Source organism: Anthonomus grandis, chromosome 1 (genome assembly GCF_022605725.1).
Source record: "Anthonomus grandis grandis chromosome 1, icAntGran1.3, whole genome shotgun sequence".
NCBI classification, from domain to species: domain Eukaryota; kingdom Metazoa; phylum Arthropoda; class Insecta; order Coleoptera; family Curculionidae; genus Anthonomus; species Anthonomus grandis.
The window spans coordinates 1,826,730-2,033,364 of NC_065546.1; the positions used below are offsets into that span (position 1 = coordinate 1,826,730).

At 33.0% G+C, this 206,635-nt stretch overlaps 5 protein-coding genes and 1 long non-coding RNA gene across 10 annotated transcripts; 2 read left to right on the top strand and 4 right to left on the bottom strand.

Annotated features, from left to right (window-relative positions):
- The first annotated feature begins 550 nt into the window (after positions 1 to 550).
- LOC126744031 (beta-glucuronidase-like) lies at positions 551 to 42,265 on the top strand. Of its 2 annotated transcripts, none has more exons than XM_050451348.1 (12): positions 551 to 672; positions 13,873 to 14,133; positions 14,297 to 14,482; positions 14,540 to 14,706; positions 14,846 to 14,982; positions 31,132 to 31,322; positions 31,384 to 31,703; positions 31,997 to 32,167; positions 32,221 to 32,305; positions 32,367 to 32,543; positions 41,712 to 41,850; positions 41,924 to 42,265. In XM_050451348.1, exons 2-12 carry the CDS (start codon positions 13,888 to 13,890, stop codon positions 42,106 to 42,108), a joined length of 2,004 nt encoding a protein of 667 aa, XP_050307305.1. In that variant the 5' UTR covers positions 551 to 672; positions 13,873 to 13,887; the 3' UTR covers positions 42,109 to 42,265. The 2 variants fall into 2 exon arrangements, with proteins under 2 accessions (XP_050307305.1, XP_050307310.1); XM_050451353.1 differs by having other exon boundaries at positions 552 to 672; positions 32,024 to 32,167.
- LOC126744189 (uncharacterized) lies at positions 15,662 to 17,042 on the bottom strand. Its single transcript, XM_050451550.1, has 2 exons — positions 16,927 to 17,042; positions 15,662 to 16,867 (listed from the first exon to the last, which is right to left on the bottom strand). The coding sequence occupies exons 1-2, from the start codon at positions 17,011 to 17,013 to the stop codon at positions 15,788 to 15,790; spliced, it is 1,167 nt and encodes a 388-aa protein (XP_050307507.1). The 5' UTR covers positions 17,014 to 17,042; the 3' UTR covers positions 15,662 to 15,787.
- Positions 42,266 to 42,268: 3 nt separating the features above from the next.
- Positions 42,269 to 58,226, bottom strand: LOC126744272 (zinc finger HIT domain-containing protein 3). Its single transcript, XM_050451649.1, has 3 exons — positions 58,023 to 58,226; positions 57,802 to 57,941; positions 42,269 to 42,675 (listed from the first exon to the last, which is right to left on the bottom strand). The coding sequence occupies exons 1-3, from the start codon at positions 58,094 to 58,096 to the stop codon at positions 42,497 to 42,499; spliced, it is 393 nt and encodes a 130-aa protein (XP_050307606.1). The 5' UTR covers positions 58,097 to 58,226; the 3' UTR covers positions 42,269 to 42,496.
- Positions 58,227 to 63,819: 5,593 nt separating this feature from the next.
- LOC126744285 (uncharacterized) lies at positions 63,820 to 65,018 on the bottom strand. The gene is made up of 2 exons (XR_007663100.1): positions 64,727 to 65,018; positions 63,820 to 64,148 (listed from the first exon to the last, which is right to left on the bottom strand). It is a non-coding gene; the product is annotated as an uncharacterized LOC126744285 (long non-coding RNA).
- Positions 64,203 to 190,295, top strand: LOC126743982 (prominin-like protein). Of its 4 annotated transcripts, none has more exons than XM_050451291.1 (17): positions 64,203 to 64,362; positions 87,162 to 87,558; positions 94,366 to 94,572; positions 105,819 to 106,080; positions 113,345 to 113,532; positions 119,506 to 119,670; positions 119,753 to 119,868; positions 121,383 to 121,548; positions 122,100 to 122,379; positions 128,304 to 128,721; positions 139,477 to 139,674; positions 147,072 to 147,206; positions 152,879 to 153,037; positions 161,417 to 161,535; positions 161,780 to 161,833; positions 166,300 to 166,431; positions 166,572 to 166,723. In XM_050451291.1, exons 2-17 carry the CDS (start codon positions 87,456 to 87,458, stop codon positions 166,633 to 166,635), a joined length of 2,766 nt encoding a protein of 921 aa, XP_050307248.1. In that variant the 5' UTR covers positions 64,203 to 64,362; positions 87,162 to 87,455; the 3' UTR covers positions 166,636 to 166,723. The 4 variants fall into 4 exon arrangements, with proteins under 4 accessions (XP_050307248.1, XP_050307255.1, XP_050307263.1 ...); XM_050451298.1 differs by lacking the exons at positions 161,780 to 161,833; positions 166,572 to 166,723 and adding exons at positions 180,365 to 180,463; positions 181,289 to 190,295 and having other exon boundaries at positions 64,205 to 64,362; XM_050451282.1 differs by lacking the exons at positions 64,203 to 64,362; positions 166,572 to 166,723 and adding exons at positions 180,365 to 180,463; positions 181,289 to 190,295 and having other exon boundaries at positions 87,367 to 87,558.
- LOC126744161 (uncharacterized) lies at positions 90,904 to 100,166 on the bottom strand. The gene is made up of 3 exons (XM_050451522.1): positions 100,049 to 100,166; positions 92,728 to 93,728; positions 90,904 to 92,396 (listed from the first exon to the last, which is right to left on the bottom strand). The coding sequence occupies exons 2-3, from the start codon at positions 92,815 to 92,817 to the stop codon at positions 91,176 to 91,178; spliced, it is 1,311 nt and encodes a 436-aa protein (XP_050307479.1). The 5' UTR covers positions 92,818 to 93,728; positions 100,049 to 100,166; the 3' UTR covers positions 90,904 to 91,175.
- Positions 190,296 to 206,635: the final 16,340 nt, after the last annotated feature.

Genomic DNA, 206,635 nt, shown 5'->3' on the forward strand with positions numbered 1-206,635 from the left:
CTATGATGTATCACACGATGGGGGTTCCCATTTGACATATTAAAGTGAGGTTAGCTGAAGGTGAGGAGGTGATTGACAGAACTTCAGTAAATGCATAATTAAACGTCCCCCTGTATATCTAATTTGACGTGTTTTTTTTTTTTTTTTAAGAAAGTATTTAAGTTTGGATAGTTTTGAAATGAAAGCACTGTATATCACCCAATATATAAATAATTTAAGATGTTTGTTTTATAAATATTACACATTGTATGGAAAATTTTACTCAGTGCTGTTTTCGAAAAAAGAATGTTTATAAAACATTACACTGAGTATTTATTATCTTTTTAAAGTTTTTCTGATAAAATATCTCATTTAATAAATACAATAATGTTTATTTATTAAAACATAAATAATACATATTCGACTCGAGAAATAGGATAATAAACACCAAATTATAGCAGAGTTTTGATATACGAAACAAATTGGAGCAACATTTGAATATCAAACAAAAATTATCTGACATGAACTCAATTTTATTGTAATATGTTGAATAATGTAATTTCTTTTCAATTTAATTTAAACAGAATGTCGAATAGCGTTTAATAGGCTAAATAGACGGTGCATGTCGTTGTAATTAAGTTAAAATTCTACAGTGTATACATACGTACAGTGCCCCATCATTAAAATAAAAAGGTAATATTCATTTATTTTTTAAATTATATTAATTTGATTTATATGGGCTTGCATTAGATTTTTAAAATGTTTTTTGGCAATTAAATTTTTAAATTAACTATAATAAAATATAAATGAATATATATATACTTACGAAAAATTGCTTCTCATCTCATTATTCCACAGAAAAGAGTAATCAAAATTTTATACCATGTAAAGCGTATACAGCACCTACAATCAGAAGTTTTTGGTACACATATAGGGTGGTATGGTCGATACTTATTTAATTATTTATATAATTTTAATACATTCAAAGAATACATTCAAATATGTGTTACACCCCACTATAATGTAGGTATCGATACTACTATTAGGTGAAAGCAATTTTTAAGACGATACAACGCTTTTACGATTCCAAAATGAAAAAATCTTTGAAATCCCTGCAGCCGTCCACATCATAAATTAAACCTGATTAAATATCAATTTAAAAAAACACAATTCAAAGATATTCTTATTTTATTAAACATTCCTGTATAGTATCCTTAGAAAACATAATGTTTTGTTTTAAATGCATCACTTGTAATTCATCTTAATTGCGAAAATTAGAGCGGAATTTGTGCCACGCAAATGAGGAAGTGGGTCATTTTCATTCGCGAACGAGTCTTTGGCTTTTCCGCTTTTAACCGCATTACTGAAAAAACTCAAGAATAATCTTGGCGTGGACGGATTAAATTAAAAAGAACTTGTTTAAACTGAATAAGTAATAAATCTGTGCATGACTGGAAAATAAATAATTTAAAAGGTGTATACGTGAGGTTTTTCAGATTTCAGGATCAATTGTTGTAAAAAATATTAATTATTGGGATTAATAGTTGTAGAAATTTATTGGCGGTTTAGTATTTTAATGTGGTCCTCCTCAGGACACTAAATGTTTTTTTGCAAGTGTTTTCGTAGTTTTAGGACCGGTTGGTCATTCTATGAATTGTACGGAACAAATTTTATTTATCTTTCTTTTTTTCAAAAAATGTCTTGTAGGGCTCTGTATGGTTGACAACATTTTGACTTTTAACGTACTTTTGTTATGAATCTTTAACGTCTAATTTTTAAATAAACAGAATTTATATTGCATTTGTATTATTCAAAATGTTTTCTTCGCCATTTTATAAACTTTTTCATTTTGGGTCATGTTAACTTCACAATGCAGCGAGTTTGCCCTGAAATATAAGAATGCATTCCAAAGGTTAATAAAATAATAAAACACAATGAATAGTATTTTTCTGTGATTACTTGATTAAAAATTAAATCTTTCAACCGTATTTCAAAATTTGGAAAAAAAAAATTCTTATGAGTGTAAAACAAAAAGTTTCTCCATTTGGACCCTGGACTCTCTTCAAAGCGAATAAATCTTTCGCCTTTTACTAAAGATTTGTTTGTCTTAAAAAGTAAAAAAGTTATTTAACGTGGTCAACCTCAATGGGCTAAATATATTTTTTTCATAATATTTTTTATAGTTTTAAAATAATTATTTATATAAGATATCTGCTCAAGGACAAAATGCTCATATCTCTGCAACCAAGAGAGATAGAGACTTGAAAATTGAACCATAGATTCTTCTCATAAAATCATTAGACACCTATTTCAGAATTTTTCCAGAAAATGATTTGAAAATAAATAAATTTTCCTTGAAAATTGAGCATTTTTTTTTCTGAAGAATTCGGTATTTTAAGGACAAAATGCTCATATCTATGCAACCAAGAGAGATAGAGACTTGAAAATTGAATCATAGATTCTTCTCATAAAATAATTGCATACCTATTTCAGTATTAAGATATTTTATATATTTATTAAAAAAAAATATAGAAAAAAAAAGAAAAATTATTACTAACAAAGTTATTTATAGACTAGATAAATTAAACAAATATTACTTTTTATAAAAGTTTAATACTGTGATTAGTATGGCTTTGCATTAAAATAAATTTCAAAAATTTAGTAAATAAAGCACAAATTAAATAAATATTATTAAATTCCTGTTAATAATAAAGAAATAAAAAATATTTCAATTTATGAATAATCAAAATATTAAACTACTTTTCTTTTAAATCCTTAGTATTTAAGGTAAACTAACTTTGAACCTGTTAAAAGCAGTACTATCTAACGCGAAACAAAGAACGGCAATATGAGCCTTTACAAAATAAGACGGGAAGTCAGTTAACATAAATTTCTGGTTAGGTAATGACGTTAAAAGGTCGTGGGTGATGTGTATAGTAAACGCTAGTAAATAATTTGTGTTTCTGCAATTTATAATATTTTTCCAATAATTTATATAGGGCTAAATATGTATAATTAAAAATGTATTTGTAAATGACTTAAAATCAACTAAACACGTAAGTAACTAAAATTATTTATAATTGTTATCAATGGCACATCTACTAGTATGAATCTCGTCGAAAATTTGTAAGAGTAATTTAATACCTACTATCCCACTTTAAAAACCCAAATAATTTACATAATTAGGTATGTATTTATGTGTTAAGTAATAAACATATATACAAGGTGCCTGAAATTATTTTTAAAAAAGTCATATGTCTAACACATACAGTGCTTTCATTTATAATTGCACCACTCTTAATAACTTCTTTAAAAAAATCACGTCAATTTCGATATACAAGGGGGCGTTTAATTTTATATTTGACAAAGCTATGTCAATCATATCCTCACCTTCATCCATCCTTACACATTTGAATCCTATAAAAGCAAAATCCTACTTTTAAAAAATTTTGGGAAATGAGAAAAAACGAAAGGGGGAAGTTAAAAGCTCAATATCTTTTTAAGTTTCTTTATATACATAGAGCAAGTCATCAAGCATCTAATTTTGAACAATTCAACCTGGAAAAACATCTTAGTGTAAAGTTATTTGAAATTTATTTTTTTTTTGTCGGGTTTTGAAACTAACAAACCCATTTGTCGGATCTTGAAACTGACCATAGTGGATTCTGTCGTATTTTGTAAAAAAAAAAAATTGTTTTTGAAATACGTATTTTATTACGGAGAAATTTAACAAACATAGATACTTATACCGACATTATTTAAAAAATAGTTTAAGCTAACAAATCAATTAAATAAGGCATGTTTTCACACAAATTCTCTTCATTTTCTGGAATTTCTATGTTCTCCAGATTTTCCAATTCATTCAGTTCTTTCCATTTATCTCCATAATGTTTGGTGAGGAGTGTTTGGACATCCTTTAGCTTTTTAGGACTTGGCTGTATACCCTTTTGAACTAATACTGGTTTTATGTCGGTTGGTGGCTTGTCCTTTTTTAAGACTGATTTGAAAACACCCAGATCTGATTTATAAGACTGCTCTCCTCGAATCGTAACCTGTCCAGAACTAGTACGATTCAATATGTACCTCTTGCATGCATTAAATGAGAAGTGCCATTGTCCAGTAGGTTTTACTGTTTCCTTACAAGCTTTCTTCCAATTGTGCACTTCTAAGTCAGATCCAAATCGATAAACTTTACCGTGATCAGCAAAAATATTTAGGTACTGTTCTACGGAGACTAAGACTTCTTCTTTTTTTATATTTTTTTCAATTCGAGCGAACACACGATCTGCAGGGAGAAAAGAATGCCCAACAACTGGTTGACAATAATTTCTAATTTTGAGACTGACTGAGGAGCCTTCTGACTAAGCCACATGGTACACATTGTAATTAAAGTAGAGTTTTTATTCTGACCTGCACATCCGTCAGCAACAAGTCTTACTTTACTTTTATTCCTTAGGTGTAGTTGACAAAGTTTGTAAAATACAGCACTTGCTATTTCATTTGATCCCTTATGGTATTCGTCTTCAGTCCAAGCATAAATTGATACATTATTTTTAGTGAGGGGTGAGTGTGAACTGCCAGTAACAATGGTAAAATTGTAAATATAAAGCTGGCGGCTATTTTAATTGTAATGTTATAAATTCAGGGCTCTCTGACCATAAGGCTATTGCATGTGATTTTTGCATAGGTCACAAGTGTCAAATGAGGGGAAAGAGAAGGGGCAGAATTCATAGCAAAAAAAACTATAGTAGCTTCTTGCAACTGGGTAGATCAGAGGATTGGCAGCGCGTTTTGTCTACTGCAAGCCCTTTAGAGTCGTTTCACGTAATTATTTGTGAAAATTTTAATAAATGTTTTCCGATAAAAACCTTAAAAACGAAAACAAAAAAAAATTGGATTACCAAGGGTCTTAAGGTGTCTGCTAGAAAGATCTTAGATCGCTGCACTATATTCGGAAATTTTATGTAAATAGCATTGCTAACAATTGAAGACATGAGTTGATAAAGGTGCTATGTCCACTTTTTCAGATATTGAGTAATTGAAGGAAACGCGTTTTCACTTATATATTTTTTTTAATAAATTTTATAAAAATTACCAATATCTTATTAGATTAGAATCGTTTTGTACTTTTTTATATAATATTTTTTGTTTTTCTAGAATTTATATTTTTTTAGTAATTTTAATTTTAATGGACATAGCACCTTAATCAACCAACATTTTATGCAGATGTTGGTATAAACTTGAGTGGAGAAAGGTGTTATGTCACCTATGTTGTATTTAAATTTTTAAAAAATAATAAAAAAAACTATATAATAATCTGGAAATTAAATTTTATTTGCAGATTAACAAAAGCAAAGTAAGATACATTAAAAATTTATAAACAAAGACACAGAAACATTTAAATTTAACATGAATTACGTTTTTTCTTAGGGTTTTTCAAACATTCTTCTAAAACAATATCATAATACCATTTATACTCTTCTGGAATAAACTTAAGTTGATCTTGTAGATTTGAAATTTTTTCAGAAGTCAAACCACCGCATTTAGGTAACTTTTGTAAAACAACTTGATTACTTTGTACTATCAGTTCTCTTTTTTTTTGTAAGTCAACTTCCATAAATGGGGTAAACGGATCTAAACTAGTTTTGTAAAAGTATTTTCCAAAACAACTTACTCTTAGCCACTTCACTTTATCTCGAAAATTTATTTTTTGGTCAAGACTATTAGTGAGTCTTTTGTTTAAATGAAGTTTTGCAGGTAGAGTTTCAAAGCAATAAAAAAAATGTTCCATGTTAAGGCATACACTTTGTTTGGTACTCGCAGATACGTCAAGGTAACTGTGACCAACTTCGGGAAATTTATGGTCAATGATCTTAAATATTTTATTTAATATTAGGTATTGAAAAAGGCTAATAATGGAGAACTTTTTGTTTTGTCCCCCACATTGATCTGACCAAATTATTAAATGATCAATTTGGGGATTTTCTTGTTTAAGAAGCAGACAAAATCGTAGCAAACAACTTGCTATTTCATTACTTCCCCTATTGGCAATATCCTCAGTCCATGTAAAAAAATAGGACTTATGACCAGAACTGGTTAAACAGTGGACTCCAAAGTTGTATAGCCACATTTGTCTTAAATAAAAAGATTTTGACGTTGATAGCTTTGGCAAAGGCATCGTTTGTTGAAGATCCATTGTTATGTAACATTTTTCTTTGGACATTTTTACTGCTTCGCGGTCAACTTTCTGCTGCGCAAAAGCAAGTTGAAAATTATTCGAGTGCTCTAAAGAGTTCTCTCCAGCATCGCATAAACTGCAAGTATCACTTTTTGGTACACCAAAAGATAAGTTAAACCTTGTTTCAAATATATGTCTGTAAAAAGAGGCCTTTACGAAATATTTAGTTTCGAGCTTTTTTGTTTGATAATCCTCTATATACAGTTGATGAAGTCGGTTAATATTTAGTAAAGGGGAAAGGTATTTTTTATGTGGGTTTTTAGTCCTAGAATAATGTGATTCTTCTGAAGAAAACTGCTTGATATGATTTTCAATGCAGTTTATTACTTCATCGGATATTTTTTTTGGATTTTTGTGATGCCCTTGCTTATGTGGTGAGGGCATTACCTGGCCAGATTTTAAGTCATTTTGAGCTTTAAAGACTTTTTTTCGTCCAATTCGGTATAAAGAGCAGAAAGCATCTTTACACACTAGTGTATTTTCTTTATCACACGTAATAAAATATTTAAAGCTGTAAGCTTTCGTTTTTATATTTTTACGAGGGCGGTGACGATTAACTTCCTGCATCTTAATACTTTTAAAAATTAAAATATTTTTGGAATTTGTATCTAGCTTATAAAATTTTCTTAGAATTTCTTCTCTGCTTGCAATACTAAATTTCTCAGTACAGTTTATTCTACATTTTTCTTTACACAGAAAATCTCTTTTAATTGTTTTTGCTTCCATCACTTTACCAGTCTTTTGAGAAATATATTCTTTACCTTGTTGTCTTAATTTTGCCGCTTTATTTCGTTTGCAATTATCAGGTTTCCGGACTCTTTTTTTAGTTATTTTTAAAACTGGTTTAACAATTTCTCTTTTACTTATTCCATCGGCAGTAACATGGAATTGCTGGTTATGGTCTTCTATACGTATTTCCCGAGGTATTTCCTCCTGCACTTCGTCAATGACGTCAATCCTATCCGGGGTTTCCCTGCTGCTTGTCGGAAACTTAAAAATATCTAGTTATTTATTAAATTTATACTTATTTCTAATTTCTATTTTTATTTCTTAATCTTAACATTTTTTAGCTTTACCTTTTTAATTTTTTGGTTATCCGGAAACATTTTACGTTTGACTCTATCAACATCCGGATATTTGTTTATGAGACTCGTCGAATAAGAAATATTTGAGTTATCAGAATCCTCTTCTGAATCTTCTTCACTGGAAGGGGAATATTCGCTGCCTGATATAACACTTTCATCAGTACAATTATCCATATAGTCTAAAAATTTAATTTATGTACATGGGTAGGTACATATGTATGTAATAATAACTCAAGTAATGTATATTATATATGTATTTTTTTAAATAAAAAAATTGAATCGCATCGAGGGGGTAAATTGTTATTAAAAAGAGATCATTAATTCATAAAGGTAGTAAAAAATGTTTGCCTGCTTTAGAGTTAACCTTCTTTTGAAGCCCACTAGTGCTTGGCTGCTCCAAAATCACCGCATTGGTATTGATCTCTAAGGAAGTACAAAATACAGTTTCTATCTACAAAAAAATTCTCTATTCGGACTTACCTTTATTTACAACACATATTTTCTTGTTTTTTACTAATTCTAACATTCTTTTACTTCTCGACCCCATATTGAACGATGTGATAAATAACAAACATAACCTTAAAATGTCACATGGCACCTATCATGTAAATAAAACTTTCCCACTATCTAGTGGATAAAGGTGCTATGTCCTTAAATATGGACATAGCACCTTTATCTAATTAAAAAGGGTACTTAGTCATAGGACATAGTACCTTTATCAATTAAAATAATCCTTATTGTTAACAATTTAAGAATCTTGAGTTATTCAGGGGTTGTATTACGACTTTAGGTAACCAAATATACAAATAAGTCATTTTTTGAAAAAAATGGACATAGCACCTTTATCAACTCATGTCTTCAATTAAGACTGCAAAGCAAAAATACTTTAAAAGTCGCTTAGGTAATTCAAATAATGTTCAGGGGGAGGCTTGGAAGATAGTAAATGAACTAACAGGTAAACGGGGCATTATTGTAAAGGTAAATATTGAACCTGATAGGCTGAATAACTTCTACTGTACCATTGTAGATTGAGAAGGGAGTCGTTTCGGCTGATCCGCCGCTCAGCACTGCTACCTGTTAGATATTTTGTGCATAACTACTTGTCTTAGTTTGTCTCAAAAAGTCTTAGACTTCTGCCGTACAAAGCTATATTTTTGAGAGGTAGTTGTCCCACTTCTTGAGGTGTTGGTTGTACCCCTTTCAGGTACTTGAGCCTCTTGCAGAGTTGGGTCGGGCATTCACAGAGCAGGTGTTCTGCTGTTTCTGTGGCATTGCTGCAGAATCTACATTGGTCGTCCTCTGTTATACCTATTGCCTTTAGGTGATATTTCACTGGGCAATGACCGGTTAGGAGTCCGACTGCTGTTCTGATGTCTGATCTGTTCATGTCTAGGAGCTGTTCAGCTCTTTTTCTAGAAGTGGTTATAAACTTTTTTGCCTGTCTTAGTCCTGGTGCTCTTCTCCAGTGCGACAGCAATTGTTCTTTTTCCCACCTGTTTAGGTCTTCGGTGATGTGGGTCTTCATTAAACCACAGTATGGCTCTGGACCATAGTATGGTGTTTGAGCCCCTTTTTTTGCAAGGCGATCGGCTTCTTCGTTCCCCTCTATACCCCGGTGGCCAGGTAGCCACATTAGTGTTACTTGATTCTTTGTTGTAAGGCGCTTTAGGGTTTGTTTGCACTCCCAGACTAGCTTTGAATCACATTTAAAAGCTTTCAGGGCCTTTAGAGCAGCTTGGCTGTCTGATAGTATAAATATGTGTTTTCTTTGGAGGCCTTGGTTGATGCACTCTTCTGCACATATGTCTATGGCAAGCACTTCAGCTTGAAAGATGTTAGGGTATTTGCCCAGTGACTTTGAGATCTTAATGTTAGGGCCTGTCACGCCCAGTCCTGCTCCTTCTGTTAGTTTGGAACCGTCTGTGTACCATAGCGATGCATTGTAGGCTTTTGGTACTTCTTCTTTCTCCCATGATTGGCGATCATCTATGATCACTTCGAATGGAATTTCTAGATCCAGCATGGCCGTTTTGTGGTCAAGTGGTTTGCTGGCATTTTCCAGTTTAATTTCTTCGAGGATGCGCAGGTGACCACTTAAATCCCCAGGCTTGAATTTGCCGGTTTGGAAAAGCCTGTGAGCACTGTTAATTGCCTCTTTTTTCACGCTTATGTGAAGTGGAGGCATGTTTAGCAGTGTCTCTAAGGCTGTGGTAGGACAAGTAGACATTGCCCCGGTTATTCCTAGACATATCAGCCTTTGGACTTTGTTTAATTTGGTCTGTGCGGTTGTTTGTTTGGTCTTCGGCCACCATACCAGCGAAGCGTATGTGATGATGGGCTTAATGACTGTTTGGTAGATCCAGCATACCATTTTCGGTTTTAGCCCCCAGGTCTTGCCAACGAGTTTGCGGCATGTCCAGATTGCCACTATGGCTTTGGAAATGGTCTTGTCTAGATGATTGTTCCAAGTTAGTTTGTGGTCCAAGGTAACCCCCAGGTATTTCATCTTGTTAGAAAATGTTAGCTGAGTTCCGTTTAATATAGGTGCTCTGAGTTCTAGCTTCCTTCTTCTGGTAAACGGCACTAAAATTGTTTTTCTAGGATTTAAAAATAATTCTTCAGTTTCGCCCCAGTTTTGTATAGTATTTAGGGCACTTTGCATTCGATTTGATATTACGCCCTCGTGCTTGCCCCTAACTATTACTACCAGGTCATCTGCGTAGCCTAGAACTGTGAATCCGGATCTACTTAATATGTTAAGAATTCTACTGTACCATAGTACCACTGGGTATAGGGCTGGACCAGATTCTTTCTTCTTTTTGCCAACTGATCTAGTTGAGCTTAAGTCTACTTTAAAGGAGATAAAGAAGAAAAATACGTCTGGCTATGATGAACTTAATGTACAGTTATTTTTCAATTTACCTGATTTGGCACTGGAGGTACTTGTATCTGCAATTAATCATTCTTTCAATAATGACCAATTTCCCAATTGTCTTAAAGTAGTCAGAATCATGCCTTTGTTTAAGGGAGGAGCTTCAGAATCACCCTCCTTACAGACCAATAGCATTGCTTTCCACCCCCTCAAAAATCATCGAGAAATTGGTTAAAAAGCGACTTATGTCATATTTAGCTGAAAAGCAAATTATAAGATCGGAGCAATTTGGGTTTCAAAATGTCAAGGGAACATCAGATGCAGCCTTTTCATTCTTTGAGTCCTTATTTTTGAGCTTAAGCAGTGGTGATATTGCTGCAGCAGTGTTTTGTGAGTTGACCAAAGCTTTTGACTATGTTAGTCACGAAATACTGAAAACATCTTGTCGGACTTGCATTGTCTTATTTACACTTAATAACGGTTGGAGATACTTACCAACCGAAACGTCGTGTTACATTAAATAAATAAGACAATGCAAGTCCGACAAGATGTTTTCACTGTACCATTGTCTACCACCTTCAAAAACTCACGAAATACTGCTGTGGAAGCTTGAGCGGTATGGATTCAGAGGACTGGTTCTTCTGTGGTTTGGATCATATTTGCATACTAGAATGCAGAGTGTCTCTGTGGATGGTGCCCTTTCAAGGGAGCAGCTTGTGACTCATCGTGTTCCTCAGGGTTCAGTTCTCGGGCCACTTCTATTCCTCATTTATATTAATGGCATGGCCAATCTTAGGATCTGAGGTAAATTCATTCAGTTTGCGGATGATTCAATAATTGTATGGCATGACACGAGTGCGATGAATCTAAATACCACAGTTAACAGAGATAATGTTGAGCATATATTGATTGATTGATTAATTGATAATATACTGATTGGTCAGGAATCTTTTGTAGGACCTGACTCTTCTGGCAATCAAATGATATTGTAATTAGTTCAGGTTTTTCTTCTTTTAAATGGTCAAAGAAAGCCTTGGCGCGTAATTTATGTACATGTCTTTCCGTCATTAGTTTATTTTTTTTATTTTCGTCTTCATCCTATCTTCGTCTCATTTTTTATTTTTTCTGTTAATTGGAGACACACGGAACACACACATCAGTGCGGGGTGAACCAAAGCTAATGTTCTAATTGGTATAAATATCATTGCAAAATAACTTTTTTTTAACAAGAGGGTTGGTATTTCATTCATTTTTTGACAGTATAGTTTCCACATCTTTGAAATACTAAGTGTTGAGGGTAAATATTTGCGGATAGTTCTATTTCGGCAATAATGAGACTCGATTACCTTAAAACTTTCAATGAATTTCATTACTGACTCTTTTTTCGCACTATATTTTCCAGAAATTCTGTCGCCACCCCTTGTTTCAGACGCCATTTTCCCAGATTCTTTAAACCTCTTTAAAACCCCATTAATCCGATCTTTACCAACTGCCAAAATTTTAGTAGATGCATTTCTGCAAACTGGAACCAGTTATAGGAAGTATTGGCCTTGGGAATATTATAAACAACTGAAAACTTCTTTTAGACGCGCCCTTTTCATTTTGGGTCCTTTTGCGTTTAATATCTCTAATCAGGCAGTGCTTTGAAATTAGGTTGTCTTGCTCAATTTTAGTTTTGTGAGGATAAAAAGTTTTATGAAAATTTGAAACATCGTACATTGAAAATGAACTGAAACGATACGATTTTGGATACTCCGGCAAACTTATATTCTTGTATCTAGAATATTGAATATTATGCAAAACACTGTCAATAAGTTTTAAAAAAAAAACTTACCTCTCATTTTGCTCTCGTTTTCTTTTCCAACTTTCTGGTTTAGCCACTCTTTTCCTTGCTAAGAGAGGCGTCGTAGGTCTTATTGACTCTGTCAATTCCATTTCATAGAGCTTTAGGCACTTAAAACTTATTATTTAATAAAAAAATTGGCAATAATTAAATAAAAGTACAAAATACTACTGTTCGGGTCCGCGAACAACGTTATACTAACAAACATCGTAAAAAATTCGCGCGTAAAATTATTATTGTTATGTGGACGCCGGGAGCGCCGTGATTGGTCTAAATGGATTTATTGGTTTTTGTTACGACGCGTTGGATTTCACATTAGGATTTGGCGGATTTTGAAACTATAGCCAATATTCTACTTTAAATTTCAACGTATTTTGACGGTTTTTGATACCACAAACCTATTTAAATCTGCAGATTTTTATTATGTAAACAGTTCAAAACAATAACCTCGTTTTTGACCAAAAGTGGATTTGTCGGGTTTTGCTTCTATAGGATTCATTTATGTGAGCAGCATTAAAATGTATATTTAACAGTGCCAAAAATTGAATCGGTTAACGCACCAGCGAATAGTGACCAAAAATGTCTTAGAATAATGGATATAATGGATATTTCAAGTGGCTACCCTAAGTGTGATACATCATTTTTAAGGACATACTTCTTAAAAATCCTGACAAAATGTCCATAATCCATTGTCCACATCCAATTTCAATTTTTACGAATAAGCCTTGTTATAGGCTGAGTAAGTTTCGCGAAATCTTTGCAAAAGTTACGAAAATAACCAGCTAAACCAAGATATTGCCTAATTCGCTTAACTGTTTTAGGAGCTTCCATTCTTTCCTATGAGTTGAAATCTAACAGTTGAAGCTAACAGTTGAAATCTATATACTTTGGTTGAACGGTCCGGAGCCTGGTGATTCCGTGGCCAGACAGCCTAAAGTATACCAGGACGGCTCGCATATATTTTGTTTGTTTTTTTTTAGTACCTTGTTGTGGATTCTTGAACGTTCCCCAATTTTAGCGCCGTTCGAATTCATTTTAAATAGACTATACCTACATGTGAAATTCTTTTTATATAATGCAATTGTTCTCCCTCAGGTAGAAAATTATGTTAAATGTGTATTTGTTTGAAGCTAAAAAAAAAAACACCTAAATACATATGCAATAAATTAAGAATATTTAGAGATGTACATAATAATGTGTGCGTGTATGGCCTGCAAAAGTCCAAAATGCGATTGAGGGAATATGTTCTGGCTAAATTTTAACGTTTTGTGTAATTTTATTTATAAGATTTTATTCTTTTTAGTTATAAATAAGTTATAAGTTTATTTAATGTATACATTTGTGACCCTTTGATTTTAGATTGTCGTAATTACTATTCGTGAGATATAGAGTTATTCTTGCTTAATAAAATTTATAATTTAGACATTAACTACTTGTCTCCTTTTCTCTAATTGTATCATTTATGTATATATAAAGATTAATTTTATTATTATTATTTAACTGTATCTTAAAAAGTGGTAAATTTACGTTTTAAAAAATACTACTACATAACCAATATACATATATGTTCAAATTAATTTTTTAATATCAATTTAATAAATAACTACGGATTAAAAATGTTTTTCTACACATTTTGTACACATTAATACCGCATTTTTTCAATATTGTTTTAATAACAGTTAAACAATTATTCAATTTACTGCCATCAAATAGTGTAATTTTTTACTTTTTACCGGTAATATTCATTCCGTTTCTTATCAGTAAAAAAAATACTAAAAAACTCGTTATATAACTGAAGGCTAAAAGTTCGATCGTTTCATTTACCGTTCCCATTGTTACAAATTAATTTTTTCAGCTCATTTTTCTTACGATGATTTTTGGTTTCACCATCCAATTCAATATTCCTCATGTGATACTCCTCACATATTTCATATTTACCCAAATCCAATCGAGAGCAGAAATACATAAGGGCGGCATACTTTACCCCAGAGAATCTGAAACCAGACAAGTTTTATCATTGGATGGAATATGGAATTTTGCGGCAGCCGATTCCGATTCCACGAGAAGTTCCTTCAATGGCTTGGAACAGCATTGGTATAAAAGAGATCTTAAAGATGTGAGTATAGAGATAAGAACTAAATAAAAAACATTTAGGGATTTATAGGACTTTTAATACCATCTTAATGCAAAACACATCACGTTCATAAGACACAAAGAATTACCTGTATTTAATAATGTTCATACTGCAAATTAAAATCTTTTCTTTTATTTGGCCTTAGATCCCGGATGTGAAAGTTATAAAAATGCCTGTACCATCAAGTTACAACGACATCACCACCGATTGGAGATTAAGAGATCATGTTGGACTAGTGTGGTATGACAGGACCTTCTTTGTGCCGAAATTTTGGTCTGAAATTGGAAGGGTTTGGTTAAGGTTTGAAGCTGTTAATTATGCTGCACAAGTGGTAAGATAAAAAGAATAAAATAGACGCTTAAATGCGATCTAAAGCCGGTTACTTTAGTGGATAAATGGACAACAAGCTGTAAGTCACGAAATCGGCCATCTGCCATTCTTAACAGAAATTACGGCTTATTTAAAATATGGGAAGGAAAATCGTATTACGGTATCTGTGGACAATACTTTACTGCATGATACTATTCCACAAGGAAGAATTTTAGAATTAAGCAGGTGAGATAAGGGTACTAAGAAATCTGAAACATCCTCATTACTCCCTTAAAACCACAATTTCCATTATAATTTCATGTCAATGTCCCTACTATTATATTTTATTTTATTAAATTATAATTTGCATCATTTTCCTTTTTAGTGGCCGACGAGATCAAACATACACGTTTGATTTCTTTAACTATGCCGGTATTCACCGTCCAGTTAAACTCTATACAACTCCAAAGACTTATATTGATGATATTACTGTAATAACTTTAGAAGCAACTCACCAAAAAGGTAATTAGGAAACTGCATGCAATTAAGTTGATATTCGGAAATTTGCACTTTGAACTCTTAAATTAAATTCCAAAACCATGGCTTTGTCATCCTCATATATCTGCTATTGATTCTGGATTTTCATCATTAGCCTGACACAAACTAGTTGCACAGATCATTAAGAAGCTATACTACCAAAGTTCTACTAGTATATGGTTGGTTGTTGTATATGTTGTTTTCTCTGACTAATATTAATACGTATTGTCATTTTCGTGGAATATTTATTTATTGGTCGTTTCAAGAGTTTCCTGTCTGCGATTTTACTTGACTATGCTTACAGAAGCTGTTATCTGTTAATTTAAGGATAACCAGGAGCTTATTTAGTATTCTGTTAAGGTAATCCTATGAAGGTGCGTAAGATAGTATTTTCTAAATTGATTTTTGCTATAAGCACAGATTTAACTAGCTACGCTCCAGATAAACACTCGCATAGGCAGAAACGTCACCCGAAATGTCGCCCGACTTTTCAAGCCGGTTGACCAGTGTTGCCAGGTGAAATAAAATGAAATCATGAAAAATGTAACCAAAAATCATGAGTTTTGGAAAAAAAATCATGAGATGGCGTTTTAAGCCTTATTTAAAAAAAAAAAACATACATTATTTTTATTAAAATATTTTTTTGATGAAATAAAGATACAAGTACCAAAATATCTACTTTTTTATTAACAAATTTAAATAAAAACATAAAATTATATGTTAAAGTAAACAAACGTACATAATCTTAAAGTAAATAACTGAAAAACAAAAATCCGAAATATCCGTTATTTTATTCTGACTCATCGGAATCATAAATTTGTTTATTTAATTTTTTAAGCAAATCTTTTCCTATTGGAAAATTTGAACAAATACGGTTTTCTCTGCCCACTAAACTTTTGGTGTGCAGTATAGCAGCTATCATAGGAGTTTTCAACCGATTTCTCTGTTTTGTTTTGTTTAAATTTATCTGACTAAACACCCTCTCTACGTTAGCACTGGAATGCGGCAAAGTTAATAAATTAAACACAAAATTACTTAAATTGGGAAACCGGGATTCTGTATTTTCCACACATTTAATCTTAGCAATTTTACCCCAAAAATCGCAAATACCTTTCCAGGTAAAATTAATTTCATAATTTCTAAGTAACAACCATTCATTGTCAATAACTTGCATATCAGCAGGAATTAAATTTTGAAACAACATAGAAACATTACTTATAGACCTGATTTTTCTTGATTTAACTACCTCAGGATCTAGAAATTCTAATTTCTGAAACACAGAGTTTTTAAGTGGAAATCTTGACAATATTTGCTCCACACTCTCAATATAAAAGTCTAGACATCTTAATTTTACCATGTCGAGTCGGTTTTTCTCCAGATCGGCAGAGTTTATGTGGGCAGAAAAGTACATGTCATTTAAATTTAAAAAAAGTCTAGGGTCTTTAAAATCTATATTTTCAATGTTGGCATTTAGATATTCGTCCTTAATATAATAATCTAAAATTGTTTTAACTGTTCTAGCAACCTCTTTATAAATAACGTGAATTTTGGGCGATTCGCTTTGCATTAATTTGTTTAAGCTATTAAAAATAGGTAGTACATGCGATAAAAATGATAAGTATAATTTATTTTCGGGCGTGTTTAGTTTTTCTAAAATAATATTTGCTTGACTGATTTTAAGAGACGCCTGATCTACGAAATACAACCTCAAAGCTTCATATTGATTAAGAAGCCTTTTAACCACGCATTCCAGAGATAACCAACGTGTCTGGTTAGGATGTAAAATCTTCGATATTGAGACATTTGCAAATTCCTGGAATTCCTTATATTCTTCCACTCTCTTCGGACTATTTGAAAAATAGTTATATACCTGTAAAAAATTATATTTTTTAATTAAGTATACATTTATTTTATTAGCGTATAGCTTACTTCTCTCGCAAATTGTTCCACTTCCTCAGGCAACTTGTGGCATGCATATGATGCACACAAATGAAAGCTATGGCATATGCATTTCATTATGAATATACCTGGAATATTTTCTCGCAATCGACTGACAACAGAATTATTAACGCCAACCATGTTGCTCGCTCTATCTGAAGCAAAGCCAATAAAGTTTGACTTATATGGAACACCATTTTCGGTAAGGAAGTTGATTAAAATTTCATAAAGTGCAGCCCCTGTGGTCTCTACTACTGGGATTAACGCCAAAAAGTTGTCTTCAATATCAAAATTAATGCACATTCTTACAACTAAACATAAATGTTTGGTGCACGAGTTATCAGTAGACTCATCTATGATAATGCTAAATTTATTATCCCTCATTAGGCCAAGTAGCCAAGATTCTTGAGACAAGCCTGTAACTTTTTGTAAAACTCTTGACATCTTTGTTCGTTTACATTTCATTTGTTTGACAATATCTGAATCAGTGCCTACAGCATTGAGATAATCGATGAAATGCTCCATCAAATTCATAGGGAGATTATGTTCGGCTAGAAACCCCGCAGTTCTTATAATTCCTTCTTTCGCTTTTTCTTCAATGCTTATTTTTTTAGAACTTTCTGCAAACATTTGACTTATTTTTACTTGACTTTGCTTGCCCATTGATGCTCTCTGCAAAGCTTTAACATGCTTTTCAGTCTCAGAATGTTTTACTAGTTGGGTTTTCCCTGCAGATACCTTAACATCACATTTACGGTAATCGCACCTTAAATTTAAAAAAAAAAAACGTTTACCTCCATTAAAATAAAAGTTTTGTTCGCCTTAAATTATATATATCCGCATTAAAGCAAATTTTAATTAGTTACGATTCAGTAACTCATATTATCATTTAATTCTCGATTTAACATTATTATAAGTGAATTTAGATTTTGTACTCAATAAATCCAAATTGCACTTATTTTTACAGAAAGTACCTTAACTTAAAATATCATAAATACCTACCAGGCAAAGCCTGTCCCCTTTCTGCTGTTCTCGATCCATTGCAAACCCGGTATATTTTTCCATTCCTTTTTAAAATTTTGCTTATAAACCTTTCTTTTCTTGCTAGGTCCTGGAAGAGATATACTCTTGGATGTACTACTACTAGAACTACTAGAATCACTGTCACTCATATTTTTTAATTATTTTCAACTCACAAATAATGCTTTACAATACCAAATACACGAGCAAATGCATAAAACTTCGTGAAAAATATAGCCCGTAGAAATATCCGAGAATCTCGGGGAATCCCCATACTCGTCAGTATTTCCCGTTTATATAGGGCTGTGCGGATATTATTTAAGGCTTTATGATATTTTTATGTGTACATTTAGTTGTAGTTTTAGGTTATTTTTATTTTATTTTTATTTTTACGACTAATATTCTGAGTTACGATTTTAAATCTTTGTTTTTTTTTTTAAATCATGAGATTTTTAGACAAAATCATGATATCATGAGATGTAAGTCAAAATCATGAGATCTCATGATAAATCATGAGACCTGGCAACACTGCGGTTGACCAACAGCACGTTTTGTTGCGCTCTGTTGCCAAACGTAATAAGACCCGGGCGCCCATACCGATCACCTCGGGCGACCATAAATTTATTACGGCGTACGGCGGTAGGGGTTTTAAGGATTTAAGGAGGTTGCGGTGAGCCTCTTGTATCACAGATTTAATTTTAATCATTAATTTAATTTAATTTAATCATTATTGATTAATTTAATCCAGTAATACTTCATTTAAATTGATTTTGACCATTATTTTGTAAATTGCAGTGTTACTTTTTCTTTTGTGGCTTTACTTACGGGTATAGATGAAAATATTGAATTTTTTTTAAAACAAAAATGTGCTGTTATGACCCAAAACGAAAAAAAATGCCTAGTGGCATTTGATGAAATGAGTTTGAAGGAAAACTTAGAGTTTAACAAAAAGTTAGATTTTATAGAGGGTTTTGAGGATTTAGGTCCCTTAGATTTGGTTAGGATCAAATAGCGATGAGTGTTATGAGCACAAAATATTTTCACTCTCACTCGTTCACACCAACCTTTACAAGTTTTGTAAGTGGTATCGCAAAAGATCTGTAAAACCTAAACAAAAAATTAAAAACTTGAAACATAAATGAAACAATAAACAAAATTTTGATTTTTAAACTACAAATCAATAATATTATACATATATTAATGAAACTTAAAAAAAATCTTTTATATAATACCCTAATTTAATCAAACCATATCAATCATAACTCAATAAAAATAGTCCAATAACTCAATAATAAGTCATTTAAAAAAATTAAAAAAATCCAGACGGTTCTGATGATAATCGAAAAAAAAACGAAATTTTGAAAGATTTAAGTATGTATATTAAATTTTTTTCTAAACTTATTTTTGCTCCGATTTTATAATAATTCACACTTTTGCATTGCCACTTTTTCCGTGTTACATGGTGGTATTTTTAGATTTTCAATATGACTTTGGTCGACCATCATTAACTTTGTTTTTTCTTATGCACGCTATTTTGGATTTTTGCGTTTTTAAAAAGTACTTTTTAATACATTTTCATTGATGTATCGTACCTGCATATCAGACTGATGACACCAAGTACCCAAATCGCATATTCAATAATATGTAAGTGTAATACATTTATAAAATGGTAATAAAAAGTAGGTATGTACTTTTTAAAAATTCAAAAATCCAATATGGCGTCCCTACGAAAAAACAAAGTTGATGATGGTCAGCAAAAGACGAAACGTCATATTGAAAATCTAAAAGTACCACCATGTAGCACGGAAAAAGGGGCAATGCAAAACTGTAAATTATTTTAAAATCGAATAAAAATAGGCTCAGAAAAAAGTAAAATAGATTTTTCAAAGATTCGGTTTTTTTCGATTATCCTCACAATCGTTCGAATTTTTAAAAAATTTTAAATGGCATATTATTGAGCTAAAAATTGCCCAACTTTTTCCCCGATTTTGTCTCTCTCTCTGTCTCTTTTTCCCTCCGTTTAGAAAGTTCTCCGTTGGTGAATGGTGAGCAATGTCCAATGCGAGTGCATGTCTAATGCCCTACACTCAATTTACTTTCTAACGTATCAAAAATGTAATGCAAAATTTGTCTATAGTAAAAATCATATAACTTTTGATGTACGTTATCAATAACACCGTGCACATTTTAATGGTATTTTCTGGTAACAGTGTTATTTCGTACAACAAAAGTATTATTGTTTCCTATACAGCGTGTCTCACGACAACGTTAACAGCGTAGAACTTGGACATTTTTGAAGAAAAAAAACCCAAAATGCGGTTTTTATGGGAGACAATGCTATTTCTAAAAATGTATTCAAAACTACCCCTGCGTATTTCACCCCCGAGAAACTACCCCTATTTTTTATTTTAAATGGCACCCTCAATTTTTTTTAAATATTTTGACAGCATTTTTCTTTCGAGTACAATGAAAAAAAAAATCATTAAAAAAATGAAGGAAAAAGCACATTTTCATTATATTTTTGAATTAAATTTTTATTTATTTGGGCACTTATTTGATAATAATAAAAAAAAACTTATTTAAAAAAAAATTGTCAAAAAATTTTAAAATTGGACAAAAATTTTAAAGAAAATCTTGAACAAAAAGTCTTTTGTTTCTCATGCAATTGGTTTTTTGTTACGCTTTTCGAATTCTCCGAGCTAAAATACATCGATTAGCTATTTTGATTTTTTTGAGAAATACCTACTGAGGGCAAATAATACCATTTTTCCTCTTCGTTGGAAGATCTTGTATAATGATAATAGTAGTTGTCAAATTAAATTTTATTATAGCTATATATTTGTGTTGGAACAGTTTTAGAAGAATTTTCAATTTTATAATATTATTGACCACAAATTTATTATTTAGGATTAGGTATGTACATATACGATATTCTAAAAAATTTTACTTATTTTATAATAGGTGTACGTAGCCATCAATTATTATAATGTAACTGCTTGCAAAAATATAATTATATAAGCTTTAAGTTACATTTTGGTACGGTGTTTAAATTTGTATTTTAACAATGAAATTAAGATAACAAATAACATAAAAAATAACCATTATCCCTTAGTTTCAGCCACTGCCATCCTCTCCTGAATATAAAAATTTGCTACATAAGGTAAAAACTTAAAAATACCATTGACTTGTTTTGCCGTTTTTTAAAATAGCGAATACTTTTTGAAATAAAAACTAATTACGAAAATTAAATAATTGAGGCCTTTATTTTAAAAACAACATAAGTGCAAAATTTTCGAAAACGCGATTATGGCCTCATCATATAAAAGACACTGAACTCTATCACCCCAAATATTCATTCCTCCTAAAAACATTACTGTTATATGTGTCCCAATATTTAGTACTAAAATAACCCGAGAGCATTTTTTTCGTTTTCTACAAAAACAACATTTTGGATTTTATTTTAAGTATATAGTTTAAAGATTATCTTACCTCAGTCTAATAATTTATTTTATTAACTATTAAAAAAAAAAGTACTACTATCTATATAGGTATATAATGTATCAATCTATACATCTTATCAACCTATAGATTAAAAACAAAAACGAACAATTTTTTTTTTATTTTCGAATTTATCGTTTAAAAATCTTTAATTAATATACCATAAAACTTACATTATTATAGTTTAAATATTTCGGATATATCCTTTATTGTTTACATAAAAAAAACTTTTATGATTTATAATCTTTTTATTAATTATACAGTAAAGAAGCAAAAAAATAAAAGAACAGCTTTTTCGCTCGTTTTTATACTTTTCATTTAATTTTTTTCATATTTGTTGCAAAATATAAAACTATCGAATAAAAAAATCGCAAAAAAAAATTTCAAGTAAAACAAACCTCTTTAAAAATTCGTCAGTTATTATTGTCACAGTACCACAGATTTAAAATGTAAAATCTGTGACAGTACCTACTTAGTCAATAAAATTAACCCCGTCGCGTCGGCGTCGCATCGAGGAAAAAAAAGTGCGTCAGTGGCCGACGAAAGCGATGCTACGATGCGATGATTGAAGCGAAGACCCGGAAGCATACCTACCTACAAAAATTAAAATTTGCAACGCAGAGCCACAATCGGAGCGAAATATCCGTTTTCGGCTGAATCGCGAGCAAGCGGCTGCTTTCTCAGTGGGGACAAATGAAGTACATTGGAATGGTTATCTGGAGCGTAGCTAGTTAAATCTGTGCTATAAGTAACGTAATACCCAAGAAAATAAGTAACTCATTATGAATTCGTCACAAGAATACAGATTTTTTTCAACTCACTCTTATGGTCTCTTACAGTCTTAACTCTTCATAGTCTCTCTATACATCGTTCTTACCCTTTACAATTTCTTTTATATAGTACTTAAGACGTCATAGAAGTTACCACCAGAATCAGAAACGAAAATAAAATTTTTACAGTCGCCCAGATAAGTTCTGCACGCAATCTATTTTTTTGCATATTTAAGGATTAAATCTGATTTTAAACATCTAAAATAAATTTAAGAGAAAAACTATAATTACATATAGACAAAAAGGGTATAGATTTGATTTTTTTTGGCATAAAAGATAAATGTTTGTAAAATAATAAATAACTTTAAAAAAAACACAGTAATTGTTAAAAATTTTGTTACACCTTTAAAATTGGTATAATAATATATATAATATGTATAATAATATATATAATATGTATAATATTATATGAAGGGTATAGGCAAAGAAGGTGCTATGTTAATTTTTACAGAAAATGAGTTCTTGGTCCCATCTGTTAGCCAGAGGTATAAACTATCTAAAATATCAATTACGGCTAAAAGGGTGTTTGGTCAGGAATATCAGCCTATCTAAAATTCTCTAGTCAGGCTAAAAAGGTGCTGTGTCATATTTCGCATATCGACTAACGCATAAACTGCAATAAAAACGAGAGAGTTATTTTGTAGACGAACGTGTTTTCTTCAGTGCCAAATCATTCTTAATTAAAAAGCAAGTGTAATGGAGGCAAGTGAGAGTGAAAATAAAGATCAAGAACTGATAGCAAAAAAAGGAAGGAATACGGAAAAGTGACTGACGTGAATAAGTTAATAAACTTGAGAAGCCATACTATAACTGAAGACTGGAAGTGTAAAAGAATCAAGTGTTTTGAAAGTGTACCAGAAGATTCTCGAAAAAAAAATTATTCAGAACTTCAACCTACTTAACTTAGTTGACGAGCAGAATATATATTTGTGTGGTCTCATCACGGCGCTCCCGATTAAACAACGAAAAAATAAGAGCAAGATGCTTTCCTTCACGATGCTTTTTTTCGTTACCCAATTTATAAGAGTTGTGAATAATACGAATCGGCAAGTTCAAAATATCGAAATATGTGAAAAGGCATTCATGTCTATGTATGGAATAGGTCGAGGCAAGTTAGCATTGCTACAGAAATCACCGAAATTAACAGGAGATGCACCAAAAGATCAGAGAGGTAAGCACAACAATCGACCACACAAGCTTTCTGTTGAAACTCGAAGTAAGATAAAACAGATACCTCGGTTCGTTTAAGGGTCGTAAAAGTCATTATAACTTACATGATTCGACCAAACTATATCTACCAGAAGAACTAAATATCAACAAAATGTTTAAGATGTTGTGCGAAAAGTTTCCAAATGAACATGTGTCATATGAAACTTATAGAACCATTTTTTCAACTGAGTTCAACATTTCGTTTGGATATCTAACCAAACTAAAAAGTCTAGAAGCTGCAAAATTAAACTTATCGCAGACGGAAAATCTTCCTCACCATAAAATAGAGAGACATATAAACATGTTAAGCAAACAGAATAGGCTACACAAAAAGAAAGCCGAAGAATTTTATAAAAGGAAGAGAGACTCAAGGAAACGAAGCCAAAAATTGGCTTTATGCAGTATGCATTGATTTTGCAAAAAACCTTTCAGTTCCGAATATAAGTACGAGTGACGTATACTACAAAAGACAGTTGTCTACGTATGCATTCAATATCGATGTTCTATCTACCTCACAAAGCATCTTTTACATATATCTGGAAACTGTGGGAAAAAAAGGCTGTGATGATGTCTGTTCTTTACTAAATCATTTTCTATATAATCAAGACCTTAGCACCGAAGTTCGTCACTTTTTATTTTTTTTCACTTTTTCACTCAAATTTTCTGCGATTCCTGTGGAGGGCAGAACAAAAATTATACCATGTTTCGTTTCCTGCATTATGTAGTACATGTAGAAAAAAGACTCGATCTTACTAAGGTAACCTTTCCAATTAGAGGTCATCCGTATAATCATGGAGTGCGATAAGGACTTTGGTCTAATTAGCGAAAAAAACACGAATCGAACTTCGGCAGAACAATGGCAGGAAGTATTCAGGTTGGCAAGAAATAGACCTTCTCCTTTTCAAGTGGAAAACGTTATCCAAACGTACTTCAGAAGCTGGACAGATTTCTTTAAGAAACGTAGAGACGTAATAGTATAGACGAACGTGTCCGTTTCCTTCCAGGCCTATTAGGGAAATGAAGATGAAATGGAAGAATCTCCAAGAGCTAAAGAAGTTTTGTGGTTCAGCTGCCCAGGACTACTATGATGATCTACCCTACTTATAGAGCTGAAGATCTTTTTTAGTGATTTTGATACTGACAATTTATTTATATTTCTAGAACAAATCACCTATCTAAGAAAGTTTACCATATTGCTTTCGTTGTGGAAAATATGTAATATGTACTTTTGTTTTTAGTTCTTAAAAATATTGTTTAGAATAGGCACAAATTGTCTAACATAACACCTTTTTTCTCTGGCAATTTTGCAGATTCTGTAAAAAACCTACCCTTATGTTTTTTGTGTTTCTGTGATTTATACTTGAGTGTTTAGACGGTTATACTCAAATACACCACAAAATAATTTTTCACATTTTATTATCCAATAATAAACGAACACGAGAGAGAGTCTAAACCCTAAAAACCGTTTTTCTCAAAACTAATTTATTTGACATAGCACCTTCTTTGCTTGTACCCTTCATATATAAATAAAAGATAATAAAATACTTGTGTCTCTGAGATATATCATGTATGTTATTATCTTTTATTTATATACAAATTTTAAAGGTGTAACAAAATTATTAACAATTACTGTGATTTTTTAAAATTATTTATTATTTTACCATTTATCATTTATCTTTTAGGCCAAAAAAATCAAATATATACCCTTTTTGTCTATATGTGATTATAGTTTATCTCTTAACTTTATTTTAGATGTTTAAAATCAGATTTAATCCTTAAATATGCAAAAAAATAGATTGCATGCAGAACTTATCTGGGCGACTGTAAAAATTTGATTTTGGTTGGTGATTCTGTTGCTAACTTCCATGACCTCTGATTCCGTTGCTTTCCTTCTTCACAACCTCTGAATAATTAAGTTAACCGCGCCATCTAATATATTCTCTATGAACCTTTTGCTTTCCTCTTGCTTTTATCAAAAAAATGTAGTAACACACCATCAGGTACCATGGTACATTTAGAACTTCTCCCATAGATGTCACCTACGTTTCAGTTTAGAATATATATTTTTTAGCATACATACTGTTCGGTGCTTGTCAACCACAGAATGTGAACAAATAAAATAAAAAAATAAAAAAACAATAATAATAAATAGAGGGTTTTTTTGATATGGAATCAAACCCTGGAATGTATATCTAATATCAATTTTAAACCTGTGTAAGTGTACCTTACATTAATTTTTTGAAGTTTTTTTCTGTGTCTGTTTGTCTTTTGTTCGGAACTATTTCCTTTTAGTACCCCCTGATGATGGGCACCACTGTGTCCGAAACATGTATGGAATTTTAAATAGCAACATTTTTAATAAATAAGTGTTGAGAGATTGCAGGATTTTCATTTTACCTTAATACAGATTTTACTTAATGCATGATCCTTATAGCTTTGCAGTTATGTCACATATATTTATAATTTTATATCTGATATTGTTTTATATCTTATATTTATATATTTATAATTTTTACGGTCTGCAGTAAATATGAATCTATCAATTTTTATAAATCCTTTAGCCTACATTTTTTATATTTAAGGCTATCTAAACTACTTTTAGAACACCACATAATACTCCTGGTCCTATTAAACTGCATCCTAAGCTTTCTCGGGATAATTTATCTGCTCCCTTACTTTGTTAGAATATTGATTCTACCTTATATATCAGACCAATTTGGCTCTAATTGAAAAACTATATGTTTCCAGGCGGCATATATTGACCTTCTTATCTTCCTCTATATTCCAATTTCATCATTTCCTTATATTTTGCCCCACTCCTATAGGTTGACTGCCGATCATATTTTTGGGGTACTCTCGGATGCCGTAATGTTTTATTTCTTTTTTGGTATTTAAATATACCATAAATCATGTAAATAATAGTATTATTGTCTTATTGTAACTTTCTTTCTGTCTTAAATTTAGAGAAAAAAAATAAACTCGGATCGGAGTGGTCGGCGTCAAACATCAATTTTGTCTCAGGATTAAAGAAGATTTAGAAAAAGAAGACTTAGCAATAATACGAATAAAACACACCCTAATAATCTGAAAACACGTTTATTTTTGCTTTAGGAACACGAAAAAACATAAAATAAACATAGAAAAACTTTATATCATGGAAAAAACGGAAGTTATACAAAAAAAACATATATATAAATTATTATTATAAATAATCATAATAAAACAAAAAAAATACTAGAAACAAGATTTTGGATATACAAAAAAAAAACGTGTTTGATTTGCGACCTAAAAAATTGAAAAAACATAAACAAATTTGCTCAAGAGAGAAATATATATACATATTACAAACATCAGACTAAGAAAACTAACTTTTCTTATGATAGTCTTCAAAGCACTTTACACAAAAAAACGGGTGTTCCAGGCAGGTTCCCTGCTTTTGGTTTCAGTACGCCCTTTCTTTACTTCATTGGTCGGTTTTTTCAATTTTTGAAAGGCAATGTATTTGGTTCAATTTCTGTTTTTAGGAGGATCGACGAGTTCATCCTCAATTGGGGCTAACAGATCTCTTCTTACCTCCAGTCGAAAGTCAAAAAAACGGAGACCACGACTTTCTGTGTAGATCGTCCGCATTTATCAGACTCATTTGTAGAACATGAGTGAAAAGTTTTTTATACCACCTTATGGTCTTTCTGTTGCAAGGATAATATGACGACAACATTTGATCCTGGCGATCAATTCCTGACATATATTTGTTGTAGTTTAGAATGGCCTTAGGCTTTACAGTTTCTTTTCCCCTTTTATTTTTAAAAATTCCAGTTTTTTTTGCAAATTCTGTGCTTGTCATTCCATTTTCCAATGTGAATTTCATTGGAAAGCCTGGATTCATTTTCTCCTCGGTTTAATTTCGCCTCCATGACTTCTTTTGGGTTGTGTTTACGATCAGATCTTAGAGTGCCAATGCAATAGGTTTCATTTTCTAGCAGTTCTGTAGCTATGTTAACGCTATTGTAAAAGTTATCGAAGCATATCGCGTGTCCCTGACCTAACTTTTCTTCAAGTAAGTGCAAAACTACTTTCGTTGTATGTCCAGTCGAGGTTTTAGCGAAATGTTAGCACCAATCCATCGGGTTCCGTGAGCATATAGGGGAAAGGCGGGCAAAACGGGGTGCCGTGATTATTTTTAGTACATCCAGCTCCATCTATCCGAAAGATCGTACAGCTTAGTTTAAGACCATGCCCGATCGATGGCAAAAAGCGCTGTCACTTCAGAAGCTGCGTGAATATCGGTCAGTCTAGCGGTGTTTGTTTTAGAGGTGCAGGTATATTTTCGTTAATAATTTAATAAAAGGTAAGTGAACCATAATTGTAATTTATATTTAATTGTTATTCTTTATGGAAAAGTATCCACATTTAGGCATATTTCTATGTAAAAATGTTTAGTAATTTTTTAATCGAACAGGGAAAAAAATATACCTAACCTCAAAATGTGCATTTGGGCAAAACGGGGTAGGGCAAAATGGGGTACTTCCCTATTTTACCCGCCCAATATAAAACAATCATAATAATTATTATTTTCAGATGGTGTTTAAGTACAACCGCCATTCTGACCGACACGAATGATCCACGGACAGTATGCAGAATGCTGTAATAGCAGTATTAAATGGCAAAATGGGGTACTACAGAGCATCTACCAGTTTTAATGTGCCTCAACTACATTAGAGCGCCACGTAAAAAAAAAACTGGGGAAAATCCCGGGTATGTTGTTACTAAGTCTTTGGGACGATTTAAGGCAATATTCACTCCTGAACAGGAACAAGACTTTGCAAATTGTTTAATGCACATGGAAAAAAGATTGTTTGGATTAACGATGACTGAATGCAGGCGTTTAGCATTTCAATTAGCTGAGCTCAATGAACTTAATCATCCGTTTAATAAAGAACTTGCCATGGCTGAGAAGGAACTTTCAATCAGAACACCAGCAGCAACATCTGGAGCTCGAGCAATGCGGTTTAATAAAGTGGCTGTAGGTAATTTTTTTAACTTACTTATCGAAACTGTAGATAAATATCAACTGACAGCCGATAAATCTATAATGTGGACGAAACCGGAGTGTCAGTTAATCCAAAGAGAATGTCTAAAATTATTGCCACTAAAGGGAAAAGACAAGTCTTGACGTCAGAGGAGAGGGGTGAGACCGTCACTATTAAAATATGCTTTTCGACTTCAGGAGCATACATGCCATTTTTATATTTGGTAGAAAAAAAATGCAACAAGCTTTCATGGATGAAATTGTTCCTGGCGGTTGGGTAGAACTAAATGATAGTGGGTGGATGGATAAAAATTTATTCTTTATTTGGTTCAAAAAATTTGTTGAATTTGCCACGCCCTCAAAAGACCAACCAATTCTGCTTCTTTTGGATGGACACTGACCCCACACAAAAAACCTGGAAGTTATTAATTATGCCAGGGAACAGGGAGTTATTTTGGATCTTCTACCCTTCCCATTGCACCCATCCCCTAGATGTAGCTTTAATGAAACCAATACGCTGAAGAAGTACGCAAATGGCTTAGAGCTAATCCTGGTCGTGTAGTTACCTTACAACAAATAACTAAATTATTTTGTGTAGCTTACCTCAGAGCAGCTACACCGCTTACTGCCATGAATGGATTTTTAAAAACTGGAGTTTGGCCAGTTAATAAGGATGTTTTCACTGATGCAGACTTTCTACCTTCCGAAACAACAAATATTGAACAAAATGAAAACTTACCACCTAAAAACAATAACAGTGAAACTATGAATGAAACACAACTATCGGAAATTAATTTAGTGAAAGAAAAAACTCCAGAACCAATTGATATTTCCAAACCAGGTACATCAAAAGATTCAAAGGTAAGCTTTAAGACTGTTAGTCCTGAGGGTATAATTCCAATTCCTAAAATAAAACAAACAGAGAAAAGAGTTTCTCGTAAAAGAGGAAAGACTACTATTTTATCGTCTTCGCCTTACAAAAACGAGCTAGAGGAGGCTGAGCAAAAAAAGAATAAAAATTCTAAAGGGAAAATTCTTGTGAAGAAAAACCTTGCACCATCACCAAAAAAGAAAAGAATTACTAAAGCCTCCACTATTCTGAAAAATAATGACTCAAGTGACAGTGAAGTTAGTGATGCGGAGTGCCTCTACTGTGGAGATTTTTACTCTTCGTCAACGGAAGGATGGATAGCATGCTCAATGTGTCACCACTGGGCCCATAACTCGCAGGATTTGAAGACGAAGATGACGAAGCCGTTTCAGTTTGTGAGTTATGCAAGTAAGGTCCAATCCCATTTTGCCCAAAACAGGGCAATTAGCATTGTTTTGCTAAAATTACTATAACAAAAAACTTGTATATTTTTTATTTTATTTTAAACTCTTATAACTAAGGCATGATATGTAGAAATTATTTTTTTTAAATTAAAGTTTCTGTGTCAATTAATACTAAAGTTATCTTTATTTGGAGACAAACTACCCCATTTTGCCCGCCTTTCCCCTAAAGCTTTATTCCGTACTTGTGGCGTTTATTTTGAATATACTGCTTGAACTGTAAACGCCCCCGCCACAGCATCATAGATTCGTCTAACGACAATTCTTTTCCCGGGTAATAGATGCTGTTCATCTTCTCATTGAAAAAATCGACCGCAGATCTTATTTTACCTAAACTATCGTTATCCCTAGTTTTGGCAGATGTAAAATGTAGACACCTCAAAATTAGAAGAAATCTATTTCTTGACATGTATTTTTGAAAAATAGGTATATTAAATAGAAGATCCATTTTCCAGTAATCATTTACTCGTGTTAGTTGAATTGTTCCGGTATGAAAGAGGAGACCTATAAAAATTTTTAATTCTGGAACAGCCAGATGTCACACTTCCAATTGGTGATACGAGACTTTGAAGATATGTCATAGTCATTTGTCTGGTCGGCAATTTGGGACAAAAATGTGTCGTCAATTATTAGGTTGAAAAAATCTATAGGTCTGCCTCTGTCTGAAACCGCCACTAAAAGCTCTTTTTTGTAAACTGCCGTAATGTACCTGTTTTTGTCCACTGGAAATCCACTTGCGCATCTGTCGAAGCTGGATTAATATTTACAGGTGACTGCGGAGGATTTCCTAACCACTGTTGATTATCCTGTGGGTCCGAATCACTTTCTGCCTCTGAATCATCATCACTGTCTTCGAAAAACTGTAGTAGTTGTTCATCTGTAAGTGGTTTCCAACTATCCACAGGTCATTCACCTTACCAACTATAACACGTGCTTAACAAATGTTTTTAGAATGACGCCGGACAGAAAACAACCCTCTCTCACCAACGCCGACTGAATACTAATAACTAATCCATACAAATCATGCATACCCAACACTCTTAGTTGGCAGTCAACCTGTTAAGATAGAGAACCATAATTCCAGATTAAAGTTATTGGTGCATTACTCTTTATTTTTACATTAGTTCTTTCTATTCAACAGAAATAGTCTGTAATACCCTCTTTCTATGAAGTGACTTTATATGCTAAAGAAAAAACCCTTGATTGGTTTTAATAATGCGCGTTTCGTTCAATTTACGAGTATCACCCGATCAACGTGACAATTCTTATTGCTTCCAGCAAAGTTAAAATACATAATCGAATCACAAGGAGGGCAAAACTTAAGATGTAAAGTTGATTTGGTTGACAAGTCGAAAACAGTCGTAGCACAAAATGAAGGGCAATGTTTAGGAGTACTGAATATTAAAGAACCTAAGCTTTGGTGGCCGTATTTGATGCATCCAGAACCAGGTTATTTGTATTCGTTAGAGGTAATTTAGTTTAAAAAATTTGGAATATTACTTTTCACCGGGATTTTCCATATATATTTAGGTAGAACTAATAGATGAAAACAGCGACATAATAGACAAATATGTCCAACCAGTGGGCCTTCGGGTTCTCACCTGGACAAACACCAGTTTCTTTATAAACCAAAGGCCGTTATACTTGTACGGATTCGGAAAGCACGAAGATTCTGACATCAGGGGGAAGGGTTTGGACCTTCCCTTGGTCATACGAGACTACAACTTGATCCAGTGGATCGGGGCAAATGCTTATAGAACATCCCACTATCCTTATGCAGAAGAAATCATGGATTTAGCTGATGAGTTGGGAATTATGGTAATAGATGAATGTCCTTCTGTAAATACAGAGTAAGTTATAACAATAATAATCAAATTTAAAGCTTTGAAGCGTATAAGATTTTTAGTTATTGGCAATCCTAATTGGAATATATAACTTCCCTAAATATTCCTGGAATGATCACAGACATTCAGTAAAACGTATAGAAAATTTTACCTGAATATTCAATGAAAGTTTTATATGCACGTGCATGGTATACAGTAGATCCAAAATAGAAGATGCATGTCTTACTCAGAAAATGTTAAAACGGCTAATAATTTGGACACACTGTATATTAAAACATCAACTTAGTTTCCTTTTCTAGGTCCGATACAGAAGTCTTTCTTTTTAGAATATTTTCCTCGACCCTCCTCTCCAAGCACAAAATATCTCTGACGGAACTGATAAAAAGAGATAAAAACAGACCGAGTGTCATCATGTGGTCCGCCGCAAATGAACCCAGGACTATGCAAACGGCTGCAGAAAACTACTTTAGGTAAATATCATCCTAGAAAACTACTTTGAGTACCTAAAAATTAATAAATTTAGAGAAGTGATCGCGCATATAAAACTACTGGATAACACCCGACCAACTACCATAGTAGAAGCAGGTGATTTAACCAAAATTAAATCTGTAAGTGGCTCGACGTTGAGACTTTTTAATCATTTTTTAAGGAACAATAGTTGATTTTTAGTCAGAATACGTGGATATAATTAATTTTAATCGTTATAACGGTTGGTATACTAATGCAGGAAATTTGGACGTGGTACCATCCACGGTAATTGCGGAAGCGACTGCATGGCATAAGCAGTTTAACAAACCGGTAATTCTTCAGGAATATGGCGGTGATACTTTTGAGGGATTACATTCGGTAAGGTTAATTTTATTTGTTAAATAACATTGTCAATTATAATGGGTAGTACCAGAAAAATATGTTTTCTACCATTGAGAATTTATTTTTTTTTAATAAAATGTACAAAATAGATTATTACATAATAGATAGCAACCTAATGAGTTGATACAATGTAAATAAATATATATATGTATATCTAAAGACTGAGTTGACACCATTACAGCCATAGTCTGCTCAGGCTATTCTTAAAAACCGACAGTGAACTACTACATAAATCAATGTTATGAGCGTTTAAGAAACTCAGAGATCTATCGATAGGAGAATGACGGCCATAGTCAGTTCTGTGCATAGGAACATGATAAAGGTCAAAATTGCGTAGAGTTATATTTGGAACATTGAGACCCACTTTAGAAAGAAGGTGAGGAGCATTAATCATGCCATTAACCAGTTTAAAGAAAAAACAAAGATCAGCGTTCACACGTCTTTTTTGCCAATGTGTCCAGGTTAAGTCTTACTCTCATGTCCTCACGATGGTACTCGTCAAAGCTAATGCCCATTCAAATGCAGCACACCGTAAACATCCATCTTCCACTCTCTCAATCATATCTATAGAATTCTGATATAGAGGAGACCACACTACTGAAGAGAATTCAAGATTAGATCTAACCAGTGAGACATAAAGGACTCTATAGTCCTGCAGAGAGCGATGTGATGAACAAATCTGAGATGCTCATCGAACCACACGCCCAAATCCTTGACTACATTCACATACTGTAAAGACTTACCAAGGATACTATATGTAGAATTGAATCTCTTCGAACCTCCATGAAATGATATGTAGCAACACTTGGAAATATTGAGCCTCAATCCGTTCATCACTGACCACTCACACAAAGCATCAGGGTCTTCCTGAAGTTTGACTATATCATTCACCTACTTAATCTGCATTTAGAGCTTCAGGTCATCAGCAAACATACTTACAAAACTATGACTGATCACATTAACAATATCATTCACAAATAGATTGAAGAGCAGAGAGGCACAGTGAGATCCCTGAGGAACCCCTGACTAGTAGTTGCAGAAGTACAGCCATTCACCTTCACACTCTGAGTTCTTCCTATCAGAAAACTCTTTAGCCATTTTAAGAGGGAGTCATGAAAACCAGCACTTTACAACTTGGCCAGCAAGAGACCAAAGTTCACCCTGTCGAAGGCCTTGGAGAAGTCGGTATAGTACGCATCAGTCTAAACCCCCCTCTCCAAAGCCCCCAACAGATCACACTCGTATTGAACCAAACTGCTGGTTGTGGATTTCCCAGAAGAGAATCCTGACTGTTTTTCACTAATGCATTGCCATGTTAGCTGACCGCAAACCAAACTATCAAACAATTTGGTCAATGAGTTTTGAATACATACTCCACGATAATTGGCAATATCCCCCCTATTGCCAGCCTTAAATATCGGCATGATGAAACTGTGCTTCCAAGCTTCTGGGAAGGTAGAGTCCTGTAAAGACATATTAAGGTCATCTGGAGAGGCCTACTAATTGTATAAATACAGTTCTTACACATCTCGTGAGAGTTATTACCTGGCCCACAGATAAACTTGTTAGGTAATTTCTGGATCTTAGAAAATACCTCCGAGAGAGTGAAGCGTCCAACAATAATATTCTGGAAGCCAAATTCAAGAAAATCAGGAATGGGATAAGTAGAGTTGTCGTAAACTGTAGCAAAAAACTTTGCAAACAAATCAGTAATTGCTTCCCTAGACTCTTGCCATTTCCTGGCCCAAAAACATCGAATTTAGAAATGCATTGCTCTTTCTTTTGTCATTGACAAACCTGTAAAAGTAACGACTATCATCCACCACTGACCTCTCCACTTTACCAATATATTCACTAAAGCACCTATCGTGTTCTACTTTACATCGAGATCTAAGACGTATATTTCCTGTGTGCACCCTTCTTTTTACAAATTAAGTCTTTAAGTAAAGGACTAAACCATTTAGGAAAAGATGAAGATCTTAGTCTCTTTTTAGAAACATACAAATCAAGGTAATCCTGTAAAATATTATTTAACTTACCCGCAGCACCATCAACATTAAACCCATCAAAATTCATACTCTAATCAATAGCCCCCAAATGAAAGTTAATAGCCCCAAATTCGGCATTCCGAAAATCGAAATAAAATTCAGCAATCATTAGTGAAGATCAGTCAGTTTGAATCTTAATATGATAAGAAACGTGGTGCAAACTATTACTAAAAATGCAGTCAACAGCAGCTGAAATATTAACATTATGCAAACCAGAAAATACTAAATCTAAAAATGTGTTTCTGTTATTTGGTTCGTTATTGCATTGAAACATAATATGATAAGAAAACATTTCAGCTAATACTCGGGCTGGATAGTGTTCATTGATTGCAAGCTACACAAACCCCATCAACATCATTTGACCAAACCGCCCCAGGGTAGGTTGTGATCACCGAACACCAGTACCGATTATTGTTGGTAGCTTTCACAGATTTCATGAACTGACATCCCATGTAACTCGTACTTATCGCGTGTAGCATTTGGTGGAATATACACTCCACCAAAAACAAATGACTTCTTGCAAATATTTACTTCTACATATACTTGCTCCACTGAGATGTAAGGAGTAGCAATTTTTCTAGAACTAAAGTTATTACTAACTGCTATAAGCACCCCACCACCACTAAACTTTGCAGTGCAGTAGATGGTATACCCAGGCACAAGGATTTCACTGTTAGAGATATCCTCATTCAACCAAGTCTCAACTAGGATTATGACAGAATAGTCAGACAGCTGCACTCCGTGATGAAATTGTTCAATTTTGGTGCGCATACCACCAACATTTTGGCAGTAGAGGCTTAATCGTTTTTTGAGTTGGTATCACCATCACATTTTTCAACGGTACGATCCGGGCACTCCTCTAATGTACTTGATTCCCAGATTTTGTTCTCCATTATGAAGGCGATTCAAAAGAGTAAGCGTTAGTTCCTTAAACTGCTTTCTCTGGAGAAAAGTCTGATCAGGACCTAATTTAACACCAGTGTCACTATACACTCTGCTCCTCAAAATCTTCCATGCCACCTGTTCATTAGCAAGAACAGCCTTGATAGGTCTCGCTCCTGTACTCCTCTTCCCAACACGAAAAACTTTACTAATTTGATCCTCTGGTGTGTCCTACACCACGTTCTGAAGCAAGCTTCTAACTTTGTTCGTATCAAACGCCACTCTCTCTCTAGCATCCCCAGATGTCGACTCAGTCACATTGTACAGCATGATGTTCTTAGATCGCCTCTTTCGCTCTTCAAATTCCTCAAAAAAATCGCCACCTGTATCGTGAGTGCTCTGTTTTCACCTTCACTCTGACAATTAGATCTAGAAAAGGCTACTTGAAGGTCACTTACCGCCTGTTTCTAGGTAGATACTTCCTGTTCCAGACTTTCAATACGCTCTGATTTTTCTTTAGTCAGGTTGCGTATTTCCTCATGCAATTCAGTTCTCTGATCAAGCATAATATTACATCTTTGGTGTTCACATTCTGTTTGTTCAGAAGAGATGACATCTGGTTTTAACTCTATCAAAGGGAGAGGTCAGGGAACCGCCGACCGGGGCTTTGAGGGAATTGCTATTGTTGCGTCTTGTCCCATTGGTGACAGTCATGTTGCCGCTGTTTGAATTAGATCTCAATGGTTTAGTAGAAACCTTGGGTTTAACACCCTGCGAGCCACTTGTACTAGGTCCGCAAGCACCCATGGAAACTCTCCTGACTACAGTTCTGGCACATACTTTACATTCCCAATCGTGTGCACCCGTTTTGTTCGAATGTCGAAAATATCAAAATATTTATTTTATGTTTACTTAAAAGACGCAATGAAGGTTGGTACAAAGATGTAGTTGTTTCTAAGCCTGGTAATGTGGAAAAAAGAGAATAAACGGGCTCACACAATACAAAACTACTTACTAGAATTTCACGAGATGATCAAATGATCTATGTAGAGCTTTATGCAATAGGCATTGGTAGAATAATCTGAAAGTTTAAATTAAAAACAGGTACTAAGCAGTTTAGTATAGTGTTTATTGATAATTTAGTAATTATGATGAAGATGGTTTTATTATTTGAAAATGACTTCTTGTCCCCCAACTATTTTTTGGAATTAAATAGAGATAAATAGAGAGAAATCCACTTTTGAAAACCTGCCTCTAAAACCTCCGCCGCCAACCCGTTGAGGTACGTGGTGACTGCATTCTGGACCTCTTCGTCCGTAGCGAAGCGTTGTCCACCCAGGTGTTGCTTCAATTTCGGGAACAAGTGGAAATCGCTCGGTGCAAGATCAGGGCTATAGGCAGCTTGCTCCACGATTTCCCAGCCAAATTGTTCGATTAAGGCTTTGGTGTTGCGAGAGACGTGTGGGCGCGCATTGTCGTGATGGAGCTTAACGCGCTTCGTGAGTCTTCCTCTCCGGCGATTTTGGATGGTTCTTCTGAGTTTCTTTAGTGTCTTGCAGTATTTTTCCGAATTTATGGTGGTCCCAGTAGGCATGAAATAGGTATGAATGAAAAGGCACGAGAAGGACGCCTTTACGGTCCCAAAAAACCGTAGCCATCACTTTTCCTGCGGAGAGCGTCTGCTTGAATTTCTTCGGTCTAGGCGAATCGGAATGGCGCCATTGTTTGGACTGTTGTTTGGTTTCCGGCATGACGTAATGGCACCACGTTTCATCTCCCGTTACAATAGAGTTCAAAAATTCTTCGGTATTCTCGGCACATTGCTGAAGAAACTCCCGAGCACACTTGACGCGGTTCTCTTTGTGGGTTTCTGAGAGCATATGCGGTACCCGCCGCGCACACACCTTGCGATAACCGAGTTTTTCAGTCAAAATGTTGTCGATTGTTTTCTCTGAAACCTCAGGCACTTTTTCAGCCAATTCCCGAAGCGTTTCTCGCCGATCCTCCTGGAGAAGACGCTCGATTTTTGCCACGACGTCGTCGGACACCGATGGCCTTCCACTTCTTGGCTCGTCTTGAATATCTGTTCGTCCTCCGGAAAACTCCCTGCACCATTTACGGACGTGTTGCACACTGATGCAAGCTTCCCCATAAATTTCTGTTAACTGCCGATGAATTTCAACAGGCGGTAACTTCTTGGCGTTGAGAAAACGGATCACTGCCCGGATCTCGCACCTGGATTTTTTGATTCCCGATTCCGTTCTTTGACGATTCGCGAGTGCTTGTCGTGTCGGCTTGTTGACTTGTTCACGTGTATAGTTAGCGTGAGATGCCAAGATGTCGTACTCATCGGTTCTTTGCTGTTATTTAAAATGTTATTTTATTTAACTGTGGGTTCTAAAAATGTTTGTTTTGTTTGCTTTTATTTTTTATACGAACGTTTTGCTTTTATTAAATAGGTATATTTAGTTGTTTTACGTTTTATTACTCAATTTTTTGAAATCTCTAATAAATTTTTAAATAAGAATAAATGAAAAAAGTTAATTATAAGTTTTACTTAGGTAGATATATTAAACAAATATCCATAAACAAATGTCTATATTATAAAATATACATTTTATACATTGAGTTTATTATATTGACAAACACCAAGATATTATAAACCTATAATAGCTTTGTGTTTGTATTCAAAAACAAAAGCTGATGTGCTTTAGAGTTTCCTAAACGGTTTCGCCTGTCAGTAAGTATTTGCCCAGCTTTTGAAAATAAATGCTCACAAGGAACAGAGGTCGCAACAACACAGCATTTTTCCCTTACCAATAATGCTAAGTTTGGGTAAACAAATCTGTTCTCGAGCCACCAAGTCAAAGGGTCCATTTTTCTTTCAAGGGGTTCATCTTCCATATATCTCTGGACTTCAATAATGGATCTGGCTGTTGAGGATTTTATTTGAGTGGGTTTGTTTGAGCTTAATTTGTCAACGGAGGCCCATATTGAGAGTTTCTGTTTTTTCTCGACATTAAAAGGTTCGGCAATTTTTGACTCATTTTGTTGACTTCCCGTTTCGTCAGTACTGGCATCTTTTTTTAATTTTTTCTGCTGCTCCAAATCTTTTCTATAAATAATGTCTGCTAATGCAGAAATTACTTCCTTTTGAGCTTTTTTTCCCGCATCTTCGCTCATAAAAAACAGGGTTTTAAAACGTGGATCCAAAAAAGTACACATGGCTAATGTATTGCTATATTCCACATTTCCAAGGCGTTCCGTAAGTTCTTTTTCGAGTTTCTTTGCCACAACTTTTGCATTCACAGCAAAGTCTGAAGACTCTAAAATCTGTTTGCAGACACCCAACAGCCCATTAGTAACAACAATTACTAATGAGGCAGTCATGTACTGTTGACCGCTAACGACCTTTGTTGCCTCTTCAAAAGGTTCCAGCACTTTTTGCAGATCCCGAAGTATTTGCCACTCTTCCAAACTAATGGGTGGCAATGTGACGTCCAAGAGAGCTACCGTACTCCGTACTGCTTCCTCCAGTTCGGTAAATCTTTGCAACATGTAGAATGTGGAGTTCCACCTTGTCGCCACATCTTGAATGAGTTTGAGAGGATTCTTGACTCCACTGTTCTGCTGAGTTTTTATCAGTTTAAATGTTGCCTTGGGGCTTCTTTTAAAATGACCAACAACAGTTTTAACTTTATCTAAAAGTTCTCTATTTAAGTCTAGATTTAGGGCACTTTGAACTATTAAATTAAGTGTGTGAGCAAAACACCCAAAATGCTTCCACCCAAGTTCTTTAGCTATTGCTGACTTGATATTTGATGCATTATCTGACACAGCGAGCATAATTTTTTTTTCAAGTCCCCATTCTTCTGCTACAGATTTCAAGTCAGCAGCAAGATTTATGCTAGTATGAGCCTTATCAAAGAAAGCACATTTTAATAGGGCTGACCGAAACCTAAATTCTTCATCTATAAAATGTATTGTAATTCCGACAAAACTATCATTTGTCTTGGAGGTCCAGGCATCAGTTGTTAGGGAAACTGATGAAACTTTCGAAATAATTTCTTTAACACGCAAGACGCACTCCTCATACAAACTAGGTATGTAACTCCTCGAAATTGTTTGGCGAGATGGAAGTTCATAATTAGGATTTAGTGCTTTGACGAATTCCCTGAATCCCAAATCATCGACAATTCTAAACGGCTGGTAGTCCCAATAAAAGAGTTTAAGTAGCTGGGCATCAATTTTTTTTTTACAGCTTACTGTCACTTTTTTTGGTAAATACGATGACAAGGTGGTTTGACGTGGTTTTGGGTGAATGGTGCCACTAGCAGGAACCAGGAACAGAGCTAATTGAACTAGTACCAGGACTGGAGCTCTCAGTAGGCAAAGGCGCTTGTTCCTGTGGTTTTTCTATCTGAAATTAAAAAATATACCTTAAAAATAACGCAAATATAATTTATTTATTTATTTTGTATCTCAAAGTCTTAAACAATCATTGGGCTAAAAAAACAAAATTAAATAGCAATATTATTCGCGATTCGCATTTCGCAAGCCTATATGAACTAGGCTTAATCCTCCTTATTCGCGTCTAAACTGTGAAACGTCATCTGACAAAGAAAAATTGAAGAAAGGATTGGCCTATTGCCTATTGGCCATGGTACATTTTGGCGGTAAACGCATCATCTAAAACTTATACATGACTTTTTTTACCAAATAGCAGAGGTGGCGCTAGGATATAGCGATATAATAAACTTAGGACTGTGATTACTCTACCACATAATATGTATGTATTATGTATAAATTAAAATATAAAATAAATTTATAACCAAGAATATGTACTTACCTCAGAATTCCCTATCGTAATGCCATTTCTAGTTGTTTGTGTTTGCCCTACTGACAATTGCACCGTAGGATGTTTTTTAGAAATATGTCTTTTTAAATTCGAAACAGAGGATTTAAAAGAAATATCACTCTTGCAAATGTCACATTTTGCGATTTGATTAGTCTTATCTACGATTGTAAAAAAACTCCATACAGGGCTGCTTTTTCTACTCATTTTGAATTAGACAAAAATGTTGATTGCAACACAGCACAACGCGAAAACAATTAAAACCACAAAACAAAAAAAACAGTAAATACTAAATAAAACAAGGGAGGCTACTAAGAATATACTGACAACAGGTTCTAACTTATCAGAACTGATCTGTCAATGTCAAAATCAAAACAATAATAAAAAATAAAATCCAAGAAAATAAAAACATTAATATTGTAAGCGATACCCAGATGACGGCGTATCAAACTATTATCAAACTTTTTTCGGTAGTTTATAGTTTTTTTTAAGGCTTAAATGGAAAAACCATGTGTAACCATGTAAACATGCATTTTCTTGTATAACGGTGAATTTCGTATTTTTGAAAAAAATTAAAATACTTAAAAATAAGAAATTTTTTTCATAAAATTTTTTCTTTTGAATAAAGTATTTATTATTATACTATTATGAAACTTTTAACATAACGCATAAATAACATTTAAATACATACAATACAAAAAAAATTTATTAAGTGACCTTAACAAACATACAAAAATTGAGTAAGTTTAACTTTAACTTTATATAAAAGTATAAAACGCCATATAATCGATGTCTTACCATAGATCCATACAATTAAATCAAAAGAACAGATGAACAGGTGAACAGGTTTATAGAACATGTTCTCTGAAAAGAACGGAACAGTTTGAACCTGTTCACGATTTTTACCTGTTCTTTAACATCCCTAGTCGTAGCGACTTCCCCGGCCGCTAGGAATGAACAGGGGGAACAGACGCACACGGCGGTGTTGCCGGATTTCGCCTAGCAACACGCGCGGCGGAGCTACAGCGTTGGGAACCTTACTTTTTACTTGCCCCTCGTATTTCATTTTATTCGATAAATAATAAGAAATTTTAAAATATTATTTTTTTTCATTTGAGATAGATAATGCGATCAAATTTTATTGTGGATAGTTTACAATAATTTTTTGTCTTACAATCCTGTTAGCACCAATATAGATTTAACGCAAATGTAGAGAAAACAATGAAAATGACAAGAAAATAGACCTACAGAAAAATCCCCTGTCCAGTAACAGTTTTCACTCAAATTATTATAAATTGATTTCTTGTACGGTAACTTTGCTTAGATTTAAGCAAACATGATATTTGTATTATATTTCAGCTGCCAGAATTCATTTGGTCAGAAGAATACCAAGTCAACCTTATGTCAAAGCACTTTGAAGCTTTTGATGAACTTAGAACTACCGGTTTCTTTATAGGTGAATTCTTATGGAACTTTGCTGATTTTAAAACAGATCAAGGTAGTGTATAACAATATTATCATTAAAAACAGAAAAATCCGCATACAAAGCAATGAAAATATCTTTTTTGTAGGTTACACTCGAGTTGGCGGTAATAAAAAAGGTATTTTTACTAGAAGTCGTCAGCCTAAAGCTAGCGCTTATCACCTACGCAAACGTTACTGGAATTTAGCGAAGGAATTTTACAATGTTTCCCTGCCAAGTGATCTCAACTCGTATGTTATTAGGCATAAAACGGGTTTTCGTGAAGAATTATAGTATTTATTAGAAAACAACAAGACTGGATTATGTCAAAGTGAAAACTTAATTTAATGTAGTGCAACCCATAAGAATTTATGTATTTAAAGCGTAAACTGTTATATAAAGGATACACGAAAGAATTGTTTTGAAAGTTATTAAATTTATTTAAAAAATACTATAAGTAAAATGTTTTTATTTAATAAAAAGTATGTACCTAGAATACATACAAAATATTGTGGTAATAAAAAATTCTCTTCTATAACATGCTTAATATGATCAAGTTATGCACAACCAGCTCAGTATATTGCAGCATAAATATTTGTCAAAAAATGATTTGAAACAAAAACGGTTTTAGGAAGTTCAATCATTTTATAGTAGAAAAAGAGTCAATTAAATTAATTAGCCCTTATGTGTTGTCTTGTTCTGGTTCGACCGCTTTAATGCAAGCATCTGCAAACTCGACAAAGATTGGCTCCAACATGGCTTTTTGGACTATTTGCTCTGCATTTTCCGCTTTATCAATTGTGACCAATAGATCTCTGAGGTGGGGATTTGTTAGTAGTTGCTTCACTTCATCACTATTTTCTGAAAAAAGTATATATGTCAACAATTATGTCAATAATGATGACTACAACTTCATAAATGCATTCTAGCCCGGGAGCTAGTGACAGATTTTTTTGACCAATTTCAACCCTGACCAAACTTTGTGCAGTACTAAATTTCGTTGTGCTTTAAGGCAAAATGACCATCAGCTAGCGCACCAGCAGTGGGTGGGCCAATGGGAGGGCCGAAAACACGTAAAAAAAATTTCAACTTTCAGTCATTTCAACCCTGCCGAAATTTTTGTAGATGGTAGTTTATATAATTATTTAAATAAAAAAAATCGTCAGCCGGCTGTATGTTGGTGGAAAGCCCGTCAGCTGACCATGAAAACATGTAAAAATTTTTTTTAATTTCAGTCATTTCAACCCTGCTGAAATTTATAGAGATGATAGTTTATATAATTATTTAAATAAAAAAAATCGTCAGCCGATTGTATGTCGGTGGAAAAGGCGTCAGCTAGCGCTGTGAAAGGTGTAGCGCGTAAATCACATATACCACCCACCCGCGTTGTTAAGTGTATCAGCTGACGGGCTTTCCACCGACATGCAGCCGGCTGACGATTTTTTTTATTTAAATAATTACATAAACTACCATCTATAAAAATTTCAGCAGGGTTAAAATGACTTACATTATTATTATAATATTATTTGACGTGAATTTTACATGATACGTACAAACCTGTTAGTGATACATATATTTCATGCATTGTAGCAGATATTTCTCATTATAAATTGTTATAAATTTTAATTAATTGAATTTTTGTTATGAAATTAATGAAATTTATATATAATTTACAGTTTAAAAAAAAAAAATTATTAAAAAATACATTTTGTAGTGAAAAAGGCAAGTTTTTGTCAAAATAAAGGCTATTCACTGTTCATCATCAATTTCATCTTCACTGTGACTGGTACAACTATCGTTATCAGACTCACTATCAGAGCTTGCCTGTGATATTAGGTCATCATCATCACTAATGTTATCTATAAAAAAAAATAATATGTAAGCATTTACGCACCGTATCAAACGAAATATAATAAAAGTATAGAGTAAATTAAAAAATTTTCACCTTCTTCAGGCTGCATAGTGATGTCATCGACAGAAACTGGTAACTGTCTTCCAGTAAACCAGATGTACCTAAAAGTATCATTGACTTGTGTCCATCCATATTCCGATGGATCATTTCCATTGGGCACTTTTAGGTGTGCATGTGCCCATGTTTCGGATATGTAACATGCTCTTGAAAATTGATTGACTAATTCAGCTTGGCACGGCGTTAGACTTGACCCATCAATATTTGTTTTCGGCAACTCAAAGACGTCATTTCTACCAATTTTGTAATTTTTTTGAAAAGTTGCTTCTCTTGCCTGGTTAACTTTTTGTAATTTTTTAAATCCGTACACAGCACAGATATACTCTTCAATCACTTTAAAAGGTTCACTCTTCTCATGCGATGGCATCGACATTTGTGTGAATGCTTCAATGAAGCGAGAACTTTCTCTCATTATTGCCAGCGGTCGCTTTTTTCCTTTGCGGAAAAATGATGGACTGAAGTCGCATCCGGTGAAAGCATGGAAGGCAGGCAGCGCTTCGCTCACATCTTTTCCAAGAGTGTCGAATAATTTCGTAACGTCAATAAAGCGATGGTGATTGCCGGTACCAACTTCCATATGAATGTGATGGTTGTAACGTATTTGAGACATATTACCGAGCATGATGATTAACACATCTGTATCAGAGCAACGAATTGTGATATTCGCATCGAACTTCAACTGCGAAACGTGAAAAATCATTTTGGTGTCCGCCTCCTCATGCGCGGGGCACGTCAATGACGGCTCCAACGTTTTGACAATTTTTCCATCGTTCACTTAATATTTATAACATGATTCACAGTTGATATAAATCTCTTTATTATTCATATAAGGTGCCATGTGATTTTCAGCCCAGTGTTGAATGAAGAAATTGACGATTGCTTCTTTGAAATTCGGATTTTTCAACTCCGTAGCCAAATCTTTCGTTCGCAACTGATCGGGACCATCAATCCGATAATCAGATATTTCCATACCCCTCATTTTACTTATCTTTTATGGACGGGAAAATGTATCTGTCGAATGTGACTATAATAACTTTTGCTGGAGTTGCACAAATCCACTGCAGAAGTTGTAGAGAAATGTTTCCAAAAGTATTAGGTACTTCTTTCATCAAGTGAAGAATGAAAGATCCATCGTAGATAATCACATCTGTGTTTGTAGGTGCTTGTGATTGAACTTCTTTCTCCAACAATTTCATCAGAGCCGATTTTTCAGTCTTGCAAATAGAACCATCAAGATGGCACATTGACAAAGGTACTGGCGTTAATGGGTACGCAAGAACCTTTGCAATATCAACTTCTTTATAAAAACTAAACTATAAAAACTTCTTTATAAAAACTTTATAAAAATAATTATATAAACTATCATCTCTATAAATTTCAGCAGGGTTGAAATGACTGAAATTAAAAAAATTTTTTACATGTTTTCATGGTCAGCTGACGGGCTTTCCACCAACATACAGCCGGCTGACGATTTTATTATTTAAATAATTATATAAACTACCATCTACAAAAATTTCGGCAGGGTTGAAATGACTGAAAGTTGAAATTTTTTTTACGTGTTTTCGGCCCTCCCATTGGTCCACCCACCGCTAGTGGACCAGCTGACGGTCATTTTGCTTTAGAGGACAACTAAATCTAACACTCCACAAAGTTTGGCTAGGGTTGCGATGGTTGACAAAAATCTGTCACTGGCTCCCGGGCTATTCTTATCACACCATGGGGTAGTCATTTCGTCGTCAATATTACGAAGTGGCGTTACTCGAAAAAACGCGAAATTGAGTTAAGCCCGTTTTTACATACCACATTACATGGCGCACAATATCACGAAGTGGCGTAACTCGATCCTTTCTACGTTCTGACTTACAGCATATTAACTGACAGGCGTATCTTGATTTATTATAAGGTACAACTTTACAAACAGACTTAACTTAAGTTACGCCTCTTTGTAAAATTTAGAATTCTCCATGTTACTGGTCATTCTAAAGCGTATCTCAGTTAAGCCACTTTGTGAAATTGATTAAATGTCGGTGTCGACTTACACTATTCGGCTTATCTCAGAATTTTCTTGTCAATACTTGTATAGTTTTGTTTTCCTAGGAGTGATCGAAATTTGGAATGGAATTTGGCATCCCAACGTGAATTTATTGAAGTTCTGGAAACGGCTACCAAAACTACCAAGAAAGAGCAGTCTCGAAGACAAAAAAAGTCACAAATATTTTTTGACATTGAATCACAAAAAATACTTGGTGTGTAAAACATTCTTTTTGCATACGTTGGGGATATCCGAAAAAACAATGAGAACTTCGCTGACAAAGGTAACTTCAGGTGGGGTACCAGAAGGGGAAAGAAGAGGTGGTAGACACGTAGTCGGGGTAATTGAACGTGATAATATCCTTCTAACTACAATTTTAAATCACATACAAAGATTTCTCAAGGTAGAAGCTCACTATGTTCGTGCTAGTTCTAGCAGGGAATATCTCCACCCCGAATTAACGGTATCAAAGATGTACAATATGCTTCTTGAAGAATTAGGTCCAAATAAAGAAAAGCCTTCAATTGATTTGTATCGTAAAGTGTTTAGATCTTTAAATTTGTCTTTCCACCGGCCAAAAAAGGACCAGTGCTCGTTATGTTTATCCTACAGAAAAGGAGATCCAGCTTTAAAAGAGAAGATAATGGATAAGTTCAATAGACATGTTGCAGAAAAGACTAAAGTAAGGGAACTTAAAAAGATCATTAAAGAGAAGGTTTTAGCTGGAGATAGCACTATTGGATGTGCAAGCTTTGATCTTCAGCAGGTAATTTACTTAAAAGAAAATGCTCTATTTTATAAACGACGTTTAGCAAACTATAACTTTACTTTTTACGATATCGCTTCAAAGGAATGTCATTGTTTCATTTGGAGTGAGCTAAGTAGCCAAAGAGGTGCGTCGGAAATCAGTTCATGTGTATATAATGCTCTACAAAAATACGACTCTAAAAAAACTATTAAGTCAGTAGCCTTGTTTTCAGATGGATGCAGCGGGCAAAATAAAAATTCTGTTGTTGCTGCAATGCTTTTGTATGCAGTTGCTAACTTTTCGAACATAGAAGAAGTTTCATTACGTTTCTTTGAATCATTTCATGGGCAGAATGAAGGAGATTCTGCCCATAACGCAATATCAGCTGCCATCTTGCGCGCAGGTGATCTTTTCATCCCGCCACAATTATATCCCGTCATCCATTTAGCACGCCATAAACACCCTTACATGGTGCATCCTCTTCAATATGACTTTTCAAATTTTAAAAAGTTGTCTCAAGAATTGAGAATCTTGTCTGTTAAAACTTCTGAAACAGGAGACTTAATCAAATGGCATGATATTATGGAAATTAAAGTAACTTTCAATATTCAATATTCAACTTCAATATAAAATATTACAATTCTAAGAATATAAAGCATCTAGATACCAGAGTATCTGTATGTGCTATGGTAGAAACAATTTAAAAATTCTAATATATCAATGTTGTTACCCTTAGCAGACTAGCCGTTATATAAATTAGTTCACAATATTTGACATTTTAAATAAGTTTACCCAAAACTACATAACAAAAATCAAAAACCAGACAATAAAAATGAGAAAAGAGAAAAAAAAAAAAAAAAAGATTCATATACTATATACACATATACATTTTACCTACAAAGGTATTATGTAGTATTTTACAGAATTATCTAGTCTTTGGTACCCAAAACCTATAATATTTGAAGCAAAATAAATAATTGAATAAATGTCCATACTGAGATTTTTTTCTTTTTCCCTTATGTATTTATGTTGTGATTGCTATCGAGTAAGAAAATAAAAAGTTTGGTGAAAAGCAGAATATTGATACAAGCACATATGTTCAATCAACAAAATTTTCTTTTGTTTCCTAATATATAACTTAGGGCATGCTCATTAAACTTTTTGAAGTATTTCTGTTGTTTGACATTTTCTGGGAGGTTATAAAATTTTGGAGCTAAAAATACTGCCGAATGTTGACCAAAATCTCGAATCATATAAGGCAGTACAATTTGCTGGTGTTTATTAGCTCGGGTTTGGTGTCTATGGTTTATTATACTTTGTTTACCATAGAATTTATGAACATAAGAGCAACAGGTTGTTATAAAAAGAGTTTTTAAATTTTGTATTTCAGAATTATATAATTGCTTTGTTGAAAATAACCTAGGTCTCTTTAACATTATCTTTACTATTGAGTTTTGTATTGTTTTAAGATTTTTTAGACTGTTTTCATATGCCCCACCCCAAATCAATATCCCATACCTTAATAGGGGTTCCACGAGAGCTTTATAGATCAACACAATGAGTTTTCTGCACAAAATTTCTTTTAATAAATAAAATTTATGTAAGAGTGCCTTTATCTTTTTTGTTAAATAATCAATGTGTATATCCCACTTTAGATGTTTGTCTATATGGACTCCCAAATATTTTATAGAGTTTATCTATGCAATGAGCTTGGAAACGACAATTCGATTATTTTTTAGCAAAAAAGAGCAGGCTCCAACTTAAATTTAGCAATTTATTTCAGTTCTCTAGCATTTATAGTTACTTCACAATTAATTTTCAAAGTTCGAATAAATACGCCATGTTTAATTTTTTCCTTGTACCAGCGCGGCCGGGATGATACGTCACAGGCGCCCAAGTGGATGCAACGACCGACGCTAGCATGTCGACCGCGCACGCTTATTTGTCAAAATAACGCCTGGGTACTGGCTGTGGCTGGCTCACGATACAGCAAAACACGGTATGTCAGCGCGCACACATAACGCATTTCCCGGTTGGTGTGACGTCACGTGTGTAACATCCCATACCACTAGACGCGGGATAGAAACGGATAAAATTTATTCATTTGCTGAATTAATAGTTTAAGGGGGACAACATTTTATTTAGTATTATTTGTTTTATTTTATAGAATATACAGGAAAAGTTTAATAACTGTAAAATACAACAAAAATGTTATAATTATTAATAAAATGTATTACGTATTTAGAGGATTATGGAGTTGGGTTGACTTGAAATTCGTAGGACAGTGTAAAGAATCGAAAAAATCTATTCGAGATTTATTAGTGGAACAAATTAAAAAACACTTTTTGTTAATAAAATGTATGAATAAATAAACCTATGAGTAATTAAATTAAAGAATAAATAAAACACAACTTGAAGTAGTTAATACATGTTTTTTAATTTTTTCTTTATTTTAATATGTATACACTTTAATTATTATGACTAATAATTTTCAAATAAAACATAAATACATTTTGAGTAGGTACATTTTGTTTAAAAATAAAAACTGCTTTTATTGAAAACATGATAAAAGTAATATAAGGACAAATTTATATATTTTTTTTCCATAATTAAGTATTATTTTTTCTTAACATTAGTAAACTTTGACATTTTGCGTTCTAATCGTTTTTTAATGTTTAAAAAACTAATTTTACGATTCAAATCTCGTAATCTGATATATGTACGAGTTCTAGATAAACACAAAAGAACTTCATATGGGATTTCAGTTGTAAGTTTGGCCATTGTTTGATTTGCCAACTTTTTAAATAAATATTTTTCGCTCAGCAATGATTCTCCATGCACGTTTTGGAATTCAACCTCTAAAATCCTAGTAGCATTTAATAACTCCTCATTTGGATATAAAAGGTTTCCTCTGGAAATAATTGTAAGCCAATTCTGTGACAATTGTAATTTTTTTTGTTTCATCACCTAGGTTAAATTTATCCTTGAATCTGTAGGCCACATATCCTGCTATGTACTTTAAGGCATCCTCGTTAATTCTATCTTTTAACTCGAAAGTTTTCAGAATTTCGTTACTTTCAGCGTTACCTTCTGCCTCAGAAATATGTATTTCTGTGTATGCCGGCTCAGAAACGTCGTAACTTTCTAACAATACCTCTTCCGGGACAAGAGATTTGTCGGTATCGATATTTGGATTTTTTGTCAGGCTAAAAAGAACTGTTTGCGTTAAACAAACTTCATATTTGGGGTGGGGTTCTAATGTTACTTGTAAAGTTTAAGCAAGCACGGCTCTATAGTTTCTTGAGTATTAGTATTTTCTGTGAAAATTGCAGAGGAATTTTTCCCGAGTATGTACCATCTCAGGCGATACACAAAATCTAGGGGGCTGGGATGATCATTTGACCCACCCAATCCTCTAATATATGAAAAAAAATTTTCAAGCACATCTTGGTTCAGCCTTGATGTTAAAATGTATTCAATACCAAATCTCTTTTGCACGTACTCAGATAAACCTATCATAGACCTGTTGGTTAAAATTATACCTTTCTGAAAAGGAAGCAAATATTTATGGGTGCCAATGGTCATACCCAGAACTACACTTGAGACTTGATTTAGTAAGTCTTGTTGGGCTCTCAGTTCTGTACCAAAGGCATTTTTTCCATGCACCCTGAAAATTTATTTCTTGAATTTAATAAATCGAACCAATCATTAAATAATTGACAAATATCTGCTACACTTTTCCATGATACGTTATAAGGTCGCTTTTGCATTTGAATTTGAGAATAGCTGCACCGCTGGCCTAACTTTTTGTCGCTCTGCTCCAGTAACATTTAAATGGTATTCGGTTATCTTGTGCGCAATTGTTAATTCAGATATTGAACAATCTAGAAGTGTTTGGAAACATACCTTGTCGATTTTTTCCCCGTTTACAGTAAATCCTTGGTCAAGAAGGTGATTACGAACCAGCTTAGTTAAATGAGGGACATCTGCAAACACAAAAATTTTTAAACTTTCATCTGACGGATGAATGAAATGGCAATTTTTCGTATGTCCAATATTCAGCTGCGACCATAAACCCATGTTTATAGGACCCATGTCGCTGACTATTGCCACCACAGTTAACCCCACATTATACAATTCTATAATTATACTTTTTATAATGTCAGCTGTCATTGGTTGATCAAATTGAAAAAAAATGGGCTGTTTCCAATTTTTTAATAATCCTCGTATCATTACAGTTTGGCAACTCTTATGAGGTCCAATTTTTTGTTCATATTTTTTTTCGATGTCTATTCTGTTGGACACATACACTTCATCAAAGGATAAAATACAAAGTTTATCAATGGGCTTCATATTCAATGTTATACCCTTTAACATTTTGATAACACTATGTAATATACCAGGTGTTAAATCAAAAGTGGCTGCCCAGGTTCTAAGAGTTGAGAGCCCTGGTAGAGGATAGCCATTAGCTCGTAAATATCTATAAGCTTTGGGGCTGACACTGCGTAAAGATATGGCCGATGCAATGTCCTCCGGGCTCCAATGAACAGTTTTCTTTTCAGGATGTTCCAGTTTTTTAATTTGCCCTGGAGAGAAAATTTTCATTAAAGATGTTTTCATCCACTTCCCTCTTTGACTTTTTTTTGAAGTATCTTTAAAAGCATTTTATTTTTTTGCCTTAACACTGAAACTTTTGCTGTGAGTTTCTCTATTTTGTCTAGGTGTTCTTGACATGGATTTCTAAAAATAATTAAACATAAATAATATTTCAAATTATGTAATTATTAATACTAAAAAACTTACATTTTAGGCAGAGAATCAATGTCCATATTGATGCTAGTGTCTTCATAAGATACACTGTTTGTGCTCGTCGAGGGTTTGAGCCCTGGACTAAGATTTTCTTTTAGTTGTGATGACATTGAGGACTTCGCTAATGGCAAATTTAAAGTTGGCAAAGCATCTTCTTTTAAAATCCTAGTATTCTTTGGATTATAATTCAGTAACCGCTGTTTTAAAGGCACTTCATAACAATCCTGTTTAAAATGTTCTGAACAAATGCATGCTGAAATCGAGAAGTACAAGTTATTGAGAGGTAAATTCATAAAAATAAAGGAAGGTACTTATTAATACGAGGGGGCAACCACTTAGAACAATTTTGTACACCAAATAGTAAAAACTATGCAAAAACTCATAGTCATTAAAAAAATCATCAAAATTATAGAAAATGTGTATGTACACCAAAATAGTATTAATTAGTAATAACACTGTCCCCTTGGTACCTAAAATAACATATTTTGAACACCTACCAATTTTCAGATTAATTTTGTCTCCTCGGTGACACCTAATTACCCATTGTTTAGCGAGGTCTTCTTGTTTTGGAAATCGAAAATACTTAATTTCAGTTCCTTTTGTCTTTTTTGTGTAATTTTTACACCCCAGAACCGCACAGTTCACCATATTGGAAAACGGCACACCACACACACAATGTATAATTAATATACTATAATCTCTTAAATAATAATACTCGATACTTGATTTATATAATAAAAAGTCTTCTTAAACTGCCAAACAAACTTTTAAATAAAAATTAATCACATATATGGCACACAAATAATAAATTTTCGCCTATTAGGTATTTACGTTTACGTGCTTAAAAATTCACATCATCTGTTACACAGATGACGCAATGCGCAGAACGAAAAAATGTTTACTCGAGCGGCTGACATACCGTGTTTTGGTGTATCGTGGGCTGGCTGGCTAGCGAGCGCTCTATAATACACCGTCGCGTCGCGTCGGCGTCTATGACGTAGCGCGTAATTGGAACGGAATCTCGGGAGGTATAAAAAACCCCAGACTAGCAGCCTTATAACTTTGCAAATACTTACCCTAACAACTTGAAATAAACGTTATTGTTCTTATAAACTTATGTTGTATTTATTTTTGGGAAAATATATATATATTTTTTTTAATTTTCCAAGCCCATTGGTTCATTAATATTGTTTACAATAATATTTTGAAAGTTTGGTCTATTTGAACTGTTTATGGAAAATGCTATATATTTAGATTTTTTTGGATTTAGTGACAATTTAAAGGTGTCGAAAAATTTTTTGATTAATGATAGACCTTCTTGAAACTTAACTTGCCTCTTGCCATGTGTCTCCAATAAATATAATTCCTGTATCATCTGCATAGGATATTACTTTGCCAGGAGTTTTTATATCATTCACTGCATTTATATAGACATTGAAAAGTAGGGGTCCTAGTGCAGTGCCCTGCGGTATTCCAATTTTAATAATATCAGGATCGCTAAGGTTATTTTTTATCTTGGTGTATTGCATTCTGTTTGATAGATAACTCTGTAAAAGTTGTAATATTTTGCCTCTGATACCATATTTTTCTAATGTTTGTAATAATATTTGGTGTGACACTGTATCGAATGCTTTTGTTAGGTCGGGAAACACCGCAAGGCACTTTTTATTTTTGTCCATACTTTTAGTTATATCACTAACAAGCTCATATATAGCATCTATTGTACTGACTCCTCGAGTAAAACCAAATTGATTTTTTGATAGTACATTATTTTGATCAAAATAACATAACAGTCTATCCTTAAAGCATTTTTCAAAGACTTCCCAGGTTAGAGATGACACTTATTGGTCTATAATTATCCATCAATTCCTTACTTCCGGACTTAAAAACTGGACTCACCACAGATACTTTAAAATGACTTGGCACTACACCAGTTTTAAAAATTAAGTTTATAATATGTACAAGTGGTGGTAAAATGTGCATATGGAGCAGTTTTAAGATTTTTGCAGAAATACCATCTTTACCAGGTGAGCCATTATTTTTTAAAGAATTTATATATTTAATTATCTCATTCTGAGTAACGGGTTTCAAATACATGGAATTTGGGAATGTCCTGTTTATTGTGAAGGGATGAGGGGGAGTATTAATGCTTTTTGATAGGTTTAAACCAACATTCATGAAATGCTTGTTAAAATGATTAGCGATCTCTATAGGATTTATTATTTGATCACCATTTTGCGACCTAATCACTTTTATTTCCCTTTCACCCCCATTCCCATCTTCATTTACAGCCTCATTTATAAAACTGTATATTTTTTTTATGTTATTACTATTTTCCTGAATTTTATTTTTGTAGTAATCATTTTTTGTATTTTTGATCAGATTATTCAGTTTATTTCTGTACTGTTCATATTCAAAGATTTTTTCTGGTGTAGGATTTTTCCTTAATTTTTGTTTTAATTTGTCTCTAGTTTATATTGAAGTAATTATACCTTGCGATATCCAAGGTTTAATTTTTTTAACTCTTGTGTTTAACACTCTTTCATAGTATGACTGATTTATTATTTCAGATATATTTTTTACCAAAAGATTCAAGGCTAAGTTAGGGTCGTTTTGTGTAGATATTTCATTCCAGTTTCTGTTTTTGGCCAATTCGATTAATTTTTGATAATTTATGTTTCTAATTGTTATGTCATTTATTTTAGAGTTTTCTGGTTTATTTTTATTTGAAACAATATTTATTAATATAGGCAAGTGATCTGTTATATCGTGATTTACTATATATGGATTAAATTTAAGTATATTTTGTTTAATTTTAGTTTTGAGAAAATGTTGTAAAATGTCGGAGAGAACAAAAAAAAATCTTTGGGCTGTTAGATGGTAAAAAGGAAAAGTTTAGTGAATTTACAAGTGCAAAAAATACCCAATCACTGGAAAGAGAAAACAGTAAGTAACTATATTCCTTTAGTAGTATTTTAGAACTCCAGTTTTTTAATGTTTTTTCTTTATTAGGGGTATATTCTTATCATTTTAATACGTTAGGGTGGACTTAGCATAGTTAAATACTACCTAAAGAAGGGACTTGGCATTTTTTAAGTTAAGCAATTTTATGTATTTTGTTTTCTTGAATAAAAATTGTTAGCAAATTAAAATTATAAATAGACGTATTGATAGTCATTTATACGAGTTATTGTTCCACAATTATACAATTTTTAACATATTTACAATGATTCCTTTTTGTTTTAGCATTAGAACCCCCAAATAGCCATAAACTAGGAGCTACATTTTTTTAAATCAAATAGTGAAAATCAAAAAACCTCTGGGGATCATTTTCGTTCTAATCCTGTTGAACCTTCTATGACATTGACGCCTGAAGAGCTTCCCACAATGCGTACCTGAAAAGTTGCTTTCTAAAAAAATTCAATTTTTTTTTAAATCCTCAGAAGAATCCGAGATAACTTTAAACGATGGTATTAGTTATACAAAATGGACAAATCATTTCTAAAATATCTTTAATAATTCCTTTTTGTTTTAGCTTTGGACAACCAAAATAGCCAAGATCTAGGAACTACGTTAAAATCATTCAATAATTCAACAAGTGAAAATCAATCCATCCCTGAGAATAATTTTTGTTCCAACCCCGTTCAAACTTCTATAAGATTGATGCCTGAGGAACATTTGACAACTGTTCGACAAATTTTTTGTAAATCCCCAGACATATCCGAGGAAATTTTAAATGATGAAAAGAAATAAATAATCATACTTCAAAAAATGATCCTAATGAGGTTTTGTCTACATTAGGAGAAAACTCACATATTACTGCTGACCATCTCTTCCAAGGATCTTCACGCGACATTTCCCAAAATGACCAAACCTTAATGGATTTTGACAGTGATGATGATGTAGCTGATCCCATATACGAGAGGCCAGTGAATGAAAATGATGAGTCTGAAAGTCCATCTGATTCTAGTGGGGAGGAAGCGGGCAATCGACGAAAGGGAAGAAAGAGGCGTAGTAACCCCGAGCTATGGAAGAAAAATACAAAGAAAACTGCAAAGCATGCTGGAGTTGAATATATTACATAAAGCAACAGACTTGTTAAGGCGAAGGCAATAAAACTTTGATGCAGTGATAGCTGTAAGCTGAAATGCAAGACAAAAATTTCTGAACTGAAAAAGACAGAATATCCATACCGAGTTTTGGAATTCTAAAAGGAATTTTGAAACCAGAAGACAGTTCATCGCGTCGCATGTTGAACAAGTACCAATACAAAGAGTGCAGGAAAGGACAGGACAGAGAAGCGGTCAAAGAAAGCACATGAACAAATATCATTTTGAAGTGAATGGTTCAAAAGTAGTTGTCTGCAAAACATACTTCTTAAATACTTTAAGTATCAGTCAGTCGACACCGCTGTTTCAAAAAAAAAAGAAGGCGGAATACTCACACCAGACATAAGAGGTAAGCACACCCCCGTAAACAAAATACCGGAAGGGGTGCGAAATAGTGTAAGAGATCATATCTCGAAATTTCCTGTTCATGAGTCACATTATAGTCGAGAAAAAACAACACGGAAATACTTGGGCAATCACCTAAATATATCACGAATGTATGCTCTTTACCAAGAATACTGCAAAAATCTGAAAATAGATAATATAGCAAAAGAATGGCTTTACGCCGAAATATTTAACTATGAATTTAATTATGCTTTTAAGAGTCCTGACACTGACACATGTGATATTTGCGACAGATTTAAATTACAACTGCAAGAGGCAAGTGTAGAGCAAAGGCAAATAATTCAAGCCAATTATGAAGACCATTTAAAAGATTCTGGCAGTAGATATAGCCTTAAGAAGACTGATAAAATAAGAGCTAGGGAAAATAATACTGAAAAGGTTGTGATGATCGATCTCTAAAAATGCCTTCCAACTCCGGACCTACATAACAGCCCAAGTTTTTACTCGTTAAAGTTATGGACATACATTTTAACAATTCATGACTCAACTGCTGAAAATGCATTTTGTCTAATGTGGGACGAAAATATATCCGGAAGAGGTGGCAATGAGGTTGCTTCTTATCTTACTAAATGGGCTATCGAAAATATAACTGATCAGACCCAAGAAGTCACAATATGGTCTGATAATTGCCCTAGCCAGAATCGTAACTTAATCATGGTTATGAGCTATTTTTGGATACTACATCTCAAGCCCAATATTAAAATAATTAACCACAAATATCTTGCAAGAGGTCACACCCATCTTGAAGCAGATGGAGACCATGCGTTGATTGAAAGAGAGAGGAAAAAAAATACCACAGTTTGAAATAATGACTCCCTGGGACTGCCAGCAAATGGTTCGCTTGTGTGGCTTAAAGAAAAAGTTAAATGTTGTTAACATGGAATTAGTTGATTTTAAACATTTTAAACAATTTTATGAGGGCAGGGCAGCTCCTTATGTTGCAAACAAAAAATCTGAAAATGGAATGGATTTTCTTATATCAAATTCGGTTCAATTACAGGTTCGAAGAGATAGCCCTGGTGTACAATTTTACAAAACCAATTTTGATGAAGAAAGTTTCTTGAAAGTTGATTTAAACAGAAAAACCAGACGGTTAAATACCATTGCAGATGCAGGAGGTATTTCAGCAATAAGAACTGGATCAAGCCAATATCGACCAAAAAATACACTCACCTCCAGAAACTGCTTCAATGGGTCCTACCAGATTTCACGATTTTTATAAAAATTTACAACATGGTTCGAATGAATCAGAAGATTAAATTTTTGGTTTCAGTTGTAGTACGTATGTATGCTGATTTTATGTAGTTCCTATAAAGTTGCCAAAGTAATTTTGAAACAATGTACCTCTTAAAGCTACTATTGTTCTATTAAAATAAGTGCCAATGTTCATAAATACACACCACTTTTCTATTCTTATTGTTAATACTCAGCTATTGCGAATACTCACCAAAAACTGTTTTAAGTGTGTTTTTTATTTTATTTTTAAGGTGGAAAAAAAATGTTTTGACTCTAGTGACTTATTTTTTTAGTATCAAGCTAAAAATATAAAACAACATTAATATTTTAAAATATTTCAAGTCCAGTTATAATATTTATTTATTGGACTTGGAATAAGTTAAGTCCAACAAACATTTTTTTTTTAATGCAAAATTATGCTAAGTCCATTTTTGAGAAAAATTAACTACTAATTTTCAAAAGCTTTCGGTTCTTATAAAGTACACTATTAAAGAATACTATTACACCAAATTCATAAAAATTCCCTAATAAACAAAGTAGTTATAATGTTAATACATCATTTAAAAACTTCAAATGCGCCTCCTGCAAAATTAGGTTTTTGTACTTGGCACACTGTGGCTCTGGGGTACAGATATATTAAACTAAATTTAATCTTTAACATACCAACTGGTTTACTCACTTAATAATTGCAGTCTTTCAGCGGAAACCTCTTCAGCCAACTTCTGTGACTCTTTAGACTTTTGAGGCTGTTCTATGACCTGTTCTCGATAAACTTCACAACCAGTTTCTCTGTGCTTCTTGCAACATTTAGAGGAACAACTTAAAAGTAAGTATAAGATCAACATTAAGAATAAAATGGGCCAAGAGGGTTCATTAATATTCACTACTTTTAGTACTTACTAATAAATGAAACAGGTGGGGCATTTGTAAATACCATTCACAGAGCAAATAACGCAGGCTCTTTCCATATTCATTAAAACAAGTTTTATTCAGCTTAAACTTCAATCTCCTATTAGAAGAAGCTCTTAACTGTTTGTAAAATTAAAAACACCTGATAGAAACCAACAAAACTCAACTGGGAAAAAGAGGACAATTGAGTCAAGATTGACAGTTGACGGATGGGAAATAACCTAAAAACGTCAAAGCGATCCCTGCTACCTAAGGCCCGAGATAAACATGCGATAGATAAATTAACGTTCAAGTTATCCTAAAGGGCCCCACTCACCTTGTTTTTCTCTGTCGTTTTAAACCGACGGCGAAAAACGTTGAAAGAAGGAACGTTGCCTGATGCCTGATAAGTCTACTCACAACAGTTTCAGTTTCATTTCGCGTCAGTTTATCACGATGGACCGTACATGCCTATTAGCATTGGCCGCAGTTTTGGCAGTCGAAGAAACTCGCGAAAAAAGAAAATCTCGAAGAAAATGGGCTAAAGACTGATTGCTTAAACGCAGTACGCTATCACATACACATTTATTGGAAGAGCTAAGATTGGAGCCTGGTGATTGGCACAATTACTTGAGGATGGACGAGAATACGTATGGAAAACTGTTAAGACTAGTAACACCGTTAATTGAGAGACAAAATACTCATTTACGTCAATGCATTAGTCCTCACGAACGCTTAACAGCTACTCTGCGTTTTCTGGCCACTGGCCGCAGCTATGAAGACTTAAAGTTTTCAGTTATTATTATATAAAAGTTTTATATTATTTTATATTATATTATTAAAATTTTATATTATTAAAGTTATTATCATACAAAACAAAAATTGAGGAATCTAAGAATAATATGAGCAAAATGTATAAAGTTATAAATGAGGAACTTAAGTAAAATAGGCGCTAACTTAAACTTTAGTTCCGTTAACTTTGATGATCTAGTTAATGATATAAAAATACTAATAAACTTAAAAAGTAATACTTACTGGTTTCCTTGTAATCATTAACACATATTGTATATACTTTAATGGCTACTAGTTGTGATTACTTGATATTTAGTAAGGCTGACTAAGATATTTGGTAACCTTTAATAAGCACCATATATCCTGTCTGAGATTCTGGTCGTGGTTACCTGATTATTAGTAGAGCTAACTAAGCTATCTAATAATCATTACTACCACTTCCTGCAGACCACCAGACTGGTTACCAAATCTTTAGTAGTACTAACTAGCCATATAGTAATGGTTACTGTAATTATTATAATGGTAATAATAGATTTCTAGGTATGCTGACATTGTAATCAAATTAATTTTAATAAAGTATTTAGTTGAATTGGCTTCATAATCACAGTAACTCTTAGCCATTACAATACAAACTAAAAATCTTTTCCAATTTTCAATGCCAATGATTTGATGAAGAATTCTGGTGAAGAAAATATGCAAAAAAGTTTCATTATTCAAAAAATATGACATATACCTATATTAAGTACACTTTCTTTTTGGAGATACAAGCTTTTAATTTATTTTAAATATCGACTTGTTCATAAAGCACAATAGTGGGAACAAAAGTACTAAAATACACATTTAAAATAATAACTTTTTATTTTTAATTATTCAGTAACAAATTAATTAATTGTTTTTTACTAATTAATGTATACACTGTTAAAACATGAAATAAATAATAATCCAAATATTCTTTTACATATACTTGATATGGTAAGAAAATACTAGTATATATACTATACTTATTAAGTTGGAATTCTTTAATTTCATGTATTATTTAAGAAACCCATTTAAAACAAATATAACAACAAAATGCAAATTATTACAAAATATAAAGAAGAATAAATTGTTTTTGCTGATTAGTAGTCAAATAAGTCTTATTATACCTGCTAATTGCACATAAAGCATAAAAAATGGCTAATTGATCAAACAACAACTCTCTTCCTCACTAAATTTAATTTCAAAAGAAAACAAATGCTCATGAAATCCTGAAAGAACTATATTAATACAAACAAAACATATTTCTTCCAGCTCAATAATCAAAATAAATTAAATTTCTTAAATGTGATCCCTCTCAATTCCTCAACTGCAATAATATCATTCTGGTGAAATAACTTACTTTGAATAGTTACAAGTTTAACTGATATTACTTTGCTAAACAATTTTTGCACTTATGCCATATTTCTCACAAAGTTCTGTGAAGACAAATTTTTTAAAGATGTTCATAGGGTTATTAAGTAATACTGTAACATAACCGACAGCATTTTGAATGTCTCTACGACAAGAAGAATTTTGTGCATACAACTTTGTTATGAATGAAACATTATTATTCATTAATGATAATTTAAATTCTTTTAAAAAATCAGTATGTCAATATTATGATAATTCCCAATTAGCTGATCTTTAAACCTATTTTTTTTGGTTACTTAAACTGCCCACACTTGAACTGAAATGTTGAGGTTCATGAATCTTTAAATGTTTCTTAAAACTTTTTTGGCTTGTGAAATGTCTAATGCAACTATTTTCTTTACAATATCTATATTTTTTTTTGTTTATTATAAACAATAGATAAATAGGTAAAAAGGGCACTAAGTTTTGAAAAAGATGAGCTGGAGATGAAGCAAACTGGCATTATTATTTGTTAAATTAGTCTAGAAAAAAACCTTTGCTTAATGAATCCAAAAAGTTTATTCTTCTTTTGGTTTGTACCAACCATTATAGTTGTAAGTAATATTTTATGTTTCCTATAGCACCCTTAGATGGGTTTTTCCTTTCGGATTTTAAATTGAATAGTATCTGATGAATAAAAATCCAGTTCACTTTCCGCAGGATAGTCAATATCCATAAAATTAAAAAGCTAAAATAATAACTCAACAGTCCTTAGAGCTGTATCAACTTTGTACCTAAACCACAATGTTAAAATCTTCCTTCCCTGCACCACATACATTTACTGCAAGGGGCTGTAATATTGTTCCATAGCGTTTCAGTTTTTCTTGCCTTTGTTTGATGCATTGCTCTAATTCATTGAAATTCTGAAATAATAAAACTACTAATAAAACTGCTTTAATGAAATAAATCCATGATTCGACATAAATTATTACTGTTTTTAATAAAAGGTTATACATTTAATATCTACAGGAATCAATAATTCATCAAGTATTATCTGTAAATATTTTCTCAAGCACTGATATTATAAAAAAGAGAGCCCTGACCAAGGGATTTCACTTTTAGGGATGAAGTGCATATGAACCATCCCAAAAAAAGTAAAATCTAAAATCCTACTAATTTCATTAGTCAACTTATAAGTCATTTAATTTGACCCAAAAATAAATAAGAAATATTGAAATTTTTTAATCGTTTTTTTTTCGTAATTGCATTTTAGAACATTTTTGCAAATGGCATGAATATTTCACTGAGGTAAGTAATGGTAAAGTTTAACTAACATGTGGGATTACATGATGGTAAAGAAGAAAATTTCTAAGAGTTCTGATCTAGATGACCTCCAGTGCAAACCTTTTCTCAAACTTTTCACATTTACAGTTCGAAAAAGATATGGTAACAAAGTGATTTGTTGGAGTGCTGGATCTAGAATTAATGAAGAATAATTAGCATACTTAAAGTTATAATGGAATGAAAAAATGTTAAAGTAATTTTATAAAGCTATTTTTTATGGTGTCCATAAAAAATTAATCAATCCCTTGTAATATTATGGGTTTAGTAAAAATAAAGAGAGTGGGCTTTGCCACAGATTACAGGTTTCATTGAATTACAAACTAGCAACACCTGGAATATCTCTGTTAATGTAAGTAATTAGAGCTGAAAAACTTAGGATGTTGTTTTAAAATTTACTTTAAAATTTATAAAATGAAGAAAAAGTAATATTTTATGGGAATAACATTTTTCTTTAATGAATTCCTAGTAAATAGTTAGATACCTAAATATATTATCTATCTAGGGCAGCCATACACATTTCTTTCAGTTGTGGTCATTAGAAAGCATAATTTCATAAATAACTAGGTACTATAAAAATGGTTACCTACCTCGAAAAGCTTCGAAAAAATCTTGCAGCCTCCAGGCCTTTAAATGGTTTTCAAATTTATTATCATCCATTACAAATTAAAGTATAAAATTAACATCACATTTCACAATGCACAACAATAACGACACCAGCGCATTCCTCGAGAAGAGAAATAAAAGGAAAAGAAAGAACAAAAACGCCGACACGACCACGTTTTGATCCTCTATCAATCATGGCGGACGGACAGGTGGAAGCGGAATTCTGAAATGACAATTGACAACAATGACTGCGCGGGAAATATAAAATTTGCATGATTGCATGGACTCACTATTAGGATTTAGTTACTGTTACTAGATATTTTAGTAAGTTTTACTACGTAATTTGTGCGTTATAACTAAGTTTGCATATAGAATTGCTTAACATGACTTTACTGTAACCATTACTAGGAACCTAGTTAATTTTATAAATTTACTAATAAAATTGTTGGGTTAACTTACATACCGTGTAGCGTGTAGCCAGTAATAAATAACGTTTAACTAGACCAGCTTCGTTATTGTTACACGAGAATTTGGTTAGGGCTGCGTGTAAAGTGGTTATACCAACTAGAATACCTTTAACTAAAGTTTGTAGTAAGGCCATTTTTCTCAGTGTACTAAAGGAAATGACATAATAAAAATAAAAAATAATAACAAAGAATTTTCAAATAACAAAGACATGGCAAATTTTGTAATCAGTATTTTATAAACGTAGGAGTAAATATGCAAAACCAAATAAAAAAACCAAAAAAACAATTCAAAATTAAGTATAACAGTGTATCTTCAATGTTTCTAAAACCAACTAATAGGAATGAAATAATTAAACATATTTTTTCGTTAAAAAACAATTCCGCGCCTGGGATAGATACTATTACAAGACCTAGCAAGGGCCTTTGACACTGTACCGCATGAGCTTTTGCTAGATACTTTAAGATCTTATGGTATTAGAGGTCCAGTGTCAAGGGTCTTTGAAAGTTACTTGGGGGACAGAAAACAGTATTTAAAAATAAATAATGAGATTAGTGAACCATCTTATATAAAAATTGGAATTCCACAAGGAACAGTTATTGGACCTATACTTTTTATAACTTATATTAATGCTCTTACCAATCTTAAAATTCATGATGGGTCACTGATATCATATGCAGATGACACGGTTGCGGTGTTTCACGGAATTTCTTGGGGATACACAAAAAAAACTGCAGAACTTGGTCTAGCAACAGTCAAGAACTGGCTGGATTCTTTTAAATTAAGTCTCAATAGTCAAAAAACAAACTAAATTGCATTTTCTATAACAGCTGCTAATCGCCCCAGCTTTAAACAAATCAAACTTGAATCAATTGATATCAAGGAAGTTTCATTTACTAAATATCTGGGTATCATTGTGGATAAACATTTAAAATGGGACCAACACATTCTAAAATTAACACAAAACATCCGTAAACTTATTTATCGATTTCATATTTTGAGAAATATTTTAAATGAAAAATTACTTGTTATTAATTGTTTAAAACAACTTAATGTAGTACAAAACTTTATTTTAAAAGTTATATACAAAAAACAAAAAAGATTTCCTACACAACAATTATATTCTGAAGAAATTTTTAATATACGCTCAATTTACATATTGTCAACATGCATTTATACACATAAATCAGAAATGGTAAGTAATAAATATTGTAAAATAATATAAATAATTACTTAATTTGTTAAAAAATTATTGTAATTATTAATGAATTGCTTCTAAAAGTAATAGTGTGCCAATACTTTGTCCCTCACTGTACATCCATATAGATTTTGCACATTAACTTCATTATCCAATATTCGGTTCTTGTGTTCTTGTTGCGACCGGCGGCGCTGGTTTGTTCCGTTCGTTCCTTTCTCTTCTCGTTTCTCGTTCCACTTAATCCGACTCTCGGTCTCGGTAAAATGTAAATTCTCGTTAGTTGGTGTACGAGGATTGCCCGAGCTGCGGGTTTTCTTATAGTGGGGCTCCCGTCCGTACGTCACTGCCGTTGTTCATCCGTCATCACCCTACAATGCAATGTCACCATTTGTTTTGAAAGACTGCAGTTGGTGAAAATGTTCAGCCACTCCCATACCAATGGGCCGTTTTTTCTATTAAAACATTTATAAACGATTAAACTGTCTTGGTTTTGGTTTAATCGGAGTGCATTTCTTTGTTGTGGATTGGATTAGGCGACATTTTCATTCAGGAATCTGGCTTGTGGAGCGCATATAGAGAAAGGTACAAGTGTTCAATTTTCTTTTGTTTAAGATTAGCTCTTAATCTGGATAGGTATTTGTATTTATGTTTGTTACACTTGTAATAACTGGAATAGTGTGTGGTGGTTGTACCCATTGTTAAGCCAAAGTAAAGAAACTATCTTCAATAACCTGTCAAGGTTGCAGCATTAACAATGTTTAACAAGTTTAAACAACACTAGCAGCAGGAAAAAGGGGAATTTTGTTATAGAACCTCAAAGGCAAACCCATTATTGAGTTGAGTCACAAAGACCCAAGACCAAGACAAATAATTTTTAGTTTTTTATTAAAAAAAAAGTCAAATATCACACTAAGTTCAATTATCAAAAGACATATTAGTGACTCACCATTTAAATGATGTAGCAGCAGCAGTTCTTATGCTTGTCTCCGTAAAGTAATTGTTGCAAGAATTTAAGAAAAAAAATGTATAATACATGACAGAAATTAAATTTATGTTTCATTCAAGGTATTCTTAATTATGTAAATTCACTTTTCACTTCAAATAAGCCATATTTATATAACATAAATCCTTGATTAAAATTGTGTGGTTTGAATGTCACTGTCACCACCTAACTAATTCAATAAAAATAAAATTTGAGAATTTGAACATAACAATCAATAAGCATTGGGTGTATTATATTATTATTAATTTAAATTGTTTTTTTTTGTTAACCTAGTTAGACATTGACATTCCCTTTGTATATGTATTTCTCAATTGAATAATGAATATGCTTTTACAAATTGCATTCATGCAACATTCATTCATAAATAAAAACAGTTAATTGCTATTTAAAAATTTAAATTATGAAATGTTGATGAAAAGTTAAAATCTTCAAAAAAGATCCCAACTAACATTTCACATATTTATGAAGGTTGTAAGAATATTCTTACAGCTAAAATTAAAAATCTTAACCCTGTAATATTTACTCTATAGAACATTCTTACACCTATTACAAGAAGTCTGTAAGTGCAAAAGGGGCACCAAGTTATAAAGCCTAATATACTTATAACTGCTCTTATAGATGTTCTCTAATGGTAGCATAAAATGTAACAAGACGGTTTTATAAACATTTATATTACCTTTATAAGGTTATTATTATACAGTAGTTATAAATTAGATTTTTAAGAGTTTGGAATAAAAATAGCTATAACACTATAAGCAAGGCTCAATGACAAATATAAATTTGTTTTATAGATGTTGTTGTGTGAAATTATTTTACTTTTTAAAAAATAGGAAAAATGCTAAATGCTCTTTAATGCTGCAAACATCCTAACTTATAAAATAAATCATTCTGGTAGTTTCGATGCAAGTAACAAAATTGTCTTGACTTGTTACAATGAAATGGTATAACTGAAGAAATGGATGCAGTATAATATTTTATAAGAAATAATGTATATTTACTTCTTTAGCGATAATAAGGATAGCTATATCTAGATTTTATTGCAGACCCCACATTTCTGTCAAAGTATATATGCTTTTGAACTAATTTTTTTTTACGCGCCTCAACAAATTGTTTGTTTTATGATTAGTACAGGTATGTTAAAAATAAATATTTTTTTTTTGTATTTAAAAAAAAAGGAAAAAAAATGTAATATTCTTTGTAATTATTTTATTATTTATCAAAAAATTGTTAAACTTACGCATCCTAACTTGTAAAAACCATTTTTTAATAATTTAGTTATTATATTTTCAATATGGTCGTTCTTATTCCTAGTTTTAAAATGGCTGCTTACTCTTTCGTTCATAACAGCTCTTTTAAAGCAAATTTGCTGTTTAGAAAGAAATTTTACAACAGATGAAAGCTTTTTTCTCTCCATCAGTTGCGTGACATTGGTCATTTTAGACTTAGTTGATTACTTGTTAAATGCTTTTGATAGCTTGCAATATGGCAGTGTCTTGTTCTGCGATCTGAGCAAGGCACTCGACTGTCTTCCCCATAACATATTGCTGCAAAAACTTTCTAAATATGGACTCAGTCCCAACAGTGTTAAACTTCTCGCTTCCTATCTGGCCAATAGAGATCAGATGGTAAGTGTTGGTGGGGTGTTATCAGCAAAAAGTGGGATAACCATAGGTGTTCCCCAAGGATCTGTTTTGGGGCCTATCCTCTTTTTGATCTATATAAATGACCTACCATTAACTGAACCATCATTCGATATTTTAAAAAAATTTATACATTTACACAGCAATAGTTTAGTGATGACAAGCCCTTACATGTATCCAAACCATAATGTAATTTATAACAGCAATAAGGCTCTCTATAGAATATTTCACGCAAATAATATTAATCTAAATAGAATTTTAGAGTCTAATCATGCCAGCAACTTTGGATCAGATTTGGCATCATTACTGTATACCCATATTTTAAAACATTTCAAAAGTAGCATTTCATCAAAAAATGTATCCACAATAAAACCAAGTAATCAATCTGGACTTCTAGATACTGACTGTGATAAGGATTCTTTTTTATAGATAAATACACAGAAGATGAAGCTCACTCACATTCTATAAATAACATTGAAAATAAGCATGTGAAAAGTTTCAGTAGTTTTATTTTAAATATACAGTCTCTAAGAAATAAAATGGACGAGCTTCATCTTTTACTTGATTCATGTGATTTTCCTGATATTGTATTACTAACTGAGCACTGGTTAAAGCCTAACGAATGTTTCTTAATATCTGATTATATTCCCATATCAATTTTTTGTCGGCAACACTCCATACATGGAGGAACAGCTATTTTAGTTAAACAAACAATTGAAGCTTTTTTCTGTAAAATTAATAAGTATGACAGCTTTCTGTTGGAGAAGGTTTTTGAATTCTCCCTTTGTTTTTGTAAGCGATTTAATTTATATGTTCTTTGTGTTTATAGACCACCCACAGGAGATATTGCTATGTTCCTAGACAAACTTGATTCTCTATTATCCCAATTGTCTCTACACTCCATAGTTATATTGGCTGGTGACTTTAATATTAACTTCACTGATGTAAGCTTGCCATCATATCGTACATCCCTTTTAAGTATATTGGAATCTTATGACTTGAAGATGCATGTTCTTTCACCCACACGTATAACATCCTCATCTGCAACTACTATTGATTATTTGTGTACAAATTTAAATGATGTGTCATGTAGAGTACTCTCATCTGGTATTTCTGACCATGAAGCCATTCTCGCTAGGATTCCATGCAACACTGTATTTCCTTCATCTCATTATATAGGAAGAATTTTCAGCAGAGCAAATTTTAATGCTTTTTCTTCTACTGCAGCTTTGGTTAATTGGAATGCAGTTGAAATGGCTCCTGACCCGTTTACTTTGTTATTTCATGTGCTATGTGACAAGATCAATCAGTGTTTTCCTAAAAAGAGACTTAAAATGAAAAATAGAAAACCATGGGTCACAGCAGGCCTCAGAACTTCAGCTAAAAACCTCCGTTTTTTGGCTAAGCTGTGCAAGTTTACAACTAATGCAAACATTATTCTTTATCATCAGAAATATCGTAGTCTATATAGAAAGACGATAAAAGCAGCTAAGGTTAAATATTATAGTGACCGCTTGAATATGTCCTCAAATAGGCAGAGAGAATGTTGGTCAATTATAAATGACTCCAGGTATTCTCACAAGAAAGTTTCAGAACCAGAAGTAAGACCAAATAGTTTAAATGATTATTACTGTAATATTCCTCATTTATTGCTCAAGGATGTGAATACTAATATTGATCCTTTGCATTATATTCAACAAGTGTCAGTTCAAAATTCTTTTTTCTTTTATCCTGTTAGCCTTACTGATGTTAGAGATGCAATTAAAAGCTTAAAAAACCATAAATCAGCTGGAGCTGATGGGATATCATCAAAATTACTACTCCTTTTGCCTGACTCAGCATTGAATGCCTTAGCTTCTGCCATAAACAATTCCTTTCATAATGGCATCTTTCCAGCATGTTTGAAGGAGGCAGTGGTTATCCCTCTTTATAAGGGTGGAGATGTGAGTGAGCCTTGTAATTTTCGTCCAATTTCTATATTATCTACCCTCTCCAAGATAGTTGAAAAACTTGCAAAAATCAGAATTTTATCTTTTTTGCAACATAATTGCATTTTATCTGCAAATCAGTTTGGATTTCAAACGGGAAAAGGGACTCATGACGCTGTTTTCGGCTTTTTGGAGAGTGTCTATGTGTCCTTAAATTCTGGAGAGTCCGCGGCGGCAGTGTTTTGCGATTTATCCAAGGCATTTGATCGTGTAGATCATGGAATACTGCTGTCTAAGCTCAATAATTATGGCTTTAGAGGTGTGGCATTGCAATGGCTGGAATCCTATCTGTCTAATCGTACCCAAAGAGTTACAGTATCTAGATGTTTATCCGATTCCAGATCCCTTAAAACTGGAGTACCTCAGGGTTCAGTGTTAGGACCACTATTATTTTTGCTCTATGTAAATGATTTGGGTTCATTAAAACTGCAGGGCAAAGTGGTTCAGTTTGCTGATGATACCACCATTTTATGGAATCATAGAGATTCTGATAATGTTAGAGCCCAGGTTTTTAAGGATCTTAAGATTTTATCGGAGTGGTGTGCTGCAAACAGGCTTGTATTTAATGTGGGCAAAACCTTTATTATGGGATTTAAGTGTGACGTTCAGGGCCTTATGTTTAGTGAAAACTCCCCCTTGCAAAACAAAGAAAGCTGTAAGTTCCTTGGTATTACCATTGATGGTCGCCTTCGCTTCGAAGATCATATCCTAAATCTTGCATCAAAATTATCCTCTGGATGCTTTGCAGTAAGAATGGCGGGGCATGAGCTGGGAGGGGTAGTTGCACGTTCAGTGTACTTTTCTCTTATTGAGTCCCACCTTCGTTATGGCTTGCCTTTTTGGGGTTTAAGCAACAAGGGATTATTAAACATAATTTTTGTGATTCAAAAAAAGACAGTTAGATACCTATGTTCCGCTGGGTTAAGAGATTCTTGTGAACCTCTCTTTATATCTCAAAAAATCTCTCTTTTCTCTTTTTATCTTAGAAACAGCTACTCTTATTCATAAATGTCCTAAACCTCCCTCTAACACTGGTCATATGACTCGCCAGGTTAACGATTTTCCCTTACCAATCCCTACATCCTCCCTCACCAAGAACTCACTTATATACCTCAGCAAAAAAATTTACAACCATGTTCCTCTATATATCAGACAAATTTTAGAAGTTAAGAGATTCAAAAAGGAACTAAAATCACTTTTATTATCCAGGGCATATTATAGCCTTGACGATTTTTTTAATGATACCTTTTAACCTGTGCTCTGACATCATTTTAGTGTTTTAGTTCTGTTTCCTGTTAAATAATGTAATTTACTTCTTCTAAATTCTGTTTTATTGACAGCTTTACTTATTTTTTAATGAAATTTATCAAAAAGATGCATTTTTTTCTCAATCTGTTTTGTTATGATTAATTTTGGTAATGTGTGTGAATTTTATGGTAAAGTGTTTTAGAAGTTATGTTTGTTTGAAATTTAAAGTGAATTTGGAATTTTTTAGTTTTTAGGATGCTTGTACACAAGATTTTGTTGTCTTACGTTATATAGCACATTTTCTTTCTTTCTTTCTTTCTTTCTATTTTTATTTTTTATGTTAGTGTGAGTCAGTGTGTAGTTTTTGTATTTAGATAGGTCTGATGATGCCCTAATGCGGCGAAACGCGTAACCTTTTAATAGACGCTTGAGTTATGAGACTTTGACTTTGAGTTTACTTTCTCTCCCCCTTTGGTCATATATTTAAGTCTCTTTGAGAATAATGGATGAATTTTGAATTACTTTATTAATTAAAAATTAATTACTAGAATTTTAATTTACTGGTATTTAAACCCAGTTTATTGTTGCAGAGCCAGCCAAATAAGTTAATAAGATCAGTAATTATATTAGATACCAGTTCATTGATTTTTACCAACTGTGTAAATCTTGGCAAATAAAACGATTTTATATTTTTTGACTACTTTTATCATATCATTAATACATAGTGTAAACAATAAAGGACCTAACACTGTGCCTTGCAGTACTCCAAACATAAATTCAAGAACACCAGACAGACAAATAACATATTTAACACTTTGGACTCATAAGAATATTTACATATATAAGATTTTTTTATTGTACACTGCCAAGTTGCTTTTTTTCCTTTAACTTTTTTGCCAGAAATTTTTTTTTTCTGAAAAAATTGTTGATTACTCTCAAAGTATATATTATTAGTCAGCAAATAAACGAAACTTTTAAAGAGTACATTTTTTACCTGTTACAAAATATAACACATTAAAAAATATGTAGTGGATTAAGAAAATTATATATCGAATGAAAAATTGGTGAGTCGATTCGACATCATTGCCTGAGGCATGGTGAACTCAAACAATGTCGCCTATGGTTTGCAGCTAGGCTTATTCTAGGCATTCAATTCAATTCTAAGATCAACACAACATTACAGGTTGTATTAAGAGTTTTATTAAACTAATTAATTTTTTGTTAATCTTCAATATGCCCCTTAATATGGGTATAAATGCTTAGAATTAAAAGGTTCAAAAATCCTTAGAATAAATTAAATAGAAATGTTACTATTTTTACTTTTACATGAATCATATCAGGATCTTAAAAGTAGAAATTAAAAAAAAAACTTTGATGTATCATTCTTTATATATACCCTGTATAGTGAGATGCAATGGCCTTTATACGCCTTAATATACCATTAGCATTTATAATAAAAATATAATTTGCTCTTAAAAATATAAAGTGCTCTCATTGTGTCTCTGAACTTAATCATTTTTAATTTCCTTCTATGTACATTATATAGTTGGACACATGGAGGGCAAACTTGGGTCACTCACTAATAATAATAGTATGGCGAAGCAGTAACCGCGTTCAGTCATATTTTTAATATGCGGGGTCTAGGATTTGCTACTATATAAGTTTGACCTAGAATTAAATAAATAAATGCACGCGGTAAATAGAGAAAAATGTACAAATATCGATAATATACTTTCCAATACCAACACGGTTCAGTTTGCATAAGTTATTACATTGTGTAATAGGCATAAAGGTGCAGAAATACGAATAGAAAGCATTATTCAATTCATAAAACACCGGTAGGAATTAGGTAACCTTGGTAGCCACTGGTGGTATGAGTATCAAACATTGTCAAGAAAAATTGATTGGTGCGGAAACCACCATGAATTCGCGAGATTTACCGTAAAAATTTAATCTGTACTCGTGTTTTAATGCCGTCTATTCATGTTTCAAAAGGAGCTTTTTTTTAGTTAGTTGAGAGACAGGAAATTAAAATCGTTTATTATCGTTTATACTTGCACTTATAGGGCATATCTATAAACCGGAAACTACGAGGTCTTTTTGCTTTTGAACTCATCGAAGATAACACAAGTTCATGGTTTAGATGAAGCAGAATTAGTTTTTTAATTAATTTTATATAATAGATACTTTGCGCAAAAAAATGCATTTTGTAATTTAAGGCCTAAAATTTTATACGGATTTTATGGTTGTTTGTATGAAATAAAACTTTTATTTAGAACTAAAATATTTTTTTAAAAATTATTGAAAGTGGCATTTATATCACTTTATAAAAAAAATTAAGCTTGAATTAAGATTTGAACTTGCAAAATTTAGTGTATATATAATATATAATTATTTTAAATATAATTTCTCTCTCTGGAGTAAAGGAATTTATTTATTTATTATACTCTCACAAACACATTGGAAATGTAATTACATGTTAAGAGTGCTTACTAAGCCAGTAAAGGCGAGAAAAAGAAAGACTACAACTAAAATATACTAACTAAACAAATTAACAATATAAAAAAAATATAAAAAACATACAAATACATATAGCAGGTGCTAAAACAAATATGTGTACTACCTAAAATCACAGATCTAATTTGTCCTACAGAACTATTAAAGAAATCTATATCACATTTTTGTATATATTCATTACTTTGGTACATCATTCGATTTATAGGTGAACTACTTGGAGTTAAACATTGGAAGAGCTTTTTATTTTTTATTCTTAAGTTTACTTTAGGAACCACAAAAGTTATGTTGTTAATTAAGGAACATTTCTTATACTTTAAATTGTTGACATTTAAACTTCGTCTTATACTTAATCTAACCATACTAAATTCAGCATACTTTGATAAGAAATCATATAGGGACAGGTATTGAGTTTTTAAGTATAGATGCCTTAAAAACCTCTTTTGCACTTTTTCAATCATATCAATATGCACCAATCACTGTGGTGACCAAATAACAGAGGCATATTCTAAATGGGGTCTAACCAATGTATTGTATAACATTATGATTGATTTTATTTGTTTAAAGTTTTTAGTGTTTCTAATTACAAATCCAAGAACTTTATATTATGCTTTATTGACAATAGCTTCATAGTGCTGGTTAAATTTAAAGTTTGACTGCATGTACAATGTACATACCATCACCAAGGTCCCTACATTCACTTTTCGTGTCAAAGTTAAGACATGACATTTACCAACATTTAATGACATTCTATTGACCTTAAACCACTCAGACACTGAGTCTAAATCACTCTGCAACTCATCACAATCTTTAATAGATGATATATGTTTAAATAACTTCTATGTTTAAAGTCATCTGCAAACATGACACACTCAGAACATTCTACAAAATCTGGCAAGTCATTAATAAAAATCACAAACAGTAATGGACCAAGGTTACTGCCCTGTGGCACTCCAGACACTGCCATGTACTGCACAGATAATTCTCTACCCATCTTAACCCGTTGAATTCTTTTCTTTAGATAGGAAGCTATAAATTTACATGCGGAAGGAGAAAAACCGAATTTACCCAGTTTAGTGATCAACAGACCGTGGTCGACCTTATCAAAAGCTTTTTCACAGTCCGTCATAATCACATCTAACTGCTCCTTATTGTCAATAGCCTTAGCTGTTGCCTCTTTCAGAAGGTCGAGATTGGTGACAGTCGAGACAAGAGAATTGAGAACACTAATTGGTCGATAATTGTTAACCAAACATGCATCTCCCGATTTAAATATTGGAGTTACTGTTGCATACTTCAGCATTTCAGGAAAAAATTGTTTTTAGTGGAGCATACAAAATATCAGAACATCAGAAGATAGTGATCGTTACCAGTGGCCTTTTTTGGCTTTAATTTTTTGATACTTGCTTTAATGTCGTCGTCAGATATAAAGGAAAAACTGCCGGAACATTATTCAAATTTAGGCTCCTCAGACTGCCGGAAAACTGACTCAAAATATGCAGCAAATGTGTTAGCAATGTCTGAGCACCACTAACAGAATGACCCTGAAATGAAACCTCTGTCGGAATATTAGGTTTTAAACGTTTAGATCTTATAAGGTCCCAGAAGGTATTTGGGTCAATAAAAACATTGTTTTCAACTGTCTCATGATACAATTGCATTTCTTGTGTAGTTTGATATTTGATTGTGGCCCTCAGGATTTTAAACTGCTTTTTAACCTCCAAACTAGCATCCCCTGTTTTTATTTGTCTGTGGAGTTTACTTTTTAACTTTATGTTTCTTTTTAATTCTGTAGAAAAATAAATTGGATAGCTACTACTTTTGCAAATGTCGCTCTTTACTGTTTTTTTCGGTATTGCTTGATCCAAGCATTCATATACCTTTTTGTAAAATAGATCAATACATATGTTTACATCTTTAGTTACTTCAAGATCTGACCAGTCAACATCCTTCAATAAATTATACAACTTATAGAAACCACCCCTTGAATATTCATAGATATGCTCACTGTGAGGAAGACTTATTCTCTTTTGTTGTGATATAGGCAGTCATACTAATGGAGGGATGGTATGAATCCTCCTCTAAATTTGGACTATCGCAATGTTTTAAGTCTAAAATGTTTTATTTTTGACAGTACAAGGTCTAGTTGCCTTTGCATTTTGTTATAAACAGAGTTCTTACGTTGAATAACGTGGTAAATTGAAATTACTTAAAATTATTACATCTACATTCTTATCTAAAATACACTCGAATTGATTAAAAAATTGGACATTCATATATATCTACATTTACATTAGGTGGGATATAAACAGCACATAAATAAAATAATTTCTTTTTACTTTTAATATTTACCAGTAAGCACTTGAGATTAGAGCTATTAGGAATATCCATGCTTACATTTTGCATGCTCAAATTCTTCTTTGCAACCACGAGAACTCCACCTCCTCTTCTGCCATAATTTCGGTCATTTCTGAGTACATGGTACCTGTTATTAAAGAGCTCTGTATTATGAATACCATCCGTCAGCCAGGTCTCAGTCAGGATGATCAGATCATATTCCTCTGCCAAAATACTGTTCACTAACCTTTGTTCTGAGTCCTCGAACATTCTGATAATAGACCCGCAATGAAGTTGTTATTTTCGTTGGTATTGATGTTTTATTTAACCCGGCGTCAGTGTGGTAGGGTATGACATACCCTAGTAAATTTAAATTAAGCGCGATTTTCTAGTACACTGTAGGAGCGCGCCGAGCGCCTTGGTACCTTCCAATTATACTTCAGTCATCCTGTCCCCGCGGCAAAATCAGTGCTCCTGTTGATTCTGTAGCGACCACACGTCTTCAAAGTTGTCTGGGGTATCACATACCCCACCACACAGGTAAATTAATTTTTCAATATTCTGTGAAATTGTTGGTTTTTTTTTTAGTGGTTGATATTTTAAATGTGTTTTATTGCATTTTTAGTAATGGGTGACTTTGAAAAAGAGCAAGAGCGTCTTATTAAGTTATGGCAAGAGTTAGACGAAGGAGAAGCGCCATTAGGTTCAGAAAGTGAAGGAGAAGAGGACTACGAAAGCGGAAGTTATCACTGCAGTGATAGCGAGGAAGACGCTATGATAGATGTAAATGATGGAGAGGGAGAAGAAGAATTTAACAACCTAAGCACGACTCAATCAGCACATGTGGAAGAGATCGAAGAAGAAAAAACGCAAGAAACAACGATCGAAAATGGAGGTAAGGCGAAACGAAATTTGCACTACATAGGAAAAGATGAGACAAAATGGGCTAAGGTATGCTACCCTAGAAATGTAAGCACTCGTAGTGAAAATATTATAACACATTTACCAGGTGTTAAAGCTAATGGCAAAAATGCAATAACACCTTCAGAATGCTTTGAGTTATTCATGGATAATGGTATGATTAACGATATTGTCAAGTGGACTAATAAAAAACTTGCAGAAAAGTCTAAGTTTTATAATGAAAATCATCAATACGTTGTAAAAGAGACCAGTTTGAATGAAATAAAGGCAGTAATTGGTCTTATATTTTTAGCAGGGAAATATAAATCGGAAAGATTAAATTTAGATGATCTCTTTTGTTCGGATGGTTCTGGAATAGAAAAATTTCGTAAGACCATGTCATTACAAAGATTCACTGTACTTCTTTCTTGTTTAAGATTTGATAATATTGAGAATAAAAATGAACGTAAAGCAACTGATAAATTAGCCGCTATTCGGCAGTCTTTGAGCGCTTTATACAAAACAGTCAAAACAATTACACCCCAAGCGAGTATCTAACTATAGATGAAAAGCTAGAAGCATTTAGGGGACGCTGTGCATTTCGGCAATATATGCCTAACAAGCCGGTAAGATACGGCATTAAAATTTTCGCTTTGGTTGATGCAAGAACTTACTATGTTTTGAATATGGAAGTATATGTAGGTGCGCAACCTGAAGGACCCTATACAGTTAGTAATAAACGATTTGATGTCGTAAATAGACTTGTCGCACCAATTTCAGGCTCAGGGAGAAACGTCACATTTGACAATTGGTTTACCAGCTTTGAAATATTACTGCATTTGTTAAAGGAACATAAGCTTACGGCCGTTGGTACAGTCAGAAAAAATAAAAGACAGTTGCCTCCAACTTTTCTGGTCTCTAAGGGTCGTGACATTTTTTCTAGTAAATTCGGTTTTCAAAAAGATGTTACGCTCACGTCCTACATACTAAACAAACAAAAAATTGTTTTAGTTATGTCCACTTTACATCACACTCCCGATATTGATGCGTCAACCGCAGAAAAGAAAAAGCCTGAAATTATAACTTTTTATAATTTTAGCAAGTGTGGGGTGGATGTAGTAGATGAACTCTCTGCGTCCTATGATGTATCCCGTAATAGTAGGCGTTGGTCACTCACTATATTTTATGCTCTATTGAATTTCACGGGAATTAACTCTTTAGTCATATATAGAGCTAATACTCAAAATGAAATAAAAAGGAGAATATTTTTGAAAAACCTAGCCTATCAGCTCATTGCTGATTATACTGAAACGCGCTCCCAAAATCCAAGGTTACCAAGGGAACTGCAAGGTAAGATGTTCAAAAGGCAACACGAACAACAGGCATTAGATCCACCATGAAAACGCCAGAGATTTGCAAGAAGATGCACGATTTGTACACGAACTAATGATCGTAAATCTTTCTTTACTTGTGTAAAATGCTCAAATTTTGTTTGCGTTCAGCATTCTTTTACTATATGTGAGAACTGTGAAAATTGTATTTCTGAGTAACATGTTATTTTCTGTTTCATTCTGTACTTATATTTAAGGTTAAATTAATACTGTTTACTCCTAGAAACTATTATTTTGTTGAATATCTTGATTTAGAAAAAATACACTTTGTTTTTGACAATAGGTTCAATTTTTCGTAATAATTTTTTTTTATTGTTGTTACTTTTATTTTACTACTTATTCTTTATCTGATATGATGTATTAATATATTCCATCCAAAAAATCTACCTAAAACAACTAAATATTTTTAATTTTAAATTAATTTATTTGGGGAAGGATAATATTTATAAGGATCTTCCTTGGTTGATCGCATCCTTCTCTTCATAAAAAACTTGGATACATAGCCCCACTCGGCCAAACCTCTCTCCTCCATGCATTCTTGAAGTCGTCTTGTTTTATTGTCACCTTCATCGATGTATAAATTTCTGGGTGTTTTGATATGTGCTCTTCACATTTGACTCCTACAAAATTTGGTACTAGAAAGGACTGCAGAATTGCATAATTTAATTTTCACGTTAGTAATGGAGTAAAAAGAAATTTGTCAATTTTCAAAAAAAAAAAGGAAAAACTTGTTACTTTTACTTAAAACTTTTTTACTTGGTTTATACAGGGCATCTTATGAATATTTGTATGAAATAAAAAATTTATTTAGAACTAAAATATTTTAAAAAATGTATTGGAAGTGGCATTTATATCACTTTATAAAAAAAATTCAGCTTGAATTAAGATTTAAACTTGCATAATTCACTGTATATATAATATATAATTATTTTAAGTATAATTTCTCTCTCTGGAGTAATGGAATTGCATAATTTAATTTTCACGTTAGTAATGAAGTACAAAGTAATTTTTCAATTTAAAAAAAAAAGGAAAAACTTGTTACTTTTACTTAAAACTTTTTTACTTGGTTCATACAGGGCATCTCATGAATCAAAATAAGAAAAATCCAATCTATCATGTCTCAGTCTGATATTTTTGTTGAATTTAAAGCAAAACGCATATTCATCATTCGACTGTTGAAGTACATCAATTTATTACCAATTAAATCTGAAGGGTTTGAATTGCGTATTAATATTTCACTTTATCTCATAACATATGCTCGTATACAGCACAGTTGGCGTGCTCTATATTTTTTAATCCGTCCAGTGCATGGCAACAAAGGCTGGTACAAAGTATGGTGTGTCATACTTTATTTTATTACTTCTTTTTTACAATTTGTCGCGTTTAATGTAATTGTTACGATGCGTTGACCTTTTAATGACCAACTACATACATTAAGTGTAATATTTCCCACAAAACTTAAAAAAAGGGTAAATTTTTAACAAACACAAATCAATCATGTTGTCAAGTCAAGATGCAGAGCTTATAGTAATGTGAACACAATGAAATACAACATTTATATATATCCCAGCAGGAAAACATGTTATCAGTCATATTATTGAAATATTTTAAGTTCCATAAGAATCAAAGGCAGTCAGTTGCTGATAACTTTTCACACATCATAATTAAATAGTATTTATATGTAATTGCTAGAAATGCACAATTGGTTAGTCAACTGAATGTTTTTATGTCCAAAATCTTCTCTTTCCTCCCCTCTAGTCATTCAAGTACAGGTTTTATGTAACCTGGTCATTATTTAGACTCCAAAAAATGTAAAATTTTTTTTAGAAATTAAGTAATTTGAAATTATAAAAAATTAACTTAATTTTGCGATCTTATGTGGCTTATGTTATTCTGGAAGTGTCTCTTATAATTTAAAAATTAACGTTTTCCCATAATTTTTAAATTATAATTTCCATTAATGATTTTAAGGGAATTTATTTGAATAATTCTACGTTATCATCATACATTCTATTTATATAGTTTTCGCAGCACAATCTGGCAAATTCTCCATAGAACTATTAAAAAAAAATCAATTCAATGTCAATATTTTTAAATCACACTTAACAAGCAGTCATTACACTAATATAGCAACCAATTTTATTTCCATTTGATAAATTTAATTGCTTAGACCTGTTATATGGCTCAGAATTTGTAGATAAAATATTAATGTGAATTATGTCAACTTGTTATTGACTGATAATAAATAGAAAAAATTTGCTGTTAAGGGTTTAAACATGAGTATTTTAGTTACTAGTCTCTGAAATTTTTGAAGCGAGTTATTATCTTTAACCCATTAGTGCATAAACTTATTAAAATTGTTATTTTTTTTTTTTTATTTATGAATGAATTAGTTAATTATTTTTCTTTATGAATTAGTTAAATGATTTAAATAAGATATAAAAAAAAATCAAAAAATTCAAATATTAGTTTTTATTAGTGTGTGTTTTAAGGTGGAGTCCCTTTTTCATGCATAAAATACATAAAATTAATATTATTTAGTTTATATGGTAATTTTCGAAACAATTTGTTGAAGTCCACAGTCACATTTTACATATATAAAGTTACTTTTCTTCTTGAATACTTGGCACCTTCGATCAGATTCATTGTACCGAATTAAATGTCCTATATTATCAAATCTAGAGGCTTTATGAACTGGAAGCGTAGTTTTTCCTCTACTTGGTTTTTTACCATAGGAAGGGCGATATACCTCCGAAATTCTAGTAAGGAGGCACAATTTGCATCATTTGGTCTTAGCTTTTTCATAAGTACCCAGCCATTTGAGATACTTGCATCTAATAAATATGATACTATTGGCCAATATCATATTCGCTGTCGCATTCTTGTCCTATACAAAGCAATCAGCCCATCTATTTTATCAACTCCTCCCATGTGTTTATTGTATCCAGCTATAATTTTTGGTTGTGGAATTTGTTTTATAGTATTAGTTTCCTTACACCATCTAGACATATGTCATTACTTTCGAAGTTGGTACCCAATGTCACAACCTTGTTGTCCATCCATTGTACAAAAGTAAAGTTATCACAAGAAACAAAACTGTGGCTTCCCCTTGGTTTTGATTTCCATGAAGTACTTTCAGGATATGGACACTTTTCCGTTCGAATCTTTCTTAGTGTTGCCGTTGCACAAATTTTATTTTCCGAGAGATGGTTCAGTAAACTCAAGCTTGTAAAATAATTATCAAAAAAAATTTATATCCCTGGTTAGAAGGCACTTCCGATTTATGTAGTAAGGACATAACCACGTCTTTTCCAAGGTCACCAAGACCTTTTCTGCATCTGATTTGCCAGTGTAAGTCTCAAAAGAAATCATGTACCCATTACTACTGCATAGAGCCCAGTTTTTGAAGCGGAACTTATCGGCTTGCCCTTGATGTACTGTTTGGCATAGTGTTTGCCATAGTAGGGCATCATGCTTTCATCAAGTGAAAGATGTTCATCCAAACCTCCGTGTTTTTTGAAATTCTCATTCAGTAGAGGGCGAATTTTGTAAATCCGGTCACTGCGATCAATATTAGCATTATCGTTGAAATGGATGTGGCGAAGTAACACTTCTATTTCACAAATATAATATACAATAATACACAAATCTATTTAGTCGCATGCTATTTTTTAAAATGTTTGGTAGGTATATCCTCTGTTGGATTCCAAAACTTCCTCTTGTTCGGATATTTTGCATAACCTGAAAGAAGCATTCCTCCAAGTAGTACATATAACTCTTCTTTTGTGAAATTTAGCTCCTTATTTTTTTGTTGGCCGTATTTATTGGTTTCCTCAACAATTTTCGATGTGGGATCTTCATCGAAAAACAGTTTTAAAGAATCTAACGGATTTTGGGCTTCTTTTGCTTCTTGAGATATGGCTCTCGTGGCACACAGTTTGTATTCATAGAAAAAATGGGGGGATCTGCGTCCCATTCGTATAGCTTTCTACGTTTAGGGGTTGAAAAATTCCCTTCACTTATAGTTGACCCAGGTTTAGAAAGCAGATCTGCTAAAGGTATTAGATCTTCTTCATCAAAATCATCTTGTTCATTAGGTGGGGCTTCATAGGTTCGACGAGATAAACCCTTAGACTTTGGAAATAGTTGGGCTAGAGGAACTAGATCTTCTTCGTCAAAATCATTTTGTTTTCTGGCTCTTACTTCACAATTCTGCTGAAGTATTCCACGGCATAAGCCATTTACATCTGCGATATCATCAGAGCTGTCGCTGTCTTCTTCTGTGTCTTCGCCTAGGTCATCAGGAATTCCAATGTAAACATCAAGATTTTGTTGAACTTCACCGTCATTTTCTTCAAATAATGTCTGCAATTCATGCAGAGATAATCTGCAAAATACGAATTACGAATTATACTGAGGATTGTCTATTTTGCATAGAGTCCCTTATAAGGGACAGAACAAATATTTATGTCTAAGAAAACAATAACACATTTTTGTTTTGCAGACAAAATTGTATGATGGTTCCAACCTCAAACACAACATATTTACTGAATTTCTTTACCCTGGTTTCAAAACCTATCGATATAAAAAATTAAATTGCGGCAGTAGTTCTTGAAATTTTAACGGTTGAAGTGACCCAAGAAAACGTGAAAGAGACGTTTATTTTTGGTTTACACAATGTGTAAATTTTTGGTTGAATTACGATATTTATCGTTGAACTCAACGATAAATATCGTATAAAATGTTCACGTCATATACCTTGAGGAATTCTCGTTTACTAGAATGAGTTTATAAACAATGGTATATTATAATACTGGCTGTCCAGAAACTCTACCGACAAATTTTACAATGTGATTCTCTTTAAAAATTGTTTATGAATGTATCATCTACACATTTCACTTTTGGATATATGGGGTGCTAAAACTTAAAAAAAAAGTTTTTTTTAAAATAACTTTACTACCAATTTAAGTTGAAGAAGTAGTCCATTTTTGCAGTGGAGTTAATAGATCAATGTTGGAGTTAATAATTATTATTATAATTAATTATTAATTATGCAGTTTTAATATTTTGTAAATCCAAGTTACAGTATTGGCCATAATAGTTGGAACTTTTAAAAATGTATTATATTTTGTGTGCCTTTTAATTAGCATTTTATTTTCTTTTATAAAGTTGTTGTACACGAAAAACTAGTGTTAATTAATTTAAATGTTAACAAAAATTCAGCACCATCAGTAGCAGTTCGGAATAAAAATTTAAAAAAAGCTGGACAAAATACTTAGAACTAAATGATTTTATTCAAAAACGACATAAAACATAACTTATTGAAATCATAATATTATAATTAATATTTGGTATGGTAACCCTTAGCATTAATTACTGCCTGCATTCTTCTGGGCATTGATTCAATCAAATTTTCAATTATTTGTCTGTCAATGTGAGTCCAGGCTTCAACAAGCTTATGAAATAGTTCATCAACATTTTTGACTGTTCCAGATGCCCGATCCAGATGTTCCCATAAATTTTCAGTCGGGTTTAAGTCTGGACTCTGGGCCGGCCACTTTAAAACTGTGATCTTTTCTTGGTCCAACCATTCGTTTACCAATTTTGACGAATGTTTTGGATCGTTATCATGCTGGAATACAAAATTTACTGGCATAGACTCAAATGTGTAAGGCTCCATTATATTTCGCAAAATATTCCCATACATCGATCCATTTTCCCCACAATTTTATGTATTGGCCCAGTACCATACCAAGAAAAGCATCCCCATACTATCACATTACCACCTCCATGTTTAACCGTAGGTCGGATAAACTTTTTCTTGAGTCTTTCACCTTTCGGTCGTCTTACATGAAGTATTCCATCACTGGAAAATAGATTGAACTTAGATTCGTCACTGAATAGCACTTTTTTCCAATCTCGTACAGTCCAGTTAAGGTGATCCATTGCAAATTGTAGGCGTAACTTGACATTTTTTTTCCGCAGCAAAGGTTTTTTAGCAGGTCTGAGCTGTTAAGTCCACCAGAACATAATGGCCTTCTTACCGTTCTTGCAGAGATATTGGAAGGCTCACCTTTATTTAATTTTTGTAAAATTTTGGAGGATGACAAAAATGGGTCATTCTGGGAAATATTTAAAATTCGCCTATCTACACGGGCAGCCGTGGCTTTAGGTCTTCCAGTGCTTTTACCTGGTACCACATTTCCAAATATACGATATTTCTTAATTATCCGTGACACGGTGTTCTTAGGAATAGGCCAAAAACCCACTTGCACACTGGTTTGTCAAAGACTGCCTGTAAAATACATCTTATTAAAAGTTCCAAGCATTTTATCCAGCACAAAAATTTAAAGTATTTCTTATTGTCTGAAACAAGATAAGGCTGAAATTCTGGTATGCTTTTTTGTTTACTTATAAATAAGTTTATTGATTGAATGTACAAAAATAAAATATAAATTTAAAACATTGGAAAAATTTTAAAATTTTAAAAGTTCCAACTTTTATGGCCAATACTGTATGTCTCTTTCTCATGTATTTTAACCTTGTCTCAGACACTAGAACTTATAACATGACTTGTCAGAGCCCCTTAATTTGTTATCCCTGATGATGGACATGTTATATGTCCGAAACATGTATAGGGTTTATAGTTTTTTAAATAAATTTAGTGGAGGATGACCGAAACATTTTTAGTTACCCATTGTTTTACTACCAATGTACATATATTTTTTTTAAATTTGCAAATGTGTTTTATGTAACAGGGGGCATTTTTTGATGTACAAAAAACTAACTTTCAGCAGTGAGGTCTATAGGGAGTTTATATTTTTTAAATCCTTGTTTAATTTTGAGCAAATTTATATTCGTGAGTTTTTTTTATTTTCGGTGCTGTTTTTATAAAGACCATTTTTGGAATGGCCAAATTGATTGAACCTTTACTCCACAATTATTTTTCTTAAATTTATTATTTTAAAATAAATTAACTTATAAATTAATTAAATTAAGTATTGTATTTAATCTAAACTCTTGTTTTTGTTTCTGTCATTTTATGTTTAGCCTACTAACAAAATTTAATGAAACTTTTAATATTAGTACGTTGCTATAACCTCTTCAGTCCACACGTCCAGCCCGCTGTACATTTTTCAAAATATATTAGAACGGGCTCACGACGACTTAACGTGATTTGGAGCCCGCCGTGCAGCGGACTGGACGTGCATATATACGCCAAAAGGTATTTGGTTAAAAATATTTGGCAACGTTGGTTTTTTTAGTTTTGTTTTGACGGAACAGGTGTTGTGTTGTAAATCATGGCGTCGTATCAGAAACTAGGTAATATTTGCATTATTTTCGATTGTTTTGATAAAATACTGATTAAAATCAAATAAATTGACTGCTATTTAGTAAATCAACAAATATACGTACAGAAAATGTAACGTCGCTCTACAGAGTGTTCGGCTTTTGATTTTGTGCAGTATTTTGGACGTCGGGACTGTATTTGGTTCAAGTTTTTACTTTTTACCCAAAAATTTTAAATTTTATTGTTGTTTTTTTTTCGTCTTTTTTTTAAGGTGGTATGCAACCACTGACGGATAAAGATCTTGAAGAGATTCTAAATGACAGTGACTTCTACTTGAGCGATGATGATGAGGAAATCACCGCCGAAAACAGTGAATCAATTGAGGCAAATAGATAATGAAGACGACGAGCCGGCGCCGGCAGATGCAGATTCGGTTTCTGATACCATTGAAGAGGAGTCTGATGACGATAATGTTCCCTTATCCAGAATAAGAGAGCAGGTTCTCCAGGAGCAAACAAAAAATAAAACCGCAGAAGTAAAATGGAAAAGAAATGTTTTTGAAAGTCGAGAAGATGTCTACCTTGATCCGGAATGGCAGTTACAAGATGATCATGAGTATTGGACACCCCTGAACTATTTTTATGAATAGTTTCTAGATTATTTTTGGGAAAATTTATCAGAACAAAGTAATATTCGTGCCATGCAAGCAAATGAAAAAAAACCACTAAAGCCAACAGCCAAAGAATATCGAATATTGACTAGAATACATATTTTAATGGGCATTTTTGGACTTCCACGGCTGCGGTTGTATTTTATGAAGGGAATTGAAATATCTTGCATTACTCAGCTACCTAGAGACCGTATTTTTAAATTAAGAAATTTTCTACATGTTGTTAACAATCTTAGTGTTTCAAATGAGGTAAAGCAGTCAAATCGGCTATGGAAAGTTCAACCTATCATCGATGCGATTCGTAAAAAGTGTATTACTTTACCAAGGAGTAAAGAATTGAGCATCGCCGATCAGATGATCCCCTTCACAGGCACTACTGCTCTCCGACAGTACGTTAAAACCAAGCCAAATCCAGTAGGACTCAAAAATTTTATTTTAGTTACACCTTCCAGACTGGTTTTAGATTTTATGATTTATCAAGGTGCAAAAACTTGGCCAGATGGTTCTCCCGATCAAAATTTGGGAATAGGTGGATCGGTTGTAAAGAAGCTTTCAGAAGATTTGTCGCCAGGGCACATAATTTATTTTGATCGTTACTTTACTTCAGTCAAGCTACTGGATCATTTACTAACAAAAGGAATTTTGGGAACAGGGACAATTATGAACAACAGAATTGTTTTGTTGAAATAAAAAATGATAAAGAGCTCCTCTCGAATGGTCGTGGTTCCTTTGATGAGTTTGTGCGAGAAGACAAAAAAATGACCATTCTGAAATGGATGGACAATAGATCAGTAACAGTGGCATTAACATCTTCAGGCTCTGCGCCAGTAACAGAAGTACGCCGATGGGACAAGAAAAATAATAAGTACCTTCTTGTTTCATGTCCAAACTCTGTCACTAGTTACAACCATTCTATGGGAGGAGTGGACATGTGTGATAGACTAATATCTTACTACCGCATTTGCATGCGAACAAAAAAATGGCCGGTAAGAGTTTTCTGGCATTTTGTGGACTTGACAATTACAAATTCGTGGGTTGAATACCGCCAAGACTGCTTCGCTCGTGGAGATAGAAAAAACTCTATCATGGATTTACTTGAATTTAAACTGTATATCGGGAAATTTCTTGCCCTTGGGGCACAAGCAAAAGGTTTTCAAGATCCAACTTCTTCATTAGATGAAGAAATAAGTCAACCTGCTAAAAAATGCAAGAAGTCGGAGATGCCACCAAGAGATGTCCTTGGGACTGAAGAGGATAATGTGCTTATTTTTTAAAATGAGCATTCCCAAAAAAATGTTTTTATTTCTTTACGCAAACAAAGTGCATGAAATTAAAAAAAAAATAAAAAAGTCTACTATCAAATATAAACAGGGTGTTTCATTAATATTCCAAAAAAAAACCAGGGGGAGTTTCCTAAAAAAAAGTGTAATGCATTCATTACGTTAAGTCTAAATATCTTGAAAACGGTGTCTATAGTAGCGACTTCGACCAAGAACCTTTTTTCCGTAAAAATAATCGATAAATCCCCTTTTTTATTTAAAAAAGTTATTTAACCATCCATAAAAAATATGACACTTTTAAAGTATAAAAAACCGTGTATGTAGCGCCCTCTACAAGTGCGAACCCTCGTAACATTAAATTTGAATTTACCATATCAAAAAAAACCCCCAGATGCCAATTTTCGTTCAAATATCTACCGAAATTATTAAGAAAAAATTAAAATAAAACTGCAGCACCATGTATCTTAGAAATAAGCATTTGCGGACATAGGTTTATAGGGACTTTTTTTAATTATTTTTAAGCAAGGAACCCCGTCCTGATTTTTTTCGCATTATTAATGAAACACCCTGTATGTGTATGAAAAGTATATCGTATACTACACAGTGGCATATTCATCAAATATTTGAGGGGTAGTGATCGAGTTTAAAAACTAGGTTACTAAATCCTGTGTCAATTTGTTTAAACGCCGAAATTTTCTTCCATTTGTGAACAGACTAGTATATGATATACGTATATTCTACAGTTTAATAAATATACCTTGACCATATACGGTTTATAAATACACGAAAATCAAATATTTACGAAAAAATCTGTTGTTGGGCATTTTCTTTGTGTTTTAATGTTTAAATTTTAGTAAACATAAGATATGTGGGTTTATCTGTCCAATTTTATCTCTCTAGTTATCGGTTTAATACAACTACCTGCTAAATGATAAAAATATGCTTAAATGCACGTCTGAAAGGTCCCTATATGGCGACAGAGCAATAATAATTTGCTGGTCACCGCACCCGTACTTCCGAGTAAATCTAGGTGACTAAGAAGTACCGTTACGTTTAAAAGATTTACTGTAAACATGAGTTAAATTTATCATATTTATATATATATTTTTTTTATTTCAGATTGATGTGCCAAACTACGTAAACGATGACTGCCATCCTGACTGAACCATCTATAGCTTAATATCAAAAACAAAGCATATTTGCAACAAAAAAAAAAATAAACACCGGTAGATAACAGTTAATAAAGGTAGTAATCTAATCTGTTAATCTCGAAGCCCAACTAGTAATAAAATGATTTAAGAGGGAGTATGACAAACGACTGGATTTCGTGTAGTACCGATTATCAAAGCTTGGAAAACACCAGTTTCACGAGTTTTTTTTAAGTAAAAACAAAACGTCGAGTCGTATCGCAAAATGAAGCACAGGGAGCGGAAGAAACGGTTCTCCGTCAATGCGATCAGCTTATTTGTCACTTGTGTGTTTCTGTTTTTGGCTGTAGAGATTTCAGATGGAAAAGGTAAGTTTTTTTCTTTAATTGAGACTATTATTAGAAATGCTGAATTATTGATCAAGTGGTTAATAGTATAAAGACATGGATATCTTGAGGATTCATGTAACAATTGTATTGATTTTAGTTTCATATTAAAGGTGACAAGTTTCTTCACTAAAAAAAACTTTTCTAGTTTTCTTGTACCAAATCTATTTAGTTACGGAATCCATTTACAAAAGTGTTACATAGCATACCCATACAAACATATATATTTAGATACAAAACTATCTATAAATCAATGAAAGGTGTAGATGAGTTAGTTAATTAAAGCCCCTATGAAATAATATTCTTTAACTGCCCCTTAAAAGATGTAATCCTAGAGTCAAAAAAGCTTATCTGTCCTCACAGACCATTAGCACTTCGAGCCATTCGTGTAATTGGCTCATTAATACCGTAATTGGTATGGTGGAATGGGACTGAAAATATTTCTGATTGTCTATTCAATCTGGAAGGCACCTTAAGTTTAAAAAGTGACAATAACTCGGGACAATCTATAGTAGTATTTAAAACCTTATGCATAAAACATAAGTCGAGTAATGTTTTTCGTGACTTCGCCACCCTTAAAAATTTATTTTGAGTTTTTTCAATCTGCTCAATGTAGCAGTTATATGACGGGGACCACATAATTGAGCCATACTCCAAGATCGTCCTAACAAAAGAGCAATAAAGTAATCTAAAAGTAAACAAAGACAAATCAATGGATAGTCTTAGTAAGCAGTCATATAACTAATCATTATTTAGTAGATATTGATAATTAATATATAGAGACAAGTTATCATTTTAAACTGACTAATCCTATTTTAATGTAATTTTTACCAAAATAAAGCATATTATAAATCAAGAAATCTTATCTGTTATCATCGAGAAATACATTATTCCATTTTGTGCTAAGATTATTCGAAATAGTATTGTATACATTTCTAGAACATGCTGTAAGATAAACTTAGATATTATAGACTCTATGGCTTCTTTTCGAGAACTTCTAGAAGAATTCCTAAATTGGGAGTTTTGTTTGTTCTTAGTGAAGTAACCAGACTTCCAGAGTGAACAGATGGATTGAATACATCTTGGAAGGGAAAGTTAATCCTGGAAAATCATCTTAAAATACACGAGTGTGACCTACTCTAAAAATATCAGGAAATTCAATCATTTTTGGTGCTACTATGCCCTTAGGGGCATAAAGAGGCATCTGTTTAATTCAGATAAATTCCTTAAAATAACCAATAGTTCAATAATTTTTTGTTATTTTCTTTCTTGCTCTAGCAAAACCTAAAAGTTTTTTTTAAGGAGAGAACCACTAATTTTTTGGGTGTTTTTTTTCAACTGCTTTTAGTTATTATAAATTAACACTTAATTTGAACAAATATTATCTAAAAAGTTATTGATAGTAATATATAAGCCATTAGTCGAGTCACTTATACGGTACGGCATTATTTGGTATGTGGGGGGGGTCTCTATAACACCACTTTAAACCAACTGAACGTCATACCGAAATATATCTTAAAAATAATTTATCTAAAGAACAAGCGTTATCCAACCCATTTATTATTTACAGCGGATGTTCTGAATGTTAGATCAATATACATATATTCTAACATCATGTTGCTATACCTATGTAAAAAAATAATAAAAACTATATTGACCATCAGCAAAATACCAGATCAAAATCTCATAAAAAATCCGAAGATTCCACAAAACCAAAAAAATGTCAATAAACGATTTTTAACATATCTTGGACCTAAAATAAACTGCTCAACAATCGAAGTGGATATTATAAAAATCTGCAAATTTAGTTTGCCAATGATTTACAATAAAACAAAATTAAATGTAATAAATAAATCTCTTATAAGTTCACTCACAATAGCCCCAAAAAAAATTAAATAAACTAAAAAATTTAAATTTTTAACACACAACAGGAAAAATTAAAATAAAATTACACCCTGTAGAGCGTGCCCCAAAGTCCTGTCATGAAAATTAATACCTCGTAGGTCCACCACTGGCTCGTCTTAGTGCTGTCACCCTGTTTGGCATAGTTCTTATTAAGTTGTTAATGTAGTGTTGAGTAATGTTTTGCCATATTTCCGGTAATTGATTGGCTAGTTGTTCTAAGGTTAGAGGTGGCTGTTCCAGCTGGTTTAATCTTCGACCCATACATGTTCAATGCAATTCATGTCGGGTGAATGTGGTGGCCAGTCCATTCTGGTAATGCCATGAAATTCAATGCGATCATTAACAATTCTCGCACGATGCGGGCGCGCATTATCATCGATTAAAACGAATTCTTCGCCTATTGCACCAAAAAATGGTACAATTATTATGTTCTCTATAATAATGCCTCTATATCGTATAGCGTTCATTGTTTTATTTCTTAACACCACTAAATCGGTGAGGCCATCGAAACATATGCCTCCCCGAACGTAAACTGAACCGCCACCAAAAAGGGTAGTGGGCGCCATCAAATTTTCATGGTATCGTTGTCCCCTTTCCCTCTACACCAAAATTCGACCATCACACATATGTAGCGGAAATCTGGACTCATTCGTAAACATACAGTTTTGAAAATTCCAATTACTGTGTTCTATTGCCCACCGATTTCTGCATGCACGATGTTCCCCCGTCAACCGTGGATGTGTGGCACGTCGTCTGGTTCTTAAATTGGACGCATGTAACCTTCTTCTAACAGTCTAATTAGAAATTACCCTCCCAGTAGAATGCCTTAAGTAGCTGTTAATTCTCTTGCAGTTACTGTTATATAGCGGTCTTGAGCATGAGTTGTAGCCAGGGTTGGGCGGCGTCGACAATGTCATGTCAACAATTCAATTGTCGACGCGTCGACTATGTCATGATGTCAACTTTATAGATGACATCATGAATGTCAACAATGTCGTCAATGTCAACAATTAGGTATCATTAAAATAAAAAAATACAAAAATGTATAATATATCATATATTATACCTATTAAAAATTAATATAAATTTAATTTAGAATTTTAGTCATCTTCCTCATCATAGTCATCATCATCAGGGTTAAGTAACTCAATATTTTGTATTGTGTTTTTAGTATTAAGGGTAAGGGTATAATAAAGATGCACTAACATTTTCGAATGGTTAAAAGATATCTCTCAATTTGAGCAGAAGATGCCGGAATTTTAAGCAAATTAAGAGCCAAGGAGCCCAAGACTGGGCACTCCATCATAGCCATTCTCCAAAATACTAACGGCTTCGTTACGTTCTTCTTGTAAAGAATTTCGAATATACCTACAAAAAAGTTTATAAGTATTTATTTTATAAAAGTTATGGATATTCATTTACCTGATCTGATATTAAAAGAATCCCATTCCTCTATTCCCTTGTTGTTGAGATGTTTAAAAAGAAAAGAATTTATTTTTCCAGTGTGAGACGAGGATAATTTTGAATTGTCATATGTTGGATGAAAAAAGTATGCTGTCAATGCATAAACGTTTATTGCCATTTCTTGTCTGCTTTTTAGTTTTTCTGCAAAAGGTTCTGGTACCTCCAATGCGAGCCAAAGATTCACAGCATCTGCCAACGAAGTATCCCCGCTCTGACAGCTATTAATAAGATTACAAATTGGATTTTGTATCAGCAAAGTCGTCCTTGAATATTAATTCAGTAACTTTCGGCTTAATTTTTTTTCTTGTAGCTGCTATAATTTTTTTCATGTAATCTAAATTTTCCAAAAAACTCTTAAACGAATTACGATATGAACACCAACGCGTCTCTACAGGAAGTTTAATTCTTCGACCTCCTTCATCTAAAATCATTTTTTCGAAGTCAGGTTGCTTGAACTCTTTAAGCACAAGAACAACATTTTCCAGCAATTTCTTGTCCAATATATCCTTTGCTAAAAGATTGCCTGTGTGACTGTTACAAGTACTGTGCCACAAACAATGTTTTAAGAGAGATCCCATTTTAACCATTGCACTAGCGTTATCAGAAACTACAGCGTACACATCAACATTATATTTTTCTTTAGCAATTTCTCTAGATTGTATAATTATCTCAGCAAGTTTCTCTGCAGTCTCTGATTCAGTCGTTAAATCCCAGGCATCAATAAAACCACTCTCTCCATCGGTCGAGTGTAACATTGTTACAACGGTCTTGGTGTTGCTAGATGAATTTTTCCAACCATTGCACAAAATGACCGAATCTGATTTAACCTCTTTGCGAGCACTATCAAGGCACTCTTTATAACATGTCTGCAATAGTGTTGTACTGAGTTTTTTACGGCCAGGTATGTGATCAACATACGCAGGACGAATTGTCCTAATGAAGTTTTTGAATAAAGGTGATTCAACTACCCTAAAGGGTAGATTACATCCAAATATAAATTTAGCCAATGCTAGATCTATTTTTTCATCTTCGTTTTCTCTTAAAACATCTATATATTTCGTTATTTTTCTTGATTGTTTGAGCTGTCTTTGTTTTCCAGATGGAGTATTAGTAGGATCTAAATTTATTGCATCGTTAACAGATAAAGTTGATGAAGATTCTATATCAGAATCAGCTAGTTTGCTTTTTTTATTAGACATTACCAGTGTCGTTAACAAATTTCTTTTTGGGGGCTTTCGAATTATCCCCAAGTCATCTTCATTTGTTTTTTTTGCAAAATTTGTATTATTTTTAGAGTTAGGGAAACTTTCTTCGGTTACATCAGGAGCCGCGACTTCTTCTGTATTATTGGTACTATGTGAATCCGTTGAACCAACTGAAACAAGCGATCCATCTTCCGACACTAAGTAAGCCTCAACTTGAATACATTGACCATTTTTTGAATGTGCGCTCTAAATAAAATAAAAAATAGTTAATTTATGTAAGTGTGCAGGAAGGAATTCTTAAATAGAATCAATTCGATATCAAAAATGCGATATTATATTATTTATGCAATATATAAAACTTTTGAATTTTGTGTGTAATTAATTTATCAAAATATATTAATATAAGAACTGTCCCATTTTAAATAAATAAAAATTCATTGGTCACTGTTCTTGATTTTAATGTTTTTGTGAATTTAATTTTGTATAATAGTCATTGTTTATTACCATAGTCATATTCTTTAAATTTTTTCCACGTAAGAATTCCACCCTGTGTATGATTATTTATTAGTAAACTTACAGTACCACTTCTTTCAGGTACAACAGGAAAATCATCATCATCTTCTAATTCTACTGTCGTTATTTCATTTTGGTTCATACCCTCAACCATATTACTACAACGACGGCGAACTTCCTTGCAAATATTTCTAAAATAATAAATAATAATATAAAAGTTCGTATTATCAAATGCTTAATCAAAAGTTGGGCATTTTGATTTACCGATTTATTAAAGTTTTTTTAAAGATTAAAATAATTAATTGGTTATAAAAATATTGGGGAAAGAATCAATTTACTATACCATTTTACAAGATGTAGAAGGAGTGGATAAAATCTATTTTTTTATGTATTTATTATTTTAATAAATATTTCTATTGTGCAATTTCTGAAAAGTTTTACAAGGAAGTAAGAGGAGGAGAGGATAAAAGAAAAAAGAAGCTATAAAATAAAAATCTTATGTAGCTTACCTCTATTATAAGATATTATGTAAAAAACCAAATTTTAAAATTTTATAGTGCACGGGAAGGATGGGAATTATAAATGTACTGTAATTACCTGTGAGCTTGTAATCTTCTAGCGCCGGTATTTTTAATAATATTATCACAGAATCTACACTTTGCTGAATATTTCCCATTTTCTTTTATCAAATCAAATTTAAGTTCTTGAAAGTTCTTGTTGCACTTTCTTCCACTCATTTTATGTCACTTAATGAAATAAATCAATTAAAATATAATTTCTCTCATCGATTTACACAGAGGAGACGGGATACAGAACCCCTTACACTTCTGAGAGGACAGGAACTAATAAAAATAAACATTAAACCTAACCTAGATCTCCATTGTCGACATTGTTGACATAGTTGACGTGTCGAGGTCGACGCCCATCATTGGTTGTAGCACGTTCTCGGCCTCCACCATGCCTGTAAGCTGTAGACCCAGTCTCTACATATCGATTCCATGCACGACTCACGACACTTTGGGACACATTTAACCGGTTAGCAACTTCTTCTTGAGTTAGGCCCTCCTGTAGACAACGTACGAACCATTATTTTTAAGAAAGTAAAGAGATTTATTGGTAACAATGAGAATAATAAAGTCTCTGCAAGCACTTTTATGTGACTAAATTGTTAGGATTTTGAAACCGAATTATTTAAAAGAGATAAGAATGTATGAAAAAAAAAAAACGACAAAAAATATTTGCTATCAACAGGATTTACTCATAGCATAAAACGCAACTTGATGAATTTAATTTTTTTAGGCAAATTTCGGTAATTTATAAAATATCCAGTTTGATTGTTGAGCAGTTTATATAACTTGTTAGTAGATATTAGAAAAATAAAAAAAAATTAAATTTGCTTGAAAAAATGTAAATCTTATATAGTCACCAACTGCACAATTTTTGAAAATCTAGTTTGAAGAAGAAAAAAATTAGAAATTTGATGTATATGTATAGAATAGGTGTAGGTTTAGTTTTAGTTCATTATGGTACAATTAGAAATTAATTAAAATTGGTATTATTTGAATACACTCTAATAAGTTATAATAGATTTATGTGTATATGTTACTATGATTGTAATGCTATTTATTGATAATAAATTTATTATTATTATTATTATTATTATTATTATTCTATTTTTTATCTTATTCTTTTGTATTTTTAGGTTCATTTACCACGAGGATCAAAAAAATCACTGAAAACCTGGACATGGCTGTTCTCGGTCTTGACATTACTGTCAACTACAGGGACTTCAATAACACTGCCCAATATTACAGCAACTCGTCGTTTAACGCCGCTGGAATGGTTGGACTCTATAACCTAACTAAGGCGTTCATTAATGTTTGCGCTCCCGAGGACATTCTTATGCCCGGTAAGTAAGAAAAAAGAAACTTTTTAATTCTCAATCAAAAAAATCAATTCCTATGTTTTTTGGCGGCATATAAAAAAAAGTGTATTTGCACAGGAGTAAACTTCTGCTTTCAGATACCTAGGAAACCCCTTATCCCCATAATGGTTAATGGTATTTATTCAATATAAGCTTTATATCAGGTTTAAAGAGTAATTCTTGTTAAAATTAAAACAGAATTCGTGTCGCAGGCAAATCACTCAGGCGCTCACCATATTACAGGAAATGACACCGTTTAATTCACGGCTAACAAAGGTCGATGTCGATATGGTAGAGTTACCAACGCACATGTTGAATTCGATGGCACTTTAAATATTTATTATTAAAATTACATTTTGGAATAAATTATTGTAAAAATACAATGAGATACCAGGTATCTGTGTGATTACGAGATTTATACTCTTATAAATATATGAAATAAAGTCGAATGTTTATTGACTGTTTCTTAGTTACAACATCAGAACCTAAAGAAGTTTATGATTTTGGATTTAAAAATCAAATAAAAAAAAAGAGCAAATAACCTTCTTCAGCAAATTTTCTCCGAACCTTCTTCAAATTTCATCATGTAAATATCTTTATATCTACCGTATATATTATACGATGTACTGAAATATTATGAGTTTAAATTGTCTGTATGCATTGCACAATTTGAACGCATATTCACATCATTAATCACTATATTGAGTTCATATACAATATCCAATGTCCGTCCAAGGGAAAAAGGCCACACAGAAGCAAAATTAAACAGCATGTTATTTTTTTAAACAAGTTTATTATTAATTATTTAATGACAATAAGTATATAATTAGGGTTACAAAATAATTATAATTATGCAAAAAAAAATAAACCAAAACAAAAACTTATGAAATAGCAAACCGAAAATAAACTAAACTAGTCCATACATACATATTGTAAGAAATAATATGTAAATATTTTGGAACACATGTACAAATTAAGATCATTGTTTATGTTTAAAATATTCTAATAAAGACGTTTGTCGATTTTTTTTGTTGAGCAAAGTATCTTGGAAATGAAAATCAAGCTTAGATAGTAAATCTAGAGCAGAAAGGTCACCCCTAGACTGCTGCTTCATATTAAAAGCCTGTTGATAGGTAGTCAATTCCTCTTCTTCCTCAACGTGTTCCTCTTCTGACTAATCGGATTATACCACTACTTCCTCTTGATTCGAAACCTCCAGAGGAAGGTCATCAATTTGCTCCAATATTAAATCATTGTCTACATTAAAAAATTCGTTGATATCATTATTGTTTATCATTCCAAAATTATCCTTGTTCCTCAACATTTGAGCTAAAAGTGACAATGGAATGTCGTCTTCATTTTCCCAGATTTCCAGGTTTTCTGCTTTATTTTCGGAACTATTAGAGTGTGTAATGCCAGACTTAATAAAGCAATTTTGAACCGTTTTCTTTGTCGCTTGGTCCCATGCAATGTTTATAAAGTAAATTGCATCTAGGACGTGTATTTTTTTGGCTAATTCTTGGGCTGATTCAGCAGTATTTATGGCTAATAAAAGTTTTTAAATAATGATTGTCCCATAAAATGTTTTAAAACTCTTAATAATGCCCTGATCTAATAGAAAGGCAGTTTGGAGGCAAAAAAATCCGGCCATTAGTTCACCGGTCATCCAAGCTTTTTTATTCCACCTATAAGTAACTGGCAATTCTTTCACATTGTCCCTCCATATTTACACAAAAAAGTATAGTCAGTCTCTCTTTTGAAAATTTACCTCCAATACATCTTTCTCGCTTCAAATGTAGAGTCCTGTTTGGCACTGCTCGGAAAAATAGCCCAGTCTCATCAGCATTATAGATATTTTTGGGAGCATAGTTCTTAATTATAGATTGTACTTTCTCCCAAAATGTCGTGACATCGGCAGAGTTCACACTTACGGGCACTTACTTCTAAAAGCAATGTTGTGCCGGGTACGAAACTTTTGCAGCCAACCTTCTGATGCACTGAAAGTTTTATACCCCAAACCATCAGCGATTTCTTTGGCTCTCGTTTTAACAATTGTACCTAAAAAGATAATAGGCACATGTAAAATATACAGTAATAATTGAAGTATGTTTCCTGATAATGGAATATTTTTGCTTCGAGCTCTAATGAACCACTCACAGCACTGTCTGTCAATATTTCTGCCCTCTTCTCTTAGGAAGCTTCTTTTTTCATTCACATTTATACTTGAGGGGAACTTACTTAATAAAACATCCTTATTTTTAATAATCAGCTGCCTGTGTTTTGCTAAGTCGCGTACGCTTAGTTAGTTTGTCTTTATTAAAAATCTCAATTACGTCAACTTTTTCTTTAAGAGTTACCACTTTACGTTTCGACGACATATCGGTTGTTACGCTAATAACGCTAGAAGATACGACAATAAGCTAAAGCCAAATGCATTAACAAAACAGTCAAAACACAAAAAGATCCCGACAAACCGGCGCCATGCGAGGAGTACCGTCGTATCGGGGAAAACCCAGGCTCTGGCGCCAATGCAACCCCCGATTGCGTGTTTAAATTTTTTCTGTGTCCGTTCAAGAGATAGTCCGGGGAATCTGTACTTTTTAACAAAAAAATTGCAACCCGCAAACGAATGACTGGATGTGGTAAAGGGGTTCATAAGAAACATAAAAAAAATAAATTCATACCTGGGGTAGTTGCGGGGTGGTTTTGCGGGGGTGAAAACTGAAAAAAAAACAGCTCGAGCATTTTTCTATTGCTATTTCCGGCGAAAGTTGACGCTCAAATAAAAAGTGCTTAATGGCAAAGTTGTAGATAATATAAAAATCTATAATTTTTGTAGAGGGCACTTTTGAACATAACCTCAAAATGTTCAAGATAAATGCAAAAATTGCGAAAATTTATTTTTTTTTCGTTTTTTATTTTTCATTTATCCAAAAATTATGCAATTTTCATAAAACTTGGTATAAATATACCCTTTAGTATCCTAAATAATCTCTGTTTTTTTCAAACTATACAATAACAATTTTTCAAGAAATTCAAGTTTTTCGAAAAAATTACTTTTTTTTTAAACGAAATTTGTCCTTTAGAGAATTGTCCTAGGAAGTTCATATGGGGCTTATTTTTTTTGTTTTTATTTCTACTTTTTAATAAAATAAAGAAAGGTTATACTTCCCATTTGAAAATAAGCCAAAAAATGCAAAAAACTGGAAAATTTTTTTTTGCAACAATGAATTTTTTATTAATTGTTAAAAATTTACTAAAAATTTTTAAAATGTCAAAAAAGTAATAACACCACTAGATTCTACGAAAAAAAAATACATAAGAAAATATATATTTCATCATGTAAAGTTCAATAGATTTTTTTATGCAGGAGACACTTCAAGCTTACCCCCCCAGTATGTATCCCGTGCCTTGACGCGTATTCTGTATATTACACTAAATCAGCCAGAGAAATCGATGTCGCTTTATAATTTTCGAAGGGTAGAATCGATTTTTCGAACTTACCAATTCCAAATCGATTTTATTCAACAAAAATTGGCTACTTTTTGATCGTAATCAGCGGTTTTTACATATTTCCATAAAAAATATTTAATAAAGTATGAAATAATTTTACAAAATTGATTAAAATTTTACAAAATTGCTGAAAATTTATTGCAGTATTTGATTTCATGAATACATTATATATTTTATTATACAAGAAAATATAATACAATATTATACAGTTTATATAATACGACGTATTGTTTTATTGATTTATTAGCCTTTTTTTTATTTACATGCTGTGAAACTTGTTCATGGTCGGACTCTCCAGTACAATCTGGTTCTTCAGCGTTTTCCGCATCTTCATAATCGCTGATATCAGAGTCTTCACATTCTTTTTCATTTTCGACGTCTAATGAGATTCTTGGAAGTTCAAACTCATTTAAAATCTCTTCCGAATCACTGCAATCTTTCTCTATTTCATCGATATTGGAGCAGTTGCCTGTATCTTGGCAATTAGTGCACAATGATGTGCACGATAGCCCATGCTTCCTACACCCACATCGATTTGTACTGCAATTACCTTTGCAGGTGCAAAAGATTTTTTTGAGTAACTCTTCGGGTATCATCGTGTCGCTTGTGTATCGAGGCATAAGAATTGTACTATTATTCACGAGTGACTCTTTCCATCCCCACATGGTTGCACTTAAGTTGTTACCAAGCCACATTTGAAGTTGATGATATACTCTGAAACAATGCTGTATAGCTGCTCCAATTGTTGGTGGTAACTTTTCTAATTTGAATGTAGATTTAGCAGTTAAGATTTCGTAACGCTGAAATCTCAAATCGTTCAAAGATGCTTTTTCTTTAGTGTAATTGTAAATATGTGCAATCATATTACAACCATTGTGAGCTATTACAGTTGGATGAGAATCAGGCTCATAAAATGGCTTTGCTAATTCAGCCAAGTTCGGAGAGTTCATGAGCGCTTCCACGGTTTTTTTTTTTGCCTTTCTCTGCGAACCCAGATGTTGAATCGCAGCCAGTAAAACAATGGATAAAAGCAATAATAGATTGGTAGTGCTGGAATTTGAAACTTTTTGATGAATAAATTGCATAATTTACTTTTCCTGCACCTACTTTCAAAAAGTAGATCGGTGCATTGTTTAAATTGAATTGATGCAATAAAACTAAAAAATCAACATATTGGCCTACAATGACGATCTGCTTGTTATATTCAGTTACTCCAGTTGCTGAATTTTTAAACATATTACTTTCAGCAATTTCAATTGAACTATTAACAATTAAGGAATCTGCATCTTCTTCAGCGACTTTAACTGAATAACCTTCAAACTTAAAAGCTTTTTCTAAGTTTTTGATCAATTCTACCTTGTTATTTTCATTTAACAAAAAAATCTCTTGCGAAAGAGTAAGTGTGTGCAGTTCAAGGTGAAATGTAGGGAAGTTCGAAAAACTTTTCCGCCTTAATCGTTCGCTTGCTTTTGTTGAACTTGCAGTCGAGTTATCAGTCTCACTTTCTGGATAACCGTCGAATATAATGCACGAATTCGTCGCATAATGATTTTGCACAAAAGATAAGTATTTTTGAATAATAATCTGTACAGTATCATTTTTTTGCCATACAACTTTTCGTAATAAAAAGCCGCCATCGATTACATGTACAACGTTTTCGGTAACCGATGTAGGTTCTGTGATGGTAAAAAGGTCAAATAGTTGCGATTTAACATTTTTCCGCATACCGTTTTCAGAAAAAAATGACAACGGATATGGCGCAAGTTCACACTTTAAGTAATTTTTCATGTCACTTTTTTTTGCTGATGTTCAAGCATATTCTTTGAAATAAAATCAAAGGATCGATTATGATGTTCTCGTTGTTTACTTTGATCGATGCCTGAACATATGTTAGTAATAAAACCCTGTTCTTTCTTGAAAATTTAACATTCTTAAAATTGTTACCTACTACGGATTCGACAGACTGCATGCCAACTTCGTACGCTCGATGGCAGTTGATCGATTCGTTACCCACAATTCCGGAAAAGATGGACATCAGGTTTTGTGTGTCTGAAAACGGATTACATTTTCTGAAAAATACCAATAACTTTTCAAGATCAGCTGCATCTCTAGTGATTCTAGACTCAGTCGCATCGACGTGCTGCTCGGATGTGCAGTAAGAGACATTGCAAAATTTCTCCATTTCGGTGCTAACTTCCACTAAACTTTGCATGGTTAACATGAATTTGGTAATGACGTTTTCAGTCATGCCACGTCCATGCGTCAGTCCACCCTGAGTTTTCATCGACCTCATTAGCACCTGCTCAATGATCATGTAAGTTCAGGATTGAAGGGTTCGAAAAATCCATTCTGCACGTCGATAATTATATAGCGACATCGACTTATATGGCTGATTTAGTGTAATATACAGAATACGCGTCGAGGCACGTGATATATACTGGGGGGTAAGCTTGAATTGTCTCCTGCATAAAACAATCTATTGAACTTTACATGATGAAATATATATTTTCTTATGTATTTTCTTTCGTAGAATCTAGTGGTGCTATTACTTATTTGACATTTTAAAAATTGTTAGTAAATTATTAACAATTATTAAAAAGTTCATTGTTGCAAAAAAAAATTTTTCAGTTTTTTGCATTTTTTGGCTTATTTTCAAATGGGAAGTATAACCTTTCTTTATTTTAATAAAAAGTAGAACTAAAAACAAAAAAAATGAGCCCCATATGAACTTCCTAGGACAATTCTCTGAAGGACAAATTTCGTTTAAAAAAAAAGTAATTTTTTTGAAAAACTTGAATTTCTTGAAAAATTGTTATTGTATAGTACTGAAAAAAATAGAGATTATTTAGGATACTAAAGGGTATATTTATACCAAGTTTTATGAAAATTGCATAATTTTTGGATAAATGAAAAATAAAAAACGAAAAAAAAAATAAATAATAAGATAATAATAAGAGTTTATTCAATATCAGTTTTGCTGCCTTAAACTCCATTTTGCAGTAATACATTTATCATGTATGAAGAATGTATACCAATAATGCATTTTAAACTTGTACTATTACTGGCAAATAAATTTATTTATTATTATTATTATTATTATTATTATTATATATACTGGGGGGTAAGCTTGAATTGTCTCCTGCATAAAACAATCTATTGAACTTTACATGATGAAATATATATTTTCTTATGTATTTTTTTTCGTAGAATCTAGTGGTGCTATTACTTATTTGACATTTTAAAAATTGTTAGTAAATTATTAACAATTATTAAAAAGTTCATTGTTGCAAAAAAAAAAAATTTCAGTCTTTTGCATTATTTGGCTTATTTTCAAATGGGAAGTATAACCTTTCTTTATTTTATTAAAAAGTAGAAATAAAAACAAAAAAAATGAGCCCCATATGAACTTCCTAGGACAATTCTCTGAAGGACAAATTTCGTTTAAAAAAAAAGTATTTTTTTTGAAAAACTTGAATTTCTTGAAAAATTGTTATTGTATAGTACTGAAAAAAATAGATATTATTTAGGATACTAAAGGGTATATTTATACCAAGTTTTATAAATATTGCATAATTTTTGGATAAATGAAAAATAAAAAACGAAAAAAAAAAAAAATTTTCGCAATTTTTGCATTTATCTTGAACATTTTGAGGTTATGTTCAAAAGTGCCCTCTACAAAAATTATAGATTTTTATATTGTCTACAACTTTGCCATTAAGCACTTTTCATTTGGGCGTCAACTTTCGCCGGAAATGGCGATAGAAAAACGCTCCAGCTGTTTTTTTCAGTTTTCACCCCCGCAAAACCACCCGGCAACTACCCCAGGTATGAATTTATTTTTTTTGTGTTTCTTATGAATCCCTTTACCATATCCAGTCATTCGTTTGCGGTTTGCAATTTTTTTTTTCATGAAATATGGTACAGATTCCCCGGACTAAGAAGGTTTAGCGGTTTTTTGGACCACTTTTAGGTGTCCGCATCCGCCCGAGAGAGTGTCCGTTAAAGCATATGGGAATTTAGTGTATTTTTAACGGGACCAAAAAAAAATTTCGGCTCAAGGGAGTTGTCCTTCATTGGAGGTGTCCGTATCGGGAGGTTTCACTGAACTACTAAATGCTAAAAAGTCGCTTCAAAATCTACTTAAAACGGACACAAATATTTTATTAATTCAGAGCAATCTTTAGGTTTTTTAATTGGGAAAAACTAGGTAGGTATGCGTCGCTAAACTGTGCCTTTGAAAATTCAGACTTATTAGGATTACCAAATATCGATTGCCTGGTATCAAATTATTTGTAAAAAAATTCACTTTTTAATAATGGTAATGAGCCACCCTGGTTCCTTTTGAAAAAAATTAGTTATAGCCGAAAATACGATTTTGCAAAAATGCTGTGAGAAACAAAAGACAGTCAATTATATTTTTCTAGGACTACTTGATGTAAAATTGACAATTTTAAACTATTCATGACACTCTAGATTGAAATATAAAAAATTAAATAATAACCACTTTCCTAAGGCACCCGGTATACATATGTCTTATACCACAACTAAGTAACCAAATATTGGTTTAAAAGATGCGTTAATAATCTATTACAAGTACCTACAATACATAAATAAACATGTGCACAATCCCGCCTTTGAACTGGAAGCTTTGTTCTCTTTAATTACATTTTTAAAAAAAGATAACAGTTTTCCAAATATATTTCATGAGTCATTCAATCACATCAGAAGTGCATCATATTTATATTTTTATTATTTCGAGATTGGTAGTTAGTTATCTGTTCTATGAAGTCTTATCTTTAATTATTTTAATAACCTTAATTCTTAAATATGTTTATATAAAGATTCTGCTGACAATGATTTAAGTGTTGCAGTATTATTAAAGATTAAACATTTTAAATTGTAAATATAATAGTTATGTTCATTGAAATATAAGCGGATTCTACGTAATATTGTTTGCTACTTATGCTGAGTGTGGCAAATTGATGTCTAGATAGTACGAGGGATGTCTTTTAAGTTTTGCATATAGAAACATAGAGGGCGTCACTAATCAAATGTCATTATTCAAACTTAACCTCAAACTTTACTTTTCTTAAATTCAAAACGTCAGTGCGATACATATAGTTTTACAGCTACAGTGAATTTTTAAAGGTAGCAAATTGCGCATACCATGGAATTAAACAGAGAATATTTTCGGGCCATCATTTTTTACAATTTTCGAAGGCAATTATCTCAACAAGAATGCTGTGCTGAGTTGATTTCTGTTTTCGGTAATGAAGCACCACATCAGTCGACAGTTTCTCGTTGGTATGCAGAATTCAAGCGTGGACGGGTTAGTCTTAGCGACGATCCAAGGTCAGGTGCACCAAAAACGGCTGTCACCCAAGAAAACATCGATGCTGTGCGTATGCTTATCACGGAAGATCGACATATCGTGAGATTGAGGCTTCATTGGCGATTTCAAAGACCTCAATTCAAAAAATTTTGCATGAAGAATTACGGGTAAGAAAATTAGTTTCCCGCTGGATACCGCATCTGTTAACTGAAGAACAGAAAGAAGCTAGGGTGATGTGGTGTCAAACAACTCTAGACCGCTTTGAGGCAGGAAACTCTAAAAATGTGTACAGCATTGTCAGTGGTGATGAATCATGGATTTACTCATATGAACCTGAAAATAAACGTCAGTCATCTGTATGGGTATTTCAAGATGAAGAAAAGCCAACAAAAGTCATTCGTTCTCGAAGTGTATCCAAAAAGATGGTTGCAACATTTGTCTCAAAAGCAGGTCATGTTGCAACAATTCCTCTGGAGAATCAACGAACTGTTACTGCCGATTGGTACATTACCATTTGTTTGCCGAAAGTCATCGCTGAGCTTCGAAAAGCGAACCCACAACGACGAATCATCCTCCACCAAGACAATGCAAGTTCGCACACAGCCCCGAGAACTATTGAATTTTTAACTTATCAAAATGTCGAATGATTGGATCATCCTCCGTACAGTCCCGACCTAAGTCCCAACGATTTCTATACTTTTCCAAAAATCAAGAATGAACTGCGTGGTCAGAGGTTTCAGACGCCAGAGGAAGCAGTTAACGCCTTTAAAAATGCAATTTTGACAGTACCCACAAACGAGTGGAATAACAGCTTTGACAATTGGTTTGAGCGCATGCAAAAGTGCATTAAATTTCGTGGAGAATACTTTGAAAAACAATAAAGTCGTTAAAAGTTATTTTTTGTTTTATTCCAGCTGCATATGCAAAACTTAAAAGACAACCCTCGTAATATTGTTTGCTACTTATGCTGAGTGTGGCAAATTGATGTCTAGATAGTAACAGATATTGAATTATGATATTTAAAAAGACTAAAAAGATTTTAATGTAATTGGAAAAATTATGTTTAGTGTAAGTAACTATACAAACTCTTTGAGAAAAACAATAATTAAAAAGTAAAATAAATAACAATTCTTGTAAGAATTAAATTTTTTAATTGTACCTCCACTTTCTAGGAGTAATTAAAAATTAAATTCCGGCCACACTGAAGTGTTTTTTTTTCATACCTTTGAGATATTTTAATTAACTTATATGTTTTAAATTTAATCATTTTCACTTTAATTCCAGATATTTGAAGCTTCTTCATCCAGTACGTCAATTTTATATGTTCCATCGGATATTTGTAGTCATATATTTAATTCTTTTATCTTCAAGATATTCAGATCAAAAGTACGAAATTTGGGTCAGAACTACAAAGTTATACAAAAAATATATTTCCTTGCCTTGGCCAATAACTCGCCCACTTGTATGTAATTTTTATTACCACGTATTATGTTCTATGCTAAAAAAGAAGCTTTCCCGCATATTTTCTTATTACCTGGCATCCTGCCAAAACAGCTGCGTTATGTCTCTGCAGCCTTGTTTACAAAAATCAGTTCAGTTGAACAAATAGGTCGTTAGTAAAATGCGAAGTGTTTGGAATATCCTTCACGTTTTAGTGGGTTATTGATTTTTATTTTATTAATAATATGTGCTCATTCCAACTTTTGAAGTAATTTTACGGGATAGGAAAGCGAATATTTAAAAAACATTTTTGTTTATTCAGTGAACAGTTATTTATTATATATTTATTGCGAAGAAACAAGACGAATATTATCTTACCCTTTTCATTTCTTATTGTCGCATGACGATCAAAAAGCTAAAAAATATTTGAGGTGAAGAAATTGACTTTCGCAATAAATTAGAAAGTGGTCAGATACATTTGGGTCTCTAATTTCTACCATTGTCCTTATTATAAAAAATCAGATCGATTATAGTAGAGCTTTTTTTGCATTGACTTGGGTTGGTTCAGTAATTAGCTGAGAAAAATTAAATTAATATGTGCAGCACTTAACAGATTGGATTGATGATTGTTTATATTCATATTAAAATCACCAAAACACAATTTATCGTTCCAGGAATAGAGATCTAATAAAATATCTTCTATCTTATATGTTAAAAGTTGCTGTGCATTACCCTGTGGGGGCCTAATAAATATTACGCACTACTAAAAACGTTTAATCAGGCAGAGAAATTTTCACCGAAATATGCTTCATAAATGTTTACATTTGTGAATATTATAACATAAAAATACAAACATACAATTTTCTAAGGTTTTTTCAAATTTTTTTTGTGACCTAATGGTGAATTCGCCACATATTAATTTAATATTTCTGTAAAAAAATTTCAGGAATTATATCTATCGACAAGAACGACATCAAGTTTAACAATCCAGAGCCAAGAGACGTGATCAGCTACTATAGTCAACTAGTAGCGTTGGTGATTCTTCTATTACTGTGTGTGGTGCTATTTCCGATATGCGGAGTCTTTTTCTGCTGTTGCCGCTGCTGCGGTAACTGTGGTGCTAGAGCTAAACCATCTGACAAGAAAAAGGACACTTGCAAAAAAGTCTTTTATGCCACTTTGTTGATCATGTGTGGAACTGGTTTACTGTAAGTATACTTAACAGTTTTTTTATGTAATAGTAAAAATATTCCATGTTTTTTATTGACTTAAAAATATAAACCTAGTTCTACGGATGCTAATTTATTTATTACTGCCAGGCATTAAACGTTATTATTTACTTTTTAGGGGGCTTGGTTATATGTTTTGATGTCATTTATTTTCCTGAAAAAAAAATTCATAAAACAAACTGAGATTTTCCTTATTTCCAATATGACTTGAAAAATTGCCTGACATCATGTTTTTTTTTCATGCAGTTAATGTCATTTTTTCATTAAGCCATATACAGGGTGTCCGTTGATCATGTTACAAACTTCTAGGGCAGATAGAAAACGTCAAAAGAAATACAAAAGTTCATATAAACGTGGGTCCGGAAAAGCTTCCTCAGGGAGCTAGAGCTCTTTGAAAATAACATTTAAAAACTAGTTTTGTTTTAATAGCTCCGGAACTACTTTAGCTACCCCAACCAATTTTGGGAGGTAAATCATGTTTTAAATAGATTAAATCTACTACTCTTAAAGTATAGTTCTTTAGAAGCAAAACTATGCAAGTTTCTAGTGAGGGTAAAGTCAATTGGATAGTTTATATTCATAACTGTAACTTGAAATAATCTAATTAAATTTGTAAGTAAAAAGCTTCTTTGTCAGGGTGTACTACAGACTACCCCACTGTAAGTGAATTAACAGAACGTTAGCTCAAATACCAAGAAGTTAAAGTTTGCATTTACTAGATTGCTCATACTTTTGATGTGCAAATTTCAGTTTAAAAGATCTACTAAGTCATACGACGTCTGCGCTAATAATATAGGGTACTCCAACCGAAAATGTTGCATTCTTATTTGTTATTGACTTTTTTGGTATATTTTCGGAAACAATGGTACCAGCAAGAACAATTAGATCACCCAGACATTACAGTTATCGTATATCATGAAAAAACTTTTTCTTTAATTTCAGGTTGTTAGGTTACTTATGTAATTCTAATAATTATTGAACAATGATTTATTTAATTCACGGAAGAAATAGCAAAGCTGTCAAAATCAAAATTGGAGCATTGCAAGATCTACTGCCTTGCTGTTTAATGCGTTACATCTAGACAAAAATATTAACCATAAGTATGTGGCTAAATGTGAAAATGTGAAGAAACTGGATCTTTGTCTAATATTCACCGTAATCGCATCGATAAAATCGACTAATTAGAGATGAAGCAAGAGAAGACCCAAAGCTCGTGGACAGATTATTTCTTCAGGATTTACATGTTCAAGAGTTCAATAAATTTTAAAAGACCCTACAATGTAAAACTTGTCTATGAGTTTCATGAAGACGATTTTGATAAAAAGTTTGCTTTGCGAAAGACATAATGAGAATGATGGTGCCGTAATTAGACATAACTGTCTTCATATATTGAAGTGACTTGAATCCACACTTACTCGCAATATCCTATATATATATAATACATCATCATACAATCAATATCTATATATATACAGTGGTGGCCAATAAAATAAGAGTGTCTGGTTTTATTTGAATATTTCTAATAATACAGGGTCTTCCGTTAATCATGTTACAAATTCTAGTGCAGATAGAAAACGTCAAAAGAAAAACAAAAGTTCATATTAACATGGGTCCGGAAAAGCTTCCTCAGGGAGCTAGAGCTCTTTGAAAATAACCTTTAAAAACTAGTTTTTTTTTAATAGCTCCGGAACTACTTTAGCTGCCCCAACCAATTTTGGGAGGTAAATTATTGTTAGTACGTTTATTCTTTTGAACCTACTAAATAAAAAAAATATTTACCAGGGGCTTCAGAATCAGGGGGTTATTTGGTAAATTTAGGCCCATTTCTTTAAGACTTTAATTTCTACCCGTTTGGGCATTAGATGATGATGTTCCTATGCTTTTTACATAAAAAAGTTACTCTTAGTAAAAGTCGGTAAATATCACCGTTTTTGTGGAAATTGACCAAAACCAAACTAAGATACAGCACCTGAATTAATTATTTTAATAATAATAATAATAATAATGCTAATTCATTGCCACTGTCAGTATTTTTTACATGATATTAATTCCCTTTTTATTACGGTTAAGTAATGGAAGATTACACTTTTGCTGAATACGCCGATATGCTTTTAATTTATGGGGAAGTTCGATGTAATGGTAGAGCTGCTTCTCGACTATATGAAGAGCGGTTTCCCGAAAGGCGAATCCCAGCTCACACACTTTTTGAAAGGGTCAATCAACGGCTCAGGGAGACTGGCTCCGTTAAAATAAAACGCCAAGATAATGGCGCGCAAAGGAACATCCGAATCCCGGATTTTGAGGAAGAAGTGCTTCAGCGATTTGAAGATAACCCATCAGTAATTACTCGAGTAGCTAATGCGATGCATGTAAATCATGTTAGGGTATGGAACGTTGTTAATGAACAGCTTCTTCGGCCCTACCACCTGCAAAAGGTGCAATCATTAGGACCCTATGATTTTATGCCCCGCGTGAATTTTTGCCAGTGGTTTCTTGACCGGTGTACAGAAGAACCTCAATTTCCAAAATATGTCCTTTTTACTGACGAGGCTTTTTTTACAAAAGAAGGCATTTTTAATTCTAAGAATAATCATGTGTGGAGTGAGGAAAACCCTTATGGTATTCATTTTAGGAGCTATCAACATAAGTTTTCGGTCAATATGTGGGCCGGCATTGTTGGAGAACGCTTAATTGGTCCAATTATGTTGCCTCCTCGTTTAACGGGAAATATTTATTTAAATTTTTTAAGAAATGTACTGCCAGAACTATTAGATGATCTGCCCCTAAATATACGACAGGCTACAACACGATGGAGCGCCAGCTCATTTTTTACTTATTGTCCGCGAGTTTATAAATGAAAATTTTGGAAGGCGCTGGATTGGCCGCGGAGGCCCTGTCACCTGGCCAGCGCGCTCACCAGATTTGACACCCTTAGATTTTTTTCTTTGGGGGCATATGAAAAGTCTCGTATATGAAACTCCAGTCGAGTCAGAAGAAGACCTGGTAGCCAGAATTTCCGCAGCTGCTGAAGTAATCCAAACCACGCCTGATATTTTTAACCACGTCAACCTTAATATGGTGTGTAGATACAATAAATGTATCGATCGTGGCGGCCGGCATTTTGAGCAATTAATATTTTAAGTTTATTTTTGTAATACCAATCTTTAATAAAATTTGTTTACGTTTCTAAAATTGTTAATTTGTTGGTTTTTTATTAGACTTAAAATCATTTACACATTTTATGCCTCAAGGTAATTAAAGTGACAGTTAATTAATTTGAGTACCAATTTAATAAAGTGGCTACCTTAACTTTTTTTAAACATTTATTTTTTATTTACGCCAGATTTTTTTTTTAATTCTTTATTAATAATTATAGGTAATTCATTTTTGTATCTCATAACTTGCTTTTCGCCAATTTCCACAAAAACGGTAATATTTACCATTTACCGACTTTTACTAAGAGCACCTTTTTTATGTAAAAAGCATAGGAACATCATAATCTAATGCCCAAACGGGCAGAAATTAAAGTCTTAAAGAAATGGGCCTAAATTTACCAAATACCCCCCTGATTCTAAAGCCCCTGATAATTTTTTTTTATTTAGTAGGTTCAAAAGAATAAACGTACTAACAATAATCTACCTCCCAAAATTGGTTGCGGTAGCTAAAGTAGTTCCGGAGCTATTAAAAAAAAACTAGTTTTTAAAGGTCATTTTCAAAGAGCTCTAGCTCCCTGAGGAAGCTTTTCCAGACCCATGTTTATATGAACTTTTGTTTTTCTTTTGACGTTTTCTCTCTGCCCTAGAAGTTTGTAACATGATCAACGGAACATCCTGTACAGTGTGGTGACTTTAACTGGAATAAATTTCGTTAAAACTAATCAAAATTTATCGCGCAAAATTCCTGAGACCCGTCGATTTTTGTGTATCGTTGTATTTTTTCACCTACAGGGGCGGTCCAAATTAACCCAAACTTTTTTTTTAAATGGAAAGCCACTTTTTTTAAACTCTCATTGAAAAGAGTCCTTTTTCCTGATTAAATTGCCCTATTTACTTTTGTGATTATCTAAAGGAGAAATAGGAAAAAAAAAATAAAAACCATTAAATTATTAAAAGTCTCGAAATATTTTGTGTTGGTAAATTTTTGGCGTCTTTGTTTATTTTATTGGTATCGAGGCATTTCCTGACATTGTTGTAGAGTCACTGTTAAAGTGAATTTCAACCAGTTGTTAAATAAGTTAACTTATATTGAAAAAATGCCTGATTTATCCGAATCCCACAAGATTGAAATCTTAATAATGATTGGTTATGGGGACAGAAGTCGTACTCAGCTAGAGGTTGTCCACTTATTCAGGCAGAAATATCCAGATTTGCTACCTATCAACCAAGGTACGGTTAGTAAAATCGAAAGCAGATTTTGAGAAGTTGGGCACGTGAGGGATGTTTCAAGACAAAGGTCTTCTAAAATCGATGAAAACACCCAATTAAATGTATTGTTAGCGATGGGAGAAAATTCGGTAACTGCAGCCAGAAGAGTAGCTCGCGAAAACTCTATTCATCATAAATCTGTGCTAAAAATTTTAAAAAGTGCAAACAAACGACCTTATAAAATGCAACCTGTTCAAGAGTTATTGGAAGACGATCCAGATCGCAGAGTTCAGTTGTGTGAATTAATGATGAACGCCATTGACGAAAATCGCATATCTTCGGAGTGGATCCTTTTTTCTAGTGAGGCTATATTCACCCTAAATGGCCATGTTAATAAGCAGAACTGTCGCTACTGGTCTGACGAGAACCCACACTGGGTGAGGGAAACTAATACACAATATCCCCAGAAAACTAATGTTTGGGCTGGCATAATTGGCAGGCAAGTTATAGGGCCCATATTCTTCAATGATACTTTAACTGGGGAAAGATATCTAGAATTTCTTGAACATGAACTAGTTCCAGCCTTACGTGCCTTATATACCAATACTACTGATTGCATGTCTTTGCAGAACGATTTGAGGTGTGTAAGTCTGTGGTGTGATGAAAACAGGTTAAATCTAAATGTGTCTAAGTGTAAGGTGGTGTCCTTTTTTAGAAGGAAAAATGTAATCGAATTCGATTACACCCTTTCCACAAAACTTACTCGATGTTCATCAATCAGTGATTTGGGTGTGGTGTTTGATAATAAGCTTACCATTGTGAACCAGATAGATAATATATCAAACAGTGCTAGTAGAGTCTTTGGATTTATTGTGCGAAACTGTCGGGGTTTCAGTAACATAGAAGCCTTAAAAAACTTATATTTTGCTCTTTTACGTTCTAAATTGGAATATGCTTCTATAGTGTGGAACCCTTACTACCAGGTTCATAAATATTCTATCGAAAAAATACAGAGAAAATTTTTAAAGTATCTTTGCTTTAAGGCTGACGGATTTTATCCTCCTCAGGGAATCTCTTACGAAACTCTCCTAACTCGCTTTTCCGTGGAACCTCTTGAAATTAGAAGAAATAGATCGTCGGTCTTGTTGGTGCATAGGATATTGTATGGGAAAGTTGATTGTCCTGAGCTACTAGAGAATCTAAATTTTTCTGTGCCGCGTCTCAACTCAAGAAACACAAACTTATTTTATTGCCCAGGGGCCAGGACAAATGTAATGTTAAGTTCACCCTTATACGTAATGTCAGACAATTCAAACAAAATAACGCCATTCTGTGATCTATTTGTTTGCTCACGTAATAATTTAATTAAAGTTTTTACAGAGTTGTTTACTACTTCTTAATGAACTTATATTCGCGACTTGGTATTCTAAAGTTTACGTATCGCATTTGTTATGGTACTCTATTTAGTATGCTTAGCTGATTTATATTTCGGGTTGAACTGATATTTTTGTTTTTTTTTCTCTTTCCTCTCTCTCTGAAATTCTTGTTTTTTTTTTCTTTTTTTCTCTTAAAATAATTTTTTAGGTACTTATAAGCTATTTAGACTTAGTTTATCTTTATATTTTGAACATTTATAGTGACATATATATAGGTATGTAATTTATATTGCCCATTAAATGGATATACTGTTGGGCTGTACTGCTTTAAATAAAAATAAAATAAATAAATAAAATATTTCCGAGTCAGTTCGATCCAGATTTGTATGATGAAAGAATCTGGATGCAACAAGATGGTGCTCTCCCACATTATGCCCGTAATGTACGCCAGTATTTAGATGACAATTTTCCAAACAGATGGATTGGTAGAAGGGGTGCAATCGAGTGGCCGGCACGTTCTCCCGATCTCACCCCACTTGATTTTTTTCTGTGGGGGCATTTGAAAAGTCAAATTTATATGAGCAAACCAGGAAACCTAGATGAACTCAAAGAACATATTAGGCAAGAAATTCGACAAATATCTCCAGAAGTGTTAGAAAATATCAGAAACTTATTTTATTATCGTCTTGGGCTTTGCCAACAAGTAAATGGTGCTCATTTTGAGCATCTTATACATTAAACGCAACTTTTAATAATTTAATGTTTTTTTTTTTGTATTTCTCCTTTAGATAATCACAAAAGTAAATAGGGCAATTTAATCAAGACAAAGGGCTCTTTTCAATGAGAGTTTAAAAAAAGTGGCTTTCCATTTGAAAAAAAAAAGTTGGGGTTAATTTGGACCCCCCTGTAGGTGAAAAAATACAAAAACTATCTTGAAATGTGAAAAAAAATAAACAAAAATCGACGGGTCTCAGGAATTTTGCGAGATAAATTTTGATTAGTTTTAACTGAATTTATTCCAAAGTCACCACACTGTATAATACCATCGTACCAATAGTGTGAGATTGTAATTTCTAAATTGATTTTTGATATAAGTGACGTAATACCCAATAAAATAGGTAACTCATTGAATACTGTTCATATTATAGAGACTTAATAGTTATAGTTAATTAATGGACGATAATTTTCTTCAAATTTTACTTATAAATATGATTGTAAAACTTTTCGTAACAAGACAACTTTACCTCTAATAAATCAGCAGGGTATACATTGAGTCGTTAAAATGTTTTTGCTGAGTATGCATAAAAATTGAAACTTCTTCAAATAGTTAGATATATATTTCATAATTATATAAAGAAACCTATTTAATTAATTAGTCAAAGAGCATTACTAAATGTATAATTTTTTTTAATGAAATGTGAGCAACTACTAACATTTATGTAGAAATACTGTAAAACATTTATAATATTAAGTTAGTAACACCTAGTTTTTTTTAAATTTTAGATTCTGTATAGTCTGTGCCTTTGGCAGCAACCAGCAAATCTACGATGGTCTCGGCGAATTTCCTTCAAGCATGCGCGTTGGCCTCAAAGATACCAACACATTTATGGACACTACCAATGCAGAAATTACCCACCTTTTACACGACAACTATCAAGATTTTTATCAAAAATTCATTCAAGTTATGGATAGTAAGTTTAATTTAATGTTAATCCTTACAGATACTTGAGTTTGGAGTTTATATTTATTTTACGCCGATAAAGTTGGGTCAAAAGGTACGGAAAATTATTTTAAAAAATATTTGAAAGGGTTAAGGAAGGGATTTAGGGAGTACACAATTGTGTGTCTAGGGAGCTAACATTAGAAAAGCACAATTGTGAAACAAAATTTATTATTTTGTATGGAATGAAATAAAACAGTTTTTATCTTTGGTTAAACGAAGAAAAACATTACATTTTAGGCAACGCATTCTGGACCGACTTTGGCACCCTTCTAACCTGCATTTAACTGGGTTCTTCATTTTTTGGCTAGTGTTCAAAACAATCAAAGCGTTTGTCTGCACAGGGCAAACTGGAAGGCATTCTTCTCTTTTTTTATTTCATTTTCTTCGACGCTAGTCTCTTCCTCTATATTTTCTTGGCATTCTGTTTTCTCCAATACACGCTTCTTAGTACCGGCAATCAGATATTCCCCAAGATTAAGTCTAAATTCCAAAAGATCCATAATATCTTTGCTTCGAAGGTTTTGACTATAACAATCCCTTCGATACTCCATCCAGCTGTTGGATGTAGGATGGCCTTAAGAGTCCATTTCCGGGTTCGAAAGAAAGATCGATAGTATTCCATCATTTGGTCGCAATCATCTACACCACCCATGTTTTCGTTGTATGATTTAACAACAGCTGGGCATGCTATGCCTGCACGTTTTTTTCTGTTTCATTCTATCTTTGCATCTCAGTTTCCGGCTGTCTTCCAAAAGCTGTGGATATCATTAAAACAGATTTAATATCTTTCCACTTTGTAATGTAAAGCTTATTATCGGTTCTAACAACTTCTTCTGACTCTCCCCTATTCATTAAACTGTCTTTTTTAAAATCAAACCCTTTCACTCTGTTGGACATCTATATTCAATCTCGTCAATTTGTTCATCAAAGCAATAGTTGAAAAGTATCTGTCAAAATACAGGTAACTATTTTGAGGTAATGTTTCTGCTAGACGCAATATTATTCAGGGTCGCAAGCCTAAATCCCTATCTTTTAGTGGGGTAGTATTGCCCTGGTAAATTTCAAAATCAGTCCGTCGGATGTCGTAAGAACGAAATTTTTCATTGGTTTTGATTTATTTTTAACAAATTGTCGAACTGGACATCTTCCCAAAAAAGGAATCATTTGTTCGTCAATAGAAAAAACTGTCTTTTCTTTTCTTTCAATGGCTATCTATTGCGAACCAAATCAATTACCGGCTGTAGTCTCCACAATCTATTCTTTTTTTGTTCCTCTTCTGATACGCTAAGATTGTCAACGACATGTAAATTTACACGTATCATGTAAAACCTTTGTCGGGCATGACCCCATCAATTAATGGGAACTTATATTTTCCATTCCAATACATACAGTATCGGACAAAATTAGAGAGACTCGACTACTTCTTTTATGTAAGATAAAAATGATTAATTTTTTTTTGTGCTGAAGGATGTTATGTTTTGAAGTAGTTTAAAAAGGCACTAAAATAAATTTAAAAAAAAAAACATTTCTCAAGATTTATTAGGAAAAATAAAAAAATGCAAAAAATTCTGTGCGACAAAATTAGAGAGACTTATCCTTAAAGTACATTTGTACCCTACACTAATCAAACTAACCTAATACTTTGTCCAGTACCCTTTATTCTGGATAACTTTTTCACATCTATTCGGCATCGATCCCATGAGATTCGAAATTACAGCCGGATCCATTGATTTCCAGGCATTCTCGATTTCTTCAAATAATTGAGCACGATTCCCGATGTTTTTAGTGCGAATCTTTTTCTCTATAATCTCCCAAAGATTTTCAATTGGGTTCAAGTCCGGCGATTGCGGTGGCTATTTTAAAACTTGAATTTTGTTAGCCAAAAACCATTCCTTCACAAGTTTGCCCGTATGTTTGGGGTCGTTATCGTGTTGGAACGTGAATCTTAGCGGCATTTCCCATTCGGCGTAAGGCAACATTACATCTTCCAGTATAGTCCGATACATAAATCTATCCATAGTGCCCTCAATTTTGTGGATAGGACCCATTCCATAACCCGAAAAACAACCCCAAACTATTAAATTGCCACCTCCGTGCTTCACAGTACCAGTAACATATTTTGGATCAAGCCTTTTGTTTGCTGGGCGATGTACGAACTGCGCTCCATCACTTCCAAAAATATTATATTTAGACTCGTCACTAAACAAAACCTTATTCTAGTCCTTAGCTGTCCAGTAACGGTGACGTGTTGCAAATAACATTCTAGCAGCTACATTTTTTTTTGATAGATGGGGTTTTTTTTGCTGGTCTCCTTCCAGGAAGCCCCGCCTCCACTAATCGCCGCTGCACAGTCCTGGATGAAACCCCAGGCGCCTCCAATTCAGCCAAAATCTGTGTTGAAGATAGACGCGGATTATTCTGACTTAGTCGTTTAATTCTCCTGTCCAGCAGTACTGAGGTTTTTCTCTTGCGGCCACCTCTTTTAAGGTTTGTCACTCTTCCACGGAGCTGATAATTTTTTATTGTTCTGGAAACCATTTGTTTACTGACGTTGAATTGCTCTTTTATTAATATTTGTAAGCGACCTGAGTTATAGGCTTCTATAATTTTTTCTTTTAGGTCTATGGAATAATGTTTACCACGAGGCATTGCTAATGATATTCTCAAACTAATAAACAGAAATTAAACTAATCGCGACTTCAGCGAAACTAAATACAAAATGAGTCTCTTTAATTTTGTCGCAGTAATTTTTTATCAATGTTAAAAACATTCTTTAAATAAATGTAAACATGAGCTACAAAAATGAATTGTTGATAATAGAATTCTTGTCAACTCCGGTATACACTGCTTAACAAATATTAATATCATTTCAAGTACAAAAAATTGGAGTTGGCAAATAGAGAAGTCTCTCTAATTTTGTCCGATACTGTATGTATCCTTGGAAGATGAATACATCTCATCAAAGCATTCATTCCGAAAAATTTCTTTATTTCTTGAGAGGTAAATTTGTTTTCTTTTGCATTTTGTTGCAAGAAATACTGGGAAGTGAAATTTGAGTGATGATGAGTTTTTACGATGGATGGAGTATAGTCCTCTTTTACAGGAACATCCTTGCTTTTAAAGTTTCCATGCTTCCACTGGAGAGTCTGGAAATGTATGATTTTGGGTAAATCATCTTCTGAATCTGAAGAGCTAACAGCTTCATTTGGTGCTACAATTGGGATCTTTTCGTGAATTTCAAACTCATCTTCTTCATCCTCGGACTCTAAATCCGACCCAACTTCGTCTAGAAGTTGGAACAATGCCTCCTCGTCATCCCTTAGATGGTCCAAATCAATTTCTTCCTGTAACACAGAATTAATTGTATCCAACTTAATTAAAACCAAACCACGTTAACTCCCGTGGCTCACAATTGTGATATGCATAACAAAACCATTCTTGGAATCAACAATTTTAAAGATATTTTCAATCTCTAAAAACAATACACTTAATTGAAGTTTATTATGCCTATTTAATATTAAGCACTTCTTTTTTCCCCAAAATTCTATAAATAAATAATAACTTACCTGCTTGAGCCATTGTTGAAAATAATCTGAAACTTTTCAGGTTATGACAAGAATGCACTCCTGGCAAAATAAACGATTTGCGCATGCACACATAAAAGGCACTATTCACAATTATGTCGCACAATTCTCTACCCAGATTAAACATTTTTTGATCCTTATAACACTAGTAAATATGGAAGTCACAATTGTGACATCGGGTAGCGTAAGGGTTAATGTATTGCATCATAAGCTTTCTTTCTATTTTAAAAGGCCTTTAAAACTTACGTACCTAAATAGTGACCTTAACCACCTATTCAATTCTAATTTTTGTGTTTTTCCCCGAAAAATCATAAATTAATCAAATAGATATCATGTACAGGGTGACCATTGGGATCTCGGAAACCATAAGAGTTACAGGGTCGGTTAAATGGAGGCAAAGTTGCGCAATTTGGAGCACAGAATAAACGATCTTACAGAAGCGAAGGCTTGCGTCGGCTCCTTTGATATCCGTGAACCAGTTTTTTATAAGCCCAACTGACAGATGCACCCGGCACAAATACACTGAGATATCTCGTAAAGTTGTAGTAAATGCATACACCGAACGAAGTGCGTTTATTTTTAAAATCATAATGGTAATATTCATATAATACGGGAGCAAACTACAAAATTTAGTTACATTTCAAATAGGATTTTTTTTGTTAAGGCTTATATTGGTCCTTGCTTTTTAGAATAATTATAATAATTATTATTTTTATAAAAACTGTTATTTGACAGTTTTGATACACGATAGAGGTGTAGGTTAGTATACTTTTAATTTGTTTTGGAATTGAATTTTTGTGTTAGTTGTTTTATGATAATGGTAAATAATATTTGCGTTTAGTAAGGCACTAACTGAGAAAAAGTCTGCTACTTGTGTGATGTTAATGTTTAAAACACAACACATTTAAGAGTAGGTATCATCGGCTTTTATATATTTATATATAAAAAGATATATGTATGTATTATTATATACATATGTAGGTACCACACATACGTCCATATTTTATAAAGGTATTATACGTGGTATAGTCGCCGTCCATTATGATAGTCTGGAACAAAATATAAGATTTTTAAGGGTTTTACTACTACTATATTATGCACTTGCATGGATAAACCAGTCCATAAAAAGACAGATGATTGAAAATTAAAGTCATTATTCTTTATCACATAAAAATACTCTATACCTAAATCAACCTTAATATTTTTATCTATGTACAATGTTATGTACCTGCACGTATGTACATATGGTTTAGGTATATACATATATGTTTATTAAATTAAATAATGTTTATTCTGTATTTATTTGCATGGCACGACAAATTAATTAGGGAATATTCTGAACTTTTCAAAGCTTTTAAACAACCATAATAATAATGAATAATACATAATAATGTAACTTTTCTATACCTACTTTCTTTTATTATTGTTATTGCTCACCTTCTAATATCCCTAGGAAACGAAAATAAACTTTTTCCAGCGACGCTTTTGGCAAAACAACCCCTATACAAACAAAAAGTTGGCATTTTAGTGTTTTTTTTTAAGTTTTTAGCACAACACAAATGAAAGAAAAAACAAAGTCACAGAGCACAGAGTTAAACTCCAAAACAAGGTAATGTGTAATACCTACTTAACAAAAATAAAATAAAAAACGGCAAATTACAAAATATCGCAAATATATACACTAACGCTCGTACTAATACACTAATTATGACCCGATACCCCACGTGGGCGACGACAGATGTACCCGTTAGAATGGGGGTAAATGGGAGGAGCCTGAACGAAAAACCAGTTCGGTAAAAAGGGCTAGCCTTCGCTTCTGTGAGATCGTTTATTCTGTGATTTGGAGCTTAATAAAATGACGTTCAAAAAATTTTAAAATTCCGGTTACTACTCCAGAGTTATCCGAAAAAAATCGAAAATTGTCAAAATCGTTTTTACCTTCTACCGACTTTATTTAAAGAGATATCGAAAAACTAAAAACAGTTTTTCATTGTCACTTTTTATGTCCAACAAACATGACGCAAAAAAAAAAATAATCCGACGTTTCGTTTTTTTTTTTCGATCATCATCAACTTTATTTTTTCTTATGGGCGCCATATTGGATTTTCTCATTTTTAAAAAGTATTTTTAATTGCCTTTAAAATGAGGTATCTCACTTGCATGCCCGATTACTCCTTCTAAGTACTTCCCATAAGAACTCCATGAGGGCAAGAGAGAAGATATATCAATGGGATTTCCAAATAAATTGATTTTATATAAACTGAAGTTATAAAATCCTTTGTATTTGATACTGTGGTTTTTTTTTAAAACAATTTAATGAAAATGTATCCTTTTCAATGAAATGTATTTGTTTTCAGACAGTTCAACAATTGCAGTAGAACAACTAATAGGATTCGCAAATGCCACAAACATATCAGAGATTCAGACATTTTCACAAAATCTTCAAAATATTAAAGTTATGCTCTTTTCTCTCAAGAATAATACAAACCAGATAAGAGTTTATGCTTCACAACTCAATGATGGTAAGTAACTATTGCGTAAGGAAAATGATTTGTCATATATAAATTCGTAGAATCTTAGGTTATGATTTATTTATTTTTTTAGCTGTTAGAAAAGTCAAGTGGGATCTGACCACTACTTTAACCCAATGCAGCTTCCGTTTTTGTGATGAATTTTCACAGGAAATTACAAAATTACAGACCAGTATAGATTTTAATAAGGTAAATATTCGTTGTTTTTTTATATTTAATCATGTTAAGTCCGTATACCCTCTAATTGTATTATTACCTTTTTTACATGCAGTACCTTGATAGATACTTTCCTAGGGTAAGTGGTGTTAGTCAAGATTCCTGTTCTAATGATGCCAAAATAATTTTCTTAATTCACTGAATATTTTTTTAATGTGTTGAATTTTGTGAGGGCTAAAAAATTTATTTCTTAAGATTTTATTTTATTATTGAAGTACAGTTTGGAATAATCACGCAAGATTTAAATAGAGTAAAAATGAATATCTCTAGTAGTCCTGAGTGATCGTGTTCTCGTAGTGAAGTGTGTAAATAAATTAGTTGATTATTTTCGGTTAAAACAATTAAAAAATTGTCTACTTCACACCTAACGAACGGGAAAAACGCCACAATATTAAGACAAAAAAACTTACTATAAGTGTAACAATAAGTAAGTATCCCAAATCCAAGAAGAAAAATTCATTGGCGTAAGACGCTATCCAAGCCAGTTATTGCGTCATTCGTTGAGAGTTGCTAGCGGTTGTAAAAGCGATGGTGCACATCTACAAGGACCTCCGTGGGAGGAAGTTCTTGTTGTAAACGGACCATGCAGCTTTAAAATCGCTCCTTTAGTCTGAAAATCTAAAGTGACAAGATGGATAAAGAGGCTACAGGAGTTTAATTTTAACAGTAAACATCGGGCAGGGAGACTCAATGGACATGGAGATGATCTATTAAAAAGAGTCTGTCCAAAGTACTGTCGTCGATAATCCTTGGTAACATGGGGATCTTCTAAGAGACCAAAAGGAAGTTCTTGATATACAGATAGTCCTAACCTGGATAATGAGATAAAGGGAAGAAGCCAACTTGGGAAGAAGTTTCCGAGTATTTTTTCAATTTCAAGACATATTGGGGACAATGCAACTCGTAATTTTGGATTTAAAATAATCGAAAATAGTGTTTGCACTTAATAAACGGGAAATACGGTATAATATCAAGACAAAAAACATTCAATAATTACATTTTTGTATTTCTTTGCATATTTGGCATTTGGAGATGCGTTTGAATTAATGTCATACATATATTTCACGGAGTGATAGTACTCATCAAAATGCCGTCATTATATCCGTGTTCAATTTCTATAATAATGTGTGACATTTTCATGAATTGGCTACAATTTTATTTTTCAAAAGTTTTCTGAAGCCATCCCTTATAAATTTTGGTCATGAAATTTAATATGTTCTTTTGTTAAGCTTTTTTGTATCTTGCACTATTCTCATATATCTTACCGTTATTGTATTTATTTTCAATTTAATAAAATAATTTAAAACCAAACAATTGATAAATAAAACAAAATCATAAAATGTGAAAATGTCCGGCGCTCTTCAACAACACACAACGCCTCATGGACTGGTGACTTACTATAGTAGTATCTATAAGTTTTACGTAAAATATTTTACCAATGGAATCATTTAAATTATTTGATTTCCTAATTAAAATTTTATTATTAGGTCCCCGACGTAACTGATACAATAAACAGTTTTGATCAACTGGATATAGAGAGCATTCAGAAGGACGTAGAAGAGGGAAAAAAAAGTTTGGATCAATTAACCGAAAGTATTAACAAATCGGTGAGTGATGGATTAGATACTGCCCGGGAAAAAATTAACGAAGCTGGTAAGTTTTTTTTGAATATTATTTTCTCTTATAATATTTAACTCGTTTAAATATTTTTGTTATTATTAGCCAAGAAATGATTTAAGGGTACCTACGGAATAACCGAGGGAATAACAATAGGTCTAAATGGTAACCTTAATTTTTTTTTATCTCAAAAATTGTCATAATGGTAAATTTTCACACGTGCTCACACTATAAAATAATAAGATGAGGAAAATAAGGAATGCAATGGAAAAAAAATTTTTTACTCAGTTATAAACTCATAAACCCTTTTGCCTTCTATGATTCGTGGACTATCGTTTAGAAATTATGCCTTCTCTCTGCAACTTGTACAAGTAAAACTAACCAAATCGAATGTTTGCCGGTCAAAATGCAGCAAAGTGATCGGTCATCCAAGATTATTCTTAACTCAAAAAATAATGTTTGAATCGTGACACTCACTGTAATTAAACTTTTTAATATAATTTCCTGAAACTATGTTATTAGATATGTGTAGTCATTAACTGAATAAGTTTATACTTATCCATAAACTAATTTATTAAATATTTTAGGAGAAACAATCGACTACAACCTTAAAACCGTCACCGACCAAATATCTGCTGTGAAAGATAGCATCAATATAAATTTCTCCCCAATAATTGACAATACGAATTATTATACCACCGAATACGGAAAGTATATTTACTATGCCGGTTTGACGGTGTGCTGCATTTTGCTGTTAGTGACCGTGTGCATCGTTTTGGGGCTGATTTGTGGCATTTGCGGCAAGAGGCCGGATGGGTACAGCGATAATTGTTGCAACAAAGGAGCTGGAAGTAGATTTTTAATATGGTAAGTAATATTGCGTTCTTTTTCATAGGTATTAATATTTTTTTGGCGACATATTTTGTTCATATCTCTGACATTTTTAATATACCTACAAATAACTTTTATTTATTTATTTATTTAATCAATACACGGGATCAATCCCATTACCGGAAAAAGGAGGCCAATCCGCCGGCCACATATAGGGTGGACCTAAATAATGCGACTTTCGTTATGTCATTTTTTAAATGGGCGCTCGGTATTCAATATCAATATATGATATGCGAATATCATATTTGCCTAAGTCTGTGTATTAGTAATTCCATTATAATAGGTATAATAATTAATAAGTTACATATAATTCTATTTAACCCGTTTTTTCCTAAGTTTAAATAAATTAAAATTACCTGTTATGCTCGAGTTGCATGAGTATGCAAAACTTTTGAAAATTGTATTTTTAGAAAAAAATCAAATTAACTAATTATATTTTTCTGTGAAAATTTGTTTTTTTGTTTCTAAATATTTTTTTAAAATTTTTTTAAATTGATGTTCCATTTTTGGAACACTGGGAACACATGGGTGCATTAAAACCAACTTTAATTTTTATGAACAAAAGTCAAGTTTAATTTAAAAAATTAATAAATAAAAAAAATTTAAAAATAAAATAATTATTAAGTGGACACATGATAATTTGATTATGGTTCCGAGCCTCTAACGGCTTTGATGTTTTAGGGCGTCCTCCAGTTGACATAGGCCTTCCATATTTTCTTAAATTTACCTGCACCACCTTTCCTCGAAACTTTAACAAATCCACTTTTTCGCGTTTGGTTGAAGTCTGTAATACTGCCAGGCGTTATGTATGCACGAGTTCAGGCAAAATGCGAAAAGGCTCCACCACCATTTTTTGGAACGAACTTCAATTCTATAGTTATGTATATTTTGATCCATTCGGTCCACTCCACCCATATATTTATTGTATTGCCCGACTACAAAAGGCTGAGGAACCAGACATTTTTTTTTCTCACTGGAAATCCACCGACTAACTTGACCAACAGGATTCACCGGATCGCAACTACTTACAATTAGAACAGGACGGTTATCATTCCATGAGGTATTTGTTATTTGAGAATTAGCGTCTGTATAATAATCAAAGCTGTCTCTTGTACCCTTTTTTTTGCATTTTATTGCTCAAAGGACAATTCTCTAATCTATTCCCGTTGATTGTACCTGTATATCCTACTCCGATCTTCTGGAGCGAATTGACTCATTTTAGGGAGGAAAATCTCTAGAAGGATCTATCGCCATAAATTTTAAATGGGATCCTCCCAATCCTAGGTCCATGAGGCGCTACATGGCTTTTGCTTGTTTACCTTGATAGGGATTAAATTGTATTAGGTACCGAGATTTTTCACACAAGGACCATATTTTATAGCCGTACCTAATAGGTTTATCTTTTATATACTGCTTCGCTCCATGCCTTCCTGGTACCATACTTTCATCAATAGACAGTTTTTCGTTAAGCAGAGCATAAGACAAAAATCGGTCATTCAACATGTTGAAAAGTGGTTGCAACTTCGCAAATTTATTGTCTTGTTCTAAATCATTATTATCAGCACAATGCGCAAATTTTTTTAACAATTCAAACCGATTTCTTTGCATTGCGTTGGCTACTAATGGATTGTATGTATCAGTATCCGCCTCCCAAAGCATACGCCATCTTGGAACTTGTAAATGCCCGGATAAATATAAAATACTAATAAAGTATTTTAGTTCTTCTGCATCAGTACTAAAATTATGACTGCCTTTTTGTCTAGCATACAAATTAAACATTTCTACTAAATAATTACATATTTCAATATCAAAAAATGATTCAAAGCACGCAACAGCATCTGGAAATATGTCGACGTTTGCGCCAGGCTCTTTCGGAGTTGCGAAGATTTCCTCAATATTTTTATCCTGATCATTATCTCCAATATGTTCTTTATTTTAGCACAAGCTTCTGACTGCATTTGACGACCACTAAGGTGATTTACATTAGCTGAAGGAACTTCATCATCATCAGAATCCTCTTCAGAATCCCTTCCATCGTTTGGAGGTGTGATAAAAATATCTGCAGCTCAAAACTGCTCATCTTCAGCTAAATCAATTAGTTCTTGGGTCGTGTAATACCTATAATAAAAATAAAAAATTATGTTCCCGCTTGTTCCCAGTGTTCCAATATAGGAACAACCTAAAATGATCAAATCATTAAGTAACTTTTAATAATATTCGTATTGGGTATATAAAATATCTTGAATTATATCACTTACAATAAATTCTTTGTAGCAGAGCAATTTAATTATCAAAACTATAAAAATTATATTTACTTTTTTAACGCCATATTGTGAACTTAAAAAAAAATCAGTAATTAGCACACTAAATGCGAAAAATTTGCAAAAACGCACATCAAACCTTTTCCTATGCTAGCCAGAACGACACTAACACGACTAGTGTTGGGTTGCTATTTAGCAGTCTGCTATTTTTTCACTGCCTTTGGTTCAGTAGCAACTGCTATCTGCTATGAGTTTAAGAATCGCTGCTATTAATTTTATTATGACAGAATTTACTCTCCATAAACTCCAAATACTACAAGAATTTGGTGACGACGACCCAGACAAAAGAATCTAGTTTTGTAAAATAATAACATATTTAGGTACGGCAGAACCTCGACTAGTACCTTTGTGATGAGTGTAACTTTTATTTAAATGCGCATGTTAATAAGCAAAACTCGTTACTGGAATGACGAGAACCCACACAGATAGATTTAGAGAAAGGCATACCCAGTATCCCCAGAAATTTAATGTCTGGTATATTGCGAGATGATATCATCGCTGAAATGCTACAGAGGTCTATGAAACCACTAATAGTCCGAAAATTAGAAAATTAGAGAGACACACGGAAAACTACCTTTAGAAGAACGTTTACTAGGTACAATTCCAACAGGATAATTCCTGTTAGGCAATGATTGGATGATCATTATGTAAACTAGTGAATTTAATAAAGAGGCCTTATTGAATAGCCACATAAATCACCGGATCTAACACCTCTTGGTTTTTTTTGTCGGGTCACCTAAAAACTGTGGTTTTTAAAACGCAACCTGAGTCACTAACGCAACTCCAGCATAGAAGAGTTCAAGAATACCGTGCTATATTCACAGAAACATTTATAAATGTACTTGAAGAATTTAAAAGTAGGCTTTATTATTGTCTTCGAAATAACGGAAATCATTTTTTATCATTTAATTAAATAATAATAAAAATTTTAAAATAGTGTTTAACAAAGAATCATTTCCTGCAATGTAGCCTTCTCTAGTATCATTGGAAGGCATTTTTCAGGAATTTTAACATAATGTATCACTCAATCCTCTTCCTATATAAGATATTAGGAACGTATCTCACTCAGTCCAAGTGGTTGCAGATAAGAATAAAATAATATGCTTGTTTTTGTTCCCCCTTCGTTCTATAGAAACTCTTTTCAGCGTTTTTTGATTAAGTTTTTCGTTCCTAGTATACGCCATTTCAAGTTTTTAAATTGTCACCCGGTATATCAAATGGAAGTGCTTCTACCATTTCCGATATGAGAAGACCCTTCGGGTTTCCTACCTACACCCCCAATTTGGGCGTTTAGGTCGCCTCCTACCGACATGGGTTTGTCAGGGGAAAAGAAATTTACCATCTGGACTCGAGTTACTTCTTTGGTAGGTCTTGAGTAAACGGAACCTAAAAGAATAGGGCTATCTGCTATGAGTTTAAGAATCGCTGCTATTAAAATAGCAACTGAATTTTTTTACGCAGGCACCTCGCCAGCTGATTGTCTGGTGTCTTGTTGGTTGCAGCGGCACAGCGGGCACTAATATTTGAGGCTATGAGTGCAATATCGGACTAACCCACAAAAATTCAAAATCGGCTTTATTGTAGAATATTATCCGTCAACTTGAAATCTATTTACTGCACAGTGGACCAAACGACCTATTCCTTTTCGTTACGAGATAGAGGCAGCACTAAGAAGTTGAGAAGGAACTTCACCAAAGGAAGGCTCAATGCGCTAGAGACACCCTAAGAAAAGACACTGAACTGCCAAAAAGTTGAAACGCAGCAGTCATATTATGTTTTGATCTAATAAAGACTTTTCCTACACCTGTACTTACCACAGGCATTTGGTTATGGACTTACTGCTTTAATATACATGAAATGGCAACCAATAATTCGTTCATGTTTGTATGGGATGAAAGTATTACTTCCAGGGAGCTGCAAGAGGTGGGATCTTGTTATATTACATAAAAAACTTTGTTACATCGAAGGGACTTATTATGTATTCTGACCAATGTGGTGGTCAGAATCGTAATATAAAAATGTCATTGATATGTAACTATATTACTGCATCTCCATTATTTATGTCATTCCTATTTACCATGCGACCAAGATTTCGGAATCTTAGAAAAAGAAAAGGAATTCCATCCACATATCTTTATACCTTAAGACTGGGATACAGTCATAAGACATGCTGAAAGTAACATAATAAACAGAAAAGGCTCAAAATCCAATGGTTAAGGTTTAGAAAAGATTTTCCCAATACTATTCAGTATAAGTACTCAAATAATGAAGAGGTTTATTTTAACACAGTAGATTTTAATAAAAGGAAATCTGTTTCCAAGGAAATTAAGGATCTGCCCCTTTTATACCCAAATAGTAATGCCATTAATGACGCTAAAAAGAAAGATCTCCTTGAGTTAATGAAATTCATCCCTCCTATATACCGAAATTTTTATAAAAATCTGAGGTCATCCGCTCAAGCAACTGGAGGTGAAGTAATTGGCCCAATTGAGGACGAAGAAACTTTACCTATTTAATAAAAAAATAAAGTTTCTATTTTTTTAATTTATTCCCGTGACAATACGAGTAATAAAGTTTTTGACGTAAAACTTATTATAGCTTAAGTTATAGTAACCCATTAAAAATCCCAATCTATTTTAAATGCAGAGTGGACTAACCCACATAGAAAAATCGAATATTAGCCATATCCAAAAATTTAAAACAAATTCCGCAAATTTAAGTAACATTCAATTAATTCGAACTACAAAAATGTCCTTTTAAAAGGGTTTTGTACACTTACATTTTCGTATTTTTTTAAGCCTGTTTTTTAGCACTTAATAATATTGGGGTTAGTCCAAGTAGTAAATTTACAGCTAGGACTAGCTGTAAATCTGTTTACCTATCGAATAAAACTCAAATAGCACCTGCCATTAAATAGCAGCTATTTTCGACTGCTATTTTTGATTCGCATTAGCAAAAGCATTTGCTATACGAAAATAGCAGGTTTGTCCCAACACTAAACACGACCGCGCGACGGAAAGATAGTTAAGAGCACGCTTCTCAGAAAAGAGAGGGGGACAACGTGGTCGTTCCGATTTTGGACATTTCCAATCTCGGAACTCTGGAAAAAAAACGGGTTATATAATATAATATAATATATTATATTTATTACTATATTTTTTATGAACATTCGTTAAATTGCTATTTAGTGAACAAAAAATATCAGAATGCGTACTTTTTCAAAATAAGAGTGCCGGCATAATAATGTATATTATGCTAGAGAAGCAACTTTCAACTACACTACTAAAGTTAATAAATTAATGTTCATCACCCAAAATGTTTATAAAAATTTAACTAACCCTTCGTGCACATTTGAAGCGACATTTTTTGAGAGTTACCAAATATTCATTCAGCGATTATAAATATTCCACATAGCGGTTATACGTAAACTTTACCAAACATCAAGAATCAATTTTAAATAACTTGGTTCAACTTTTTATGGCTTCACTTTGAATTAATGCCTTGATGAAAGTTTTTCCTATATTTACTTTTTAAATGTATTTTTTGCTATAATATTGATATTTCAATTTTATTTTTCAGCGCCGTGGGAATAATGTTTCTTTTCGGCTGTATAATATCAACAGTGACCCTAGTGACTCTCGTTACGGGAGTGATAACGGAGAAAGCAGTGTGTGTTTCTCTACGAGATCCAGATCCAGATAAATATACTGTAGTGAAACTGCTGGATGACACTATGAAAAATCAAAGCCAATTAAAAATAACTTTTAGCGGGCTCATTAACGATTGTTTCCAAAATAAGAGTGTATATAACACTTTTCAACTGAAAAATGTATTTGATCTAGCAAAGATCAAGGAAGGACTAAATATTGAGGAGCAATTGAATAAGCTGAATTTTACCGTTGAAATTCCTAAAAATTTTACGCTCGTGTCAAATGATACTTTCGATAAGTTGAGAGTGTTTAGTCCGGACATACAAGTAGACAAGTTTAGGGATGAGGTAGGTTTCTTGTCTATTTAGTTTTTATTTTTTTTATTTATGAACTTTAGTAAAAATTAATGTTAATACTTACCAATTGATTTATAAGTATATATACAGTGTGTCCCACTTAAGGGTTAGCCACCCCTCTAAAATTTTTGTTTCTTGACCAATTTTCAAAAACTTTTTTTTGTTGGATAGATGGTCAAAAATGGCACTTATGAGCCAAGTTCGACATTTAGAAAAAGCAGGTCATGGCCTACTGTATTCAAGTTTGAAGTGCAAAAAATCGAGAAGTAGTATTAGCGATATTTATTTTTGAAAAATGATAGTGGATTATTGTTCAGGACCACTTAAAACATAAGTGTACCAAATTTGGTTATGATAGTATACAGGGTGTTGAAATAAATTAGAGTCAAATTTTTAAAAGGCGCAATAACATTCTTAATCAAATACGAATATTTTTAAAATTTTTGGCTAATTGGCATGCATCTTGAGAACACAAAGGTTGGAAATATCCTTCAATAAACAACAATCCATCATATTATCATACTATTTTGGGCTCAATTTGTTTGTTTTTTTATGAGTTTATTTGTTAAATTCCAAAGATATGATTGTGTCTGGTTAAAAATTATTTTGTGGGAATTTTACCCAAGTATGCTATTAAAAAAAATGTTCCTGACAGTTTGTCAAAGTTTTCATGCATTTAGTTCATTTTGACTGCTTGTCGAACAATTATGGGTGATTATAATTTAAACGAAAGAGTTGAAGTAGTACGGCTAGTTGGCGATGGAGTTAGAACATTTCGTGAAGCTGCGGCGGAATTTGATAGGAGACATCCTGGTAAAAACATCCACCATTCAACAATAGCCAGAATAAACTACGGGTTTGATCAGTCTGGTTCAGTAGGCGGAGTACGTTCTCATTTACATCGTAATCGAGAAAATAATAATAACCAAATAATTCTTGAATACTTTAATGCTAATCCGCAATCTAGCATTAGAGTTGCTAGTGTCACCATAAATATTTCCAAAAATTGCATATGGAGGTGTTTAAAGAAAAATAACAAGAATCCTTTCAAGCCTATATTCCTTCACATTTTGGAACACGGGGATGAAGAACGCAGGATGGAATATTGTTTGTGGTTACAAGGCGAGTATTTGGCTTACCCTACATTTTAATAATAATAATAATAATAATAATAGACAGTTTATATTTCCTCATAAGATATTACATATTCTCACTCATAGATATAAATAAGTTTACAATATAAATACAAAGAAAAAAATCCATCAGTGTGTATTAATTCAGCATGTAACTGTAAAGAGGAAATAAAGGTCATGTTTCAGCTACCCTCAGATGAAGGAGCTGTTAGGACCTTGAATATTACACTTATAATTTAAAAAAAAAAGTGGCGAACCGCATTATAAACTGTACGAATAGCATGCATACCCTACATCCATAACTAACCTAAAAGAAAAGAAATCTAAATTATCCTAGCTTACTTATTATTTACTAATAGGAGGCAGAAAAGGAGGAACGAGGGGGACAGGTATATTGACTATATTTCTGTTGTATACATATAAAAATTTATATTTCCAAACGCGCAGATGTCAGTATTAACAAGAAATAACAAATTATTTCAATGCATTAAATATTATTTCGTTTAGATGAAAGAACCATTTTTATTGGTTTTTTAAAAGCCGATGTAGATTTAGAAAACTTCCGAATTTTGCATTTATTAATTTTGGACACAATTTTTTGACAAAAATTTTATACACCGATGAGGCAACATTTACTACAAACGGCATTGTGTCATCTCAAAATATTAGAATGTGGAGTAACGTAAATCCCCATTGGGTGATACAATGTAAAAGGCAGTATTCGCAGATAATTAACGTATGGTGCGGTATCTTGAACGAACGTATAATCGGGCCGTTTTTCTTTAATGAAAATCTAAATGGACTTTCTTCGATTCCTGGAAGGTGATTTTAGTGACGTAATCGATGATTTGCCGTTAGCCGAAACAAAAAAATTACACATACAATTTGACGGTGCGCCTATCCACAATGCAATGGTAGCGCGGAATTGGCTAAATCAGAATTATCCGAATCGATGGATAGGACGAAACAGTCCATTAATTCAGTGGCCAGCACGTTCCCCCGACCTTTCTCCCTTAAATTTTTTTCTTTGGGGAAGCCTTAAAAACAAAGTGTACAAATCAAGACCGCAAACTACATGATCTTTGTGAGCGCATTAGACAAGAGTGTAATGAAATAAGCAGGGTATAGTTAAGAAGGGTGATAGTAAACAACAGAAGACGCATAGAAAAATGTATAAGAATTGATGGAGGACATATTGAAGGAACTAATATTTAGTTTTGTGGCATCTTTGGCATTTTTAAATTTGATTGTTAGCAAAGATAAAATACTAGTAGTATTATCTTTGGTGTTAGGTAATTCCTTAAGGTAATTATTTTCAGTTTTTGCTGCTTAGCCTACATTACATTATTAAGTAACTAGTGAAGTGTGAATTGCAACCTAACAATGTTATAAAACTAAAAAAATTAAAAATGAAGTTGTATTATTGTGAAGCCCAAAATAGTATGATAATATGATCGATTGTTGTTTATTGAAGGATATTTCCAACCTTTGTGTTCTCAAGACGCATGTCAATTAGACAAAAATTTAAAAAATATTCGTATTTAATTAAGAATGGTATTGCGCCTTTTAAAAATTTGACTCCAATTTATTTCAACACCCTGTATACTATCATAACCAAATTTGGTACACTTATGTTTTAAGTGGTCCTGAACAATAATCCAGTACCATTTTTCAATAATAAATATCGCTAATACTACTTCTCGATTTTTCGCACTTCAAACTTGAATACAGTAGGCCATGACCTGCTTTCTCTAAATGTCGAACTTGGCTCATAAGTGCCATTTTTGACCATATATCCAACAAAAAAAGTTTTTGAAAATTGGTCAAAAAACAAAAATTTTAGAGGGGTGGCTAACCCTTAAGTGGGACACACTGTAGATAGGTTTCTTTTTAATCTTCTATTTTGCCATTAATTTGTTGTAGGGTTAAAGTAGCTTGGGACGTATTGCTATTTTATTTTTTTTAGCACAAAGCTTATTGTTTTAATTTATTAGGTAAGAAGTCAATGATACGTTAATTTCTTGCGAATGGAATAGTTGGATATGCTCTTAGATTTTACTTTGTGTTTAATGAGCATAAACGGCCTAAAAAGTTCTTAAGTGGTTATTAAAAATATTTGGGAATTACGTTCACTTTGGAAATGTGTGTAACTATACAGGGTGTTAGTTAAGGGTGTACACTATCTTTCTCTCAATTGTATCTTTCTCTCCCTTGATATCAGGAATTACGAAAAAAAGAAATTTAACCAAAATTAGTAAATTAAAATATGAGTTTGATACGTCATTAGAAATCTCAGTAAATTTTATATGAATTGGCGTAGAGCAACTTTTGTTATTTTTAATTTGTATAAAACAGTGAAAGTCAGACATCGGATTTATGTGAGGCTTTATTATCTAGTAATAATACGTATAGTAAACATAGAATTTAATTCTTTAATAAAAACCTTAAATATTTATGCGAATTATTACAAATTTGTATATGCTTTATTCTTGACAATAATAACTTCTGTCTGGACATCGAATTTTCATAGAAGGTAAAAGTTTGTAAATATAATCTTGATGTATAGAGTTCCACCGGTTTTGGGCTTCGTTATACAGTTCGGTCAAGTTTGATGGTTTTTTCTTATGAATGGCCCTGTGAATTTCATCTTACATGTTCTCTATCGGGTTAAGATCGGGACTCTGTGCTGGCCAGAGTATTACGTAAACGTTATTTTTAACACGCCAATCGATTTATTGATTTGGAGTTGTGTTTCGGGTGCTACTTGGGTGTTTACAGCAATCAGTAGGTTCAGACAATTGGGACCTAAGAGTTTATAGGTCATTTGGTTCTAAAAACATCCTTGAGAAATCTGTTGTGAATAAATTGGATAAATTGAGGTTCATCAAGTAAGTGAATGCAAACCAACTTTATTGTATTATGAAAATAAGGCTAAAATATTCTATTGATGGAGCTTCTGATAGAGCTGACAAAATAGGGGATGGTGTTTGTGTTCTGATAAGAATAGACAAACACCTTTATCCAAAAAAACCTTTGTACTTGTCGACTTTAATTACTTCCAGAACACATGGAGAACTGTGACACTGAAGAGGCAGGATAGATTTGCACAGGATTTTCTGGAAACTTATGAGGAAATAAATGCCTGAAATGGGTCAAGAATTCGCAATGATGGACCGTTATACAGACATACTGTTCATAAGTCAAAAAATTGAGCAGATGCAATTTTGAAAATTTGTACACATATTTGCTGGATAATTTGGTTGGACACCTGTTTTAGCATTTTTCTAAATTCGTACAAGATTTTGAGAAAAAAAAAATTTTTTGAAAAATTGATTTTTTTTTCTTAATATTCGACACAATAATCATAACTCAAAAAATTGAATAAATGGAATTTTGAAAATTTGTACACCTATTCTCTGGATAATTTGGTGAGACACCTGTTTCAGCGTTTTTCTAAATTCATACAAGATTTTGAGAAAAAAAATATTTTTTGAAAAATTTATTTTTTTCTCTTAATATTCGACACAATGATCATAACTCAAAAAATTGAATGGATGGAATTTTGAAAATTTTTACACATAGTCTCTGGATAATTTGGTGAGACACCTGTTTTAGCGTTTTTCCAAATTCGTACAAGATTTTGAGAAAAAAAATATTTTTTGAAAAATTGATTTTTTTCTCTTAATATTCGACACAATGATCATTACTCAAAAAATTAAATAGATAGAATTTTCAAAATTTGTACACCTATTCTCTGGATAATTTGGTGAGACACCTGTTTCAGCTTTTTTCTAAATTCGTATAAGATTTAGAGAAAAAAAATATTTTATGAAATGACCATAACTAAAGTGGTAATTAACATAAAGTGTGTTCGGCCATTACCATGCTGCAATGTCCATCTTACATCTAAAAGGTCCATTATCCTCTCTATTTTCACTAGTGGACCCATGCTAAACCCCGAAAACTCCTGCATATTTGGGGTTGAAACGTCCATTGATCGGTCGCCTCAGAAATTCCATCAGATTTTAAAAGTTTCAAAGGACTTTCATCGGAAAATATTAACTTCTCTATTTTTTCTAGATTTAAAGGGTCTTTAGCGAAATTTCTCCCATATAAACCAGCTTTTCTGAGTCTTCGTTTTATGGTACTTACAGACACAGACACTTCAGAAATTTCTTCTTTTATATAGGATTCACTTATAAAGGAGTCATTAGCGGAAATATTTTAATTTGTCTGTCAACGGCACTAGTATTTTTGCGTCTCCTACCACTCTTGGAACTGCTTCTAAGGTATTTCTTCTGTTAAAATTGCAAATGGCCCTTGATACTAATGATTTATTCAAATTTAACGGTTTTTAATCCTTGCCTAAACTTTTCTAAGATTTTTTATTTTATTTTTATAGATAAATGTATACCTCTTGACATTTTGTATCTGATATGAACTGTAACTGAACAGAAATGATCAAAATCTATATTTAAAATGGACCTCACAGCAAGAAATCTGTAAGATAAGAATGTTGTTTATAAAAAGTGTGGGTATTTATGCCAAGGAATATATTGCTGCTTTTAACTTTTACAAAATTTGATTCTTAATTTTGTCACTCTATATATGAATGATAGTCTATTATATTAGATTCTCAAAATCTTCTACCGCTATCTTCGTAAAATTGTTTATTTATATGCATATAACTCAGATCGCTTAGTAAGGCCATATGAGGCAAAAAATGCGTCTTGTCCGCACTTTTCGTTTTATTGTCTTTTTATTTACATGCACTCATTTATTAACAAAGCACCAGTATTATATATTATATTATGTATGCATGCATGCATGTATATTATATCATCTGCACAACACTGATCTGAAATATTGTTGCATTCTGTAGCAAAGCGCACGGCTTATTTTATTCATTCGGATTGTTTTGTTGCAAATCAGTAGGCACCATTAAACGAAACCCAACTGACTTATGCTTCTACTGTAATGGACTATTCGTATCTATTTTGATGAAACAATGTCTTTCCGGCAGCATGTTTACTGCCATTTTTCAAAAAAGCATGAAAATGTTAGGTTTTGTGGTAAGATTTTGCAACGATTTCTCCCCTGATGTAATAAAGTACTTAAATAAGTTTTGATGTAACAAAAAATGGAAACGATGTTTTCCGTACAAAAATATAATTTTATTAAAAAAAACAAAGTTGAAAAACAAAGCAAATGACTTAACTCTGCGGCGGTACAATCAATTCCGAAAACTATATTAAGCTTAATTTACAAATATATACCAAAACTGCTGCATATAACAATTTTAAGAGCGCGAGATAACGAGAACTGTGATCCGGCTTCGCTGATGGTCGCATGACGTAACACCTCCCTCCTGAGAAGATGGTCATGGGGTTGCTCGTGGTCTCCTTGTCAACTGAGTAGCTTCGCAGTTTCCATGTTGATGGGTGTCAATGAAAGTCAAAAAAAAGCTTTGCGTCAATGGGGCATTATTACTCAAAATAGCGAGTTGATGCTTTTATGAGCTTGATTGTATGAACTCACAATAACAAAAACTCGTTATTATTTTTTTTCTTTAAACTAAAATCAATATATTTATTATTAAAAGAAAAATATTAGTCATAATAGGGTTTAACATTATTAAAATGAAACTTATGAATTACATTATTATCAAGACAAATTTCTAATGTTTTATTGTTTTTATTAACACTAAGAAAATCTAATCCTAAAATACCATCAAAAGAAGAATTTATGTCACATATGTAGAATTTTTGAAGTTTTGAAAACATAGAAAAATGTATGCTTTGAGAAATTGTAGTGGGAAGTTCGTTTATTCCAAATATTTGGGAATTTTCAGGGGTTAGCTTATAAATTTTAAGAAAATCAAGTGGTTTTAAAATTTAAATTGCTGCGCCAGAGTCAATAAATAACTTTATATTTAAGGGTTTTACATGAATATAAAGTAGTGATTCATTATTTAATTGGAAAATTCGAGTTTTGTTATAGGGGATCTTTGTTTATCACACAACTTTCGGATAAAAAATCCCGATCGATTTCCAGTTCAATTTCGTCGTTGTGTTCAGTGTTTAAAGTTGAGTTAACAGAGATATGAGGTTTTAAATTATTATAGCACGTTTCAGCCTTATGTCCAAATTTATTACAAACTCTACATTTAGGAATTGTTAATTTTAGAGGCGTTCTTTGACCCGCTTGATATTCAGTATGAGGCCTTGTTGCTTTAAAAGTTGCATCATTTTGAACTGCGCGTTTGTTTGCTTGAAAAATTGTTGGTTTTGATAATCGATTATTAATTGCTTGAATTCGGTTTCAAAGATATTAAGGTTTGTGATAATGGATCTTTTAGACCGGTAATGCTTGTTAATAGTGCTGATTTATTATGAAAATTGGTTAAGCATTTCGTTTCAACATCATTAAGACTTATGTCATATTTTATAACCTTATGAATTCTGATTAATTGATTTTCGACTCGTTCTACGAAATTTATTGGTTGCTCATTAACATTTTGCTTAAAATGGCATAATTCAAAATTCAAGCAATGAATATCCAAAATTTCACCGTACTGCTCCAAGAGTGCAATTTTAATACTAACCCAAGAGTTAAATTCCCTTGACCCAACAAATTCTAAAGCTGGACCTTCCAAACAGCTTTTTACAAGAAAAGGAAAAATATCAATTTCATTTTGATCAAATTTTGACAAAACAAAATCAACTGAGTCAATGAAATTATGCAATTTGGAACGATTGCCGTCAAAACTATTAATTAAACGAATTGCTTTATCTGAATTTAAGGTAAAAGCAGTTTGAGAGTTTGAGGTTGATGTCTCGGTCATATTAAAAAGAAATAACAAATAAATATGCAAATAAAAAAAAATAATGAGAAAAAATTAGATAAAAATTAAACAACAGAATTAAAGGAAAATTAAAATCATACAATCAAACTCACCCTGCAATTCAGCTCTGGTGTCCTTTGAGAATAATTGCCGCCTCGCACGTCGTTTTCCTGAGGGTGGCCGTACACCTTCGGGATGCTGATACTTCTTCCAGATTTCTATGGTACACCAGCTAGGGGTGTTGTCTTCAAGAACGCTGCAAATTTCGATTAGGCTAGGGCTTCTTGTAGTGTCCCAAATTCAAGTGATCCACAGACTAAGGGTAGTTCGTAGCTTAACGTCAGCTTCAATGCACGCCAAATTCCGCAAGGCTATGGGTGCGTGTTGAAGGCGTAAAGTATCTTCAGCGCGAATGCAGAGCTAGAGTCGGTCTTTCTGTTCACATAAATTCTTCGGATTCCAGTTAATCGAATAAATTCAAAAGGGAACAGCCTTATGTTCTCCCCAGAATAATCCTACCGACTGCGCCAGTTTTGATGTAACAAAAAATGGAAACGATGTTTTCCGTACAAAAATATAATTTTATTAAAAAAAAACAAAGTTGAAAAACAAAGCAAATGACTTAACTCTGCGGCGGTACAATCAATTCTGAAAACTATATTAAGCTTAATTTACAAATATATACCAAAACTGCTGCATATAACAATTTTAAGAGCGCGAGATAACGATAACTGTGATCCGGCTTCGCTGATGGTCGCATGACGTAACAAATATGCCCTTAATCAGGTATAGAATGGAATATGCTTCTGTTATTTGTTCATTCAATTGCAATTTTCCTAAGTAAAGGGTTTTCCAATAAGGGCGGGTCGATGTTGAAATGGAATAAAACAAGCTGTATCTGAGATATTAACAAAATAATTTTTTTATTTGAAAGGCCAACTTATGCCATTATGTATGGAATATGACATCATTCAAATGTCCGCCGCGGCTTCTCACGGTGGCTTGGATTCGAGTGGTCCAATTTTCAATTACTCTGCTGCATAGATCCGGCTGAATTTGAGCGATGGCCTGGGTTATGTTGACTTTTAGGGCATCGGTGGATTGCGGCTTATTGGCATATACCTGGGACTTTAGAAAACCCCACAAGAAAAAGTCTAGCGGGGTCAAATCGCAAGACCTTGGTGGCCAATTTACGTCACCTCTCCGAGAGATAACCCTGTCCTCAAATCGTTGACGCAGAATATCCATCGTGTCGTTCGCTGTGTGGCACGTAGCGCCGTCCTGCTGGAACCACATGTCGTCTATGTCCATAATGTTCAATTCGGGCCAAAAGAAATTGGTTATCATTGATCGGTACCGCTCCCCGTTGACAGTGATGGCCTCACCGACATTGTTTTGAAAGAAGTACGGACCAATGACGCCGCCGGCCCAAAATCCGCACCAAACCGTAACTTTTTGTGGAAGCATTGCCACCTGGTGAATCTCGCATGGGTTGGTGTCATCCCATATACGGCAATTTTGTTTGTTAACGAAGCCATTCATCCAAAAATGTGCCTCGTCACTAAAGATGATTTTTCGGCCAAAATTAGGGTCAACTTCCAAACATTCTGAAGCCCAGTCAGCGAACAAACGGCGTTCTCTATGGTCATTAACTTTAAGCTCCTGGGTCATTTGGATCTTGTATGGGTGCAGGCCCAAGTCCCGACGCAAAATTCGCCAAGTTGAAGTCTGCGAAAGGCCAAGTTCTTGTGCACGGCGAGGCCTCGGGTTCTCCTGAACACTTTCACGGACAGCGGCGATGTTCTGAACTAATCTGGCGTTCCTTTGACGTATGGGAGTTGGTTGATTGTTTAGCGAACCAGTCATCTCAAATTTGGCCACCAAACGTTGAAGAGTTGACTTTGAAGGGCCACTGCGCCTACCGTATACTGGACGCAAGGCACGCAATGTTTGCACTAATGAACACTCGTTTTGATAATAAACTTTTATCATTTGGACGTGCTGCTCAATCGTGTAACTTGTCATGATGATTTGGCATCAGTAACTAAATAATAAACAACAGATTTGACACCAAACAACATGGCCGCCACAAACAGTCAACATCGGCCTTATTTGAAGCCTTATTTGAAAAACCCTTTAGTTGGTTGAGCATGTTCAGCACAAGTTTTTAAGATTTATGGCTTATGAATGTTGGTAAACCGTTTATGAACTATCGTAGGGCATATTATGCACAGGTTAAATTTATTTATTAATTTAGAGAGTCTGGAGAAAAGACGATTAGTTAGTGGTATATGTTATGTATATCTAATCATGTTCAACTATTGTCTCGAATTAATAGAGGGGTTTCTAAACAGATGTTTATATCACTCAGCTCTATTTTATAGGCATCATTATTCTACAGGTTATGAAATTCAGTCTCCCATAAATAGAAATTGTAGATTGTTAAGTATACTTAGTCAGGATTGTCACGTTTAAATTTTAACAGAACTTTTATATAAGTATTATTTCATACATGTATGTAAAGGACAAGGGAATAATAATAATAATATTTTTGAAAATTTAAATTAAAAGGTGCCGTTACGATTAAATCATTATTTAATTGATTTAATCATACATTAAGAAGATTTATTATTAGTGTAAAATATGCAAATATCCATTTTAACTGTATAAGCTCTTTTATGGACGTATCAACTCTAAATTACCTTCTTCTTAAAGTTATAGCAAATTAAACCCGATATCAATACATATTTAATTATAATTTAATTGCAGCTTGAAAACCAGACTTTCACCAACTACAATTTGGAGGCTCTAACAAACTCGCTAGAAAATATTATCAAGCAGCTACAACAAAAAAATGACCCAGGCTTATCAGATCTTATATCGGATCTTCTATTAAGTCGACTTCACTTAACCACTTACTCTAGTAAGCTAATTGTACCTATGAAGGCAGTATCACAAGATTTAATAGTAAGTATTTCTTTATTCTTTAATATGTACAGGGTGTCCCATTAAGAATGTTCCTCGGCTGTATCTCAGGCCCCAATAATCGTAGAGCGTTGAAAAAAAAAATTAGTATAAAAGTGGCCCAAGAAAAATAGCTGGAAAATATTTTGAAGTTCATTGGTCAACCGCTAGAGGGCGTTCTAGCTACTTAAAAACTTTAAAGTCTATTTTTTCCAAAAAACCTTTAATAACTTGCATCCTAAAATATTATCGAAATAATCTACAAAGTATTCCTGACAAAAATGTTTTGACAACCATTTCTGTCAAATGTCAAATAAAGTGGTGGGGAGGGTATCTATCTTAAATGAGAAAAATGGTAAGAAGTAGGCTTTGGCTGCACCGATTTTTTTAAAACAACTTTTATTTAAAAGCTCTTTTATTGCTTTATTTTTCTACCAAATTCAAATTCAAATATATTACATAAAGTTATATACAAAAGTGTTATTGTTACATAGGAAAAATAGGTACAAATAAAAATAGATAACAACCCTATTTCATGAGAGAAGAAAAATAACGTTAAATACCTATATACCTAATATAAAAATCCAAGAAGAGGAATCGGCCTAAGGCCATCTAATGACGTACCTTGTGTGCAGATTTCCTCTTCCAAAATGGCACAGATATTAAGAGGTTAAGAACGGCAACAGCCCGGCCGCTATGCAGGCGGAAAACAGGCGAGAGAACAAAAAGGTAGTAAAAATTACGACTAATATGCACTAAAATAACCCAATCACACTCAAAACAACGTTTCAAAAAATGTTTGATTTTTCAGTAAAAATTGTTTGGTTTTGGCTTTGAAAATTTTTGGATAATTATAATATTTTTTCAATTCAGCAGGCAGTGTGTTAAAAAGAACTGGTCCATAATAGGTTACAAATCTTTGGGTCACATTTCTACGTTTAAATGGAATAAACATATTTATATCTTTTGTTGCTCTTGTGAGATAGTTGATAGAATCACTATTAATTGGTGATAATGTAGTATGGACATAGTTTAAAGTGGAATGGATATAAATATTTCTGACACTTAGTAAATTTAGATTATTATATAGTTCACCAGTTGAAAATCTATATGGTTTTTTAAATATTATTTTTAGTGCAGAATTCTGAGTGATTAACAACTTCTTTATAGTATTGTTATACGAGCAACCCCATATAATAATACAGTACCTTAAATTGGATTCTATTAGTGCGTTATATAAAGTTTTTAACATTTTTACATTTAGGATTTCACGTACGTGATACAATTTATAGAAAATATTCCTAATTTTTTTATTAACGAATGCAATATGTTCCTCCCATTTAAGATACTGATCCAGTATAACCTCCAGATATTTGATTTTTTCAATTTGATACAATTATGCATCATTATGCGATAAGCAGTCATTATTATGAATAACAATCTCTGTGGGCGGTGGTTGATCTACTGACGTTGCGGAAAAACTCATATAATAGGTTTTATTAAAGTTTAAAAGACTATTGTTGAGCCACTCATACATTTTACTAAGGCCAATTTCGGCTTTTTTAAAGACTCTCTTCCAAGAATTATCAGAAAACAATAATGCAGTATCATCTGCGTACGAAATAACTTCGCAGTCGTCTAATAAGCTTCCTATACTATTAATATACACAAGGAAGAGTACTGGTCCCAGCACTGTCCCTTGTGGGACTCCGGTTTTAATGTATTTAGGAGAGCTCATTGTATTATTAATCTTAACAAATTGTTTTCGATCTGATAAAAATGAGGCCCATTTCGAATACCAATTTTTTCTAAACGGTTAAAGAGAATTTCATGTGAAACGGTATCGAAGGCTTTCGAAAGATCCATAAAAACTGCTAAACTTTTTTTTCTGTTTTGAAGATTAATGTTAATATTATTAACTAAATCAAATAGGGCTTTCTCCGTATTTTTTTTATCTCGAAAACCATATTGCTTTTGATATAAAAGATTATTCTTTTCCAGGAAATTCATTATTCTAGGCTTTAAACATTTTTCAAATATCTTAGCAAAGTTATTTATGAGAGAAATGGGTCTATAATTAGTAGTTTCATCACGATTTTCTGATTTATATATAGGAGATACCAGAGAGACTTTCCAATCAAAGGGTAAGTTAAACGTTGAAAATGACAAATTTATTAAGTAAACTAAAGGTTTTAAAATATGAACATGTATTTTTTTTATTAAATTTGTTGAAATTTTATCTTCCCCTGGTGCTGAGTTATTTTTTAATGTTTTAATGTGCATTATAAGTTCATTTGTATTAACTGGAAAAAGAAACATGGAGTTAGGATTAATTTTAATTTTTTCTTTAAAACTCGATGAATTCTTATTGATATTTTTTTGAATTTTTGAACCTACATTTGTAAAAAACTCATTAAAGGTATTACTAATTGTTAATTTATCTGTTATTATGCTATTATTTACTTTTATTTTAAAATCATTTTGAGGCGCTTTTTTTTGATGGTTGGTAATCTCATTAATAAATTTCCATGTTTTTTTGTAGTCATTTTTGGATTCATCTATTTTTAGCTTATAATAATTATTTTTTGCCAATTTCATTACCTTAGTTAAATTATTCCTAAATTTTTTATATTTTATTTCATCGGCAAAATTATGGTTTATGTTTAAAGATTTCTTCATGCTATCTCTCTGTTTTATAGAATTAATAATACCCTGGGTTACCCAAGGCTTACGTTTTCTTGTTTTGCTATTTAGTGTTATAATATACGTGTATTTCCTTAGAAAATATAAAATTTTATTTTTAAAACAGGTATATGACTCTTCTATATTGTTGTTTGTAAACACTTCTTCCCATATTTCTTTAGCCAGATCATTTTCTAAATTTGTGTAATTTATATTTGCTTTCCGTTGCATGCTATTAAACTGGGCAATATTTTTTGTTGCATTTTTAATAGATAGCCCAATAGGATAATGGTCAGTTAGATTAGTTTTAAAAATTAATGGTAAGATAGAGTTTTTTCTTAAATCAAACTGATCTATTTTTAAAAATATATGATCGAGTGCTGTTTTAGAATTGTGGGTTTCTCTTGTTGCTTGATTTATGCATGACATATATCCATTTTGCGACAGAACACTTAAATACTTAGTTACATTCATATCAGTTTCCTCCAAAATATTAATGTTAATATCCCCAAAAAATATATTGCACATATTTTGCTTTCCTATAAATCCTTGTGTTTATATACACCTATGTGTTTATATAGTATTATATTATAATACCAAAAAGATATTATTGGAAAATTTTCCCAAAACCCGCTAGGGGGCGTCTACTTCTAACTTACGCTATTCGACTGATTATTTTAAGAAACTCAAATGCAGCCATGTGTGTTTCTTTACGGTATTAAGAGCGAAGAACAAAGCTTAATAATTTAGTAAAAACCGCATTTTCATATCACGTCTCTAACTAAAGTTACAAAAAAAATTGTGTTCATTCGAAAGTGAAAACATCAAATATGGTCGTTAAGTTCTATTTACCAGCCGGGTTAAAAAAAACTGGTGTCTAAATGAATCTTTGTGTAGAGAAACAATCTTGGTATACCAGTTTTTTAGAACATATTAGTTGTGTTCATAAAGGAATTAAAAATTAAAGTTTATATAAGACTATCGGTTAGCAGTTTATTCAAGTATAAATAAATAGGTAATTAAATTATGCCAATTTTAATAATAAGTTGGCTTTGCATTTGTTTAAAAAACAAAAAGACCGGTGACAACTCTGTGACAGCTGCTTAAAAGTTTTCGGTGGTCCTATAAATTCGATCAGAGTTTATTCTTTGACTTTAATTTAAAATGCGTCTGTCTTTGCAAGAGTCGGTAAATGTTATCAAAATTTTTTATCAGTGTTTTGAAAATGCTACTATAACTGCAAGGCTGTATGCTCAACGTTTTCCTCAAAACCGGCGTCTGAGTAGAGGCCTATTTCTTTGTTTGGCCCATCGTTTTCGGACAACAGGTAGTGTAGTCCATTCAACCTACCGTAGACAAGGTCGCAGAAGAACGGAGGAAAACATAATAAATTGTTTGGCCTTTCAGGCGATTTAGGCATACCTCGTTTTGTAGTTCACAGAATTTTGCAGGAACACAGGTATAACACAATTTTTCAAAAATAAGTGCCTAGATACTTACTTAATTTAATTTTTTTTGCATATAGATTTCATCCATTCCATATAGTACTCCACCAGGCATTAAATAATGACAGAAGACTAGATTATTGTCATTGGATGGAGAATATGTTGCTCGAAAATCCAAATTTTCTCCACGAAATTTCATGGACAGATGAAGCAACGTTCAATAGTGACGGAAGAGTTAAAGTCCGGTGCAACGATATATTAGAATGGTCACTTGTCAAAACACCAGCATTCCACCTGCTAAACAATGTCATCCACATTCTATTTACATTGTTTGAGAAGTAACATGCTGGTGTTTTGACGGGTGACCATTCTAATATATCGTTGCACTCGACTCGATCTAGCATCAGGGAAGGTGGGTGTTAATGTCTGGTGCGGTGTAATAGGATCTCAGGTTATAGATCCATTTTTATTTGATGAGAGCCTAACTGGAGAACGATATCTTGGATTTTTAAGAAATGAGGTCCCAGCATTATTAGAAGAGGTGCCTCCGGTTATAAGAGCCAACATGTTTTTACAACATACCCTGATCGGTGGATTGGCAGAGGTAGCTTTTTCCCTTGGCCGGCAAGGTAATTTTATCGTTATAGAAACATTATTAGATTACATTGCATATACTTGCAGATCGCCAGATTTAACTTGCCTTGACTTTTATTTATGGGGTAGAATAAAAGCCATTGTATTTTTCTTCGATTCCTACCAATAGAGAAAATATGAAACAGCGAATAAGGGGCGCTATTCGGAGTTTACCAGCCGCAGAAATAGAGGCAGCCGTGGAATCAACCCGACGAAGAGTTCAAAATTGTATAGAACAAGACGGACGACAATTCGAACACCTCGGCAGGCATTAGATTAGCGTAGGAATTAAAATAATATTATTTTTCATTCCATTTAAAATAAGCAAGATTTTTATCTTTTTTCAGTTTAATCTGTACCAAGTGCCAAAACTATCAAAATATTTTTGTCGTGTTACAATGACGCGTCGACGTTGATAAATATTTAAAACGGTCCTATGCATAGTTTTCCTAGTTTTCCCATAAACATTGATTTATTACCAATGAAACTTCCTGTATAAAGAAGTGTACAACTAAACGCCACCTTCCAGAATTTCTAAAAAGCTGGTATACCAAGATTGTTTCTCTACACAAAGATTCATTTAGACACCAGTTTTTTTAACCCGGCTGGTAAATAGAACTTAACGACCATATTTGATGTTTTCACTTTCGAATTAACACATTTTTTTTGTAACTTTAGTTAGAGACGTGATATTGAAATGCGGTTTTTACTAAATTATTAAGCTTTGTTCTCCGCTCTTAATACCGTAGAAAAACACACATGGTTGCGTTTGAGTTTCTTAAAATAATCAGTCGAATAGCGTAAGTTAGAAGTAGACGCCCCCTAGAGGGTTTTGGGAAAATTTTCCAATAATATATTTGTGGTAGAAAAATAAAGCATTAAAAGAGCCTTTAAATAAAAGTTGTTTTAAAAAAATCGGTGCAGCCAAAGCCTACTTCTTACCATTTTTCTCATTTAAGATAGAAACTCTCCCCACCACTTTATTTGACATTTGACAGAAATGGTTGTCAAAACATTTTTGTCAGGAATACTTTGTAGATTATTTCGATAATATTTTAGGATGCAAGTTATTAAAGGTTTTTTGAAAAAAATAGACTTTAAAGTTTTTAAGTAGCTAGAACGCCCTCTAGCGGTTGACCAATGAACTTCAAAATATTTTGCAGCTATTTTTCTGGGCCACTTTTATACTAATTTTTTTTTTTAATGCTCTACGATTATTGGGGCCTGAGGTACAGCCGAGGAACATTCTTAATGGGACACCCTGTAAATACTAACGTTTATTAGATGTATGGATCAAAGGGTACTGAAAAATACTGAACAAAAAATAATTAATATTATAGATAAGAAATTGACGTATTAAATTATGACATTGATTAAATATTTATAACGCTAAATTGAAATAAAAGGTATATTAGTAAAAATTTAAATAAGTGAGACAAACCTATGGTTAGTAATATTTAAATAAATGGAATACACTGGCCTGTATATTCCTCCAAGAAATGAACGGTTAGCCTTCAAAACCGAGGCTGTGAATGTATGCCATTTGTAGCTCAGCTATGCGGACTGGAAATCTCTAATACTAGCTCTAACTCTGGCTCCAGCTCCACCGCTTTCAGCAATTTCCCGGGGAAATCACAAACCTGCAGCCATCAACAATTGAAGAAGAATAAAGAGGAAAACGGAAAAGTAAAACCCTAAAACAACGGTTGCCACTGTCGATAAAAAATGAATGGCGTTAAAAATGTGACACACTCACCTTGCTAAGTTTCATTATCTATCCATCAAAATCTTGGGCATCCTGCACCAGAATTATGAAATAAACGGTTCCCTAAAGGAACAAGATATTAGCCACTTCCTGCTTCACAAACTTCGGAAATACAAAAAACTGGCCTTTTACGTGCGCTCCTACCTGCAACATGGGAACAAGTCGTCGAAAAATGGACGCGGTACCGACCAAATCAATAACGACGCCACCTGTCGCCTGAGCTGTCAATATCAGCCAATCAGAGAAGTGACGGACCGTCAACAGAAAGCATGGATAATTAAACCAGGAGAGTGATGCGTTACAGTAGTAATGTGTCGTTGACAGTGTGAATTTAAAGAAATATGAATAAAGGAAGTTGACTGAAATTATTAATGTAATTATTGAAATGTCAATGGAGCGTTAGTGACCATAAGGAATAGAAAAATAAAACGCTACAATCTGTGACCCAAGTGAAAAAATGCAAGTTATTTTCTTTTTGAATTTATACGAAAATTAGATAGGCTTACTGTCTGGTAGGCGTACTTTCTGCCTCGTATTATTTTAAAAATAAACAAGATTCGAAGTTGCTTATTAACTACAGAAACATTTACTCCTTTTAATTATTGTGTTAATGTTAGAGTGAGCAACTTTTCTTCCACCAAAACGCTCTTCTATCTCCACTGGAATTTATTTGTAAATTCACAAGGTATTTATTAATATTTAAGTTATGGCCGCCACTCTGAGATTTCCGGTTCCTTTTCCGTCAAAGACATATTAATGCTGATACAGAATATGCTACGTAATAATAAACAATTATTGGTTAACTAGTGAATTTAATTAATATGTCCTTTATAGGGCAAAATCGAATTAAAATAAAATTTTATTTTTTTTTACAGAAAACTGCTACAAACTTAAGCGAACAACTGAAAATGGGCTTCAGCAACTTCTCTGAGGCGATCGATTCTTTGCAAGAGGAAATAGTGAAAGCACAGGATTATCTTAATACAACCGGACCTGATAGCCTTAAAAACGTAAGCAAATAATTTTACAAGGAATCGAACTTAATAAAATAATAATAGAGAGAGTTAATTAATTATGGTAGAGCTAGCTAGAAATTATTAATTACTTATAGGCTGGTTATTCTCACTACTTGAAAATATTCCTTGAAAATCGTAAAATAGAAGTTATGTTCTAGTTATATTCCACGTATTTTTTGTAATATTTTTCTTGGTAGTCAATTCATAATTTTATTATACAGTGCTTTCATTTCAAAACAACTCACCCTTAATAACTTCTGAAAAAAAAACACATATGCAAGGGGACGTTTAATTTTATATTTGACAAAGTTCTGTCTGTTGGATTACGTTTCTTCTGGTGGTAGTCGACTGTATATTTTAATTTTTATTAAATGATACTATGACTCGCTGTAATTACTTATTTTACTTTTATTAAACAAATATGAGACCGGAAGGCCCAGACAAGGGGGATGATGTCGATTGGCGGCACATGCACACCTCGTCAATTAATTGTAATTATTTTGTCGAAATTAACGATTAACGCGCGGACGAAACCATTGCAGTATTGCCTAGCCCAAATATATTTCAGTGAACTTAACGCAACACTGTCAATCACCTCCTGACCTCCAGCGAACCTCACTTTGATGTGGACAAATTTATGTAGACCTCCTCGAAAATACAAGACAATATCGTCCAAACTTTGGAAAACCATGTAGATGAAAAAGGTGTTATAATTTGTATTTTCAACAAGATAAAGCTCCCCGCACTACGCTTTGACAGTTCGAGAGTAGCTTAATGAACGGTTTTCAGGAATGTGGATTGGTATGCGTGGTGCAATTGAATGGCCCGCACGCTCGCCTGACTTAACACCACTAGATTTTTTCCCTTTGGGGGGTGTTTAAAAAGCAAACTTTCTAAAACCCCACCTGAAAATATTAATGATTTGAAGGATCGAATCACTCGCAAATGTAAAGATATTAGCGGACAAACAAACACTTGCCAATGTTCGTAAGGACTTTTAAAACAGACTTTATTATTGTCTCGCAAGAGATCTCGAGAACAGATAACATAAATTATGTGAACTGTTTAAATTGTTTATTTTTTAACCACCTTTTTACACCCTTTTTCATATCCTATTGCGTGGTAGATTGTATGCTCTTTAAAATGATGTATCACACTATAGGATAGCCATTTGACATACCAAAGTATGAAGTCGATAAAATATTCACTATTACCAGACATTTTAGCTCACTATTTGCTAGTACGTCAACCGATTTAATTTTTTTTGGCACTGCTGAATGGAGATTTTAATGCCGCTTACAATGATGTGTCACACGATGGGGGGATTCCTTTTTGACATATCAAAGTGAGGTTAGCTGCAGGTGAGGAAGTGATTGACAGAACTTTGTCAAATAAAAATGAAACGTCCCTGTGTTTATCTAGATTAACATGTTTTTTTTTTTGTTTGATTATAAACTTTTCTTCGTAGAGATATTGTTTCAGAGTATTTTTAGCACTTATTTATTCCTGACGTATAAAGTTTTTTGGTAAAAAATTATTGAATTGTTAGATGTATTAAAAAGCTTACTGGCTATAACTTCCAAAACTCCCAAAGGATTCGAATGAAACTTTTTTATGCAAATCCTTTGGGAGTTTTAAACGTTATAGTCATTAATACTTTTGTACATTTAACAATACAATAATTTTTTACCAAAAAACTTTCGTTTGTAGAGGTTTGCAACCATCTAAAATCAATTTAGATATTTATTATCTTTTATAGAAAAAAGTTTTATCTAAATCGTTTGGGAATTTTGGGAGTTAGAGCCTTTTTCATTTCTTTAACATTTGACTTTTTAATTAATTTTCATAACAAAACCTTAGTTTGTAGAGGTTTGAGACCATCATCAGTCGATTAAGGTATTTATTGTTAATATCTGGTCAAAAAATTATTAAAATTCCTTGGGAATTTCAGGAGATACGGGCATTATATTGATTAAATAACAGGGAGCGCGGACTATAAATTGGTCGCTGGCAACCGACATATGCTGCGTTCTCGATTTTGGTTGCTGGATATAAATAAATAAATAAATAAATAACGCCTTTATTCAAGTATTTCTTTGCACATACAATGCAAAAATATATGAAAATGTACACTCACACCATATGCACAAGAATAGCGCAACTGGCGAAGTTTAGCCTCCTGGCCATTCTTCCACTCAACCAATTCTCCAGATATTAAGTTCACCATCTTTAAATGTTAACAGAGAAAGTCCAATAGAATTGTCATCCAATTAATTGTCAGATTATGTTCCGTTGAGTATCGCAAAATATTAGATAAATCTGAATTTAAAATCTCAGCAGCATTATCAGGACAGTCTGGATTAAACTGAAATAATAATTGTGTATCATCCACATATGCTTGCATGTGCGTTGATACAATATAAAATATATCGGCAGTATAAATAACATACAACAAAGGGCCAAGTATGGAGCCTTGTGGCACTCCCGAAATAATGTTTCTACTCTGCGATGTCTCACCACCTATCCTAACTACCTGCCTTCGACCTGTTAAAAATGACCTAAAGAACAGTATTTCAACCTTCCCAAAACCATAATATGATAGCTTGGCATACATCAACTCATGATCAATAAAATCAAAGGCTTTAGAGTAGTCTATCAAAATTAATATAGCAGGCATTTGCCTATCTTGAATTTTTACAATGTCGTCAGTAATATTTAGAAGTGCAGCTGTTGTACTATGACTAGCTCTAAAGCCCGATTAATGCACAGGAAAAAAGCCAGTTGTATTAAAGTAATCAGTGATCTGAACATGAACCAGTCTTTCCAGAACTTTTGATATTACAGGAAGCAGACTAACAGGCCTCAAATCTGTAAAACTGACAGGATCATGTTTTTTAGGTAGTGGGGTAACAAGAAATTATTTCCAGCAATTTGGGAAATGACCATGTTCAAGACAACTATTGACAATATGAGTTATATGTAATATTATCACATGCAAACACAGTTTCACCATCTGAAGTGTTATGCCATCAATACCTGCTGCATTTGACCTAATACTCTGCACATACTTAAACACATCAGAGGGATCGACCAATTTGAAAGTAAATTGTATGCCTTCCCTTATTTTATTATTATTATCATATGCTACTTTATTATCACAGTTGTTTGATTTTTTAAAAACGCTGCAGAAATATGTATTTATCGCTTCCACATTTACCAATTCAGGAGGAATCTGAATAACTGTATTTGTAGGAACATAAACATTGAGGTCTCTTAAAGTTTGCCAAACTTTTCGTTGAGCCTTTTGGGTCTCCAGATATTGCAAAAAAGCCAATTTTTCCTTACGTATAGAATTCTTAGTAAGATTTCGAAGCATTTTATAATGTCCAAAATTTTCTGTAGAGTTGTTTAATTTACATTTGAGCCTTGCCTTGTCCCTTTCCCTCATTAAACCTCTTATTGCATAAGTCAACCATGGTGCATAAGGCTTAGTCACTCTAATGGACCTTACGGGAGCATGCTTATTAAATAAATACTTTATATTATGAGTCAGATACTCAACTTTACTATCTATATCATGAAGGTAGAACAATTCATCCCACCATACTTCAGACTGAAGGTCAAGTAAAAATTCAGGTTCATCGAAATGCTTAAAATCCCTTATAGTCAAAAATTTTTCAGTTTTTATAATACATGTTATGTTTATATAGCAAAATGTCAATAGGTGATCACTTATCCCATTTGAATCTAATGTCCCACTCTGAGTTACAATATTTTTATCATTAATAAAAATTGGGTCTAGTAAAGTGGCTCTTGTATCAGTCAGACAAGTTGGTTCTTCAATTTCCTGAGAAAAGTCATAGCTATCAAATAATTTGCTGACTGGGTTTTGAATATTCATCATATTGATGTTTAAATCACCAAAAACTAAAACATACTCATCTACAGGAAAGATTTCAGGTAATATTCTATCCAAGATATTTACACATTCTAATACATTATTACCTACTCTATAGATAACACCTACTGCTATGGATAACTTCTGCTTTACTCTAATACGTACTCAATAATGTTCAAAACCTTCTATTGATATTAAATTCATAAAGCTTAAACTCTCACATTTTATTGAGCTTTTTATGTAGAAGCCTACGCCTCCACCTCTACCTCTATTACGATCTTTTCTATAAAAATTGTATCCTGGAATACCAACAGCATCTGATGATGTATCACTTGTTAAGCATGTTTCCGTTACACCAATTATGTCAAAGCTATTAGTTTCCCTCTACTTAAATTGAATGGTCTACTCTCTGGTTAATGACCTCTAATAAATTAAGCCTACATGGACATTATTGCCTATCGAAGGCCAGATGAGATGTGCTCAGCTTTAGACCTGAACTTTTTTATTAGACTTGCAACAATTTATACATTTTAGCTCATTTGACCCACAGTCTTTATAAGAATGATTCTCTGCGCATCTAGAACCAACTTTTGACACTAAGCAGTTTTTGGCTAGATGGCCAAAACCCATACAGTTAAAACATTGAATGATATGAATATGATTAAATACCCATGCCCTTGACCAAGCTATATTAACTTTTTCTTTCCTTAGTAACAAGTTATGAGTTTTTGGATCTACCTCTAGAATTAAATCTAAATTTTTATATTTATTTTCACTTTTCTTTACAATTTTCATGAAAAAAACCAGCATGCTCTTGTATGGCATTACAACGAACAATCTGATCCACTATGTCGGTGTCACTATCATCCATGAATATGTCTGTGGGTTTTATGTTGTTTTCTTTTATGTTGTTATTCTTTAAACAATTAATTTCGTCTTCACTCTCACAAGCAATTACTATGGCTCCATCCCTAGCAAGTTGAAACCTTGACACACTAACCCTGACAGGACTAATTTTCTGTTGAATAAACTTTTTGGTTAATGAACTTTCTTGAGTTTGCTTAGGTTTTATTACTATTACAGATTCTGATTTCTGGCTTTTAAGTTTTTCTGCAAAAGTCACCTGAGTGGCACATGGTATGTTATTTACCTTTTGATTTTTTAGTTCATTATATTTCTTACGAAATATATCCAATTCACTTTTTAACTTTACAGTCTCACTGCTAAGTGCCTCTCCTTTCTCCTGTAGTTGCTGTACTAGCATTTTTAACAAAAAAATTTCCATATCAGCTCCTTTTAGTTTGTTTACATCAGAATTGTAGGTTATGTTTTTGGCACAGCAAACAACTCTAATATTATCGATTATTCCACGCTTTTTTCTTTGGAAACAACTTTGATGATAAGTAGCACCACAAACTACACAAATTACATTTACATTTATTGCAGCAGCTTTTTTTTTTACACAGCATTTAAAGAAAACGTCGGGAGGTTCGGCATCAACAACTACTTTGCCCGCCATTTTCTTTCTTTCTCCAATTTCTTTGGGAATATAATATCGAATCGGATCGAATCGAATATCGATCGGACGCTAGCTTCACACACATGTGCAGTTTCACTTTTTACTAGAAGTCTTAATTTAGGATTGAGTTCATTCCATTTTCTCCACTTTCCTAGTTAATAATGGAGATTGTTATTCGAAAATATCTCAATTGCTTTTACTTACTGTATAAGAATAATAAATTAATAATTTTTGTATTTGTATTCACAGATCTCCGCTGAATTCATAGGTGCAACTAAACAAATGATAGAAGGATACATCGACCGGATCTCTGACCATATTGAGAACAAAATCGGGCAATGCGGTCCTATTAGCTTGGTGTTTAACTCCACCGTTAATTCAACTTGTGATAAAGTTTTGCTGCCACTTGTAAGTATTTTTTTTAAAATTATACAGGGTGTTTCAAATTTGACCCTCAACATGGGGTATTCGGAATCTATAAGAGATACGAAGGTGGTTAAATTAGGGCAAAGTTGAGAATTTTTGAGATTAGCAATACCGTTTAAAAAATTTTATATTCCGATACGAAATTTTGAAAAATCAATTTTATTTTCTTATGAATTTATTTTTTCTTCGATTTGAAAATAATTTTCACTTTTGCATTGCCACCTTTTTCGTGCTACATGACGGAGTTTTTAGATTTTTAATACGACGTTTTGACTGTTGCCAATTATCATCAACTTTGTTTTTTCTTATACGCGCCATATTTGATTTTTGCATTTTTAAAATTTCTGCAAAATTACCTTTTTAACTATGTATCACAAGTAATATTTGTTTTTGGAAAAAAGCTTACTTTGCCGCAGTAGGTTGTGCTTAAACTGATAAGACAATAAAAACTAGTTAAAAAACTCTATATATAGGTTTCAATTAACATTTAAATGACCCGGATAAGGTAGATTTAAAGAGGCAAAAAAAATCTCAACATTACCAATTTACATCAAAGATATGTACACACCTCATGTTCTAATCTGATAAATGTTAATAATTTGCTATGAATTATGTTGATTGACAATAAACGTGAGACAAATCTATGGTTAGTAATATTTAAATAAATGGAATAAACTGGCCTGTATATACCTTCAAAACCGAGGTTGTGGATGTATGCCATTTGCAGCTCAGCTATCCGGACCCGGAATCTCTAATACTAGCTCCAACTCCACCGCTTTCAGCAATTTCCCGGGGAAATCAAAAGCCTGCAACCATCAACAATTGAAAAAGAATAAAGAGAAAAACGGAAAAGTAAAACCTTAAAACAACGGTTGCCATTGTATTCACTGTCGATAAAAAAATGAATGGCATTAAAAATGTGACACACTCACCTTGCTAAGTTTCATTATCTATCCATCAAAATCTTGGGCATCCTGCATCAGAATTATAAAATAAACGGTTCCTTAAAGGAGCAAGATTAAGGATCATAAATTATAAATCATATTTTGGCCTTTTACGTGCGCTCCTGCCTGCAACACGGGAACAAGTCGTCGAAAAATGGACGCAGTACCGACTCAATCAATTAGAGATGGGCGATATATCAATAACCGTTATTAATAACCGGTTATTTGCTGATAACTGTTATAACCGATATTGAATAGAGAATTAAGCAGTTACCCTTATTGGCGCACATCACGTTAAACGCATATTTATTAATAACCGCAAATAACGCATAAAAGGGCGAAGATATCGAACTACATCATGTGTGTAGGAGCAGTTCTTTCGACAATTATATTTCAGGTCCAGTCCTCAATATTACAATAATTGTTTACTATGTAGTACATGCTTCTTCTACTCTAGAGCACAATGTTTAAAGAAAATAAGTCCGGCCCTGCTCCATTACCTATCCCCATCTCCTTGATGCCCCGTGTCCGATGTGTCATTGTGTTTCTTGTGCTCAGAGCGTCCACACGTTGCTGCTCTTCGCGACGTTTATTTTAGGGCCAGTCGCCCATTCAGAGTGAAATTTATATCTGTTTTTTTTTTGTATACGCAAAGCCCTGGGGTAAGTAGGTAACCTTATTAATTTTACCCTAGCTGGACGTCTTGACTGATATTGGATTTCAAACGTAAAAACCTATATTAATTTAATTCCCTTATTCCAATTATAGCTATTTTTTACAGTTGGAATGGGCAAATCAAAGAGGGAAAGGGGTCGTAGTTGCTCCTCGAGCAGCGAAGATGATTCTGTATCCACTCGGCAACTTTTAAAGAAGTTGAGAAGGGAAATTAAGAGTGTTAAACAACAACAAACTCGACAATCCCGGTCTCGAAGTCGTCACGAGGCTAGGCGACGGGAGCCAAGAAGCCCACGCGCACGCTCGCAGAAACGAAGCAGATCAAGGAATTTTCGTCATCACGTCCACCGTGACCGTGAAACGAAAAACATTACGCCATCGGCTGCGGCTCCAACGCGGGCTTCGCTCGTAATTCCGACGTTGCCACGTCCAGCTGAAGATCCTTCTGATCGTGATATTCAAAATGACGCCTGTAGCGTTGTTTCAGAGGATAGTTTATTGGATTTGGGTACCTGTAGTGCTCAATCACATTTAGGCGGTTCGAGGGATGTATGTAACGCCCCTCAGGGAAACAACATTGACGACGCCTGTAGCGTTTTGTCAAACGACTCTCGAGGAAATGAACTTGTAATTCATAATGACGTATTCTTACCAGAGGATGTCATTGAAATGCTCGAGGTTGATCCAGAAAGTACGGCAGTAAACGGTTAATTGTTGCACAATGAACTTGCAAAGAGGTGGAAGACTATTCTGCAAAATGGTTTTAAAAAGGATGAATTATTAGCGATCCTAAATAAATATGACACACCCTCAAATTTGCCTCTTTTAACCCCTTTTTGCCCTTAAGTTATTTATTGAAATAAAACTCGGAAGCGTACATTGCAAAAGGATTTAATGGTCAAACTTTTACTAAACGCGAGAAAAATGAGAAAACTTACTAAACGTTTACAAAAATAATGACGTCGGCGTCGTCGGCCATTACTTAAGAGAGAAAAAAAACTTAAAACACTGTGTTGCCAACTCGTTAATACAGAAAATAGTTCATTTTAGTACACTGCCTGCTATCTATGATTTAACCTAAATATCACGCTGCTTACATTACAGAACTAGCGGAACAAACTGTAAAGATTCCTACATTTTTATAAAATCAATATCCAACACGCCCCCTCAATTTAAATGTAATAACAAATCAGTCACCTAATACTAAAACTACATTTAAATTGCCCTGCTTAAGAATTCAAAACATAGATAATAACATTTGTTTAACACACAAGACCTAAACTTTACAAATTGTTCTTTTCCTAATGATTTCGTAAACATATTAGCATAATTATCATTAGAGCTTACATATTTTATTAATAAAACACCTTTTACATAAGGATCCTTAATATAGTTATACTTTATATCTATATGCTTACTACGCTTTGAATTCTCACAATTCTTAATCATAGATATGGCACTAAGATTATCTAAATTTAATAGCACTGGTTTATTTACATGTGTTAAATCACTGAGCACACCTTTGAGATTTACAAGTTCTTGTGCTGGCAGTCCTGCAGAAATATACTCTGCTTCCATCGAGGATAATGCAACGCAATTTTGTTTTCGTGAATGCCATGCTATCAGATTTTTCCCATGAAAGCACACAAATCCACTAACACTCTTTCGAGTCAGATGGTCACCTCCCCAATCGGCATCACAAACACCTATCAGTTCATTGTCCGATTTGGCAAACACAAGTCCATAGTCAATATTGGAGCTTAAATATCTGATAATCCGCTTAGCTGCTCTCCATGCACTCACAGTTGGCTTGTCCAAATATCTTGATAAATAAGATACGCTGTAGGATATGTCTGGTCTGGTTACTAAGGACAAATACATTAAACTGCACACCAAACGCCTGTATGGAACATTCTCTAACACTGCCTCTCCACTACAGCTATTTGAAAATTTACTTCCATTGGAGTTGCTACGGCTCGTGTCTCTTCCATTCTAAACTCTTCTAGCAACCTTTTAATCATTCTTCTTTGGGTTATTTGAACACTGCTTGACTCCCTTTTTAGATCCATTCCAAGAAAACTCTTAACTTCTGTCATAAGTTTAACCTTAAATTCCTGGAACAAGTGATCAATAAGTTGTTTAACTTCTTTATCTGGTCCAATAATTAATGCATCATCAACAAATAATGCTAAAGATATTGATCCATTCACATAGAGACAATAATCGTGTTGTGACCTTGTAAAATTTAAATCTGTCATGACCTGGTTGAACTTCATGTTCCAGCACTTGGGAGCATTCCTCAATCCATACAAAGCTCTCCTTAGCTTTAGGCACTTGAACTCTGTTAAGAATCCTTCGGGTGGTTTGATGTATATGTCATTTTCTAAAAATCCATTTAGAAAAGCTGTGGGTATATCAATCTGGTATAACTTCCAGTTATACTCTAATGACACTGAAATTAGTAATCTTATCGTAGCTAGTCTACACACTGGTGCGTAACTAAAATCATCGCTCTCATTATAAGGTACCTGGAAACCTCTCGCTACTAACCTCGCTTTCTTCACACCATTTTCCTTAATTTTAAAAATCCACTTTGTATCGATGGCTTTTTGCCCTTCAGGAAGTTCTTCGACTGGGATCCATGTCTCAGAATTTAAATGAGATTGGATTTCCTTTTGAATAGCCTCTTTCCAGTCTGCTGTTTTACAGGCCTCTTCAAAACTTTTTGGTTCCTCTGGAAGTGCTGTTAGCAGACAATAAGCACTGTATAGCTCATAATCGGCTAAAGTCTTGGGTCTATTAACAGTCCTACCTCTCGTTGTTGTAGTCTCTTCACTCCAGGGTAAACGCTCTTCATATTCATCATTACTACCACCGGCATTCTCATCAGCTGCTGCTTCATCAGGGTCAGGAGGTTCTGTCTCTTGAATTTGTTTTGGCACTTCAACTTGTCTCTCATCTTCCTCTTCTTCCTCAGGTAAGTATACTTGTTTCTTTGAATTCCTTTCAGGTCCTTCTTTTCCATGGTCGCTTTGTCTCGGTCTTTGTACTCCATTATGCTCTCGTCAAACCTTACATCCCTGGACTTCACAATCTTCTGCTCTTCTGGCAACCAAAGTCTGTAACCACCACCACAATATCCAACCATGATGGCCTTTCTGGCTTTTGCATCCAGTTTATTACCTTTAGGTAGTATGGTATACCAAGCTCGACAACCAAAAATTCTAAGTTTGCTTAGGTCATTTCTACCATGCCAAATTGTTGAGGGTGTAACTCCTTTGGGTAGAGCTCTGGTTGGGGTACGGTTTAATTCGTACACTGAACATCTGAGAGCCTCATCCCACAGGGTTTTTGAAATACCTGCATCAATGATTTTAGTCCTAATCTTGTCCAGTAATGTTCTATTCATCCTCTCGGCTTTCCCATTTTCTTGAGGTGTGTAAGGCATTGTGTACTCTAAAGACATACCATTTTTCTTACAAAAATTCTGGAAATCTCTTGATATAAATTCACCCCCATTATCTAATCTAAAGGCTTTGACCTTGACTTTATATTGCCTCTCAAGATCTTTAACATACTGTATAAGATTTGAGCTAGCCTCATCTTTGGTTTTTAATACTTTGATAATCAAAAAATGTGAGTAATCATCCAATATAGTTTGGAAGTACTTACCACCATGTACAGTGGCTGGTGTGATTGGTCCGCATACATCACTATGCACTAAATCTCCAATCGCTTTGGTGACCCTTTTATTCTCCCCAATTCTATGCCATAAGTCCTCCACTGATATATGGCTCTGGTACATATGTGGTTCAACTATTTTATCTATAGATAAATCATACAACCCATTCTGGGTCTCACATTGCAATGTGAAGTCTTTACCGCTTATGGTAGTTCCATTCTTCTCCACAATTATCCGATGTCCTCTTGAGGTTAGTTTTGATGCAGACAATAAGTTGTGCTTCATTTTTGGCACGATGAGAGCTTCAATAGATAGTGTGATACCTTGACATTCTGTTTTTAAAGTACCAATCTTATTTGACTTCAAAATTTCACCATTGGCTATATGTATGCATACATCCTGTGGTAGCACCTGCACATTATGCATTTTATTTTCCAACCCTGCCTGCACAAAATGATTACTTGCCCCTGAATCAAGAACAAAGTTGACTCTACCCTCTAATTGACTGCAATAGTTAGCTGCATATAGTACTACTACAGTAGCTGCGTTTACTTGATGCCTCCTAGTATCATTAGCCCCTTTTGTTTTCTCTTGAGTATGAGCTTGACCTCCACTCCTAAAACCTCTATGGTTACCTCCAAAACCTCTGTAGCTTCTTCCTCTAAAGTTACGCTTCTTATTCTTCGGACACTGGGCTTGAAAATGTTGTGGGCTGCCACATACGAAACAAGTTTTACCAGCTACATGCAAACCAATTTCACTCTCTTCGACACTCTTGGATTTTAACTTCATTTCTTCGTCGAGTAGCCTCGCCTTAACAAAATCAAAAGTAACATCTGACACAGTCTCCAAAGCTGTGACTACAGTGTCATACTGCTGTGGCAAAGATAATAAAAGATGACATACCTTGTCACTATCACTCAAGTCAGATCCATGTTCTCTCAACTCTCGAATAATGGTGTCAAATTTCAAAAAATGATCTTCCAGCCTCTCACCTGTATGAGTCTTTAAATTGAGAAGTTTTCTCCAACATGACAGCTTTGTAAAGGAACTAGACCTAACAAAAACATTCTTCAGGGCCTCTAATTGGTCTTTTGCATTTGTGCAGTCCTTTATTATGTCCAGATGCTTATCTGATACTCCTTGGACAATAATCGACTGAGCCTTATAGTCTTTCTTTTGCCACTTATTTCTTTCTGTTGTAGGAGCCTCCTCACCAGGCTGACTTACTTGTATGGCCTCTAAACAGTTTTCCCTTCTCAACAAAGTATTGATTCTAAAATGCCAATTATTGAAATTGTTCGCCTTTAGGATTGGCACTGTATTATGGTTTTGTCCAGCCATAGTCTGCTATTTCTCCAGACAAACACAAAATAACGACTCAGAATACTTTGCACCCAAACAGGAATGTACTATTAAACTGTCTACAGCTTACTTTTTACCATAATCCTTTTGCCGCGATAAACCGACTTCTGGCCACTGGGCCCATAACCTCTTAAAGTTATTTATTGAAATAAAACTCGGAAGCGTACATTGCAAAAGGATTTAATGGTCAAACTTTTACTAAACGCGAAAAAATGAGAAAACTTACTAAACGTTTACAAAAATAATGACGTCGGCGTCGTCGGCCATTACTTAAGAGAGAAAAAAAAAACTTAAAACACTGTGTTGCCAACTCGTTAATACAAAAAATAGTTCATTTTAGTACACTGCCTGCTATCTATGATTTAACCTAAATATCACGCTGCTTACATTACAGAACTAGCGGAACAAACTGTAAAGATTCCTACATTTTTATAAAATCAATATCCAACACCCATTACTCAATCCGGAGGTTAAGGCCGCCTTACAAAAGTCTAATCTTTCGATAGACTATTCACACTCTGAGGTACAGAGTCAATTAGGAAAAGGGCTCGTTGCTTTAGGCAAAGTAATCACGAATGTCCTTGGAAATATTGAAAATATCCCTGGAGGCATGAAAAGCGATTTACTTACAGATCTTTTTAACTCTGGTCGTATACTAACTAACCTCTTCCATCGGGAATCTGTTACAAGGAAAAATCTTATTACACCTCATTTAAAAAACCTGCAGGTAGTTGCTGAAAAATGCGTGCCTGCTGAATATCTGTTTGGAACAGATCTATCAGAAAAACTAAAGTCTCTCAAGGCTATTGAAAATGCAAGTAAAGAACTTAAAACGGTGCAAAGACCTTTACTTATTAAAAATAGGGGGGGGATGTTAGTTCGGTTACTGTAAGTAACCGAAATAACCCTGGATCGAGTCAACAAAATCGGCCTTTAAACACGTACAGGCCGGTCCGTCATTACACAGAGACGCAGCCGGCCAGGCAACAAAAATCTGCCTACCGGGCCAAAACTTATCGCAACAAAAACCAAAGCACCTGGAGGAAGAGAACTTAATTTGGGTAACAGCTGTATAGAATCTGAATTCTGAACCTGTATTATCTTATTAGGTTATTAGTATACCTATATTATGCCAGTACCAGGATAACTGGTAAGAATAACTGTTATTTATGACCAACAGTCGCGGTTATAACTGATAGTCCAAAATAACCGTTTAGCCCATCACTACATTCAATAACGACCCCACCTGTCGCCTGAGCTGTCAATATCAGCCAATTAGAGGAAATATTATTTATGATCAATCAGAGAAGTAACAGAAAGCATGGATAATTAAACCAGGAGAGTGATGCGTTACAGTAGTAAGGAGTCATTGACAGTGTGGATTTAAAGAAACATGAATAAAAGAAATTGAAATCATTAATGTAATTATTGAAATTAATGTCAATGGAGCGTTAGTGAACATAAAGAATAGAAAAATAAAACGCTACAATATTATTATTATAATACTAGATATGGTCAGCATAAAATATAATTAAAATTGGCCATTACTTTTAAACTACCTAAAGAAAATCATAGTTTTCACTGAAAAAAAATTGATTTGTCATTTAATACACCATTTTAAGAATTTTTTTTTTAATAATACATAGTAAAATTAAAAAGACATGTGTAGTAAATAAATAATTTTTTTATTTTCAGAACGGATTTTGGTTCAGCTTATTCTGGACGATCATCTTATATATAATCACGATTATCGTATCAATTATATTGGCCAATCTTTACCAGAGGCATAAGCCATATGACCAGTTTGTCGAAACGTAAGTCTAGCATTAGAAATTAAAAAATCAATTATAATATAAATACATAGATATAATATTTGACAAAATCAGATCAACTTAAAGAAATAAGAGAATGTCTGCATCTTCTCTCTAAATATTGCATCCATTATACCGTATATGATATCGTAACCGTTAAACAGCTTTAGGGCTTCTTCCTTTGTTATTTACTTAAATTATCTTTGATTTTGGTCCTAAAAATGCATTGTTTTACGTTATTTTCCAGCGAGTATTTGTATGACGCGTATGCCGATAGAGGGGACAATATTCCCTTGCACAGGTGAGTCCTTGCATGCCGTAACCAGTGCTAAAAGAATGTTTTTCACTTCGATTGTAGAGTAGTTTGGTTATTAGGAATTTAGCGCTTTTATAATAGTATTTGCCTAATGTAAGGATTTGTATATATTTAATTTATTGCAGTTGTAGAGAGTGGATTTTTTTCTATTAATTGGGGTCATAATTTTAATTAGGAGTTGATTTGATTATTTCCGGTACCTGGAAGAGATAAGGCGATGACATCAAATGTCTAGAATTAAAAAAAAAGTTTTCCGATGTCTAACAAATAATTTTCAATAATTGAAATTAATAAAACTGGCTTTAGAATCGTGGAAAACATAAAAAAATGCGCGAATACCCGAAACATATAAAAATATGGTTTATAAGCATTAAAAATATGAAAATATACTTTGGCATATTAAGATGCATGAGAAGGGACTAAGCAGGGTCTATACAAACATTAAAATCACATAATTACAAAACTAGGATAATTGTTATGTCAACAAGAACTAAGCTTCAATTATCCTAGTTTTGTAATTATGTGATTTTAATGTTTGTATAGACCCTGCTTAGTCCCTTCTCATGCATCTTAATATGCCCTTTTATTTATTGTTGACATTTTAACTTTTGACCTTGCCAGTAGCACGATAGCTGTTATATGTTGTGACGAAAACCCTCATTGTATATCCCTGAAGATGGACATCTTATATGTCCGAAACATGTAGGATAGATGATGAACAATTTTAGTTACCCTTTGACTTATTAACTCCACTGCAAGTATGGACTACTTCTTCAAACTAATTTTGATGTGTGTTTTGGGTCGTTGTCACATGGAAAAACCCATCTTAAGCACATGTTGTCTTCTGCCCATGGTAGCATATGACTTTCCAATATGTTTTGGTATACAAAGCGATCCATAACACCTTCAATTTTCACCAATGGACCCTAACCAAAGCAACCCCAAACCATAATGCCACCACCATCGTGTTTTACGGTGGGTCGCGTATACTTAGGGTTAAATCTTTCATTCACCGGTCTCCTAACCTAGCAAATACCATCGGATCTAAATAGTTTAAATCGACTTTCGTCTGAAAATACTACTGTTTTCCATTTTTGGTAAGTCCAGTTAAGATGCTCTCTTGCGAATCGAAGTCTAGACTCTCTGTTTTTCTTTGCCATGTAAACTAGCTTGCTTACGTCTTCGTTTTATAGTACTTACCAATATTGAAACAAGTCTTAACTGCTGCTTAACTCGAGAAGCACTAATAAAGGGATCTTGCACAACCAATCACTTTATATTTCTATCCACCACACCATCACTTTTTCTTTTTTTGCCACTTTTTGGAACTCCTTCCTAAGTATCCCTTCTACTAAAATAAGAAACAGTTCTGGGTATTATGGATTTATATAAATTTAAGTCTTTTACTATTTTAGACTGCTTTTCTCCAATTTTTCTATAATCTTTTCCTTTATTTGCAGTGACAAATGTACACCCCTTGGCATTTTAAAGTCTTTATATTATTACATTCACCACAGATTATCTGAAGGGTACAAACGGGATTGAACAGAATTTCAAATAAAATTTAGATTTTTAAAAATTTGCTCTATATATGGACTGTTTAAAAACCAACAAAATTATCATCAAAGCCTGTGGTCTCATAAGTTAAACAAAAACATTCCGATCATGATATTTGTTAAATCTTATTTATGTCTGAATTCCTAAATATTTTGGCAGTAAATACGTTTATTTATTGTTTTTAAAAAGTTGCTCTAGATATGAGCGATATTGTATTTATCTCAGTATAAGGGCCTCTGAAGACTACTCTTTTATGGCCACTTTTTAAGTTTTCAAGAGAAATGTAAAAAGGAAGTTTACTATTAAAACGTGCTTTACTGCCTTGTGTGATCCAAATTACAGAATATATTTAAAGTTGCATTTATTTCTATCTATACTTGAGCGACCATAACATTTGGCACTATCCTTAACCCTAGCCGTCCCAAAATAATAGTATTTTTTGGATCCCAGAACCGAGTCAAAATTGACCCTTTTTTTGCAAAATGTTTATGTGCAAAAAATATGGGAACCATAATAAAAGATGAGATTTTGCTTTACGTTTATTACAAAAATAAACAACTAAAACTTTTTATTCTAAATACATATACCCAAAAAACTTACGAAAAAGAATAACAAACTAAATTTACTTTTATTTGTCTAAAAAATCACATTATAGTCCTTATTCTCCATCCTCGTCTTTTAAACAATACGAGCATACTACTGTTTTAGAAATTTTAATTTCTGAGTGTGTGGGGCAAACAAATTTTTGACACTTGTCACATTTTGTGGAATATTTGTTATCATTTCCCCGGCACTGAAAACATCTATTTCTTTTTGCGCCCGCGTGGGTATTGGACTGCTTTTTCTTTACTGGAACTCCCGTAGTTTCAATAGCTTGACATGTAGCTGCGGAAAACCCTCTACCATCCTCATGAATTTTTTATGCTCGCCGAACAGTATTTTCATGTTACCTAGTTCTTCTAAAAAATTTTTCCTTCTTATTTTCAATTTACCATTAGAACTTTTCCAGTCTGGGTTTTTTGTAATCCAGATGACAAAGGCATTATATGAAGCTACATCAAGCCAATTGAAAAATAAACGTAGAGCCCAGTCTTCTTGTGCATCTTTTGGAAGAGTACTCACGTACCCTTTTATCCAAGCAATCGACGCCACTTTTTGCCTCATTATAGGAGGTTATTATATCAGGTTTAAATTTCGTTGATGCATTGGAGATAGCAGTACTACAAATTTTTTAGGTTTCGTAACGTAGGACACGTGTGAAAAGGAACTGTGAAGAATACGTTGCTCTTTCGCTAATGTCCAGTAAGCACTTTGTCAGGTCTTTACGAGTTTTGCGGACCGTCCCCACAATTGTTAGATTCTGGGACAAAAGATCTTCTGCTAAAGTGATGTCGGTGAAAAAATTATCAGTGATTATATTTCGTCCACTACGATACCAGTGGCTTGCTAAAGTTTTAACAACTCGAGGTCCTTGTTTCTTTTCTACTATTCCATTCATTTTTCCTAAATACACTTCAAAATTGCAGCAATAAAAATTTTCAGCCCATACTTTTATACCATGTTTGCCCGGTTTACTTGGTATGTAAACTTTGAATGAGCAACGACCCCGGAAAGTTACCAATTGCTCATCAATAGTTTCAAAAGCTGAAGGATTGTAAGATTTCCTGCAATTCTCAGCAAATATCTCAGTGATCTCACGAATCGGAGCAAGTTTATCCTCCTTTTTTCTCTCAGCACTTGTAGATAGATCATCGAAACGAAGGTGACGTAAAATTTCAGGGAACCTATTTCTGGACATAGTAGCCTGATAAACAGGCCTGGTGAATGCTTTGTTTGTAGTCGACCATAAACTACGTACACTTTCTCTTGATTTTCAAAATCTACTAGTAAGAATCAGGTTTCCGAGGAAAGCGAGAAATTCTGTCGTGTCTACCTCAATCCATGATTCCATCTTGACTTCATTATAGGTGCTTATAAAGTCTTTAGCTTTTTTGTTTGTGTATTTTATAATAATATCTAATAAATCATTAGAAAAGAACAGCTTAAAACAGTCAATGATAGAATTTATATCTTTGCTTTTATCTGTAAGACCTTTATTTTCTTGCAAGATATTGCATGTTCTGGATTTTCCTGTTTTATGTGCAACAGTATATCAAGTGCGATTATCAACATCGTACGACTGTTTATTGCTCTGTTTCGTCTTCTAATGGATCAGGTAAATGTATTTGTTTTTCTTCTAACTCTTGAAATGAACGATTGCCGTCATGTATCTCAGGCTCCTCATCCGAGGTGTCCTCCTAAATGCCTGTTCCAAAGGTATTTCGGTTTTGCACTCGTCATCTGAAGAATGCATCAATATTTCCTTGTCAGATAAACCCTTATTTTTAGACCACATGGCACTTTACTATTTATTATTGAAAAATAAAATAACCCTCTCACAGTAACATTCAACAGTAAACTGAACAACAAAGCAATAAATTGGAAATATACGCAACTTATCTTATTTACATCTGTAAAAAAGGGAGTTTTAGCATATACCTATAGTTTCTTTTTTAATTTTTACCAAATAAAGCATTGTTATGATAAAATTTGAGAATTCATGGACGCTCACTGAAAAAAAAATCAAGGAAGCAAAAGATATTTCAGGATTTTTAAGTTTCGGGTCATCGAAGACCCATATATTCGGTACGGCGATGGTTAAGTATGAAATACTTCACTAATAACACGAATACTAACCAAATTCATGTACAAAGCAGGGTAATGATGGTCACAAGGAAAATTGTACCTTAACAAAAAAAAATTGTTGCAATTTTTAGGATTTAATTTTGTTCAGTTGTTTCCCTTGACAGTAGGGTTAATTATGTTTCTTACTCAAATATATATTTATTTTTTAGCAGAGACAAAAGGGGTAAAAAGAAGGGAAAAAAGTCGAAAAGGTACGAAGAAAGGCCCGGCCGTGACGTAGCTAGAGATTATGCCGGAAGATCTCATCCGCCCGACGGACGTTATGCTGATATGGCTCCAAAGTAAGTGACTAAAAATATCCATTATTCGGCAAACCATTTGCCACATATTCTTGTATAGTTCTTCTAATAATTTTGATTAAAATTTAAATCATGTTTTAATGTCCATAATCATTAATTAAGAATGAAATGTTCTATTTCAGGGCTTATAACGCACCTGGTCAAATGGACCAAAATAGTAACAACGGCAATCGCACTAGATTCTAAATTAAGCATAGTTTTGTATATTATATGTATGAATTTTTGAACAATTTACTAAATATTTAATATAAAACTTATCACCAACTTAAAATAACAGACTGTTTCAAACCACCTTGGTAATACCATTAAAAGCTTTTTTCATAATATTTGCATTATTAAAGTTTTTGCAAATGAATTAGGAAGTCAAAAAGGAATATTAAAAAAATATAGGTTTTTGACTATTTATATACAGGGTGGTCCAGTTTTGAAAGCGAAAACTTAAATGGCAGAAGAAAATCTCAAAATAATATCAGTTTGTAAATGTAAAGTATATTCGAGAAATGCTTCGATACATTGAAAAAAATTAAAAATATTCTTCCAGGCAGTTGAATTACTGCCTATTAATCTCCTTTCCTCTCCTATCTCTCTCTGTCTAATTATTAAGTACACTCAACTGCCTGTAAGAAATAAAAATATTCTTCCTGGCAATTGAATTGATTTAGAGCCTCTTACTCTTTTTTTCTTTCCTGTCTCTTTCTGTCTTTGTCAGATAATAAAAGGCATTCTCATCTTTGTTCAATGGTTGAGTGCACTCAACTGCCTGGAAGAATATTTTTATTTCTTTTCTTTTAAGCTGTTCATTTAGAGCCTTTTAATCTCCTTTTCCATTCTATCTATCTCTCTCTCTCTCTGTCCCATATCAGGTGTCAAAGTTTTAATTAAAATATTTAAATTTTATTAGATATTTAATTGAAATTTGGTACGTTCAATTAGGCAGATCGTTCTAGGAAAAAAAATAGTATTTTACTTCAAACCAGTAGCCAGTAGTACCAGTAGCGTCCGTACGGACACATCTTCGCCCAATTCTAATGGAACACTGGTTTTTCTAGTATCAAAAATTTGCCATAAAAAAAAACAAAAACTGAAAAAATGCTGAAAACTAGTCACTTTCGACAACAATAATAAAATGACAGAACGTTAAATGTAAAATTAAAAAAATGGCTCAAAATATATTCCTTTCAATTCAATATATACTTGACATTTTTTAATTAACATGTATTGCAGCTGACACCTTAAAATCAAATCTTCCCTTATAAATGCATGATTTTCGTGAGCTTTATCTTTAATACTACTCATACCTAATGGTGTAACAGATTAAAGTCAATCAATCTTTATGGATAATTTGCGTTTAGTCATTCTCTCACACCTAATTCAAAATGTGGAGAAGCTCCATCCAATAGAATCCAACCTTTATGCCATAATTTAATGCGTAAATCGTATATGTAATCCTGCAGAGCGTTGTTAATAAACTCCACAAACAGTTCCGAGTTTAATCTTGGAGACAGGAAATATGAATCAGAGGACTTACCCGTCCAAAGCCACTGAATGATTACTCTTTTTTCCGCATCACATCATTTCCAGAATGCAAATCCTGAACCGGCGTAAGTGATGTGCATGTCGATGGTCATCATCAGCATTTCGACGTTTTCTAATTTGTTTATTATTACCACACAGGCCAAAGTTTCGAAAATTCTAACGAGCTCTGATAAAAAAGCGAGTATCTGACATTCTTCTATTAGGGTAGCGTTCACGATACATTTTCATCATAAAATAAATACAGTGAAAGTCGGATATAACGACGGAGAAAAGATTACTGAACATAGGTCGTTATAAACGGCCGTCGTTATTAAAGGACCTACATACACTACATCTTTTTTTTTTAAATAAGCCTATGTACATACATAATTATGTATGTTATAAATATTTTTTAATTTTACAAAACTCTGAAAATACATGGATACATATAAAGCAAAAAAACCAAAAATGAAAATCCAATATAAAAAAAACTAAATTTACACTGATACAGGTAACGTAAGGTACATATAAGACATCCCTCGTACTACATAGTACGAGGGATGTCTTTTAAGTTTTGCATATAGAAACATAGAGGGCGTCACTAATCAAATGTCATTAGTCAAACTTAACCTCAAACTTTACTTTTCTTAAATTCAAAACGTCAGTGCGATACATATAGTTTTACAGCTACAGTGAATTTTTAAAGGTAGCAAATTGCGCATACCATGGAATTAAACAGAGAACATTTTCGGGCCATCATTTTTTACAATTTTCGAAGGCAATTATCTCAACAAGAATGCTGTGCTGAGTTGATTTCTGTTTTCGGTAATGAAGCACCACATCAGTCGACAGTTTCTCGTTGGTATGCAGAATTCAAGCATGGACGGGTTAGTCTTAGCGACGATCCAAGGTCAGGTGCACCAAAAACGGCTGTCACCCAAGAAAACATCGATGCTGTGCGTATGCTTATCACGGAAGATCGACATGTGACATATCGTGAGATTGAGGCTTCATTGGCGATTTCAAAGACCTCAATTCAAAAAATTTTGCATGAAAAATTACGGGTAAGAAAATTAGTTTCCCGCTGGATACCGCATCTGTTAACTGAAGACCAGAAAGAAGCTAGGGTGATGTGGTGTCAAACAACTCTAGACCGCTTTGAGGCAGGAAACTCTAAAAATGTGTACAGCATTGTCAGTGGTGATGAATCATGGATTTACTCATATGAACCTGAAAATAAACGTCAGTCGTCTGTATGGGTATTTCAAGATGAAGAAAAGCCAACAAAAGTCATTCGTTCTCGAAGTGTATCCAAAAAGATGGTTGCAACATTTGTCTCAAAAGCAGGTCATGTTGCAACAATTCCTCTGGAGAATCAACGAACTGTTACTGCCGATTGGTACATTACCATTTGTTTGCCCAAAGTCATCGCTGAGCTTCGAAAAGCGAACCCACAACGACGAATCATCCTCCACCAAGACAATGCAAGTTCGCACACAGCCCGGAAAACTATTGAATTTTTAACTTATCAAAACGTCGAATTATTGGATCATCCTCCGTACAGTCCCGACCTAAGTCCTAACGATTTCTATACTTTTCCAAAAATCAAGAATGAACTGCGTGGTCAGAGGTTTCAGACGCCAGAGGAAGCAGTTAACGCAAAAAATGCAATTTTGACAGTACCCACAAACGAGTGGAATAACAGCTTTGACAACTGGTTTGAGCGCATGCAAAAGTGCATTAAATTTCGTGGAGAATACTTTGAAAAACAATAAAGTCGTTAAAAGTTATTTTTTGTTTTATTCCAGCTGCATATGCAAAACTTAAAAGACAACCCTCGTACATAAAATACATTTGTATGGATGTACATATAAAAAAAAATTATGTAGTTCATTTAGTAAAAAATCTGATTGTTTTTTGCAACGCGAGTTAAAGTAAATTGATTCAATTTTTTTCTCAATAAAACTAGTTGTATCTAAAAGTTTTTCGTCACTCGCATTATTGTATAGTAAAAAACTGTTTAGGGTCTTCACTGCTCGTAAAGCTTCTTCAACAGATGGTGGATTAAATTCTTCTTCGTCCATCTTAATAAACAAGTCTGAAGTCATCCTAGCTTTTTTGTTAGACATGTAGGAAACAGGTAATGTCTTTGAGTTTTTTTATTTTCCAATAACAATCAACTTACGTTTTTCTGACCAAAACATATTGGCAGCAACAAAAAGAGTAATTCTTTCTTTGAACATTTTCCCTCCCTTGCACTTTTCGCCTTTAAATTTCAGTGTCATGCCTGGAAGCATTTTGTAGAACAGACCTGTCTCATCTGCGTTAAAAATCTGGTCACTTGTATACCCTTTTCCTATTTCAGGCCATACAGTTTTAAGCCAGTTTTCTGTCACTCCAGGAGGTACACTAGCAGATTCACCACTTATTTTTCCATAAACAATATTATGCATTTTTCGAATACTTATTTTTATCCAAAACGTTTTATCCAACTTTCTGTGCAGGTGTATTCCGGTCCTTAATTCAGTAGCCTGCCGAAATGTTCCACTTTTGCCTGTAGTATAGGACCACTAATTGGCGATTCTCTACTTCTTTCAACTTTAAACTAGTTAAATATTTAATCTTTTTATTAATGATGTTGTTCATTGTTTTAATTATTGTAATGTGTTGCTTTTTGCTGATGATGTTAAGACTTTTAAAATTATAGACAGTAACTTGGCACATCATGAACTTTGTTCTGATCTTCACAAATTTGAATTATGGTGCAAGAACAATAGAATGGTCCTAAATGCTAAAAAATGCAAAAATATTCAATTTACCAGGAGTTTTAGTCCACCATTTCATCAGTACCATCTAATGAGTTCACTTATTGAGAAGGTATCAGAGATACGTGATCTTGGGGTGCTTTTTGATTGCAGACTAACTTATTCAAAAAATACTGAATACCTGTGTAATAAGACTTACAAAATGTTGGGTTTTATTAAGATGTACACTCATGATTTCAGCAGTATTGATTCCATCAAATTACTGTATTTTTCATTGGTTCGCAGTCAACTTGAGTCGAATTCATGTATATGGTCACCTTATTATGCTAAATATATAATGTGTCTAGAAAAAGTTCAACGTAAATTCATAAGATACATTGCTTACAAGCTTAATATTCCTTGTATTGATATTAATTACAGTGAAATGTATAGTTTGCTGAACATTGAAAAGTTGGAGACTCGACGTAAAAACTGCGATATTGTCATAACATACAAGATTCTTAACAATGTAATACAGTCTCCTGAGTTGTTGTGTCAGCTTAATTTAAATGTTCCTCCTACTACAGTGCTCAGACAGACTAGATTATTCTACCTTGAACAACATCGAACACTGTATGGTGAAAACAATTGTGCAATAGGTAGAATAATGATTAACTCAAATAGTGTCAGTATAGATTTGTTTCATTGTTCTCTGAGTTCACTTCAACGAGTTTTAAAATCTGCTTAAGTGCAATATAATTTTATATCTTCACTTTGCTTAAAGTGTGTCTTCTTTTCTATTGCAGTTACTCTGTTTTAAACCATTATATATTATATTTATTTTGTAAATTGGTTAATTACCGTAATATATATACTGAATACTGAAATAAAGCCTTATCTATATCTGCATGACTGGATAACCTAAGTTTCTTCTTTGGTAGCAAATTCTCATTAAATGCATTTTTTATTGCATCCCGGTTCTTCCAAATTGTAGAAACACTACCTAATACGCTACGTCTATACATATGCACAAAATTCCGGCACTAAATAAAAAGTACATAAACAAAGAAAAGCATTTATGAGATCGACAAACCGGCCTCCGGTTCCGGTAATTCCACCAAGAATAACTTGTCATTGGTTACAAATGATTGCTGTGTGAATCACACAAGTTCGGTCGTTATATTATATGTCCCCACTTGAGCATAGATAGTAAAATATCAATGCTCAAGTGGGGCAGTACTTCTCGATTTGTCTTGGTCTTGCCCCTGCTGCCGGATTGTGCAGATATTCCTGACGCAATCTTTGCTTCGTAATTGGAGTCTGTTGGTATTTGAGCATGGTAATTTGGGGATGAGAATATGCCTTCTGATATCCCAGTAGATACATGTGGTAAATGCAAGGACAATTTCATTGTTGTAAATAAGTCTGTTAAGTGCAGTGGCTGTTTGCTGACATTTCATGCTTCTTGTGTGGCTATTAGAGATTCATGGCTTAAAATAATCGTTGATTGTCCTAACTTGCACTGGTTATGTGACGATTGTAACAAAAAGCACATTCTTAATTCAACCGCCACCAGCTGTGATAATGTCTTGCTAGAAAAGGAGGTGGATTGTGTGAAGAGAGAACTTGAATTAACCAAAAAGTTGCTTATAAGCTCTGAATATACTATAGAGTTGCAAAAAACAGTGCTTAATTCTCATAATTTACATGATTCCAAATCAAGGGACATCTCACCTCCAAATAGTAGTAACTATATCTCTACAGCAGCTACTAACTCATATAGTAATGTATTAAAATCGAGTTCTGTTCTTCTTATCAAAAACAATCGCGGAAACGGTCAGGACAATATCTTGGCTAAAATAGCACATTCAATCAATCCAGGGGATATAAAGGCTTGTATTAATAACACCAGGAAAATACGTGGGGGTGTTGCTGTCCATTGTCAGGATGATAAATCGTTACAGGCTTTAAAAACCTCTCTAAGTGCTACAGTAGGCGACAAATACAAAATTGATGAAGCTCTAAAATACAATCCAAGGTTACTTGTAAGGGATGTGCGATTGGAGGGATTGGAAACACCTGAGCAGATAATCAATAACATCACTGCTTTAAATAATAACTTGGGGGCTGTTTCCTCTGAAATCAGGTTTATTACCAAGCTAAAGCACTCGAATAACATATATGACTTGATAATTGAAGCCTCCCCTACGGTTCGGGAAATGCTTCTCAAAAAGGAATTTATTTTTATTGGATGGAGGAAATCTAAAATTGAGGACTATTTACGTGTTATTAAGTGCTACCGTTGCTGTGGATACGGCCACACAAGAAGGGACTGTAGGGAGCGCAAGGATATCTGTCCCAAATGTAGTAAGGACCATAATCTGAAAGAGTGTAAGTCCAGTGAGAAGAGTTGTATAAATTGTGTTAGACTAAACAAGCAAAATAGGCATAAATCACCAATCGATCATTACGCTTATAACAAGGATTGTCCGGTATATGTAGGTTATCTTTCGAAACTAAGATTTAAAATTAATTATAACTGTTGATTTCTGTTTCTTTTTTCTTAAATGGTTCAAAATGCGCCTTCTTTGTTAAATATTGCCAATACAAATGTTAGATCTATTTTGCCTAGCATTGCAGAGCCTAATAATTTAGTAACTGATGTATATGATATTATAGGAGTATCAGAGACTTGGTTAAATCCAGCTATCTCATCCAATAATGTATCTTTACCCGGCTATTCATTTTATAGGAAAGATAGAGTTAACAGGAGAGGTGGTGGTGTGGGGGTTTATGTGAGGTCCGTCATTCCCTGTGAGATTGTCAAGTTTTGAGTTTATTTTTCTAAAACTAAAACTAAATGTCTCTAGTGTAGCATTGATTATGATTTATCGTCCTCCCCACACCAGGGTTACTAACATTCTTGAATTTTTTGTAGAATACATTCCTAATTTTCTTACTTTTTATGACTTTTCAATTATAATGGGTGACTTTAATATTGAGATGCTTAAGCCAAATTCAAATTCAATGTTCTAGATGCTCACGGATTGAATCAACTTATAAATGAGCCTACACGCATAACTAACTCATCAGCCACATGTCTTGATCCAATTTTTATAAGTTGCAGAAATATTTGTCACAATAGTGGCACTATAATTTCAAATATAAGTGACCATAACTATCTGTCATTCTGTACTTTAGATATAAAAAATTAAAAACCGAAGCAAAAAATTATTAGTCTCCGTTGTTTTAAGAATTTTAATTTAATTAATTTCGAAACTGATTTGCAAAATATTGCTTGGGACCACTTATTTTACATTAAAGATATAAACGAAACGGTTTTATTCTTGCAAAATAACATAACTTTCTTATTTAACATACATGCATCACTTAAACAAATTAGAGTTAGTAAGAAGCCCGCCCCATGGCCAACAGATAACTTAAAATTAATTCTTAATGAAAGGGATAGAGCACTTACGATATATAAACAATGTAAGACACCTGAAAATTGGAGTCTTTACAAGGATAGACGTAATTTTGCCCTTGCATCCATCAGGCAAGAAAAAGCGGCATATCTACACCAGTTGGAAGCTGTCAAATCTGGTAAGGGACTTTGGAAAGGTTTAGGTAACTTAAATATTAAAACAAAAACAGAATCGGAACTACCAATTGAACTAGGTCAGCCCAATACAATTAATGACTATTTCATAAGCATTTTCAATAAGTCAAATGCTTGTCTTAACAAAATTAACTATTACCAAAACCATAAGTTTTGCGCAGATCACACCTTTCATTTTGCCCTGGTGGACCAGATCACTGTTTCTAAAGTCATTGATGATATTAAATCCAATGCAGCTGGAAATGATGGAATTTCTCTTCATATGTTGCGTTTATGCTTGCCACATCATATTATTCACATTGTAAACACTTGCCTGGAAACTGGTTATTTTCCTAGACCATGGCGCGAATCTATAGTCTGCCCAGTTTCCAAAGTTCCTAATCCCAAAAATGTTCAAGACCTACGGCCCATAAGTCTCTTGCCTCTTGTCTCTAAAATCTTGGAAAGAATAGTGCATAGTCAACTAATGGATCACTTTTGTAAGACTAATATTCTGCCAGCTCAACAATCCGGATTTAGAAAAGGTCATAGCACTACTAGTGCTCTTCTAAATATTATAGGTAATATCATTACAGCCTTAGACAAAAAGTTGGCTGTGATTTTGGTGGCACTGGATTATTCAAAGGCATTTGGCTTGATTGATCATGACTTGCTCGTTGCCAAGTTGTCTTATTTTGGTTGTGATGACTCCGTCTTATCGTTTTTTAAATCGTACTTATGGAGACGGTCGCAGCGAGTACGGGTACAAAATGAATATTCTGAATCAAATAGTTTCCAGGATACCGCAGGGATCTATATTGGGGCCACTTTTGTTCCTAATCTATACCTCTGATCTACCTAACGTAGCCTTAAACTCGGACGTCTACCTGTATGCGGACGATACTCAGGTTCTTCACCTATTTAATCCACATAATGTTCATTTTGATTTGAAGCATGCAGATAATGAATTTACAGATGAACATATTTTACAGATTAACCCTATTAAAACTAAAGTTCTATTATTTGCGGGTCACAATCAATGGCATAACATAGAAAATACACTTAATATTACGCTTAATAATACTACTCTCACTTTTTCAAATCACGTAAAAATTTTGGGTCTCATTGTTGACACATCTCTCAGATTTAGGGATTACTGCAATATGTTATTACAAAAATGTTATTTACGCTTGCGAATGCTTTATGCAAATAAAAGTATTTTAAATTACAAAACAAGAAAAAAGCTTTCTGAATCCTTGGTTATGTCTATCATTAATTATTGTATAATTTTGTATTACCCATGTCTAGATAGAATAACGCAAAATCGCTTGCAGCGTATTCAAAACCCATGTTGTCGTTTTATTAATAATCTTAGGAAATACGACCATGTATCACAAGCTATACTACAACTTAAATGGCTAAAAATTGTGAATATATTTAAGTTGTATTTATTAGTATTTTTATATCGCCTATTTAAAACACGCACACCTGTGTCTTTGTGTGAAAAGATGATTTACAGAACTGAGGTTCATAGTCGTAATATAAGGTATAATATACTTTCAATGCCATGTCATACTACATCAATGTTTGAACGTTCTTTCACCTATCAAGTTGTCATTCTATTTAATCGTTTCAGGCCAAATTTTCATTTTACCATTTATTTTTATCGAAGATTCTATAAAGATCTATTCTTGGAACATCAATGATTGGTTGTTCTTGGTTAATTTATTTAATTGTTACTTAACTGATGGAACATATGTTTTACTTTAAAGTAGTATTAATTTTAGTTTATTTATTTTTTTTTTAAACTGGATAGGTTAAGAGATAAAGAGTATTTGCCTGTTCAGGCAAATACTGTAATTTGCAGGGTTTGTTAAATAAAGACGATTTATTATTATTATTATTATATATCCGGCCTTCACATGAAAAATCTTTTAGATAAGGGCGTTAGAAGCGACTTGGTCGCTATAACCGGCGTCGTTATAGGCAGACTTTTTTAGACTTGCGTTACATATAAATCCAACCAAACTTTCCAGATTTCGTCGTAATAAATGACTTGTTTTTATAAGCGACGTCGCTATTCGCGATTTTTACTGTATTTGCGTATTTGCAGAAAACAACATTGTCTAGTTTAATACCTAAATAAAGACCACTTTAATAATTTGGAAAAATATGTGGGCTCAATTACCTTAGGACTTTATTTTTTTTTAGTAAATTACGTATTAAATGAAGAAAAAATATATGTAATAATTTTTTGTTGTAAAGTAAGCGAGGACTCTAGAAATCATTTTTATTTAAAATAAAATTAGTTACGTAGAACTTTTTTCAATAAAATTGTGCGAAGATGTTTCCGTACGCACGCCATTGGTAAAAGTAAAATAATAACTATTGGGTAAAAATATGTATCCCTATTATCTAACTAAACTGTCAATATTCACTTAACCCTCCGTTGGTAATTGTCACAAGATTGGTGAGTTGGGGTATGGTATACCCCAATAAAAAAACAAACATGTTTCGAATATAAACTAAACATTTTTGAAATATTATCCATAAATAATGTTTTTGTATTGGTCTGAAAGTAAATAAAAATAAAACACATGACGAATAACCGACCAAAAAAAAATTAAACGTTTATTTTCAAAAGACCTACATTTTTACAGAAATTTCGAACAAGACGCAACCAGGTATTAAAAATATATTATTATTTTGAAAATATTTACTTAAAAATTAATTTTTGATTAAGTATAAACATAAAAATAACTAAAGAAAAATATAAACTAATACATTGCTTTATGTTTTATGTACTATCTATAGAGCTACAGTTGTCGCATGTTTGCGCTGCATGACTCAGGCAAACAAATTTATTACACAAGTGTAAAAAGATTTGCGATCTTTATTTCCTGGACTCATATAACACCTTCTGGAAAATCTTTGCCTTTTTGTGTCTTCTCCAACTGTTGTTGGGACAATTTCCCCCTGTATATCGGAAATCCTAGACTTATTCGCGGATTTTGCAGTCTACTCATTTGGAACGGTTTTACTAAACTCAAAGATAAACCTTTTAGAAAAAAGCGCTGATTTTCATTCGCATTGCAATTAAAAATTACAAAAGCGTTTATAGCAGCTGAGTTTAGTAAGGAAAAGAATAGAGTTAGTGGCCACCTGCGGCTTTTTCTTGATACACTATAAGTGGCAGACAATTGATCTACCGTATCTACTCCTCCTTTCGTCATGTTGTAAAACATTATTATTTCTGGTTTATTTTGGTCCCTAGAATCGGGATCAATTGTGTTGTCATGATGGAGAGTTGATAAAAGGAGAACATTTCTATTTTTTTTTTTTTTTTGAATTTAAGAGACCAATGTTACGTCTGATTGAAATGCACATTGTAAGTGTTTGCACGTGTAACTTCTTTCTTCTCGCTTTGTTGTGAGTAATTCGCCAGGAATTTCTCTTTTATTTTTTCTCAGCCTCCCTACTGAAGTAAGTTTATATTCTTTTAGTAACTTTATTACCAAGTCATAACTTGTAAACCAATTATCAAACGTTATGTTTCGCCTTGTTCCCCTAATTGGTTCTACCAATCGCAGAACTATGTCAGCCGGTTTGTTGCTAAGGGCGTACGGACCTTCGGGCCTACATATGCTTCTAAGTTTAGTACATAAAATGTTTTTGAGTCTACAAGTGCAAATACCTTGAGGTCATATTTAGCTGGCTTGTTTGGTATGTACTGCCGAAATCCGCACCTACCGCGGAAAGACTCAAGTTTTTCATCTATTGTTAAATATTCCGAAGGTACATAAGCTGCTTGAGAGTTTTCCACAAACCGATCAAATATTGCCCGAATTGGAGCTAATTTATTAATTTTAAGTCTTTCCTCCTGAGAATCTTTATTGTCGAACCTCAGGCAGCTTAGTAGTAACCTAAAACGCTTTTGGGGCATCGTTGCTCTAAACGTGTCTATACCGGATCCATCGCTAGCCCAAAACTCATCTAAATTTAACCTATTAGCCCTAAAAGGACCACACATATATAGTAGTCCAATAAGGGCTTTCATTTCTAAAGCTGTTGTTTGTTGTACGATCGATTTGTCATTATTAACCGATTAGTACATTCAACTATAGAGTCAATAATAAGTCCGTCTATAAAAATATTTCAACAATCAAAAGGGGTTTTGGCCCCTTTAGCAACACCTTTTGGTCCCGGAAGATGGATTATAATATTTTCCTGACGTGTACGCACAGCCTTATTTTCTGGATTAGCTACCCATTTAGTTTTTTTGTCAACTCCCCATAAATACCTTGACTTTACTTCAAAAGCAAGGCGAAAACTCCTCGACAATGTCATCTTCTAATATTTCTTGCTCAGAATCAGACTCCTCAGAACGCTGGCTAACGTGGTCGTCAAACTCGCCCTCAGAGCCGGATTCAATGGGCTCCTCATCAAGTATTTCGGGTACCTCTGATGAATTATCCGAAATTTCCCAAAGCTTCAACAACTTTTCTTGCTCTTTTTCATATGACCATCGAGCAGACATAATATCTACAAATGAAATTCAAGGTAAACAAAAAATATCAATAGAGTAATAATAATAATTATTAATTTAGGTTTATAACATATTAATATTATACTTAATTATTATTATATTATTAAATAATAATAATATTAATTTTTATATAATATGTCGTACTTACCTCTAAAAGAATCAAAGAATTAAAAAAAAAAAAATTACGAGAATGGTAACCTGGGGTATGATATAGATATACCCCAAATCACTTTACTTACGTCGATCAAAGCTCACACGCGACTGACGCGCTCCAAAACACGTGTTTTCTATCACTTGATATTATATTTAAAGGTACTTACGAGATGGCGCTACGTATTTTGCAACGGACAAAATTATAGAGATATTAAGTAGGTTGGGGTATGATATACCCCACCTTACTAACGGAGGGTTAAATATTATTAAATTTAAATATTTCACTTAATACTTTGACACCCTGTATCTTTATAGCGAAGAATTTTTCGAATATAGTTTACATTTAAAACTGATATTACCTTGAGGTTTTCTATCTGCGATTTAAGTTTCCTTTTTCGAAACTGAACCATCCTGTATATATGATTTTTGAAATTTTTTTAAAAATAAAAAAAATGATACTCCTTTAACAGGCGTCCATTTAATTCAGTGCAATTCTTAGCCAGTGCGGGGCAATTTTTATTGGGATTTGTGTACTGTGACAATTTCAGCTTGACGCACAAGAAATTAAATAATTAAAGAAATCAGTTTTGAAAATAGGGATTTTTTTTAATGAAATATTAAGTTAATATAATTGAGTATTAAATAATCTCGAAATTACACGATATTTCTGACATAGGAAACTTCCTAATTGCGGCTTAGCAGTTAGAATCCGTATGTTAGGAATTTGTCAAGTGATATATCATTATTTTTCCCAAATACTTGCATTAAAAAAATTTATAATGGACAATATAAAAACTGTATTAAAATAGCCTATCTGTCTGGAAAACAGAAACAAATATTTTAAATCCCGTAAATAAAATAAAAAAATTACTCCAAAGGCCTGAAAAATTATTTCTAATACCTGAAAAAACCAAGATACTTTCAGGGAAATAAATACATACAAATTGCATCTACAATATTTAATGTATAGTTTATTCATATTCTCAAACACAATTAATTACGTACTTACAACGTACAAATAAGAGATCTTTTCCTGGACGTTGTATGGCAGATCTGAAACCTTTAGGGGACGTTTCATTAAACGTCCCCTAAAGGTTCATTAGGTTCAAAGGTTATTATGTTTCAATCCTAATGAGGATTTTTTGTTCGTTTGCATTTTTGATCATTAAATGATGTCTTATTCATTGAATTGTTTATACGTTCATCGTATGTATCAAAAAGTGCGTATATAAGAATAGACTAAACCCGCTTTTTGGGCTTCTGGTAGATTTATGTTTAAACATATAAGCCGAGTACTAAATAGTTGAATGCTTTCTATGTTTGTTTGTTGTTAATTGTTGCTTTTGTGTTCGTCCATAGGCAATGGGAAGATTTTCCGAATGGCGGACCGCCGCACTACCAAAGGGCTCCAACGGAATACGAGAGGCCACCGCCTTATTATTATCCTGGAAGTGGAGGGTGAGTTTCTTTTTATCATATCAGTTAATTTAAAATAAAATAACACTATCAAAATCGCCAGGTTTTAAACAATCATAAAAAGCTTCTTGCAATTCCTAGACATACGTTTCAAAAAAATGTAATTTGTCTATTTGTTTCTGTTTACTGGCTTCGTCAGAACTAAAGAAACAATTTAAAAAATCAATATCTTAGTAATAAAAATACAAAATGTATAAAACCTGTGATGCTCATAAATTGAGTGAAACACGTGTAAGCAACATAATATACTGAATGTGAATTTAAGGCTTTTTCTTTTCTACTTAAATATGTCAAAGTCACTTAGGGATTGTGGACTGTTTTTCTTAATTGTTGGCTTCGGCAATACGACCCGAAAAATTAAATCAAAATTGGGAAATATTTATCAAATTGGTCATTTATAACATATCTTTCGTAGGAGTTTTAGTTTTAGTTTTTTTCTTTAAAAATACTTGGGTACATTAAGTATTTCATCCATTAATAGAAAAACATTCAAAAAAATATTTTTTTATATACCTACATTTTGATGCCCTGCTTATACAGGGCGAAACACGTGTAACTAATAAAATTTGCTTATGAGGCCGTGACATTGTTTTTTGTTTGTTTGTTTACACCCTGTATAATTATAAATTATACAGTTTTACCACTAACCAAAACTCTTTTGACTATTTTATTTTTATTTAAATTTGCACAATTTTTTGTCACACTATTAAAGGCAAATATCAATAAAGGGCATGTCTATTGAATAATCCTAAATTATCTTTAATGAATTAATTACTACATCAATTAATACCAAAACTTCTTTTTCAGGGAGCAGTAGAAGGCAAAAATGGAATAGTTGAAAAATGTATAGACTGAACTCTTATGGCGTTATTACTACTAAATAATTATTTAGCTTAATTGATTTTTTCTTTTAGTAATAATGGCGTATTCATAATTTCTTTAGTAAAATTACACCCATCCAACCCTTGTCTCTTAATTTGTGATATTACTTGTAATTATATCACACCTATTATAGGTGAAATTTTTCATTTTGAGGTGGCATGGTGCGTGCAGATTAAGATTAAAAAAAAAACAGTGTGTTCTGAGCTAGTTATTGAACCTTCTGGACACATTCCAGTTATATTCATGCTCAATACATAATATTTTTATATTGTAGTCACTCGTATATATCACTTATTTTTGAAGTTAAAACAATAGTGTCACGAATAATAATAGATGTACGTTTTTACCGAGACTTTGTTGTGCATTTACAGTCAATTTATTAGGCTGGCTATTTAATTGGTAGCTACTTTACGTGTATTAAGGTTTCATGGTAAACGATGCTAAATTTGCCTTAAACCTAGTTGTAGCTCCCTGATAGTAACTAAAGTCTTACCAAAAATAATAAATAAGTTTTTCAATAAAATTGCAGACAAATTTTTAAATACTGTGTTGCCTAATTATCGAATTTGGCGCAAAATTTCTAGCTAATTGATTGCTGCCATTGCTGTATCAAGCCAGCAGAAATATAATTCATTTAACTTACTATGTTTAAATTAATTTAAAGTAATGTTTTATTTTTACAAACAAATATATCTTTTAGGTTCCTTGTTTTTTTTTTAGTATTTCGTCGTTTTTGAGGAAAAAAATCGTATTTCATTGCATGTTAATGGGTAACAACAATAACGAAAAAAATTTATATTTTTTAAACAAATATTAAAGTTTGTTATGTCTTGTATTAATCTTAAGAGCAGCTCCTAGAGAAAAATGGGAAATTAATAAAAATTACTTAAGATGAAAGTCTAATGGCTCAATTAAAATGAAGAAAAAAAAATGAAAGAAAAAGGTCTAATGTATTTAATTTTGGGAATATGAGTGATCCAAATCCATAACCTTTAAGAAACCTTTAAAGGTTAGGATATTTAAGAAATATATTATAAATGTAGTGACATAAAAAAATATAAAATAATTATGATAAATTTTGTATAAAATTTATGTTTTTGTTCAACGTTCATCATTAATTGTTTATTTATTTTGCAAAAATTTTCCTTCTTTAATATTAAAAAATTAGGGTGAAGTGGGGTAAGTGTAATCAAAAAAATGTTAGTGGCACTTTAAAATTTCATAACAAAAAAACTAAAAAAAAATTTTCGGGTTCATTTTTAGTAGGCACAGAGCTTATTTCTTTGTTAAATCAATGTCATATTTATTTATTTTTTGTCTGCTTTTGTTTTTTTTATAAACCAAATTAAAAAAATATGTCGGCTGATTACCCAGAGAATGGGGCAAGTGTACTCACGGCTCCTAACTGCCATATGCTTACTCTGCCGATGGATCTGGGGCAAGTGTACTATAGTATGAAAAATTCTGGGTTAAAAAAATAGCTTGATACCTATCTTAATTTATAAGGAAGGTATGAACTTTTTTCGTGGAGCAATGATAATGAATAAAACTCAAAGATTTTCTGAAAAGTATATTATGTAGGTAAGTTGAGCAAAACAGGCTGTGACATGTTTTTTTATTTATTTAACGTTATATGAGGTAAAGGATACTGGAAAAGTTAGTTCTACTCTTCGCCCTAAAGTGGCTTCTGGTAAAACACGCTCTATATCTGATGCAGCCACTAAGTGATGGTCCTCTTGTTCAGGCCAGTGAAACACTGAACTATGCGTGTTTCGGTTTGATTTTTTTTTAAACTTAATGATAGGTTGCGATTCTTCATCAAGCGTTGTTATTTGACCAGCATAAAAAAGTATACTTTTCTTTCCTTTAAATGAGACCAAAACCCAGTTTCCAATGTTTTCTACCCCTTTAAGAAACAATTCGTCTTGTTTTAATGCTTGTTCATCTTCCTCTAACCTTTTTGCATAAGTCTCAAAGGTGACGTCGTTGGATTCACTGTCACTTAAAATTTGCGGCTCGTCTTCATCTGAAGAGCTCTCATTAATATGTTTTGCTGTTATTTTTTTTGATTCCTTCTTTGTTTTCTTTGCTAATTCTTTCGCTATTCTTTCATCTTCTTTTTCTTGCTCAGCCTTTTTCTTTTTTTCTTTGTTTTCTTTTGCTGTTATAATTTCAGCTCCCGGAGCTACCCTTTTTCTTCTTTCTTTTTCGTTAGGGCGGGGCGATTGTCTCACTGTTTCCAGCAACAATTCTTCAAATGATACAGTATCGCTACTTGGTGCTGCTATTGGTATTGGTCTACTTGGCCCTGCTATTGGTTCTGGTCGCGGTTCTGATGCTAGCTGCTGCGTGGTTGGTTTCTCTCTCGATGGCTCTTCATGGCTGCTTGTGCTGGGTTCATTAAGAGGTTGTTCTGTGGCAGGTTGGGGATTTCTCAAACGTTCTTCATATCGTCGTAGAGCTTCTGGATCATATTTAGAGCGGTCGATGACAGATCTATTAAATGGGCATATTCCTCCTCTACGAAAGCCCGATGTCAGTAAAGCTGGATCGGTCTCTTTCCAAATTGTGCTCACAAGTACCGAAAAATCTTTCTTTGGTATTTTAACACCCACTTGTTTTCTTTGGTACTCCGCTAATTTGGAATCCCACCGTGACTTAAGGCTCTTAAAGACCGCTAGGTCCATAGGTTGCAATAAGTGGCTAGAGTGTGGAGGTAATTTAAGTACAATTATATCATTTCACCGCCCAACAGCATGTATGTTGCATGGAATATTTTTATGATTCTAGGCTTATTTTTAATGCTGATATTAAATAATGTCATCAGTTTATATGTGTCAGCTCTAGTTTTTGAGTTAAAAGGAGGGAGTATTTTTTGGGAATTAAAAATACACTCAACGTACAAACATTTTTAATTACAAGAACTATACACTCAGGAATTTTCTTTTATATGATTTTCTACTAGTTTTGAATGAACTGCTACTCTGAATACTCCAGCAAAAATCGGCCAACATATGTGCATCCCAGCGATCCTGAAATCGTTCCTCCATGGTTCGAAGATCTTGGTGGAATCGTTCACCCTGTTCTTCACTCATGTCATCGAGATTTTCAGGAAAATGGTGTAAATGGCTGTGTAGGAAGTGCACTTTGATGCTCATGTTACATCCAAGTCGCTGGAAGTGTGACAACATCTCTTCGACGTGCGCAATGTAATCATCACCCTTCCTCTTACCTAAGAAATTTTGGATAACCCAAACAAAGGAACCCCATGCATTCTTCTCAATTTCTGACATTGAGCTGGTGAAATTAGGATCGTTTACCAACTTGCGAATTTGTGGACTATCAAATATACCTGCCTTGAGTTTTTCTGAACTTAGACTTGGAAATTTCCTTGAAATATATTTGAAACATTTACCATCTTTATTTAATGCCTTAACATATTGCTTCATTAAACCTAGTTTAATGTGCAGGGGTGGCAATATGATACGATCTCGTGGCACTAGAGGTTCATTTATAACATTAAGACTACCTGGAAGTAGTGCTTCCCTAGAGGGCCATTCTTTTCTTGACCAATGTTCTGATTTTGCTCTACTATCCCATAAACACATAAAACAAGGATATTTAGTGTAGCCTCCTTGTTGTCCTAAAAGGAAGTTCACCATCTTAAGATCAACGCAAATCACCCATTTATGATCGTTATATTTGATTTTGTTCATGACCAGTGCTATTGTGGGGTATTCTTCCTTAACTTTAGTTGAATGTGCTATTGGTATGGAGCCTAGTTTATTTCCGTTGTGCAATAGTACACACTTCAAACTCCGTTTTGACGAGTCAATAAATAAACGCCAATCGATTGGTTCATATTTCTGCAAGCCCATGGCAGTCATTAAACCAGAAATATTAGTACAAAATACAAAATTATCCTCCTCAGCGAAAAAGGGAAGTAAGTCTTTTTCTCGAGTGCGGTAATAAGAAACTTTAGTTTTTTCAGTTAAACGATTTCTCTCTTTTAATCTGGAGGCCAATAATTCAGACGAAGTTTTGGATAGTCCAAGGTCTCTAATTAAATCATCAAGTGCACTTTGATCGAATGGTTTTGGTTCAAAGAGATTTTCTGGAACAAACTCGTCATCGCTCATGCTACTCAGTTCATTCAATTCATCAGAACTTTCTGTAGATGTAGATGGTAATGGTAAAGATGTATCTTTTGAGGTCCTTACAGGCCTCACAGCTGATGTTGATGTGGGGTAAATCCATTTGGAGCGGTTCGTCTTGTTGATTCCTTTTATATTAACAAAGCAAAAATAGCAGTCATCGTGATGATTTAAAGGTTCACGCCAAATCATTGGGGATTGGAATTTAAAAGAGAGTCTCTTCTTAGTGGCCCATAAACGTAATTCTTCAACACAAATTTTGCACACAATATTGGGCACCCAGCACTTGTTATCTGTTTCCAAAGGAAAACCAAAACACTCTAAATACGCTCGTTTCACAAAGTCTGACATATTCAATCGAAATTTTTGAAAAACATATTCACCACAAATATAACAATAACAATTCGGATCGTTAATGCAGACCCTTCTTAGCGAAGTCATGATAAAAATTACAATAATTTATCTAAAACGCGACTATAATAGATAAAAAACCAAAAATAAAGATAAATGAGAAGAACGTAGCTATATCTAAACAACTCGAGCTGTTAGAGTAAAACTGACGACAGATTCGAAATCAGATGCCTCGAATTAGTAAACAACAATAAAAATATTTCAGTCAACATAAAATAACCTTCGATTTGTTGTGCAGTGTTTTCGACAACCGCCTCGATAAGTTTTGGGTCTAAGTGCGTTGAATGTCCATCATGCAAAAGCAGGATTGGTCTTTCAGGTACAACGCTGCGAATAGTTTACAAAGATTTCGGTTTCCATCCAACCATTTGGTGACGCAGCATAAGAAGTACCTGGAAAGGTAGATTCCTTGGGAGCCAGCCAGGTACTTCATAGATTTTTTCCCTTAAAAACAATTAATGGAGTCAGTTTATCCCCATTGGCGTTGCCACCCATGAGAACTGTACTCTCTCTTCCAGGCTGGGTGGTTATTCTTGAAGCAGGGGCATTTTTCTGATCCACAATTTTAGTTTTACTTGGAGCGTAAAACTACGAGCGTAAAACTAGTTTCGTCGATGTTATAAATCTGAGAAGGCTTATTTTGCAGGTCGTTATTTTCTAAGGTTGCTTTTAACATGTCAAGATGTTGTTCAATCACAAATAGATCATTGGCTTTTTTTTCTGGCATACTCCAGTCCTTGTGGTTTTTTTAAAGGATAAGAACCAATTCTCGCCAGGTATTCCATCTTTAAATGGCGTTTTTATATTATTTTTCGTGACATACTTTCCCACCAATTCTAAGATTTCCTTTCTGCTGAGCCCCCAACCCACTTCTCCATGATTTTTATGGCATTCAATAATTTTTCTTCATCAGCTGCAGGTATTGCGGTGGATCTTCCTTTGGACGTGCTTTTTGATCCTCGGGTTTCTCGTAGGTGTTTTTGAAGAGTGGAAAATGGGATTTGATCCCTCTGGGCAGCACTACGAATACTCATACGATTTTCTTGGATGTTTCTGATCGCATCTTTTAAAAGTTCAGCACTGTAAGAAGGGTTTTGTTTCTTTTTTTTTATACACTCTCACCATTTTAAAGGAACTCACTAGGAACTGTATAAACTAGTCTTAGATCGGTCCTATTTTAAAGATTTCCACACTGTCTTTACAATTAATTAAAGTCTTTGGTAAGTATTTACACTATTTCTTCGATATTGGTCTTAGCCTGTAACAATAGAGAAAATGATAGGTTATAGCCTAAAAACTCAAGAAGGAGGAGGCTGGGGCAAATGTAATCGCTGGCATACATTTTTTGTTAAGTATCGAAAATGAAATCTGATAGCAGAATCAACATCTTTGTCGAAAATTACCTAAGGGAGCAAAATATTACAACTAAATACTAATATTAGCAGTAGTAATAGGGAATTAAAATTCCTAAAAGGCACTCGCAAAATTATTAAAAATGTCAAAGTACAAAAAAGAAAAAGGGAAATCTTTAATACTGGAACTAAGAGGTTAATAAAAAGTAATATGGGTATAAAAAGGGTCATATTTTCGAATTTCGAAGAAAATATGTTCCAAAACGTTATAAAAAAAAATCATAGGGCTTGATTACATTTGCTCCATGATTACATTTACCCCACTTCACCCTAATAGATTTTTTAAATGTTTTTATTCAAAGAAATTTGTCTATTTTTTAATTTAAAATTTGTTTTTAAAGTTTTTTTTTCTGAAAAATCATCACAAAATACAACTCTAAAACAAGAATACTTAAGATCGTATCTAATTAAGCAATATTAAAAAAATAAAACTAATTTTTTTGATTCGGAAATAAATTTAATAATTTTGTATTTTTCTTTTATTTTCTTAAAAATCATTGTCAAAATCATCAAAAACATTAAAATAGTCAATAATGTTGAATAACATATCGTATTAGTTCAATTTAAAAAAAAAAAGTTAATTTCTTCAGAATTTTTTTATGTTCTTCTATTCAATTTTTTAACTTTGATTTTGTTTTTTTTTTTTTTACTTTTAATATTTAATAAATTATTTATTTTACGATTTTTCCTAATTCAAATTTAATTAAAAAAAAAATAAAGTTTTAAAGCTTAAATTTTTCGACACTTTATTTTTTTAAATGTACATTCAAATTCAAATATATTACTTAAAATTGTACAGTATTGTTCCAAAGTTAGTGTTTGTGCTCTAAGTCACAAGTGACTTGTCGGGACACAGTATTTCAGAATACAATAATAATTTAACAATAAATTTGAGAGCTTGTTATAAAAACCAAATTAAATTAACTTAGATTAAATTTGTTAAAGTAATATTTAAATTAATTCTTTCTTTATTCTATCATTAAATAATATTTTCAAATATACCTGTAATTATAACATTTGTTTACATTAGAAAAGGTAGCTTTAATAAAATATGTTCATAGTTACACCTGATCCATTCGGTTATGCGTATATTAAACAGTTTTTTTCTTATAGCCTTAAAAGCGTGTGGTATAAAATTAAAGATTCTTGGCCCCACATAAGATATATGACGTTGACAAATTGTAAAATCTACTTTAGTCAAATAAACATGTTCTCTCGTGACAGATCTAGTAATATTAAGCCGTTGGGGTAGAATCTTATAAATGTTTTTAATCTTCATAAAGTTAAGGGTGCTCTTCAGGTAAAGTTCTCTTACAGTGAGAGCACCACTTTCCAAAAACAAATTAACTGTTGGGTATCTTTTTGGTCTTTTATTTATTATTTTTAGTATATATTTTTGAGTGATAACCAGGTTTGTTAACATTGTGCTACACGCACTACCCCAAATTCTTATACCATAATTTAGAATAAATTCAACCAGAGCCTGATAGACCATCTCCAATAACTCACGAGGCATAAATTCGCGTAGTTGATAAAATTTATAAATTGTTTTCCTTATCTTTTTAGTTATGTAATCAATATGCATATTGTATTTTAAATTTCTATCAATATAGACGCCGAGGTATTTTGTGTACGAAACTAAAGAAATCTTAGAATCGCAATTCGTACATAGTTCATTTAATTTCTGAATTAAAAAATTAAGTCTTCAAAGCTAGATTTACTTCTTATAACAAGTTTTGATGCTAAAATAATGTAATTTTACATTAAAATAATAAAATTTTACACTAAAATATAGGAAGTTTATGTATTATGATATATTCAAAAGTGATTAGACTAAAGAAAAACCTTTTATATGGAAAAAAACTAATAAGTGTAATATATATACTTCACTTTGGTAGTTTTATATATATTTTTTTTAATTTTGTCCCAAGAACATGCAGTAAAATGATTTTTTTTCTTAAATACACATACAAAATAATATAGAAACTAAAAAGCAGTATTTGTGTTGAAAACATTATTTTTTAATGGATTGCTTATAAAATGCCTTGCTTCTTTTAAATAAATATTTATTTACTCCAATTTATGCTTTTAAAGCTTATAAACTATCGACTGTTTTATCACATTATTTTTAATGTAACATATTATGTTTAAATTAAAATAATACACCTGTTCCACTTGCAATAAGTTTGTCTGCACTTATTATTTGAGAAAACAAGCTTTTATTAAAGGACTTTGCTTACTATCTTAGACTATACTCAAAAATAACATGTTATATAGTTGAGTTCAAGCTAAAAAGTAGCTACAGATATTAAATATAGATCAAAACTTTTTTAAGAATTAGCATAATATATTAATATCAATAAGATGTGCACCTCCTTTTAAAATAATGATATAAAATATCTTTGAACGTGATGTGATTCTCACTGCTTAAAAGCATATCTTTTTGTTATTAATATTAGTGTAAATAGTGTAGTTTTTAATGTTTCCTTAATAAAAATCAAACAAATATATATTACTCATATAAAAGAAAACGTGAAATTATTTTTAAAGACAATTCTGTTTAAATTTTGTTAAGAATTATTTTACTAGTTTTACATATTTTATAAATTAAAAGATATTTTATTATGTATTATGAGTATATACGCAGAACTTTGAAATTATTTTTATATAAATAACCCTTTTATCAGTTCTTATCTTGCAATATAAAACCAAAGTCTCTTAGGTTAGCTTTTCCTGGCACAAAATTACACATTGCACTTAAAAAACATTTACAAAAAGATGCATAATCAATTTCATTTTCACTCTATGTATGTTTTTGTGCTCAATATTTAGGGATTTTTGAGGCCAAACTGTTGCCATATGGAACGACTTGTATTTATTACATGTTATTTAAATTATTAGGATAATTCTGATGTTTATACATTATTAGAATAAAGAAAATATGTATTAAGATAAGATGTTTTATTTCTAATTTCCCTATATCACGTATTTTGTCACCAAATTTTTCAAATTTAAACATTGCATTGCTAAATAAATCTTCTGGCATCGATCTGTGCAATAATAATTAAATATTTCATGTTTTTGTTTATTACCGGTGAGAGCAGAATATTATTTTCTGACAATATTTAAACACCGATTAGACATTTTTAAATTAAATTTATCAAAAGTATATCACCGCTTATTGACGAAGATTTGCATCATCCTGCTTTGACAATTTCTTTTAAATCGGCTTCCCCTCATAAATATAATCCTTCTATAAGTTCAAATAATCTACAGCAGTTTAACTTCAGAAAAGCAAACTTTCCACTCATGTATAATTTGTTGCTTGATGCAGACTGGTTACCCGTCTTGCAGTCTTCTGACGTTGACAGCGCTTGCAAGGAACTTTACCAAAGACTTGATTCAGCTTTTGCTGCTTCAGCACCTTTAAAACAACGAAGACGGCGGCGATTTCCTGTATGGTTTTCAAAACAAATTATTACTAATATCTTTAAGAAGGAAAAAGCATATCGTCCATAAAGCATATAGTCATAAGCCCGTGAGGCCTATAACTCATTTGTGACCCAAGCCGAGGAGAACGTTGTCACTGATCCCTCATCGTTTTGGGCTTTTGTTAGAGCTAAGAAAGGTCACTCTTTACTTCCGTCTATCATGTGCGATGCCAATGGTAATTCTTTTCAAGGAACAGAAAATATTGTGCCAGCTTTTTCAGAATGCCTATAAAGATCCAATCAACCTCGCAGAAACCTATCCTCCTTCTAATTCCTCAGAACTCATTGACATTCTTCCATCAATTACCACTGAGGAAATTATTGCTGCTAGTCGGAGGTAAAAAACAAGTTGACAGCCGGTCCAGATGGTGTTTCAAGTTTTGTGGCTAAAGACTGCATGTTTGTCCTTTGTCAGCCTTTATGTCATATTTTTAACCTTATTTTGAAAACTGGCAAATTTCCAGGCGTCTGGAAATGTGCTAAAGTAATACCAATTCATAAAAAAGACGATATAAACAGAATCGACAACTACCGACCTATCTCCATACTTTGCAATTTTTCCAAAACTTTTGAAACTATTGTTTATAACAGAATTCTTCCTCAAGTTCAATCACTACTCTCTATAGTTCAGCACGGTTTTATTCCTAAAAGGTCGTGCATCACTAACCTCTGTAATGTGACTCATTTTATTTCTTCAGTCCTCGATAGAAAAAGTCAGGATTTCAGTAAGGCTTTCGATCAGATAAATCATAGCATTCTGCTGGAAAAATTGAACAAGCAATTCAACTTCTCAGAAAGGCTAATTTCGTTGCTTTCGTCATACCTTATTGACCGTCTGCAGTTTGTTGAGGTGGAAGGTTGCAGATCTAATACCTTTGTTTCAACCTCTGGAGTCCCACAGGGGTCCAATCTCGGCCCACTTCTTTTTATCTTTTATATTAATGATCTAATAGAATTGATTTCCTGCCTTAGACTACCTTATGCTGATGATCTGAAAATATTCTGGTGTATCAATAGTATCTTGGACTGCTTGTTCTTATAGAGTAACTTGGACCTAATTAGGGGGTGGTGCAGTCGAAATCAGTTATGTCTTAACATCTCGAAATGCTGTGTGATCTCCTTTCACCGAACCAAGGATGCTGTTTTGTTTAATTACAATATAGACAATCAAATCCTCTGTAGAAGTACTTCTATTAAAGATCTAGGGGTTGTATTCGACGATAGGCTCACATTTGTGCCACATATTGAACAGACGACAGTGACCTCCTCGTTGAAACTTCTGGGTTTTGTCATTCGAAATAGCCGACTCTTTAACTAAATTTTTTTGTTATAGTATATATGATTGATGTTAGCAACCTATTAGTTCATCAGGACACCTTGTAGAACCTTTAATTATTGAATAAACAGTGATTTACTTTGAACAATAGCCTCTATCGCATACACAACAATAGATAAAAAGTAACAATACATTGGAATTTGTGGCTCGGACCTCGGCGATCGGACGCGAAATCAGGAGGCAGCAGACTATAGTCCAGTCAAATTGGAAGTAATATCGAATTTCCAACTGCTGGGAAAGGAACTTAGAGATGTCTGGAAATAAAAAGTGTGGAGCCTGCTCTTTGGCTTTGGGTGATGATGAAAAATTATTTATTGCATGCGACAGCTGTAGAACTAGAATCCACCTAGTAGAAAAATGCTCTGGTTTGTCTGAAATTCGAGCTGTTATGCTGCAGAAAAGACTGCTTATGTATTTTTATGACACATGCCGAGATGCTTTTAAAAGTGTTCCTATGTTTGTTCGTAAATTTGCTCAGATGAAAGAAGAAATAAACTATCTTAAAAATAAGATTGTTACTTTGGAGAATAGTAAATCCCAGGACATTCCCAATTCAATATTGTGGAGGGTTGTTGGGTGGGGTCAGAAATAAAACAGAAACATTTATAATAGGAGCGTAGAATTATTTTTAACATGGGTTAAATTGTAGGTGTTATTGTGGGCAAACTAGAATCAACAATAAGCCAAGAAACAAATGTTTTTATTCTTCCGAGCGTTTATTTATTTAATTTTTATGATTCAATGTTATGTTGATAAGTTAAGGATTAGTAGATAAGGAAGATGTATGTATCTATACGTTCAAAACCAGAAACTTAATTTGTTAATACACTGTGATTTAAATTTGGGACATACACTCTTGGACAAAAATACATTTTATGTTTTAGTTTTATCTTTTTGGTAGTAAATTAATTAAATTATAGTAACTTGCATTTAGATCATCGGTGTCTTGTTTTTTATTAATGCTTTCTTTATACTTTTTTATATTAACCATTTCTAGTAAAATTCTTTTTTTATAATTTGATTCTCTGCCAATGATCCGAGTGTTGTTAAAATCAAATTGGTGTTGTTGATTGAAGGAGTGTTCTGCTAGAGCAGCCTTCTTTTTGTAACTTAAAGAACATTTATTTTAATAGTGTTTTTTATGTACTTGAAATTACTTTGTTTTATCTCTGTAATTACTTGAATCCATTTCAGTGTCCTGAGGATGACTTAATATAAGTCGAAACGTCGACATTTAGGTAAACAGGTTTCTGTTTTATTTCTGACCCCACCCAACAACCCTCCACAATATTGAAGATATTGGGTCACAAACACGAAATTGAAAATTTCCAATTCAGTTTGTTATAAGGTCCAACAGCGTTTGGAAAGAGCAAATAATCTTATGATTTACAATGTTCCAGAATCTACATCGACTAATTTGAACGATCGTATATTACACGACAAAAATCTGGTTCAAGAGGTATTCCAGAAGCTAGGTCTGCAGTAAGAAGTTGCAACCGTAAGTCGTGTACTTAGGGTAGGTAAAGTTTCTAATCGCACTAGACCGGTTAAACTGATATGCACTGCTACTACTGTTAAGACGGCCCTTAAATGTAAGGGTAAGCTTCGTGGGATGCCATACAAACTGTCTAATGACCAGACTAAGATGGAACAGGATGCATATAAGGAATCTAAGAAGTCTTTATTAGATAGAAAATCTGCTGGTGAGGAAAATCTGATTATTCAGTATCGTAGAGGTGTTCCAGTGGTTGTAGAGTCCAAACAAAAAAACTTGCTTCAATCCCATTAACTGTGTTTTACCAAAATGTTGGAGGTCGTCGTACGAAGATTCAACCATTACTCAGTAGTATTATGTCCTGTTCTTATGATATAATTATATTGGTGGAGAGCAATTTGAATGACTTTAACTGACGTGCAAGGGTTTCAGGGTCTTCAGATGTGACAGAAGCTATCGAACTAGCAGTAAGTTGAGTGGAGGTGGTATTCCGATATTTGTCAGTGATAGTATACAATCACAGTGCATTTCTATTCAAGAGGACCGTATTGAGCAAATTCTGATTCTATGCCAGTGTAATGGGACTAAGTTCATTATTGGTGGTGTTTATATACCTCCACAATCACCTCGGGATACTTATATCTGGCATTTTCAAACCATGGAGTGTGTTACTACTCGATATGCCAACCTAAATGTATATCTGTTTGGAGATTACAACCTACCAAGGGCTGCATGGGGCAATGATGAGCATGGTCTCCTGGTTCAATGCCCAAGAGGTGACCCAGCTTTAGATGTTGCACAAAGATTTGGTTATTTAAAATTTTATCAATGTAACTTGATTCCTAATGATAGAAATGTATTTTTAGATCTGGTTTTTTCTAATGTTAAAGATTTAAATGTTCTTAAAGCTTCTGACCCTCTTTTTGAAGCTAATTTTCATCATATTGGATATGAGTGTCTTTGGATATTTCAACAGCAAATAACTCAATTTTTTCAAATCTAGCTTATGAAGAATTTTTTTATGATTTCCGAAACGGTAACTACAGTGAGCTTAATATCTTTCTATCCTCAATTAATTGGAACGAGTGTTTATCTCATAGTGATCTTAACTTATCAATCAGCGTTTTTTATGAATATCTCTCTATGGGGGTTGCATATTTTATTCCTTTAAAGAAATATAGAACTTCCTCATTTCCTAAGTGGTTCTCCCCTGAACATAGAAAGTTAACTAGGAACAAAAGGAGTGCTCATTCATTATATATGAGAGATAATACAGACGAAAACTATATAAAATTTTCGCGTCTTAGGTCTGAATGCAAACGTATGTCTGATTTGTGCTTCCGACAATATATTGAAGGGATAGATTCCGGCTTACAGAATGACCCTAAATCATTTTGGAAATATATCAATGCTAAGAGGACCAATTATACCCTTCCCAATACCCTCTTTTATGGTGACAAGCAAGCGTCCAGTGGTTTGGATATTGCAAACATGTTCCCTTTAACTGCTCCAGGCGTATATATACGGTATGCATAAAATTGCTCCTGACGTATATAAACGGTTGCGTCAAAGAAATTATTTAACGACAAGCTGCTCTGGCCGTATAAACACGATTAAAAATGGTGATATTTAAAGACGCATTGGAACCGCCTAGAGCCATCCACGCTCCGAAATATTTCAGTGGGGGGTGGGGTTACTTTTCAACTTGTGCGAACCGTGTCGATCTTGTTTGTTTAGTATGCTGATTGAATTATTGAAGGGAGGTTATTGTTTTGCTGTTTCAAAATACCATTTAAACCAAAATTATATACGGACGATGAGTTCTATCAAATTCTGGCTAACAGCGAAAGTGAAGATGATGATGTCGTCAGCAATTCAGGCGATTATGGCTGGTTAGACGACAGTGAACCTACTGCTGGTCCAAGTACTTCAAGTAAGCAACATTACGTGGAAGAAGATAATTTACCGAGTATTATATCCTCATCTGATTCCGAGTCGGAAGAAGAAGATCTGGTTGTACCCACTAAAAAATTTAAATCAGATTACATTTGGAAATCATCTGATCTGTCTCCTGTAGTACATAATTTTGATAACAGTACGTCTGGCTGTCAGATTCCCCAGTTAGACATGTCTAGTACGGCACTGGATTGTTTCAAAATATTTTTTGATGAAAATGTAACCCAATACGTCACGGATGAAACAAACCTTTACTCCATATTCGTTACAGAAAATACAGAGTTATCCAAAAGTTCGAGGGTAAATCGTTGGAAAAATACCGATTCCAGCGAAATTTACTGCTTTATACCAACAAATTTTCTTATGTCGCAAGTGAAAAAAATTCAATAAATAGTTATTGGACGAATGACAAACTTTTAGCCACTCCTATTTTTTCGCAAATAATGCCCAGGGATAGATTCCTTTTGCTTCTTCGAATGTTACATTTTACAGATAATAACAAAAAACCGGAGAATGACGTTTTATGGAAACTAAGATACATCATTGACCATTTGAGGGATGTATTTACTAAAACCTTATATCCGTTTCAAAACTTATGCATAGACGAAAGCTTGCTGCTGTTCAAGGGACGGGTATTTTTCAAGCAATACATACCTTCCAAACGGCATCGGTTTGGAATAAAATTTTTTCTTCTATGTGACTGTGAAACGGGGTACGTTTTAGACTTTATTATTTATGTCGGAGCTGCAACAGAAATAAAAAAAAATGAATATCTTGACAAGGATATTGGAATATCTGGTAATATTGTTCTAACTTTTCTTGAGCGATATTTGAGCAAAGGTCATTCGTTGTACGTAGACAACTGGTATACAAGTCCCGCATTGTTTGCCTATTTACATAAAAATAAGACAAACGCATGTGGAACCGTCAGGAAAAATAGGAGAAATTTACCGAATCTGTCTAAAAACCTAAAGTCAGGAGAAATTGAATATATGTCGACGGATCTGCTTTTAGCTCTAAAGTGGAAGGACAAACGAGAAGTTCGAATGCTTTCGACTTTTCACAACAGTGACATGAAGGATTCTGGAAAAGTAAACAGAACCACAAAAGAAGAAATAAGGAAACCAGTATGTGTACTAAACTACAATGAAAATATGGGAGCGGTAGATCGCAGCGATATGTTACTAAGTTCGGTAGAATGCGTACGTAAAACCGTAAAGTGGTACAAAAAACTTTTATTTCATTTACTGGACTTAAGTTTATTGAACTCACATGCTGTTTACAAAATGGTAACCGATAAAAACATTTCTCTGCTAGATTTTCAAGGGCAGCTCATAAAGCAGATTTTAGAAGCACATCATTTTCCACAGCAGCACAGCAGAAGTGGAAGAAGGTCAGCAGATGGAGATAACCCTTTATGACTAAATGAGCGTCATTTTGTTTCCATGATTCCCGCAACCGCTGCCAAAAAATTTGCACAAAGAAAATGCATTGTGTGTTCAAAACATGGAAAAAGAAGCGATACGCGTTACATGTGTGCACTATGCGATGTGCCGCTTTGCCTTTTGATTTGTTTCGAAAGATACCATTCCTGCAAATATTACTGACTTTCTTATATTTAATATTACTGATCATAAACAAATTGATTCTATATACACCGATTTTAGTAAGGCGTTTGATCGTATTGATCATCAAATTCTTCTGTCAAAACTGATCTCCGTAGGGTTTCATGTTGATTTTGTGAGTTGGATTAAAAATTCTTTAACTGGCCGTATTGAAAGTGTCAGGGTAGGTGGACATCTTTCTGATCCTATCAGCGTAACATCAGGTCACCCTTAGGGAGGGCATCCATCAACCTTATTATTTGATTTATTTATTAATGATATAGTTAACTGTTTCCTGTATAGTCAGTGTTTGATGTTTGCAGACGACTTATTTTGGAGGGTGGTTGGTAGTATTGTGGATCAAGAATTGCTACAAGCAGATATGGATCGCTTAAATAATTGGTGTGAACAAAACAATCTTCATTTAAATGTTAAGAAATGTTGTGTTATTGATGTTATAAAACAGACTTTTTTAGTGTAACCCGAAACAAAACGCAACTTAAAGCGAGATGAAAGAAAAACAACCCGTTCACGCTCATACGCAATATATTAATAAAAACAACTTAACTCAATTACAGAGTGACATTCTCAAAGTGGTAACAACATGTGACATTAGATGTCGCTACTTTGTTTAACTTTAAATAGAAAACGGCCACAGTAAACTTTTGGTATACTTATTCACAACACTCCCACTTAACAAAAGTTTACTAATGGTCCTCTAAAACCTTTTAAAATAACTGTTATGCACAACTTAACTTAAACCTAAACCCTTTACAAACTTTGAATTCTTAACATTTTGTAATGGTTTCGTTAAGACATCTGCAACCATTTCGTTAGTAGGTGTATACATTAATTTCACTTTACCTTCTAACACAATATCTCGCAAGAAATGGTACCTTATATCTATGTGCTTTGACCTATCATGGAACATTGGATTGCTAGCAAGCTTCTGAGCACTTTGATTATCATTATGAATCTCAATACAATCCAATTTTCCAGTTAACTCGTTCAACAAATTCCTCAGATATATGGCCTCTTTTGCAGCCTCGCTTAGAGCCATATACTCTGCCTCAGTTGTCGACAAAGCAACAGTACGTTGTTTACAGCTTTTCCATGAAACTGAACCCCCAGAATATTTAAATACATAACCAGTAAATGACTTTCTGTCTTGCTTATTGGACCCCCAATCTGCATCTGCAAAACCTGTCAAACTTAAATTATCCTTAAAAAATTTCATGGACAAGCTCTTTGTACCCTTTAAATAACGAAGTAAACGCTTTGCACATTGCCAATGAACTTTAGTATATGAGTTATTATACTGACTTAATAGGCTCACAGCATGAGAAATATCAGGTCTGGTCATTACTGAAAGGTACATTAAACTTCCAATAAGCTCTTGATATGGAACTTTTGGATCACAAATTTCACCACTGATATTGCTCATGTTGATACTACTGTCAAGCGGAGTACTTACTACTTTGCTATCTGACATACCAAAACGACATAAAAGTTCATTAATATATAATTCTTGATCAATTGACAAACAATTTTTCGAATAATCCCTAGTAATTCTTATGCCTAAACATTGTTTTGCCTCTCCTAAATTCTTAATTTTAAACTCTGAGTTTAAATGACCTTCAAGAAACTTCATTTCATTGTCATCAGACGAAAAACAAAAAAAATCGTCAACATAGAGAGCAACAATAGTTAACAAATTACTGTTATTCTTTTTAATGTACAAACAAGGCTCATATTTGGACTTAGAATAACCAATTTTTGACAAAACTTGGTCGACTTTCTCGTTCCAAGCACGACTAGATTGTTTTAATCCATAAACTGCTTTCTTTAATCTATACACTTTATTTTCTTTATCTTTAATGACAAAACCTTCAGGTTGCTGCATAAATACATTTTCTTTCAGAATACCGTTCAAAAAAGCTGTTTTCACATCCAAATGTAAAATTTTTAGATCTAACCTAACAGACAAAGCAAGCAATAAACGAAAAGTTGAGTGCCTTACCACTGGGGCGAAGGTTTCAACATAGTCCACACCCTCTCTCTGTGTGAAACCTTTAGCCACAAGCCTAGCTCTATACCGGTTATGGCTTTCACTATCACTCTTCACTTTATATACCCACTTGCACTGCACCACTGTACCAACTTCTGGCGGATCTACTAATTCCCAAGTGTCATTATCGATAAATGACTGTATTTCTTCTGACATAGCTGCTTTCCACTTCTGCCCATCTGGCCTTGAAAGAGCCTCAGTCACTGATGTAGGGATACTCGATTCATAGACTTCACCCTTGGTGTTAACACCTCCAAAATATGTCACAAAATCTTGAAAATTCTTCTTCTTGATCTGTCTTTGGGATTTTCTTGGAGTTACTTGTTCACCATTATCAAACAAGTCATGGCACTGGCCTTCAGGCACATAGTCATCATCATCATCCAAGAAGCATACATCATCTTCAGGAAATTCATCATCTGAATACATGGGATTCTGCTCTCCCACTGAATCTGGAACATCCCTTTGTTTATCTGCAACACTATCTGGCAACACTGTGCTTGGAATTTCCAAATTTGGTTTTTCTATGATTGTTACGTCACGGCTTATTATGACTTTCTTTGTTCTGGGATTAAAACACCTATATCCCTTGGTAGTTTCATCGTACCCAACAAGCACATGCTTCACTGACTTCTCGTCCCACTTGTTCCTACTGACCTTCGGAACATGAACCATGGCGGAACTCCCATATACCCTAAGATGACTAAGATTTGGTTTCTTATCTGTCCAAATCTCATATGGTGTCATTGAAAGCTTTGAACATGCTGATCTGTTTTTCAGGTAACAAGCAGTATTGCACGCTTCCGCCCATAATGCCTTAGTCAAGCTCTGATCAAATAAAAGACACTTAGCCTTCTCCACGATGGTCCGGTTGAACCTCTCAGCCATCCCATTTTGCTGCGGAGTGTGACTATTCGAAGTCTGGTGTATAATGCCTGAATTCTTTAAAAACCTATCCATTTCTCTATTACAGAATTCCCCACCATTATCGCTTCGCAAAATCCTAATCTTAGCATTCTGTTGATTCTCAACTAATGATTTAAATTGCTTAAACTTATCAAAAGTTTCATCTTTTGTCTTCAGGAAATATATAAAGCACATTCTGCTGTAATCGTCTATAAATGTCAGGAAATATTTAGCTCCACCAATAGATGTTGTTTCCATAGGACCACAAATGTCGCTGTGAATGACCTCTAGCAGTTGCTGTGCTCGACTGCCTTCTTTGGGAAAAGGTAAACGGGCTTGCTTGCCCCTACAGCATACCTCACAACTCCCAATACTCGTACCATTACAGATAAGACCATCAACCAACTTGGCTGTCTTATTCAGGTAGCTGTCATTAATGTGACCTAAACGTTGATGCCATAAATTGCTACTTACAGCTTGAAAACACACTGGCTTTTCACAAACATTCAACTTGTAAACATTGTTATGTAGACTAGCAGTAGCTACTACTACACCAACTTTATTGTAAATATTGCATCCCTCTTCATGAAAACTTACTTTATTTCCATTATTGATTAACTGGCCTACTGATAATAAGTTAGTTGTTAAACCAGGAATATACTGTACACCTTCTAGTAAAATCTTGTGCTGTTCATTGGTCATTGTTTTGATCTCAACATCACCTGCACATTCCACAACAACTTTTGATTTATTAGCCACTACAATATCAGGTAAGTCAGGCTTTCTCCTGTTTTTTAACCACTGACTATTGGCAGTTAAATGCATGCTGGCACCACTATCAACATACCAATCTGTGACCTTAAAATCACCTGTTGTAAAAACCGCACTAAATCCTCCTTCAGATCTGTTACTGTTAGGGCATTTTGACATAAAATGTCCTGTCTTTTTGCACTTGTAACACACAATATTACTCAGATCCTTTTTATTATGCCTATTTCCAAAACCACTGTTTGAACTTGACCTCGATTGAACCCCGAAATCATCTGGGTTTGTTGACATTCCCACTTGGCTATTACTAGCAGCACCAGCTGATTTCCCTTTGAAATTCGTCCTACTAGCGCCATCTCGCGACTGTTTCCGAAAACTCGGTTTCTTGGCGGAGAATGCACCTGCATTTCCATTACCATTAGCGCCATCTGTCTGCATATCCAATAGCTTGGTCTTTATTGAATCTGTGGTTATGCAGATTCCTGAATGCTCGACGGCCATGATCATTGGTGCGTACTTGTCTGGAAGACCGGCCAACAGCAATGATCCTACCCACTCCTCGTCTATTTTGAAACCTGTTCTGCGTAACTTTTGGGAAGTCTCAACAATCTGGTTTATGTACGACTCCATACTATCGTGATTCTCCAATCTTGCCGATATGAGTGTACGTAAAAGCCCAATCTTTCGCATGAAACCACTGTCGTCATATAAACGTTTGAGACTGGTCCATACTTCTTGCGCAGTCGTTAAATCTTTGACATGCGGGAACAAAGATGGATCGATGGTTAATACTAACTTGGCCTTTGCTTTTGCTACGGTCGTTGTGTCTGTCTCGGTACCTTCGATGCATTTGCTTAAGCCCTCCAGCACAAACACATTCTCGATGGCAAACGCCCATTCATCAAAATTCTCACGGCCTAAAAGCCTTGGCACACTCGTCAGGTAGTTGACGGCCATATTGCTTCTGTACTACTGTGAAATAACACTTGCGTCACGACAGTTTCTTTCAACGTCTCGATTAACTAAAGTTTCGCGGCTGGGTGTCCTACTGTGGGTCTGGGCCCATAACCTGATGTTATAAAACAGACTTTTTTAGTGTAACCCGAAACAAAACGCAACTTAAAGCGAGATGAAAGAAAAACAACCCGTTCACGCTCATACGCAATATATTAATAAAAACAACTTAACTAAATTACAGAGTGACATTCTCAAAGTGGTAACAACATGTGACATTAGATGTCGCTACTTTGTTTAACTTTAAATAGAAAACGGCCACAGTAAACTTTTGGTATACTTATTCACAACAGTTATTAGTTTCACTCGTAGGATCAACCGGTGTTAATCCAATTACTTCATTAATAATGAGCCACTGAATTATGTTGCATCTATTAGGGATTTGGGAGTTATTTTTGATGAGAAACTCACATTTATTGATCATATTAATTCAATTTCTATAAAAGCATCAAAATTGCTAGGGTTTGTTATGAGAAACTGTTCATATTTCTCAGTCTCTTCAACAAGAAGGGTTTATTGCTCCCTAGTAAGAACTATATTGGAGTACTGCTCTGTAGTTTAGTCTCCATACCACCAGATTCATATCGATGCTTTAGAAAGAGTTCAACATAAATTCCTGAGATATTGTGCTCATAGAACTTTAACTGTTATCGAGAACCATGACTATTCTTATATTGAAAGTCAATTATCTATTCCGACACTTTCGCAACGCCGTAATATTTCTGGTGCTAGTTTTATATATGAGATCTTTCTTATGATGGAATATATATCTGTTAGGGGACATGATCATGATCTGATGTTAGGTAGATTTAATCTGCAATCTCTGGCCATTCTTATGGAAGTTGGTCAATAATAAAATAAATTCTCCTCCTCTCTTAAACGATATTCTATTTCATGTACCACGATTTGCTTCTAGAGCAAATATCACTTTTGCTTTAGATCGCGCCAGAACTAACATTAGGTTTCAGGATCCCGTATATCAAATATGCAGAATTTTTAATTCAGTATTATCAACCTGTGACATATTTGTATGCTCCATAAAGGATCTAGTTTTGTCTCTGACAAACCAACAGTTACCATAATTCCTTCTCTCTTCCTTTTTTCCCTTGTCCCATGAATCCCTTTCTTTGTTCATTCTAATGTTAATTTACATCTCCTTTAATTTTGATATATACATGATGTTACTATAGTAATTTAAGTTTTCCTTATTTTTCTTTCTTTATGTTATTTAATTTATAGTAATTTAATACTTGTTTACACTTTCAAAACATTAATTGTAGATTTTCCTGTAACTGGGCTTTGCCTGTTGGAAATAAACTGCTAAATAAGTAAATAATTTTTAGGCAACGTTCTAGTTTTACGTTTATAAATAAAATATTTTATTTTTCTTATATGATGCTTATTCAGTTATTTTAGGATAATAGAACTACTTACCATAATTAGTACATTTAACAGCTTTGACATGTACCAATTGACAAAAGAGTTTTTAGAAACGCATCTGTGTGGCAACATGAAAATAAAAGTCTTATATTGTTTATATAATATATTTAATATCACAGTTAACACAACAAATACTTAAAACCGAAGGTTCTTTGCACATTTCACTAAACAAAAACTAAGTAATTATAAGGGTAATATTGCTCATAGAGGTCTTTTTATTAATACAAACAGGTTTGTCTTTTTAAAACTGGCTAGCTGTATTATATTATAGTTTTAGGGCTTAACAATTTTATAAAGGATTGCATACCATTCTAGTTAGTTTTAGAAAGACTTTTAGAAAAGTCGTCCTTTCGAAAAAAAAATCATATTTTACATGATCTTTATTAAAAATAATTATCATTTACTTTCTAATAATAATAATAATAATAATAATAATAATAATAATAAATTTAGGAGAATATTTAGTAAATATCACAACTAAGCTAATAGTATATAGAGGGCAAACTATAAGCGTATACTACTATTGGTTAGCACGAATTTAAACAAATTATTTTTGATGTATATTGAGATTGTAAAATGAAAACCTTAAATATACAGGGTGATATACATATTTTTTTTTTATTTCTCTTAATTCTCGTAAACTTCTTTCTCTCTCTCTCCTTCTTAAAAAAATATGTATTTACCAATAAAAGAACTATTTTCAAATGAATATATTTTTTATCTGTGGTACTACGACAATTTAATGAAAATATGTCAAAATACCTCTTATAACTGTTTACTTTCATATTGTAGTTTCAATATACATAAAAAACAAGAATACGCATTCGAGAAATGTAGATGTAAATACAGAACATTAACCTTAATTTTTGGGCTCTGAGTCTTAATTAAAAGTTGTGCTATGTTTTTATACTTATGTTTAACTAATGACACCTCTTTTATTTAATTAAAAACATCGAAGTCAATTTAGTTAAAATATAAGGGAGTCACAAAGGCTACATTTCCCATTCTTCAATGACATGACAACTTTGAAATCCCATTTATAAAAAGGAATGCGTTAAAGTAAACACTGATCTAGAATATATCGTTATTGAATTAATTTATGTATTTCATATTCTGTATAGATCTGGAACATCCTGTATATTTATTGCAAAAAACATTTTGCAATCTCAGTACTTTTAACTAATTTAAATATAGTGGTAGTTAGTCTAGACTATTTAAAGACGTTTTAGGGGTCATAAGAGCGGAAATACTGGTATTGAACTACATTACATTTTAATCGTAATAATTCAAATACTTCTCTAAAGTGTGTAATAATCTCTAGTAGTTTCTTTTAGACTAAAAATTTAAATTCCAATGCTTACTTTATGGATGGACTAAATCAGTTAAATATTGATATTTCGGTTGTATAATGCTTAAGACGATCACACATTAGAATTTCTGCATTGTTTATACCAGTAACTTTAGCTGATTTTTGGCCATAATTTTTGTCTACATAACAAAAAAAAATAAAATTTAAGCAATGTTAGGAAAAAAACAACAGACATGTTAAAAAAACTTTCCTGGCTTTATATCTAAACCGATTTTACATGGTCGTACTTTAGGTCCTGATTTACAATACGATGTTTCGTCTTTTGGCATCATCATCAATTTTTATTCCATGACATATTGGGTTAATATAGTTCCCTTAGTATATTTTCAAGGAAATTGCATTTTTTCTGCAAGAGCGAAAAAAAAGGAAAAAACTTAAGTAGCTTTTTGAAATGCTTATTTGATATAAGTTAATAATTTAAAATTTAATTAAAGGCATTACTGTAAAAATCTAATATCGCTACCATAAAAAAATTGATTTGATAATAATCGACAAAATACGAAGCATTCTTTGGAAAATGTCAATGTATCATTATTCCAATTAGCGCAATTTATTATAATCACATCTTAAAAATATACATTGGATGAAGAATATTCTGGAAAAGCATTGCGCACATTCCAAGCGCTTTCAGAGAAAAGAGAGAGAAATGAAAAATGAATAAAATAAGCAGATTTCTATACAGGATAGTTCAGAATTATGGGATCAAACTTATAGGGATTATTCAGTATAACAGTAGAAAACATTTGAGTACATGGACCCATGTCCGGAAAAGACTACTACGGCTCTAAGACGCGTTAAAAATTTGAAAGACGATTAATTGCCTAAATAGAATTTAGTGCATTTAATTTTTAACTTTTGTACATGATATCATTACACAATAATTATATATATACCATAATTATTGTCGCACATAATTTCGGCGGACTTGACTTAAAATTTTATACTCGTTTTAAATTATTTCAAATTCTGCTATAATTCATTTAATGAAGCCTTGTTCTGCTTCTATTAGAGTTTCGTAGAACAAACTTTACATTTCCCCACAGGAAAAATCTAGCGATGTTAAATCGGGTGACCTAGATGGCCAAGAAACTACTCTGGCAACCGTGCCCAAACCGCTGGGCCAAATCGTACTTGCACAGAAAATAAACAGCAATGTGTGCCGATACGTTGACAGAACAACGTTACTGATGTTAAAAATCAGCAGATATAAAATTTTTAAACACTGACATTCACATTTTGAACAAATGTTGTTATGATATCATATACAAAAGGCAAAAATGAAATGCATTAAATCCTATTTAGGCAATTCATCGTCTGTCTAAATTTTAACGTGTCTTAGAGCCGTAGTACCGTAGTGACACTTTACCAGACATGGGTTCGTGTACTCAAATGTTTTTTACTGTTACAATGAATAACCCCTAGAAGTTTGATCCCATAGTTTTGAAACACCCTGTATTGTGTTTCGTGGGAGATTTTTGATAAAGTCCAGTGCAACAATATATTAAAATGGTAACCCGTCAAAACACCAGCATTTTACTTCTCAAACAATGTAAATAGAAGGTTGATGACATTGTTTGGCAGGTGGAATGCTGGTTTTTTGACGGGTGACCATTCTAATATATCGTTGCACTGGACTTTATATAATAAGTTGTATCATATACGTCAAAATATAACACTATATAGTATTTACCAAAACATATGAAATGTACGACATTATGCTGTCTTTATAATAAAAGCGTAACAAATTAAAATAACGATTTATTCTATATATGTAAGAATATTTACTGAAAAACAATAGAAAATATTAAATAGTTGAAACGAAGGTGAAAAATTCATAAAGGATTTTTA

What these genes read in the sequence shown, in the direction of transcription:
- LOC126744031 (XM_050451348.1), top strand. Translation starts at nt 13,888, where the DNA reads ATGATTTTTGGTTTCACCATCCAATTCAATATTCCTCATGTGATACTC. An exon ending in TTAATTATGCTGCACAAGTG is followed by an intron (nt 14,483 to 14,539) that starts GTAAGATAAAAA and finishes CGGTTACTTTAG; the next exon opens with TGGATAAATGGACAACAAGC. An exon ending in CTTTTGAGGGATTACATTCG is followed by an intron (nt 32,544 to 41,711) that starts GTAAGGTTAATT and finishes ATTATATTTCAG; the next exon opens with CTGCCAGAATTCATTTGGTC.
- LOC126744189 (XM_050451550.1), bottom strand. Translation starts at nt 17,013, where the DNA reads ATGAAATGCATATGCCATAGCTTTCATTTGTGTGCATCATATGCATGC. An exon ending in TGGAACAATTTGCGAGAGAA is followed by an intron (nt 16,868 to 16,926) that starts GTAAGCTATACG and finishes AATTTTTTACAG; the next exon opens with GTATATAACTATTTTTCAAA.
- LOC126744272 (XM_050451649.1), bottom strand. Translation starts at nt 58,096, where the DNA reads ATGAATATGGAAAGAGCCTGCGTTATTTGCTCTGTGAATGGTATTTAC. An exon ending in CCCACCTGTTTCATTTATTA is followed by an intron (nt 57,942 to 58,022) that starts GTAAGTACTAAA and finishes CTTACTTTTAAG; the next exon opens with TTGTTCCTCTAAATGTTGCA. An exon ending in TGAAAGACTGCAATTATTAA is followed by an intron (nt 42,676 to 57,801) that starts GTGAGTAAACCA and finishes TACTTTTTTCAG; the next exon opens with AAAATAGTGATGAAGTGAAG.
- LOC126743982 (XM_050451282.1), top strand. Translation starts at nt 87,456, where the DNA reads ATGAAGCACAGGGAGCGGAAGAAACGGTTCTCCGTCAATGCGATCAGC. An exon ending in GGAAGTAGATTTTTAATATG is followed by an intron (nt 122,380 to 128,303) that starts GTAAGTAATATT and finishes TTTATTTTTCAG; the next exon opens with CGCCGTGGGAATAATGTTTC. An exon ending in TATGCTGATATGGCTCCAAA is followed by an intron (nt 166,432 to 180,364) that starts GTAAGTGACTAA and finishes GTTCGTCCATAG; the next exon opens with GCAATGGGAAGATTTTCCGA.
- LOC126744161 (XM_050451522.1), bottom strand. Translation starts at nt 92,817, where the DNA reads ATGGTTGAGGGTATGAACCAAAATGAAATAACGACAGTAGAATTAGAA. An exon ending in TACCTGAAAGAAGTGGTACT is followed by an intron (nt 92,397 to 92,727) that starts GTAAGTTTACTA and finishes TATTTTATTTAG; the next exon opens with AGCGCACATTCAAAAAATGG.